Consider the following 274929-nt stretch of genomic DNA (forward strand, 5'->3'; position numbering starts at 1 on the left):
ACTTGTTTCAGCACCACGTCTGAAAAACACACACTCAAAGCAGAGACATAAGCGTGGTAAGCAAGAGCAAAGCAACTGAGCTGCCTTTTAAAATTCACAGCACACACCCTCAGAAACCCAGTGTCACCAACTATTTTTAGAGCCCCCAGTCAGTAGGGCAGGAAAGAGACTGTGCCCCTTTTCCATCTCTTGGCTGATAGAATTCCAGAGAAATGTACTGGGAGTGAGATTTCCAGTAACTTTTCCCCTATTTTTCTTTTTGGTTTTTGTTTTGGTTTGGTTTGATGGGGTTTTTTTGTTTGTTTGTTTGTTTTTTGGGTTTTTTTCCTTTTTCCTTCTTCAAAAATTTTTTTCTCAAGTAACTTTTTAAGCTAGGAATCTACATGGTCATATGAGAGTCAGATTATCACACTCTTCTCTGAAATTCCATTTAGACCAAGTGTCTTCCCCAATCACTGGCTTTGAGAATATGAGGAGAGCACGGAGCACGCAGCCCAGCTCTGTGCAGCTGTGGGGGTGAAGCCAGCTGAGGTACAGGGGAGGGGCCCAGAATGCCAAGATTTTTTTGGTGCCAACAGGCAAACTTGCCAACTTTACAACGGTGGGCAAGCCCATGGGCAGAGTCCCCTTTGTGTATCTCTGATAAACAACCAATCTTGATTTTCCTGACAGGCGGCTTGCCCACAATGCATCATCACACAACAGGAAAGGAAGAGAAGCAAGCATTTCCACTTCATTAGTCCTAAAACCATGTTTATTCAGCTCAAATGTAAAAGAACAGGGCTTGATAGTAAGCAAAATCATCTGCTCTATTAGGCAAACACAAGCCCCGAGATATTCTATTGTTTGCAGGGTAATGTATGGCTCTCCACGTAGCCCTCCTACAGCCGTCACAAGACCACAGTGGGTAAGCAGATTCCTTGTACAGACAAGATGAATCAGAGGCTGTAAACAGGTGGCCCAGAGTCTGAATCGGGCTTACACAACTTTTAAAAGATTTAACATAAAATTCCAAATTTTCACCTTCTTTAAAAAAAAAATAGATCTGGCCTGTTTAGCTCTGGATTCTGTTGAGGTGACTCTGAGATCTGAGGATGGAATTTAAAGGTAAAATCATCCTGAAAGGTGGTGGTGTAAGCAGATAGGGTAGCAGGTCCCCAGAGAAAGAGAACCAGGCATGGCTTTCTTGACATAAGAGAAGCCATTTTTGGCCTAAGCCATTTTGGGATCTAAGCCTGGCCACGTGCTTGCCCTTGAATGGTTGTCAGGAATCAATGATCTCAAGGAAATAGAAGAACAAACTGTTACAGGCAAGAGAAGTAACAATAGCAAAGGTATCAGTTGTAAAGACTCCCAGTTATTTCAGTGGTAAAGATTAGCCTGAAATGCTCGACCGCAACCAGGAGAAAACCTGCCTGGTTCTCAACGTTCAGCCCCAAAATTATTGTGAAGAACCGTGCAGGGTCTGATATTTTACATAGCTTGCAAGCTAAGTTAGCCTGCCTCCATTTCAGAGCCCATGATCGCTCCCAGCACAAGAGGTAGCATGAACTTGACATTTGCAATGACTTCCTCTAGTTCTTCCAGGCCCACAGGGGCCTGCAGAGCAGCCCAGGTTCACACTACACACACAGTGGGTTTGTTTCACAGCTGAGATTTCCTGGATTTGGGAATAATCCTTTATTTTAAAGAGTTGCTAGCAAATCTTGCCCAATCTTTGACCCTGGGACAGAGGCATTATCTTTACACTGTGGGCAGCAAACATACCTGCCCTCTGCCCTGGAGGGAGGCGCTATCTTCCAAGGTTTGCTATACAAATGTCCTCGCAATGATAGCCTGGAACAAGACAGGAAGAGATGACAATGCAGGCAGCCCTCAGAGAGTGTCTCAGTACAATCATACTGTTGCTGGGTTCACCTATTGGTGAGTGTCGAGCCAAAAGACACAAAAGACACAACGAAAACAAAGAGAAGAAAGGACTTATTTCTTGCAGCAAGCAACGAGAACACGATGGATCTTTCCCAACGCAGCGAATTCCTGAACATTAAAATGAAGGAAGTTTTAAGCTAAGGGAATCTACACATTCATGAAGGGGCTTGGGCAGTGTCTGCATATTCCTGAAGGTGTCTCAGCAAGAGAATTCAGCACGGAATTGGGGCAAAGATTGATAGAGTCCACGCTTTAGTTAAATGAAGTCACAAGGGTCAGAAAAGGCCACCATCATCAGCCCTAAGTTCCAGTTGATGGGGTAGAAGCTTTTCCTGACTCTCCAGGTCTAGAACCCTCATAAGACTCCGATCCATCATACTTTATAGCTTCTCATTAACATGCCTGTGTTCTACTATACAGTTCTGCACAGTAAACTCTGTGACTCACAAGCTTGTGTCTGACTGGTTCAGAGTTGATTCTTTCACCATGTGCCCAACACAGAGCCTGGTAACAGAGTAAATGCACTCTCGCACTCTCTCTATATGCATAAGTATTACATTAACCTCAGATATGTATATTCCTTATTCTGAAAACAAACTTTCTTTGACATACGTCCAAATGTTGTCTCAAAATGCACCGAATTACCTATATCCACTAGAGAAAGAATATCGATTAATGGATTTTTAAGGGCTTCAACATAATAGAGCCCTTTCCTGCCTGCGTAATTGACTTTTCCTAAGTAAACCAATATACATTTGAGTTTGGGATAAACAGATTCAGATGTATGTCTCAGAATGAGATCCCAGTGCTTCCCTATGAAACTAACCTGGGCCTGTGAAGGCTCCTGGAGTTGACCCTCATGAATCTTCTCCCTCTCCCGCCCTTCTGTCCTACAAGTGTGCACTGTGAGTGTGTAGAAGAGCTCTCATCTGGAGTGTGAGCACCTGGGTCTCAGGCTGTTGACTTCAAGGTGCGGCTGGATAGGGAGTTGAAGGTAAGCAGAGGACAGAGGCCCCCACGGTCATCCACATGAGGATTTGAAGGGGCCGAGTAGGATATTTTAACTGGCTTGATGAGCGCAGGTATTTGTCGTCCTAGACCTTAAAGAGATTTTTAAAAATTACATATAAGATCACAGTTAATCATATTATAATGGGGCAGACCTTAGTGCAGTGTCAAACCTAAAATTTTCTTAAGATTAGAAAGTATGACATTCATCCAGTTTAAAAAACAAGCCCTGTGTCCTCTAGGTGAATTTTATTATACTTTAGCGTATTATCTAATTTAAAGATGTAGAGTGTCGGTTTTCAGGTGTGGATTGCCATAAGCTTTTGGTGATGACTGAGAACAGCCTGCGAAGTGCCTTCTTCAAGACACACATACAGTCTGAGTCATTTCCAATAACAGGTTGGTTTTTGTGGCTCACAGTTCCCAATCAGTTTAGCTTAGGTGCACAGTTTTTAACTTGATTTTTTTAAATTCAAAACTTTCTTCCATACAGAATATTTCATTAACTGTTGGGGAGTCTTCTTGGGGACCTGCTGTGCTGTGCTGAGCCATGCAATTCACAAAAATGCCCTACCTTTCCTTGCAATTCAGTATGATCAAGAAGGCTGCTTTTTTATACGATGCTGTGGCTGTGTTGTTCATCCTCCAATTCTCTGCACTGTTTCTTCTCCACTTAACATTTTTAGCAGTTGCGAACTTCTCTGAGAACTGCTTCTGCAGGGGGTGGTGCATAAATGTTATCACCACAGGTGTGGCCCTGATTGACCTTCTTTTCATCCCTCCCCCAACACACAGAAGGACTTCAACACACAGCTACTGAGTAAATGACTGGAAGGATGTTATTTCCTCACATCTAAAACTAGGAACGAAACTAACAAACAACATCAGGAAAAGGTAAAATAAATTATGGTCTATCCACAAAATAGATGTCATAATATATAACCACCAGAAGTCATGATTTCAAGTACCATCTTTTCCCAGTTTCATGAAAACAGATATCATAAGTGCAGGAGACCTATACATACATACATAATATGGCTGCAATTTTATAAAGCAATTTGAAATAAAGCTAAGAGATCAAAATTAACAGTTATGTCTTGGCGACGGTGTTGTGGGTGATTCTGTTTTTTACTGTATGCTTTTCTATATACATTATAAATAAATAGTGTATATATATTTGAAAAACACACTCAGCTCAAGCATCAGATTCCCTGGTGTTTTCTGTGGTTCTTCTCCAGAAACAGTAAAGCTTTTCATTTTTATCAACTCAGAAAACAACCCATTAGCTATCACCTCCCAATTCCTCCATTTCCCCCATTCCTAGCCAGAAGCAATCCCTAATATCTTATGTCCCTACAGATTTGCTCCTTCTGGACATTTCCTGTAAATAGGATCATACAATGCGTGGTTGCCACAGTCTTTTTAAACATCACTGTGGTCAGCACTGATCAGATGGTGTGGCAAACTGTCACTACTGTGGTGAAGTTACTGTTGGAAACTCCCAAGGGCAGAGACTAGGTAAGTTAAAAAAAAATTTTTTTTAAGAGCAGTTTTAGCTTCACAGCAAAGTTAAGAGGAAGGTACAGAAATTTCCCATAAACTCCCTGTGGGCTGGGTGACTTTCCATCTTTGTGGCCAGTGGTCCATGTTCAGCAGTATCTAATGAATGTTCATTAAATGAGTGGTCCCCAATTTATGAGACAAATAAACCTCTGAGGGTTCTAGGACTTGCCCAAGATTGTCAGGACAGTAGGCAAATGGGTCATTCAGGTCTCCTTTCTGACGTTTATATGCTTATGTAACTGAGCAGGACCCAGTGGGGCCTTCCAGGGACAGATCCCCCAACTCCATGTCTTCCACCGGCCACTTGTTTGTAGAAAACCCTTAGCCTAGTAGACGTTCCCCAAGTTCCAAACAAGAAACTTAATCAGAGAAGTGAGAAAGTGCAGAAACAAAGGAAGACAGTCAAGCAAGACAAAATAATAGTAGTTCTGCTATTAACCCAAGCCAAGGACATTTAGTTCTTCTTCAAGAGCAATAGGCAGTATTCTGAGCCATGTCCTTTGAACTGTTTTGCAGAAACTGAAACCCCCACTAGGCGGAAGAAGTTAACCACAACCCCTTAGAACCCAGACCGGCTGGAGCCAAAAGGTTGATGAGGTTGACAATGTGGACTCCAAACTACCTCACCACCAACCAGTCAGAAGAGTGTCCATGAACTGATCATGCACTTCACAACCCTTTCCCTCACCCTATCTTTAAAAACCTTCCCCTGAAAGCCATGGGGAGTTCCAGTCTTTTGAGCTTTAGCCTGTGCTCCCTGTTTGGCTCCTGCAATAAACGCTGCACTTTCCTTCACATGACCTGGTGTCAGTAGAGTGGCTTTACTGTGCCCCATGTGGGGACCCAAGTTTCGTTCGGTAACACTTACACAGACATAACTTCTGTGATTTTGTTTCCTCTAGTGTGAACAAAGGTGGCAATATCTACCTCACAGCTTTGTGAAATGTCATCCTTACAATGAAAATCACAGACAGCAGTACGAGATTAAGACACGGTCGCTGGAGTCGGGTAAAACCTCACCTCTGCCAAGAAACCGACTCTGGACTCGCTTCCTGGAGGTTGAATATCAGGGCAATACTCACTTCATTACGTTTTTACGTCTCTCCCCCACCTAGCATAGTGCTTAGTTGATGGAAAACCAGCGTCTATAATTTGGACTATTTTTCTTCCCACCTGACCTGGGAATTATACTCCTGATAAGATTATGAACAGTGCAATTTTTAATTGTTGAGGCAGCTACGGTTGAGTTAAGTAACTTGCCTAAGGCCACAAAGTCAGTTTTCGAACTCCAAGGCCCACATATTCTTCATTGTTAGGCCCCCTCCAGCCTGATAAATCCAATCCCTGGGATCTAAACCAAGTGACCTTTCAGGAAGCAAATGACCGCCTGAGGGCAGAATGTTATCAGCATCCTAGGCGGAGGAAGAATGTAGTCTTCACGGCTGGGCCTGAGCCCCCTCCTGATGCCCCACCCTCCTCTGATGTTTATAGTTAAGCCAAATTTCCAGCGTGTGATTGAAAGTGCCTGAAAGCCTGCCCCCGACGTCCAAGCCTCTGGAACACTAACCCCGCATCCCGCAGGCCCCCGCCTTCCCGACGTCACGGCCACTGGGTGCAGTGCCCCCTAGGGGCTCCCGCTCAGCAGAGGAGAAAGCGCCAGGTCCTTCCCGCCTCTGGCCCGTTACCGGCCGGGGCCGGTTCTCCCGCCTGGGGCCCGCCCCGCCACCCTCAGGAGGAACGTGAGCCGCCGCGTCTCCGCGTCGCGGGGGGACCTGCCGCCCCTCGCTGCCGCCGCCTCGCCGCGTCCCCGCTGCACGGCTCGCGCCTCGCCATGAGCGCGCGTCTGCCGCTAGTCCTGCGCCGGCTCCGCCGCCCGCAGTCCCCGGGGCCTCCACGCCGCCTCCGAGCGCTTTGTCGCGCCAGCAGCGGCGGGGGCGGGGGATGTGGCGGCGGGGAGGGCCTGCTCGGACAGCGGCGGCTGCAAGACACCCAGGCCGGGAGCAGCCGGGGTCCAGGCAGCCGGACGCCCTCAGCGCGGGACTCGATCGTGCGGTGAGTGTCTGGCGCTTGCCACCGCCCAGGACCCTGGCGGCCGGGGGACCCAGGAGGTGGGGCAGCCGGAGCGCTCAAGTCTCGGCCGGGTTCCCGAGGCCTCAGTGAGGGTTCGCTGAGCCCAGGGTCGCGAGTGTTTGGTGCCAACTTCCTCGGGGTGACGGCGGTTGGTGGGGGTGGGGTGCGTGGGCTGGGAGCGCGGAAGGAGGGGACTCCGGGGGCCAGCCCCGGTCGGGGGATCGGGCGGGGGCCGGGTGGGCGTGGGCATCCCCGGCGGGTGCTGCGCTCCATGGACCGCCAGCCCCGTTACACGTGCACCTCTAGCCGCCGGCTCTGATGCAACCCCGCCGTGCGCGGCCTGGGCTGGAAAGGGGCGGGACTCCCGCCCCGCCCGCCGGCCAGCTGTTCCAGTCTGGGGCCCGGGCGCTGCAGGCCTGCGGGGCTCGGGGGAGGCGGTCCGGGCCCAGCGATCGGCGCCAGGCCGCGCGGGGGCTCCGCGTCCGGGACGTTGGCTACGGGCGGCGTACTGTTAATGCCATGAGGTCTCCCCGACGCCGGAGCCTCCAGCGCGCGGGAAAGCTGCAGCCGGGCTCACCCGGTGATGGCCCCAAGGCGGCCCAAGAAGCTGGAGCTGACTCGTTCCCAGCGTCGCTGCACCGGGGACACGGAGTCCCCTCCCTGCGCAGCTGTATTTCCAAAGTTCTCTAACGAGCCAGAGGCGAACTGTGGGAGCCCTAGTTGTGCCTTCCGCTACCGGCATCTGGCACGCAACATGCTCAGGGGCCCCCAGCCCCGTACCCGACCCCTCCCCACGCCCACCCCTCGCCACGCCACCTAGCTCCTCAGTGGGAGGGAGGGGAGGTAGGCCCTTCCTGGAGAAGTGTGTTAGCTGGGAACCCAGGCGGTGTAGAGTGAAGCGCCCTGGACAAACCTGGTGGTGGCGGGAAAGCCCTTTCTTGACTTCCCGAACTAGGAGAGCCCTAGTTCCAGTGTCACCGAGCGAGCTGTTCACCTACATCCACTCACATTCTCTTCCGTTTTCCTTCCATCCTTCATTCTAAAAGTAATTTTACCCCATTACCAAGGCGCTTCATAAGGTGGCCCATGACTCCAAGGTCCCTTTTGTTTGGTTTACCTTGTCTTCTCTCCAATGTTGCATTTAGGTCTTTTCAGGTAATCTGATTTTAAGCAGCGTACAGCTGAACTCATTTTAAGGGGTTGTTACTAAACTGATCTTGATCTCCGGTACCCTCGCCAGATGTGCCACAAAGTCAATCTACTGACACGGGTTATGGTGTGGAAAGAACTGCGTTTATTGCAGGGGGATGTCAGGGAGGGGGAGACAAGCCCCAGACCCACACCAACTCAGTCTTTGAGTCAGGGTTTGTTGTTTATTTTAAGAGGAAGAACAAAGAGGCTGGGATTTGTCTGAAAAGGCTCATTACCGAGCCTCTAAAAGTCTCAAAGGCTCATTAACATACGTTAATGATGGTACCAATAATAGTGCTTTTAGTACATGAGCGATATTATCAAGGGCACCAGTTTTACTTGCCTGGCTCTCATTGATTAGTGCTCAGTTAACACGGGATGGAGGGCACCAGGGTCAAGGAAGGGAATACAGTTTTGAGTAAGGAGATTAATCATAAAGTGGATAAGAGAACTTCATGGGGACTTGGTTTCAGGGTAAAGGGTCTGAAGACAGTATAGGGGTATAGGAGGCAAAAACCACCCCATCACCCTGGTTTATTTTCTGGGTAGCTCTTAACCAGTACTTGAATCTTACTCATTTACTGTCTGTCTCCCCTGCCTGGAATGAAAGCTATGGGGCCTGCTGGATCCTTAGATCCTTAGATCTGCTAGATCTTTAGATCTTGCCTGGTAAAGGGCAGGCACTTGTGACTTAGTTGGGGAATGAATGGCTCAGGATGTGGGGTCATTCGTGAATTCTGTTCATGCCTTTTCTTTCATTTAAAGCCGTGACTGACTTAGAGATGAGTAGAGTGGACAGTCAGGGCCTGGGTGAGGCGCCTACTGCACTCGTAAGCCAGGGGTTGGCACACATTTTTTCTAAAGGACTAGATGGCAAATATTTTACATCTTATGGGCTGAGGCAAAATAGAAGATATTACATAGGTACTTTTACATGAGAAAAAATCAAATTTTCAGATTTTTTAATTGATGAAATTCAAAATTGTACTTATGGGCACTGAGATTTGAATTTCATGTGATATTTACATGCCACAAAGTATTATTTTGATTTTTTAGATTCATTTAAAATGTAAAACCCATTTTTAGCTGATTGGCTGCCATGGTCTGCCAGCTTCTCTTCTAAACTAGAAGGAAACATCATGCAATGAATTACTGCGTCTTAGGATTAATGTTAAGAGACAAGTGCCTTGCTTTGCGGTCTGACTCCACCACTTACTAGCTGTGAGAGCCTGGGCCAGCTGTTTGATTTCAGTTTTTCCTGTGCAAAATGAAAACCATAATGTCATTTTGACTGTGAGTCAAAAGAGTCACTCCGTGGTGTGGGGGAGGGTGTAGCTTAAGTGATAGAGTGCATGCTTAGCATGCACAAGGTCCTGGGCTCAATCCCTAGTACCGCCTCTAAAAATAAATAAAAAGATAAATAAATAAACCGAATCCACCCCTCCCCCCGGCCAAAAGTCATTCAGAAGCATCAGATCCTCAGTATGAAGAAGTTTTAGGAATATCTCAATCAATTTGGTATGTTTTCCTTTTTATGTCCTTATATGAGAAGTTAACGGCATGTTTTAAAAACTGTATCCAAATAAATCCAAAAAATTCTTTCAATGCTTAAAGAACAAACACTGTGTGAAGAAAAGATTGCACTGTAGTTTACTGGCAACGTTTTTTTCTTGGTTTGTAAAGCAATGGTATGCCTTTCATTCTCTGTCCTAAATTGAGTATAACACAGTAAATAAAATTAAAGCTCCCAGATCAGGCACATGCATAAAGTAAGAAAGAGGTTAGGCTGCTTTCATAAAGATACATCAAAATAACTGTGGACTTTACTGTCCAGAAGGACGCAGTCATGGGATGGTAGGATGACCCTATATCTCCTCACTGCTCTGGCTCTGGGTAAAAGGCAGCTGCTTGGGTCCCCCAGCCAGCAAGTGGGGGGGGGCAGGTGGCTGGTGCCCCTTTCTCTTAGCTGCACATTCCTCACGTCCCGCCTCCTTCTGACTATTGCTTACAACCTGTTGGCCAGAAGTTAGTCACATGATCCCATCATGCTGCAGGCAAGGCTGGGAAATGTGCTCTATAACTGGGTGGCCACGTGCCGCTATTTCTCGGAATACTGATGACTGTCATTGGAAGAGGCTATTTTGGAAATCTTTACCATATTTATAGACAGGTAGCTCCTCACCTTTGAAAAAATTGAAAAGCTGAAATGTAGACTATTATTAATAAATAGGCTCGGCATTCAGGGATGAACTTCCCTGGGTAATTGTTAATAAGATCATCAGCTCCCTAGACTCTTTGGCACGGCCGCAGCTAGCTGCAGGGGAGGCTGAGAGATGCGTTACTATTCCAGCAGTCTTGTGCTCTGCCAACACACGCTGTTTCATAGACAGCCAAAGGGAGGCTAAGATGAGGCAGTGGAGAAAGAGGTAGCAGATACTTGAGTCTCATAGTAACAGTAATCATAAGAAAGATAATAAAGCCGATGGTGGTAGCTTAAATTATTAGCAAATCATTATCTTCTTTAATAATACAGTTCTGAGTTTTAGCTACACATGGCAGCCCAGCTAGAGCTGCGCATTCCTTCCCACTGGAAGTTGACAAGGTGACTTTTCTCACCCAGGGCAGAAAAGTCTCTGACTGGAAACATTTATGCTACGTTTTAGACTGATGGAGCCTGATGACTCCTTGCTTGGTTTGCTTGTCACTGTAAGAATAAGGAGTAACCCCAAAGAATGAAACATTACACATGTAACAGGTCGTGGGGGGAATTAGCCAGTTTTATGAACCGAGTTGGGGACAGATCTGAGCTTCTGTAGACGTGTTCCCTTCTCTTCAGTTGGTAGTTTTTAGTAACACCAAACGTTTGTAGAGGTGTAGGCACTACAAATGTTTCTGGGAAAATTGCTTTTGGTTGGAGTGTTTTTAGTGTTCAAGGATAGCTTTGAGGCACAGAGAAAAACTGTGTAAGAACAGAGACATAGAGCCCCTGTAGTGCCCCTGTTCTACGGATGAGGGACCGGGAGGGGCTCCTTGAACGACCCATGCTGGTCAACCAGTGGCCAGGGCTGTTTCCACTCTCTGTGCTTCAGAGCCACCCTGAATCCTTGTTGAATATGTGCATCCCCGGGCCCCACCCAGACTTGGGGAGTCCGACTTTCTGGGCCAAGGCACAAAGCCTTTCTGTCTCCCAGGCTCTCCAGGTGATCCTCACACACATTGTCAAGAACCTCTCAGGACCTGCACGCTAGTGCCTTCCCACACTAGACAGAAATGAGGACCCAGTGGGGCCCAAATTTGCAGTGAAGTAAGGTGGGAAATCTGCAGCATGTGGTCCTCAGCCACCTGTTATTGGACAAAAGATTCTTGCTCACTTATAAAGTAGTTTGTGAACTTCCCCACATCATCTCCTTTATTCAGCACGACACAGGTACAGTTGTTTCACTGGGAATCAGGTTGCTTTATCCTGTGTTTAAAAGCAAGCACAAACCTTCCCGGGTGGGAGACGGCTGCGTGCCCACCTATTGTATCTTCCAGCCCAGCTGACAGTAGGAAAGCTCATCCTGTTTGAGTTTTGAAGCCTGTAAACACTTTTTGAGCGCACCTCCACCTACTCTTAAGGGCGGTGCCCACCAATCCTGTTTCAAATTCTCTGAAAACTGGGAGAAGTTTTGCCCCTGGCCATGTTGCCATGCCTCTTTGCCCTTAGCTGCTTATTGCTGATGGGATCTGGCTGGAAGTTCACCTTGCATTTTTTAAAAAGCCTTTTGCATACAAAAACATGATAAAGATGGAAAATAAAACTAAAAATGGTCTTAAGCACGGAAGGGTGGACACTACCTCAGCTGAGTCTTCTATTATTGCGAGAGGAAAAAGAGGCAGCTTTCTTGATTATAAACAAGAGATGACCATTTCATGTGGATGGTGGGCAAGGTGGTCTCTGCAATTACTCATCCTGGAAGGAGGCAAAAAGAGCCTGCTTGTACCACGTGTCTCTGGGAATGCCCTTGCCCCCAGGGCTGGCACCCCCGTGGTGCTAAGGGAAAGGTGGTCCCTGCTGGGACATGTGAAAGGTCCACGTCCAGACTTTGGGGACCCATGGAAGTGAGGCTTTCTCCCTGAGAGGCCCTGGGAAAGTATCAAATTCTGATGCCTTCCTTCCGTTTTCTGCATGTTTGCTTCCCATTTCCATTCTTCTGTAAACCCTGGGATCTGGAGTTTATCCTGACCCACCACTTATCCCACAGCAAGCCCCCTCTTCTGTCCCCCGTGTCCGCTGCCCTCCCCTCAGCAGTGTTTGCTTTCCCCGTCGACCCCAAACTCTTTTGGGGAGTATGGTGGAGAAGTTGGATTATTTAACCAAGAAACCCAAACTTCTTATTCCAGTAAACTTAGAAATTACAAGAGAAAAATTTACCCCTAGAGAATTACTGTTATCTAGTTTGTTTACCTCTGCTTCTTTTGAAAATTAGAGAGTGTCTCGTTTTACACCGTGTTAGAATTTCATGACTGTTCTCTGGCCCCTCCGTCCACACTTCCCACCCTTGGAGATGTGCGTCCTTCTGTTGTCTCATCATTTTCACTTACAGTCACAAACCCCCTAAGAAAATGTGTTGTATCCATCCTTTCTAGTCATTACCTGAGACATGACTAGTCTTTCTTTCTCCATGTAGGAAAGTCATCCGAAATTCAAAGGAAGTTCTGAGTTTATTGCAAGAAAAAAACCCTGCCTTCAAGCCAGTTCTTGCTATTATTCAGGTAAGTTCAGAATGTGGTTCGTCCTGCTGTTTTAGGATGCCTTTCAATTTAGAAGATAATTGTACGTGGGAGGCCAGCTGCATTTCTTGTCACAGAAGTCCCCATTCAGGCTTCAGGGAGTGGGCAGAAGGCTCAGCTGGCAGTGCTGTCACTTCTCCCCTTATCTGGTCCTTCTGCAGCTTCAGGTTACAGCTTCTGTTCCAGCCTGTCTTTTGAGTCTGTCTCCCTTCAGTGTGGTCAGGAGGTAGGCGCTCACATGAGCTGCATTAGGCGAGGTATATTGTGGTCCATTATAAATGCTTATCAGATGGGGTTTGTAGGTGACAGGGGAAAGCATTACTCTTTGTTCCTGCGAAAGACAGAGGCTTGCTGAGACATGGTGTTTGGTGATTTTACTACTAAATCTTTTAAAGCCTGCCTGGAGTTGGAAGGGCCAAAAGCCGTAGCCTGTCAATAGGACTTTGCGTCCCATGCATACCTTCTGGCTGCGGCCTCTTCGTTCCCAACCGTAGTTGGCACTGTTTGCCCCCCTTATTGGCACACCCGTGTGATGACAGGTGCTGGGAAGCGAGGCGCTGAGCCAGGCCCTTAAGCAGCCTCTAGTCTCATCAGCGCTGTGGTTTCAAGACTGGAGGCTCTGCTCAAGTCACTTGCGTTCTTTGGGGTCTGTTTCCACCGCCCCTACCAGGGTAGGTGAGTGAGCAGAGCAGAGAGAAAAATGAGTTGGGAGTCTGGCCTCCTGGGATTCTGCTTGCTTGATAGCTTTCCGCCTAAGGGCAAGTCACATCAGCTTCCTCTTTGGCGTCCTCACTTAGGTAGGGATGCTGGCCATGTGGCTATCTATGCCCTCTGAGGCCTATTATTTAAAAAGTGACATAACTTGAAAGTCTGAGAAACCGACATATTAATAAATACCAGCCGTTAGTCCCTTTTATAAGCAATAGGATTCTTTTTCTGCCTTTTCCTTATCATCTTTGTTAATTAGATCACTTATACTCGCAAAGTTAGTCTCTGTCCTGTGTTCTGTGCCTTTTCAAGCTATGTTTGTGTCGTTACATTTTCCTTTTTGCTCCTCTCTCCCAAGGCAGGTGATGATAACTTGATGCAGGAAATAAACCAGAATTTGGCTGAGGAGGTAAGGACTGTTGATTTTCAAAAATGCATTTTAATTTTTGGATGACACGTGCTCTCACAGTGACAGAATTACCCTGTGTTCCCCCTTCAGGCTGGTCTGAACATCACTCACATCTGCCTTCCTGCTGACAGCGGTGAAGATGAGGTAACTACAGCAGGGCACTTTGTGTTCCTCTTTAGACCTGACGGACCTCTTGGCATCTCTTAGTTGTGGTCGGAACCGACCGCGCTTTTTCTTGGGGCTGAACTTGTAGAGGGAAGATTGCACTTTTCCTGCTAGGGTAGATGCTCCTCCGTCTGTCTGTCCCTTACGCTATGTTTCTGTGACCTGGTGACTTTGGTTGTGTTCCTTCAGCACCATCTAGTGGAACTTGTCGGTGTCTGGTTTGCGATATCCTGACAGGTTGTTGGACCTCGGGCCATTCTTTGGTTCCTCTGGGTCACAGTTGTCTTATCAATAAAAATAAGGGACAAGATCATTTTCAGGATCCTTTCCAGGCTAACACTGTGTGAATCATTCAGTGATGTTTTGGGGCAGCTGATAAAAAACCCCCAGAGAGTTCTTCTGCCGCTACTGTATGTGCTTTAGCTGCTTCTGCCAGCAGGCAGTAGGTAACAGCCTTCATAAGTGTTGTCATCTCAAGCCTGGAAGAAGCAGTCACCCCCATACAAGCAGGGGTGAGGAGGCTGGACCGCAGGCCACCCTGGTGACTAGCCCTTCTGTGGCTAGTTTTCTTCAGACTGGCTGTGGCAGTGATGTAAACCTCAAATAAGAGAATCTGAAATAACACAGAAGTTTACTGTTTCGTATGTGAATAAAGTTTGGAGGCAGGCACTCCCTGACTTGTGCGGTGGCATCACAAGGTGGTTAGAAACTCAGGCTCCCTGGGTCCTGCTGCTCCACCATCCACCTGTGCCGCCTCCTCTCCAAGGTGGTGGAGTCAGCACTCTACATCACATCCACATTCTCGTCAGCGTCAAATAAAACACAAACCCAGACTCAGTGGGGAGAGACGTAATCCGGAAGGATTATTGCAAGGTCGGGGAAGGGGCTGCTAAGGGAGTGCCCTCCGCCCAGAGGTGTGAGATCTGCACACCTCTGAGAGGTAGGCAAAGGGTTTGTTTTATAGGGAGGGGTAGAGAAAATGGGATGGAAAGGTGGCGTGATGGGATAGCAGATGAGAGAATGTTTTACCCTGAGGCCAGCCTGTTGTCACAGGGGGCTGTCTGCCAGTCAGAATGAGGGCAGGCCAAAGGAGCCTGGAGGAAGGAGAGAAGCTTACCCAAAGTTTGATTAACAAGCATTTTATTCTGACTGACCAGTGGGGACCAGCAGTTCGGCTAATCATTTATGGACAAAAATGGGAACTTGTGGGCTCTGTGTCTGGCCTTGTCCTGGGTAGACAAGGGAGCATCAGATGGTGTTATCCCAGTCACCTGGGGAAGGTGTTCCTTGTAGTACACAGAGGGTGGGGGCGTTTCTTTACCAGTTTTCCAGCATCACAGGGCTTAGTTCAACAAGTTCTTGTCACCAGTAAAAAAAAAAAAAGAAAGGACAAAGACCAAAGTTGGCCCCCAGTCTCTTTCCTGAAAATCACAATTCTGTTTCCACTCCACTGGCCTGCGCCTAATTACTTGGCCATGTTGCAAGGGAGGTGAGGAAATGTGGTCTTTTTATACCAAGTGGCCTTAGATCATTTCTTAGCACAGCTAAAAATTAAGAGTTTATGACTGAGGAAGAGTGGAAATTGGATATTGGGCAGTTTCTACCACACTTACTATTGTAAGGTATTCCAAATACTGACACTTGCCACGCCAGCACCAACAAAATGCAGAGAAACTTGTTTTCCTTCTGTAGAAAGACAGTCATTTTCTGTAGTAGAAGTAACGTTTTTCTTTGTTTTGCCACTGGTATTGAGAGCCCTTGACTTTTTTTTTTTCCTTGGCTTATTTTTTTTTTTTTTTTGACAAGAAGTCCTTTATTCCCTCTTTTTCTTTGAAATTCTAATAAATGGAAATTTAGATGGTGGTATTATTATTATGTTCGAAAGAGTAGGGATCTTAATTTATTAAGATTTTTGCTGTTACTGCTGCTGCTACCAGATCCTAGTTAGAATGACAGTAGTACCTCCACTTCATTCTGGTGTCCGTATAGATGCGGCCCCTCTGCCCACCCCTAACTGCCGTCTCTGTTAGCCCTTTACCCTGCTTAATCTGAATTATTTTTCTTTACCTTTATCAATTCCAGAGATTATACTATTATTTTTTATTGTTGCTACTGTTATTATTATCATTGGTCTTGTCTTCGCTGCTAGAATATAAGCTCCATAAGGGCAAATATTTTGTTTACAACTGTATTTCCTTTACTCAGAACTGGTCCGGGATGGGTATAGCTCAGTGGTAGAGTGCGTGCTTAGCATGCACGGGGTCCTGGGTTCAATCCCCAGCATCTCCATTTATAATAAATAAAAATATAACGACCTCCTCCCTGCAAAAAAAGAAAAAAGGAAAAAAAAGAACTGGTACAAAGCAGATACTCAAAATATTCAATGTTTGTTGAATTAATGACAAAAAGATGAATACTCAATGAACCAAAATTTTCTGAGTTTTGTATATTAGCTAGCCTTTCTTCTCTTACCAGATAGAAATGCCATAGTGATTTTGGCTAGACAGTGAAACACAAATGGTAAACCAACACTTCTCACTGTGAGATCCGTATCCATGGGCTAGTAGCTCTCTTATTCATGAGCAAGTAAGATTGCTAAGTGAAGTCCTGGCATAAATTGGAGATAAACAGCGAGACCAGAGCATTGCTTATTTAAAGACAGACTTCACCATTCAGTAGCTATTCCATTAGCTTCCCAAACTATGCTTTGGTCTTTTTCATAAATAGTGAATTATTTGTGTTTCTTATAAAAAGGAGCTGTTTATGCTTAGAGTTTATCTGCCACAAGCCTTTGGAAGTGCTTTCTGTGTGCCATTCTGATCCAGACAATAGGAGGGCCTGAGTGACAACTGCTCGGATGTCATGATTAGTAAGCTTTGGTTGGCACATTGTGTTTGAAACACAGGCTTGTCTGGGCCGGGTCGGAGTGCTTCCTGGCCTCCCAGAAAACTGATGATACGTCTGGCTTAAATCTGACAGGAAACTGTCTTTTGCCAATCTCGCTTGACTAAGTGTTCAGCTTTGGCTTTGTTTTGTTCTGTTCTGCTCTGGTAGAGAATAGAGCGATAAGAAGGACTTGAAGTCCATAAAAAATTCAGCCAAGCTTTTATAAACGTGGTAAAAAGGGAACATAGACCTTCATTCTGCTGTACACCAGGTCTTCAACAAGGGGAAAAGAAGAAACTCAGACGCATTTTAATGAACCTATTTTTTTATGTAAAGTGTCTTTTGTTGGGTCTTATTTCTGCAAAACTGACTTTAGTTTTTTCTCGTTAGATTATAGATGAAATCCTGAAGATTAATGAAGACACCAGAGTCCATGGCCTTGCCCTTCAGATCTCCGAGGCCTCATTTAGCAACAAAATCCTTAATGCCTTGAAACCAGAAAAAGATGTGGATGGGTGAGAACAGATAAAAGAAAACAATCAACTCTTATTGCAAACACGTTTTTCTACTGTGAATTTTTCTTTTAGCTCTGCTCTTTCAATGATGTCAGTAATTAAGACCTGAAAGAAATCATTTGAAGTATTTCAGGAGTTTGAGGGTCTGTTAATTCTGTTTAAGAAAGTACATGTTTGGGAAATCACTTGCCTTTTTGTAGTGTTTGGGTGCCATATTGGAAATAGTCAAATCATATTCATTTGATAATTTCCTATCTGATGTACAGAGTCCTTGGCCAGCTGTCTTCTAATAGCTTTTCCTTGATAATTCTATTAGACTAGAGAAAAAAATAGGGACCTGGTTCACCAGCAGTAGCATATTCTGCCTTAGTTCCAGGCCACCACCTCACTGAAACATCCAGGTTCTTCCATTATCCTAGCCTTCTGTTGTGACTCAGACTTAGGGTAGTCTCAAACACAGGTGGAAAATTTGTCGTGAAAATCCTTGATCCTCTAGCGGTCACACCACAAAGGGAGAAGGAGCTCTAACCAATCAGAGAACATCCAGAGCCTCAAGGTATCGAGGGGGAGTTTCAGATCTTTCATAAAAAAAGAGAATGATGAAAACTTTTCCGAGTATCTGCATTTTGTTACTAACCTGTATCGGGACCATCAGTTTAAGCTGGAGAGCTATGGACTGTTTTGTCCTGGATTTGAATAAGGAAGAACGCAGAAGGCATTGAAAGCACATGGTCACTCATTTTTCCCCTTGATTTCCTAAGGAGATAAGTACTGATGTCAAGTGGGGGTCCGACCTTGAATCCAAGTCTTGCTGGGTCACCCCAGATTTCTAGAATTGGTTCTGGATTTTGATATGATGGAGACGTAGATTTATTCAGAGTAAAGTGGGTTTGGCTGCGGGTCCATGGTGCTGCACGCTTTTAGGGGCACCATTCCATGGAGCCCATTGAACGGTGCTCCCTGGAGTTGTACAGTGAAGCCCTGCGTGGCCTGAGCTGCGATCCTGCTGTACAGGCAGAACCAGAACATTCGAGGTCATTCTGACTCATAGGGGCCATGTTGGAGTTGCCTGAAGCTAATGGCCTCTATTCCTGCTCACGCTTTAATTTATGTTTAATTATGGAGTATATCCTGTCTGTCAAGTATTGATTTGGCTGTTATTTGGGATTAATACATGTGACGTACAGATGAGTGAGTCTTGGCTAAGTTTTGACTAACCTGTTCCCTTGTTTTTGGATTCAGAGTAACGGATGTAAACCTGGGGAAGTTGGTACGTGGGGATGCCCATGAGTGTTTTGTTTCACCTGTGGCCACAGCTGTAATTGAACTTCTTGAAAAGTCAGGTATGATGCTCCTTCAGAAATGTTGCTGTTTTGCTATTTTTTGGTGTTTACATGAGTTTTTAATAAGGATTTGTTTCCAGAAGATTCTTATTGAAAAATGGAAGTGACATTCAATGTCAGCTTTATTTTTCTCATCTTTTAAGAGACACTATGCCAAACTTTTCTAATAGGATTTAATATATTACAATTTTAAAGAAAAATTGGTAAAGATGAATGATTAACCTGTATTAAGCATTTTCTTAGCTTCTGTCATGAAACACTCAAAATAACCACGATGAAAAGTGTTTCAAGTTTCAACTTCTCAAATCTGTCAATACGTAGCCCTAAATAAGAGTTATATTGAAGACTTAAATGAAGGAGCTGTTAGATATGGTTTAGGGTCTAGAAACCTAGGTTGAGATTTATCAGTGAGCACCCTCTCTTTCAGTAAAATCAGTATTTAGTTTCCATTTTTCTCCCCTTGACCTTGGACTTTTATGTCAGTGACACAGAAATGAATCATTTCTTTTTCTCAGTTACCAACTTTAATGAGTAAATGATTAGTTTCATATATTTAAGGATTTTCTGGCTGAGCACATAGAAATTCAGCTAACTAAATTTTTCTTCATACCAGCTTGAGTGAAAAGAAGACAGACACTCCTCCCCTACACCCAAACATGCAGCGATTAAACAAAAATTCCAAAATACATGCCGAAATTCTATTAGAAGATTAACTTTGAAGATATACCTTTAGGACATTAGCCATTAAGCTCAAATCTCTGAGAAAATCCACAGGAAAGACAGTGTTTTTCCATCTTTCGGATACTTAGCGTGATGATTCTGGTCACCCTACCATAAAATTTGCAGAGAAAGAAATTATGACTTAGAGCCATTGTAGGTTTGTTGCTCAGAGGGCCAAGTTTTAATGGGAGGGAGACTTTGAAGTTTTGCTTATAATACTGGATTTCAATTTGGTGGGTAGGTGTCAACTTAGATGGAAAGAAGGTCTTGGTAACAGGAGCCCATGGGTCTTTGGAAGCCAGCCTACAATGCCTGTTCCAGAGAAGAGGGTCCATGACGATGAGCTCCCAGTGGAAGACACCTCAGCTTCAAAGCAGGGTAAGAATCTGTCATGTTGGGAACATGTCCTTCAGTGCTTGTATTGGGAAAGGAGGACGAGAAATGCACAGGCTAAGCGCTTAACATAAGAGGTTAGAGAAAGAACAACAGAAAATCTCAAAGGATGGGAATAAAAGAGCAGAGATGAGTGAAATGGAAAACAAATATAAAGAGAGATTATCAAGAAAGCCAGAAGTTGATTCTCGGAAAAAAATCTAGTAAAATAGACACACCACTAGCCAAAATAATTAAGACAGAAAGAGAAGGCCAGCAATGTTAGAAATGAACAAGAGGACATAACCACAGAAACAAAAATTAGTTTTTAAAAAGGAGACTGAACATGTTTATGCTGATAAATTCAAAAATCGTGTGAAACGAAAACTTTCCGAGAAAATATAACTTACAAAATGGATTCAAGTAAAACCGAATAGTCATATATACTGAAGACACTGAATCAGTCTACCTAGCAAACAAGCAAACAAAAAAGGCAAACAAGTGGTTTTATAAATGAGTTACCACAGTCAGAGAACAGATCTGTTTTCTCTGGAGAACAGAAAGAGACGGAACATCTTCTGACTCATTCTAGGAGTGCCCAAAGCAGCCAACGACAAGATGCTAAAGGACAATTTCCATTTAATTATGGGCCAATTTCACCTATGAACATAGGTGATATAACCAGTAGCAAAATGGAAAAGCAAATCCAGCACCAGGTTGGGGTTATCATAGGATTGCAAGGGTGGTTTAACATTAAAGTCTGTTCAAATCTATTAATGTAATTCACCACATTATCAGATTAAAACCTGTATTGTCACCATAGATGCAGAAAAGTCATTAGATAAAATCTAATATTCATCATGATTTTTTTTCTTGAAAAGCCTCTTAGACTAGGATTTTAAAGGACTTCCTTACCCAGATAAAAACGTGTAAAAATTTAGAGTATCTCATTTAATAGTGAAATAATTGAAACATTTTTTTTATTAGGAAAGCCAAGGGGGCCTGTTATCAGTAATCCTAATCAGTTATATGGGAATTCCTAGACAATGCAGTAATGTGAAGAAAGAAAGGGAGAAAATTTATAATGATTGGAAAGGAAGACACCAAACTGTCCACAATCGTGGATAGTATGACTACACAAAAAGCCCCCAGAAAACCTATTAAAATACCAGAAATACTAAGAGTTCAGCTCGGATCTTGGATATAAGATCAACATGCAGAAACGAATTGCATTTCTAAACGCCACCCCCACAGTTAGAAAATCAATTTTTAAAGAAATACAATTCACAGTCGTAATGAGAATATAAGGCACCTAGGAATGTATTTAACAAAAGTTACTTCTGACCTTTTGAAAGAAATTATGTAATTTTGATGAACATCATTAAGACCCAGTTAAAAGTAGATACCATATTCATTGATAAGAAGACTCAGTATTTTAAAGATACTAATTCTCCCCAAATTAGCCTATAAATTTGAACCAAAATCCTGACATATTAAAGTAGAAGTATAAAGAAATGAATGGGAACTGTAGGCCAAATCCGGAAAGCCATGAAGAGACAAAGATGTGGATGTAGCTGGGGAGAGGAGGCTAGGGGACCTTCACTCATGTTGGTCATGCCTGTTCTTAAACTGGGCAATAGGTGGGGTTGTAATTGTAGTCTTTTCCATTTTCATGTCTGAAATAGTTAATAAAGTTTTTAATTTCAAAAATCGACAATTTTCACAAATGTCCACTAAAGCGAAGTTAAATTAAAATTGCATTAAGTACAGGGCGGTAGCGTATAGTTCAGTGGTAGAGTGCATGCTTAGCATGCATGAGGTCCTGGGTTCATTTGCCAGTACCGCCATCCTAAATAAATAAATAAATAAATAAATAACTCCTCCCCCAAAACAAACAAAAATAAATGAAATAAAAATTTTAAAAATTGCATTAAGTACAATAAATTGCTAAAATCTAAAAATACATCTTCCTCACGCTGCAGCGTGAGAATAGAAACCAGCAAGTTGTAGTCCTGCCCAGGGGAGGCAGGCGTCTTGACAGATTTGTAATGTTTGAGTGGCAGGTGGATCTGATTTACATAATTCTCTCTTGTTTCAAAATAGCCCAGGAAAGTGGTCTTGCAATTAAACTCAAACCTATGTGCTTTTTTAGTGACCACCACATGGTGGCAGCCTATACCAGAAAATTCAAGGGCAATGTTCTGTGCTTGAGAGCCCAGAATTTTTAATTTGGAAGCTTAGTGCGAGAGGATAGTACACCTCGCCCTGAACTGAACAGCTGTGGCGAAAAAGAGAAAAATGCCTTCATTGGCAGTTGAATGTTTTCACAGCTGTTACGATACTTTTGTTAGTTGTATCTGTATTTTGAAAAACAAAGACATCTTTCAAAGTACTTATTTATTGTGGAAATAAATCACCTTGACTCTGTAGGATAAAGCGCATTTTAACTTTGAGAGCCATTGCATGGCTTCTCTCTAGAGAATCTAGAAACTGGGTAACACTGTGATTTCCGCATATCTAAGAAGGTTCTCTTTAATAGCAGACCCTGCCCACGTTTTTTTCTTAAGTCCTTGGTACTCAGAGCGGCACCACTGTGAATCTGAGAGGCTGTCAACTTTCACTCTTTTTATTGCTTCGTGTTTATAGCCGAAAATAGGGAAAGAAAGATTCTGGGCTCCTCATATTTGTCTTTAAAGTTCATGTGGCCTCTTGTGTTGGCCCCGTCTACCTGGCCTCCTGTTCACACGCTGCAGGCTTCCCTCACATCACAGAGTAAAGCCTGTAGCTTTCTATGTTTTTGTGCCGGCAGCCAGCGCTTACCTCCCACTGGTATGCCTCCACGCTTCTGCCTGACATTTTACTTTTTACTTGTCCTATATTTCTAAAACACAGGCCATTGCTGCGCTCATTTCAGAGGCTCAGTGGGCCCTCTGCAGACAACGAACAACGGTGATGGCAGTTAATGTGGTGCAAAGAACACTGCGGCGTGGGTTAGCTTCCTGGCGCTCCAGACCAGGATAGGCTGTGTCCACCCTTGTCACACCCTTGGAAAACCTTCACTGTGAAAAACGTTGAAGGGGAAAGGGTATAGCTCAAGTGGTAGAGCACGTGGTTAGCGTGCACAAGGTCCTGGGTTCAATCCCCAGTACCGCCTACCAAAACAATAAACCTAATTACCTTTCCCCCTAAAAATTTAAAAAATTAAAGTCACCTAGAAAATGTTTTTTTGAAAAAAATCAAAAGTATACGTTTAATAACAGATTGGGATTTTTGTGTTCTAATTCTATCAACATGCATTTGAAGATAATAGTGCATTTTAAGTGCATCTGAACAGTGCATTTTAAGAATATGGCCTATTTAGCTTCTCATGATCAGCAATGCTAAGTGTCGGAATGAAAAGAGCAAGCAAAGGATCATGACTATTAGGTCAAAGGACATTATCTTTGAAAAGCATTTCTTACATGCTTGTTTGTACCTGACGCAGAACAAGTCCCCCTGCTGGCCATCTGGTTGGAGATTTTCAAAACCAAGGAGATGGTGAGGGGTTTGGGGGCCAGGGTGGGTGGCTGGAACACTAGAGTCCTGTCTACTGCCTCCTGAAAGTGTAGCCTTTCAGGTTTGTGATGACTTGGAAGCAGTTGCAGCCTGCTGCAACCAGCAGGAACTCCCTTGGAAGATTTGGAGTCAGCAACATCTGTGTCCTCGGAAACAGTAAAACATAGGCTTTGGTGCAAACAGCTCCGGATTGGAGCCTTAGCTATTGTTTAACTTCTCTGTGCCTGTGTCCTCATGTGTGGAACGGGGGTCATGATACGTCTACCTCCTGGCACTGCTGCGAGAATCCAGTAGTCATGTACGTTTGCTTCACACACCACTTGGCACCTGTCAACATCCCCATTAGTAGCTTGGCTGCTGTTGGTGGTGAGTCAGGAAGGACACTGGCAGGTTTCACCACACAGATGTGCAGCTGATCCTCGATGTGGAAATAGAAAGGCTGGTGGGTCAGTCACATTGTAGGAGATAATAAAATAGGGGGACCCAGGGTTCCTTACTGTAAGCTTGGTACACATGGCTGCAGGGAGGAAGAGAGTCACTCTATAGGGTCACTCAGCAAAATGTGGAGGCTGAGGGAACCAAACCAGAGCAAAACTAAGAGACAGTGTCCCAGAGAGAGGGGGTGCCGAGCTTTGGCTAGTGCTGGCTCACCATGTCTGTGGACCTCTTCCTTCCCTGATTCCTGTTACTCACTAGCCGCTCCATTTATCTCTGCTGGGGATTCCTGGTTTAGCAGTCACTCCTTCCAGGAATAGTATTCCTTCCTACAATTTTGAGGATTAGTTGCATCAGATTAGTTAGGTAGAAACGGATCCCTTCTCTGTCAGCCTGCTCTAATCTAAGGATAGTGTTCGGATACTGATTACAATGAAATCTCCGTGGGGCCCAAAAATGAGGAGTTGAGAATGGCCTTTTCAGAAAACAGTAGACTTCTGTGTGTGGTAGCTTTACAGTTTATGCCCCTCCGAGTGTATCATTGAAAATTAAGAGCAAGTTTCCTGCTTTGTTTCGGAGCATCACTCCTGGGCTCTGAGATGCATTTTGCATTTACGTGAGGGGAGGGGGAGATTGGATATTTGTCCAAAGTAGCCGCACGCTGTGGAGCGTCAGCTGCGAGTAAGCCAAACTCTGGGTGTGATGTTTTGGGGTAGAGCGAAGGCATCCTTCCTCTGCCCAATCGTAGGCCCCTCAGTCAGCTCCCCAGGCCCCTTGCGTGGAATGACACCCTGTGTGGGAGGGAACAGAGCCTTCTGCCTCCTGAGAATTGGCCTAGATTTGGAGATGTCCTCTTCCTCACCCCTGTGAGTCCACCCTGCTGCCAAAAGCAAATGTTGTGCATTTAGTATTGATGGGGCAGAGTGGTACCCCTCTCCGAGGAAGAGAGGTTGACAGGCACCTCGGGGCTGTGCTCACACCCCGCTCTGCTGCCTGGAAAGCCTCTTCCGAATCTGCGGCTGGACACAGCTGGAGGATGATGGCGAAACGGCCTCCAGCTGTGACGAATCGGGTCAGTCCTAGCTGCGTGTATAAGAAAGAACCCAGAAATAAGAGAACCATTTTACTTTGTTTTTCTCAGAGGGTCTTGTTTCTCCTCCTGAGTATGGAAACTGTCAAAACTAGTACTAACAAAAGAAGGAGAAATATAGGTCTTTCACACTTGAAGGATGAAATGAGGCCATTTGTTGGATTAAACTGGATTATCACAGAGTCACTCCAGTTTAACTTCAGTACATGGCAAGGCCTATGAAAGGTTTTTAAAAGTGAACTGCACCATTCTAAGTATATTTGTATTATACATATGAAATATTGCAGAAGTAATCTTTTGCAAAGATTAGTGGGTGGGGGGAACCCTAGTTTTTAAACTGGACTAGATTAATAAATTACATGATTTTTCTTCTCTTTTTTTATATTTGTAACTTTTAATGCTTTGTCTTTTAAATCCTGTAGGAAATTTAAAATGCAGTTACAAACCAAAAGTACAATAATACTGGCTTTTCTGGAGATCTTTATTTCTTCACATGGTTTGGAGTGACTGACTAGTGTTTTTTCACTTCAGCCAGAGAACTCCTTTTGCATTTCTTGCAGAGCAAGGCTAACAGTAATGAACTCCTACTTTTGCTAATATGTGAATGTATTCATTTCACCCTTTTTTTTTTTTGAAGTGCAGTTTTGCTGGATATAGAGTTCTTAGTTGGCAGATGTTTTTCCTTCCAGCACTTTAAATATGTCATCCCACTGTCTTCTGGCCTTCAGAGTTTCTGATGAGCATGAGAATTCTTTTTGACCAGAGAAGCTACACTTAAACCAGCAACCTCATAATGGCAGTAATGACAGCTAACCTTCATTGAGTGCGTGTTTACTGTGAACCAGGACTCTCCCTTACTTGTGTTGTCTCGTTGATTCTGCAGCCATCCTATTAGGCAGGACTCTCACTCTTCCCATTTCACAGATGAGGAAACTGAGTCACAGAGAAGTAAAGAGACTTTGCAAATATCTATAATTTAAAAATGACAGAAGTGGCAGTACAGTCAGTATTTTTAGCCACTATCCCGTGTCAGCTCTTACTCCAGATAATCACAAAATCCAGTCTTTAAAAGTACCTGTAAAGTCTAATCTTCCAAACTCAAAACTACCCAACAGCTTGGATGGGGACCGTCAGAGGGACCAAGGCCCAGGACATCAGGCTTGTGTTGAGTTCACTATTGGTTCCTTCTGTCTACTGAAATAACATCACACAACGTGACAGTTGTGGGTTAAGTTTTATTTGGGGGCAAAATGAGGACTATAGCCCAGGAGATAGCACCTCAGAAAGACCTGAGAAACTGTTCCCCAGAGGCAGGGGGAGAACTCAGTGTTATATATGATTTCAGTGGAGGGGGGACGTACAGTCCGGCACACGTTTAGGCAGAGGCTGCTGCTGGTCACGAGGGGCAGATGTCACCGTTAATGATTTTGATTCTTTTCTAGATATGAGGAGACGCAAGAATTGGGGCTCATAAAATCTTCTCCTGAAAATATCTAGCTCTCTGAAGGCCTGTTCTGCCAGCTTTCCCAGAGCGCAGAGCGCCTCATTCCCGATCTCCACCCTGACCCCTTTCAGGGAGTGTTGGAGGTCAGTGGCTGGGGCGGCCTGTGATGTAATCCAAGCAGGGGTAGATGGCAGGTGCCAACGGGATCCAGTCCTTGGAGAGGCAGGTGGCCAGGACCAGTTTTTAGTTATCACTTCCCACAGTTACTAATCCCCCAGACATCCTCTTAAGAGAAGGAAACCGTTTCTTCCCTGAGGCCTTGGGCTTGTCACCAACCCTCCAGGCTCATTATTTCGAAGAAATGGTGTCCACCCTGTTGAGAGGGCAGGGTTGGGGGCACCCTGTTCAGACGTGTGGACACGCAGGACAGCGTCATTGATACGGGTACCCCCCCCACCCCCACTCCCCCGCCCTTTTATAGGTCAGTGGAGAAGATACCACCGACCCTGGGGCACCACAGATCCTGTGCCAGGCAAAAACCAAGGTTACTCCGTAACGTGTGATTAGGTAACCTGGGTAATACAGGTCTCTGAGTTTCCTGGACAGATTTTTCAACATTCATGGACTGAAAATGCCGCTGGATGTCCGCTCCCTTTCTTTTCATTCTTGCTTCTGCCTGGTCATTGTGTTACTTACTAACACTAGAAAAGGAGGTGAAAGGCGAATAGAACTTTTTTTTAAAGCCCCCAAATCAGGCCATTTATATTTAGTAGTGCTGAGAAAAGGATCTGTGAGAGACTCTATTGAAACAGATGAGCATGAGATCCAGAGGGGGCCGTGTGAAGTCTTAGATGGTTCGTGTGTTTTGTGCAACAGGGGAACGACTCAGGTTGGTCCTGCAGAGAACAGGCCAGTGACGTCACCTCCAGGCCACCCCCAGGTCGTCCCTAGTTGCCTGCCTGCAGCATCAGCAGAGCCTGGCTTCATCTTTTACCCCATCTTTTCCAGTGTAAGTGCTTTCTAAGGGTGTAGGATTAGAATACTCTAATTGGTAGGTCTTAACATGATCTGTAACAGTAAAGCATCGTACATTTGTGTAAGATTTCATTTTCAAAGCCTCTTCCCACAGCCGCATCAATTTCCATTAACCTAAACATAGCATAACCATCAATCACGAGCTTGTCCTGCCTCTGAAGTGTGGCTTGCTGCGTGTGGCTCTGGGAACCATAACCTGGTCTTTTCCTCGTTTTTGTGCTACATGGTTCTGAGTCTTTGTGATGTTAGGTTGCCTCTCACCACATGTACACACACACATAGACACACACTCACACACAGGTACTCTCCCTCAGCCCTACTTTATAATTTTATTCCGTCCTAGGGTGTGAGAAAGGGAATTATTTATTCTCGATGAATCATTCAAGGCGTGTCCATCACTGGATTTGAGGTTGCATTTTCCTTTTATCGTCTGTCATGATTTAGGTGAGAATCAAGTCAACCTGAAGAGGGATTGGCTGTCTTTTCTATCGTTTTGGACACAGCTATCTTTGAAATTCTTTTACACGCTGAGCAGTGAATACACGGAATGATGAAGTAAGAGGTGAACTTTGTAGAAAAAGGAAGGTCATTTGTTATCCTTTGGGGGGGAATTTGGTAGATAAGTGCTGTAATCATAATCCCAAATTATCCGTTTGGCTTGTAGTCATTCTGATTTATGAAATGGGTCTTAATTTTATTAACCAATAGTGTTCTGCTGATCATAGGTGAGAGTGGGAAAAATAAACAAAGGCAAGTCCTGAAAGAAAAAAAGTTCTCCAGGAGGAGATCAGTTGCTCGGCAGAAGCTGGGGAAGTGCCTTTGGCTGAGACTGTCCTCCTGTCTTGTCAGAGTATTTCAGCATCTGAATGAAGATGGTTTGACATCCTAATTTTAGAGTATTTTCATGTTATTTTAATATTTCATTTGATAGGTTGCTTACTATTGCGGGAAAATGTGGATATTGGTCCATAGGTACAAAGCAGTGATCCTATGGTAAAAATTCAGTGAATCCAAATAAAAAGTTAGATGTTCTAGGTTTGAATAATGAATGGATAAACAGGAACTCTGCTCAGGGAAAACTCTGCCTCAGTGAAGTCTCCATATGCAGGAAACACGCTCAACTCAAAGGGTCAGAATTTACCAGGCATGGTTGCCAATGCCCGTTTCTATAATGCAGTCACTGATGAATTCCTAATTGCCAGAAATGGAGTTTTCTGCCTTTAGCTTGCTTAGCCATTGGGCATCATTGAAATAGACGGAGCACACCCTTACTCCTTAGCCTGCTTGAAGACACTGGTCCTCCTTTCCTGCCTCTGGGCCACGCCTAAGCCCTGTCATTTATTCCTTTTCTCTTTTCATTTAAGATGAGTGCTCCCTAGGGCTACACTTAAACACCTTTTCCCTCCCATTCTGCCTGTTTCCCTTAGAGGTCTTATCCAAGCTTCCGGTTTTAACCGCATTTACGATGCTGACAAATCCCAGCCTGTGTCCCCATTCTCCCTGACCACCCTGTTCCACGCATCCAGCTTCCGACCAGCTGTGTCCTCTGCCTGTGGCCGTGTCGTGCTTTCCCTCTCAGCCCCTCGGACCCCTTTCAATCCAGCATCCAGAGTAATCTTTCTAAAACACGTCTGATGGTGTGAGGGCAACCGGAGTAGCCTGGTCTGACAGCCACTTGTCTATTACCAAGAAAAGACTAGCCAATTCGGGAATCTGGCATTTATTGAAAGAAAGTGACATTTCATAAAAAAAAAGAACAAAAAAAACCTCCCTCTTTTTGGGACTTTGTCATAGGGGAGCCAAGGGGCCTCCATGCCACATATTTCACAGACGCTCCCTGTCATTACAGAGCACAGGGAAGACTTTTCTCTGGAATGCAGTGTGATCGCTAAAGCCACTGAATCCACCTCACAGTAACCACAAAGTGTCCCAGTTCATTGAAAGCGAAAGAACCACGGCAGGGCCACCTCTCCCCCTGGCTCCCACCCTCAGGACTCCTGTGCTTACTGTGTGTGACAGCTGCCCAGTGTCACAGGGCCTGAGCCGATGTTAAATCCTAGCAGAATGTTTAAGTACTTTACGAACTGTGTGAGCAAAATAAGTAGAAATCAAATGTTTGTTTCTTTTCCATAGCCCAGTGGTGTGTCTTACCCCTTCATCCTGAAGATCCCAGCTCTAAAATCTTGTAGGAAGGGTTTGTTTTTTTTTTTTTAAGGCAGGGATTTTCATATTCAGATCCTCTGCATCCTCATTGTCTGCGCCAACTGGCACCTGGAAGACGGCAGATGAAAGAGTATATTCACTAAGGAATCCTGGGTCTGTTTTATTCTCTTCAGTGACCGTAATTTTAGAAGCCTGTCTTTGCTGGGGAAAGCACCTGTTGTTGATTTTCTTAAAGCAACGTTCTTCATTTTGAACACTGTTTCCTGAGCTGCGCTGCTAACATTTGAAGGCTGTAGAAGCAGGTTTTAAAGGTCTCTGGTAATTTAATCACAATTCTTCAGAACATATCTCCAAACCTTTTCTTAAATCCACCCCAGCTTTCTGTATGTACAGACATCTGTCTCATACCCGAGATTCTCACGTATGCCCTTCCAAAACCGCTGATAGCAGAAGCTAAGCTCTGTCTTCTAGCCGGGAGGGTGGGGCTATCCTTTCTGTAGTTTTAATTTTAAAATGCTTGTTTCATTTGCTCAGTACAGAGCTATGATGTTCCTTATAACTTTGCAAGTCATATCTGTCCTCTGTCTCCCCCTCTCTTCATATTCTGACACTTGTCCCCACCCCACCCCCCTTGGAAATCAGTGACTTGGAGAAAAATAGTTTTCATGGAATCTAAACTCTCCCACATGCTCCACGTTAAATGCCTGCATATCTGTGTCTTGCGATTGTTTTACCATTTGGTCTTCCGCCTGGGGAGTGGGCGGTTCTCTGTAAGCTGCTTCTACTCAAGTCTCAGCAGAGAAGGCAATATTTTGTTATGAGGTAAAGTTTCAAGCCAGGCTTTGGCCAGGGTCCTTCCCATTAGGGAGGAAGAAAGTAGAAACAGCCAGTGAGACGATAATTCTCCTTGAATCTTAGCTCATTAAACCCTTGCCTGGGCCTCCCGGGGTTATTTCCTGGTTTGAGCATCTAGCACTTTCCCTTTCCAGAAACAGTTAGCATCTCCGATGCGATCATTGCTAAGGGAGGAGATTTTTGTCTTTTCTCTGTGGGATCAGCCGTCCCCCTTTCCCCCCATCCCATGTTGCTTATGAGCGCAGCCTGCTTTAGAGTGGAGTCTAGGTACGGAGTTAAGGGGTCGGAGTGAGATTTCCGAGATTTATAGGTAATGAAAAGAACAGGTTGTACTGAAGATACCACATGTAGGAAACTGAGTGCTCTGGGGGGACTTGAGTGAACCTGTGGTCCTTGGCTTTTCCCAAAATGAGCATTGCAGTCTTGTGCACATTAACTTCCTTTATAGCTGCTTTTTACATGTTCTGTTTTTGCCACCGTCAAACGTGGAAATGAAGCCAAATGGCATTTCTTATCCACTGATCACACTTGAAACTGGCATTAAATGTTTGGCTTCCTCTCTAGTCTTGCTGTGGTTGAGTGTCTGCAGTGGTATAGGTAAGAGGGGAGATACGTTTTCTCATCAGATGTTTAAAAAGCTCTTTCCACAAGAACACATTTTCCCCCTAAATACAACGTCACCCTCAAAGTCTAAATACAACATCACCCCAAAGTCTTCAGTTCTGTGTGGTGGTAATGCCTTAGATTGCTGGCAAATTGATTGTAAATTTCTTGATTCAGGTTCACAGGGTCGCTTGGGCAGGAAAAAAGTGGTTTTCCCAGCGGAGAACTCTTCTTTTTGAGTGTGATTCCTATAGTTGATGCTCCGAGGCACCATTTCAGTGTTCCTGTTCCTTCATTATAAGGGCTGTTCTGAAAGCAGCCAGCCCCAGTGGGCTCCTTGGCGTCACTCAGTGAATGGCCTTTCCCTATGGCATGATCAATCAAACACATTGATCAGGTGTTTCTGGGATGCTAACCTGTAAGAGTTGGCTTTATCAGCTCTTTGAAAAGACGTTTGTTGAAGTTGTCCCTGTGCTCCTCCTCTGTCGGGGGACCTTGGAGCTGCTCTAGACCTTGGCTTTTTTGTTCCCAAGATTCCTGAGACCTTAGCCAAATGCAGCCTCCTGCCCAACAGGGTTGAGGAACTGGCCTGGCTCTTCCCCGTGATCTTTAGCAAGCAGTCGGCCTGTCCGAGCTGAGAGGGGACAGGACCGGTGGAGATGGTTCACTTACTGGGCCATCGGGTGGTTGGGTGAACCAGCAGGGGTAGTGGCCGTGGGCATGTTTTTGTGTTTTGTCTTCCGTTCCTGTCTGTTTGATTCTACAGAGTCTGCAGTCAGTTGCAGGGCATTAAGTCTGTGGAAGCAGCACTGAGGGAGGGGCCATCAGCACTGGAGAGCACAGGGCGGTTGGCTTCCCTCTCTTTCTACCTCAGAGTATCAAGGATTCCAAAACTAGGTCTGCTAGGGGAGACAGCACATACCATGGAGCTACTTAACACTCCCCAAGCCTCAGTTTACTTGTCTGTTAAATGGGTACAGTGACACCAACTTCACATATTTGTGAGCTGACATGCACAGTTGTCACTGTTTTCCCTGCAGTCTCAGATGATTCCTTCTTCATCTCCGTCCCTCCTCGTATGGGTCCATTTGAAGTCATCGGTTGCTTAGTTGGTACTGGGACGGGTGGTTGTTCTTTGGTTGAGGCCAGAACCAGCCTCTGACCCTACTTCTCCATGTAACTGTCCCAGCAGATGTCTTCCTCCAGCGCTCTGTTGTCACGATACAAACAGGACAGACACAATGAATGTGTTTTGTAGTAGTGGTTGTATTCTTCCCTTTTTCTTTAAAAAAAATTTTTTTTTGACTAACCAGGGCCTCACAGAAAATGAAATTCTTTCTCCAGCTCTTGAAAATCCTTCCCTGGATCTGGTAAAAGTTCCATATGGGTCTGATTTTGATTGTGCAGTTGTGAGGCCGGAAGTCCCCCTGCATTGGTCAGATCTTCAAGTGGCTTCCCAGCAACAACCCCTGTTTCCCTCCTAAGCTGGTGCACATGTCAGGGTGCCACCCTCCCCACGCGCCTGGCAGTCTCCTCCTCCCGTCTGTGCGGTTTCCTGGGCCCCATGTTTTCTTGGTGTTGCAGTTAGTGGTGAAAACATGTCAGCATAACACTACACATAATATATGTGCTGAAATGATTACCCAAAAGAAATTTTTAAAGCCTTCTTTTCCTTCCTTTCTAGAATATGATGATCACATCTGTTGGTACTACTATGAGCTACATCAGTAAATTAGTTACGTGATTTTGTCCATGGCACCAGTGTGGAACTGAACTCTGGAATGGCGATTCCTGTCTGTTACATTGAAGTCATTTGACGTTGATCTTCATGTCTTTATGCTACAATTTAAAACCTGTGTGCCATTTTTCTTTTTCTTTCTAGCTGCATGAGGCTGACATTGTGGTCTTAGGCTCACCCAAGCCGGAAGAGATTTCTCTTTCTTGGATCCAACCAGGAACTACTGTTCTCAATTGTTCCCATGACTTTCTGTCAGGTAAATGTCTTAAAATTGGTGCCAGACTGCTGATAAAAATAGGTAAGATTGTTATGAGAAAGATGAACCTTATTCAGAAGAGAGTATGTTCCTGAAACGTTGGTTGCTGTCAACATACGTACACAGAATAGGAAACTGAGAATGTTGATGTGTCTTTTGAGTTACATGACTTTCGAACCACATTGTCGGGCAAGAAGAAGAAGCCAGGATGCCAACTACAGTAGCCTCCTCCTCCTCCTCCCACATCAAAACATCCCCCTGCTGGCCTCTAGCATCGAGCAGTTAGGTCGATTGTGACCTAATGTAGGTAATTTGTATACATGTGAGTTAAACTAGAAATAGTAGTTTTCAAGTCTTTCAAAAACAACAGAATCCTTTCTCCAGAGAAATCTTCACTGAACCTCAACATGTAAAAGCAGATGAAAGCACAGTGCTGGGAGGGTTGGGAATGGACACCGGCCCTCCTGTGTCTGTAATTCCCCTTTGCAGTGACCCCTCAAGCACTCCCCTGGGGGGAGACCCAAAGTCACTTCAGTGTGAAAGTCACCGTTAGAAACAAAGAAGGTCTTAGGATGGGCACTAATACCAATGGTATTCGCCAAGGGATCCAGGCATGCCCTGGACCACATCGGGGTAGCTGGAGCTGTGCCTGCACCAGGGCATGCAGCCAAGGGGCCAGTAGGAGCTGGCCTAGCAGCGACACCCTTCTCTCATTCACAGAAAGACACTCAGGCTAAGGAAGCTTTGGACCACACCCAGCCCACTCCCTCAAGTCCCTGAGTGACATGTGGCGGAGTGGGCAGAGAACACTCCTTCCTTGTTACCTGCGGTCTCCAAATTTCAGCCTGGGGGCCGGGCAGTGGGGGCTGTGCTGAGCAGGCCTGGAGGACAGTGGTTTTTCCCCCAAAGCTGATCAGAACTTGGGCCAAAATGAGTAGAGGTAGATCTTGAAACTTAGACAGCCCTGTAACACAGAGTGAAATACAGAAGAGTATCAAGAAGAAAATAAATATAACTTCTGATCCAGTCACCTTGAATTAACTATTTTACATTTTTCCAATAAAAAATTATTAAACTTAATTTTATTGGAATATATTAGAGAGAAAAGATATATACTAAAAGTGTTATGGAAATTCATATAAATGTTTCTTCAAAAAGAGAAGTCATGCACCTTCCTCTCTAGGAAATGTAGCTCCTCCCAGAATTGACCAGTCAGATTAAAAACCCCTTGGGGCTGAAGGACACGAGATGGGTTGGGGTGGTTTGAAGGGAAGATGCTCAGGAATTTCTCAGAATGCTCAGGTACTCAGCTCACAGATGAGCGCACAGATGAAGCAGTTAGAGGTACAATATGTGTGAATATGAAATTAATGGCTCTTCTTAGCAAATAGGAGGCATGCACTAAATATATGCAATTTCTGGTTATAACTTTTTTCCTGAAAAAAACCCAGTGCCTAACCCACAAATGATGGACATGCACTCCAGATTTGCTTCTCTGCTTAGAATCCTAGTTAGATTGCGAAAGTCACTTACGACTTTATTATTGTTATTTTAATGAATGCTTCCTTGCTATGATGTTTACTTCTTGTATTTTTTAATTAAAGTTTATATGTTTAGGACAGTTTTGGCACAATCCTTAATGGAGATTGGAGAGTCTACTTCAATGTCCGTTTGGAATGCCTCCGAGTCCTATGATAATATGGAAGTTGACATATGTTTAGACCAAGTGTTATGTTTTGATTTAATGATTATGTGCGTAGACTGATTGCAGTTAGTTTATTTTTAATTTAATCTGGTCCAGTAGTAGTAGTTTTATTGATTTTCGAATGCTCAGTGCCCAGGATAGCACTTGACCCGTGGGAAGGGCTCAGTAAATACTGAGTGGTGAATGAATGAATGAATAAACATGGACTCAGAATTGTACTCTGATTAATTGCAGTTTTAAGTTAGTTGCAGATTTAGAGACATTTCCTTGAACTTGTCTCCCAATTAAAAACAGGGCTGACAGGGCAAAGGCAAAGATGAAAAATGCTTCGCAGATTAAATGGACAAACATTTTCTAGTTGATACTGTTTATAATAGTATTACATTTCTCAACAAAATTTAAATTTTAGCAAATTTGATTACTATGAAAATTTAATCTATGAGTAAACTGGAGAAAGGCCTTTTTCCTCTCTTTTGTATGTAATTTTCCATTTTAAACAAATGACTTTTTCAAGCATTATTAAAAGAAAAGTTGCTTTTATTTAAACTTGAGGAAAAGAATTTTCAATATACTTATGATTGGGTGAAGGCAGGGCTTTATAATGAAATTTTCATATTCATCTTAATGGTCCAAGGTCCCCCTCCCCCTTATAAAAATAGATGGGATATGGTGATTTATGATGAGGTAATTCTATAGAGGCATTTTATTGAATACCTAATCCCCAGAGAGATTTTCGTGATGGCTGATATCCCAGAAGCTGTGCTCGGAAAACAATTAGACCTAACTTGTTGGATCTGTTCACTCTTCTGTGGCATGAGTCGAATGTTTAGATTGAAAACAGGGACATAGCAGTCTTCAGTTTTCTAGCTGTAAGAATAATTTTATTTTTTTAAAAATTATTTCAAATGAAAGCAGCAGACTGTGATTTTGTAATGCTCTGCTTGCTAAAGGGCAAGATACATCCTATGTAAAATCACTTTGTACCCTAATATTAAGTCTTATTTTCTGATGTACCAAATGGGACAAAGGAGAAACTGGTCTAATGTCTTTGGCCCAGAGAACAGTATCCAAACAACAACTCTATAAGTCAGAGTAGTTCATAGCATCATTTGAAGCAAACATAATTCTATAGTGTGGAGTTGGGGGGAAGCCCTGGGCTGCAACCCAGGGCTCATGCTAATCAAAGTTGCTAAAATTCCCCAGGTGGTCTCAAAACAGCTCCTGTCAGAGACAGGCTGTTCTGACTTCCAAGGACAGTATTATAACGCTTTAGCCTTGAATTTTCTTATTGTGGAAAGTTTGGTTATTATAAGAAAAATTAAAATGAAAGGCCATCATTTAAAGTGATTCACTGACTTGTCCCTGGAGGAAGGAACTGTGAGTTAGTGGGGAGTGTTTAGTGGGAAGTGAAAAGATCCATTTGGTTTGGGATGGGAGCCCGGCTGGACTCACAGACTGAGTGTAGACAACCCTTTGGGTGGGGCCCTGCTTCTACATAGGCGGGGCTGTGGTGAGGGGGGTGGGGGGTGAGGTAATGATTTCCTTTTTGATTCTCCTTAGCCATGAAATCTATTAAGAATGTATTTCTGATTCTCTGAGTTACCAGCTTAATTGCTTTGATTTCTCCAGATGCAGAAGTTTTCAATTCCATTTTAAGATTGCATGAGTTCCTACTACAAAAGCACTACAGTGACAGTATGATGGGAAAATCTTTGAAATATGGAAGAGAAAAGGAAATAATTAACTTCTGACCCAGTCACCTTGAGATAACCATCTTAGATTTTTTTTCCATAAAAAATTTACACTGAATTTTATTGGTTGGAACATAGCAGCAGGAAAAGAAAACACTAAAAGCATTGCTGAAATTCAAATTACTTTCTTTAAAAAGAGAAATATTGGTTGCTACAAGATTCCTCTAAAGTTTAGAAAATGAGTGTATGAGCCTTTTGTGTTGTGTTTGAGTGTCTTTGTTGATTTTAGTCATGTTCTATTTTATTCAAGGCAACGGCTGAGATTATGGGAGAAATTAATTACTGTGCAATTCTGTGGGTGAAATAGTCTTCATTCACACGGGTATTGGTGATTGCATTCTGGAAATATGCATTTATAAATTGATACCAGCTCCTCAGTGGCACTTTTTCTTATTTCTCCATCATTTAAAGATAGAGATCGGAACGAGAGAAGAATTTTTCTTCCGTCTTGGTTGTACAAGACTTTAGATCAGATCTCTAGGGGTTCAAGCGAAACAGCAAATCTCTCTCAGTCTCTAGACTTGGTTTTTGCCTAAATATGATTTATAAAGCTGAAATATTGCTAATCTTTAAACAGTACCTCAGGGATATGATTTTCCAACAGCCTTAATACGTTTGATAATAGAACATCACAAAACACTTACTCTTAAATGTTCCAAGCTCTTTCTTGCAAAGGACTGTCAGCAAAATGGATAGCTTAAAATTAGAGTGGTCCAAAAAGGAAGAAAATAGTTTTTTACTTCAAAAAGGTTACCATTAGCAGTGTTTCTTTTCTCTAAGGGATGAAACGAGCTAAAGCATTTTATATGTGTGTTTACTTTTCATAAACTTCCTAAATGCCAACCAAAGTAGACTTGTAAATGCTTCTTGATTTTGAAATCCAGGTAATCCTCAAAATTAATATCCTAAAATACAACTTCTCAGTTTTGATGGAAAATTGATTCTATCACTTTTATGACAGGGATTTAAAAAATTGTCCAAGAAAGCCTGATCTTTCATGCAGCACTTTGGCTGGGCTTATCCTATGGGTGTTTTGGTCTCCCTGTTTGTGCTTTGCTTTCATAAGTGAAACTGCTTTCAATTTGTATGTTGTTTAAATATACACACTATGGGCCCAGCACCTTACATCCCATATCACATTCAGTTCTCACAAAACTCTGCAAGGTTGACCGACATTACCTACCAGGCCCAAAGTCACAACCGCTAGTAAGAGGTAGAGGCGTGATTTCAGGCCAGTTCGTGGCCCAACTGAGAGCCCCAAGGCTGTGCCGGGACCTACCTGTAGCTGTGCTGTGACATCCTAACTTCCTTGGTTGCAAATGAGAACATGATTCAACATCCTGGCTATTTGCAAGGAGCAAAATTGGTTATAAATGCCAATATGCTGATAGTCTCTGTTTTTTTTTCCTCCTCAAATTTTTTTCCAGGGAAGCTTGGGTGCGGTTCCCCTGGTGTCCTTGGGAGTGGTCTCATCGCAGAAGATGTGAGTCTCCTTGCTGCAGCCCTGCGGATTCAGGTGTGTCTGACACGGCTATTAGAGAATTTTTTGAGTTTGGAGCTTTGTTGAATACCTGCTAACATTTTGCAAGTGTTTTCCATTTAGGTGACAGTGTTGAACCCTTTTTACATTACACCCATAATGTCATTTAATTTCCACCACAATCCCATAAGATATTATTCCCATTTGACAGAAGAGACGAGAAAAATTAAGTTTGGTCACAGGACGTGTGTGGAGCAGGGACCCAAATCAGGGTCTGCTGTTAGCTATCTATTGCTGTATAATAAATTACCCGCAGATTTAGCAACTTAAAATGACAGATGTTTATTATCTCACTGTTTCTGTGGGTTGGTGATTGGGGAGCATCTTAGCTGGATGGTTGTGGCTCAGAGTGTCTCGTGTGGTTGAAATCAAAGATGTGGGCTGGGGCTGTAGTCATCTGAAGGCTTGACTGGGGCCAGTGGAGCTGCTTCCAAGATGGCACACCCACATGGCTCTTGGCATGTGGCGTTTAATTCCTCACTGGCTATTGCAGGATGCCTTAGTTCCACATCATGTAGATTTCTTTATGGGGCTGCTCACGGTGTGGCAGCTGACTTCCTCCAGAATGTGAGATCAAAGGACAGAGCAAGGGAGAAGCTGCAGTAGGTTTTATGACCTAGTTTCTAGAGTCACACCCTTCGTTTTCTCCTCTTTGCTAAAAGTGAGCCACTAATATGAATGTGAGTTCAAGGGAACTGGGCTCACGTCTTGAACACAGGCGTATTAAAGAGTTTGTGGACATCTTTTGAAACCACCACTGTGTGACCTAAAGCCCTAGGTCTCTGGCTCTGCACATAAGCTGTGCATTCTCTGGCACTGCAGGCTGCAGAGATGGTGACGTCCAGCAGAGGCATTAAGTGGCAGTACAGAAGCCTGAGCCTGATTTCCTGCCATAATAGAATTAAACCGAAACAGGTTTTAGTTCATTTCTTTCTTAATACATGCAATGCACAAAAGTTTTTACTTCAAAAGGGGATGTGGTGCATTTCTGTAAGGATCGTGTTACATTTCAACTAAAATTTTTATTTCTAGATATGTGTGTGTGTGTGTGTGTGTGTATAAAATCACTATTTAATAATTCAATTTGCTTGTTCTGTTATATCAACTGTAGAAGGACTATGGTTGCAGTGGTGTTGCAAACTTTGGAAGCTGGGCATACCAGCTAATCCTTCGTACATTCTCATATTTCCTTCATTGTATCTTTTCTGAGGTGAAGAACCCATTCTATAATTTAAATCCATGTACTTGATGCCAGTAATGAATATTCATATAACAGGGCTTAGAGCTCATATATATCTTTTTTTTCCAAAAAGAAGCCTGCACCTTTAAATTACAGGTGGATAAGATTATTCCTCTTACTCCCTTGGATTATTGTGCCATTTTTACTCCTTTTCATGACAAAATATCCATGAATGATATTTTCATAGTTTAGATACGTAACCCATCGCCTTTTACTTCTCTAACGTGTTTTCCTTTCTGTCCCTCCTGAAGAACGTGGTCGGGAGCGGGAGGAGGTGGCTCCGAGAGCAGCAGGACAGTAGGTGGAGACTTCACTGCTTGAAACTTCAGCCCCTGTCCCCTGTACCAAGGTATCTGGGTGGTTTATTTATCCTGTCGTCAGCTCACCAAAGTGCCTTAGATACCCAGAGTTATCCATCGGATGGGGCCACAATTCATTCCTATGAGTTATGGTGCCGATGGTGGATAATTTTCTCTCATCAAGTTGCTGCACTATTTTTTCTATCATTTACTTCCTCTAAAACGAAATGATAGTAAACACGTTTACCATATTCTATCAATTCTAAGATGTAGGTTTTTTAATTTCTGAAATCAAGATGCACCTTATTATCAATGATGTATCTATCCTGTGTTTGATGGCAATATTCTTTCTTCTCAGCGGCCCATAAGATAACGTCTTACAGATTTACAAAATACAGTAATGTAATACTATGAAATATGCTTTTCAGCGTTAGAAGGGCCCGACACCCATGTCAGCTTGGTCTTAAGGGCCTTGTAGGTGTCCCCGCTGGGGATAAATGAGTGACCAAACCAAATGCCATTCCCTGTGGGAGTAGAGTTCAGCTTTCTTCAGAGCATGGTGATATTTGCTATCTGACAGGACGCTGGGAGGGTCCAGATGGATATTTTCTTCAGAGTGATGCTTAATGAAGTGTAAGCTACAGATTTTCTCTGTGTAAATTTGAAAGTACAAACTACAGACGTAGTCTCAGCATGTGATTTGAGAATAATTTGTTAGATAAGATATCTGAGCCAGATGAATGAGTTTTCCAGCCTCATGATGAATCCCTGCCGGCCACCCCTCCTCCAGTGAATTGGCCCGACCTCCTTCCTGCAGGGTGTGCATAAGGCCAGGGCTTACCCAGGTGATGCTGTTTGCCAGCAAGGAATACACTTCTACGCAGTGTAGGAGATAACACCTCCGGGAATCAACTAATTTTTCACCTGATAACCAGTTGCTTTTCAGAATTGACCTCTGTTTCCTTGGGCCATCGCTGAACACTGTGGTTCAGTTATACCCACCAGGCTGGTGACACCCTCCAGGCTATGTTTTCAGCTCACAAATAGACTAAACATCTTAGTCATCTTCTGTGTTCATTAATACATAAATTCCAAGGAATGTCTTTGTAATGTCATCCCTGTAGTTGTGCAATCTGTTTCATAAAATATTTTTTGAAGTTACTTACGTTGTTATAGGACCTTCTATTTTTAAAAGTAAATGAGTAAACTCTACTTACATAGAGATTTAAAAGATTGAGCTGGACTCTGCCAAATGGTGTACCCAAGTCTTTGTACAAATCAAAATAAATTCCGCTGGCAGGGAGGGGGAAAGTCCTTAAATTGCTTAACCAAATTTGACTTCTAGAGCCACTGGGGAGAGAAAGGCAGGCCCAGTAGTTCATAAATCACTCGAAAAGTCACTATCACTCTTCAGCTAGTGAAGAGAAAACCTTGGAGGTTTTCCAAGAGTAGGCTCTTCAGTTTAGGAGATTGTAGGAGGAGGGAAATAGAAAAAAAAGGTATAGCCAGGAAGGCAAAATGAAATAGGAGCCTGGACAGTGAAGGAGGGAGGAGAACCAGAAAGGCAAATGCAGGCGGACCTGGGGAAGGGATGACCTGGCTGCAAGCACAGAGCCCTGCCCACATCCTCCCTCTCCCACTGTAGTGTGCTGTGGCCAAGGCAGCATTAGCGGTAGGATCCCTGTTACCTCCTGCACCCAGATCAGCTCCGTGGGGTCATGGAGGAGAAGAGAAGGTAGTATGAGGAAATTGTCAGCAGTAGCAACAGAAAAAAAAAGTCAGAGCAGGGGGCTGCCTGCTAGTGGAGACTGCTGTGTCCCCAACTGAGGGCTCCATGGTGAGTCAGGAAACTGCTTTCTTATCAGTTGTCAGCCCTCAAGACCGAGTCTTAGACTGATGGATGGGCTGAACCCCCAGTAAAAGAAGCAGCTGAGCTCAGGAGCCCCAAAAGACTCTCTGGGACGCTCAGCACATGCTGATTTTCATAGCACTCCTGTAAGATGAGCGACGGTGTGTGCATCTTGCCAGTAAAATAGAATAGTTCGATTGTTTGCCCAGCGACCCTCTGGCGTTCCTAAAATTTCCTGTGTCTGAAGTTGAGCTTCGGGCACTAGCTCCATTTACCGACAGTTATGTAATTACTGAAATATGATTTTGGACTTGAACTAGGAAAGAGAGAGGGAAGTATGGATGCAGATAGAACAAAATAGCATTTCCACAGTTTTGAATCGCCAAGAGACACGTGGCTAGCCCACTAAGAGAGCATTATGCAATAACCCCTCTGTTCCTGGTCAGCGAGTTCGGCGATGACCCGTAGAAGGCGCTGTGCTCTGTCATGGAGTTACCTTTGTGGGGGGCCTTTGGGCACATTGTAATTAATGCACCATCTCCTCTCCGAATGCATTGGTGTTATCCATGTACATGTAGCCGGGCAGAATTCTAGGGTTTTTATGAGTTTTTAAGAGTGGCTTCTCAAAAGCAATGTATCGTTTTCTCTTGCACTTTAATTGTTAGCAGTTGTGCTTAATCCTGCTTGGGAGAAAGGACCACAAAGCCATTTGATTTAATTGTTGGCATGGTGCATGGCTGTTTTCTACTCTAGTGGCGACCACCTAAGCTGAGAGGACCCTCTTACTTCTTATGTTTTCCCCCACCCAGTGATATTGAGATTTCAAGAGCACAGACTCCAAAGGCTGTGGATATCCTTGCCAAGGAGATAGGATTGCTTGCAGATGAAATTGAAATCTATGGCAAAAGCAAAGCCAAAGTACGTTTGTCCCTGCTGGAAAGGTTAAAGGATCAAGCAGATGGAAAATACGTCTTAGTTGCTGGGTAAGACAACTTTTTTTTTTAAGGGTATCTTTTATTTACTTATTTATTTGTGGGGGTGGTAATTAGATTTTTTTTTTAATGGAGGTACTGGGGATTGAACTCAGGACCTGTGCTAAGCACGTGCTCTACAACTGAGCTATACCTCCCCGCAAGACTGCTTTTAAAACCTATTTTATTTACTAAGAAGACATGTTTATAGAACTCTCTTCCCTAAATTCCCTATTTTTATCAGTCGCCACACCCCTCAAATCCACCCTATTCTCCAACTTAACATTATTTTGTCTGTCTCACTTGGCATTCCTTCATTTGATATGAGGTAAGTTTTTATTTTCAGTGCCAAACAAATGAGTCTCCTCCGCAGAACATAAGTGTAATGAGTTCCTAATCCAGGACTTTGCTTTTTGTTTCTCATGCTAGGTTTTGATCACTCTGGTTCCGCCTTAGATTTTTCATTTCGTTTTTCATGATAAAAATCAAAATAAGAATTGAAAGTAAAATATTTTGAACTGAGCAGGGTGTTTTTCTGCGTTCTACTTGGAAATAACATTGGGAAATGAACAGATAGTTGTGTGAGACTTAGGTTTTTCAGTTAACATCCTTAATATTTATAAATTTGTGTTATAAAACTCATGATTTCTTTTCTCCTTTCTTGCATTTCAGAATTAACATCGGGCCATTTTCATTTGCGCTGCTCATTTTACAAAAGGCAAATGCCCAGTTTTCTTGAAAAGGAATGTTGGTTTTATTTTGCGTCTTTTTAAAAAAAGAAATACATTCACCAGCTGAAAAACGATAGAAAACAAGGGATTTCAGATATTTATTTAATGTGACCTAAGGGAACATCAGGAGACCATATAAATTCCTTTGTTGTCTTGAAATGTCATTGCATTGACTTACTAATGATATATTGGCCAGGGCTTGAGGCATAAAATCCTGTTGTTAACAGGCAGAGACAGTTTTTAAAACTGGACTTGACTCAGTTAACTCTGTTTTTACATATCTAATTATTCATGTAAGTGCTTTATTTCTTTTTCGGGTTGTACAAATCATGCATACGAGTAAGACTATTCCAAAAATACAGAAAGTAGAAACAAGAAAGTAGAAGCGGCTGCTAACATTTGAGACCCTCTTGACAGAGATACAGTCTGTCATAAATGAGATCATCTTACACATGCCATTCTGTAAGCAACTTGATTATTAACAATACATTGTTTACCTAGCTCCCTGTGAGTCAGGGTAGAGCCATGTGATCATTTTTGCATGACTGCATAACAATCCACTGCTCACATCCCAGATTCTTCAGTGTGCTGGGGGATGGGGCTTGGGGGTGAGGGGGGTGGTAAAAATGCCTTGGGTGAGGGTGGCTTTCATTTTATACACCTTCCCAGCACCGAGAAGCATGTCTGTGGCTCAGCCATTGATAGTATAACATGTTTCTAATTCTTCAGGTGTATCAAGGCAGAAAAAAGTTTTGAAAATATGGTAGAGAGATGTCCTACAATTTATCTAACCAATTCTCTATTGATGGGCACTTGAATTATTTCCCATTTTTGGCCATTATAAACAGCGCTGAAATTAATGACCTTAGATGTTCATATTTGTGCCTTTATCCAGTGATCTCCTTAGGAAAAATCCCTAGAGATGAATTCAGTTTTTTAAACCTACAAATAAAGATAAAACTACAAGCAAGATATCATCCATAGTATCACCTCTTTAATGGTATAATAATTTCCTCAAATCTCTTCCCCGTCTTCCTTTCCCCTCCCCCTCTCTCCCTCCTCTTTCTCCGTCTCCCTCTCCTACTGTTTTGTAAGAGGAATGGGCAGCTGGAGTCACTCAGTGGCTGTGGCTTTAAGGAATTCATACCTTGCTGCAGCACCTAGGTTGCCTGTGGCTTAACTTCCCTGAGGTTTCCAGGCTCATGCAGCGGGATTCCCAATCCTAATGGGACCCTTTCCAGCCTAGGACCCCAACCCTGATGTCCTGTAACCGAGGAACAGGAAACCTCTTTGCTGAGGGGAGATGTTGGCCCCACCTGAGGCACCCTCTGGGCCAGATCTGTGAAAGCAACTGGCTGGCTGGGGTGGGGGGGTACTCCTGGGTCCCAGAGTTTGGAGCAAACAGCTAGTAGTGTTGCTTTTCTAGAGCAAATGTTGCTTGATAAACGTTTGTTTGCAATGAATAAATTAGCTCTTGGACATTAAGGGCTTCAAAGGAAGTTTAGCATCTTAGCCACAGATTGACTTCCCTTCTTCTGGGCTTTAAGTAGACTTGCTAGGTGGGTGTGCTGGTTTTCCCACCCTGGGTGAGGTAGGAGGATTTAGGAAAACCCAGGGGGATGTGATCTCGGGATTAGGAAGGGAGAATCGTGTGGCCATTTTGGATATGAAACGGCTGTGACTTACTTTGTTTTGGGTTTGTCGATATTGGAGACAAAAGCACAGATCTAGACATGGCCCTGCCCTTAGCTGGGAACCCAGAATTGATAATGTCTCTGACAGTATTGTTATTAGATTCCTAACTTGCAGTCACACCATCAAGGCCTGGCCTCCAGCCACATGCTGGAGAGTGACCACCAGCCTGGCTGCCTGGAATTGTCACCACAGGTCTGTACCCAGCGAAACATCTCTCGGTACCGTTTCTGCGAGCATTTAGATGTTTAACTGGGCTGAAGAAGCCACTGCCATGTTGGCTATAGAAATGAAAATTAAACTTGAATTCTCAAATACAGATTTAACCCCAATAGATCAACAGTTCGGGTTGTTTTTTTTTCTTCTGAAATTGTGGTATAAATTCCGTTACACAGTGAAGACCTATGAAGGAAGAAAAGTTAAATTGTGTTCCTTTCAACTGGATTAAAAAAGAAGTTGTGAAGGTAGGATTTTGAGATATATGTGCATCTGTCTTACAACTCGCAGGCTCGTAGAAAATATATACCACACTGGACTCTATAAGAGAGGGATATCTCCCCTTGCCAACACAACAAACTTTACTCTTTTAACCGTGTAAACTGCCTTTGTTATCTAGTCTTTTAATAGCTGGATGTTTGAGGTCAGTTTAAAACAGCAAGACCATTTTACTTATAATCTAAAATGAAAACTTCGGATTTGAAATAAAATCACCTTGAATTTTGGTCAGGTCACTTATGGAGAAGTGATATTATCAAGCTATTAAACGCACAACTGCAACTTCTTTGCAAATATAAATTACCCCTCCAGAGGGAGAAAACTAAATCTCTCATTACTCCCAAGTATTAAAACTTTTTATATTTCCTTCTAAGATTTTCTCTCTGCATCCGTCCATTTTACACATTGAGATCACGCCATAAATACCATTTTGTGTTCTGCTTTTATCTCTGAACATAAGTCTTTTCTCACGCTTTACAAGAATTCAAATACCCAAGTAATTTTTCAATAAACCTAAATAGCAACGTATTTGTTATTGTACATTTGAATTTATGGATACGTGTGATTTAAATATGTCAGCAGTGGGATTAAAATATAAAACCATGAGATTAAAAAAACTACTAGTAATAACCCAAATGCAGAACAGATTAATTCGTTTTAAAAAGCTATTCTTCAAACTTTACAATTTCTTACTCCATCAGAATCATCTGTATTTCATCAGCTACACATCCCGTGGTATTTACACCTACACATCACTTTATTTGCTCTGCCTGACAAAATGAAAAGTATTGGGAATTGTTCAGGGAAATATGCCAAGAGAATCTTAGGGGCTCTTGAGTTTTACATATTTTCCCAGTTACACTAATGAAAAGGAATTTGTTTGAGAACTTGACTCGGAGTGCAGCTGCGGGGCACTGAGAGTCTATGCAGAACGGCCCTCCATCTCCGGCCCTTTATTGATTTCTACGCGGAAGTTTTTAGAATTTCTCTGAATCACTTGGACTGCACAGCTGAAAAAGAAACCCAAATTCAAAGTCTGTGAATAGACTTGAGTTTCACATTAAAGTAAAATTAATTATGGACATCACTATTTTTTTTCTGTAGAGTGCCAAGTACCTGATTTGATTTGATTTTTATTTATTCATTTATAGTTTTTACTGTTTCAAACTGTTTTCGTCAGTGTAAAAACAACTTACTGACTTTTATAAGATTTTGATTTTCTACCCAGAGTAACTAAATAAATACCTGTGAATTCTTCTATTTGCACTGCTTGCAGAGTAGAAAAAACAAAGGTATTTAGAAGAGTCAGGACCTTTGAACTATTTGCCTCGGTCGAGTATGATGGGAAACAACAAAATGGACCAAAGTTACCCACTTTTACTGTTAGGTTAAAAAGACTTTAAAAAAGCTTCCCAAATCCTGCAGATGCCTGGGATGAGTGATATATATTCATATGCTGTTTGAGCACAGAGTTTTGGAGTTCACGACTAGACCCATGGCTGATGGCAATAATAATGTCCGATGGGGTTCTAGATTTTGACTAGATTATGACTTCTCTTTGCATAAGCCGTCTCTTTGACCTCTAAGTAAGTGGCGAGCTTCTTTTAATATATGTCCAAATTGTCATAGAGTACTCCAATACATTTTTGCTGTAGTTGACAATAACATTTGTCTTAGAAAAGATGTCATTCCTTTTCCTACGGTTTTTTGCTCATCTGTGCCTGGACAGGTGACAGAAACGCAATGGGAACAGTCCTTAGTTTCAGCAAGCTTATAGTAACAGTGCCCTCTGAGAAGTTAGTTAATAAGCACATCACGAGGCTGTGGGAAATCGGAGAGAGCAGGTAAATCTGCTCAAAGCTGAGGAAGATAATGAATAAAAAAATCACAGCCCCATCTCCATAAACTCCGAGTTTTTGTAGAAAAAGAAATTAGATTAACATGGTGCTTATTCTTTCCTAAGTCAACTTTATAATTTGGAATCTGGGCTAAAGATGCTGGGATAACAATTAAGCCAAGTTCTGATGCCAAATGTAGGAATGAGGTGAAATAACATTTTTATTGCAGCTCTCGTTTGATTGCTCCCAGTAAATACTTCCTACTTTCCGATTTTCCTGAATTGTATTAGTTGGCAGAACGCTAAGCAGTCCTGTGTTTCTAATTAAGAGTTGGATGGTTAGCTGAAGTTTTCGGGAGGTCATCTCTGGGCGTGTCTGCTTTTGGCTCTCTCCAGCCGCGATGTGAGCATATCCTTGGGGATGCAAGTGGAATCCTTCATATGACACGCTTAAGAAGAGCCCCTATTCTTTTGCAAGCAGTGAATGCCAGTGCAGTACTTAATCTACCCTGTGTTTGATCTGCATTTTCTTTACATCAGATTGTGATGCCTGTGGCTTTTCCTTGGAGGTGTACTTCACTCAGAAACTCACCAGCTCCCTCCCGGTAACCTCCTTGTTGCTAAATCCAGTGACCACTTCTCAATCCTTGCCCAGCTGCACACCTCCTGGGCATTTGACTCTGTGAACACCTCCCTGGTTCCCTTCAGAGACTGCCCTGTCACAGCTCTTCCTCCTCTAACTTTATGCTGCTCCTATTAGTTTCCTTTTGCTCGCTGCTTCTGACTATTCCCTAAGAGACGATGTTCTTAACAGTTCTTGTCTTCATCCCTTTTTGTTACTCTATTCACCCTCACTGACTGATCTTACCCATTCCCATGCTTTAAATTGTCCATTTTCATTTACAATTTCCATCCATAAGAATAACCGGGTGGAGGAGGGAGGGTATAGCTCAGTGATAGATCACATGCTTGGCCTGCATGTGGTCCTGGGTTCAATCTGCAGCACCTCCATATAAATAAATACCTAATTACCACCCCCCCGCCAAAAATAAAGTAAAAATAACCTAGTCAAGGCAGATGACTTGCCTAGGTTTGACTTCCGGCTCTAATTGCCTAATTGTGTGGCCTTGGGCAAGTTATTTAAAAATCCCTGTGCCTCAGTGTCCCCATCTATCAAATGAAGAGAAAAACTAACCCAATAAATATAAAGTACAGAACCTAGCAACTGAACTAACCTGGACCCACACTCTTATTTGGCTAACACCTATTCATTTGTTACCTGTCAGCTTAGATGTTACTTCCTCCAGGGAGCCTTCCCTGATGTCCCCAAACTAATTAGATCATCCTTCCATGTGCTCTCATAGTACAATCTACTTGCCCTATTTCCTGTCTTTGTGTTGTAATTGCTGGTTTCTCTCTCCGTATCTCCCGTCAGCTATGACTCTGAGGTCAGCAATGGTGTCTATGTGGTCATCATTGTGTCCCTGGGGCCTAGTAACCCAGATGTAGTGGTACTTAATAAATATTTGCTGAAAGAATGATTGATTGTGTTGCTGTGGTGGTCAGATAGTTGCGTTACGTCTTTGTGGTTACCTCGCTGGGTTTAGCGGTTCAGAAAACTCTCATCAGTTTTTTGGGGGTTGAGTATCCTATAGCTTGGCTCACATCATCTAACCCATAGAAGACCAAGCTGGAAGACAAAATGAGTTTCTGAAACTTGTAACAACGGTTAGAATACGCTAAGGGAGAATTTCATGGGTCCTTACTTGGAAATAGAATACACACCTGTCCCATTACTTAATACTATGATGCTGTGAAGGTGAGATGCTTGGTTTTGTAGGGTATGTGCCCAACAATGAGCCCCCAGAGCAGAGGTGACCTCCTTAGTGTGCTCAGAGTTGCTGTGGACTTACTTCTTCCAGATATTTGGGGGGCTGTCATATTGGAAGGGGTTAGGCTTAGCGTGTCTGTAGGAGGCTGTAAGAATGCAGAGATCTCTTGAGGACAAAGAACTTTCTAGCTGTAAAAGTTATCAGGAAATGAATAGGTTGCCCAGGAGGTAATGAGCCTCTAGCACAATTTTTGTTCAAACAAAGAGGGGCTTGCACTCTGATATCTAGAAGGAGATGGATGAATGAGGACATTAGGAATCCTTCTAATAAGGGAGTCCAGCCATCCCTCACATCTCATGGACCATTGACTTACGCCTGGTGCACATAACGCACCCAGTAAATGGCCCTGGAAGAACAGAAGCCAAATTATCCATCAGCAAGAAATGACATCAGTTTAATTATTTAAATCATTTTGGTGGATAATTTTTTGAAGTTGATCATGTTATGGCACTACTGCTGGATAAATGTGTTTATATCTTGACTTTAGCTTAACCATAGCCTGTGAGTTGTTCATAGACCATAAGAGTCCAAGAACATTGAAGGATGCAGTGAATTTTGGAGTGGTCTGGTCTCTGCCTCTCTCCTCCAATTTGGTTCTTGTACCCATTGATTGATTTTGTGTAGGTTGTCGAGAAAATATTATTAAATTTACTTTTTTTTTCTTCCGCAAATCAGGATCACACCCACCCCTCTTGGAGAAGGGAAAAGTACAGTTACGATTGGGCTTGTCCAAGCGCTGACAGCACACCTGAACATCAACTCCTTTGCCTGTCTGAGGCAGCCTTCTCAAGGACCGACTTTTGGAGTTAAAGGTACTTTATTTAGCAGTTAGTGTAGTTTTTGGAGTAAAATTTAGAAGGGGAGGAAAGTTTTAAGAGAGCACGACCAGTGAATGTGGAATTAAAACTCATCAGAGGAGCGGGCACATTTCATACCTACATGCGCCCCCCACCCCTGACCCCGCACATTCAGTGATGGTTGCCCCGGGGTTGATCCTCCCGCAGAGAGAGCTGACGTGGCGGGTGTCAGTGGAGCCCCTGCAGGAAGCCTGTTCCCTGGGTTCCGATGAGCAGTGGGCGGGCTCTCACTCAGGACTCCAGCCTTGAGCCGACGCCTTCCATTTCGTTAGTACCTCCTCTGCTGAGCTGTTTTGAAACTCTGCCATTCACACTGGTGTTTTATCATTGCAGCCAAAGTAAAAGGTCTTTCCATCCAAATAGTTCATCTCTTCAGAGTTGCTGTGTGGGGCCTGAGGGGCTCCGGAAACTGGCCCTGGACGGGGAGATGGGATGAAATTCCTCTTTGGCTGTGGTTGGGCTGATATCTGGCACCTCGACATTCACTAGTCTTCATTGATTTATCATGAATCATTCTCCAGCTCACTTTATAATGGCAGTCATTGCCGCATTTACTGCTTGTTCTGTACTTTGTGGTTTTTATCAGTATTACGTTTGTATTACTGTCACAGATATTAATAACTCCTAACTTTAAGTACTCTCAGCATGTCATACATTATGTAGTGCCATGAACTAGTCTTAGACAAGAAGGCTGAGGCTTTACTTGTGGCTGTGACTCTTACCGCTGTGTGACCTTTAGCCCGTCATAACCTCTCTGAGTTGCATCTGTCAAAGTGCAAAAAGGCTTACAGTACCAGGCTTACCAGTGTGTTGTGAGGACCAAATGAGATAGCATATAAAAACAGGGTAAAATGTAAAATGATATGGACATGGAAGGTCTCATTAAAGGAAATTGAGGAAATTGAGGAAAGAGAAGCCTTTTTAATGTAATAACTTCACTATTTTGAGGGATGAGCACCAGGACAAATCATATATACCATTATCTAAAATACACTGAGAGAAGTTTGTGGTGTGTTTGTCTGAGTTTATAAGGTAGATTTTACTTAGCAAAGTTTTTTGGTCCTTAAATGGACGTGCACTTTAGGTGAAGCATAGCCACATAGATCTAATACTAAATTAATGAAATACTCTCATGTTTGCTGTAATGACATTTGCTGTATTATTTTTACTCTCTCTCTTTTTTTTTTTTTTTTTGTAAACAAAGAAGCAAAGTCCTTAAGTTACACAGTGGGACATAGTGTGAACTCTTTGTCCCTTCTGTTCCGCTTTGACAGGCAGGTAATGTTTTTCACTGCCTGTTGTTATGACATCTTGACAGGCACATGCCTCCCTCTTGGGTTCCTGGAGGTGTGTCCCTGTGTCCCTGGGGCTCCTGTGTAGCCATACTTGGCAACTCATTTCAAATGGTACCTGCTTTCTTGTTTAGGAGGAGCTGCTGGTGGCGGATATGCCCAGGTCATCCCTATGGAAGAGGTACGATTTCAAAGAGACACGTGTTATGGCTCACTCTTTTTCTCCCCTGAAACTTTTTCTGTGCTCCTGTAAATACAAGTCCACAGGACTTTATCTTCAATCCCAAAGCCCTAAAAACCCTGGAAACCAGAAAGGTTTGCATGACTCATTTGGTGGCCAAACCTGACATTTACTATTATGAGCTACTTATAGATTTTGTCTGTGCCACTTGGTGTGAATATTCATATATTTTGCTGCAGAAATATTGTATTTTATTAATGGATGCTGCCGTGGACCCTGCTTGGAATGTTTTGTAAAGAAATTATGTGTACATCACACTGCCTTTCTAAAGTTCAAAAAATTCTGAATCCCAAAACCCATCTCAGGGGTTCTGGATAAGAAGATGCAGACCTGTATCTCTGTTGATCTTCTGTTACACTGCCAGATTCAGGAAGGCTTGGACTCATCACTTCCGTGAGTTGAGACTCTGGAATCAGATACAGTTGGCTGTCTGCATCCACCGGTTCCACATCCATGGTTTCCATGGTGCCCGGAGGGTGCACCAGCATGAGCCAGTGGGAGCAGGGAGAGATGAGGTAGAGAAATGAGGCTAGCTCTTGGAGGCATTGAAGTGCACAGCCAAGAGGCTGGATATGATGTGAAGTATCATGGTCAGCCATTGAAGAGATCTGGACAAGGGAATAACATGATGCAAATTGGGTTTTATAAAAACCACTCTGGCTTCTGTGCAGAGGACAGATTGATGGGGGCCCAGAGTGGGCACTAGGAGTCTAGCAAGGAGACTATAAGTAGCTCAGGGGAAAGCCGATGATGGCTTAGCCAAGGATGGTAGCAGTGAGGACGGGAAAAAGGATGACCATGAATATAAGACTTGCTTGCTGATGTTAATTAGCCGTTGATATGGGGGGTGAGATGGGGGGAGGACTCGAGGATGACGTGCAGGATACGGGGCTGAGCAACTATATAGAATCATGTATTGAAATGGAGGAGCGAGTGAGTAATGGGTGTAAGACTGAGGCTGAGAGGGTAGTGATGGTCTGAAGAAGAGAGTCCTGTTTGGGGCCCATGAACATCCAAGTGGATATCACAAAGACAGCTGGAAAGAGAAACTCTCAATTGTAAAATGGGCAAAGGATTCAACAGAAACATCAGAAAAGAAATATTAACCAACAGATAAATGTTTATTTTTACTAGTAATCAAATTAATCCACATTAAAACCACCATTTGTCAAACTGACAGACTTGGAGTTTTTTTTAAATGGTAATAATACCAAATTTTGACAAAGAGAGACTGAAATACAGTTTATACACTACTGGGAAGTGTATGTTGGTAAAACTTCTCTGAAGGGGAGTTAGAAATAAATATCAAGTGCCTTAAAACCATTCATACCCTTTGTTGCAAATAAGTATATTTTTAGTTTATCCTAAGGAAAATTTGGCTGTGTGTGCAAAGATAAAAACCATTTATCTATTTCAGAAATTGTATTAAGTGCCTAGAAATTTGTCAGTATTCTCTCTGTCTATGATATGTTCAGTGTAGTGTTATCAGTCATAAGTCTAGTCATTATTTTAAAAAGTAGAGACAGAGAAATAAATGATATCATGGGTATTAGAATCTTAAAAAAATGAAAAAAAATTTCACATAGCTTATAGCATTAAAAAATGGGGGAAAATGCTTAAATGTTTAATAATAGGATATCAAAGTAACTACAGTTTGAGGATTATTTAATGATGTAAAAGTGCTAGTGATATTAACGTTAAGGGTAAAATCTAAGGTGTAAACAATTGTAGTGTTATGATCTCAATATTTAAAATGACAAACATGCAGTTTGCCCTATTTTCTAGTGATCATATATTTTATGTTGTAAAATAAGATTTTAACAAGAAAATATAAATGGTTAACCTAAGAAATTAAAGAAATGCAGCTTAAGATAGAACACTACTTTTTCAACTATTAAATTAACTTTTTTTTAGTCTCAAGTTTGCTTTGTTTCTGAACTAACTGGTCTACTAACATTTTGTGGGTAGTATTACAACCCTTTCAAAAAGGAATTTGGTGATATTACCAAGATCCTTTAATCTGATAACCACATTGCTCAAAATGTATTGCTTCCTAGAGACTGATTTTTTTAAAATAGCTGTCGTAGCCTTCTTTGCAAAAGTGAAAATTTGGAAGCAACTTAAATATCGAGACAAAGGAGACTAAAAAATTTCTTTAAAACATCTGCATAATTATACAGCCCCTGTGAACTGTAACTATACACAAATGAGATTATTACATAGTAAGTTTTTTTTGTAAGTTAAGGTACAAGTATGCTGATTCTGCAAATAATAATGTGTGCACGAAGATTAGAAGGAAAATAACAGAAATGTAGAGTCGTGGGGGTGATACATTGCTCCTATTTCTCAGGCTCTCATATTTTATATTACTGTTTTTATTTGTGTATCTACTGTTTATTTTATTCCTGCCTTATTCCAAAGTAAATTTGATATGGTACTGTTTTCTTAATTATAAAACAGTACAAGTAAATGAAAATAAGAACACCAAAATAAGCAAATCAGTCATTAAGTCCATCAGAATTGTTTTGCTCTTAACCTGGGAAAGGAAGTCTCTGCCATAGAACATCTGTTTGAGGGTTCTTTGCTGTCAAGTGGAAGACCCTAACATCGAGGTTCTAATTTAGGCTGTTTTATGGCCCTAAGTCCCTTTAAGGATGTGTAATTTGTGTAGCATTTTATTTATTCAAAAAGTCTTTGAATACTGCAATGGTTGTTTGAAACAAGTAGAATGCTGTTTTCATTTCATTTCCAGTTCAACCTTCACCTGACTGGGGACATCCATGCCATCACCGCTGCCAATAACTTGCTGGCCGCTGCGATTGACACAAGGATTTTGCATGAAAACACTCAAACAGATAAGGTGAGAAAGGCTCCTTGTTGGCCATTTTGGGGCATCTTATCCTGGGATATGTCCTTAGTTCTTAAGGAGAGGATCCATACTTTGGTCACATTCTCAAATGGGTTTATGACCACTGCCACGTCGTTGGGAGACTTATGCTAATTTAAGCCAAATAGTCTTCAAGATGAGCCTTTAGCTTGAAAGGTAGTTGGTAGACCAGTTCTCTTCATTCTGCCTGTAGGTCTAATCTCTGGTCTAGAATAGGGGGTTAGAGGGGTATCTTTTTAAGACTCTTAACGTGACATGCAACTACCCTAGATGTGCTGTTAAACAGATCAGGCTCCTTTTTTGGGCTTCAGGTGCATGCAGTCTGAGAGGTAAATCACATACCTGAAGAGGACAGACTCCCAGGTGCTAATTCCTCATAGACATAGGATGTGGATAAAAGTGGTTATTTCTGGTACGTTTTATAAGGCTCCAAACTTCCTCCAGTTAAACTAACTCCCTAGTGAGTTTTTGAAGCCAGATAAAGAGATAAATTTTAACTTGATAGTTATAAGGCTGTAGATCAAGGAATATATTTTCATGCAAACTCTTTACAATGTGCATTGTTTCAGATCTAGTCAGATTTATTAAAATGACAGAACTTAAGTCTAAATTGTTTACATTAGCCAAGAATTTTAATAGGATCTGTAATCCAAACAGTTTGGTTATAAATGTAATGAACTTTGTCATATTGTATAAATCGTCCAAGTTCATAGTTGGCCCTTAAGCTTTTGTGGGGTTTTTGTTTTTGTTTTGCATTTTTAGGCTCTGTATAATCGACTAGTTCCTTCAGTGAATGGTGTTCGAGAATTTTCAAAAATCCAACTTGCTCGGCTGAAAGTAAGTTTCCAGTTAGTGGTTCTTTAAAAAGAAAATATCCTAGAAACAAATCAGAAAAATTGGTGAAGCCAGGAATTTTGAACTTGATTTGATTTTGGTTTCCAGATCTTTCTTTCTTTCTTTTGGTGAGGGGATGTGGATATTAGACTCTGAAGAGACAGAACAGGACAGCAGAGATTGCACAGAAGTAGATGCTTGAGGCCTGGATCCTGCACCAAACAGCAGGTGGACACATTAGTTCACTTTTGTAGATGTCAGGTTCCTCATCTGTAAAATGAGAGGACCACTTCGCTGGTCTCGAGTACCCTAGTCAACTAGCAAGTGAGGATTGCCAGCAGTCTTTCTCTTTCACATTTCTTGTCTTTCTAGGAAAAAAGATAGAGCCTTTGACAATTCATCTATTTCAGTTTTTGTTGCAGCAAAATACTAAGACTGTACTTGTGGATGTGCTCTTAATCCTTATCCAGGTTACCATTTTCTAGTGCTATTTGCTACTTAATGCCCTACTCATCACATAGATTTCCTCATGCTCTTTTTTAGAGATTAAAAAATGACTTTAATGGTATAATTCACAGCCACTGGTTGGTGAGAATTGGCTTAAGAAATCCATCCCCTTCCTTCTTACTGAACCAAGCACTGTTTGTTGAGAAAAGCGCACAGCGTAGTGTCCTCAGCATCTCCAATGTGTATAGTTTCCATTTCCCAGCTTCCTTTCTTATGCTTCTTCATTAAAAACCAGTTTCTTAGAATGTTTCCCTTATGGAAAGAGGTGCATTTAAAGTTTTAATGTGTTGTTTTTTTCCTCATGGAATTAGAAATAACTTGTTTTTGCTTTTTAACGGAGGTCCTGGGCATTGAACCTAAGACCTCACGCATGTTAAGCACGTGCTCTACCACTGAGCTGTACACCTCCGCCAGAAATAACTTGTTTTGAAAATGTAGACATACACATTACTTGAATTACTGGTATTTGTATTTGAAAAGAAGAACCAATGAGTTGGAGCATCAGTGAGATGGACCTTCTGAGCACAGCACGTGGGGACCACGTAGAGCAGACTTAAGAGCTTCAGGCCTTGACAGACAACATGATGCTTGTTTATTATGACAATGTCTTCCATTTAACAGATGTTTGGATTCTGGCATTTATTTGTAAGTTGGCCTAACCCACGATTTACGAGGGTCAGCTTAGTTTTTAAAAAGGCTTTCCTAGTCGTGGAGAAGGTGAAAGGAGAGGGATCGCATTTTATTCTTCTTTATTGTTAGAAACTAGGAATAAGTAAGACTGATCCCAGCGCTCTGACGGAGGAGGAAGTGAGGAAGTTCGCCCGTCTGGACATGGACCCCTCCACCATCACGTGGCAGAGAGGTGGGTGCTGACCACCATACCGGGAGGGCGGCCCGAGGTCCCGCGGAAGCTTTTCCACCAGTTTCACAAATGCACAATGTGATTTCTTCCCAGCTTGAGTTGCACAAATCCTCCATTTATTTCAGTCACTGTTATCTTACCAACCTCTTCTCTCATCCTTGCCTCCTATTTAGGAGAAAAGGCTGTTCCCTTAGCTCAGTCCTGTCCACCCCACCTCTTCCAGGTTTCCGAGGAAAATGACCTTTCTCTTGTCTCTTTCTTCTCTGGCCTCTTGTCCTATATTTGGGGGAAAATGTGTCTCCCCTTATTTGTCCCGCTGCCCCCCCTCCCCGCCATCCTAATCTCTCCCTTTCCCTTTCTTACTACTAGCTCTAAGCAGCTTTGAAATTTCTGTTTTCAGTGCGGAATTTTTTCTAAGTCGAGTGCTTCCAGCCACTTAACTAGAATCCCCTCCAGCACTTCAAAGGCCGCGTGTAGGGACACCTGCGCTGACTGCCCTCTTTGCTGGGACACCTGCTCACATCTCCTGCGCTGCCCTCCCCGCGGGTGGGGCAGCAGGGAAGCACTGAATGTGGATCAGGATCCTTGAGTGCTCTGTCGTGCGTCTTTGGCTCTGTCACTTAGAGGCCAGGAAATAGGTGTCTCTAACCTAGCATTACTTTCTGGTATCTTTCTTGTGTGTCACAGTCTAATCTTTATGTTTCTCTTACATCTCCCAGACATTCCCCTCTAGACACCCAGGGGGGGCTTCTCATGCCACTGATGATAGCTGATCTTGCTAACTTTTTTTTTTTGGCTTGTTGTGCTCTCTTCGCTAAATAAAAAACAGCTGAATTTCCAGTGAAAAGATCACCTCGAGATCGTGTGTCCTACACATGAGAATAGGAAGTATTTTTACTGTATCTGATTCTGCACCATTGGGCTTGGGAGTAAGTACTAGCTAGTGATAACAGTGAGGGGCCTTCCTTCCTCTGTGTATACTCTGGCTTAGAGTTATATAGAAGGTTTCTGTGTGCTTCATGGGTGTTGCTTGGATGACTGAATGGGTGTGCGTTAATGCGAGTGTACATATGTGTGTGTTTGTGAGAGAAAAGAGCATTGTATGTAGAAAAAGAAATGGGCAGCAGGTGAGTCAGGGAACAGCAGAGGTGCACAAGCTGGGCAGGTCGGCTAGTACTTTGTGAAAGAAAAACATTTAGATTTTTCCTCCTTCAGGTGCTTTTGGTCCCCAAAACACAGTTCCCACCACTATTTTTGTCAGCACCGTATTGTACATTCAGTAAATTGGATCTAAGCTGTCAGTGTGGACAGCTTGTTACTTGATGCCCTATAAATTATTAGTAAAGCCTGTCCTTCTGGCTTTGATTCTCGGCATTGTAAATTTGGTTTTACAAACAAAATATAAATCAGTGCAATTCAAACAAGCCAGTGAAAAGAACAAAGAAAACTGTACCCACTCTAATCAAGTTGACTTCTTTTTTACCCCTAATACTACTTTATTTTGGAAGTTTTATGTGATAACGTCTACATAGCATCATCATTTTAGTCATTCGTAAGTGTGCAATTCATGGTATCAAATATATTCACAAGGCTTGCAGTGGTTACACCTTCACTACTATCTCTACCCCAGACCTTTTCATCATCCTCAATAAAAACTGGATACTCACTAAACAGTAACTCCCCTTCTTCCCTCAGCCCTTGGTAACCACCGTTCTGCTCTCTTTCTCTATAAATGTATCTATTCGAAGTACCTAATACAAGTGGAATCATACTGTATCTGGTTTATTTCATTATGCATAATGTTTTTGACATCCATCCATATTGCAACATATATCAAAAGCTCGTTTTTGTGACTATATAATATTCCATTGTGCATATATACCACATTTTGTTTATCCACTCGTCTGTCAGTGGACACTTGGTTGTTTCCACTTCTTGGCCATTGTGAATGATGGTGCAGTGATCACAGGTGTGCAGTACCTGCTTCCAGCTCTGTTAGATACACACCTGGAAGTGGAATTGCTGGGTCAGATGTTTGTTCAGTGTTTAACCCTTTGAGAAACTTACTTAATTGCTGCTTCTTGTGACTCAGGTTTCATTGTAAAAGGGACACTGCTTTAGAAATGCCTTTCCTTACCGCCCAGTCAAGATGGCACCCTACCCCTACCACTGCCCTGACACAAGCGTCATAGCCCCTCCTTTGTTTCCTTAAGGCGCTTACCACCAGCAAATTGACCCTAGTCTACTGATCCTTCTGTGTCCTCCCCCGGGACAGCAGCCCAGGGAAGCCAAACTTTGTCTCTTGCTCTCCACTCGGGACAGTGCCAGACACACACCAGGTGGCCAGTCCCTGCTTGTTGATCAAGTCATCTGTTCTCTCTTCTTTTCCAGTCGTGGATACAAATGACCGATTTCTACGAAAAATAACCATTGGGCAGGGAAACACAGAGAAGGGCTATTCCCGGCAGGTAGGTGGCGCTCTCTCGAGGGCACGCTCAGCCCACACTTGCACTTACGCTGACCCAGAAGCTGGTTCTCTTCCTTTCCCCTTATCATTCCTCCACCTGCCGTGGCCAGTGGGCCTCCCCCCATTTCAAGGTGACATTTCCACTCCCCCTACAGACTGGGAAAGGAGCAGGAGGCAGAAGGTCTCTAGTATTATTTTGCCATCCTTCTCCTATGTGATTTTAGTTGTGTTTCTGTTGAGAGCCACTCAGAATGTCCTGAATATAAATTCTAACATATTTTATTGCCAACTCACCCAGCTAGTACTGTATCTGCATGACAACTGAAAAATGAAAGTCTCAGACACATTACTCAACATTTCATAAACCAAAGAACAAACACTCAGTTATATGGCTTGATAGCCTGAGAAGTTGTTAAGGATAATGTCTTATTACCCTAATCTAGAAAGTGTGGAAGATAAATTATGATGCCTACCTTCATTTTAATAGATGGAGTGATGGTACTTAGGGAATATAAATTCATTCCATGATTTTTCAGCCAGGCACAGCAGAACTCTAAATTATTATGTTTTGTAGTATACTTTATATTTGAAGATAGTTTTAGATTTATAGCCTTTGCATTGTTACGTTTTTATTAGTGTAAAAAGAATCATGTTTACTGTAGTATTCAGTCCTTATATCAAATAGACTGTTGGACCTTTTAAAATGTTGTGAATTAAAAAGTGAATATGACAGTTGAGTCAAGAAGGCAAGCTAAGCCCCTGCGCTGTCCCTCTTCCAAATCCTGGAACCTGCAGACGCAAACAGTCCAGACAGGCAATGTCCCTGCTCGAAAACCACAGTCATTGCCACATACTTTGGAGAAGCTTCTGAGAGAATTGGATTGGTGGAGAAAAGTACCAATGAAAATATGGTGGGAGTGCTGAGGGCGGGGTCTCTAAATCTAAAGGCAACAGATACCTAATTTTCAGAAACAGGATAGCGATGGGGACAGCTCCAAAAAGCTGGTGGATACGTACCCTCCTGGGACACCTGTGTTGAGCCACAGCCAGTGGGTGCCTTTGTCTCAGTCTGTGGGCCTGAGTGTTTTTGTGAGGCCAGTGCTCATAGCCCGGCCCTGGGTGGGCGGGGGGCTCACAGCACGTGCACTGTGCTTACTATCTGAGAGTGCAAAGCATCTTGTTCAAGGAAAAGCAATATATTGTGACACTTGGGAAATGGCAGCCTTTTGTCATTTGGGCAGAGGGCACCCTGAGGACGAGCAGTGGCCCTGGGAGTGACTGCAGGATGGAAAGCCAAGGAGCAGCATGTGCTGTGTCCTGCCCTCCTGAATGTCTGCAGATAGGATGAGGTCGTCAGAAATCAGGTCCACAGATGAGGAAGAGGGAGCATCAAAGCCAGGAATCACCTGCATTGAAAGAAAACCCTTATCATGAACACAGACACCAAAGGCAGCAAAGAGAAGCTCAGATGCCCAAGGAAAACAACATGGCAGATCAGGTGGAGGAGCTTTAAAGAGCTTACCATCAGCATGAAGGATTAAGAGTTACCCTACACAGGATGAGAATTAGCTGTTGTGGAAAAAAATGAGTTAAAATCTTGGAAATAAAGCTATGGTGTCAGATCCACAGTTAGTGGACTGAATAAGAGAATAGCTTAACTGAATTAGAGTGGAAAGTTTAACCCAAGGAATTCTCTCTAGGGAACATACTACCACAAGGAAAGCCACAGAAAATACAAAGGCAAAGTCAGGAGACATGACACATGGAGAAGTTCTAACAGGCATCTCTTAAGAGTTATCAGTGAAAGTAACAGGGAATGGAGTGAAGAATGTATTCAAGGAAATAATGAAAAGAGACTTTGTTGACTTGAAGGAAAAACATAGAATTTTTGTGTTAAAAGGCTCTAACAAATGCTGAGCAAGATACATTAGGCAGACATACACCTAGGCACATCAGGTTTGAATTTCACACTACTAGGGGTGAAAAAAAAATTCAAAAGAACCAGAGAGAAAAACAAGTCTTGATTAGTCAGAAAGAAATAAGACTGAGATCAGCATCAGGTTTGTCACTGACCGCACTGAATGTGACGTGACACTGGGACACTCACTTGGAGTTCTGAATGAAAAGGATTTTCGACCTAGAATCCTTAAGCAGAAAGGAAGAAAAAAATTGGAATAGAAAATACAAGATAAGCTGGCTGGAATAAGTCAAACATGTTAGTAGTTGCTATAGATATGAACTGGCACTGACCTAAGATGCAAAAACTCTAGATGATTTTGACATAATGAAAAATTTAAATCTTCCATATGGAAAAATGATTTACAAAATCATTAAAAGATTAGCAACAGACTGGGAGAGGTTATTTGCAATATATATATAACAAAGGATTAATGTGCCAAACATAAAAAGAATTTCCATAAATTAATAGTCGAATACTGCTCTCAGTAAGGCCTTCACTCGTCACCTTCTTTTAAACTGCACCTCCCTTTCCCAAACTCCCTCTTTCCTTTCCCTGCCGTCCTTATTTGTTTATCTTCTGTCTCCCCCGACTAAGATGTGAGTTTCATGAGGGCAGGAGTTTTGGCGTGTTTCATTCACTGCTGTATTCTCAGTGCATAGAACTTTGTTACGCAGGAGTGGTAAATGTCCAATAATTACTAAAGAAATGAATAGAACAAGTAGACGATAATTAACAAACACAGAGCTAAAATGCTCACAAGCAGCCATAAAACTGCAAATTAGAACAGTGGAGTCTTATTTACCTGTGAGCTCATCGAGACATAAATAAATTGATACTAAATGCTAGTGAAGATGCAAAGAAATAGGGACTCCTGTACATTCTTAGTGGAAGTGTGAATTGTAAAGCCTCTTGGATGGCAATTTGTTAGTATTAAAATTTGAAAAGTCCCAACAATTCTAACTTTGAGACTAAAGATTATAAAAAATAGGAGGAGGAGAAAGAGGAATATTTGCTCATATACCAAAGCAAACAAACAAACAAAAACCTCTGGGGGGAGGAGGGTATAGCTCAGTGGTATAGCATGTGCTTAGCATGCATGAGGTTCAATCCCCAGTACCTCCTCTTAAAAAAAAAAAAAAAAAGAAAAAAGAAAGCTAAATAAATAAACCCAATTATCCCCCCCCAAAATAAATTATAAATAAATTTGAAAAAAAACACCTCTGTATAAGAATATTACCTGCAGCATTTTCTGTATTGGTGAAAATTTGAAACAACCCAAACGTTCATCATTAGGGGCGATTACCTATATTTGGCATATCCTTCTGCACCACAGACACAGGTGACAGTTGAAAATAAAACAGTGTATATAAGGGGGAGTGACACGGAGCTCTCGTACCGATTGTGAAATGGAAAGTTAAAAAACAAATTTAACACATTAAAAAACCCAGTTAGGCTTCCAGTGGCAGGGTCTGGGGAAGGGGTGGCAGGTGCCATGTCTGGCTGCGAAGGTGGCAAGAAGAAGCCCCTGAAGCAGCCCAAGAAGCAGGCCAAGGAGATGGGCAAGGAAGATAAGGCATTCAAGCAGAGCAGTAAGAAGAGCAGAAGAAACTCGAGTTGCTAAAAGCGAAGGCTGCGGGGAAAGGTCCTTTGGCCACAGGTGGAATTAAATCTGGCAAAAAGTAAGCTGTTCCTTGTGCCTGAGGCAATGATGATCCTTAATTCCATTCCTGTTTAAACATCTGCCATAACATCTGTTGCCACCCGTAGCTAGAATGAAGTGTTGTCTTGCAACCTGTTGTATATTTAAGAATAGACTTTTGTAAAAAAAAAAAAAACAAAAACCTAAAGTTAAAGTGCATATAAAGTACATACAGTGTAAGAAAAGGCCGGCATCTGTGTTTTTCTGCACATGAACACATAGAATGCAAGCTAGAAAGACGTTCACCTCTGACATCAGTTACATCTGGAAAGACGAGTTGTAAGAAAAGCCTTTCACATTTTTTCTGCGTCTTTTTGTACCGTAGGCACTGGAGAGATACGGGATTAATAGTGTCTGTGACTGGAATGCCTGCTGCCTGCCTTGTCTTGGTAGGGTCGTTACATACATTAGCACATTGAGTTTGTAAATCTGGTTTGCAAATGAGAAAAGTGGGCATATCATGTTCAGTAACTTGGCCAAGGTTATATTCTGTATTGCTTTATGCATACATATTTTTAAATAAAAAGAGATTATATTTAAGAACTTTAACTGCTTTTTTAACCTTAAAACTCTATTGAGGTGAAAAAGGTATGAAAATGAATATATGTATGTTCCTATTTAAAAAAATAAAATAACCAGCAGGAAATGATAGAAAAAAAATGCACGTGCATCATGGTAAAATGAATCCATTAGTGAAAGATTATTTTATTAAAAATAGATTTAATGTAAAACTATTGAGGATATCTTTTTATGTCAGTAGAGGTAGATCTATGTCATGATTTTTTAATGGCTATATAATATCACATCATGTAGATGTCCCATAATCAAGTTAACCAGTTCCCTGTTAATGGACACTTAGGGTATTTGCAGTATTGGGCTATCATAAGTGATCTATAACATACACATAATAACATATAGACATATTTGCATGTGATCTTGCCTGATGATATCCTTAGGACACATTCTCAGATCAGTAATTGCAGAGTCAAAGAAGATACAGATTGCAGTTGTTCACATGCATTTCCACATTACATACCTGCAAATCCATGGCAATTCACATCCTTGTCAACATGGCATATTGTCTTTTGTTTAAACTTGTAATAAACAGTGAGAATAATCTCATTTATACTTTTATGTGATTTAGAAATATTTTATTTGCAAAACAAAAATAGCCCTCTTGTAGCTACATCATTCAGGCATAAAATGAGTAATCCTATGTTGGTCCTTGTTTCATTTTTGATACTGCTTATGATGCAAAATTTTGAAATTGTTAATGATTACAAATGGAGAACTTACATGTCTACCAAAAATTCCACTTATTACTTACACAGTTAATATTTCAAGAATATTTACAGTCTCAGGTTTTGTATAGGAATTCTCAGTAATTTTAGTCATTTTTCATATGCACTGTTTTTAATGGAACCGTGGTATAGACAATCCTAAATTTCATACAATGAAAAAGCACATATGTTTAGAATGGGTTATACTGAGAATGTAATAATTGAATATAGGTATATTTGACTTTCAGGTAATATTTTTTCACTAAGTCAATGACTAATGAAATCTCAACCAGGAAGTAGCCAGAAAGCTCCTTATTTCCCTCATTTCCGTTCTTGTCCGTGTCAGAAGTGGACAATAAAATGACTCAGGAGATGATCCCGCTGAAGTTAACCCAGTTCACCCGCCTCTTAGGTAGGAGAGTTCAGCCGGAGCGTGATGAAATGGTTTCGTCCAGTGGCTGAATCAGGAGGAGGAAGCAGTCCACGTTCCTTGGGTCTCTTCTAGTGCCTATTGGACTGTGTGCAGCTTGGAATCAGAGCCAGGAGAGGGAACAGGAGGGCCTGGGAACAGTTCTCAGGAAGTAGCTGCTCTCCAGCATTGGCGGCTGGAAAATTCAAGATCTGATGTGTCTAAGCCCCCATAGACAGCTTAAAATCGATTCTGTGTCACCTTGTGACTGGGTGGATAATACAAGTCAGGGTCTCGTCACCACTAGTTTGATCTCTAACTCTGGGAAATTGGCCTCAGAACCACCGTCTTTCACTGTCTGCTCCTTATCTCTTTGCTGGGCAGACACCTGCAGCCCCACGTAAGTAGCAGCGGAAGTGGTGGCTCTTCATTTATTCCGCCCACGTGCATTGAATGCCTAGTGCATTTCACACTCGGCCCTCCAAGCTGGGGACTTAGGAGCAAACCCTCCCTAAATGGTCCCATCTTCATGGCACTTACACTCCAGCAGTGGAGACATGCATCCATCAGATCATTAATCATTACAAGCCTGAAGCATGCCACAAAAGCAGACCACATAATGTCACGAGCTGGTGTAACGGGGGCCTAGCCTGGCCGAGTCCTGCTGAGCATAGCAAGTGGAAGAAAGCTGGCTGCAGGGGGCAGGCCACCCTAGAGAGCACCAAGCCAAGGACTGTGCATGTGCTCGACACTTAGGAAGCTTGCACATTCCAGAACAGCTTGTCAAGGATTATATCCCCCGGCCTGCAAGCACTTCATTGTTGAAGTACTGCTCCCTATGGGAATGGCCATGCAGGTGGCTTTGCAGCTGACTGGTACCTTGGCTCTTCCTGTCTCAGGCGCAGTTTGACATCACGGTGGCCAGTGAGATCATGGCAGTGCTGGCCCTGACCGACAGCCTCGCGGACATGAAGGAGCGGCTGGGAAGAATGGTGGTGGCCAGTGACAAAAACGGGCAGCCCGTGACAGCGGATGATTTGGTAAGTCTGTCTTAGAAGCTCCAGGGAGCTCGCTGCCCCTGTTCTTTTGCAGTCAAGAGGATGAAGATGTTCATCGTCTTGTGTCAGTGGGTATAGCGGGAATTCAGAGAATTTCTGCACACACATTTTCCTCTTCACAATCCCGTCTGTCTTACAGCTTTATAACGTTCTCGGGGGGCATTTTCAATGTGCTTGTACCTGCATGCAGCCGAAGCAATGAAACTTATTTCATGAGACTTTCATGATTCTTTCTAGTGCTGACCTCTGCTCTGCCTGGGATGGGGTTGTCCTCCTGCAGCCTGTGGCTTTTTTAAAAAGTGATCTATGCCTGTTGTCGATTGAGGGCAAATCACCTTTTCAAAGAAGAAGGAGTGACTCCACCTTTATGAAAGGAAAGATTAAAAGTTGAAATTGGCACGTTTTTGGCTCTAGTCTGCTCCCTGGACACCCTGGCGTGTTTAATTTTCTGTCTTCGACTTGAGTTTCATATTGTAAAGCAGCTCTCCCCCTTAATCGTGCTTACTCAGGTAGCTTGCTTTCTTTTGAGTGGAATGATGCTTAGAAAGCTTTCTTGGCATCCTGGCACACCACCACCTTTCGTAGTGCCAATTGTAATTTGGTACGCTAACTTCTGAGGGGGAGATGATGATTAGATTTTTTTTTTTTAATGGAGGTACTGGGGATTGAACCCAGGACCTCATGCATGCTAAGCATGCATTCTGCCACAGAGCTATACCCTTCCCCCTCCTCTTCTTTTTAATAACCACCTTTACTGCTAACCCCCATTAGTGGTGTACCTGTTTCATTTGCTTGTGTTGTTCATAAGCACATACGTATGACAGAGGCCTATTGGACAGCTATTACTCTGGATTTAAGCTTACTTTCCCACATATTGAGTCATGTATCATACTGGGATCTTAAATGCACACTGATGATTGAAAAACTGTTGAGAAAAGCAGAAAGGCAAATTAATATTTTATTAATTCCAAGGGCTTGGATGTAATTTTAAACCTTTGCCAAAATGCCTTGATAACTTTTTGGCTACTTTTGGAGAGATGACTCTGACTGCCTCATAAGTCTTGTCAAGTAAATCAAGTAGGTATGTTTGTATCAGCAGCCCATGGGATGCTTGGTATAAAGCTTAAAGAGGAAACCCAAATCCTGGTTGCTGTAAAAGTACTACTTTTTAAAAATTATCAACATCCCAATATTTCTCTCTAAACTAGCATATTATAGTTTGTATATTTCTCTGTATCCTCTTAATCTTGGATATCAATAAACATGTGTCAGCAGTGGTTTGAAACTTAATCCACAAATATTATTTTCCTAAATTTATTGTTTTTATCTGTGATAAATATCTTGGATCTGGGAGGGGGAAAAAAACCCAAAGTTGACCCATGTTAGTTATCTTTTGCTTGTTTGCAAAGGTACTTAATTTCTTCAAATTGTGTTTCATGCAGTTGGAGCTGTCAGTAGCTCGTTTCCCATAGGAAACTGAGGGAGGATTTTAGGAGCTTTTAGCCTTTTATTTTTCTACTTTATAACTTGTGTTTGATTTGATCAAAAGAATTTCTGTCTTATAATGAAAATTGGAATAGATGGCCCCTGAAAGTTTCATGTGAGGTGGTTGATTCTGATGTCCTCTGGAAGAGTATGTCCAAGCCCTCTCCACTGGGGACTCGGGACTGAAATGGAGAGCAGAGCTTGTCGTGGACACGACCTCCCAGAGCTGCTTTATCTGGGGAGGGTTTCTTTGCATGCGTTTGATAACTGTCAGTGAGGGAGGAGCAGCCGAAGATGAGTTGTGTCACGGAAAAATAAGCAGGTGGTAACCTACTTGAGAGTCCCGCGGAAATGTGTGCCTTCCTTCTCCCTTTAGTTTGTAGGAAGTAGATTTGGCGGGGGAGGTTAAACCCGGAGAGCACAGAACAGTAGACAGACTGCTGCCTTCTCCCGCCTGCTCTGTTATGAAAAGGTAACTGATTGCTTAGAGCCCTTCCCGGCTGGCTGCTTTCACAGTAAGACATCTTAATATGTTTATAATAGGTAGGTTACAGTTCTTGCAATGTTTATTTTGTACAACAATGTAGAAATTAAATTGGATTTTCTTAGAAAAATGGTTAAATATTCTAAAAATAGAAATTGATCGTATAAGAGAAACATTTAATATTGTTGGTGATGGAGGTGGAAGGAGAAGGTAATGGAGAGCTGAAGATTCTCTAGGTTCTCCCACCCGATCTGCTGGGATCTGTTGCATGCCGCTTCTATTTTTCAGGGCTATATTCCCATGCATTTGCTCATATTGTGGCCTTCAAGTAACTGGCTAGTTTGTTGGAATATACTTGCCCAGTGCCTTTAGGAAAGGTGGAAGGGAGCTTACCTCTGTGGCCTTCTTCGGCACCCTTTCCCCAGTAGTTCTCAGACCTGCTGTCTCTCCTCCTCCTCTTTTCCAGAATGGGAGAGGAAGCTTCAAGAGAGAGCCTGACTCAAGCTTCATAGGATTAGAAGGAGGCAGCCACAGTCTGTGCACATGTGTCATCAGCTTCCTTCTAGGCAGACATAGCATGAGATTCGTAACCAGCCTTGTTTTCATTCTCCATCTGGTTTCTCTGGGCAATAATGTAATCTCTGGTCATGAAAAATAACGTGCATGATTGCCGGAAAACACTTTCAGGTGAACTGAAAGATCTGCTTTATGGCAAGCATCTTCCTTATCAAGGAAGGTTTTGAAAAAATTGCAATGACTGCTACTTCCCCATCAGCCTCACATCTGAAAATAGTTGCCATCCGTGCCGGCCGGTGGAGGAAAGATGGACGGAGGCAAGGGTATTGCGTCACCCGTAGCTCAGAGGTGAGGGCAGCCTTTGGGGCTACCCACGTGGGAGGCAGGCTGGTGAGAAACGGTTGAGAGATTCGAACTTGTGCAAATGATCTTTTGTCAATAATCCAAATAAGTTTTTTTTTTCATCCCTTTCCTTTAGGGGGTGACAGGTGCTCTGACTGTTTTGATGAAAGATGCAATAAAACCAAATCTGATGCAGACCTTAGAAGTAAGTAGATATTCTTTTTGTAGAAGTTGTTGACAGAGTTGCATTCATTGTTTCCCTGTACCTCCTCACACGTGAGCATTTACAGCCAGTGTGAGCCCCGAGGAGCATCAGAGTAACTGTTTGGTCATCCAAAAAAAAAAAAAAAAGGTTAAAAGTGTATTTATCAATTCTTTGATATGATTTGTCTCTTGACTAATGAAGTCCTAATTGACCAGAGTAGAAACTTAGAAATTCAGTGTCTAATATTTCAGTAAGTTGTTTGGCCACATTTATCCTGTTTACATGATTTTTTAAAAAATTGAAGTATAATTGATTTACAATGTTGTGTTTTTGGTGTACAGCATAGTGAGTCAATTTACTTATATATATATATAAATATATTCTTTTTCATTATAGATTATCCCAGGCTATTCAATATAGTTCCCTGTGCTATATAGTAGGTCCTTGTTGTTTATCTATTCAGTATATAGTAGTTTGTATACATGATTTTTTACATGATTTTTTTGATATAGCATCTCATCATCATTAGGTTTGGGGGAGGTTTTTGTTTTCGTTTTTGTTTTTTCTCCCAAGAAAAACAAATAGCAATTGCTGAGAAACGTTCTCCCGAAAAGTACACTGAATGCCCCTTGCCATCTTCTTGTCTTCATTGAACTTTACTCACCAAATATCTCAATTGTAGTCCGTTTCCTAGTCACACATCTTGCTCATTGGATGTTGTAGTTGACTGATTTCTTCCTCCCAGCTAATGAGACCCTAGGATTTGGAAGTAAACAGGGAGGCAGTACCTGGGTTGGTACAAAGAGACAAGTGGGAGGATAGGGCTGGGACTGGGGAGACAGTGACGTATCCTAGGTGTTTTAACAGCTCTCTGGGCAGGAAGTCGCCGGGTTGCAGTGTTTGCCAGTTTCCACGGTGTAAATATCCCCACGTGGCTTGGGCAATTCCTAGCTCCCTTCCGGATGTCACTGAACAAAGGAGTTGGGATGAGATGCCCACCAGCAGTGGTGCCAACAGGCTGTTTGTCCTCAAGCTGTGGTGGGACAAAAGGGGGGAGGGGGGACCAGAGGGCAGGTACATTGGGGGAATACAGGGCAGAAAGACAAGTGGAATGGCCATCGTTTATTCACTCACTCGGCTGATGGAAAGTTAGGTTTTGAGTGTATGCTCTGCCATTTACTAACTGTGACTTTCGGCAAGTTTGTAAATACTTTCAGCCTCCATCTTCTTCATGTAAAATGCGTAACAACGACTAACTTAATGGGGTTATTGTGAAGATTCAGTGTTTATCTAACAGGTACTGTGAGCAGGCTGCTTTGTAGTAGGTGCCTAGGACATGGACCCGAAGACCAAGGTCCCTGCCCTCTTGAAGCTTACACGTTAGTGAGGACAAATGATAGACCTTTCTCTCCTGAACCTTGAGTTCCTTCCTCTTTCTGGATCGTTCCATCAAAATGCAGACGTGCTCTGATAAAAGCCATCTTAAAACAAAACAAAACAGTTCCCAAACCCTCCTTGTCCCCATCCACCTATCACTCCATTTCTCTGCTCCCCTTCACGGTGGGAGGTTATCGTCTGTAACTGGGGTCCCCGCTTCCTTACCTCTCCTTTCTCATCAAGAGCCTCAGCCTGACCCCAGGCTTCTTTTCTCCCAGCTGCTCCTGTCAGGTCAGTCTCTCCGTGTGACCAGGTCTTTGTTTCTCAGTCGGTGTCTGTGTGACCTCTCAGTGGGGCTGACACCGCTGACGTCTCTTCCTTCTGGAGCCCCGGCTTCCCCGCAGGCATCCCCTGTATCCTTTGCTGCCTTCTCAGCTTAGTCCTGAAATGTTGGAGGGCCTGAGCGCTCACATCTCCAGCTGCACTTCCCTCTAGTGTCAGCCATGTGATGACCCTTGAACTCTGGTTCTGAATCTCCCAGCCTCAGAATTTCAGCCTTGTAGGTGTGGTTACCAAGAGCCCCTAGGGTGGGTAAAAGGCATTTCAAACTTATGTATGAAAAAACAATCTTTGATTCTCAGCCACATCCTCCTTCCTCCCAACTTGTTTCATCCCCCAAATCTAGTCAGTGGTTCAAACCAAAAACCTAGGAATGGTCCTGGAGGTCCCCCCCTCTGCTCCTTCCCCATCTCACCCCTGCAGAGACTTTTCCAGGGTGAGTCTCTGATCTATCCCCATCTCTCCAGCCTCAGCCACCAGTGTGTCCTCCTGCCCCATAGCAACAGCCTCCAAGATGGTCTTGCTGTTTCCACTTTCTTCCAAAATTCTTTCTCCACTCAGAGCCGGATATCTCTACTTAAATCAGGTCCTCTTGCCCTCCTGCTTAGAGTTCTTGGGTGGTTTACCCTTGTCCTCACTCTTCCCTGGAAATCCCACAGGATCTGGCCCCACCTCTCCCCTAACCCGTCCCTCATTCTCTCTGCCCTGGTCTGCTGCCCAGAATGCCCCTCCTGCTCTTCACCTGTCTGGTCCCTTCCCATCCCTCAGAACTCATGAACTTTAAGTATCAGCTTCCTGGGGTCCCTCATTCCAGCAAAGTCCCAGACACTCTGCCCTGTCACTGTCTTGTCATTCTCTGCATGACACAAAATATTATCTAATTGTCCCTATTTCTTTGTTTGTTTACTGTATTTCTCCTCCCACCAGGATGAGAGCAGGGCTTTGCCCATCTTGTACACCACCATGTCTCCAGCTTCTAGAAAGTGCCTCACGCATATTAGGTGCCCAGTAAAATAATTACATGGATACTTATTATGTTTACTACATTGCTGCTAAAAATATGTATTTGTTAAATAAATAACTGAATGAATGAGAAAAAATATATAATGAGATGTGATATTGCATCCTCGTAAGACTTCCCCCTCAAAAATAAACACACTGGGTGGGAGAGTATAGCTCAGCGGTAAAGCGAATGCTTAGCACGCACGAGGTCCTGGGTTCAATCCCCAGCACTTCTATTTAAAAAAAAAAAAACATAACTAAGACAAATTACCTCTCCCCGCAAAATAAATAAATAAAAAGAAACTACCACCAAAAAAAAACATATTATTACAATTATTAGGGATGATTAGCTTATTGTTTTAAATAATGATCTCTTAAATTAAAAATTATTTGCACCTTTAAGATATTTCTTACCCTAAAAGTCTATTTCCTGTTAGTGAATGAATTAGTAGGTTGGGCTGCCCCTTAGCAGTTCTGATTGTACTTATATTCGTGTTTGTTTTTTCACTTAAGACGTAAGTCATTTTGACATTACTTTAACAGGCAATGGGCATTGTTTGAAAAGTGAACACATCATTCAGTTAAAGTATCTGCATGTATGAGCTCTGCTGCCTGGGTCCTACATAGTCACTCCAGATTAACCTGGCTAATTGGTGGCACTAGGAATCCAAATCAGAAAATGATCCCCAAGTCACTGCTCACTGTACAGACTGTGCTTTCGTGCTTGTGTTTGAACACACTTGATTGTTAGTCCCAGAGGAGGCTCCCAAGGGCTCCGTGCTGCAGGTTGCCAGGAGACCAGCAGTTCTCAACCCTGGCTGCACGTTAGAATCTCCCGGAAGGATTTAAAGATGCTGATGCCAAGCTCTTCCCCAGACCAAGTGAACCTAGAATATCTGGCGGGTATGGTCTGGGTGCCTGGGTCATTCTCATTTATAGCCAGGTGGAGAATATCCCCGTGGAAGACTTTTTAATCGAGAAGAGAGAGAATGAGAGATCTTCACATTTTACCGTGGGTTAGACGTAGGCAGTGTTGAGGGGAACACCCATGTGCTACAGTGTGCTGTCCAATATGGCAGCCACTGTCCACTTGTGGTTACTGCAATCTAAATTAGTTTATATTAAATAAAATCTAAAATTTAGTTCTGCAGTCATACCAGTTGCATTTCTATTTATATGTTTATTACTTTATTTTTATCAGCCACAGTTTAAGTGCTTAGTACCCATGTGTGGATGGTCGCTATTGTATTGGGGAGTGCAGATACAGAGTATTTTGAGCATTGCAGGAAATTCTTTTGGATAATGTTCTTTTGGACCTCTGATAAGCAATGAGCAGTTGAAGTGTTAATCTTATTAAATGTTTGAAAAGTCCATGTGGAGACTATTCATAGCTTTGTCATCACAGAAACTGAGGTAGTTCCTGTTTTTACTTGTGTAAGTGTTCTGTGTATAAAATAAAGTATCGAACTCAGGATAGATATTTTTATGTCTGTGGATTAGTGATAGAATTTCTTAGGAGTATTAACTCAGCTTACTGCATTATGTAAGTACAAATGTCAGTTGAGTTTGTGAGTATTTGTGTCTTTGTGTTTGAATGTCTAACAATGACGTCCTAAGAATTTTTCTGTTTAAACCACATACTGGGAGTTCGAAAACCAGGGCTCTGATGCTGCTTTAGTGATTAATTTGCAATGTGGCCTTATTTAATTTTTAATTAAAATCAAAATGCTGCTGATCTAGTCCTTAGAACAGTTATCCCAGGAATCATAATGTGTTCATGCTGATCCAGCCACACCCTATCACCTGTCTCCCTGGAAACCTGTGCTGGGTGCTGCTCGGACAGGTGGCCACGGTGAGGGTTGCAGTGTTTAGAGCAGTGAAGCCAGCCAGCCACCCAGGGGTGGAGTCATCAACCTGGTCCTCTTTAAATTTTTCTCACTAGCTCCGCTAGCTTACCATAGGCAGCCACATCCTAGGGCATCCTAGGCTAGGAGGTGATGAAGACATTAAGATGTTTTAAATGGTATTTTCTTTAGGGCACTTAAAATGTTTATCTGCACAGAAGTGAAAGACTACAGATAGATACCCAGATAGGTACACAGAGATCTAGACACGAAACATACTTGTATGCATTTCCATAAACAGGTGTGTTTGGGTTTCCTAGTCCCAGCTTTTATTTCCACAGACATTTATATGACCTTATCGAGATCCTGGTGACTGTCCCTCCTGACGACTTTGGAAGGAAATGTAAATAGAAAACTCGCAGAGTGGCTTTGATAAACTCTTTTTCACTCTCAGCGATGATTTTTCTTTCACTGCCTTTCTTCCTGCTTTTGTTCAGCTTTCTCAGCTTTGAAACATGTTCAGCTAACGGCTCATCCTGGTTCATGGGAACTTTCCATGGCTCCCAGGCCCCATCCCCTGCGTCACTCCCCGCCTACCCCCCGTGTCAGCGTAAGGGCAGCCTGTATTTTCACAGGTGGAAACAAGGCTTCTTATGCACAGACCCCAGTGGCCCTGGCTGGCTCTGAATAAAACCTGAACATTTTAATGCATGTGGATGAGTTTTTTTAGAAAGGGCTATAGTCTGTTCTCTTTGACAAAGGAAACGTATCAAAGTGAAAGTAGAAATGCATATATGACAGATTTTTGTTAAAATAATTAAAATCTAAAAAATATTTTTAAGGTAAAAATTAAATAATTAAAATCTAAAGTTTTTGATAATTCCCTTATTTTTTCATCTGCCTTTTTAGCAGTAATTACTCTAACATTTTACTGAGTGAAATTTTTCTTGTTACCAGATTTTGTCTTACTAATTACCAGATTTTTAACACGTAAGGTAAACAATGAGAAAGACAAAATTTTGAAAAATCAGTATCACAAGATTATTGTAAATATAAAAGTGGCCTATGATAAAATTAATCCTCGTGTACTTGCTCTGCCATGATTCCCACAATTCATTTATTATGTTGATTTTATGATTACTTTAGATTTTTCTTGAATTATTTAATTTCTTAATGGGGAAAAGAAAAACATTTGACCAAGCCTTTTAAACAACCATAAGGGTTTAACTCCATTCTTTTAAAAATATAATGCAGAATATTATGAAATAAGGTGACTAGTTTATTTCTTGGTCCCTGTGGCAGCTAACACAGAGGCTTATCAAACTTATAGTGGGAAATTACCGATTCTCACAGCTTTTTAAAATGTGTTCTTCTGCTCCCACAGGGGACGCCTGTGTTTGTGCACGCTGGCCCCTTTGCCAACATTGCCCATGGCAACTCTTCTGTGTTAGCTGATAAAATTGCCCTGAAACTGGTTGGTGAAGAAGGATTTGTAGGTAAGTCACTTCCTTTAAACTTTGTTGTTGCGAAACATTGAAGAAATCTGAAAGATGATGCCTGGAACAGAGTGATACCCATTCTGACTCAAAATACATTGTTTTAGGCCCACCTTTCAGAGATGGTCTCAGTACTGGAAAAGCCCTAAGGTCTGGTCTGTGCTAGTGACATGACGTCGTGGTTGGAACATAAATTCTGATGTCAGGTGCATTCAGGTTTGAATATAAGCTCTGACACTTGCTGGCCACATGACCTTGGGCACATTTTAATGACCTCTGAGCCTCAGTTTTCCTATCTGTAAAATGGTGATGATTATTGTATCAAATCTTATAGAGTTATTGTGAAAACCAAATGAAATTATTTATTCATTCAGCAAATATTCATTGAGAACTTAACCCCACATGAGACATGTGACTCAGAGCTCTGTCTGCATGGTCAGCGAAGCAGACCTAGTCCTGCCCTCCTGGAGCATACTGTCGGGTGATGCGTGTCATTTCCTAGGAGAAAATGCTCATTAAACGTTACCCATTATTAGCAGTAATCGCACTACTAATCCCTTGAGATGAAATCAGCCTGGTCTTCCTCGAATTGCCGTATGCTTTTGTGGCCTAATAGAGGGGAGACTCCCAACCATTAGCCTTGGGAATTTTAATTGGTAGGACTGCAGACTTTTTGTTGCTGTCAAATTCTTTTTGTGGTTCCTGCTTCTCTTTGGCTTTTGTTGGGTATTCTGGCCAGAAGGAGGGAGCAGCTACTACCATAGAGTTTGCTCGGTCTGCACCAGCCCAAGTGCCACCTGTAATATTAAGGCTGTGAGAAAGCAAAAGACAAACAAACAAGGATTCATGGGATGGCACCTTCGCTTGACATCTGAGGGGTTACGGCAGCAGATTTTCACATGTCAGCAGGTCATTTCTATTCAGTGCGTGAGTGCCTGTAATCAAGTCTAGCAAATGCTTCCTTCACACTGGTTACTAGAAAAGATTCTCCTGGACAAAAGAACTTAAGCTCTGCACTTTTATACTCAGCCATTACAAAGTTCACTCCGGGTCAGTGAGATGGTTGGAAGAGTTCCTTATAGACGCAGAGTCCGGACCAAATGTGGATTCATATAGTTCACATCTCAAAGGTCTGTATTATGTACTCTTATGGACTTCACTGCCTCGGTAGCAAATCCACTTATGAGAGTGGCTAGATGTGCCATCTAAATGGATTTGCTCAATTGATCACAGCATAATTGTAGAGCTAATGGACAAGGAGGTTGGTAAGGGCCGGCGCTGAAAAGTTAGGTGCTGTGTGAAGTGCTGGTTCTAATGCACTGACTCCACAAATAGAAGAGCTTCTAGAAGAAAGCACTCTGTTGTATGCTGACAGAGCTCTCTGCCTCTGTGCAATCCTTACTCTATCAACACATTTATAGAATATGTGTTACCGCAGCAAAGGATCTTTAAAGGTATATGCTGGTGATGTATGCAAACCATGCCAGTTCCCTGGGTGACCTTGGACAAGCCATTAGCCACTCTGGGTGTGTCCCTTGTAGACATTCTCACCTGAAAAAAACAGAAACTGGACCAGAAGACAAACTGGATCTGGATAGGTAGCTGTGGACCCAGAGTTAGAAGCTGTGGCATCAGAACCCTAACTGGTATGACCTGAAGCGATTTTCTGAACTTCTCTAGGGCTCAGTGTCCTCTTTTGATAAAAGGAGACTATCTATGCTACAAAACTTTAACGAGTCATATCAAATGAGAAATTGCTTTGTAAACCTAGACTTCTTTTCATACCCTTGTCCACCACGGTGTCCCCCAAAGGCAGTGACACTGTCAAGCCTTTTCACTTGCTCTGCTGCAGCCTCACTCACTAGCCAGAGAAAAGTAGGGGCAGCTCTGCATCCTTCCCAGGGGGAGGCCGGGTGTGTGGCTAGCACATCCATTACTTTCTTTGAAGAAATCTTTTCCCAGCTTCCAAACTTGCGTCCCCTTTGAAACCTCAAGGTGGCTCTTGGGGACTAAGGGATGCAAAAATGTATTTTCAAACATTTCCTTTGCATGTGTTGTTAGGTCAAGCATCACCCTCTGGCATATGAGCAGTCAACATAGTTTGGGAGCTTCAAACAAAAGTGATTCCAGAAAAGCCCCATTTTAACATCCTTCTACAGAAATTAAATGCAGTAGTACAGGTTTACCTGAAACTCTCTTAAGAGAAAAAAGCTCAAACCTAAAAGAAAAAGATTGATAATTTGAGTTACATTAGAAAATAAATTGTTTATGATAAAAGATACAGGATTTAAAAAGCAAGTGACAGATTGGGAGGCAATATTTTCAAGAATAATAGACAAATGACAATTATCAGAATATATAGTAGCCCACCGTGGACTAGATTGAATTAAAAAAATCATAATCCAATAGAAAAACTGGCAAAGAATTTGAAAGGTCATAGGTAATTCACAGAAGAAAGAGCGATTTGACAGCATTTCCGCTCAAACGAAAATATATTTAAGTCCTTTGAGATAATTTATTTCAGTGCACATTTACTGAGCTTCTGCTATATGTCAAGTAATACAGAGAAGAAGCTGGAAATCTAAGATCATTAAGACACATTCCTTAGCCTCCAGTAATTTATAACGTGGTCTGAGAGACAAGCCCACGAACAGAATCTCAGTGGTGAGTACCGTGCACTTATGAGAGTTAGTATCATATTGATTAACGAGGAGCCTTAAGAGATGGTGGGCATCTCTTAGATAGAATTTTCTTCATATACTGGCTTGACGAAGGTACATTTCATCTAATTTTTTGTTCTGTCGCAACACACACAAAGAAGGTACTGTTTTGTCTACTCTGCAGTAATTTTACTCTAATGGAATCAATATTTCATTTAGACTTAAAACAGAATGAAGTTTATTTAATTAATTGCATGATTTGCTAGACTAGAGCAAAAGGCTTCATGAGGATTTGGAAGAAAGTGCTGTGGTCACTGTGATTTCTGCTTCTCCTTTAGTCAGCCATCCTTATGGGAGTCCACTTGACTTCCATTTATTGCTGTAAAGGCAAACATTTCTTTGGCATCAAACCTCAGTCGTGTTATTTCTAAAAGAAGCACGTAAAGGAAAATAGCATAGAGTTTCTAGGTTTTAAGAAATGATCTCATATTGAAACTATTTCTAGAGATTTCAAACTTACACATGAACCTTGTTTTATTTTTAATTTGTTTTCTGTTCTTTTAATTTGGTTTTGATTCCAGTTCAGATGAATCCCTTGCCTTCGCTCTAGAATGCAGGGTCCACGTGTACATCTTTATAGCCAGCAGTTCTTCACCGACAGTCACCAGGCACCCCTCCCATAATTAAGTACAGAATTATATACTAAGAGTATATATACTTTAAAAAAAAAAAGGAGAAAATCTCCACAGTTCTCACCAGATCCTCAAAGGGGACCATGACTCAAAAAAGCATCATCTCGTAGCCTAATGGATGTTGTGTAAGCCCACTCACTTTACAGTGATCTCTGTGAAGCTTTAGTGGCTTTTGATGTTCCAACTACCTCTGGCATTTAGCATCCTCATCCAAAGTCCAAGATGTCAAGAAGTTACCTAATTTATCCTGAGTCTTTCCCTTGCTGGCTGTAAAGAATCACACAGACCCAGGCTGGGCTCTCTGGGTGCTTCCTGGGTACATAAGGGTAAACAAACAACGCAGCAGAAGGGGAAGATTAGACAAGTGCCCAATGATTTCATGCACGGAACTTGGCCTTGAACATTCAGGAGTCGGATTTAGAGATCAGAACCGATAGCCGTGGCATTTCCAAGACAAACTGAGTAGGATTGGGATACAAAGCCTTGTTAATATTTTCATTACAAATGCTCCCATTCTCTGAGCCATTCCCGAGCTCCAGACCTGTGCTGAAGCTGTTGCGCACATTCTCACTTGATCCTTAAACAGTTCTTTTCTGAGGAATGGGTGTTACTATCCCCATCTTACAGCTGATGTGACTGAAGCCCGAGATTATGATAAATGTTCAGCATCCAGCCAGTCAGTGGTGAAGGATGCATCTTCCCGGCTCCCCTCACCCGGACCTAGACACATGATCCACCGGTTCTTCTGCCCACCGTGATTTCTAATCTCTCTTTACCTGGTTCCCATCCAGTCCCATTAAAAAATAATCAGTTTCAGATGGCCTGTCTACAGCAGATGGTCAATTAGTACCAATGTGATTACACTGTGCTGATACAGAACAATGTGTGCCAACTGTAATGAAATACATTTGGTTCTTTTTCCCTCTTCTTCTTTTCTCCTTAGTACTTTACAAGATCTTTCCCTCAAATATATGCTAATTAAAGCTTATCTTACTGAGTCACACTCTCATTTCCTCACTACCCTCGCCTGCGTCCTTTTGCAAACAGTTCCAGATCTTTCTTCTTGGGCTTCAGGGGACTCCGGTGTCTACACCCACTTACTAGCTTGTCCTCTTTTTTCCACTTTTATTGCCGTGACATTTTAAATATTCCTTCATTTTGGTAGAAGAGAACCAGACCAAATGAAACATTCCTATCACTTTATCCACCCTTAAGAAAAATCTGACGTCAGGTGGCCTTCCAGCTTACGAAGCTTTAATTCCCCCAGACCTCAGTCTGTTTACATTATTTAGAAAAGCTGGTCTCAGCCTGTGCTCCATTTCTGCTATGATATTACCTGTTTTTTCCTCTAGTGGTTGTATTGTAATTAAATCAAGGAGCAGTAGTGCTGAATTGTTGGAGACGCTGCCTGAAGGTCACGTGTTAACCTTCAGGGGAACTACTCATCGCCAGTCGTGTTTTTAAACCCCTAAAATCCGGATAGCTTAGTAGGAGAAGGTTGTTACTCATTGTCCCAGGAAGTCTGACTTCTCTTAACGCAGTTTTGGGCCTAATCTCATTCTCCCTTCACTCTCTGTTCTGGGCTTTATTCCGCCTCACCTTTGTCTTCCTATGTTTTTGTATAAAGTAGCCCTCTCTTCTTTAATTGCTCAGTCTTCTACCCTGTATTGACATAGAGTTGTACTTTGTACCTTCAGGCTCCCCAGCTCCATTTTAGTGAGGTTTCCCTTTACTAATTTTCACAGTATGCAGGTTAAAATAATAAACATCCATGTTCACACAACCCTGTTGTGTGAAAATTATAACCTATTGCTATGTATCCTTTAGTTTTTTTTTTTTTTTAAAGTAAAACATTAGAGATAGAGTTGAGGACCCCATGAGTCCCTCTCTGATCCATTCCCTTTATGCTTCTCTAGTAGAAGTCACTATCCTGTTTTGGGGGGTTAACATTTGCAGGCGTGCTTTTGTACTTAGTTTATCACATAAGTCTGCAAAAATTCTACAACAGAAATCCTCAAGCCTTCTCTTGTCATGTCACGTCTTAGAGTCTCAGCAGTTTTTTCATCACACTTCAGGCCAAAAGAAATACCTGACACTCATTAAGTAGTTAGATCCAAACATCTTAATGGATATTCATGTTCTAACAACCTAGTAGCTGTCTGAAAAAGGAGTGCATATCAATCGAAAGAGGAAATAATACTTCACTCTTAAATAGCCAGCATAACTTATTAACAAGGTGTGTGTCCTTGGGCACAGAACAACTTCTCAGTCCTTGGAATCACTTGACACTTCAAACCGCATTTTTGGTTCTACATTGGTTTTCACCCAGTTCTTGCTTTTACTGCAGCAACTGCCTAGAATTTAGCTTTGCAAATCTATGATGTCACTGAAGGGAATGCAGCGTGAAAGTGTTCAAACAGTGAGCTGCCTCAGACAAGTAGAACTTGCAGTGTCCAACGGATGTCGAGTGGTGCCGAGTTTCCCTCCAAATTTTGAAATATCCCAAGGCTCCTCTGAGTTGGTTCACTGCTGGACCTCAGGATGCTTCGACACGTACATTTACTGGCTGCATTGTGCTACAACAGAGGTCAGCAAATTTCTACCGTAAAGGGCAAGACAATAAATATTTTAGGCTTCGTGAGTCATAGCGTCTCTGTGCACTCTATTGCAAAAACAGCCATAGATTTTAAAAAATGAAGGAGACTGTGTTCCAATAGATTTTATGTATGGACTTTTGGCATTTGAATTTCATCGTTGTCATGTGTGATGAAACATGCTTCTTCTGATTTTTTTTTACCAAGTGATTTTTTTTCTTTAAAAAAAAATGATTGACAGGCCACATAAAGCCAGGAGGTATGCAGGCCAACCCCTGCTCTATAACTTGCTATTTTTGGTCAGTGTTAACACTTCTGTGTTAACCCAATAGCTGTGATCAAAAAGCTTCACTTTGCCTGCAGCATCTTCCTTGGCATGCACACAGCGCATGTATTTGTGCCTTCTTCACTGAGGGGCATTTAGTTTAGAGTCCTTTCAGTGTTCTGTCCCGAATAATGCTACCCGGAACATTCTTGTTTGTGTCTCTGAGAACATGTGCAAAGGTGTTTCTATGACCTGTGCCTCGGCGTGAGATTTGGGGGGTGATAAGGATGCTTAGATCATCTTAGTAGATAAAGCCAAACTGTTCTTCAAAGTCATACCAATTTATATTACTAACCATCATTTATGAGATCTCTGATTCTCCACATTCTTCTCAACATCTGTATTGTTAGATTTTCAAAGTTGCCAATCTAATTGTAGTGAAATGGTACTTTATTACAGTCGTGAGTGTAAGCATATTTATGGATACTTCAGAGCCCACTTTCTTTTGGGCTATTTATCTCTTTTTTATTAATTTATAACATCCTTTGTATGTTCTGAATATGAATCCTTTGCCATTCTGTGTTATAAATGTATTCTTCTGTATATAGCTTACCTTCTCAATGTGTCTGTTGTAATTTTTTTTCCTCTTTCCATCCCTTTTTCTTAATGATTTCAGCTTTTGGAATCATAAAGGTCGTCGATCTTGGTTCATAAAATGTTAGCGCTTACACTTAAGCCTTTAATCATCTCAGAATTTATGTTATATATGGTGTCCCTTTTTCTTAAGCCATAAAATATGTGGAACTTTCCTTCCTCCATGATTCTTTCAGAGGTGCATGTCAGCTCCGGCCCTAAAAAAGGGCTGAGAAGCCTCAAGAGAGCTAAATGAGTGCTCAAGGCCACTACATGTGCTGGTCAGCTGTTGGCTTTGGGACCTCTGCCTCAGGAACAGCTTTTAAGTTCATTTTCCCTGGCACTCTGTCTCCCCGAGGAAGAGGAGCGTAAGGGACGCGTGCTTGTCGCTGCAGAGATGTGAGCTTTCTTCTAGCAGGGTTCCAAGTGTCATCTCAGCCCGACCCTTCCTGTTGATCCTGAGCTTTACTCAGCAGTGATCCCTGGTCTTTCTGGAAAAGTAAAGGTCCCATTTCTTACTGCATATTTTGCTCTTATGTTGTCCAGTTCCGAGTATTTCTCATAAAAGATCCCTTGGAACTTTGAAAAGAAAGGGTTTTATTTTATGATCAGATTCCACATTGTCTTTACTTTTCTCTTCTTTTCAAGACACTTTGAATAAAATTCGTTGACCTTTTCCTGGAATACTTTCAGTTTATCCCTTATTTATATTGCTAATATGTTCATTAAATATGAATGAATCCTGAGATGTTTTTGAGGTAAGGAAGAAAGAACTTCACAAGTAGCGATAACAGGCAGTTAAGGCCTTTCGTTATGATCTGGCTCAGCAGAAAAAGAGACGTGATGATGGCAATTGTCTAGAATTATTTTTCAGAAGGAAAAACAAAACCGAGTATTAAGTAACTGTAGAACTTAATGTAATAAGGTAACAGACTTTTAAATTAGAAGCCTGTTTTTTTTAATTGAAATATATAATCAGTTCACAGTGTTGTGTCAATTTCTGGTGTACAGCACAATGCTTCAGTCATACATATACATGCATATATTCATTTTCATATTGTTTTTCATTATAGGTTTCTACAGTGTACTGAATACAGTCCCCTGTGCTATACAATATAAACTTGTTATTGACCTATTTTATATATAGTAGTTAGTATCTACAAATCTCGAACTCCCAATTTATTCCTTCCCATCCACTACCCCCTCCCCCATTAACCATAAATTTGTTTTCTATGTCTGTAAATCTTTTTCTGTTTTGTAAATAAGTTCATTTGTCTTTTTTTTTTAGCTTCTTTGTATAAATAATATCATATGGTATTTTTCTTTCTCTTTTTGTCTTCACTTAAATTGACAGTCTCTAGGTTCATCCATGTTGCTGCAAATGGCATTATTTTATTATTTCTATGGCTGAGTAGTATTCCGTTGTATAAATATACAAAAACTTTTTTATCTAATCATCTGTCAGTGGACATTTAGGTTGCGTCCATGTCTTGGCTATTGTAAATAGTGCTGCTATGAACATTGGGGTACATGTATCTTTTCAAATTAAGGTTCCCTCTGGATATATGCCGAGGGGTGGGATTGTTGGATCATATGGTAAGTCTGTTTTTGCTCTTTTGAGGAATCTCCATACTGTTTTCCATAGTGGCTGCACCAAACTACATTCCCACCAATGGTGTAGGAAAGTTTCCCTTTCTCCACACCTTCTCCAGCATTTATTGTTTGTGGATTTTTGAATGATGGCCATTCTGACTGGTGTGAGGTTATACTTCATTGTAGTTTTGGTTTTTATTTCTCTGATAATTAGCGATATTGAGCATTTTTTCATGTACCTATTGGCCATTTGTGTGTCTTTATTGGAGAATTGCTTGTTTAGGTCTTCTGCCCATTTTAGAAGCCTAGTTTCCATTTGTTTTTCTCTGTGGTGCTTTTGGGATAGGAAATCATTAGAAGTCATGCCGCACTGCCCGCCCCACCCCCCCGCTTCCAATTTCTCTGCCTTCCCACCAGAAGTGCTCACCATCCTGAATTTGGGTTATTGATGTTTAGGGTTTTTAGTGATTGTTGCTAACTTACATATATTCTTTTGTATATATCAACTATTTTCATACACTTTCAAAAAACTTAGGAATAGTATTTCTTAATTACAGGTCACCAGAGCTTTACAACCTGATCTTCCAGTGCTCCAGGGGATTTTAGTTAGAATAATACTAAGTTTGACTGATTTGGGGGGGGAGGGTTCATTCTGATGCCCCTCTGGTTTATTGGTCATTTTCTGCTATAATACTGAAAACCCAGGTAATAGAGATGATTTTCCACAGAGCTGCCACATGTGTTAGTTGGCAGGCGTCAACCGTCTAGATTTGAACTGCTCTCTGCTGTGCCCTGGGGGTGACCTTGGGTAGGTCACATAACCTCCCCGCATCTTGGTTTCTCCTTATCTAAATCAAGGCTTGTTCTCAGACTGAAGTGCAGTCATTCTGGAAAAAACACAGACTCTGGCCCCAAACAGTGGACGCCAGCTGCTGTTACCACCTTAAGATGCTGGAGGTCAAACCATCACAAACATTAATGCATCCTTTCAAATGAAGACTATCTGTGTCCTGATGATAGAAAACACGACTGTTCTGTTGCCGTGGGGGACACACCTAAGAAAACTGGTATGATTTATGTCAGAGAATGTTTTCTGGGAGTTTTATGGTGTCATGTCTTATATTGAAGTCTTTAAGCCATTTTGATTTTATTTTTGTGTATGGTGTGAGGGAGTGTTCTAATTTCATTGATTTGCATGTGGCTGTCCACCTTTCCCAACATGATTTGCTGAAGAGACTCTTTTCTCCATAGTATATTCTTGCCTCTTTTGTCTAAAATTCATTGACCATAGGTGTATGGGTTTATTTCTGGGCTCTGTGTTCTGTTCTGTTCTGTTGATCCGTACATTTGTTTTTGTGCCAGTACCATACTGTTTTAATTAGTGTAGCTTTGTAGTAGTGTCTGAAGTCTGGGAGGGTTATGCCTCCAGCATTGTTCTTTTCCTTCAGGATTGCTTTGGGAATTCTGGGTCTTTTATGGTTCTATACAAATTTTAGGATTATTTGTTCTTGTTCTATGAAAAATGCCCTGGGTAGTTTGATAGGGATTGCATTAAATCTGTAGATTGCTTTGGGTAGTATGGCCAGTTTAGCAATATTAATTCTTCCAATCCAAGAGCGTGAGATAGCTTTCCTCTTTGAATCATCTTAAGTTTCCTTTATTGATATGTTATAATTCTCAGGTTGGGTTATTCCTATGTGGGTTTTTGGGTTTTTTTTTTTTTTTGATGCAATATTAAAAGGGATTTTTTTTTAACTTTCCCTTTCTGTTATTTCATTGTTATTGTAAAGAAATGCACCAGACTTCTGTATGTTAATCTTGTATTGTGCTACCTTGCCAAATTATTATCAGTTCTAGTAGTTTTTGTGTGTGTTTTCTATATGTAGTATCATGTCATCTGCAAATAGTGACAGTTTTATCTCTTCCCTTCCAATTTGGATTCCTTTTGCTTCTTTTTCTTGTCTGACTGCTGGCAAGGACTTCCAAGACTGTGTTGAATAGAAGTGGTGAGAGTGAGCATCCTTGTCTTATTCCAGATTTTAGCAGGAAGACTTTCAGCTTTTCACCATTGAGTATTATGTTGGCTGTGAGTCTGTCATAAATAGCTTTTATTATGTTGAGATGTGTTCCCTCTGTACCCACTTTGTCAAGAGTTTTTATCATGAATGGATGTTGAGTTTTATCAGATGCTTTTTCAGCATCTGTTGAGGTGATCAGATGGTTTTTGTCTTTTCTTTGGTTGATGTAGTATATCACATTGATTTGTGTATGTTGAACCATCTTTATGACCATGAGATGACTCCATCTTAATCCCAGTGTATGATCTTTTTTATGTGTTGTTGGATTCGGTTTGCTAATATATTGTTGAGAATTTTTGCATCTATGGTTATCAGAGATATTGGCCTGTAGTTTTCTTTTTTGGTATTATCATTGGTTTTGGTATCAAGGTGATGGTGGCTTCATAGAAGGACTTCGGGAGTGTTCCCTTCTCTTCAGTCCTGCCCCGAGGCTTTTAATGGCAGACCCAGGCTCCATTGCACACACTCCCAGTTGTGGTCTGTACCATATTCCAGCCCCTTCAGGCTGTCTCCGCACAGCCAATCCCAGCCCTCTCCCCAAGCCTTTCCTGTGAAGCCACCCAGCCCCCGAGTGCTCCAGCAGCCCCTGGCTGGGGTGCAGCGAGGTAACACAAACCCTCAGTGCTGGTCTCTGATCTGCCTGCCATAAACCAACAGCTGTACCTTCTCCTCCGAGCCCCAGCGAATCTCCCTGCAGGTGATGGGGCTTCCCAGGGTGAGGGAACCTTTCCTCTTTCACAACTCCCTCCCAGGGGCACAGGTCCCCACCCTGATTCTTTTTGTTTGTTTTTCCGTCCTACCTGGTTACATGGTGATCTTTCTTGTCGTTTTGATTGCATGAGGTCTGCCACAGCTCAGCAGGCATTCTGTGGGAATTGTTCCACACGTAGATGTATTTCTGATGTATTTATGGGAGGATGTGAGATCCACGTCCTTCTATTCCATCTTGATCTGGAAGTTTTAAAGTTGCATTTTCAAGTAACTTTATTTTGTATTTAGGATATTTTAGGTTTGTGATTATTTTTTTTCAGTTCTTATATACCCCATTACTGAAGTTTTACATAGTCATTAAAGAAAATTTAGGAAGTGCAGTAAGTTCAGATGACATTCATAAGCTCATCACATGAAGAAAACCAGTGTAGTTTTTGTCTCACCCAACCCATTCCTTTCTCTCCCCACCTTCACCTCCCTCCCTCTCTCATTTTCTTTTTTGTCAGTGCCTAGGACTTCCCCTCCCCCTTTAGTCATAGCATAAGTGTTTTTTTTATTGATTGTATAATAATTCCATTATAAAAATGAATTTTCTTAACAATTCCCTGTATTTACAGGTTATTTAGTTGTTTTCCACTTTATTATCATGTGGGCAGTGAACATCTTAGCACATTATGGATGTTTTTCTCTTTATTTTGTTCTTTTTCCTTAAGATAGATTCATAGAAAATGGAGTTATTGGATGGTATACAAACATTTTTAAGGTTTATGAAACATCAAGATTTCCAGATTGTACAATCTTGTCTTATAGGCCTACTAAATCTGACTTGGTTTCAAAGTAATCATAATGGGGAAAAAATTAGGACCTGCAGAGTTGCCCAGCTTGAGTAATAATAGCCTGGGTCGGCCTTTTGTTCATCTCCAAATCTTTCTTTCTTTCTTTCTTGTTTTCAAAATCTATTTCAAAGTACACATAAAACATAAAATAAAGGACTTAATGTAAGCACACGTGAAGTCATCACCCAGGTCAAGAAATAGAACACTGCCAGCTTCCTAGAGCTGCTCTCCCTCTGGTTCCCGATCTCAGAGAGAAAGCTTTTAACATTTCACTTCAAGTATGTTTGCTGAAGGTTTGTTTTCTAGAACAGGGTCGAATACCAGCCCCATTCCGTACCAGCTGTGACTTTGAACAAATTCCGTAGCCTAATGTGTTCTCAAACTCAGCATACCCATTACTTCTTTTAACACCCAACACTTGACTATCCTGAAGTACAACTCAGGTACTAAAACCTACATATAATTTCAAAAAACAACGTAATGCATTAGCTGTGTAAATATTTTACAGTAACAATATTTATTTCAGTATGTACTGATTAGGAGATCTATTTCAACTTCCCTAGAAGATTTTCTGAGCGGTCCGGTGCTTGCACACACATGAGAATTGGTACATCGGACTGCACGAGTGCAGAAGGGTCAGGGGTGTTTCGGCAACTCACATATCACAAGTGGTTATTGGCACTGGTGATGTGATGTTTCTGAAAAACTGAACATCTCTTGGCAAAGTTCCAGAGAAAATAAAATTAACCTTCCCTCGACGTGCGTGCTTGTTTGCATTCCTTAAAAATTTGGTACATGTTGATAGCTTTATTTTGAGTGTTTATGTAAAACAGATTGGGGGTGGGCTCTAGGTTCATCTAATCATAAACAGGTTTTCCAACTACGAGACAGGAGGGAAGATCATGTCGGGCAGAGAGCACATCTTTGTGGGACTCTTCTGTACCCTGTATCCTGGGTCTTCAGTATCTTGGCCCCACCCTCCAAATGCCAACAGCTCCTCCGAGTCCCTAAGCCAACCAGATATCCCCTAGGGTGGTATCCACTGGGAGCTGACAGCCCCTCCCTGCCCCAGTTCTCTTGTCTGTAAAGCTGGGGAAAATAACATGACCTAACATATAAAGCAACTTTACAGAAATGATGCATATAAAGCACATGCAGTTCCTGGCATAGATGAGTTTACCTTTCCTCTTGAGGACCTGCTGTGTGCTGGGCATCCTGCTGGGTGCTTTCTAGGTGTCTCTCTATATATATATATATTTACGTGTGTTATACCAGCCCTAGCAGGCAGCTACCAGAATATCTATCTCCCCACCCAACCACATTTTACAGACGAGGAAACTGAGCATCCAAGTGAGTTAGTAATTCCCCAAAGCAAACAGCTAGTGCAAGGGTAGAGCAGAGATTTGAGCCTAAGCCCCGGCCCCAAGCCTTTGCTCTGAGCACTGTGCTTTGCTGCTTCCTAAATGCCCACTCTCATTCCATATCATCATCCCATAGCCCTGTGCTGAGTGCCTCACTGGCACTAAATAAATGGTTTGTTTAATGAAAAATTAATAATACACACAAGTTTACTGAATAACTTCTCTACTTATAAACATGTCTGAATTTCCTCTCGGCTTTTTATGGTGAACATCATCATATTTGCTTGGTGGTTTTTTGAGGCAGTAGTTAAAGTAATTAAAAGGGTAAACAGTTTGGAAAGGAGTTTTGAACTTTAGGAATGTCTAACTTGACACTGGCTGTTTCTTTGTGTGCTGCAAGATGCAAATTTATTTTCAGTGAGATATCTAGCCTGTCCCTACTTATGATCTCTGTATATTCTAAATAATATGCTCATAATGTAGTTCTGCTCACCATCGTAAAATGTGCGGTTAAAATAAGACCCTGTCAAAACACTGTCTTACAGGCATCAGTGCTATGAAAGTTAACATAAAATGATTCAAAAATGCATAGGCTTTTTGAGGATCAAAAATAAAAATATCCACTGTGCAGTGACTTTTAAATTTATATTCTGTGGCTGCTAAACCCCACCTTGGCTGTGAACTTTCAGCCTGAGGATGCTGAAGAGAACCCAATAACCCTCTCCGAGTATATAAATTGTAGTTTAGAAAATAGATGTGAAGTTACTTTTAAGCTTTTAGCAATGTTTGATATATAATGTTCGTGCTCTTCTAATTCAAAGAAAACAATAGAATTTTGAATAAGGAACATTAGGAAACTGGCCATCACTGAAGGAATGGCGTATCATTGCATGGACCTCTCTACCTTTCTGAGGAGGGAAATAAATTTGGATTATTAGGGCTTTCTAAAAGTCTCAACTTCTTGCTAGCTTCAACCGTAAATGTTCTTTGAGCCATTAATGCTTTGATACAAGTAATATCCATTTTAAAAACTGCCCGAGTTTTAAAAGGAGTAAGTCACTAAGTGCTTGGGTATCCAGTTCAAAATAAAATGGAGTAAAGAAGTAACTCACAATCAGCATCATATTAAACAGTGAAGCCTCACGGCACATGAATGTATTCAAGCCATGACAAGAATGTTTATGATGATCACCATTCATCATTATTCTGGAAATACTAGCCATTATAATAAAACAAGAACAATAAGAAAGTATAAATATTGGAAAGAAGTGACCAATTTTCCACTATTTATATACAGCATGATGGTATAACTAAAAAGCTTAAGGAATTTATTTTAAGTAATAAAGGTTTTGGTTGGATATTTGGATGCAATGTGAATATACAATAGTTTTTCTTTATATCAGCAATAAACAGATACTGCAAAGGGGGAAATATCCTATTCATATGTGTCCCCTGGCTATAAAATGCCTAGGGATAAATGTAACAAGAAATGAGCATATGGAATGAAAAGTGTAAAATTTCATTGAAAGACACAGAGCAAGACTCTTGAATCTAAATCACTGGTGAGACGCACACCATGTTCTTGGATGGGAATAATCAGTATTAATCATCATTCCTCTGACAAACTAATGTGCAAATTTCTATGAAATTACTGTGCTCTACCGTGCCATGCTGTACTGCACCATAGTATATAATCATGTTGAGGAAGGGAAAAATTTCCCTCTGCCCCTGTAGGTTTTTCTGGCTGGCATAATAATGAAATGGACATGAGACAGATTAACAGGAGAAAAACCAAATTTAATTATGTGCATACTATCGAAACGTTAGATATTCTAAAGACCGTCAGGTAAAATGAGGCGTATGTGTCATCCTGGACTAAGGAGAGGCAGGTGGGGGTCTGAGACTTCAGGGAAGGAAGGCAATTCACAGGAAGATGAAAAAGCAGATGTTTGCTGAGTTATGCAAAGACATGGGGACACAGAGAGGACTTTGGTCTCGAGGGCCCTCCACCACACCTAGCCCATATTCTTTATGTTAATTAGTCATTCTCTGGTGATCTCTTCCTAAACCAGTCCCTTTATCTAAATTTTTCTAGGCCGTTAAGGAAGAAATAAAAAGAAAGAATTCTTGAGTCTTCTGTTTTTTTGGAATAATCAACATAGAATAATCCTTGTGCCAAAGACACACATTTTGGGGCGGCATGTCAAAATAAGATAATACTGCCATAACAATAAAGAGGGATAAACAAAACTGATATCAGAAGAACACCCCAGAGTGTCCTTAATTAGACTTACTGCATTATATGTAAGAATTAATAATTGGATTAAAGATGACATTTCAAATTAGTGACCAATGGATGTGTTACTGATTAAATGATATTCAGACATTTGGTTATTAATTTTGTTTTTTTTTTTTTTTACTTTTTAAAAAGCTCTTTATTTATTTACTGGTGTTATTTTTGCAAATGGCATTTCTTTTTTATCAAAGTATAGTCAGTTACAATATGTCAGTTTCTGGTGTACAGCATAATGTTTCAATCATACATATGCATACATATATTCATTTTCACATTCTTTTTCGTGGTTATTAATTTTAAAACATAAACTTTAGAGCCCTTTGTCACAATATATTCAAAATAAAGATAGATTAAATTTGTAATGTGAAAGTTAAAACCTAAAGCTTTAAGGAAAAAAAAATATGGTATTACTGGTGTAACATCAGTGTTATTAAAAAGAATAGACATGTATGGAACTTGGAAAGAAGTTCAAGATATACAAAGTAAAAGAAACCAAGTTGCCAAATAATATTTACAATATGTTTATTGTATTTTAAAAATTACGAAGTAAATATCTACATGCAATGAAAAGATATAAAAGAAGTATATCAAATGATTACTTTTTTTTCATCTGTGGGAAATGGGGTCATGGTAACTTTCACTTTATTCTTTACGCATTTTGCTATTCATGAAATTTTTACAATTAGTGTCTTATACTATTGTGGTTTTTCTTAAAAGGAAAAATTGGCTTAAAATCTGAAGTTATTTGACATGCAGAGTCAGAGAGGAATGAGTTCTAAGCAGAGTGCATAAAACGAACAAATGCATGTGGACGGGAAGGCGTTGTTGGGTCCAAGAAGGGTTTAGCTGGAGTATAAGACGTGGGGAAGATGAATTTCATGGTTGAAAGCAGTCATTTGGTGGGGAGTAAACGCTGATCTGAAATTTTATGCTTTCAATGACTAGTCGAGATAAATTGACAATTTTAAAATAGTGGTTCCATTAAGACTCCCTTGAGAAGATGGCAGTTGAGGGAAGTTTTGAAGAAAGGTTAGGAATAGTCCAGTAAAGCAGGACAGAGGGGAGACAGGTTGGTATGTGTTCAGGGAATTACCCTAGTTCAGTTAGCTGAGATACGGCAGAGGAAATAGATTGGAGGTATATTTTCAATGTCCGTAGAAGTCACAGAGAAGAGCATAAAGTTTCTGATCCATGAGGACCTCCAGAATGATTTTGTAGAGTTATTGTTACCAAGGCTTCACTTGAAAATGGAATTTCTTTCCAAAGTGCCCGCCTCTCATCAGGTAAGTCATTCCACCTTCCTGAAGACAGTAAGTGAGGGGAGGGAGAGGTCAAAGGTTTATCTAATGCTCCCCCCATCTCTGCCCCCCAGGAAAGGACTCAGTTAGTCCACAGTAAGAGAGGTGGGTATTATAGAACCAGCATTACTGCTCCTGGGCATTTACATGAGGTAAGGTCTCAGAAACACAACGCTGAGTGAAAAGGCAGATAGAGGAATTGTAAATACAGTCTAACACATTTGGAAAACATACAGGCGGGACTGTATTTTGTTTATGCCTTTGGACATGTGTAAAAAGAATGAAAACATAGCCTGGGTATGCACCACGTTAATAAGAATTGTTGACTATGGGAAGAAGGGAGCGAGCTGAACTGGGCACCCACGTGTGAAGGTAGACTTCAACGCTGCCTTCACTGTGTTACTTCTTTGTAAAATGACAGTAAGCAGTTGTGGCAGAATTTTAACATTATTCATGTTATGCATGGAGTAGGGAGAAGAAGGAAATATGGGTTGAAATTTAGGAGAGAGGCTGAGGCTAGAGGCATCGATCGGCAGTTATCGTTAGTATGTGTTCAAGTCTTTACTTTTTTTAGCACGAAATCTGGACGTTAATAGTCATGAGTCTATATTTCGTGGGTCAGGGGTTTTACGTTACTTTCCAGCAGGAGTGGTGGTTGTATGTAGCCAACCATCCATGCTCTTTCATTTCCCTTGGGATGGGAGGTAGAGATGTGAACAGTAGCTGATTTGAGGGATGAGGGAGACTGAGCCCTGTTAAGACCTCTCTCTGCAACTGGGAGAAATGAACAAGACTGAGATTTCTCAGTGGTTCCCCTTGTAGCCTGCTCTCCAGGGGCACTGAGGATGGCTTATTCATCCACTATATGCTCCTTCTTCCCCACTGAGGTGTTCAGTTATGTCCTAATGAATGAGGTGGGGGTTTTTTATTAGTTTTTTCATATATTCAAGTGTTTATGCACACAAACACTCTGAATTTTAGACACCAGCAATCTGAGTACCTTCTTTTGATCCTCACCCCACCCTCACCTTGTTTAATCCTTTTTTGTTTGTTTTATAAAATTGCATGAATGTTTTGGTTGACTGGATTGTGTTTACTTTTTAATGTCAGGCAATAGTTTCATGACAAATTCTAAAAATATTTAGAACAACTATAAAAATAGGGGGTTTTTTTCAGTCTTCAAAAAACATTTCTTTGTTTAGCACATATACAAAGTAGATAGAATTTAGAGGGAGAACAGTTCCTGAAGTCAGATGAGCAGGAGTCATACATATATATCCTTTACTCTGCAAACTGACGTACATACTGGTATCTGATGTCTTGATTTAAATCCGTGTCTGGAGCTTTTGATTAGACCCTCCCTCACTTACCCTCAGTGGCATAGCTTTGGGGCATCTATGGAAGAGTTAAGGCCACATCTCAGCCTCCGAAATTTTAGCTTTTTCATCAGCAAAACTTGGAGCAAATCTCACATCTTTTCTGAATTAGAAATGTAACCTTGACTTCAGTCCCAGAGTTACTATTGTACAAAGAAAGAAAACACTGCATAATGCTCAAATTATGTGCAAACCGGGAGGGAGGGCATAGCTCAAGTGGTAGAGTGCACGCTTAGCATGCATGAGGTCCGGGGGTTAATCCCAGTACCTCCTCTAAGAATAAATAAATAAGTAAACCTAATTACCTCCCCCTACCCCCCCCCAACTCAGCATCTATGTGCAAACTGAAATGATGGAAGTGAAAACTGCTGTCATTAATTGGGCTTGTCTAATGTAGCATCCATACCAGACACACTGAAGGAAATACGGAAAGAAGGACTGTCTAGACCATTCCTGCCTCCACGCCCCAAAATAGAGCCTCTGGACCAATGAGAGTAACATCGCACCTGTGCCCCTAAATAAAATGATAATGGCTGAGAACACTGAGCTCAGGGCCATCATTCCTTGTGAGCTACCTGTGCTGTTCGTACCAGTGTTGAGCAGAATGGGACCGAGCTTGAATAATCATTAAAAAAAAAACCGTAGGGCTAGACATGACTGTAAAACCAGCCAGCCCATCTCATCCCTTCCTAGATAAGAAATCTGCAAAGTAGAGTCTAGGCCAGTGGCTCTTGGATGTTTTGACTGAAACCCAGAGCATAAAATACATTTTATATCACAAAATGCACATGTGTGCAAAAATGGAATCAATGTCTCTGGAAACAAGACTACTTTCTCTTATCATATGTAATGTATCCTAATATTTCCTATCCTATTTCTTTCCTTTTTTTCCTTTTTTTAATTCTGGTTGAAACCCAGTAAATTAGTTTGTGAAACACTAATGGGTCTCCACTTTGACTTCAAAAATCCCTGCTCTGCCTGATCTTATTAAAGACGTTGCAGAATCATCCAACTTTCAAGTTTAGGATGTTTCCCTTCTGTCTCAGTTTCTTTTTCTGTAATAGAAGTTGTCATACTAGGAATGCTGGTAGATTTAATTAGTTTTCAAACTCGAGAATCTTGGTTTCCCTTGCTGGGTTTCCTACACTCATAGCAGAAGCTAACGTAGGTTTTTGATGTTGGGGTTTTTTTTCCTGGGAATCTTTAAGACAAAATACATTTGCCTTTTGACATTTATACTTTTTTCCTCCCTGGGTTGGTTTTCATAAACTGCTTGATGAAAAATGGTCTATTTCATCTTTCCATTATTTTAGGTTAGGGCATGTTATTAGCAGAGCCTTTTGGAATTGGTTTCAAGTTATTTCCTGGTATCCAGCTCTCAAAAGCTCCAGGGGAACAGCTCCGCCCCCTGTGATCATCCAGAAATCCGGACATCTAGCCAGAACTTTGGGACACCACTCTTTGCTAAAAATGAAAGGGTTAAAACCCTGGTCACTGCATTGCCATTGTACAAATGCTCATGATCTCTACGAGAAGATGGAAACTATTTGGATCATAGATTTATGAATTTAATTCAGTTGGATTTTCACAGGGAGGTTAAAAAAAATAACATGTATGATTTAATTTTCATCTAAACTCCCCCCCTCCCCAAATCAGTGTTCACTTTGATCAAAATCATTTTGCGAAACAAGATGATTAACAGTGGGTTCAAATCATGTGAACCAAGTGTCTGTACCCAATTCTTTGGAGGAAGGAAATTCTGGGCCCTGATACCAAAGTGCATCTAAATGACATTACTCATGTTTTCAAAGGTTTTATTCCTACCAGAAACATATGGTTCAAGTGGACCTGTGTCCCCTGTGTACTTCGCTTATCCTGTCTTTCCTTTCCCCGTGTAAATCCCCAGTCACTTTCTCACACGCTCCACACGACTACCAGACTTCCCCTCACGGGTGTCAGCGCTGCCATCACCAAAACAGTAAGAGGAAAGGCACATGCTAGTATTAGGTATTTTTTTTTCTTTTTTTACTGGTTTCTTCTTTCCAATGTGTGCCCCGGTGAATCTGTATACCTGATGGAAATTTGCCCCTGAGACATTTAATAAAACCAAAGAGGATCCTCAATCAAATAGACAAATCCGAAAGAGCAGAAGTGACTAAATTTTTTATAAAATTTCACAGACTTCAGATGAGTTGGATCCTCAAAATTAATACATTCTAAATCAAGTTCCTTTTTTTTTTAAACTGGAGGAACAGTACGGAGCTCCTCTTGTCATTTACTGATTCATCCTGGTTTGTTTAGTCTCCTTCTAGTCACTGAAAAAATAATTAAAATCCTCAAAGGCCAGTCCACCTTGAGCTCCAGTTCAGATCGCATGTGCTTCTGTGACTGTGAACTCCACTTTCCTTGAGTTGGTCTGCAGACAGCTGCAGTGAATAACCGTGTTTACATAGCGCAGAAGAAGGCAGTTTGGAGAGTCCAATTTCCATTTTCTTAAGCGTTATTCACGAGTTATAGCCCCCAGTGCTTCGGAGCGAGGCCTAGTCCGCCATGTACCTTACTTCTTCTTGTACAGAGGTTTTATTTTTATTTCTGATTTGCCATGAGAAAGTAAAATGCTGATTGAATGAAAGCTACAGTTTTATTTCTCCCTCTGTTTACAAGAGATTCATTTGAGAGTCAAGTTGGCAAAGTCTACCCTGTGCAGACATATTTCTTATCTCAGACCTAGTTTGAGCAAAGCTGATTGCAAAGGCTAGTTCTTCTGTGAGACCTCTAACAGCCCTCAGGTTCCTATCCCAAAATAATGGGGACTCAGTATGTTGTGTGTTTGACTTATATGTTCTTTGCATGTATCGTGGAGAGAAAAAATTATTACCTTTGTGAAGTGGCCATGAAATCTGAAAATTCTAATCTTCTGAGTACACATTGGAATACAGGACCCCTTAGTGACATCTCAAGGTGGAAATTCAATTTGCTGTGATGGCGACCACATTCAAGCTTATCAAGTAGCCAGAAACTCAAGGACAACTTTTGGTGCCTCAATTTAACTCCATCTCAGGGTCCAAGGAGGGTTTTCCTCCATGTAAAAGCAAAAATGAGAATTTCAGATCTTAAGTCTTTGTGGCCTTTTCTCCCACTGTGTGCTTGTGGTGGTAATGGGAACACACAGTTTGGAAAAGAAAACCTAAGATAGAGTTGGAGCCGCTCATTTCCCCAACCTGTGCTGCAGGCTGGATGCCTGACCGGAGGCTGGGAACAAGTCTTGGGATCTGATTCATCCAGTGAAAGGTGGTGAATAGCCCCCTGGCCCACAGGGTACCGTTTAGTTCCCTGGAGGCCAGATGACAGGGTAGCGAATACTACTGCTGGCCCGTTCCTGCTGGCGTTGGGTCCCAAGCCCAGATGGAACTGGTCCTTGGAGCTTCCTCTCTCAGATGTTTTTGTTCACCAGTATATTCCCTGCTCCTGCCCAGGGCTGAGCACTGTGTCCCTAAATGAATCGCTTATATAATGGAGAAGGGTGCAGATCACTTGATTTTATCACAGCAGGGCCACATTGCAATTAAAAAACAAGCCTGGGGTCCCAGAGAGGAACCTAGGGCTACATTTTAGATATCAAAATAGTGCAAAAATGGTAAGGTGTTGAGAGTTTCATCTCGGTGCACAACTTGCCAAGCAGCTGAGTTAGAGAAATGCTTCAGGATGTGTTGACATGGACAAGGCAGGATGGGCTGGAGTGTGTTGGGGAACTCGCGTAGTCTGCAGTCAGATGTGCCGTGGTTTCAGTCCCAGCTCTGTCGCCTTATAACTGTGTGATCTTGGGGGAAATGATTTCCACCTTTAAATCGATGGCTTCATAATCTGTCAGCAGAGGGTGAAGTCATTGAAGAGAGGACTGAGAATAGAGGAGGTCTGTCTAGTGCATTGCCAGCCACACAGACATGTCAGTAAATGTCACCTTGCACGCCTCTCCCCAAGCCCTAGTCTCTAATTTGAGTAACTTTTCCCCATCGTCTATGTTTGCTCTTAGTAGTAAAACGGTTCTTTGCCAGCACCTGTGCTGTCCTGAGTTCCCTGCTTCCTTACGAGGTTGGAACGTCAGTCACCAGTGACACACTACGTTTCATCACCAGGAGCTGCCATGTTGTAGCAAATGCATCGTTGACGCGGCACTTCAGACTGTGCTGAGTGGAATTTCTGTTCACATTTCAGTATCTTATGGTGTACAAGTTTATCATTCCCGTAATAATCTGGTACAGTCTTATATTCTGATGCATTGAATGGACTTGTAACACTTGCAGGAAGAGTATCTAGAAAGTACGAGACTTTTTTGCTGTGCTGGAACTACTGCAGAGTGTCTTTTCCCTCTTGACATTTTGGGTGGATAATTTGGGGTGGGGGGGGCTTTTCTCTGCATTAGGGGATGTTTAGCAGCATCCCTGGCCTCCACTCACTAGATGCCAGTTACAATAACCAAAAGTGACTCCAGATATTGTCACATGTCCCCAGCTGAGAACCACTGAGCTGCACTTATGATTGCAAGTCCCTAGAAATGGGTTCAATAAATGTACTAAACCATGAGATCATCCAGAAAGAAATGTGAAATGTGAGAGTTGATGCAAATTTACTGACTTATTGGTAACTAAGTTAATATTTTAAAGTACCAAAGGGAATTCATGCAGGAAAAAAATGAAAGGGAAAGGTCAGAAAGATGTTCCCTGTTCTCTTGTCATTAGCTAATGATTTCTCGTCTTTGTCACGTTCAAAATGTACTAGAAATGTACTGTTTCCTCGCTAAGTGAAGACAAGGGCACGTTGATAAGTACTTAGATGTCAGACAAGGTAATAGAGGTTCAGTAATTATTGAATGAAAAGAAACAAAGGTCGTTCCTAAATTCTGGGATGTGTGTATTTTTCTTTTTTAAAAAAGTTATTTATTTATTTTTAATTGAAGTACAATTACAATGTGTCAGTTTCCGGTGTATAGCACAATGTCCCAGTGTATATGTTTAATCAAGAGTGCTTTTCAACTTTAATGGTAGAGAGTGTGTAACACAGAAAGGAGAGCTCTGGGCTGGGCATCACAGGAACCTGGGACATCATAGTGGGTTTTCTGCATCTTTATCTCAAGAAAGTAGTTTGCCTGGCACATGGGAGCCCAAAGGAGGTTAGGGTATTTGTCCCTAATGCATTCCCTCATAGCACTAGAGTTTCATGAACCGGTATCTTATAAAGCCTGCCTATGATGTCATGATATTAATTTTTTTTTTTTTAGTTAGCAGATCAGTGATTACTTTCAAATCTGAGTTCTACCATGCCATCTTGCAGTGGGATCTTTAAAAAAAAAAAAACTGAGTCCTAATTGTCATTTGCGACTTCGCTGTGTACAGCAAGTTGGGGACATGGTAGAATAATTTAGATATAAAAATCGTGTCTCATTGAAGAATTTCATAGACTTCAAATGTGCCCTTTTTTGTTGTTGCTGTTCCCATTGGGTTCGTACCCTGTGACTTGGGGTATCCTAGGAGATCTGCGTGGACATCCAGCCACGATGTTGTTCAGTATTGGTGTTTACTCTCCAGCTGACCCAGAGCTCTGTTTCCTGTGCAGGTTACTGACAGTATTTGTGCAAATAGTCAGTCCCTTCCCAAAGCAGGCCCTGTGAGACTTCCTTTCTGGGCAGATTATGGGTTTGGAAGTTTGAATCAAGCCATGCTACAAAACCACTATCGAATAGCTTCTGTGCTTACACAGTAAGACTGTCAGTCAGCGTTTTCCTGTTTCCATTCACGAGCAGCCGTAACCCCTCCCGCCCCCCACCAGGAGAGATGGCCAAGACAAATAATTGTGGTGGCATGTGCATTTTCTTGCAAGCCTTTTAAAAGATGCAGCTTTCAGAAGCCTCCATTACGTGCTTTTCAGGAATGCTAAATCATAGTAGATGTACTTGCTTCGTGACTCAAGAACAAGCCTGTACTACAATCACCATTAAATAATTCCTTGGCCTGTATTCCTTTTAAATTTTATAGGGAGCGGGGAAGATGGTAAGGGAATAAATTGCTTCTTTCAGATCCCTAAGAAAACTTAATTTACAGGTTTTCAATGTTGACAGTTCCCAGGAGTTGTCTGTGAAATGGAACTTGCCAGTGAGAGTGGCTTTTCACCTTCTCACAGCCAGACCCTGCCTTCCCCCCAACCCGGGGGACCAAGCCACAGATTCCCAGCGCTCCACAGTGTCAGCGTCCAAGTTCATACTTGTTGATGACACAGTAAGCGGTCCTTACTTTTGGAATTGCTGACTCCACATCAGCACACCTTTTCCATACGCTCCGTTTCCCTTAGCAGCCTGATATTTGAAAACAAATAAAAAGGATGATGTGCAGTATTTCCGAACAATTTTCAAAGTATGAGAGCTTGGCACTTCCTTCTGTTTTCTACACATTATTTGCCTCCATATTTCCTTTGCATTTGGAAGCCGCTGTCCTGGACCTTTGTTACTGCATCCTGTTTCCTTCCCTAACTGAGTTCTCTTTGTTACTATGCTTTTCCCCAACTTGTCTCTTAAAATATGAAATAATCTTAGCTAGCCCATGTATACGTCTGAGATGGTCATATCTTTATCGGATATGAATTACCTTTGTGCATTACCAATAATTTCCTTATTAAAACTGTTTTGGTATTGTAAGAAAGAAAGAGTTATGGCAGGGAAATATAAGTACATGCTATTGTGTTCAGTTCTATTTCATGTGTCTGGCTACCTATCTCCATTGAATGATAGCCTTGTTTTTTTGTTTGTTTTGTTTTGTTTTAATTTATTTTTATCTCTAGAGGGTAATTAGATTTATTTATTTACTTTACATGGAGGTACCGGGGATTGAACCCAGGACCTCGTGCATGCTAGGCATGCACTCTGCCACTTGAGCTATACCCTCCCCACTCCCGATAGCCTTTACTTTAGATCACCGCTGACTCTCCCTCTCTGATAGTTTCTTCTTTGCTAATTCGCTCACCTTTTGCCCTAGGTCCTATGGGAGGTACCAGAAATACAAAGACGAATAAGATATGGTCCCTGTCCTCCCTGTGGGAGATGACACTTAGGTCTATTTAGGTTGCCCGAGATGAATGTGGGCCCCTTGAGGGAGCAAAGCAGAGGGCTAGGAGAGGAAGAAGAGTAGCTTCCTCTGCCTGAGAGGATCTCAGCAGGCTTCCAGGAAATGAGACATTTGCCCTAAGGTATGAGCAATGAAGGGAGAGTGGAGAGAGGAACATTCCAGATGGGGGAAGGGGACAGAGATGACAAGTCACACAGTGGGGTGGGCTCTCCGGGAAGGCTTGGTGTTACTAAAGCATGAAATTTGAGGCAGAGAGCCAGGAAGATAAAGGTAGAGGTGTGTGCTTGAAGTTACATTAGGGCGGCCTTAGGTTTTGTGTTAGGGAACTCGGAGTTTTTCCCTTAGGCAGTACTGAGCTGATGGAGGTCAGAGAACTCGGTGACTACACATGAAGGTTAAGGAAGAAAAGAGTTAGAATTTGAATGTGCAACTTTTTCAAAGGAATTAAATGTTTGTAAATGAAATGTGTTATTTATTTGTGACCAAGTGTTTTGAAACTTTCTCTTCCCGCGTGTTTGGCTTGGAGATACAGACATTCATTCAGTGCCTGCTGTGTGCCTTGCAGTGTTAACCTCTCCAGCAGACATGATCCCCGTCCTTGTCAAGTTTATGGTTTAACAAGGGGGCTTCAAGTGGAAATGTGCGTCCGATTTGAAAGACCTTTGAGATCACTTGGTCAGACTCCGTTATGCAAAATGTACACAGCAGTCTGCTTCCGACTATAGTGTGGTATTAAACTGTTTTCAGAATACCAAAGCATTTAAAAATAAAAAGCATAAAACTTTGGTTACTTGAATTCCCACTCCCCAGAACTCATCAACCAGAGAACAAATCTTGCTGGTTGAAGTAATGCCTTCTCCAGTCCTCACAGACCATTTCTCCTCATCTTGAAAAGTTGATTTCTGCACTTGCTCTCAGCATTATCTGTGAATCCCTTTGTCCCCCACCTCCCCTTTCCTTTCCCACCTCCCTCCCATCGCCCAGTTCCTTCTCTCTCTGCCTGGAGAAATGCTACTCATTCCTCCCAGCCTGACTCCACTGTCACCTTCCTCCAAACCTCTCGGGCAGAAGGCATTTCTCCATAGCAGGTCATCTCTCCCCCACGTCCTCAGAGTGCTTGAGCTTAGGGACCCCAAGACTGGGCTACTACCACTGAGAACAATGCCTAGACATAGCAGGGATTCAACAAATGCTTAAAAATTGAGTATGATTTCTAGCAAGTGGGAGAATTGTTCTTTTGGTAATTATGATGCTGACCATTTTTGTGAGCTCCTCTATGCACCGAAAAGTAGTCACTCAGTGCCTTAGGTGTGTTACCACGCTTAATGCTCCCAAGTCCAAAGAGGACATTGAGACTCAGTTAGGTTCAATGACTCACATAAAGGTTGCACAGCTGCAAGGGATTCTGGATCCCCCTGTCTGTCTGTCTGTGTGTCTGTCTGTGATACTCATCAGCAAGAACAGTCGCCTCTAATCTGATTAAAATGGCCTTATTACCATCTTTTTCCCTACCTGGAGCCCAGTCTGTGACCTTTGACAGAGTCAACTGAATATTCCTTGTCTGGGACTCAGCACACCACTACCATGCTAAAGTTAACATTGGCGTTACCAGGGGTACCACTGAGACAGGGTTTGTTATTGTCAACAGTCTTCTCTGGTTTTGACCTTTAAATACAATCAGCCCTTTGCATTGTTGGATATGGAAGGCTGACTGCATTCACTGTACTGTACCATTTTATATAAGGGATTTTATAAGCATCCTCGGATTTTGGTATTCATGAGAGCTCCTAGAACTAATCCCCTGTGGATACAGAGGATTGGCCACACTAATAAAATCACTAGAATTGTCCCAAATACTGTATTAAAAGGAATGTCTTTTACTTCTTTAAATCGTCCTGCTACATCACTTGTACAAAGAAATATAATAAAGAGGGGGAAAATGACTTGTAGCTACATTCATTCCAAATTGAATACTTTCAAAGGAATATTTTTCAATTTGTCAGAAGCGTATCAACAGTCATAAAAAATTTTTATATCCTCTGGCACCATACTCTTACCCTTGGGAACTTATTCCAAGAATATAATTTCAAAGAGGTTAAAGCCCATATGCACGGATATTTTGCAGCATCATTTACATTGGAAACAACCCAAACATCTAATAGCAGAGGGAACAAGTTTGCAAATCTTGGTGTATCAACTTAACAAAATTATAAGCTGCCACTTATAGTCATAAACTTTGAAAGGTTGTAGTAGAGCGTGAAAACTCTGTGATAATTTTATAGTAAAAGAGCAGACTGCAAAACTCTACCTATTTTATAAAAATTATATAGGTGTGTGAATTATAAAAAGGAAACCATAAAGAATTAGAACAGCCGGTTGATGAGTCTGAAATTATGGATGACATTTTATTGTTGTTATTTCCTTAATTTTTATTAAAATGTGTGTGTTCAGCAAACGCTGGGGACAAATATATTCATTCATTCACATGTTAAATGGTTATTTTACCTTAATAAATTTTTTTACTGACAATTCCTATCTCCACCATAAATTATGACCTTGGTTGTAGTGTGAGTATATAGTGAATATTCTGTAAATATTTACTTTCTATTATAATAGTAGTATTCCTTTCCTGGAGCAATGTGCTTCTAAAATTTTAATGGGCATTTCATCTCACTGGTTCTGATCCAATAGTTCTGGGGTAGATGCAGCACAAGAGCCTGCATGTCTGATTAGCCCCCAGGGGCTGCTGGTGTGGCTGGTCCAGAGACTTGCTTTGTGTACGGAGATGCTGCCGCAGCTGACTCTGTCTCAGGAGTATTATCTCAAGAGGCAGTGTTAGGTATTCTCTCAGCTGCACCCATAACATCTCAACAATTTGGGGGAAGGGGGAGGGATGGCTAAAGATGAATGCCCTCTGTGGTTATGAAATAAAGATGCTATCTTAGTATCCAGCCTGATGATCAGCCTCCTTAAGCCACTCAGCTAACTTCAGTTTTGTCCATCAATAGGAATGGCCAGATGGCATTAAAATAAGTGATTCTGTATGTATGTTATAAAGAGTAAGGAAAGATCTTCTGTGGTAATCATGCTAGCAGTGTTCTTTGACACAACCTGGAACCTGATTAAAAAGTTGAAAATCCCATCTATGTTAAGAAAAGCTTTGCGTTGACTTTCTCTACTGGAGAAAAAAAAAATCTTGGCCAGGGCAATGAATCCTTAAGGAAGAGTAGTGTGAAGCAGAGTAGAGAGTCATCTTTTTATGGAATGTAGGGGTGTCGAATATTTTCTAAAAGTATGGGAGACGCTTTTTCCCCTTTGAATATGAACAGGATGCAGTGGTGTATAGTAACCCTTGAAGCGGAGGGGAATCTGTCATCCTTTGAATTGAATCTTACCAACGATTGTCAAAACCTGCTGTTTTTAGGAGGATAATAGCAAATTTCCAACTTGACTCTCCACAGTAACTGAAGCTGGTTTTGGTGCTGATATTGGAATGGAGAAATTCTTCAACATCAAGTGCCGGGCTTCTGGCCTGGTACCCAACGTCGTGGTGCTGGTGGCAACAGTGCGGGCTCTGAAGATGCATGGAGGTGGGCCAAGTGTAAGTGCCATGCTTCCTTTCTCATAAAACAAACTTTGAAATGAAGATGAAGCAGAATTTAGTCTTTGAAACATTCAAACCTGCGTAATAACTCCAGTTTTCTAGAATGTCTACTTTTTCACCATTACAGGGCACTTAGAGTTCAGTGAGATCAAGTAATTAGTAACACCCACAAAGTTATTTCTAAGCAGTATTTTGGAAAGGAGCATAACGTAACCACTTTTTAGTACTGAAAGTCTAAGCTGAAGCTTATGTCAACATTTTATAACCCCGTGGTAACGGGAGGATGGAGGCTCTGGTTCCTGAATGGAGAACATAAGGGTTAGGGTGATTGTTTTTGTGGGTGAGGTTGTTCATTGTTGGTTCGGATGGTTTCTTGGTTCACTGATGCTACATCTCATCAGATTTCCTCTAGCACTATTTTCCTTCTGTTTCTGTTTATTATGATTTCACTTTATAACTCTGTTAGAGCACTGGATTATTTCTAAGAGAACTTGGCTTAGAAAACACAAATTCTGTTTTAACATTTGAAAAGACTTGATATAAACCTATCTTACAAATAGAACTCACAAACGTATGAAGGAGAATTTTTATTTTCCCCCACAGCAAAGGTGTAAATTTTTTCTTTTTCATTTTCAGGGATTTCCAAAGGGGGAATAAAAAATGTTGCGCTGATTAATCATTTTTGAAATAAAATAACTGAGATTTTCTTTATCACTTACACTATTAATCTGTTATACAAATTGCCAAATCTGATTTCTTAATTGGTATATTGTGTCCACAAAGGTCATGCAGTGATTAATTACATAGCAAAAATAAGTAAGTTTGCCCTCGGAAAACACCACAATGTGTGGTTATTTGATCATCTTAGCAGTTCTTTGTCCTAGGAGAGGCAGACATTATTTCATATCATTTTATAGGTGAGGAAGCTGAGGTTTGATGTGTTTAGCGGATGTGGGCAGTGTCACAAAGCCAGGAAAGAGCCAAACCTAAAGCCTGGGGCTGAGATCCAAATCCTCTATGTTTGTCCACCATGCAGAGCTGATTCTTAATGAAGGGTAAACTTTTTATGAATTCCAATTCGCTCGTTAATATCAGACACTTGAGCACTGCATTTTAGCCTAGAGCTGCACCATTATATCAAATGCAAGGCTGACAAAACAAATACTATAATAGAGTTAATCCTAAAGAGTTCTGCTTTTGTTCAAAACACCACTTGTTGCTGCAATCACTCCTTGAGTTCAGACTTGGAATCAGTATTCTAACTTCCACTTTCAAAATACTGTCTCTACCTATATAAGATAAATTTGAACTTCTCCCTCCCTGTTTTGCACCCTGAAAATTATAAGACCAAAGGATTTGGGGCCTTAATACTGGAAAGAGCTTACATACTGTCTAGTCTGGTTCAGTCTTTACAAAGATAAAATTATTGATGCGCAGGAGGATTCTGGGTCTTGCTTAGTATCATGCATCCATTTAGGGGACCAGTCAGACGTAAACTCGAGGTCTCTTGACTTCAAGTGGAATGTTTTCCCACACTCCAGTCTCTGACCTATAAAAACTTTCACTCCAAGATTTATAATCCTCTTTCAGTTCATCTTACTGTCTGTGCACTGTTTTACAATGGTTGCATTTTCTGCTCACCTTAATCCTTGATACCTCTTCCACTTCCAGTTAAAGTCATGGTTCCGTGCCAGTGATGATATGAACCTGTCTTATGTATAGAATTCACACATGTCTGAAGGGGAATTTTTTTTCCCCCAAAGCAAAAGTGTAATTTTTTTTCTTTCTCATTTTTAAGGATTTCCACTGGGCCCAAGATTAGCAGGCACAGATATGGGTGGTGGATAATAAAAGGGGAGGATCAGGAAGCCAGGTGAAGCTTAGCATCCCCTCCTGGGCTCCAGTAGTGCCTTCTGCATCATCTTATTTTATGAATGTCTACAAGTTATTTCCCTACTCAACCTTGAATTCCTTGAGATTAAGGACTTTGTCCTATTAATGTGTGTACCCCTCATGCCTGGCGTAGTCTGTATCAAGGAAATGTTTTCAATAATTGAATAATAAATGAGCTTTTATCTTCTTATTACTATATTCCATACTATCCATCTCAGTGTCATTCCTTCTTACTTGAAACAACTCTGGAGTAATGTCTTTGATCCATTATAATTTCTACTTCCTTTTGATATCACTACACAAGTAACCGTGGCTGCCTCTTATATTTATTCAGCTTGTTTTTTTCCATGATTTGTGCAGTGGAAAATCCTATGACCCTTGAACTTGCCCATTTTAGCCCCAGTCTTTTTAAGTTCATATCCTGTCTTCCCAAGTGCTGACCATTCTTGGTGCAATAGAAGAACTGATACTTTTGGATCCAGATGTTTCTTTTATAATCAGTTCCTTAAACACAGCATCTTAAGGAGGGTTCTCCACAACCAATGGGATATAAGTGTATTTATATAAAAAGATTTATTATAAGGAATTGGCTCATGCAATTATGGAGGCTGACAGGTCCAAAAATCTCCAGAGTGGGCCTCTGCTGGAGACTCAGGATAGCCAATATTCCAGTCCCAGCCTGAAGGGAATCTGCTGGAGAATTTTCTCTTGCAGATTCTTTTTGTTCTAGCAGGTCTTTGACTGACTGCATGTGGCCCACCCACATTATGGGGGCAGTCTGCTTTACTCAGTGTCCATCAATTTAAATGTTATTCTAATTCAAAAACACCTTCACAGAAATACCCATGATAGTGTTTGACCAAATATCTGGGCATCCGTCACCCAAGATGACACCGAAAATTAACCATCACACTCATTACTGATTTCTGGTGTATGGTGCAATGACCAGACCTAATTTCATTTTCCCTATATTAATCACCAATTGGCCTAGCACTGTGTCTTTAGTCAGTCTCTCCTTTCAGATCTTCAAGCTTACTTTGTGATAAATCAATTTTCCGTACATGTGTAGGTCTTTTTCTGGAACCTTCCCTCGGTTGCCCTGGTCTGTTTACACGTAATTGTGTCTGTATTACGCTGACAGCCAGCAGGGCAAGCTCTCCTAGTCAGTTCTCTTCATGCATGCCTGGCCTGTTGGTGGCCCTTTTCTCTGTCATGTGTATTTTTAAAATAGCTCACGAAGTCCCATAAGGAATCTTTTTATGATTTTTATTAGAATGCTGTTAAATCAGTAGATCAGTTTGGAGAGATTTGACAGCTTTATATCTAAGAACTTGGGATGTCTCTTCACTGAATTAGGTCTTTTGAGATGTATTTTAATAAACATTTATTGCACAAAGGGCTTCTATGTCCTTTTGTAGATTTGTTCCCGTATACTTTATATTTTTAAATAGTTTAACAGGTTACTTCTGGATTCTTATATGTAATCCAGTGATGTCTCTAAATTTTTTTGAGGTATAATTGACAAACAACATTATATTCATTCATTGCAGGTGTATAACATAATGTTCAATATTTGTATACGTTGTGAAATGGTCACAATAAGTCATTAACATCTGTCACTATACGTAGTCTAAATTTCTTTTCTTTTTTTCCTCGTGATGAGAACTTTTAAGATCTACTCTCTTGGCAAGTTTCAAATATGCAGTACAGTGTTGTTACCCACAGTCACCATGCTGTGTATTAAATCCGCATGACTTTATTGTGCTAACAGCAAAATCTACCTATAAATAGCTATAAAGGTCACCTATAACTCTGTCTGGGCCTGTTGCTTATTGGTGGAAGGTAGGTCTCTACTTGCAAACTTAATTTTTTTAATGAGTAAAGAACTGTTTAAGTTCTCTATTTCTTCCTAAATGAGTTTTATATTAAAGCTTATATTAAGTTTCTCTGTGTTTTTCAATGTATTGGTACAAAGTTTGTCCTGGTATCCTACTAATTCTGCCGACAGCTTGTGTAGTTATAATTTTTTTCATTCCTTTTAAAAAACTCTTACCAGAATATTGTCAATTTTGTTAGTGTTTTAAGACCAACTTTTGATTTGGTTGCTCGCCTCTACTTTTTTGGCGTTTGCATACAACACATTCTTCTTGCTTTTGCCTTGTTTTTTTTTCTTTTTTTTAACTTTTTTTATTGAGTTATAGTCATTTTACAATGTTGTGTCAAATTCCAGTGTAGAGCACAATTTTTCAGTTATACATGAACATACATACATTCATTGTCGCATTCTATTTCGCTGTGAGCTTTTTTTTTTTTTAAGGTGTTTTTTGGAGGGGGAGGTAATTAAGTTTATTTATTTATTTACCTTTTTTTTTTTAGAGGCGGCACTGGGGATTGAACCCAGGACCTCATACATTCTAAGCATAGGTGCTCTACCACGTTGAGCTATACCCCCACCCCTGCTTTTGCCTTGTTTTTTGAACATTGTATTTGTGCAAGCTCAGCAATACTTCATGTTCTTTCTTTAATCCAGCATTTTGGTTGTTCCAATGGAAAGGTTCACTGTGTGCTTTAGTCTACACTAATGCTGACAAAAACCCATCTGAAAATACTTTATTATGTTCCGTCACACTCTCAAAAAACAATCTGTCAAAGGGGTAGCCTTTCAAAGGAGTTCTAACATTCTCAAGGCCTCTTTCGTTGAGAGGAGAGCAAGTCACCACATCCTCAGTGAAGTAAAATGTTCTCTAGTGTTTCTCACCGAAGTCAGTTGCAGGCTGTAAAACAAAAAACCACCGTGGAACCTGTGAAAAGGTCCTCACTTGGGCTTTCAGAGCCCTCGTATATCCACGTCCCCATCCTGTCTCTCATTTGCTGGTTAGTGGTGGTAAGACACCTGCCTTCTCTCAATTTCAGTTTCCTTATCTTTAAACTGCCAGCCTCCCAGGTTCTGTGAGATACTAGGCCAAAAAAAGTAATGGCAATTATTTTTAAATGATTTAGAATTTATTTAGAATGATGCACTTTATATAATAAGGTATTAATCACACTGTCAGTTTCCTTTTATGCTGGGATGATGGGCAATAGTTTGAAAGTTCTTAAAATAGGCTCAAATTGGAATTGCCTGAGGAGTTTTGAGCTATTACTGATCCGGGGTCCCACTCCCCAAAATCCTGGTTTTAATTGCTCAGGGTGGAGCTCAGGCATCAGTGATTCTTAAAAGCATCCCACAATACTTTTATGTTCAGCCAGGGCTGCCAGTTGTTGGTTTAAAAGCACAAAATGTGCTTTTTAAATGAACCTTCCCTAAAAGGGACGATGACTTATTTTTCTTTCAGAGCTGAATCATAGTGAACTGTTTTGTAGGATTTTTCTTAATTTTTGTCTTTTGTTACCTCAGGTGACTGCCGGTGTCCCTCTTAAGAAAGAATATACGGAAGAGGTAAGAGTGACCAAACGCTTAAGGGGCTTATGTAAAGAGTCATTCAGATCCAGTTAACCACTGGCCTGCGGTTGAATCTCAGTCAGGGCAGGGGTCCTCCACCAGTGGAGTGATCTGCTAATAATCCAAGAGGAAATGGATGGCGGAAGGGATAAAATCCACTCAGTTAACTCTCCAGTCTTAAGAAATAATGGATGTAAGATTTATGTTACCTCCTGGGCAGCCATCAGAGCAGGCCTCATGATCTCCAGCACAGAAGCATGAAGCTTATACATATGTATTCTTTTGGTGTGGAAAATACTGACTTTTAGAAGATACACAGTTGGCTTTATGACTCGGGCGAGTTACTTGACTCCTTTATAAGAACAGATTTTGATCAACTGGCAGCAGTACCTCTTAGCTCCTACAGGTGGCGCCAGGGATTTGAGCAGGGAGCAGCTGGACGATGCTGGCCACCCGCTCTGGGCCTTACGCCTTCTTGTCCAGCAGCCCACAGAGCATGGGCACGTTGTTTATGTCCTGGCCGCCAGTCAGCAGCAGAAAGAGCTGCCTGGCTCAAGACCCAAATATGCCATTGGACCCAGGATAATTTTAGACATTATTTGGAAAATGAGCCCCCTCCTTCTGCAGCCATCTTTTCTTGGAGGAAGAAGTCATTTATGGTCTTTAATAGCTTCCAGGACAATAAAGTGAGCATAGATGGAACCAAAACCCACCAGAGCGGGCCTGCCAGTGTAGTTTGGCAGGTTTGGTGGGAGATGATACATCTAGATCTGGTTTTCTTACAGAACCTCCAGCTGGTGGCAGACGGCTGCTGTAACCTCCAGAAGCAAATTCAGATCGCTCAGCTCTTTGGGGTCCCTGTTGTCGTGGCTCTGAATGTCTTCAAGTAAGTCCAGCGTCCTACTTTAAATGTGGTCATATCACTTGGCCACTCTGTGACCTGCATTTGTGTTTGGAGGGTGTTTGGCCTTTTCTCTGCTTCATCTAAAAATATATAGAAATACTCTGCCCATTCTATTGGTTGGTTCGGTTTGATTTGGTTTCACTTCACCAGAAATGTTCTCAAATGTTATTAGGAAAGTGGAATCTATTCAGTGAGTTCCCATTTCTTTGGCTTTTTCTCTCCCTTAATTCCACCCATCATTTCTGACTGAAAGACTGTAGATGATCAAAGGGATATGTTACGGAGTTTTCTCAATAAAACCCTCAACAACTTGAAATAGTGGAGTCATGTTGGAGAGGATTTTCCCCCATGATTTTCTTTAGGTCTGATTTATATAAGCACAGTGTAACCACTTTTGATGTTTAAAATATATTCAGTGTTTGGGAGCAGAATTCTATATAAGCAGTTAGTCTTTCTTTAAAAACATCGCTAAATGAATACAGATGCAAAACCACGAACATTTTCATCACCAGGACCGACACCCGCGCGGAGATCGACTTGGTGTGTGAGCTGGCGAAGCGGGCTGGAGCCTTTGATGCGGTCCCCTGCTATCACTGGTCTGTTGGTGGGAAAGGGTCGGTGGACCTGGCTTGGGCTGTGAGAGAAGCTGCTAGTAAAGGAAGCCATTTCCAATTCCTGTATGATGTGCAGGTAAGATCCAACACAGTGACTGCACCTTAGCTGTGTGTCGGGTCAGTGCTGAGAGCTTTGCATGGGCTGTTGTAACAGCTCTGTGGATAAGGAAACGGAAGGTTTAAAGAGGTTAAGTTATCTGACAAGTTCCTATTGCCAGGGGACCTCAACTCCTTGCCCCCAAGCCTGTGCTCTTGAAGCCTGCCCTCTCCTTCCAAACAGCAGGTCCCAGTGGAGAGGGACTTTGGAGAACAGCGTTCAACAGCTGGGTTTGCACAGGAAGAAGACTTGGGCAGGATTTCCTTGTCCGTTTCTGCTATAGCCCTTTTCCATCCTGGTTTTCTTGATCTATGCCTAGTATACTTGTAAAATTTTTTGAAGTGTGGCAAAATACATATAACATAAAATTCCACCTTTACCATTTTTAGGTGAATAGTTCACTGGTGTTAAGTCAGCTCACATTGTTGTGCAACCACCATCCATCTCCACCTTTATCTTGCAAAGACGGATTCATCGTCCATCTCCATTGCTCTTTTCATCTTGGAAAACCACAACTCTATACCCATTAAACACTAACTCCCCATTTCTCCTTCTCCTCTGTCCCTGGCAAACCACCATTCTACTTTCTGTCTCTGAGTCTGACTGCTCTAAGTATCTCCTACCAGTGAAACTGTAAACTATGTCCTTTTTGGGGGTGGAGACTGGCTTATTCACTGTCTCAGTCCTTTCCAGCTGCCATAAGGAATACCACAGTATTGAGTGGCTTATAAACAACAGCAAGTTATTGCTCACAGTTTTGGAGGCGGGGAAGTCTAAGTCTTGACCTTAGACTCGATGTCTGGTGAGGGCCCACTTCCTGTTTCATAGAGGTGATCTTCTCGCTGTGTCCTCACAAGGGGGAAGGAGGGAGGGATCTTCCTGGAGTGTCTTTTATGAGAGCCCTAATCCCATTCATGAGGTTTGTACCTGCAGGACCTAATCACGCCCCCAAGTCACATCCTAATACACCATCACATGGGAGAGTAGGCTTCCACACCTCATTTTCATATTCCATCTTCATAGGCTGAACAACAGTCCATTGTGTGTACCTGCCACTTTTTGTCTGTCCATTCATCTGTCAGTGGGCACTTGGGTTGCCTCCACCTCTTGGCTATTGTAAATAATGCCGCTGTGAACATGTGTGTAAAAGTATCTCTTCAAGATTCTGCTTCCAAGTCTTTTGGGTGTATATCCAGAAGTGGAGAGTGGAACTGCTGGATGGATTGTCTGGCGTGTTTTTAAACACAGCTGGATAATGAACATTTGGTCGGAATATCTGGGCTTCCCAGGACCTCACTCTTCTCAGCTCATCTTTGCTCCCACCTGAACGTCTCCATTCTGAATTTGATGGTTCCAGTTCTGGCCATTGGATTTGTCCTTATAGATAGTCCCCGGTTGCCACAGTGCTCAGCCTTCAAGCTGATGGCTTCTTTCATACCTTCGTCCCCCACAAATTCTGTTGGTCTGTGACTCTAGAGTTACATCATAAAGAGCATGACACTAACTTTGGGGCTAAGGCTCCCGCTTAAGGAGGGCTTTTCAGGTGCCAAGCATGCGGGTGCTTTGTTCTTGGTAACTTCTTTAGTCCTTATTTCCCTATTGGGTGGAAACTATTGATTTTCCCTCATTTTACAGATAAGGAATCAAAAGCAAAAAGAGATTAAGCAACCTGCCCAGTGTCCCACAACCAGACAGAGGCAGGGATGCAGGATATGTAGAATGATGGCGGCCTGCATCCTGCTCAGAGGGGCAGTAACTGAGTGACACACCTGAAGAGGAAGGAGGACAGTGACAAAGAATGGCTACTTGGGGCCATTGTAGGCACTCAGTAAACGTCTGCGGAAGGAAGGATTTCAGGAATGAAGTGGGTTGGTTAGCTCAGTAAAGGCTGGTCGTGTTTAAAGGCCATTTTTATCAACAAGCAACGACAGTGTTCCGGCTTACAGAGGTGATGGGGTGCGGGGGTGGTGGTGGGGAGGGGCATGGACTTGGGTTCTACAGGAAGGAAAATGTTCTAGTTAAAAGCTGTGAGTTCTCCGGAGATGTTAAGCATAAGACAGATGCAGCCCCACAGTGGACACATCACAGGGATGGAAGCCAGCTCACGGGGTGGCTGGCCGAGGTAACCTTGTGTTCCCTCTGGGCCGAGCGGCCCGGGAAAGCCTTGCTGTGTTGGCTGCAGCACCTGGCTCAGCTCTCGGCCCTTTTACACAAACAGCCATCGGGAAACACTTAGACCATCGCCCCACTGTGATGGCGAACCTCCCCACTCGGAGTGGCAAAGGCAGTTTTTAAATGAATGATTTCACAAAGTGCGGCTTTTTCGAGGAAACCATCCAAGGTGAAAAGAAGATCAGTAGGTGGAAACGGTGTTCTGTGCGTTACGTTGTCTCAGACACGCAGTAACCCTAAGGTGAACTCTTCCTTCCCACTGGTATTTCAATTTTTTTTTTCTGAATTTCCATTCATTGTGCAAATAATGCTTCTAAAATGTCTGCTCTTCTGTGAAAAGCAGAACAATTTTATAATAATGTGGTCTAAAGTCCTGTATTGGATGAGCTTCTTACCTCCTTTGCTCACATATTCTCTTCCCTTTTCTTACAACACACAAATTAGATTGGGGCTGCGGAACTGTTCCGCAGATAATCAGCAGCTCACTGTGCTGCTCCAAGGCCGTTTATGAAAAGGGCCATTGCTGCTTCTGCTCGCTGTGTACTGTCTGTCTCCTAACAGCTGTGTCCTTCACACTGGCGAGAGGATTCTAAATAATATAAGACCATTTATGGTCTTGTATCAGTTTGAAATCTGAGTTCATTGTTGTAATCAGTAACAGAGCTCAGACTTTTCTTTTCTTCCTGACTTCATGCATAGTCAGTGCTGGGGAACCTTTATGGACTAAGTAATGGTTTTCTTGAAACCTTTTTAATTCCTGTTCTTTTTTCCCTGACAACTAACCCTTTGATGCTTGGCGGCTCGACAGGTGTAGAATTGCCCTACAGGAAAAAAGAAGTGATAAAACGCTTCCAGATAAAGCGCCCTGCCTCTTTGCTTCTCTGTGCAGACTGGGCTTCCGCGTACCTTTGGCTGTCACCCCAGACTCCATTCCACCAAGAATGTATTCGGCACAGGATTGATGGCATCTCATTTCCTGCTCCACCACCCCCCCCCGTCTTGTATTACAGGAGGAAGGCACCTGAGGTCATTGGAGGGATTGGAAATAGTGTAGGAGCATGGGGCATGGTTGCTTTGGTGTGGGGTGCAGAAACCATCCCCACGCCCCAGATGGAAAGAGGAAGAGCTGGAGAGAAACAGAAACAGCTGACCTGAGACTGTGAGACCAGACAACGCACAGAGCATGAGGCTTTGTGATGACAAGTCTGTTAATTAAAGAGAAACGAGCTGCTCTTCTGACTTGGGGAGGGGTCTGTGCTGAACTTTTGAAAATCGTGTGAAGCAGCCACTGTTCTCTAGAGAACAATTCTGCACCTCTTTGACCAGAGTAGCTTCTAGTCCAAGAGTGGACAACTTCTGTTCATGGTCCTAGACGTGGTTGTTGGTCAATTCAAAATAGTAACTTTTTTTTTAAATATGGAAAAAAATGCAGTGGCCTAGTTGCTCAAAGGAAGTGTATTATGTGAGAATTAATCTATTTAAACTTGAAATACACCGCATCATTTCCTCTCAACCCTTAAGCATGATCACAGTCCCCTTTCCCTTAAGCTGTTAGAAGTCCCCCCCCCCAGAAAAAAACATCTTGTCTAGGACTTTTCCTTTTCCACTATCACTTAACAATTATATCTTTACAGTTGACTGATACAGTATCTCTATAAATGCAAGCACCCGGGAAAATAGTGTAGCCGACCAAAAAAAAAAAAAAACTTACCTGTATTTACAGTGTATTAGCTAACAACTCCCTCTTCCATACATTACAAGTATGTTTCACCCAATCCCATGGGGTGTGTGGGCTCAACTTTGCATTTTAAATAAGGAAACAGGAGCTCAGAAAAAGTGAGGGACTTGCCTCATGGCAAATGGACACTTGATAGAAGAATAACATTATATAGTTAAAGGGGTAAAACACTGGGGTCATTCAGAATTGAGTTCCAGTCTTGACCAGGGCTTCCACTGTAGGTGTAAATGTGGGCTTCTCTCTGAGCCTCAGGTTTCTTACCTATAGAAGAGTGTCTGATATTAACACCAACATCACTCCGTTGCTGTGGGGACCAGTTGAAAGCTGGGACAGAGGAGGCTGGGGATCAGTGTTAGCTCATCACTTTCGCTTCAGGAAGACGGGATTTCTTGGCTTGACGTTTAGGAATTGTTTTGTAACTCGGGTAACTTTGTCGGGCTTCAGGGTTGGTTTCCTGTTCAAGTGGGTTAAAACCAGCATTTAGAAGCCGAGACTCCTAATGCACCAAGAAAGAACAGTGCCCCCAAACTACAGGAAGACATTTAGCATTCTTTCTCCATTAGTATTGGGAGCCATTATTGATGTAATAAAAAGTCAGTCGTTTCTGCAAAGGATATGTGTGGCTCTGAAAGTCAGAGTCCAAACCTTGTTTATTAAATCAGGAGCCAAGGTTGAAAACCATCTTCAGCTCCCACCAGATCTTCCTCTAACCTTGCAAACATTTTGAGGTATAACCTTGACAGCAACAGAGGATGGTGTTTGTTTTTATTCAAAGGTCTTTCCTGTTCCTCGTGTGAAGCCATTCTCTTGATCACAGCAGGGTTGGATGAAGGGAGATCAAAACAGACCAGGAAGACTCTGTCCAGGGCCATGGCCAGCAGCACAGATTTGTGAACTATTGTACTTTCATTGCGTGTGTGTTGAGGAGTGTTTCTCCCCTGCTGCCAGGACTTTAGCGGGGGGACTGGTTGTTTACTGAGGAATTATGTATTTTATATTTCTTAAGGATTCAAACCAGTTGTTGGTAGGGTTTTGAGAGTTATCCTTTAATTGGACTCCAGGCATTTGCAACCAGAGACTCAAATAATAAAAATGCATATGTACAAGTACTTGTATGTACATATATAGAGTATATATAGTGTTTTTTGTGATAAAAAATTGTGATAATAAATGCACGTAGTATGAAATTTCCCATTTTAACCATTTTCAAATGTACAGTTCTGTGTATATAGAATATATTAAAATGAATACATTCATACTGTATATAGTCTTAACTCATAAAATTTAAAAACGTAAAATGATAGTTATGCACATCTCTGTATGTCTTTTCTGTTTCACGGTAATTACTAACAAGACTCTAAGGAGAAGGGGTGCCCTTGTCCCTGTACTGTTGTCTCCTTCTCAAGGCCTTTGACCTCCTCTGGCTCTTTCCTCCCTGTCCCCAGACTTGCCTTTGGTCTGCCTGTTCCCTCCCATCCTTTCTCCAGCTCTCTCCTTTCCCCCTTTTGTGCAGTTGAGTGTTTGGAGTGTTCTGTGGGATGCTGTCCCTTATATTTTCCAGCCAGTTAAGGTTCTCTTTCAGAAATCCATGTATCTTCTCTGTACTCAAGTGCTTTCTTCTAGCATGAGAAATGGAATGTCACTATGGCAGAAGTTTCTAGAAATGCATTATGTCATGTAAAATTATGAGCCAATCAAGAAAGACGAGGGTGTAAAATGAACTGACGGTGTCCCACCACATGTTAGCCAGTCACCTTCTGCCGTCACTCCATCCATTCCCTGGCCTTTCTGGCTGAAATGCAGATGACACGAGACCATTCGGTAGGGACAGTATTCATTTTCTCAGCCTAAACAGCTAGCACTTAATAAAGATTATTCAAATGTTATCACAGGCATTATCATTAGAGACCACTTCAAAAGAGAAAACAATAACCTTAGGGTTTGGGGGGAGTCACTCAAAAGAGCACAAGCTTCGAAGCACCCCAGTATCTGAGAGGTTAGGAATTTGTTTTAATAATCATTTTATTTCAGATTTCTTTTTCCTTTCATGAAAGTAATTTACTCCCCTTTTGAGTGAGACTTTTAATCTTCAACCAGAAGTTTTTCCTTTGGAAGCACAGCATCCAGTAGATGAATGAGGGAAATATGATTCCTGTTGTACAATCAAGGAAAAAGCCACTTGCAGGGAAAAAAAAGGGGGGGGGGGGCTCCCAAGCTGCACCTTGTGTTCATTCATATTGGTCTTATAACACACCGAGGTTTGTAAGAGATGAACAAGTAAGTCATAAAAACACGTGCATGTCATTAGTCCAAGCGCGTGCTTGACCCACTGTCAGCCCTTCCCCCTTCTTTGGGGAGAACGTTAAAATCACCTGCTCCTCTATTGCCATTTCCTTTGCCATTACTGTGATGTTCTGTTTGAGAGTATATATAGCTCAGTGGTAGAGCGCGTGCTTAGCATGCACCAGGTCCTGGGTTCAATCCCCAGTACCTCCATTAAAAAAATTAATTAAATTTTTTTTTCAATCTTAAAAAAAAAGAAGAATATGCAAGATCTCCCATGTGAATTCTTTATCATCCTCATTTCACATGGACAAGTGCAGACTTTCTGGCAGTGAGCCCTTTTTGCTTTCCCAGACCCCAGCTATCTCTGCCACACGTCCCGGTTGCCTTAGTAAAGCGAGATTCTGTGGGATTCTACTGGGTTGACCTGTTGCTCAGGGCCAGCGAGCCAGCAGGGATAGCCGCTCGGTGAGCTGGCTCATGGTGGTCGGCACGTACACCTTTGGTAGCTCAGATGTTCTGGTTTCCAGCCAAGGACGTGCTTTGTGTCAAAGTTACAAGGGTCTGTTGTTCTCAGTCACAACGCAGAGCTGCTCCCGTGACACTCGGGGGATGTTGTAATGAACCCCTTGCTCCTGGCATAAGGTGGTTTCATGTTATACTTTTATTTAAAGTACAGGAAAGTTTACCAAATGGTGCTTATAGATCATTTAAAATTCATGCTTCATTTAAAATGTAAAATGCAAATTAAAATAGTTGTGTGTCCAGAGATTTCTGTTCGACTTACACCTTTATTAATTGATTCTTCTCTTTAAATATCTTGTGGGCGTTGGAATACATCTCAGCAATATCACAGCATAGGAACACTTACGTGAACTCCACTTTGTGGCCTTGGTAAAACAAAAGAACAATGTAGTTTTCATTCACTCAGCATGGCCACTGAGGAAACAGCAGTGTGTTCCAACACTTCAACAGCTGTGTGCTTAAGAGATAGTGGAATGTTGATAATATTGTGTCGTGTTTTCACGGGTCTTCTAAGAGACCTTCAGTGCTGCTGACTTCAGAACCTCATCCAAGTAAGATGAGATGCCACTATATTATAAAGCCCTCGTACTTCTTTATTTTCCTTAATTTCAGCAGCAGCTTTTTTTTTTAATTGAAGTATAGTTGATTTACAATGTTGTGTTAGTTTCTGGTGTACAGCATAGTGATTCAGTTAATACATATCTATTCTTTTTCAGATTCTTTTCCATTATAGGTTATTACAAGATATTGAATATAGTTCCCCATGCTATATAGTAGGACCCCATCATTTATCTATTTTATATATAGTAGTTTGTATCTGCTAATCCCAAACGCCTAATTTATCCCTACCCCTCTTTTCCCTTTTGGCAACCATAAATTTGTTTTCTACGTCTGTGTGTCTGTTCCTGTTTTGTAAATAAGTTCATTTGTATCTTTTTTGCTTGGGGGTTCCACATATAAGTAATATCATGTGGTATTTGTCTTTTTCTGTCTGACTTACTTCACTCAGTATAATCTCTAGGTTCACTCATGTTGCTGCAAATGGCATTATTTCATTTTTTTCTATGGCTGAGATAGATAGATAGATAGATAGATAGATAGATAGATAGATAGATAGATATCACAACCTATTTATCCAGTCATCTGTCCATGGACATTTAGGTTGCTTCCATGTCTTGGCTACTGTAAATAGTGCTGCTGTGAATATTGTGGTGCATGTATCTTTTCAAGTTAGAGTTTTCTCTGGATATTTGCCCAGGAGTGAGATTGCTGGATCATATGTTAACTCTACTTTTTTTTTTTTTTTTAAGGAACCTCCGTAGCGTCCTCCGTAGTGGCTTTCAGCTCCATTTTAAACTTTTATTCCATTTCACTTTATTTTTGTCCACGTTCTTCTTACCAAAAAAAAAATAATTTTTAAATTTAAGTCACTGCTTTTTTGGAATTTGTAGATTAATTTTAGTCCATGAAAAAGCAGGTCTTAAATAATGTAACATAATGATTGTGCTTTCCCAGACACATTCAAGAAGAATGTGCTTTCTAACTTTAAGTAACTCAGCTTTTGTGTGCCTGGATCACCAGATCTACAAGATGAATGTGGTGAAGAATGAATGCCTCCACATCTGCCAGCTTTCCTTTCTGGTGTCTCTCAGCCAGGGTTCCAGGTGGTCATACTTTGTACAAGAGACCCAAGACATTAAGACAGCCGGTCATGGTTCTGTTTTGGAGCTCTGCTGCCCACTGCAGTAGCCACTGGTCACAGGAAACTATTTAAATGTAAATTAACGAAAGTTAGGAATTCATTTCCTCTGTTGCACCAGTCTCATTTCAACTACTTACTGGCTGCATGAGGCTGTTGGCTACTGGACTGGGAAACATTGGTGTAGAACATTTCCATCATCACATTATACATTTAAGAGGTTTATGGGGCAATTAATGTAAAATATGTTCAGAGTCATGTTCCCGCTCAAGATGAAGATTTAACCATAGTCTTAGTTCCCAAATGATCGAAGACCCTGGTGTAGATGCCAGGCTTTATGAAGTAGCTTATGAATACATTAAACAGTTGTGCGTAACACAAACGGAATAGTCACTGTTTTCCAAAGAAGTCTTGTGTTTGCCACCATTCACACCTTGTCGTGTGTCTTTCTCCTTGTGTGAAGTAATCTTTCCTTTCCTTACTTATTAAAATCTTTCACGTTCTTCAGATACCATTCAAGTTCCTTTCTAGGTCTGGCCAGCTTTTGCTGATTTCCAGGCCTTCCCCTGCGATCTGCGTTCATCCGAGTTTGCTACTAACACTTAACGCAGAGTTTTTATCACACACTCCATTTTGTGCTGCTTTATCGTGTCATTGTTCCCGCCCCATCAGACAATGTTTGTACACAAAATCCCCAAAGTTCTTTGTATACTGTGACATCTTGAAAGTACTTGCCATAGATGGTTATTCATTTAGCCGATGTTTGTGGAGTAGCTGCTGTGGGCAGGCTGCTGTCCCAGACATCAGGGGGATGGGGACGAAAGAGGTGGTGAATAGATAAATTAGTAAATGTTTATGGAGTCAGGGGAAATGCCAGGGATGTTTAATGCATAAACATTCATAATTTATTTTGCCATTTTATTTGCTTTATGGAAACTACTGTTTAAAACAAAGCAGTACAAGTGAATATCAAGTTCAGATCAAGATCATTGGACTGAACTTGGCTTTTTTCTTTCTTTAATGATTTACACTTCTCTGCAACATTGAGCAGAAAAACAGCAGGAAATTCTTGCCTGCTGACACAATACAAAATCGATTGTATGTGATAGAACTACCTTATCAGTGCAGTTTTTAGTTTTTATATCAAACCCCGAAGTTGTTTTAATTGAGATGTTCTTTTTATGAATTTACTTGTCCACATAGGTGAAAAGGGAGAACTGTAGCAGGAGTCCCAAGGGAACTGTGGTCTGGGGATTTCTAGCTACGTGAGATGAGACATTTTATTTATCCAGCGTGGGGCTGCAGGACACACACCAGGTAGTGATGGTGCCTTCTCTTGGGCTTTCGTTGGACAGCGCTGTGCATGTCATGGCCCATGAGGGAGCGCCCTCAACTCTGGGGCTGGTGAGGCTGGAGTTGGGGCATGGGAAGCACAGAGTACCTGGGGGTGGGTGCTGGTGGCTACTGGGTCCTGGCACTGCTACCATCTGAGGTTCATCAGTGCACCCAAGAGAGCGTGGGCTCGGCTAGTGGCCACTCACTGCCAGGCCTCATTGAGCCAGGTCAGAGCATTACAGGACCATCCAGAGGGCAAAGAAGTGAATGCCCACGTGTGCTTGGGGAAGGTCAGTACAGGCTTCCTGGAGAAGCTGGCCTTTAAGATAGATCTTAGAGCATTCAGGGAGTTTTAGCAGAGGTCAATCTTGAGTTTTTCTTCCCTAGGTACATTGTAGGAAAGTTAGACTTGTGGTAGAGTAGAGGGTGTATTAGAAGTGATCACTTGGAAGCGTTCATGGTTAGGTTAGACAATTAGCATCTCAACCAAGAGCACATGGTAGGATCAGTTTCCCCACATCCTCACCTACACATGATATTCTCACACCTTTTCCGTTTGGCTAATCTAATCTGTGAATTGGCTTTTCATCATTGTAATTTGCCTTTCTCTGATTACTAATGATTTGGTCATTTTTTCATCTTGTTATCAGTAACTCTTTTGCCTAGTATTAAATGTTTATCATTTTCTTAATTTAGGAGAGTTTTATGCATCCTAGTAACCAGTCTTTTGATAGTTCCTTATACTTTATCCTTATGTATGATGTCTGTTTTTAATACAAGATGTCAGCAAATCTAGAAATCATTTCCTTTAGGGGGTATTTTTCTGATTTCTTGTTTAATAAATCCTCCCCTGCCCCCTAAAAAAGGAAATCCTTCCCTACCTCAAGATCATAAAGAGAGTTCCCAATATGTAGAATTTTCATTTTGAAGGTTTTGCCTTTGTTCCATATTGGATTTATTTGGGGGCCCAGTGTGAGGGAGGAATTTAATTTTATTTCTCTCAGGCCAAAAGTCAGTTGGATAGTCAGCCCTTCCTCTGTTTTGTGCCCTTTCTACTGTATATTGTTGAACACCTGCTGAGATGTCCCTCTGTGCTCTTTCTTATCTCCCATTGATTAATCATCTAGTCCTGTGCCAATACCACATGGAATTAATTAGCATAGTTTTGTAGTATGATTGATACCGGTTCAGAGACACCCTATCTTTGTTGTTTGGGTTTTATTGATTTTTGAAGTTATCTGACCTATTTATGCCATTAGTCGTCACTGTGAATTTTAAAATTGGTTGGCCAAGTTACCTAAGCACTCGGGATTTTTATTAGAACTGGATTGAACTAATAGATTGAGAGAGCTGACCCCTACCCATCATTGCATCTCCTCATCCGTGAACAAAGTAGTATTTCTCCCTTTTGATTCAGACCTTCTTTTATGTCCTTCAGTGAAACATCATAATGACTTGCACTTTCATTTCTCTTTTATTTGCTGAGATGTCCAATATTTCAGCTCCAGACCACAGAGCAACTCTACAGTAATAAAAACTGTAGGGATAAAAAACACATTTTATAGCAGTTTTGGGTTCTCTCAGATTGGGAGAGTGGAACTAGTTTTTATTTTCTCCTGTTAGGTAGCTCTCCTTCCTTTATATAGCAACAGTAATCCATCCAAACGTGCCATCTGCCACTGCCCTGTGGAGTCCTTGAGGTGAGCCGCAAGAGGCTTCTGCCCCTTGGTTGATGTCCATTCCATCAGCACTTGGTCCAGCAGCTAGCTGTTCACCGACCAGTAAATCCACCGACTGCGTTATGCCTATATGTTTTCTACTTACAGTGAAACTAGGGGCAATTTTGTCAAATGTTTTGATTGAATTAAGATGCGCTTTTCTATGGCACATTCCGTTCCTAAAGAGCCATTCTCATTTCTTAAGACCACTCTCAGTATTTTACTTGCAACCTGCATCCAGGTTTTCCATCGAACATTACAGAAGATTTTCCATCCCCTCCTCATATGCTTATTTGTCCGTATCTAGCCTTCTCGAATTTTTCCCATTCTCCTTGGTGTTTCATAATTTGCTAAAGTGACACTAGATTCAACCTCTGGTTTTCCAATAAAGTCTTTGATCACATCAGCATTTATATTAAAATCTCAACCCATTCCTGCTCGCAAAAAATATATTTGTTCTTTAGTTTTGCTACGTTTTCTGTCATATAAGGCCCACTTGAACACCAGCCCTGTTTAGGTGGGAGACTTTTATTCTGACTTGTAAGACCATTAAAAAGCATAGTATAAAACTACGGTTTTTTTTTCAAATGATACAGTAGATAAAAATGATTTAACTAGATAAGCAGCCTCTGAACTGGCTGAACATCTAAGGCTTCATATATTCACTGGCTGATCTCTGATCTGAAAATTTCTGTACATTAAACATGACTGAAGGAGAAAAGTGTCTGCTTCAAATACCACAGTTGCTGAGAAGGGAATCTGTAATGAATTTTAAGCAATTACAGAAAACCTCAGTAAGCTTTCCCTTGACTCTTTAACCAGGTTAAATAAAGTTAATGACTTTGTTGTCATTTGTGTTTCTCCAGCTTCCAATTGTGGAAAAGATAAGAACCATTGCCCAAGCTGTCTACGGAGCCAAAGATATCGAACTCTCTCCTGAGGCACAATCCAAAATAGATCGTTACACGGAACAGGTAAACGTTACACTTTTGAGTGGGGGGGGAGTCCTAGTTAGACTTTTGAAATGATTCACACTGATTTGAGAGCTGGTATAGGTCCCACCAGCTGAACTTGACTTAATCTACTCTGTGGTCTGCAAAAATTGAATTAAAAGTCATTGGGTAGAATGTTGACTGTAATTAGAACATTGTGGTGAGAGTAGATAAACATATACGTCATTGACTTGTATGGTTGTAAACGCATCTCACGTGGGTGGTACCCATGTTTATCTGTGTTGGGTGATCTTTCGTCCTGCCTGCTCAGCCAGAAACATTGAAACTGTTCTTGGATGCGCAGCTATGGAGTCAGAGTTGAGTGGTCTGTAGTGTTTCCTCTTACGATCTTTTTAGTGCCAGGTTAGTCAGATAGGAGTGCAACATACAGAAATGGCGTGCCTGGTGTTCTTTTTTAATACAAGCGCTCCACTGACTTAGTGCTGAGACTGTCTGCAGTGCTTGAAGGCTTCACCACCTTCTGCTGGGCAGGTGGCTGTGATTCAGCAGCCTGAGTCTGGCCCTGTCATGGTCACGCTAAATGGGCTCTGCTGCAGCGCATTCAGACACCCTGACTGAAAGGACCGTTTGCCTCGAATGCCCCCGCCTGTGTGCTGTGATGAGACCGAAGTCAAAGCACTTCAGGAGCTTGCTGGCAAAAGAGCTTCAGTGTGAGGATCACTGATCCATTGTTTGTTTAATTCCCCCACTCCTAAATCCTGTTTTTAAAGGATTAAAAAAAAAATCCCGTTTTTAAAGGTTTTAAAGCATATGTAATATTTGGTTATAGGCTACCAGCACCAGCCAACCAGAGTATTTTCCCAGGTTTGGTAAGACAATCAGCAGCTCGTTTCTTCTTAGAATTTTCCAAGAGCGTGGAATGCTCTTGGCTTGTGCTTCTAAAACATAAATGACTCCCAAACAGTGCTGTCCACACTGGTGGTGGTCTGCAGGGAAATTTTCACTCGTGTGCAATGAAACGAGCTTTAAAAAAAAAAGAGTCATTGTCATGAGGTCTTTTTTCTTTTCTTCATGTGTTTCGATAATGCTGTCATTTATTCAAATATTAGGTCCTTCTTTCCCTTTTTTAAGTCTTAAAAAGTTTAGTAGTATGCTGATGGGATACAGTATATTGGGTTTTTTAAAAAATGTTCCTACTGGAAAACTTTAAAATTGGCAAACCCCTGTCAGTTGATAAAAATCATTTCAGTATTTCACGAACCTCTGAAACCCAGAATTCTGGGCACTGTTCCTATAAGAGCAATTATAATTGCCCCATGGCAGGTTTCTGATCAGTATACAAGATTATTACTTCATTCTATGATGAGAACAGCCCCCCGCCCATTCATAGTACTCTGAAATTTTCCGAATAGTTTTAGATTGAATCATAAGAAATTCTGTGTGGATTACCTCTGAAAGATTGTATTCCTTTTCTCTGTGTGTCCACTGAGGGAGTGTTCCTTAAAAGTTACGTGTCAAGTACGTGGTTGCAATTAATTAGCCGAGTCTCTAAGGAGCCACTGTGTCCCCTTAATCACAACCAGGCTACGAGGACACTGCCCTTTTTGTGAGACCCCACATGTGACTTCCTGCCCTTTCACCTTTGGAACTCTGGGTCAGGCATTGCCTTTGGTCCTTAAAAATAAGAGGCTTCAGTAGTGACCTCATCTTAGTTCATATAATGTAATCGCAGGTCAAATAGTCATGATTCATAAACCAACACAAAGAGGCCCTGTGCTTCCTGACAGCCTCCAAGAAGGAATGAACGACGGGACTGAAAGCCTTTCTCCAGATTACCTTTCTGAGCCCCGGAAATGAATATCCCTGGAAAGCTGCTGCTGCTGGTGCTGCTGCTGCTCTGCCTGCAAATAAGCACCTTTCGTTCAAACACACACACAATGCCGCCTTTCTGTAACAGGAATTGTCCAAGATAAATCATAGACACCCTCAGCGTGCCAGGTGATGGTCACGTGCACATGAGTTTTGTCCCATCTTCTTGCTCAGAACAGTAGGAACAAGCGCCAGCAGGGTGTGCGCCGGGGGGAGCATGTGGAGGGCAAGTGAAACAGGAACGGGAGGCTAACAGTGACGCTCAAGGAGCACCTCTGCTTCCCTTTCTTCCAGGGTTTTGGGAATCTGCCCATCTGCATGGCAAAGACGCACCTTTCCCTGTCTCACGAACCTGACAAGAAAGGCGTCCCCAAGGATTTCATTTTACCCATCAGTGATGTCCGGGCCAGCATAGGCGCTGGCTTCATTTACCCACTGGTTGGAACGGTGAGTGTGTAACATTCTCCAAAAACCTTCCGCAGTCGGTGTTGTTGTGATGCCGAAAATCCTTATACTCCGCGAACACCTTGCAAATCAGATATTGGGAAATAATTAACAGTATTTACTGTTTCCCTAAATACTCTCTTCCATCATAACAAACGCACCTGCTGTGGTGGTTTGGATTTTTCTTTTCTTTAGATCACGTGCTCAGGATTCCTTGAGTCATGAAACTGATTCCCCTCAGAACACAGAAGGGAGTAACCTGGGAGGAGCCAGCCCGCTGTTGGAAATGGCGGGATGGCTTCGTAGAGGGCGCCCCCACCATCACATCACTGCACTCAGAATAAGACTTCAGTGCGGTGGGGTAAATGGAGACCACCGCTCATGTCCCAGAGCCTGGAGCAGCCCCCGACCCCAGGGCTGGGGAGGTCAGTCTTTCACCCTCCACCTCTTTGTCAGCACATCCGTGGGGGAAGCTCTGGCTTAGAAAATGAACGGATCACAGGAGCCCTCGTTTTCTGACACAGTTGCGAAGGAATATTGTTGCCATGGGATGGTTATTATAGGTTCTCTTTGGCCGGAGGGAAGGTAGCAAAGAAGTGAGAGCTTGTCGAAGTACTTAAAACCCACGCTGATGGGCCTGATACATAAAGTGCTTCATTATAGCTGCACAGTGATACGGTGGCCTTCCCTTGGTAACCATCAGTGACTAAAACTTGTCCTCTCCTCAGTGGATGCTCTTGGATTAGCATCATCCTTGTCGTTATTGTCACAAAACTGATCCAAGTCCAAACAGGAAACAACAATTATTTTAATAAGCAGTGTGGCTCTATTGTTATGCAAACAAGCAATCACAGGCAAAATGCAAAAAATGTGCATTGGTATGCATTTCGTCTGATATTGGGCAAAATGTCTTTAATAAGCATTTTTTAAATTCTTTCTGCATGTGAGGCATGGAGACACGAAGAGGAGTAAGTAAGAAGCATTGATTTGAACCGCAGAGAAGCAGGTAGAAAGTACAGTGTTGGTGTTAGCATTTTGAATGCCCTCAGGGCTCAGAGGAGGCAACGGCTCTTTCTGTTGGGAGCAGGGTGTGTGTGGAAGCAAAGGAGAATCAATAATACTTCATAAAGGGCTCAACCTCTGACCTAGGGAAATAGTGAAATTTGACTCAAAAGCACAGAGGTCCATGGTTCCCTCCCCGAGGTGTTCCGCGGTGGCTGGAGTCGGACAGGACTCGGGAGGTTGAGCAATGGGATTAGTAGCAACATTGGGCCAAGCCATTAAGGATCACAGCTGCCATCTTAAGGACCTTGGGTTTTATTCCATGCATGCTGGGGAGTTACAGTAAGGTGGGTTTTGTGCTTGGCTTTTATTCTTATAAGAAGGAAAAGAAAAAAGTCTGATTTGTATTTTAGAAAAATAGCTCTGGTAGCAATGTGGAGAATGTTTAGAGGCAAGAGAAACAGACCCGGAGGGGACACCGGCTGCGGCCAGCGATCATCAAGGTCAGCACTGCAGCCACAGAAGTGAAGGTGGAGAGTGGAGGCGAGTTGGAGACGTTTTAAAGGCAGCCACCTGCGCGTGGGGCTCAGGGGATGGGGCTCTTCTAGCTTGACTGCGGCTGGCAGGGCTGTCAGTCGTGGAAGGAACGCAGTCAGGAAGGCAGATTGGCAGGGCCAGAAATGCGTCTGGCATGGACAGAGAGAGCTGGAAGAGCTAATAGACTCTATAAAATGGTCTGGGAATCCACTAGAAATACAAACACAACACACGGGAATGGAACAGGCAGAAAGAAGGCAGTGAGAGTTTTAAGAACACACATGAAGGCAGGTGCAGGGAATAGGGATGAGAAGTGAGAAGAGATAAAGGTTGCTACTCGGAAAACATTTACGGAGCCGACTGGGTAAGAGGCCCCCTGAGGAGTCTGGGCAGAATCGTCTGAGGCGTGGGGAGACGGGAGTAACCACAGGAGCTGCAGGTGGAGTTTCCAGTTGGGGAAGGGTTAGCAACAGCCCTGATTGAGCATGAAAGGTTCAAATAAAACAGATTCTGAATGGTATTTTGGAAAAGCACAACTGAAAGTAAAAAAAAAAAAAAAAATCAGATCAGTGGTCTGGGGGGAGAGGGGAGGGGACACTGCAAAGGGGCACCAGGGAACTTGGGAGTGATGGAAATACTCTGTATTTTGATTGCGGTGGTGTATAACTGTACACATTTGTCAGAACTCAAGAGCCCTACACCTTTTAAAAGGGTGACTTTTATTGAGTACAATTTAACAAAAACATGAGGAGAGCTTGCGTTCTGTTCTTTAGAATGACCTCAGTGATGGCCGGCCCCCAGTCACTGAAGGCCTTTGCTGAGGGGCCAGAGCACAGCCGGGTAGTGTAGGCCCAGAGAGACCGGAGTGGAGGGGCCATGAGGGTCCCAACTAGCACGAAATGGCAGGCATAACTGCGAGCAAAATTAGCCTAGTTCATCATCTGTCCCGTCTTGTCCTGTACAGATTGGAAAATCCAACAGATTCGTTCATTCATTCCGGCCGTGTGCATACGGCCCTGTGCTCCGTGCTGGGGGGGAGGCCCAGATAAAGCAGCTCTCTCCCCTTCAGGCAGCTTACAGCCAGTAGAAGGGAATTCACCAAGAAGGTGGTTTGGTGTAAAAACTGTGAACCGATAAATGATACCTTCACTAGTCTCTGAGCATTGAATAGTCCTTAAATATAAAGTATAACTTAAAATAAAAATCTTTGGGGTCACTAAACAAATAGATGCTGGGGCTCTCCTCCCGCCCCAGCTAATAACACCACACCCACAGCCTTGTAAGGCCAGTTCTGGAAAGTCAGGGTGCTGACGGCCACTGCTCATGTGTGTCTCTGTCCCTCCGGTCCTCTTTGACCTATGACCAGTTGGAAAATGAAGAGGCAGCCTCAGGTTGGCTGGACTCCCTGAGGAGGTCCTGCTGCCTCCACACCAGGGTGGGCGGTGAGCGTCAGGGCCGCGTGGTGAAATCCTCTGAAACATTCAGGAGCGAGGAAGGAAGTGGTGCCTGACTAAAGACGTTCCTGGAGGTCAGGAAATGTCACGTGGAGGCGGTGGCTTTCTATGACAGAGCAGGAAGCCTCCGGTGTCTGGGGCAAACGCACCGCCGGTGGCCAGGATCCCCTAATAAGGGCTGGTATTTACTTTTACTTGACCCCGTTCTGGGCCCTGCCACAGTCTGCCAGAATGCTTCTAACATTCATCATCCGTGTGGGAGACCTAGGGTAGCAATTTCCTGCTGAGATGACTGCGGGAAAGGGGCATGGGGACACTGCGGGGGGACTGGCTCCTGCAGGTGGGAAAATTCTAGCGTCATGAATCACCCTTACTTGTAATCACTCAACACGTGCTTATTCTAGTGCCTTTGAAATACACACTTCCATCTCTCCACGCCAGAAAAAAGGCCCAAGCTGAGACCTCCAAATCAGAAAGCTCCTCAGTCTTTCTGCGTTGTTCATTCATTCATTCACTCGTTCATTCACACCTGTGGTGTGTGAGGTGTTGTAAACCACACAGGTGGACAAGATCCTGTCCTTTGCTGAGAAACGCCAGGAGATGAAACCATACAAGTGCTTGTGGGCTTTATGTCAGAAGAAATCCCTCCTGGTGCGTCCTCAGGGGAGACACATCCCCCAGCTACCTAGTAGCTCTGAAAATGGAGAATCTCAACACCAGCTTGTCCCTCCACAAATGGTAAACATCTCCAGCTTTGCTGACTTTGGGAGGTTACTCGGTGAAGGGCTGGAGAGTTCGGGGGTTTTGTGCCCCCCAGATTTAGCTTTCTGAATATTTACCTTCACCCTCCATCCTCCCTTATAGGCCAAGGTTTCTACCACTTAATGGTTTCATCATGTTTTATTTAGTTACTACTTTCATTGGAGTTGATCAGCAATTAGAGATCCCGTGTTGGTGTAGACGCTTCACTTGGTACCTTTTACCTCCTCGTGCCTTTTTTTATAGACGCACGCGGTTGTACGCAGGTTACTCAGCGGATGGGCATCTAAGACCTTCGCTAACATTCTTCCATGCACTGGCAGCGTTTCCCATCCCGCTGTCAGGAATTTTCCCTTCATAATATGTCTCCATTCCTACTAAGCCCCGTGTGTGTTCTTGACTCTGTTTAATGACGTCAAACTTACGTGTTCCTCCCAGCATATTATTGAAAGCTACAAAATAGTGTGTGTGTCGACCAACCCGTCACCGATAGTGCGTCTGCTGCTTAGTACATCTGCTTGTGAGAAGCAGCTCACAAAGAGCAGATTGTTTTTAAGATTCTCCAATCCTCTATGCTACAGACTACTCTCTTACGTTGTTTCCAAAAATTCTTTCAGAAGCTTATGGTTTATACTGTTCAATAAAACCAGGAGCTCATAAAACTTCTCCAAAACAATCTCATGCCCCTACCCCCAAATTTAGTAGGTGGTCTTTGTCTGATGGTCCCATTGTTTTGATATTATCCTCCAGTTTTTATAATTTACAAGGGCTGTTTAATCATTTGACGTACATTTCATGACATAAAAACATTAATATGTAAGCAAAGTTGATGAAATTATGTTATTGGGGTAGTAAATTACATTCCATTTAGAAAAGACTAGAAAGACACCAAAATGTTAACATCGGGCTGTGCTATGTTATGAAGAGCTTTGTTTTTTTACTTCTCTGCTTATTTCAAATGACTGTATCAAGCATCTGTCACTTTCATAACATGAAAATACAAAACACAGAGAAATGATAAACTGGAAGTGCTTGGGAAGACGTTCAGGTGGCGCCGGTTAGTTGCGAGGGAGTCCGAACACAGGTATAGCTGGTGGAATTCGGCAGGTAGAATCATCTTGCCCTTCCTGGCTGTCTTGTAGCGTTTTAACGCCTGAAAACTGGGATCCCAAAGAAAGGACCAAAGAGCTGAAATGTTCCTAGAAGAAAAGCACTCCTGAGTGTGGTTGGTCGAGTTCTGTCTAATGTTTGCCAAGCTCCAAATTCTGCTAAGGAAATGCAGGACAGTTTTTTCCACGTTATTTTGCTTGCTCTTCTTGCCACAGGGTGGAGAGAGGGTGAGTATTTCCTTTCTTCTCGCGGGGCTTCCTTACACAGAGAGGCATCGTCAAAACTGTTGGCTTGGAGAGGTGTCCAGCCAAGTGTGAATTCCTAGTAGAAGCCCGTTTGAAGCTAGCTTTTGCTGTATCGGACTGGCTTCCCTTGGTGTCACATTGAGGCAGTTTTGAAGAACTTGGAAGTCTTCTTGAATATGAAGTCTTCTTTATTGACAAACATAGGACACAAGATTAGGACATCATGACTATTGATGAGAATCTGGGCTAGAATCTTGGGCGTAAGCCATCCTGCAGTTTCCCCAGAAGGGGTTAAGACTTCCCACGGCGTTTATATGGTGTTCAGTGTCGGCTGGACCATTTCTGGGGGAACAGAGTGGCTACGTGAAACTATAGAGAGACTCCTAGTGCTTGGCCTCGCCCACTGATGAGGAGAGAAAAGAATCTGGGCTGGGGCTGTAAGTTGCAGCAGATCAGGGCTCCTGGGTCCATCCAGGGCAGTGGTTCTCGCTGGGCAGTTCCCCCCTCCCCTCCTGCACCCTTCAGTTGGGTCCCTGTGCTCTTTCTGGAGCAGAAGGTGTGATCCTGGGCACCACATATGTGGACATGTGGTCTTTTATTCCCTGCGGTGATTGATCTGGGCTGAACCCATCATTGCATGGAAGTTTATCCAAGGCAAAGGGACTGAAAAATCAGCAAGCAGACCGTGGTGTGGCCTCGTTTCCACTCTGTGACCTGACCCGGCCGCGTCTCTACCCAGGTGCACCACTGATGGCCTCGCTCAGCTTGACTCTGGAAAGCAGGAAACTGCTGGAGCATATTTGGGAAGTCAGTGATGTCATCCACCGCTAATGCTGGGTGGAGAGTTACTGGTCTGGGAGAAGAGGGACGGTGAGAAAGCAAGCTGGGGCCCCACCCAGCAAGTCACTGCCGCCTTCTTTCTCACATTTCAGTTAAGCTCACTTTGTTTTCCGCTGTACTCCCTCTCCTGTAAAAGTATGCACTGAATGTTTCGTTTCCGCTGGATCTGATTCAGGTCAGCGATGAAGTTATTCTCCAGCTCGGTGGGGAGATGTTTTCTTCTCGGCGTTGTGACCCTACTCAGGGATACAGGCTTATAAACTTGGTTCACTTGGTCAGGTGTGAAGGTGAATTACTTCAGACCTTGTAGGTTTCAATCCAGTGCACCCCTCCTCCCATTTTCCAGAGATTTATGGCCAGGTATACAGTGAAAAATTAAACATTCACCCCTCAAGCTGCCTTTACATGAGATGGGTAAGCAGTGGGGCTGCCGAGAGCTCCCCATCATGTGACATCACGCAGAACATCCGTCAGAAGCTCAGTGTCAGGCGTTCGTACAAAATCACCCACTTCTCTCTCCCTTTCCTCGCTCTCCACTCTCCCTGCTTTCCTACTACCACCCCCACAAATAAACTCATAGCTTTTTTTTTTTTAAGTCTCTACAAGTGACCTTCCTCACTCCTGTGCTCCTTGGCCCCGATTAACCCGACACCTGAAATCTCTCTGATTAGTTTGAAGTAATCCAGACTTGCCTCACACGCTACCTCCCCCACCTCCAAGCTGGCCTCACTTTTTTTGTGTCCCTGTGTCCTTTCACTCCATTCCTGGGGACGCGATCTGGTCGATTTCCTCTTCTCCACCCAGCTTGGGTCCCTTTCCCACTGCTCTTCCTTATCCCTACATCAGAATTTCCTGCTTTCTCCCAAACATGCCCTTCCTCTGGCCCAAGCATCCCTCACTTCCTCTTATCCTGACGTCCCTGCAGCAAGTTGCCCAATTGCTTTGTGACCACACTTCCTTCCCCGTGTCCAGAGGAAACGCACACGTGCGTCCGTCCCTCAGGAGAGAACTTGTCAGTGTGGCGTGTTTCAGGGAGAGGAAGATGACCAGCAGCGTTCTTGATTTCCAGAAACCCTTTATCAGATTCTTGAGACAGAGGAAGCTTTGTGACTCATGGAAATGATATGTGCCTCTCTACCGCATAAGGTTATCTAGGTCCTGTCCGTTTGGTTCAAGGATTTTTTCTCCCTTAGTCTGATGCTCATTTATTTTTAGCATAAATATAAAATTGCTTTAAATGAAATCAGCCTCAGGCAGGGAGACGTGCTGAGTGATACCAGCCAGATATTTCTATTGTTGAGTTAATTTTTTAAATTGAGTTAAATTTTGAACCCACTGCTGTTACTGCCTGTGTATAGGCTCTGTCTTACTTTCTGTGAACCTAGAAAAGGGTGCGTGTGATGCTTTAGGCTTCCACCCCTGTCGTCAGCTTATTGATCTCTCGTTTTCTTAGGCATTGATGAAATACTGGCCCATTCCTCTTCCACTTCCATCTGTAGCCTACTTGTGTTCCCCCACACGTAGTAATTTGGATTCAGAGCATAAAACTGACGATCAGGATACACGCAGTTCAGAAGGACATCCATCAAAGTATGTAGTCCTTGGGGCAGTTCTCTTTGTTCTGTGCCTCTTTGTTGCATTCATTATATTTTGTTACCCTAGCCTTGTCTAAGAGGCATCCATAGTTAGAAGCAACTAAGCAGTTTAAGCAAGAGAAATAAAATGAATACAAACCAAACGACCAGCTTTCAAATGAAATAGCCAGGCCACCCTCAGAATCAGTTTGAGGACTTGGTGGGATGAAAGAATAGAAAGACAAGCTCGACTTAGAAGAAGAATGTGGCCCTTTCACAGCGGGATTGTAATTTGCGGGGGAAATATAATTGATAATATCTGGAACCCATGGCAGTTTACAGGCTCAACTGTATACGTTCATCAAATTATCCATCCATGGACATCAGATTAAATGTTAAATAATGAAGATATTATTCGTCCCTGTAAAACGTCTGTGATATGCTGCTTTTTGAGAAAGTCCTCTTTTCTGGGTGTCATTGGAAATTCAAAACATTTTATACCAGTGAATATAGCCAGTTCTAATTAAATCAGGGAACAAGTGGGTATTAGAGAAATAATTTATGTTGGGTTAAGTGATTAAATGTGGCTATTCATGAAGTCCCTGGAAGACCCCAAATTCCTTTTCATAGTCACATTGCCACCCCCTGCAAGGATTTCCTGGGGCACCTGCGTTAAGTATGCCCCAGGCCATTCCTAATAAAGGTACCAGAGTCTGCTGAGGAGGAGTGAATCCAGGTGGCTATATCCATCGTGGATGTCCGTCTCCTGCTTCAGACTCAGCCCAACCCCAGGAATCGGCTCTTGGGAGGGTAGGACCCACGAAAATTACCTGCCTTACACCTTCCAAAATCCATCACCCAGTTCGCAGTTTTGTCTGTGTTTCTTCTCTGAAGACTTATTTACTCAACCTCCAAAACCTTCCCCAGGCCTGGCATTGTGACACCTGTGACACCTACTCGCCTCCACTCACTGCATGTCTCACCCAAGCCCACCCCTGCCTCTGGGCTGCCAGTGCCACCCAGCCAAGATTTATTTCCTGTGGGGGTCCTATCCCTCTACCAAGTTGCCTTGCCCAGTTTCTCCTGCTAATCCAGGCCTCCCCTGGGAAGGGACCCGGCCTTCAGTTCTCTTGACCTGTCCGCAGATGAGAGCAGAACATAACTGCTGAGCCAACCCAGTGTGGGGGCTGGCCAGCTGCACCCAGGGTACCGGCATCCTTACGGGGCCCTCTGCCGGGGTGACCCCACAGTACGAGAATCCCTGCTCCAGTCCCAGCCTGGAAAACCACGTCCTGTAAGAAGCTAAGAGGACGGGCTCAAATGCCCACCTGTCTTATCTTCTCCCAACTCCAGCCTTTCACGGTCGGTGCCATAGCCTTTCTTGCAAACCAGTTACTGACCTGCAAGGCGATAAAAACAGGTATTTTTTTCTTAATGTGCTTAGATATGGACTCACAGATCCAGTATCCCACCAAGCTGCATCGCTTGGGAGTCTGGTCATTTGTGTGGAAACTGCTTGTCACATTTTGTAATAATAGCTATTATTATACTATTCCTACTGCAGACCACTCTTCCCAATCCTTTATGTAGGTTAATTCATCCACTACTCCTTGCACCAGCCCCCTGAGCCTAGTTAATAATAAGTGGCAAAGGTGAGTTCAGGTGGTTCCATGAATATTAAAGCTTATGAGATCTTCACCTAGGAATAACTCAGTTTTTGAATATCTAGATACCCTCTTTTCGATGGGTCCATCCATGTGTATTCCTAGTGCTGTGTGTGCTGAGCACTTGAGACACATCTCAAAGCATAGAAGGTGGTGTCCCCTTTAGTGGGCAGCAGGATTGTTTGGATGAATAAGGCATCAACACCGGGAAGTTAAAGCAAATGGTTTGTGCAGTTTGCTTACCCCAGGAAGGTATAAATGATAAATGCAATAAAACTTCAAAGAAAGCAGAGACCACAGTGGGTCTCTGGGTAGGCTGGGAAGGTTGGTTATGGAGACTGGGGCCTTGAATGACATACTGGGGCACACTAGGGCTTTTGAGGTTTTTTGGGTGGAGGACCACGTGGCACTGATCTCTTGAAGGAGGGAGAGACTGAGGTCGGGAGACCTTAAGTGAATGTCGTGGGCCCAGGATGGGGGCAGTAGTAGTAGAAATGGAGAGGAAGGTGTGTGTCGCCGAGAGACCAGTAGGAGTTGCAGAAGAACATGAGAAAGTGGTCCAAGGTTATTCCTGAGGACTTGGAAAGAAGAACCCAGAAAGAACAAAGACTGGTGTTTCAGTGGAGGTGATTGACTGGCAAGCACTGTGTTACTGAGGTGCCTACTGGACTTCCCTGTCCAGTCATCCCTCAGACAGTTAGAAATTAGCTCTGGAGTTTAGGAGAGAGACCAGGGCAAAAACTTGGGGAGTTTTTTACATTGGGGTGCCACGCAGTCTCTCAGTTCCCTTCCAATTCAAAACACCTTTGCATGTCTAACATGCACCGTGCACCGAGGTCACTGAGACAGGAAAGACCCAACCCCTGCCCTGGACACTTACTGCTGACAGACTAGCAGATGCAGATAAAGTGCTGAAGGTGCCGGCGTGTGAAGGGACACGAGGGGGGCGTGCTCACTTCTCCTGGGGGAAAGGGCAGCAGTGCCAAGGACCTGCCCGGAAGTGCCCTCGGGTGTCCTGATAAAGGGCGACGTTTAGAGGGGAAGCCTTCCAGACAGCAGTGGGCAAGGTGCCTGACCACAGAGCGCCTTAGACATTAGTTAGGAGTTGAACTTGACCCTGAAGCCATCAGGGATCAGGGCACCACTCCAGTTCCCTTCTAGCAGTATGTGTGGATAGTTGTCCCCGCGGATGTGCAGGGCCACCGCCTACGTGCCCAAGGTGCAAGGTCTCCAGGTCATTCTTCACTGCCTTTCAGGCAGAAAAGCAAAACTTCCAGCAGTTTCCCTCACCCAGGCTGGTGAGCCCTGTTCCAGGGTGGCTCTTTTACTAGGTAACCAGGAAAGCCAGCAGTGTCAAAACGGGCAGCTCTGGGCTGTCTCAGGGGACAAATGAGTTGTTGCTGCACCCCACGCGGTCGCCTGCAGTGAAATATTATTTCTGTGTCCATTTAGTCATTTAAGCCTCAATCGTTTGGTTTCTGAATGGACTGTGATTTGCTACAGGTCAGAAGCTTTTAAAGTTGTTTCAAGCTACATTACACAAATAAAGAGAATTGTCCTGCAAAGGAGACGCATTATTTGTCTGCCTTACACAAATATTTCCAGTCCATTAGAATTCTCTATTTTCGGCATATTTGCTGCTCCATCACAATGATTATAAATCCACTGGGACCAGTAACCTGGGTTTCCATTATCTTTGCTCTCTCTTTTTTATGGTGAGTTTGAGGCTGCTTCCAAGTGGCAAAGAGTTAACTTGTCATCAAAGCTATAAAATCACAATGATCTGCAAAAAGTTGTCTCTGAAGTGTAAATCCCAAGTTACTGCTCCTACTTACTCTCTATTGAGACAGTTTTCAGTTTTGGCCTGAAAAGAATGATAACAAAGACTTCTCTGCAAAAGGGTGGTTCTTCAAGATGAGGGTGGTCAGTCCGGCTCCCAGGTTCATGATGTGGTTGGCATTCCCTCCCAAGTTTATAAAAGAATGAACTTAGTAAATTGCTCATTTGTCATCCTCGATGCCTTCTAAAAACCATTTACTTAAAAAATACTTTTCACGGGGGGTAAAAATCATTGCCTAGGTAGCTGTAAATTCTTTACTGTTTATAATAATCACAACTGACCTTTTTTCTTGAAGCTGTTTGGACAGCTGGAGGTTGTTGTTTTAATTTTGATCCATTTGTCACAAAGAAGGGAACGTGTTCCATTTTGGAGAAGGAGAAGTCTGGGCAGGGAGAGAGAAGACAGACCTCACCTAACAGTGGGCTTCCAGGAGGAGATCCGTTTGGCTTCTTCGAAGCGCTTTTAGTTTTCATTTAGGGCATAAATTGGAACCTGATATCTTTCTTTGGAGTAGAATGTGTTACAGAAAAGAATGATTGCTGCAATCACATCACTGGAAAAAGAACAGAGTTTCAGGAAGAAGAAGAATATTAAGTGTATGGATTAGAGCTTCAGGCAGATTCTTCTTGTGTTTGGACAGTAAATAGTTAATGGTACATGGAAACCATAATGGGGAATCTCTGCAGCATTTAAAAAAAAAAAAGAATGCCCATAAATCCTTCTCTAGTACTTCTTTGTGATCACACGTAGAAGATGAGGACAGTGATGGAGCGTCCGGTTCATCTCAAGTGCACCAGGCGACTCTGCATCTTTCCCTGGCATCCTGTCGTCCTTCCTGTGTTATCAACGTGGAGACACTGCTCTCTGCATATCATTACTTTAAACGTACGCATACACACACGCACAAACTCTACCTATAATAGATAGTTCAGTACATTTTCACAGATCTTCTATTGTAATTTTGTTTCTTCTGTATCTTCTCTATTGAGCATGTGAGCTGACATATTTCTAGTCCCCAGATAGTCGGTTCTTTTCCCCTAGGTGTAATATGTGATGCAAAAAGGCTTCATTGAACGGAGGGTTAAAGATACTAATGTCTGGATAGTTTCAGGACCAGAATGATTGTCCCTAAATATATACAGTGGTTTTATGTTTATGTGTAATGACTTGGAGAAGTACCTGGCTTGTTTAGTGGGGAAAAAAATGAGATTCATAGAGCATAATTGCAACAATATAAAAATGCATAGGAAAAGCCAGTAGAAACAAAGGGATGTTTACTTAAATTATAATGATAAAAATTAAAACCAGGATGGGTGCTAACATCAGGGCCAGGCAGCATTCTGCGCAATTCATAGGTATTAACTCACTTAATGCTCACCGCATCCCTTTCAGGTAGGTACCACCGCTGCCCGTGCTTACACAGAGGGAACCAAGGCGCAGAGAGGTTAAGTGCATTGCCCTGATCATAGAGTCAGTAAGTAGTAGAACCAGGATTCAACCCCAGCTTGCTTCCTCAGAAATATTACACCGTCCTTCTCTTGATGGCCTTATTTTCGCATCCTGTGTGTTACTGAAAGTGACCCTTGATTCTGGCAGCCATCTAATTAGAAAGAGTGGCTTCAGATAATCTGCTCCAAAACTAATCCCATTTATCTGAGCAGATGGGATCCAAAACCTGATTGCTTGATAGCCATCATTTCCGTTATAGCTTTTCCAGTTGTCCTATCTTAGGATAAACATTCTAACTAATTTTTTGGTTGGTTAGCAGAAAGCTATGTGGCTGAAAAAGTAAGTTTTTCATTGTGCCAAGATTTTTCTATGGCTTTTCTGGTTGGAATTCTTGCTTTGGGTATCTGCTAAGCCAGATAATGCCACCCACTTCTTTGGGTGTGGATCTTGGTGTTTCTGTCACTCATTAGTTAATGTGCTTGAAACAAGTCCAGAATTGTTTTCCGCTGGCCTCTCTCTCTCTCTTTGAGGTGGGTTGGTCATCTCTTTAGGTGAGATACTTGATTTGGTTCCCTAATTTCATAAAAATATTATCAACCCTACCAGCCAAACGACTGGTCTACGAGACATAGGAACCCACTCGGGCAGCATGGCAGAAGAGGTCCCATCCCTGCCCTCCCTGGCGGTGGTGACCCTGAACCATCAGCTGCCCGACTTCTTACCAAAGGCCTGCTGGGGATGCGGTATTTCTGGAGGATTGTCTGAAGACTCTGCAGTCTGTTCCCCTGGAGCAGTTCTTCTTTTGAGGGACACTAGTTCTCTGAAGAACAGCTTGACCAGCATGCCACTGCTGGACCCTGTCCCTTTACCTGGGGTCCCGTCTGGAAAGCGCACAGAAGAGGTGCTCCGGGCTCCGCGGGTGCTGTGCGCTCCCCTCACACCGGGCTTCTCCGTTAACAGCGCTTCCGGCTCCAAGTCATGACGCCCGTGTGCTTGTCTGTTTCCCCAGAAAGCGATTGGTCCGCAAGGGTCAGGATCACTTCCCATTAGTCTCTGCGTCCCAAGTGCCAGGCCCAGCGCTTGGCACACTGTAGGTTCTGGTTGTTGACTGAATCTCTGCCAGTCTGCAGGGGACAGTAATGCTTGGGGCTTTACTTTGTTTTCTGTGCTGCTTTCCCCAGGGAATGAAAATGCCGTTTCAAGGCACATCCTAGGCCTGAGTCTTTTCCCCTTTTGCTTTGGTTGTCAAGAAGCTCTAGAACTAATAAACAGCTCAGCTCCAATGACTGTAGGATGCTTGGACCACTCACCTGCTTTCTAACTGGATCTTGACGTTTATTGTGTGTATATTTTCCACCATCCTGACTCTGTCAATCTAATTCTTAAGCTTTATTGTAAAGTAAGCCTCCATAAGTTCTTTGCTGAAAACCTCCACCTTCTGAAACATGTACAGAAGATTAGAGGGAAAAATATAAGTAAAGATGCCACCCGGAATGCTCCAAGACCAAGAAGGTCTAGACTTTCCAACACACAGATGCACGCACACGTGCACAATAAAATGTATTCCTACCTTGTCTTTCTCAGTTAAAACACTACACAGGATCATCTTACCTTTAAGGGAAGCAGTACATGAAATCCTTATTTTCATTGCCCTTCAGGGTGAACCCATGGCTTATAGACTGACAGTTGCAGTTTCTTCTTCTCTTGTTCCATTTCCGTATCTAGTAAAAGCCTTAGCTGATTTACCACATCAGAGTTCTAATGAAATATAGGTAGCTTCACAAGGAGACAAGAAAGATATGTATCTAGTGCAGCTTGTCACCCGGGGAGGGTCGGGGCTGTGTTGGGGTTGGTAAAGGAGCAGGGAGGCGGGGCACTTTGGTCACATCGTGGTGGTCAGGGTCTGTCACATATGTTTTCGGCCTTTGTGCTGGAGGTGGATGCTGCATTTCTGATCGTACGGAAACTGTTGGTACTCGTTGCAGAAATGTGCTGTTTGCTTGCTTTTAAGTATGACCTATAGGCTGACAGCCAGCAAGAATCATTCATTCTGTTATATGCTAGCAGATTTCTCAGTATGATAGGTGGTAATTAGCCCACAGAAGCCCAGTTAACCCTCAAGGTAGAGCTGTGTCATGAAAATTATGGTTTGTGGGAGCACGTGTATTTCCACCCCCCCCCCCGAGAATAGAGAGCCTGGCTCACATCCCCCCCCCCCCCATGTCTGCAGCAAAGCCACGGTAGCCTCTTTTCCAAGGACTCTTGTTCCTGCCTGCATGACTGGGTGTGGCCTGGCCAAGTGAGTTGTTTAGAGGGTTATCTGCAGGTGTAGACCAAGTGTTAGGTTTTGGGGGGTTTTGGGTTTTGGTTTTGGATTTTCCCTGAACGAGGCCTTGGGACATTTGGAGTTAAAGTCTCACCTCTACCACAGAGCAAGTCCCTTTGCTTCTGGTCCCTGTTGGCTCTACGCCTCTATAGTTCTAAACTGGATATCGATTGGGGGTTTTATCAAAGCAGAATATGAAATTTGAGAATGTTCTTCTTTTTTATGAGAAATGACAACTACTGACTGATGAAAATGTCATGAAAGCTATCAGGTCCTTCCTTAAGTATGCAGGCCCTTCTCTTACCATTTTGTTCAATAAATGTTATTCCTGAAAACTCAGTAGAGAGGGTACGTATTCTTGCCAACCAAAGCACATGGAGATTGGCATTTCCCAGAGCAGTTTCTCAAGGGTACCTGACCCTGCATTTTACACTCTCAGGCTGGAGGCTGCTGCACTCTTTGTCCTGCGGGCACACGTCTAGATCAGCCATGAGGTGAGAAGGAAGGGCTCTTCCTGAGCGGGTTACATAATGCACTGGGGAGTCATCAGTTTCATTTATGAGGAAGTCGATGTTTCCAATGGATTTTGGCTTTGCTTGGTTCCAGACTCAAATCCTTCATGTATCGTAGGGAGGGAGAGTAGAGACTTGGAGAAGGACATTAGGATTTAAGTGAAGGGCAAAGCACGCCAAGGTCAGCGAGCGGACATCTCTAAGATAGAAGCAGCCCTGAATTGGTGGGAAACAATGCAGAAAAATCTACTGAAAACATCCCAGTTAAAATTTACATAGTAAAGAATCAAATGCATGACCCAGTGCGGGAGGTGGGGGGTTATGGACAGAAGGTATAGGAGGACCACATGGGTTGAGGAAAGGGAACACTGGAGAATACGATGCTATGATCCTCACCAGGAGAGTCCAGGGGAGAGGTCCTCTCCTTGGAAGTGACTCATCCTCTTCCTTTAGATGCACTTCAGATACTCAAGCTAACAGTGATGAGTCATCAGCACACTCTGGCTTAATGAATGCATCACTGTGCGACCACACAAATGCCTGATTTCTGATTCACTTATTCAATATTTATTGAAGAGTGCTGTACACTAGGCCATGAGAAAAAACAAACAAAACAACAGCAAGGGCCTGGACCTGGCCCTCAAGGAGTTCACAGGCTGGTTAGGGATTGCAGTTAAACCTAAAAAGAGAACTGGGAGCTCTCAGAGACAGGGACACAGAGGTGCCCCAGAGCCCATGGGAGCAGATGGCATGGGAGCTGGCTGGTCATGGGGCTGCCTGACTGAGCCTGATTGTAAAGGATGAGAACAAGTTAGCCAGGTGCTGTGGGACAGGAAAGCAGCAAGTGTAATGTATCACAGGTGAGTGAGAACATTGCTAAAACCCTGGAACGCGGTGACTGTGCATACAGGCAACAGGAGATTTAGAAGGAGTGTGAGCACTGGCACCTTGAGGGTCAAGCTTAGGAATCAGAACTTTATTTGTGTCCTTTGTTTAAAATTCCACATATAAGTGACATGTGTGGAACCTAAAAAAAGGGCACAAATGAACTTACTTACAAAACAGAGATAGACTCACAGACATAGAAAACAAACTTATGGTTACCAGAGGGGGAAGAGGGTGTGGAGGGATAAATTGGGAGTTCAGGGTTTGCAAATACTAACTACTAAATATGAAATAGATAAACAACAAAGTCCTACTGTATGGCACAGGAAACTATATTCAATACCTTGTAATGGCCTATAATGAAAAAGAATATGGAAAGGAATATAGAACTGAATCACTATGCTGTACACCAGCAATTAACAACATGGCAAACCAACTATACTTCAGTTTTTAAAAAAGAACTTCATTCTGCAAGACTTACGGATTTTAAGCAGAGCAATATCAGAAGTGTGTTCACATTTTAGAGCCATCAATCATGCAGCAGTCTGGAGAGTGGAGAGAGAGAGGGAACTAAAGGCATGAAGACTTAGTTAGGAGGTGGCAGTAGTTTTGAAGGCAGGAAATGCCTAGCCTAGACCGAGGCAGAGGCAGTGCAGATGGAGGAGGACCTGGGTGCTAGAGCGACTGTGGAGTAGGAGGGACTGGACTCAGTAAACAGGAAAGGGCAGGAGAGAATTCAAAAATGACTCAAATGTCTGGCTTATTCCCCTGGCAGGGATGGGTTGTCATTTACTTAGATAAGCAATAAAGGAGAAAACACCAGTTTTAGCAGGTGAATAATTGTGTTGTGGGAGCCCAAACCAGCACCAGGGTCAGTCATTCACCAGAGGGACTCACAGACTCAACATATAGTCATACTCACAGTTACGACTTATTACAGCAAAAGGATACAAAGCAAAATCAGCCAAGAGAAAAGGCACATGGGGTGAGGTCCAGAGGAACGTAGGCGCCCTCCGCCTGACACCAAATTCCAGGCTCCCACAAGGAAAGTGGTGTTCCTTCTAAAACCTATGTTCCTAGACATCAACCTTGCAGACCACGTCTAAGGGTCGCATTCGAGGGCCTGCTATGTTAAATAACTCTCTTCTGCACAATAATGAATTCCATTTTGAACACATTGAATCTGAGCATCTGTTTTAAGTTTAAGTGAAAATGTCCACTGGGCAATTGAGTACTGAATCTGGGGTTCTAGGATGAGGTCCATGCTATAAATTAAAAGTTTTGGAGGCATCATTAGCGCTTCATATGGTTACTGAAACCAGCGTAACACGGAGAGGAAGCCCAGCCCTGGACTTCCACCAGCCATCGTGCTGAAGGTCGCCTAGTTCAACTCTCTCGTTACGTGAGAAAACGAAGGCCCCCTGCTGCGGGGCTTGGCTGCACTTTCTTCTGTTTCCAGCCTGTGGCTCTTTCCATCATTCCACACTATCTTCCCAAAATGGCAAAGTCACACGTTGCCCAAAATGGATAAAATGTGATTTAGACTGCAGAACCGACTTTGTATGTTTGCTTAGTGCAGCTTACTTCACAACGAAGCCTTGGACTCTAAAAAGTTGAGTTGATTCCATCAAGGCCTCCACCTGGAAGGAATTTCTAAGCAGCCCCTAAAGTCAACCATTCATGGTCAATCAACCTAACCTTATCAAATGGCAATAAATTATTAGGCCCTTTCTCGCCTCTTTACTTTGTGTCCATTCAACAAATTTTTGTTTCCACTTTGCTGCTAATAATAAAAAAGTAAATGTGGCAAAATCTTTGCTTTCCAGTTACTTATTCCCTAGGGTCAGAAAAGAAAAAAACACACAATATATTAGAGGCGGGTCAGGAGCAAGAGTAGGCGGAGTGACCCCAGGATATGGGAAATGAAAAGAAGTCAAATTCAAAACATGTTCATTATTTGCTCGAAGCTCTGATGAAGGATAAAGTGGAACTGTCAAATGAGGTTGCTGCTTATTTACTTAGTTTTGCATTTCATTCCTGGGTGGCCTTAAACTTGGATAGAAGAATACTAGAAAGCGGTGTGACTGCTGTTCCGTAAGATATGTGTTTCTCTTAGCTCATAATTCAGCTTAGGTCTTAGGAGTTAACTTTAGTACCTAAAGAAGGATGCTCCTCTGGTGCTCACTCGAGCCTTTTTCTGGCCAGACTGGATGCAGTCACATGTGTTTACTGCTTTTTGTGTGATTATTAATAGTCAATTTTGCATTATTCTAAGTTGTCTCCAGGGATACCATACAATATGGACAGAGTCAAACCTAATGGTAGAATGTTGATTTTAAAACAAGTTGCGGGTCATTTGTATAGTCTCAAAATACATATGAAAAAAGAAACAAAATCTTTCCTTCTGAATCTTTATTCCTATCTCAGCTTCATTTACTGCCTCATTTGTCATCTAAACAGCCTTTGTTCTCTCAGCTTTCAAACATGATTAATTGATGTGGTGCACCATAGCATAAGACAGGGGCTGAATATTTTGTAAGATGAGTCATCTAGTCAACCGCCCATCTTTCTTTCCTTTTATACTTTACAACAAATATGTCTTATGCAGATGGAAGGGCAGTTTGCTTATTTCCCTGTTCTGTATTTTTGTGCCTTTAGCATAACATGTTTCCTTTCCATTAAGCTAGCCAAAAATAATATTGACAAATTCATGAAGCCCTCCATCTGATACTGTTGCAAACTTATGCAAATATACGTAGACAGTTAAGCGAATAGAATAATCAAACAGCCAGACATCAAGAAGAGGAAGGGGGAAGTAACATTAGCTGTCACATCACATTATCTGGACTCAAGTTGAAAGTTACTGAAGTGTTCGAAAATATACCTTTAGAACCAAAGACTTGAATTTAGGTTCTTTTTTTTTTTTCAAGAGGGCAATAATTTGAATAGAGCACAGTGTAATGTTATAGTTGCTGCAGGGAGTTGTGAGCCTTTCTGGGAGTGTTCATTTGCAGCACATGCTACTTAGAATTTTTAAAGATATTCAGTGCCTTTTTGTCATGAATCTTTCCACTGGGACCCGGCCACTCCTGGATGAACTCACAGATTGAGAGTTTCTCAAAATACATAATCAAATTGTTGATCTTAAAAATATATTGTTTTAAAGTCTTGAAAAAAATCAAAGAAGGAAAATAAGGTTAATATTTGGCAAAAATACTCAATTCGAGGAGTTGTCTCTTAAAAAACTCTGATTTCTCTTACAGAGTTTGCTTCCAAAGAAATTCACTTTGCATGTCATAAATCTAAAATTTTTTTCTCTTTATGCCATTTCTCAAATTCCTGATAAATTTCCTTTAAGTGTTAAGTTGTTTTTAACTCATTGGAAATAGAGGTTTGGTTGGTTTTGGTTTTTTTTTTTTTTAAATCCTGTTTAGTGAAGATGGGTTTAATACCATTGTTCCAAACCAAAACCTTAAAATATTAAATCAAATCATAGCTTATAACTTTTCAAGTAGCCAGTGTTGGCTAATCCTGAAAAAGGTGTTAATATTCTTAGATGACCTCTTGCACATTTAACACTTTTGTACCTTCAGTTTGATTTAACTTAGGAGTATCTGCAAGGCCACTGCCATCTAACAGGTTTGGGGGGGACATGCTGGCAAAGGAGGAGCTTTTCAGGCAAATGAATGAGCACAGATGGGCTGACCCTTTTTTCTGTGGGAAGAGACAGCCGAACAGGGACTCAGGCCACCCTGGCTCCACCTCCCAGCTTCTCCCTGCTCCCCTGCCTCCCTCTAGAGCTGCCCCTTCTCCTGGCTGAGGGCAGAGTCTCCTTGCCAATGAGAGCTCGCATTCACTGTATTTGTCAGAACTCTCTTTTGGTTGCAGCTCAACTCAGGTGTAGACCAAAAAGAGGGCCCAATCGACCCAGGGAACGAAAAACGTCTAGGGTTGCCTGGTTTGAGCCATGGTTGTGTTCTGGCTTTCGCTCTCCATTTGTCAGCCCTGGCTCCCTGGAAAGGATGCCTCTGTATCACAGAGTGACCTACTTAAAACGTTAAACTCACTATCCGAGAAGAAGAGGAGCCTATCTTTCCCACCATCTGCCTGCCGGTACAGTGGACCCTTGAGCAACATCAGGGTTGGGGGCTGGCCTTAGTGCAGTGTCAAATCCGCATATAACCTGTAGTGGGCCCTCTGTATCCACAGTTCCACATCAGTGGATTCAACCAACCACGGATCGTGTAGTTCTGTGCTATTTCCTGTTGAAAAATATTCACATGTCAGTGGACCCACACAGTTCAAACCCATGCTATTCAAGGATCAGCTGTATTCAGGGATCCCTTCGTGGCCCGGTTTGTCCCATATCCCCATTCTTACCCATCACTGTGTCCAGCTAGGGGGTGATGCCCACCCTGTGGGCGAGGCAGGGGCAGACCCACCTGTACCGCATGAAGTGCCGCTGAGATACCCAGAAGCCTAGGCCAAGAGTGCTGGTCAGGCAAGACCCCAAAGGCTGCTGCTCACACTGTGCCTGATCTGTAGAGTGAATACATCAAGTGTGTCCCACAGGCCAAAACTACTGTTTAATTACAGGTAGAGTTTGGCAGGTATGAAATACAAAGTTATTTAAAAGCATAACACTCAATTTACAGTAGCTCCTTCTTGCTATGCATTTTCATGTTGAATGGATTCTACCCCATGGGAACTAATTTTCTACTTCAGAAAGAGGTCTCCATACTCACCATGACTAGACAGCACTGGGTTTTTTAAAATAATGTTTTGGCTTAGAATAAACTACGGGAAAAAATGGGTTGGTCCTTAGTCTGTTGCTGGCCCTTCCACAGCATGCATCCTTTTTGTGATGCTTGAGTCCACTGCCCTCACCCCCACCCCCAAACCATGTCCTCCGAAACTTAAGGTTTCTCATCTTATTCCTCAAGAATGTCTGCAGTTGCCCATCTTACTCCTCTCCCATTCAGCTCATTAAAGCAGTGTATATGCAAAGCAGAAACAGGCTCAAAGACAGAAAACAAACTTGCGGTTACCAAAGGGGAAGGGCAAGGGGCGGGGGGAGGGTGATAAATTAGGAATTTGGGATCAGCAGGTACAAACTACTGTATACAAAGTAGATAAACAGCAAGGTCCCATTGTATAGCACAGGGAACTGTATTCAATATCCTGTAATAAGCTATAATGAAAAAGAATATATATATATGTACATATATGTAATATGTATATGTGTGTGTGTATATATATATATGTATGAAACTGAGTCACTATGCTGTACACCAGAAACTAACTCATCATTGTAAGTCAGATATACTTCAATTTGTCTTAAATGTATAAACATTAAAAAAAAGCAGTTTATGTAGGTCTTTGTGGTCCATATTAGTAGGCGTTAAAAACATCAATTTGATTATTATAGAATCAAGTTATATTCGTTGGATCAGTTTAAAATATCACAAATTATTTAACCATTTTTAATCATTTTTTATGTGGATTCGTAAGTAGCAGATACCATTTATTGCGTGATGACACTGGAAATAAGATTGTGTGTGAATATTTAGCGGGTAACATGTATGCACGCATATCTCCACGTGCTGGTAGAGTGAAATCTCGCAAGCCCAGTGACCCAGGCTTGCCATGTGGTTAACTCTTCTCCAGGAGTTGAAATGTGGTGGCCGTTTGCCAGGTTGGCATCACTGGCAACTCGTTTTCTTTCTGCTGATGTCGTGTGGACACCAGCCAGGTGAACCCTCACGTGTCCCATGTATTGCATGTCGATTTCTGGTGCATGGAAGCAGTGAATGCTTACTCTTGATTGCACGTCTGTAACTCAGGAGGACTTGAAAGGAGCATTTGAATAACGAGCTCATTCTCAGGCATGAGGACATAAAAGAGATGAGTAATGCTAATAAACACAAAACACAGTTCCACTTAATTCCATTGGCAAGAGAGGAGACTTTTCGGTAAACAGACTGCAGTAACAGCTAGAATTCAGATCTGGTAACGGGTGCTGTTTCGGTTAAATGAAAAGATGACAAAAGATCGTTTTTGCTAGTCATCCTATCTGCTGCAACAGAGGCACACCTCCCTGACCGCACCAAAGTGAAAAACCACATTGTGATTTTTCAGGGCCCTCATGCTTTTGCCCAGTGACCTCTTAAGAGGAACTTGAGCCAAGATCTTATCGAGGATGGAGATGGAGACACCTCAGGATTCTCCTGTATCATTTTCACTTCTGTTCTTGGACATGATTATTAACGCTACCAGATCTTTCAAATCCTGAGGCATTTCCTCATGGCTCCAAGTAGCTGCTGTGGGTCAGGTTCTTCTTGAACTGAGGATCCAGTTACAACATCCATATGCTTCCCAGCCCGCTCCCTGACCTTCATTCCTTTTCAGTACTTTTTCAGGCTTTTAATGTTTCCATTCACTAATCCCAGGAGACTCTTTCAATATTCTGAGTATTCAGCCCAATTATTTTTTATCAAAAGTTACATACAAATTTCTTAAGCTTGATATAACTTGCATACATTTTTTAACTTAATAGTCATTTATGTACAGCCTGAGAGAGTTATTGACAGCATATCAATGCTAAAAATTTAAGAATTTTCTTAGGTAAGTCAGAACGGTACCACTTACCCCCGCACCTAGCACTGTCAGCAGTGATGCATTTGCAGAAGGCATCATCAGTATCTTTAAGAACAGCATCAGTACTTGTCCCCAGCCTTACTTCTTTGGAACTCTGCTCTGTTTCTTTGAAGCGCTGATCATGGTATCCAGCTTTGATTCCTTTCCTGTGGACTTGTGCCAGTTTGCCTGATTTCATTAAATTTTTGGAAAGGACTAAAACTATGGTATCGTTTTATTGCAGTCCTCACATCAATCATAATTTGGGTCGGTCTTAGTGAAAGATGAGGAATTCAGACCGGGAGGCTGGAGCAGGCGGGCCCAGTGGCAAAGGCGGTAGGGGGCAGGGAGTAATGATTTCATGTTACAACTCCAGTCACCTCTACCTCATGACTTTTTAGCTGTAGCTTCATTCCAAAGTCATGAGGCTCATACCCGAGTATATAAAAACCATACATTTTTTAATTAGGCACTTACCCTCTTATTTTATTCTCTCTCTCTCTTCCCCTCCCCTTTTAATACATTTTCTTCTTTTTTTCCTTTTATTTATTTATTTTTGGAGGGGGGGAGTAATTAGGTTTATTTATTTATTTATGTTTAGAAGAGGTATTGAGTATTGAACCTAGGACCTTGTGCATGCTAAGCACACACACTCTACCACTGAACTATACCCTCCCCTCTTTTTTCCCCTTTTTGATGGGGCCCCCTAACCTTCCAGGTTTATAGCCAGGAAGGGTGAGATATGGTGAAGAACAAGCAGGTTTCTCCCTCCCTCGCTGACTCGGTAGGCCAGATGACTTTTAGGTGCTGGCTGTTCATCGAAAAAACCAAATACCATAAATTCTAGCTTACTCTGTGTTTTTTCCCTTTACTGCTCCTCACCCTTGACCAAAATTTCCATTATATTGTTTTCCTTTTGCAATCCTTTCCCCTGAATTTATAACTTTCTCATCTTAGGAAAGTGACCCTATCTTCCCATTATGAGCTAAACCACTTGGCTATAGCAACGTCCTTTCTGCAGCAGCTTGAGTGTTTCTTCTGTACGCGTGTCCGTGGTTCTGTTTAACCTCCTGTCCAGGGATCACTTTCCCCTTTGAGGTCCCTATGGGGACCCTCTCGTCTCAGAGCCCATCAGGGCCTTTGGTGCCATTTGCCTGTCAGTCCCGCGTGACAAAGGGCCAGGTCTAAAAGGACGTCAGCAAGTGCTAGGTCAGCCCACTGCCATTTCAGAGTTGTCAGATCACTGGTCCCTCAGCAGGTCCCACCCACACACTGAGCATGCCACAGAACACTACCTCGGATATTCATGATCCACGGAGGACCTGGTTAGTCAGTCGGAGTTCATCCTCTCACCCTTCAGATGACCGATCGTAGGCTCACCACCTCCAGCCCAAGTGGAACGGAGGTTTCGCCCTGTGGTGCATATACCGTGTCGTAGCCCTAACAAGAAGTCAGGTGTTTTCCCAATCCAGAAAAGTTACATTCAAGTAAAATGTTTCTCTAGAATCTAGAAATTAGGTGTTACGAATTTTATTCTGCAAATGAGAACTCTATGAATTAACATCTCTGAAGTAGATTCTAGGTAAAAAATGCTATAAATTAACATCCTACCACAGACATTTAAATCTTTAAAAATGAGAATGACTCTCTGCCAGTGGTCTCCTAAACCACTTAGAATATACCAGGCTAGTGCTCTTGACCTTTCACTTTGGGAAAATGTGTGTGTCATTGGATGGGTAACCTAGATTCAGACACCATCACCTGCCTCTGTCTTTCAGTTGACACCTGCACTCAGCTAGTTATAAAATGTTTTTTGTGTCTTTAGGGAAAGTGAAAGAATACTCATGGTCAAGTTCTTCATCTCTCTTGCTATTTTATTAAATGCTTTTGTCTGTGACATTGTCTTTCAGAACAGAGCTCAGCGAACACTTTCTGTAAAGGGTCAGGTAGTATCTTAGGTGTGACAGCCCACACAGTCTCTTGTCAACGACTCAACGCCGCTGTTCAAAACCTTTTATAGCACAAAAGTGAGCTCAGGCAGTAGACAAATGAGTGTTGCAGTGTTCCAATAAAACTTTATTATAAAACTAGACAGCTGGTCTGATAGGGTGTGTGGGCCATAGTTTTCCAACCTGTGATTTAGAAGAAAAGAGAGGCCCGTGAAATTTCATGTTTGGGTAATAAGCACCCAAAACTGTCTCAGGCCCCCCTTCCCTCTTTCCCATTGGGAACTGGTTTGGGCTTCCCGGTGTCCTTGAGTACTGGTGGGAATGAATGGAAAGGGCCAAGACACCATTCCCGGAGGCAGATAGCCAGCCCTATTCTTTTCCCTCGTGGAAATCCCCATGGGCTGCCGGAGGGGAAGCAGCTGGTCTGGGAGCTCCCAGCCAGCCCCTGTTTATTGACGGAATTCAAATACCGGCTCTAGGTCACTCTGCCTCCACTCTGAAATGTAACAGCCTATGAAATAGATGTTGTTTGTAGACTTGCCACATCTAGTAGACATCTGTGCTTGAAATTAAATTTTCACATAAGCATCAGATTTGCTCTTGGCTTGTAGAAAATTACATCGTGATCGGTAGAATGGTCGTGGGAGGCGAGGATAGAAGGTGGAGGAAGTAACACTTGAAAAGTGAGGTTTCATTCAAAATGGGAGACAGGTGGCACGGATAGAACTGTCTGCTGTTGTAAAGTGCATCCACATCGGGACTGTCTGTTATTTATGTACAAGTATATGAAAAATTCAGGTCTTATTGGCTGGGTTTCTGTGGGAACATAGCTAATGGGCTGATGGTATCGCTCTCCTTCAGCATGCTAGAGAATTACTCAGACGCTTGTCAGATGCCTGAGCCATGTATTTATTTGAAAATGTGCCATCACGGGAAGCGTTTGTTCACCAAGGTCACTGGGAGGGCAGCAGGGGGAGGCACACTGAACCTCAGATGGTTCTTGCTGCTTGTGTCAGTAGCAACACAATAAAGTGAGGAGCTGACCTGCCAAAAGAAGAAAAGTTCAGGAAAAAAATTGTCCTGTTTTGATTGAGAAAAGCAGATAGCTGAGCAGCAACTGAAGAATCCTCTTTTTTTTAATCCCTGTTTTTCAGTTTATAAACATAAACATAAAATGTGCATTACCTTATTCCTGGTCATTTCTACAGTTTTCTTTCTAAAAACTGGACATATTACATTAATCTACATCTTAAGGATAAATTTTCTCATGTCTCCTTTTGACAATTGCAAGCCTTCTCTCCCCACCCCACCCTTCCCCGCCCTGTAAAAAAATCCTGTGTTTATTTCACATGTTTATAAATAAATGAAATTTTGGCTCTTAGTTTAAGAAAGTGATTTAGTTTAGTGAGTTTTAGCACATTGTTTTATGCCATTAGACCTCATTTATTAATATAATTTTATTTGGGGGCTACTTGTCTTAAAATCAGATTCTGTCATTGAATGTAATAATATGTTTCTAATAATCTTACTCTTTAATTAGATACAGTGAGTGGGGTTATAATCTTTAAAACCCCCATCAGCCTATAAAGTTCATATTCACATTTATAAGACAATAATATTTCACCCAATGATATATAACATTCTTAAAAGTAAATTGCATTCTACTGAAGATGGAATAACAGGGACCAGACTTACCCTCTTATTTTAAGCAGCAACAACAAAAAAACTAGACAAAGTACATGAAAAAAAAATCACTCAAGACATTGGACATCAGGCAGCAGAGGATATTGATCCTGAGAAACAGGAAACAAAGTGAGCCCTGCAATTGCCCTAGCGTACTGCCTGGAAAAAGAGTGTAGGCTGCCTTGTAGGGAGAGGGAACCCAGACAGAGCTCAGCTGTCTCTGAGTTGGAGACATGGAACTGGGGGCTCAGGGGAACCAAGGCAGCTATGGTTTGCAAAGTACCTGAAAGGTAAGAGCTACATAGGGAAAGAGCGCCCTGAGGGTCTACAGAGGGTCCTCCTTGAGTATTTGTGTGGGTGTTGATCAATGTGTGCATATGAAGAATCTACTAGAAGCCAAGGCAAGGATAACCCAAAAGAATTAGAGGAAACAGTGCACAGCTCCCACACAAGGCCAAGAAGGTCTTGCCTCAGTAGTAGGGGGAAAATTAATCCTAGACTAAACACAGCTCTGGTCTCACTCAACAAAGCTTTAAAAGAAAAGTCCAACAGATTGTTTCCAAGTCACTAAACTATATCCCAGGGCAAAATACAAAAATACTTATAAAAATAGAAAAATATTCAGTACTCCAAAAAAGCTAAGATGTCTGATATCCAATCCAAAATTAGCTAGCAAGCAAGCAAACAAGTAGGAAAATACAACCTGTAATGAAAAAATCCATCAAAACTAACACTTCAGTGACACAGATGATAGAATTTGTAGACAAGAGACATTAAAACAGTTATGACAGGTTTTTTATGTTCTAGAGTCTAGAGGAAAATTTAACGTATTAAGTAGAGACAAAGAAGATATTAAGACATCAGACTTCCACAGATGAAAACTACAGTGTCTGAGATGAAAAGTACTCTGATTAATGGCAGATTAGAAGTCAAAAAAGAAATGATTAGTTAACTTGAAGACATAACAATGTAAACTGTCCAAGATGAAACAGGAAAAGGCTGAAAAAAGTTGAAAAGAGCAATCAGGAGGTAGAGTCCCAAAAGAGAGAAAAGAGAGAATTAAAAATATTTTAAGAAATAGTGGCCAAATTTTCTTCTAATTTTATGAAAACTGTAAACCCACAGATTCAAGAAGCTTCAGTGAATCCCAAGTACAAGAAAAGTGAAGAAAATTAGAGCAAGGCACATCTTAATAAATTTGCTTAAAATCAATGATAAAGAGAAAATATTAAATATAAGCAGAGGATAAAAGACATTATGTACAGACAAAGATAAATTGACAGCTGATTTCTTGTCAGAAACAGTGCAAACTGGAAGACAGTGGGGCAACATCTTTAAAGTACTGGAAGAAAATATTAACTTAGAATTCTCTATCCACTTAAAATGTTGTTCAAAAATTAAAAATAAAATAAGTAATTTTTTTAGATAAGCAAAAGCTGAAAGAATTTATCATTAGCCAACCTGAGGTATAAGAAATGGTCAAAGAAGTCCTTCAGGCAGAATGAAAATGACACCAGACAGAAACCTGGATCTACTCAAAGGAACGAAGAGTACCATGAAATGGCAACCACATGGGAAAACATAAAGACTTGTGTTCTTACTATTCAAGTCTCTCAGAAAGATATATGGCTGTATAAAGCAAAAATAATAGAAACGTAGTGTGAAGTCTCTAAAATACATGGAAACAAGATATATGACAGCAATAGCTCAAAGTCTAAGAGGAAAGAAATGGCCCTATACTTTTTTTTTTTTTTTAGATTCTTACCTTGTGTGTGAAGTAGTGTAATACCACTTGAAGATAGACTGAACAGTTAACTGTGTGCATCATACACACTAAGAAAACCACTAAAATAACACCAGGAGTTGTAGTTAATAAACCAATGAAGAAATAAAATGAAATCATTAAAGATACTCTATCCAAAGCTGAAAAAGAGGGAAAAAGGAACAAAGAATAGGTAAGACGGAAAGAAAAAGAATAACAAGACAGTAGGTTTAAACCTGACCAGTATCATTAATCACATTACATGTAAATGGTCTAAATGCCTACATTAAAAGACGAAGATTGTCAGATTGTTTAAAAATGCAAAATCTAACTATATACTGCCAAAAAGAAACTCATTTTAAATGTCAAGACATAAGTAGGTTAAACGACCAGGGCTGGAAAAATGCTAATACCGATCAAAAGAAAGCTGGATTGGTGTCAAAACAGAAGTAGAACAAACAATATCAACAAGGATAAAGAGAGTTGTTTCAAATTTATAAAGAGGTCATTTCATCAACAGGACATAACAATCCTCAGTGTTTATGCAGCTAATAACAAACCTTTCACATAGATGAAGGAAAGCTATGAGGAAAAGTAGACACAAATATAGTAAGAGATTTTAAAACTCCTCCAGAACAAGTAAACAAAGTTAATAACGATATTAGAAGTCTTGAACAACACTATAATCCAACTTGATGTAATTGGATTAAAAGAGCACTACCTAACGACAGCAGAATGCACCCTCTTTTCAAATGCAGAGTATTTGCCAAACGGACCGTATCCTAGGCCACAGATTAATTCTCAGTAAACGTCAAAGGATTCAAGTCACACAAAATATGTTCTTTAACCACAGTGGAATTAAATTCGAGATCAAAACTGAAAGACACCTGGAAAAACCCCAAGTATTTGGAAACTAAATAAGCTAAAGAGAGGGAGAAAACATTTGCAGATCATCTGTCTGATGAGGAATTGTATATGGGTGATAAACACATGAAAATATGTTTATCATCATTAGTCATTAGGAAAATGCAAATTAAAACCACAGTGGGACACTACTACATACCTATTAAAGTATCTAAAATTGAAAAGACTGACTATACCAAATGTTGGCGAGGATGTGAAGACAACGGGAACTCTTATCAGTGCTGGTAGGATATATGATAGTGCAACCCCTTTAGGAAACAATTTGGTAGTTTCTTTAAAGGCTAAACATGTACCTACCATATGACCAAGCCGTTCCATTCCTAAGTACTGACTCAAGAGGAATGGAGCGTGTCCACGTAGCAGTCTGTACGTGAATGTGCGCAGCAACTTGTTTTGTAACAGCACACAATAAACTTTACACTTGAACATGTGCAGTTTATTGTACGCCAGGCTGCTAAATAATGCAGTCTGTTTAAATAAAATTGCCAAAAGTAGATAAAAAATTGTTTAAAAGAAAGATAAGTGCATTATTTTTTTTTCTATGCTGCATAACAAATGACCACAAATTTAGCAGCTTTAAGGCAGCATGTTTGTTATCTCACAGTTGGCCTCAGGTCAGGAGTCCAAACGCAGCTTCACTAAGTTGCCTGCTTCCAGCCGCAGTAATGCGGTCACCTGGGGCTGTGGTCTTATAGGAGGCTGAGGATCCTCTTCCAAGCTCCCAGGGTTGTTGGCAGATTTTAGTTCCTTGCAGATGTGGAACTGAGGGCCCAGCCTTTTGCTGGCTGTCAGCTGGAAGCTACTGTTAAGTCTTAGAGGCTACTTGTGGTTTTTACCACGTGGCTTTCTTAGGCCCTGTCGTAACATGGTAGTTTACCAAAAAGCCAGCATCGGGGAAAGTTGAGTCTGCTAAAACAGAGGGACCCCATCACCTTTGCCGTGTTCTCCTGGTTAGAAGTAAATCACAGGTCTCACCTGCGCTCCAGGAGAGAACATTACAGGGAGTCACCCTAGTGTATATCCACCCCACTCTCATACAGCAAACGGAAGCAGAGACAGTAGAAGGGACTCGCCAGGATCGAAGCAAAGGGAGATCGTACTACACAGCCTGTCAAGTCTACAGGATGAAGGGCGCCAGCAGCGTGGCTGCAAGAACTCATCTCATGCGTGGGCATCCGAAGGGATGACCTGGGCTGTCAGCATGCATTAGTGCATGAATGATGGGCATATAGAAAGCTAAGCTAATGAAGATGCAAGACAGTTATTCACTCTGAGAGAAACAGGAGTTGTACAAGAATGGGAATGCAGTCATAACATGTATGATGGCCCTACTGTGAATAATATTTACATGTTCTAGTAAATCCTGATCTGACCGAAGGTAATGATAGCTTTATATTTGAGCGCTGGAAAGTGGAGGTGGGGGAGCACGGATAATAGGATGTAAAGGAGCTAAAGCCTCATCTTCTGTATTAGAAAGCCAACAGATAACATCTGAGGTTGCAAATCAAGAAAGCGGTGCTGATAAAAAAGAAAAAGCCGAGAATTGATAGTGGTTGCCTCTGAGGAGTTGGAATACAGTTGGAGTGGGGCAGCGGTGGACGGGGAACTATCATTTTTTTATAGTCTGCCTTGAGGAACAACATGACCTTTTAAGCCACGTCCATGATTTACTTCGATAAAAATTAAATTTACGAAAAAGGAATCCATCATCTTGTTCTCCTGGTGTTTCTCCTTGTTTTTCATACATGCTGTGTGTTCGTGAGAAACAAAGAGAGAAAGGTGCATGATTTGTGAATGATTTAAAGATTGTTGGCCCGCAGTGATTTTTCTGAAACCACTGCCTTAATCCAGAGGAAGCAGGTCTGGCGGTTGCAGGGTCCCTACCGTGTTGGGGAAGCCACGTGAGGAGGGAGACACCCAGGAGGGGCTTCGAGGGAGGGGCAGCAGGTGTGTACTTCGCAGGCAGGCTCTGCGCCCACGAACTCCTTTAATTATCGTCTGCCCTTGTGATGAGAAAGTGTTCTGTTTGGAGGAGCCTTTACACGTAGGACTAGTTAGGACTCTTTCAGTCCAGAAACTGGAGAAAGGTAAAGTAGGGAAACACTTTTTTTTGTATGTTTGTGGGTATTCATGAAAGTCTGCAGAGGGAAGGAAGTACCCCCACAAGTATGATGCGTCGCTAGGCCTGCTGTGATAAAGTACCACGGACAGGATGGCTCAAATGACAGAAGTTTATTTTCTCCAAGGTCTGGAGACCAGAAGTCCAAGACCAAGGTGTCAGCAGGGCTGGTTTCTCCAGAGATGTAGCTCTTTAAGGCCTTATCTCCAAATAGTCATGACTGAGGTTGGAGCTTGAACATATGGTTGGGTCGGGGGGATCCAGTCCATAACCTACCGTAAATCACTTCTAGACCCAGTCTGAGGTCCTGAGCATTCAACTGGGATCTGGTCTCAACCACCTAAAAGCAAAATAGAAAGAGAAAAAACAAAGAGATGGCAGAACAGTGGGGGCCTCTGGTATAGTTAACTTCGGTGGCAGAGTGGTCATGAATTCTTCCTAACTCAGCTTCCTCATCAAGCCTTAGCCAGCCAAGTGGCCGTTAGTGAACATTCCATGAGGCAGCTCCCCCGCCCCTCCCCCTGCTCCCAGGCTCTCTCAGACCACTCACTCCTTTGCCTCTGTCCCACGAGAACCATAAAGGGGACATTAAAATAACGGATACAATTTCCCTCCATCTTGTTATATTTTCCTGCCGCAGCAGCTTATTATCTGGGGAAGAGCCTTGCAGGGGTCAGAAGGGGGCGGGGGGAGGGGGAAAAGCAAAGGGAAATGCTAAATTACAGGGCAGCTATGTCTTCAAGCACAAGCTCCTTGGAGAAAAAGACCAGCTCAGCGAAGAAAGCCAGCTTTCCATCCCCCATGCCTTCCTCCTCCTCCTCTTCCCTGCCCCTCTGTCTTCTCTCTTAAAAGGGTTACAGAATAATGATTTAATTGCCAGTAGGACCTTGGGATAAAACACATGCCCAGAACATCACAGTTAATTTTCCAAACATGAGCTTCTCAGAAACCAGAATTTGATTACTTGAAACTGAGTTTCCAAACAATGAAACATTTAATTGCTTTGTTTTGCCAAAGCTGGCGGAGTGTCTCCTGGCATTCCACCTGTCCATCGAAAGGCTGGTGGATGAACACACTGCCAGGTTTGTGTGAAGACCTGAATTCGTGCCTCTGCCCTTCAGAGCATCTTCTTTGGTCAACACAGAGAGTGATCTTTTCTTTTCCTAGAGACTGAACTTCAGTTGAAAATCATGCCTTTTTGAATCTCTCATTGCACTTGAAGGTTTCTCAAAATAATATTTGTCATCCATCAGAGGCCCCTGTTTGCTTGATATTTAGGTTTCAGTAATTGGGTTTAGCATCAGACTTGATTGTCGTGAGCAGGAATGACAGAAAGTAGCTTTTTTCATTGTTTATAGAGCCAGAAAAATTAAGGGGGGAATCTCATAAAACTAATGAACCCTTTTTTCTTATAAAAGAAACATATAATTAGACATGGATCAGATTTGTTTTCGTTTCCTCTTGCTGATCCTATCAGAAATAGCTTACAGCACTCACTTCATAGAGACAACTACATAATTATCTTCTGAAATGAAATAACACTTGTATCCATTGTGTATTAAACTCTAAACTAGGGTCTTTTCTTACTTTATCTCCCTTTATTTTGAAATGGAGCCCACAATGTAGACCTGTTTATATTCACACTGTATCTCCAGATGAATAAGCCCTGCTCAGTGAAGTAGCTTACCCAGGTACGCAGCCGGTGCAGGGACGGGCCCTTCCCCCCACCCCGCAGAGTCGCCTGTGTTACCGCTCCCCATCAGACTTGGGTTACCTCTTCCAGCCTTTGCACTCGTCAGCCCCATTTGTAATTGGCCCCTGGGAAAGTCACACAACTGCCCTGAGACCGTTTCCGCACCTGCCAGCGCGGCTGCGAAGGCCTCTCCCATCCCACCTGCCTCACGGGACTGTGAGCAGCCTTAGCTGTGGTCCTTACCGTGAAGTAAGGCGAGATGGGGAAGAATCTCCACGGCTCCCCAGTGGAAACAGGAGGAGTGGAATGTGACCAGTGTAATGCCTGTGTGGGTGTGGCCTTTATGCATCATTTTGGTAATGAATAAAAACAAAGCATGTAAGTGATAGGGGAACCAATTGGTTGAGCTACAGTAGCGATGTTCTAGAACTGTCTGTCTTGGATTTTGCCGGCCCACCAAAACTAGTTCCCAGAGCAAATTCCAAACATAGTTATGGAATATTTTCCCTGAAATTTTTTAAGGACCAATTGATGTGGCTTTTAGGTTATTTCAGTGGATATTTACTATTTACACTTTTCAGATGGGAATAAATAACCCATGTTTTACAACTCATCCTTATCAAGTAGCCAGCCTATTATTTTTAAAGAAAAAGTCTACATGTAACTGTATGTGTATCATTTTGGAAAAAATTTTAACAGTCTTAAGGGACTATTTCCTCACTGCTGACTCCTATGACTAGTTTTTTAAGATGTAGTTTGGAAAGATACTGCTCTGGGTGTAACCTGTGTAACATATTCTTGAATAAATATTAAAGTTTAGAAGGCAGCAAGACTAAAATTATAAAGTAAATGAACTTGCCTTACAAATTCATGTAAATTTATTGACATGAATACTGTAGCCGAAATCTCAGTAGCTTGATGGGACATGTATCCCCACTGCAGAGGTAGCTTATAACATTTCTTAGTGCGGTTGAAGCCCGCGTATTGCTCCGACACTAAATGCCGTGGTGTGAGGGAGGCAGTTGGGATCAGTGGTTAGCACTGGGACTTTGAAGTCACACTGTCGGCATTTGAATTCTAGCTCCACCAGCTGTCAGCTGTGTGATTTGAGGGCACAGTATTATGCTTTTCCTTGTCTTATTTTCCTAATCAAAAAGGGGATAATGAAACAATGATAACATTGACCTTGTTGGGTTGTAGGATTAAATGAGATACAGTGCATGGAAAGTGCTTAGTGGAGTCCCAGAGATGTTACCATTGGAGTTGCCAGGGCACCAAATTATTGCTTTGAAAATTGGTAAATAAAAGAAAGGAATTGAGGAGGGAAAAAATAAGGAGCCACTGAAGATGACATTCTTTCTTGCATTCGGTATCACGGGGTGTGGCTGCCTAGCCTGGAGCTACCCACGCAGAGCAGGAAGCCTGAGGATGAAGTCAGCACCTGGAGAACAACAGAGAGAGACCCTGGGGCTGCTTTGTGCCACCTCTGGTCTTCCAGGTTTGGGGACAGGAAGGACAGTGTCTTGCTGAGCAAGCCAGCGTGGGGTGTTCCTGGCAACCACAGTTGAAAGCTAAGGATGCCGTCCTGAAAATTAGAATAGGTAAAGGAAAATAAATTATTTGGTGGAGAAAAAGGCTTCTCAAATGCATAGTGGTCTTTGAACTTCAAACTGTTAGTCCTTTGTAATGTTTGAGTTCTTTAGCTTATGCATGAGGCAGTGCAAAAAAGGTGCCAACTTCTTCATTTCCTTTTGTCAGCATCCAGTCAGTCAGACCCTTCTGTTTCACATTTATTTTTCTTTTCTTCCAAAGAACTCTCCCTAATTTCTCATTTGCCGAAAGGCAGGGCCCATTGACTTTACATACACAGTCGGTCATTGAACAACAAGGGTTGGAACCACATGGGTCCACTTCTGCACGGATTTTTTTTCAATCTAAATATGACAGTCCTACCTCATCCACAATCTGTGTTGGTTGAATCTGCAGGTGGTGAGGAACCGCAGCTATGGAGGGCCAACTATAAATTATAGGAGGATTCTCAACAGTGCAGACCATCAGTGCCCCTGACCCCTATGCGGTTCAAGGGTCAACTGGACAACGTGTTGGTGACAACTGTTCATGAGTCTCCCCACTCCAGCCACATTCCTTTGTTTAGAAATTGCCCCAATTACCTATTTTAAGTTTTAATCTCCCTGAAAATCAGATTTCAGAATTGTACATGTGGAATTATCCAATTTCTGTACATGACTATATAAATAGATGTTATACAGTTTCATGGCTTCTATAAAAATAGAAAATTACCTGGGAGTTTGCATAAGAAGTTGTTTACAGGGTCACCTCTGGGGAAGAGTATTAGGGGAACAGGACTTGGCGTTTTACTCCTACTGTTTTTTACTTCTCTGTTGAAAGTAACTTTTTTAAAGTATATATTGTTGAAAGTAAGTTTTTTAAAACTAATGGAAAAGTTAGTTTAGAACAGGCTTCCTACCACTAAGAGAAAGTTATGGTTTCCTTTACAGAAGAAGAGAAAAGTCACTCTACCTGCTCAGTCGTTTATCCAAGGCCACTGAAATAAATTGGAATAGTCTGAGCTCTGTAAAACTGGCACAATATGGTCATCTTTACTATAATTGAACTTGACTTCCATCTTAGAAAGTCATCCATTAAGAATTTATTATGTTCACTCTTTTTATATAAAAAGCAAAGAATGTAAAAGATTTTTTTTAACTACAAAGTAAAGGCGACTTGACCCAAATGGTCTACTTAATGGTCTGTCCCTCTGGAAGCAGGGACCAGGTCCTGGTCACCTTGGTGTCCTCACACTGAGTGCTCAGCAAAGGACTGGGGGTTGAGTGAAACATCACTATGTCCTTTTGCACAGTAACAGGCACTCACTGGCCCCCAGGAAAGGTAGGTGTACTCTGACAGGACACCCACCCAGCCCCCAGGGTATCCCTGGCTACGAAACAGAGGTCACCGTTTGAAAGCAGTCACAGACTCTGCAGATGGATGCGACCTCACCCAGAAAAAGGTCTCAGAACATCCATCTCCACCAAGGCAATGGTAGCAGCACTGTTTTCATTGTAATGAATTTTAATCTCTCTCCCTTCTCTCCTTTCAGTCACTTGATGGTTATACCGACCATTTTTCCTCATGCATCGTCTCAGGGTAGTTTGTTTAATTGTCTAAATGACCATTAAACATAAATGTTTCTGTCCCTCATGTCCAAAGAAGGAGAAGGGAAGAAACAGAACACCCAATCCTCAAGAAGCTTTCTTTGTTTCCCAATTCTCTAATCCTCTAATTCTCCATTTTACACATCTGTTTAAAAAGATACTTATAGCAGGCCTAATACTGCCAGGTACTGTATTTTCAATTCAGAAAATACTTTTGCCCAACAGTTTAAATTTTTGAGTTATTTCATCAAAAAGAATCTTTTTTTATTTAAATTACATCATGTAAGTTAACTATTATAGTTCTTTTTGGTTGTTTTAAAATTTTTTTTACTGAAGTATAGTTGATTTACAATGTTTCAGGTGTACACCAAAGTGATTTCATTTTACATATATTCCTTTTCAGATTATTTTCCATTATAGGTATACACACACACACAAAACATATTGAATATAGTTCCCTGTGTTTATCTGTTTTATATATAGTAGTGTGTATATATTAATCCTAAACTCCTAATTTATCCCTCCCCCTCTTCCCCTTTGGTAACCATAAGTTTGTTTTCTGTGTCTGTGGGTCTGTTTCTGTTTTGTAAATAAGTTCATTTGCATCATTTATTAGATGCCATATATAAGTGATATGATATTTGTCTGTCTTTGTCTGACTTACTGTACTTAGTATGATAATCTCTAGGTCCACCCATGTTGCTGTGAATGGCATTATTTCACTCTTTTCTATGGCTAAGTAATATTCATATATATATATATATATACACCCCACATCTTCTTTATCCATTAATCTGTGGATGGACATTTAGGTTGCTTCCATGTTTTGGCTATTGTCACTAGTGCTGGTATGAACATGGGGTGCACATATCTTTCCTAATTAGATTTTTCCTTTTTTCTGGATATATGCCCAGGAGTGGGTTTGCTGGATCATATGGTAAGTCTGTTTTTAGTTTTTAAAGGAACCTATTTACTGTTCTCCATAGTGGCTGCACCAATTTACATTCCCACCAACAATGTAGAGGGTTCCCTTTTCTCCACATCCTCTCTGTTCTTAAATTTTTGAAATGAGATCACATGTGTTCAGTCATCTGTTGGTGGCAGAAAGAAACGTGTAGAAGGGGTTCCATTTCAGATCATGAACTGAAGTAACAAAATAGATGTGGGTTAAAATGCTTATTTCTGTTCTGAATTAATGTAAAACTGGATGGTTTATCCAGTTGGAAAAAGCAGTAAAATGAAGCAGAAATCAGAAAAGAAATTATTTCAGGGGGAGAGTGTAGCTAATGGTAGAGCGCATGCTTAGCATCACAAGGTCCTGGGTTCCATGTCCAGTACCTCCATTAAAATAAATAAATAAATAACCTAATTTCCTCCCCCCCCCCCAAAAAATTAAATTGAAGGAAGAAATTATTTCTCAAACACAACAAAATTACAACAATATTTTGGTTAAGTGGCTAAGTATGATCCTATCACTTTTTGGGACAGATTTTTTTGGTAGTTTTTCTACTCATTCTGAAAGTGTTCTACTTTCAGTTTTTATATTTTTAAGATTTTTTTAAAATGTTTTTTGGAAAGAGGCAATTGGGTTTTTATTTATTTATTTATTTATTTATTTATTTTTAAAGGTACCGGAGACCAGACCCAGGACCTCATGCATGCTAAGCATGCACTCTGCCACTGAGCTATACCCTCCTCCCTTACTGTTACTTCTTAATGACACGTTTTAGGTATATGAATATTTTCCGTTTACTAGTCTTAATGAATGTTTATAAAAGCTAATCCCACATCTCATCATTTCTCCAATATGAGCTCAGCCCGAAATCACAGATATGGAAGATTCATTGTAGTTAAAATTAGGGGCACGAAGGGCAAAAGCGCATGCTTTTCAGCCTTTGTAAAAGAATCCATTAATACACCGTGACAAGTAAGTACAATCTAGTGGCCCCTCGTTATTTTAAGCAAGAGGTCATCGTAGGGGGCACACAAATAAAGTCACCGTGGATCACCACTGACCCCAGGCCTGGGCCAGAGGTCATCTCCCCAGGGCTGTCCGAATTCTTTCCTTAGTGCTGCACTGACTCTTGTCTGGGGGCCACAATCCTTTGATAACGGAGGTTTTTACAGGGAGAGAATCTGACTGTGAGAGTGTAAGGTCTTGTTAACAGAATTCTGTACTGTGTCTGCTCGGCGGGACTTTTATTTCCAGAGTAGACTGGCTGGAGGTGGCTCTGTCCGCAGGGCTGGGAGTCCCTCAGCTCTGTAGGCTCCATGTGCTTCCTTGTCTGTCGTTTGCTCATCCCAAATAAGTGGTCATGATTTGTGGAAGCGACAATTGCATCATTGGAAAGGAGCATGGGAGCCTTCTGACTGAACTCACTCTCCCTCTATTTGAGAGAAATAAGTTGAAAATAGAGGAGAGACATTTCCGACTTCCAGGCATTTAATATTCTGGCTACTTTGGAAAACTCCCAGTTTTGTGACAGTATCAGAGTGACACCTACTCTTAAGTCACTGCAGCCAGTGGCTCAACTCCAGGAAGCACACGAATCACACTACTTTTGTCGGTCTTGGTCTTGAACCAGCTAAAAGTTAATGGTGGAAAGTTGAATTTTCATGTCTGTAGAAACAGCATATAAACAAGCAGGCAGTGCAACTGTGTTACCCACCATAGAAGCTTCCACTGTAGCTTTTGTCAGATGGGCCCAGATGCACTGCCTTCAGGTCTTCTCGCCTCCTGTGGATATAAATCTGCCTCAGAAGTAATGCCTGTAAAGTCTGGGTGACAGCCTTACCCAGACGCCTTGGATCCAGAGTTAATTTAAGAGATGGGGCAGCATCACTGTGGTTGAATATGATCACTCGTTTCTTTCTCTTAAACTATAAAACACTGGTTCCTTTTTCCAAATCCATATCCTTAGACAGATTATAAAGGCATCTCAAAATGCTCATGTCAGAATGCAGTTAGGTAGGAAAATGCCCGTAGAGTCACTGGTGTGAGTTTGTAGCCCAGGCAACCAGAAAAAATATGAACGGTTCCCACCAATGTCCTTTGTGTTTGATGTCTCAGTGCTAAAACATTAAGCGTGGGTTTCTTTCTGGGGTCTCCTGGGAGCAGCCACTGTAGTAAGCAGAGAAAAATGTTATCCCCCTGCTAGAAACAGAAACTGCAGGAAGATAAGTGGCCATCCACATACCTAAAGTTTGAAAGTACGGAAAGTCCCCACCGACAAGCAGGTTGTGTGCCAAAACGTTATTTGTGGTTAATTGCTTGAAATCCAGAATACATTTTCCTGAAGACATGCTATGAATTGTACCTATATTCCAGGCAGGTCTCAGAAGCATATTTAGCCCATAATGTAATAAAGTACAATCCTGTGCAATTAGCAAGACAGGCGTCAGCCACCATCTATCAGTGTTTTGCACGTCCGGCCACGTGGACCATCCTCACGCACACTCTCACAGCCCAGGTGGTTAATGAGGCCGCAGGTGCACAGATTTCCTCCCCGACCTGCAGCTCAGCCAGGGGAGAAGCAGCAGCACTTCATCTCGGGTGAAAGGGCTTTCCTCGCCCTTCCTCCTCACCACCTCGCCCCCGTCCCCATGGAGCTCCTTTCCTGGTGCTAAAGGGAAAGCTGGGGGCATCCTGGAGCATGTTGTCTAAGCCAGGGCTTCTCTGGTGGTAATATGCACACGAGTCTCTTAGGGATGTGCTGAAATTGCAAATTCTGGTTCTGCTGCCTGGGGTGGGCCCTGAGGTTCTGAATTTCCAACAAGCTCATGAGTGATGCTGATGCTACTGGTCCACAGACCCCAGTCGGGATAGCGAGTCTATCAATATCCTGGAGGGGGAAGTAGGTGGCAGACAGGGAAATCCTGAGTCACTACAGAAGGGATGTGGGGAGTGAGAAAGCTGAGATCTATTACAGAGGCCTTATCTGGCTTCTTTTTTCATTGAGAACTTTTTGCCTGCCCGGGGGGTGGGGGTAAGGGGGCAGGGGAGAAGCAGCCCCATTAAGCGCTAGCTGATCACAGCCTTGTCTCCTCCGCCTGGTCTCTGGCCAGGTCAGGCAGGAGTTTTGCATGACACAGCACTTAGCCCTCCAAGGAGCCAGGCTAAGCAGAACCAGATAGCTTTCCTCCAGGCGACTGGATGCATCATTGTTCTATGAGCATCTACTGTATGACACGTGCACTGTTAAAGCGCAGTAGGAAATATTAAAATCCATAAGGAGTGGCTCATGCAGGAGCCTCCCACTCTAGGCCTGAGACCCGTGTGTAAGGGTGTGAGCATCACCGGGGGAATCGGCAGTCTTCCCCAGCTCACCAAGGGTTTCTGATGCAGGTGGATAAGGGGTGCCCTTGGGAAAACGCCGATCTGGCCACAGTGCAGCAAAGCAGTGAAGAGCGTGGGCCTGGTTTTAATCGTCTGCACCACTGACTGGCTGTGTGTCCTTGAGCACATGCCTTTGTGCCTGAATATCATCTGTCATCATCAATAAAGTGAGGCTAAAATTAGTGCCTATTCCTATGAGTGACAGAGAACTTAAGTTATCAATGTAAAATTCATAGAGTGCCATAGAGCATCCCAGCGGTGGTGGTGGTGGTGGTTAAACAATTCGAGATTGCAGTCATCGAGTCAAATTTCCCCTTTTGCTTCTCATTACCTGTGTGGCTTTGGGCAAATGATTTAACATCTCTAAACCTCCATGTTCTTCCTTGTAACATGGAAACGATAAAAGTACCTACTTCATAGAGTTTGGAGGATGATGAAAAAAGTAAAACACCTACACAGTGCGTAGCACGTAGTAAGTCCTCAGTGAACAACGATTATTGCTCGTCAGGTAGACCAGCATCATTCCTGTCTGGAAAACAGGAGCTTTCCAATTGTGCCCCAAGAGTTCTCGATTTTACCAAAATGTGTGTTGGGGGTGAGCAGGAGGCCATCATTCATGCCATCCACACCCACCATCCCCTTCAGCTAGCGGGGCTTCAGCATGAAGATTTGACTTAGAAAAAAGGCTTGAAAATCACTGCTTTGGAGCTACAGTGTACCGTGGGACTACGGGGGCATGGATTTCACTGCCTTCAGCAAAGATTGAAATAGCAGATGGTGAATTTAAAGAGATACATACATATATATATATATATATATATATATATATATATATATATATATATATATATACATAAAACCTTAAGTTATAGGAGGCTGAACTGAATTATATGGTTAATTTATGTCGTTGGATGCACATTGTTCGCGGTGGCTGCATGGCAGCACTGGCTAACACATGATCTTTCGTTCTCTCCCCTAGATGAGCACCATGCCCGGACTGCCAACCCGGCCCTGCTTTTATGACATAGATCTTGATACGGAAACAGAGCAAGTCAAAGGCTTGTTCTAGATGAACAGGACGTTCACAGGACCCGGTGCAGGTAGACTGCTGCTTTTTTCTTTTTTTTCTTTTTTAACTTTTTCTTTCTTTCTTTTTTTCCTGGTTCAGATCTTGAAACTTGGTTTTGTTTTTCTGATACTCATTACAGAAATGGTCTGATAAGTAATCTCCTGACTTTGGTTACTGTGAATTCCTACCTAATAACAGCCGTGACCTTGGTCACTCCCGGGTGCGAATGTTCAGTCGGGTGGTCAGGACAGAGGCCCTTGCTGCGCCCAGACTCAACTCCAGTGAAAGTAAGCCAGCCACAGCATCTCTGAATGTAGATATATCTAAGGCATCTCTCGCAAGAACAAAGGAGCCCCTTAAACTCATTATTCTTCTTCTAGGATTAAAACTCTTATCTGCTGTCGTCAGCTTTACCAGCCATACCTTCCTCCCGCATATCTCTTGGTACGGAGTTAGGATCACGTGGTAGAGGAATCTCCGTGTGTCCCTTTTCTGGGGCTGCTATGACAGAATGTCACAACTGAGTGACTTAAACAACAGAAATTCCTTCTTCCACAGTTCTGGAACCTTAAAGTCCAAAGTCAAGGTGTCAGCCGGGCTGTGCACCCTCTGAAGTTCCAGGAGAATCCCTCCCAGCCTCTTCCTAGCTTCTGGTGGTGGCCATCCATCCTTGGTGTTCCTCTGTCTCCCTGTGCATCTCTTGTCTTCACGTGACATCTTCTTCTTGAAAGGACACCAGTCCCACTGAATTAGGGCCCACCTTATTGACCTCATCTTAACTTGAGTGTATCTGCAGAGACCCTGTTTCCAGTTAAGGTCACTATCATGGGTACTGGGAGTCGGGACTTCCACATACCTTTTGGGGACACCGTGGGTTCATAACACTTGGCCATAGCACCACAGGCGGATGGGGCTCTTATACCACCTGAAAAGTCCATAGAGATAGGACAGATCTTCTAACTGAGAGGGTCGTGTGAGTCACAGGAAGGACAGGGCAGCGGAAATGAGAGCCCTTGAGAACTCATGGTCCCCAGTTTAAGAAGGTCGGGCTTGACGTGGAGCTGGGCACGTCTGGTCTTACTCATGTCTGCCCCTCAGCCCTGCAGCCACACCTGCTGGCTTCTGTCCTAGCTTCCCATCATGAAGAAAAATGACTGTCTCCTAATCCTCCTCCCTGGAAAACTCCCAGTCAAAAGTTGTAGAGACTTGGAGCTGCTTTCCCATCCCATACATCAAGCATGTCCTCACCAGATTCCCAAGACACATTCCTTCCCCCCGAACACCCCCGGGTCCTTCTCCCCACTCACTCCTGTTCCTCAGCCCTGCACCCCTCCCCCCACCAGCATATTTTGGACCCTCCAGATGACCTCACTTGACCTAAAGACCCTTCCTTCCAGTTGTCTCCGAGTCACAGCCCTACGCCAGCCAGGCACACGGGACTCTCGCTTTTGTTTGTTTCACTCCCAGAGTCGACTCAGGGAGATACTTTTTCTTTTTTAAGCCTTTGTTACTGAAATACTAAAGACTTAGGTTCTGATTCTCATCTTATGTGAAATTACATTGAAATGAAGTATGGGATTACTCGGTTTTGGTTGTGTGTGGTGTCTGGTGTGGTTTGTGTGTGTGTTTGGTTTTTGTTTGTTTGTTTGTTTTTGCTGGGGAGTGGGAGGTGTATTCAGTTCTAACCACAACCACATTTGATATCTGTCATTTCTGAAAAAGGAAACTCCAGAAAACAGACTCGGAGACTCATTTCACAGAGAAGCCCATGAATTCGAGCGCTGATAACAGAGCTGTTTCGGTCTTTTGATATGACTGTGTGTGTATGTGTGTGTGAATGTTTTGGGTTTCCCGTTCAGGCCTTGGGAAAACACAATATCATTCCTCTCCAACTTCAAGTTGACCCCTGTCCTGATGGATGCCCCTTGTTGGGTCAACCCACTGTGCTCCGTTTCTGCCACTTGTCATTTTTCTCCAGAACAAGTGTGTGAGGTTCTTTCATCTCTCTTGGATGTTGTATTTTTCCAGCCTGTTGGTCCATTTTCATGTGCTGTCCAAGTAGGTCATATAAACCCAGTTGTACCTTAATTAGTGCAGTTAAGACTCAGGTAACGCCAGGGGCATGTCCTTAGGGATGTGTGTTCCCCGACAAGTATTCCTCTGGGCTTTGTTTAAAGACTTTATTTAAAGCAGGGGTTGGGAGTCCGGACACTGGCCTGTGGTGACTCTGTGGTCAATCCTCCAATGGGCCAGGCACTGTGCTAAGCACCTCTCATGGGTGGTCCCCAGACCCTTTAGGTCAGTGTTGTCCTAAGAGGTTAGGTCACTGAGAGGGGGTAGCTGGGGGATGTCTGAGATCCACCAGACGGCCGAGGGGTAATACTGTTTTTCCACTGCTCAGCCCTGCTTCTTGTTCCAAAGTTAGGGCTTGAATTGCTTTGCCGTCCCTGGTCACATGTCATGCTGGCACCAACCCAGTGTAATACGTAGTGGTGTTATTTCAGAGCTGCAGAAACTCTGGCCCAGAGAGGTCAACAACTTGCTCAAGTCTGCACAGCTGATAAGTACAAAAGCCAAGACTCAACCCAGGTCTGCTTACTCTCGGTCTCACCCCATCCTTTCTGCCCCAAGCCAGAAAGATGCCCTTTTCATGTTGGTCATGGGGTAAATGAATTTTGGCCCCTTCTAGAAGATGATAACGAGCTATTTGAATAGACCTATAATATGGGGATAACTGGGTGATTTTTTTTCAATAACTAGATAATTATTTGGGTATTAAAAGCTAAATTCTTTTCAGTCAAAGTATACTAGAGCTATCTCTTAGCTCTCTCATTGAATGACATTTTCCCACTCACTTATCCAAGGCTTCTTTCTTCTTTGTGAATTGCCAAATCCTGCACTATCTGGGCTTGGTGGGCAGTGGTTCAAAACCCATCACTTGACCCTGCTCAAACAATTGCAAATGATTGGGTGTCGTAAGATAAAACCACTGTACAGAGCAAGCATTCCCTCCCGGGGACTCCTCCGTGTAATGATCCCACAGACGTTCCTTCTGCTGCCTGTCCCCTCTCACATACAGCAGGCAGGGACCATGCCTGTGAAAGGTCACAGGTCTGTGGCTATTAAAAATGCATAAATTAGAAGTGTTAAAGCTTGGAGGATGGCTCGGACAGATTTGGGCATCGGGAGAGGAAAGACCTGGTTGGGTGCTTTGTTCACATCGTGGTGAGCTTCCAGATCGTTCTCTGAACGCAGTCTTCACTCCTTGCGATACGTGTTGCAGATACGTCCCATGTGGAAGAAGACGGCGCTAAGTTGAGGGCTGCTTTCTTTCCTACCCCTCTAACCTTTCCTGCTTAACTCACCCTCCAGGAAACTGCGAGACTTACTATGAAGGGGAGAGGCCAGAAAATCACCAAAATCTGAGCTCTTGCTCCTTCTTTCCAAGACTTCCCGGTCCTGCTTTCACTGTTGTTAGAATAAGGGCATGATTCATTCTTTTGGATGTTACCAAATAGAACTCATTAAAATAAGTTGTTTGCCCCAAGGAAACTGATCCTGCGATATTACTGGGCTGGCTTTTGTTTGAAGATGATTGGATTTGGGGGTTTGGTTTTCTCCCCCTTTGGTTTCTCATTTTCAAGCTTTATCATATTTCTGAGCCTTGGCAAGAGTCAAATGAACTCAAGAAAGCCTGGCAGGCTTCCTAAAGAATTCAGACACTCCCTTACTTCATTCTGATGTGCAAAGTGATGTTTAGTACAGAATCACATTGACTCTGGCCCTGCTGTTAATGTTAAGTTACTTACCAAAGAATTGTTTTTCTTGAATTGGACATGCAGAAGGGAGTAGAATACGAGCTCACTCTTCCCCAAACTGCCTTTGCAGCAGGAATGTTCAGTGAGATTTAATAATCATACATTGATCTTGAGTGTGGCTGCTGCCTGCAGCCCTTCTGTGAACAGGGCCTCTCATCCCCAAGATGTAAACCACAGAGTTTCAGGGTTCCCTTGAGGAGCACCTGGGCTCTCTGACTTTGGTCTTAAAATTCTTTCTTTTCAAGGAGCATCTCAAAATGATTCATTTGTTCATCACCAGTGTGCTTCAAGAAAAAGGTCCTCAGTTCATCACCCCAAGTCATCCTCGAAGTAGAGTGGACCCCCTTTTCTTTTCCCACTTCCAAGGCAGGAACCCAAAAGAGTCTGGGAGCCCAAGCTGCTTAAATAAAAGATTGTGATAATTAAATCTAAAGACGACATCTTTAACATCTGTGAAAGATGGCAATAATTAAATCTCCCCTATCTAACTGAAATGGAATGTTTTGAAGCTTAATAGTTGTGTAATTCTAAATTAATTCCCTTTTAAAAGAAATGTTTTCTGGGTACTATTTTTTTGAGGGGGTGAATCTAGGGATCTTTTTTTTTTTGGAACTAAGGAAAATAGTAAGTATTTCAGCAAACTCTGGAAAATACAGTTTTTCTAACAACTCTAAATCTATACATGGTTAATATATAAGAAATTATTCATCAAAGAAAAAAGAAAAGGCTCAATTATGGTATTATTTATTGGTTGGGAAAAAATGAGAACTTGTAAGGTAGCAGCGACATTTTAACCAAATGCAGTGAACTTGAAATTCTCTCCACTACAGAAGACATTTTTATCAGACATTCAAACTGGTTAATAAGCTCCCAGTGACTATGCTGTAGCTTTACTAATAAGAGAAATAAATAGACCTCATTCTCCTCAATTCAGAAGAAAATCTAAAAAAAAAAAAAACCCACACATGATATAAATGCTTCTAAATTATTTACTTTTCACGTTTTAAAAAATTTGTCAAAATAGATCACCATCAGCTTTGCCGATACTACCAAGGTTACTTCTTTGTTTTTATTTTAAAGTCACTTTGGTAGCGTGTTTAACTTTAGCCTCTGTTCTTCAACATTGGGAACCAATAAACAATGATCATCAGCAAAGAAAAGCCGTGACCAAGTGTCATTACCAATAATTAAATAAGGGTAAATACAATGAAACGTTCTTAGTTTAATAAAGAGGAGAGAATTACCCTCCTTCCCTTATGGTGTGTGTGTTTTTGGTTTTTAATCCTCATGCTGCTATAACAAATTTCTCAGTGGTTTAAAACACCAGCAATTTATTCTTTCATAGTTCTTGAAGCTAGAAGTCTGAAATCGGTATTTAGGCCAAAATCAAGGTGCCAGCGAGGCCACGCTCCCTCCAGAGGCTCCAGGGGAGAGTTGCTTCCTTGCCTCCTCCCGGTCCGGTAGCGGCCAGACTTGCGGCCGCATGTCTCTGGTCTCTGTCTCTGTGGTCAGTCACATCGCCTCTTCCTCCTCTGGGTGTCTGGGCACTTGGTAGCTTCCTGTTATTCACATGCCATGATAGAATGTTTTATATAGTCTATCTTCCAAAATATTTCTGACCAGATACACTTCTAAAAGTTTTTTTCTACTGAATAAACACTAAACCACTGATGCATTTTTACATTCTCACCTTCGCTGTTGCATTTCTGATTTTTTTTTAAGTCTATAATCAGACTTTCTGTACCTTTACCAACTTTCTGTACCTTGAGTTTTCTGAAAATGTGGAACCACAGACTCTGAGCCCCTTTAAATACCAAGCCACTGATGCAGAGGTAATGTAGCGAATCAGATGGTCTCCCACCGAGCCGGGAAGGCCCTGCTCCAGCCTTTCCTGTCTCAGGGGGGTCAGTCCACCAAGCCCACCCCCCTCCCTCCCCAGGAGTCACTGTGCCTCGCGTCTAGGGTCACCAGAGCCACTGAAGTGAGGCTGGCACGTCACTGAGCAGAGGGGCAAGGCCCGTAGCAGACAAGCCTCCCTCCCTAACATCAAAAGTATTTTCCTTTTGTTAATGTTTATTATGCTTGCAGTACTTCTGTGTTCTGCTTACTTCCCTGACTTGCATCAGACGTTAGGGCGGTATTTGAAGTTCCCAGTCCCCTGCCTTCTTCACTGTCTTCTGTTCTGAAGCTAATCAAGCATCCTTCCTGGCTCCAGACCCCGCGCTCATCGGTGGGAGGCCGGCTCGCTGTATTCCTGTACTCCAGCCGAGTTTGAACTCTTGGCCCAGTAGATAAATTCCTCCGTGTATAAATCCAGATCAAAGGCCAAGTCTTTGCATTTACATTTATCTTGGTAAACTTTTTTTTTAAACTTAGATGTTTTGTTTTGCTCTTTTTCAAATGTAGTTTGATCACCTCTTTTTCTAAGAGATTGCAGGATTTAACAGTGGCAGAAAGTCTTAATATCCTTTGAGGGAAAACAGTAAAGCTTTAACAATAATAAGCAATTCCAGATCCACTCACTTCCACTCTTGTCCTAAATGCGTTTTTCAGACCTCCCTTTCTGTGCTGTGCCTACTGTAAAAGAGACACTGAAATCGAGGACCACAGGATTCCTAATCTGAAATCCTAGATCTTCTCACTGGACAGGATCCTGGAAACAGTAGATCCCAAATTTGGAAGTCATGGAATTTCTGCTACCATCCCCAAGCAAATCTTTTAGGAAATTCGACTGCTGCCTGCCGGGTCCATGCTGACTCGGTCCAGAGGGATGCAGGATTCCCAGTGCTCATGAGTAAACAGATTCAAAGCACTCATCCCAGCCTTGTCTCACGAACAGAATCACTTATCTGCTCTTGAATTTTCTTTTGGTCTCCAGCTTTATCCCTGTGATATATTAACAGTTTGACACCAGAGGAAAAAGCTGTTCCTAAACCACTGAAGCATTTTTTCTGTTTTTCAGGCTCCACAAACACAAACTCCTTGCCTTTTGGCTGCAGTTGGAGAGGAAAGTGAATTTGAAATATGCTGTTACGCAATGCTGGAGAAATGGTGAAATAGGCCAAAGATTTATTCTCCTTTCAAGATGAATTCTGTTTGCAACAGAGTATAGAATTCAGTAAAAGGACCTCCACTAAGTCTGAAAGAAACTAATTTATTTTCTGTTTCTGCAGAGTTTACATTATTTCCCATTGCTTACACTTTAGAATGTTTATTTTATGGGGACTGAGGGATTAAAAGAGTGTGAACTCAAAGGTAACATTTTCCACTATGGAGTTTTCTGTTTTGTCTTTGAACTGAAAATAAACATGTATGTAGAAAACCCACCAGCGAGTTTTCAGCGCCAGCTGAAACCCTTTGCTCTCTAGAGGTATCTGTTCATGGTGGGGTTGTTACCTGACACCGATTTCCTGGAAAATTGTGAATGCCACCAGAGCTTTATAAACATAACAAGGGAAAAATAACACACAGAGAGAGAGAGAGAAATATCTGGTCAATTGTGAAATCTTCTGACTATTGGAGAATTGTAATAGCCTTTGGAACAAAGTGCATTTTATATCCAGAACTACTTTTCAGCCCCAGTGTTTACATCACTTACCTAAAAATTAATGGGTTTATGCTGATTTCTTCCACCAATAAATGAATCTCAATAACCATTAAGCTTTCGCAGACCCATAGGGCAGGAGAAGTGACTCTTAAAGGTCAGGTGGTTGGCAAATGTTTTTCCATTTGTCCAGCCCTGAAATTGTAGTTAAGAATAAAGAATGTTCTATGCTCTGTTCCCCTCTCCCGGGAGTTCCTGACCCTCTCTTGTTTCCATTTTTTCCTACAATAATATAAAATTATATAAAAGTTGACAAAAGCAAGGATTCAGAAACAAACAAGAAGTGATTGTCCTCTAAGCAGTATAAGGAAAATAGTCACCGTAAATGTCTTAAGTGTCCCCCGGGCACATCCTGCAGAAGTCCTTGCCATCAGACTCTGCGTGTTCTTACTCTGCACCCGCCAGTGACCCTGCTCATTAGCCGCTCTGCCACAGTGTATCTTTATGCACAATTTCATTTGTTCCAAAACATGGTTTAATAGCTCAGAAGCCTCCCCACGCCAAGACTATCTGCCCCGAGAATAATTACACTTGGTGTTGGTGAAGTGTCATGGTCCCATCGTCTTCCTGCCCCTTATTTGGGAATGTGCCTCTCCAAGTATGCGGTGAACTGGTATCTCCAATCTAGAAATCTATCTGCAGATTATGAGGGTCCACGATGAATTTGTTCTGTGTATAACATGCTCAGTGAGCAGCCTTTCTTGTGAACTGGTCTTTAAGCAGTTACCTCCTGCTTATTATTTTCCTCTGCCATTTAAAGTTTTATTTTGTATTTTTGAAAATGTTTTAGGAAAAAAAGTATTTTACAGACCAAGGGCTTTAGGCCAGAGACTTCTTTTCCTTACCTGCTTTCACCAGGCAACTCACCACTATACCCCCCAAAAAGGAGGAAAAATAGGAGCATCCCAAACAGATGTGGGAGAGCTTTTCAACACTCACATCGAAGGACCTATAATCCAGGAGTGGCTGGGCACTGCACGCTGCTTTCCCATCGTGTGAGCTCATGTGAACTCCTCGATGTCATAACTCAGGTTCTGATGGATTTGTTTTCTCTTGTGCACTAACCCTGTGAGGATACCCTCCTGCTGAGTGATAAGCAGTCTCCACTGAGAAGAAAGCTCTTTGGCAGGTTAATTAATGGGCTTATCAACTCATGATGACTTGAGGCATTCATGGGCAGGAGAGGGTGTTATTTTAGAAAAGAGCTGGTTACCTAATGTCTCTTCTGAGGCCAAGGAATGAGAGAAAAAAGAAAAAAAATAAATATCACATAACCTTTGGCATGGTGGGTTTTCACTGGAAATCTTCCCAAGAATGGTAGGTCCTGATTTCTGTCTCCCTCTGTAACTGACATGTAAGAAACCGGTAACAAACCAGACGTGGTGCGGGCCCTGCTGGCCCACTGTGGCACCCAGACGTGTGGCCTTGCTCCCTCTCTGCTCCAGGTCCTGCAGCTGCAACACCTGCAAAGGTTAAGACCCAGACTGGAAGGAACCTCTGAAAGCCGCCGGAGGAACACGCCGTAGAGATCAACTGAAAACAAGAAAGAGGTGACGGGGCAGTCAGGAAAGTAGAAGCAGCAAGGCAACTAGGCAACCCAGGCATCACTGTTCTTTTCATTCCTCTATTTCCGGGGTTAGTCTCTGTCTTACCTAGAATGTGCTGACTCCATTAAAGCAGCACTTGAGTGTTCTTCACAACAGGTATTCAAAGAGAATCCTCCCATCTAACATTACCCAGGGGTTGTTTTTTCCCCCCATAATGGAAGTACTGGGGATTGAACCCAGGCCCTGATGCATGCCAAGCACGCACTCTACCCCTGAGCCATACCCCCACCCACCTGTGGGATTGGTTTTTAACATAATTTACACGTGCCAATAAATAAAATGATGCATGAAGTTTGCTTATTCCAGAAAAGTCCACATACACATATGTACACATATTTAGACACACAGAGCACATACCCATTGCTTTTGTATAAATGTGTATGTACAAGGGAGTAAAAAGTAGTAAGTGCACTTTTATAGCGTTTATTAGAAACTAATAACCCATATCCACTGAGAAGGTTGAGCATTGTGGGCAGAGCCATTGGTTAGTAACCAGATCCTCACCGGTTCCTTAAACGCTAACACAGCCATGAACAGAGACGCCCCCAAAAAGATCTTATACTTTTGAGCAAGGGAGAGTGGACTGAAATCCAGGAGACTATGAACTTGGGGGAAAAACTACATCTTTGTGTTCACAAACCTCAAACTGTGACAAAGCATTTCCTTCGGTTGAGAATGTCAGCACAAACCACAGCAGTGTTCCCAGTACCTGTGTCTGTCGCGGTAGGACTCACTGGTCTAATGTTACAGTCTGGTTTCTGCAGATACACACAGTAGCATTTATGCTCATGACAGTAGCACATCGTGCAACAACATGACAGTTATTAGATGTGCCACTGTCTTGCTATTTCATGTCAAAAGCCACATATATTGCTGTAACCAAATTTGATTGCCCTTTTCAATATTTTAATAATTGCACTTAACTATTGTTGGTCTGTGTTAAAATCATACATGGCATTTAAAAATATTCTGAGAAGGGGTACATGGACTTCACCTAACTGTTAAACGGATCTACAGCGCAAAAATGGTGATGACCCCCAGGGGCTAGATGAAATTCTAACCCCTAAATCCAGTGGCTGTGTTTTGCTGCCCTTGGATGTTAATACGTCTGCATCGGTGCTCCAGGCTGTCCCTAAAGGTCCCTGCTCCAGGGCTCCTGGTCTGTATCTGAGATTCTTGTTCTGGGAGTAGCCCAGGCAGCACCTGTCCCTGGAGCCCTCCCAAGCCTCAGATGAGACAGAAGAAGCTCTGGAAACTGTAGAGTGATTTGTCAATGTACAACTTGGTCGGCACCCCACCCATTCCCCAGGCCAGCTCATGAGCTCCCACCCCACCCTGCTTTGGGGTCAAACCTCCACACATGGCTGTAGACACTGCTCCTGGCAGCTAAGTCTCCACCTGACCTGGTCCCTTCACAGCTCATATGGGCTCAGCTTACATCCTAGCTCTGGGGACTATGGGTTCAGGGCAACCTAATGCCATTTCCACAAAACTACAGGTTTTACTGTGTGGTTTTCCTGATGAGGGAATCATACCATTGTTGAGTTATATTGTTTAATTCACTAACTTGTTCATTCATTTATTTATTCTACGAACACGCATCGGGCAACTACCAAGTGTGAAGCAGAGTGTTTTAAGAAGAAAAGTTATCATACAAGTTCCATGATGAAGGGACCATGTCAGGGTGTTCTGCACTGTATCTCCAGCCCAGAGAATAGGGGATGGGAAGGTAGATAGTAATTAGGTATTTTCTGGTGAATTCATTCATCTATTCATTGAGTGTGTGTCATCCCATGTGTGGCTGGTGTTGCAAGTGGGTGCAATCTTGTTGGGTGGAGACCCTGCTCTTTAATCTGAGGGGTCAAGGCTAATTCTGCATAGTGAACATCAGAATTGAATTACGTCACAGGTCATCTAGTTGGTGTCGGAAGGTACACCAAGGGAGGATTTTGTAAGCAAAAGATTATAGTTCGTGTCATGAAAACTACTAAGATACATAAATACCAAAAGTTTCAGAAATCATGGGGCAGATTTCATGGCCTACAACGTGTCCCAGGTGAATTACCCACAGATTCCATGTCACACTTTGAGAACAAATCTTTTTTTCTAAATCTCTTTTATTGAAGTATAGTTAATTTGTAACATTGTGTTAGTTTCTGGTGTACAGCATAGTGATTCAGTTATACATATATATATTCTTTTTCATTATAGGTAATTATAAGCTATTGAGTATAGATCCCTGTGCTATACAGTAGGACCTTGTTGTTTATCTATTTTATATATAGTAGTTTGTATCTGCAAATGCCAAACTCCTAGTTTATCCCTCCCCGCCCCCTTTCCCCTTTGGTAACCATAAGTTTGTTTTCTATGTGACTCTATTTCTGTTTTGTAAATAAGTTCATTTGATCATTTTTTAGATTCCACATACAAGTGGGATCATGATATTTGTCTTTCTCTGACTTCCTTCATGTAATATGATCATCTCTAAGTCCATCCATGTTGCTGCAAATAGCATTATTTCATTCTTTTTTATGGCTAAATGTGTGTGTGTGTGTGTGTATATATATATATATATATATATATATATATATATATGGAATATACGTGTATGTGTGTATATATATATGAAATATATGTGTATGTATATATATATGGAATATATATGTATGCATATATCCACTCATCTGTCGATAGACATTTAGGTTACTTCCATGTCTTGGCTATTGTAAATAGTGCTACGAACATTGGGGTGCATCTATTTTTTTGAATTAGGTCTTTTCAGGATATATGCCCAGGGATGATATTGCTGGATCATATGGTAACTCCTATTTTCAGTTTTCTATGGAATCTCCATACTATTCTCCATATTGGCTGCACCAAACTGCATTCCCACCAACAGTGTTAAGAGATTTTCTCAACACCCTCTTCAATATTTATTGTTTGTGTACTTTCTAATGATGGCCATTCTGACCAGTGTGAAGTGATACCTCCCTGTGGTTTTGATTTGCATTTCTTTGATAATTAGCGAAGTTAAGCATCTTCTCATGTACCTGTTGGCTATCTGCATGTATTCTTTGGAGAAGAGAACAACTCTTAAAGGAAGGCATTCATTTTTAGATTGAGCTATTGGTCAGCTCAAATCAGAAGATTTGATTTGGTTTCAAGCTCTTATCCATCAAGAGATGGGCAAGATTTCTGCTAGAGCCGTATATTTCCTGAGAGCAAGCCAGTGTCCATAGACCTGGGCAGACATGATCAGTCACTGGAGATGAGAAAGAGGTAAACAGCCATGTCCCCTCCTGAAAGGCCAGGGTCCCCCTCCTTGGCAGCTGTTTGTGGGATGCTATCTAAAGTTGCACAATGTTCTGAACTTGAGTGAAAACAACCATAGATTCAGGGGATTGTCCAAAGAACCATTCTTAGTGATGACTGCTGGGCCTTCCTTCAGGTCTCAGTAAGACGATTGATTCTAGGACAGAAGGTGGATGTCATGAACCGAAAAGGATGAGGAAAGTACTTCACAAAAATGGAGTAGGGCCATGTAGTTGAGCTTTCAACATGAGACAAAAGAGAATGAAATTCCTCACCCTGCCACCTTCCTCTGATCTCAGCCTCATCAGTATGTGTTGTCTTCCTAGATAATATAATACTCTCCCTTTGTGCTGCCTAAGCTCTGGGGCAGGCATCCTCCCCGGGTCTAAAGTGTGGCCACCTAACCCAGCGTGGCTTTCCTGAGTCTGAGGCTACTACAGACACGTCATGGAGCAGCACCGTGACTGACGATGGCCAGTGTATTCAAGTTAAGCTAAATCCACGTGAGCTAGCTGAGCAAAGAAATCCTCTCTGGGCAATGAATAGCCAGCTCCCAAGCATTCAGGCGAGCTTTACTGATAGGTTTCAGAACCGTGATTTTGTCATTGTTTGAGCTGGTCTCAGGACCACCTGCATTAGAATTACCTGAGATTCTTATTAAACACGCAGCTTCCCATCTCCACCAAGACCTAGTAAATTTGACTCTCTGTAATGGATCCAGAGAATCTGTATTTTAACAATTCACTAAATTATTCTCCTCTATCCTACGTTCAAGAATTAACTGGGGTTGAGGTTCAGCTCAGTGGTAGAGTGCCTGCCTAGCATGCACGAGGTCCTGGCTTCAATCCCCAGTACCGCCATTAAAAAATTAATAAGCCTAATTACCTCCACTCCAACAATTTTTTTTAAATACATAAAAAATAAAAAAAGAAGAATCAACCTCAACTCCACTTTTGTATCACCATTGTGCCTAGCATAATGCTTAACACATAGAAGATGCTAGACAAAGATTTTTTAAAAGGCTGAATAAACGTTCTTAGCAGCCCCTCTCCTGGCCTTCTGTGGCCCCACCTGCACGTTATGCATCGCGGTTACAGCCCTCTCAATTCCTGCTACCCCTTCATGGCTAAGGAATTGAGTTGTTTTTTTTTTTTTTTTTCAGGGTATTTCTCCCTCCCTTCCTCAGCTGTGGCTTCTCCAGGCTCCCTGGCCTCCCAAGTTTAATCCTTAAAGCATCTCAGCAGCCACAGACCTATTAGGATGGGTCAGTGGACAACAAAGAAATGTATGAGGCCAGTCAAGTTCAGGATCCCTCATTCCAGAATCGTGTCTAATAATCCAGGAAGGGTTGAGTTGGGTGTCTACCCAGGCAAGGCTCTATGGATTAACCAGGATGGTCAAGGTTGGGGAGGGGTGCCAGTGAAATGAAGCCACTGCGAGGGTCCTGGTAGGAGGGGTAATCCATGGGGTGTGGCTTTCCACCCATCTGCCTGGGGGAGTTGATACCCACGCTTTTGAGTTTGTTGTCATAAAATCACACTCAGTGGTAAGGCTCTCCTTTTTAGCACCTTGGGTTTGCATTTAAGTCTCCTGAAATGCTTTGAAAATACAAACTTTCAGATAGGTTGTCAATCATATTTCATTCCACGATTGCAGTGAGACTCAAGGCAGGTTTGTCTTGAAAACAACCCATGCCTCGTCCCTTTTGGCAGGGCAGAGCTCAGAGAAGAGCGATGTAATTGCCCAGACTGAGTCTGAGGTTAGAGTGTTTATGTAACAAATCCACTAAACTTAAATATTTCTTGTGGTGTGGTCAGGGCCGCAAACCTTTGCCCAGGCTCACTACCATGAATGTCATCTGTTTACTCAACCCTGTGTGGGCATCTCTGTTTACGTGAAAGGACCCTGCTAGCTTAAAGCCAGTTAATATGTTCAATCATACATCATGTTGCTTACGTATTTTATAATAAGGATTGCAGAGACAATTTTTCAAAGCAGTCAGACCGCTTACATTTGTGCGTGCCCTGATGAGCAGACATACTGAATGAATGTTCACTTGGCAAAATCTTAACAACTAAGGAATTTTTCTTCCCCAGATAATTACAAGAGGCCTAATGATGTTCCTCCAAGCCAGCCTTCTGATTCCCTTCCCCCTTGATAGAGACAACATGTACCAGACAAATAGCTGAGACAGACAGCCCGAAGGGACTGGAGAGGCTCTCCCGGGGCCAGATCAAGCCAACTATATGAGAAGTGATGCTTTCCAACTTCATCATGGAGCTGGGAGCCAAAGGATGTTTCAAGGGCCAGGGGAGAAGGTGCTGAATAACGCCCCCACTCCTTCCAAGGCATTTTATACTGCGGCTTCATTACTGAGTTTGAAACGTGAATTCCCAGAATATCAGGCATCCCCAGACTCAAATGTGAGTGCAGAAAGGCACTCCAAAGCCAAATGTAAATTATTTTTAAATTATTCATGCCACCTATTCGCCATTAGAACAGATAATTGAGCTAACTGTAAATATGTATAAACAGAAGTGACAGAAACAGAAACATCCACAACAAACTACAGATGAACAGAAAAATCCACTTAAGTGCCGAATAATTAGGGAGGAGGGAAGCCAAGGAAAGTGGGAGGCCATAGTTCTGGAGTGATGAGTGAGTTGGGACTAAACTGGAAATAGCCAGCAAGATGGGAGCTGGTTCCAAGAAGAGGAGGGCTGGGACTTGGCAGAGAGGAAGGGGGAGTGGTAGGGGCTAAGAAGCTAAACTCGTGCAGGGAAGGACAGATGAGCAGTGGGTTCTGGTTTCTGACAAGTCTGAGCTAAGCGAGGCAAAAATGACTGATGGAGCCCCAGCCAACAGGAAAAAAAAAGAGAAAGAAAGAAAGTCCGCTCTATAGGAGATGTTTGAGGTCCTTCTGGAACCTTGGGACACAGCGCAAGGAAATACATTCCATCTGCAGCATTCCAGCCCAGGACTGGCCCCCTAACCTGCAGAGTGAGCTAGGGGTAAAAATTTTCTTAGAAACAACACTCTCCTGTAGTGGCTAGCAATTTGGGAGTAAGAATGTGTTAAACGGCAAAAGGCTTGGGGCTCCCCTATTTTAAAAAAAAATTAGAGTTCAAAGTAGCTAGTTAGAACATGCAGGTTTTAAGAGTAGAAAAATGTGATGCTGTCCCCGCAAAAGGCTCCGGTTCACCACCAGAGTGTGGTCTGATGCAAACACGTGGAGGTAAATGACAGAGAAACTGTGTTCAAACACGAGTGAAGTCAGCAGGCAACCTGAGAATTAAAGCAAAAATTAGCTGGCAGTATTGATCTTTCCTAAAGGAGAAATCCAGCACGAGAAGTTCAGTTTTTAGCAGATACTGAAGCAGGAACAGAGCTTTAAGCAAATGTCCCTCCTCCGTACAGACACCTGACAGTTGCTGGCAGTTCCCAGACGGAGCCAGGTCAACTGCCAGGTGAGGACTGAGAGTGATGGAGACCAGCCTGGTGGGGAGGATAAGGAAGAGTCTAGAGGAAGCCTCACAGCAACCCAGGTAACAACAGGCACAGGAAATAAGCAAGTGAAGGCCAGGGTCAATCTACGTAAGTTGCAGAGAGGCTGTCTCCTACTTGTGTGAGAGACAGTAACTTTACCACGGAGCTGGTGCCCTATCTTTCACGGTCAGCAACCTCTCCAGACCAGGGCTTCCATCTCAGTGTGACCCAAGGGGGCAAGTGTCCTAGGAGGCAAAGATTTCTCCCCACCGTGTGACCAAGTCCCACCCCCATGCCAAGGATGGACGTGTAGGGGGGGGTCAACGTTTGTGCAAAACTACGAATTCCACACAAACGCTGAGTAGACATCCCAGGCGCTGACCCTGGTCTGAGACCTGAGTTATGGTATCAAAACAGAGATTAATGGTAAAGTCGGTATCATTTCCACCCAGATATTTTTAGGATAATCGTGTTTAAAATTCTGTGGTCTTATGGAATTGTCTCTGAATCAGTGTCCCTGGAGATGAACAGCATCTTTTATCCAGTATTTGATTAAACTTAAGAAACATTTTTCAGTGTTATGTACTTATCGCACACTCGGCTCTGACCCCTGGCTGTAGGCAGACACAGCCAGGATGAGTAAGGACTTCCCCTGGCACAAGTAGGCAAGCATGCTACGGAAATGTAATGTGCAACAGATGGATGATTCCTTATCATTATTACTGATAGCATTATTTCTATTCCTGTTGTCAAAAATCCAGAAACTGCTAAATGAAAAAACATCAGATCAATAAAATAGTAATAGCAAGAGTTTATTGTGCACGTAAGAACAGTTCTCAAACTGGGTGTTTTCAAACCAACATTGGAATGAAGCTCAGAGGTCTGTGTTACAGGACAACTTACATAGTGAAAATTCAGAGACTGTGTATTCTTTACAATGATTGGTTACAATAGTGAAGTTTTTCCTAATGATAGGGCATTGGTTAAAAGTGGTTTTCTTACACCAATTTTGGAAAACAGTGTAAGTTTCACTTATGATTTTCAAAGGCATTTACAAGAAGTGACTCAAGCTAATGTCACTAAATAAGCTAAATTAGGCTTACATGGCTTAACAATTTTGTCTGCTCAGGAAATAAGTCAAATCTTGTCTTCATTCCGTATTTTACTTTAACATTGCTTAGTAGCCAACAGTAGTAACTGTTCAATAATTTTTTCATTGAATGAATGAATCAACCAATTCATTATTACCAGGGACATTACAGTTGCCAAAGATGGCAGGAGGAAAGAGGACAAAGAGAGAATCCCTGAGTCAGGTGCTGTCGGGGAAAGTGCGCCTGAGGCTTGCCCTGAAGGTTAATAGAAAGTGTCAGTGAAGGATGGATACGCTAACACCTCACATTAGCTGAAGCACATCCATAGTCAACAGTAATGCAGGATAAATAATGTACAAGGTTAAAGGAATAAGACATTTAGGAGGGGAAGTGTACAGTGGTAGAGCACATGCTTAGCATGCACAAGGTCCTGGGTTCAATCCCCAGTACCTCCATTGAAAAAAAAAAAAAGACGTTTTCCTTAAAGACGTCCTCCATCTGCTTAAATACAGTTGACCCTTGAACAACACGGGTCTGAATTGTGCAAGTCCACTTATATGTGAATTTTTTTCCATAGCAAATACTATAGTACTACGTGATCGGGGGTTGGTTGAATCCATGGATGAAGAATCAGACATGAAAGAACTACATATGTGAAGGACCGGCTGTAAGTTACGCAGGAATTATGACTGCACGGAAGGTTAGCGCCCTTAACCCCCGCCACAGTGCTCAAGGGTCAACTGTACTGTATCTAGGTTGAGACTTGCAAGCCTGAGGGGTAGAATCCAGTAATATGCTGGCGTCTGAACCAAGGGAAAGGGGGGTTGGAGGGAGCTCTGTGAAACCCACCAGAGGTTGCCAGGAGCTGGGAGTGCACGTGCCACCAGGACCTCCGAGGGCAGGAAAACACCACACGTGGAGCAGACCCCCAAGGAAGGAGTCCTACCTGCCCCCTGAGACCTCACCTCTTAGACACAAAGCCCACAGACGAGGACCAACTTGAGGGCCAGGCCTGGGTTCCCAAGGAAGTCCCCTTCCCCTGAGGCAGCCGCTCCAGAACAACCTCGTCCTCCTCTGCCACCCAAGGCGCCCTGAGAAAAAGACTGGGGAGAAAACACACTCACTGGGATGCTTTATGAGTGAATTCAATCCAATATCACATATTTACCCATTTGTTGAGGGTATTTCTATTTGAACGTGATCTGGTGGGGGCTGTTCCCCCACACAGTGAAGCATCAGAATGGCCATGATTTCAGCTGTGTCCCCGCCACACTCAGCCGGGCTCCCCAGAGACCCATTCCCCCCACCCACACGCTGAGTCATTGCAAGCAGTAAAAATGCTTTGAACTGAGCAAAAGAACAAAGCTCTACCGTGATATTTCAAAGGAAACAGAGGAATTTGAGGAGCCGTCAGCCATCCTGGTTTCACCAAGATTACTCTTAGTGACCTTCAGCGTGGAACCCAGAGTTTTCATAACAACTCTGCTTTCTCAAACTCCAGATCACCTGCAGCTCCAAACTGCCTCTTCTCTGATTCATGTGCAGACTTTGGCCAAGGAGTAACTTCAGGCAGAAATCAGTGTTCCTGCTCCCCACCGGTCTCCACCTAAGCCAGTGTCTCAGAAGCGCCTCCTCCTTCCTTCGGGTTTTACCTGCCTGGAACAGTACCCTCTTTCGGCCAGACCCCTGGCCTCCCAGGTTTAAAGTCCCCTCCCCAAGCTCAGTGTTGCCCTACAAAACTGCTGATGGCAGACAGGGCCAGTTTTTCCAGCCTGTCTTTCAAACATCATCTTAAGAACAGAGACTCTATCTTTGGAATATAACCACAGAGTCACTCTGATAAGGCTGAATTTTAAACACAGTTTTTATAACAATCCAATTATTTCTTAACTCTGTTATCAAATTAAAAATACATTGTCAAGAATATTCTTGCCATTCTAAACCACAAATGGGATGGTTTTGTTTGGTTTCTTATCAAAGCAATGAAATTTAATCCATGCAATTGCAGAGAATCTCTCTTTTTAAACTTGGTTATTTCCATAGCAAAAAAGAATTCCTCGTAAAGTTAAATATAGAATTATCATATGACTCAGCCATTCCATTCCTAGGTATATGCCCAAAGAATTGAAAACAAGGACTCAAATACATACACCAAGTTCATAGCAGCATTGTCCACAATAGCCAAAGGGTGGAAGCAATCCAAGTATCCGTCAACAAATGAATGGGGAAACCAAATGTGGCACATACATACAAACGCATGACATTCTGACACACGCTACAACATGGATGGACCTTGAAAACAACATGCCGAGGGAAATAAGCCAGACATAATAGGACACATAGTGTATGATTCCTCTTGTATGAAATAGCTAGAAGAGGCAAATCCACAGACCAAAAGTGGGTTGAAGATTAACAGGGACTGGAGGCTGTTACTTAATTGGTACAGAGTTTCTATTTGGGTGATGAAAATGTTTGGAATGAGGTAGTGGGGACGGTTACGGAATACTATGCATGTAATTATTATCATTGAATTGTACACTTTAAAATGGTTCAAGTAATCAGTGGTATGTGTATTTTAGCACAAAAAATTTTTTAAATCAGGCTTTTTATTAGTATGACAGTTTTTGGCTACTGGATCAATTATAAATCTTATTGGCTTGTATTTAAAATCCCTGTAGTGACATTTATTCCCAGCATAAAACTCCAGTTTTCGATGTCTTTAAAACTTAGCCAGCATGTGACCAGCGTGCACCGTCCGGGAGCAGAGGCTGAGCCACAGCAGCCCTGCCTTGTCGCCAGCTCTCCGCTTCCTGCCTGTGTGACCCAGCCAGTCACCTGTCCTCCCAAAGCCTGAGTTTCCACTTCATATGATAACGACATTAATTATTTCATGGGGTTGTTGTAAGGATAAAATGTGTTGTAAGTGTTATGAGCTTAGTACCGTGCTGGCGCAAAGTAAGTGCTCATAGTTAAGCTATTATTCTTATTTTTATTCAATTGACAGAATTTAGCGTTTTTTTTAAATTGATTGAGATTAAAAGAGGGAAAATGATTAAGAAGCACTAACCATTCTGAGGAGAGGAACCATACTGCATGGCTCAAAGGCGTGTGACGAAACTCAGTCCTGGAAGTTAAGAAAGGGCATGAAGCTTTCCTGAACATTCCACCATCTGAGCCTGCTGGTGGCAACTTGGGGAGGCTGGAGGAGCCCAGGCTGAGTCATTCCCAGGAGGCTTCAGCCTGATTCCGGGGAAGCCTCTGGTCCCAGCAGCTGCGAAGCACAGCTGTGGGCAAATGGATACAGTGTCTTTTGCTTTTATAATTCTGTTTGCTCTGATCCCTGGCACTGTATTGGTTTATGCTCCTGGGGTACATCGCCAGTTCAGGCACCCAGACCTTCTGTTTCCCTTAGCCCTCCAGCCTCTAAACAACCTTCCCACTCCAGACCCCAGCAACATACAGGCAGGGGTCTGAAATGGCCACTGAGTTGGTCTGGATTAACATCCACTTTGAAGGTGTCAGGCCTGATAGGAAACTATTCCAGGGAGAGGAGGGAGCCTGGGGCAGGGGAGCAACAGCTCTCCCATCATAAACAGACCCCTCAGCTGTCACAGCTTTGGTTTCCCAGGAGCCCAGCGGGCAGGAGTTTGGATTCGAGATGTAAAGATACAGAGTTGACAGCTTGGCGGACATGGTGTCCTGATTGCTCTCCTCCGTGTGAGTTGCCGTTGCTGGTTGGAGGCTGGTATTTTCCTCTCTGTGTTGTGTAGCACTCGGCCCTTCCCTGGGAAGAGAGAGCACATTTTTTGCTCCCCTTATTCACCACTACTTTGGCATCAGTACAGAACACTTCATATAAGGGACCACAGTGCCTGAAGAATCTTGGAAATTTGTTGGGGGCAGGGGCTTGTGGGGGCAGGGAGTGGCTGTAAGTGAGAACACACACTGTAAAGACTGGAGCCCGGGAGAGTCTAGGGGCCCCTCTCCAGCCCCCTGGGCAGAGCAAGCACACCCCCAGGGACAGAGAGCAGGAAAACAGAAAGCTCCCACAGCCCCAGAATGAACGAAGAATTCCTAAGTAAAAGTGACCCAAAATAATGCAGTGTTCCACTAACAGCTGAAGGTGTAGAAGAGAACTTGTGAGATTTTTAAGTCATAACTGTATGTTAGGATACCCTGGAAGTTCATTTTCCCAATTCAAAGTTGTTTGTTTTTTTCTGATTCAAAAGTACATTAACGGTTGTTTAATGGCTATAGACTTTCAGTTTGGAAAGACAGAAGAAGTTCTGGAGGTGGAAGGTGGTGAATGTTGGACAGTTTGATTATATTTCATACCACAGAACTGTACACTTAAAAAGGAGTAAAGTAGTAAATTTCATGCTATGTATATTTTGCCACATCAAAATCCATTTTTCTATATTCAGAATCTTATAATAACCTTTAATGAAAAAGAACATGAAAACAAATATATGTCTATATATGCATCACTGGGACATTATGCTGTACACCAGAAACTGACACATTGTAACTAACTATATACTTCAATTAAAAAAATTTTAAGTACTTTTATTACTAGACACCTACAAACCTTTTCATTCATTGAATACAAATTTATCTCCTTGTTTTTATCCATTTTATCTCTGCGGCTTAGGTAAGCTCTGGTTCTGCTGACTAGATTCTACTCTAACTAGTTATGTGACCTTGAACAGGTCATTTCACCTTTCCGGTCTTCAGCTGCCTCACTTGTAACAGGAGAAATTTGAAAAGAATTGTCTGCTTACAGCCCTGATGGTCAAGGATTAGCATTTATTGAAAGTGTGCCATGTACCAGGCTTTCTGCTACACATTTTATCCGCATGACCTCATTTAATCCTCACAAAGATCCCATGAGGCTGGTATAATTATCCTCATCTGACAGAGAGGAATCAGAGGCTTAGAAGTTTCAGTGACTTGTCCACTTTCAGCAAGCAAGTGGGAGGAGAGGGATTAGGGCTTAGGTCCATGGGACCCCTGAGCCCAGGCTCTCAGCTGCTGTTCAGTCCTGCAGCAGGACGGATGTCAGAGCCAACCCACCACGAATCTCTCTCCCTGGAAAAACCATTAGCCAGAAAATAAGACCTACGTCCAGCCAGGAGCTGGTTTTGCTGTGCTTTCTTATTCCCCTCGGCGACAATGCTGCAGTCTCCTGGGGGATGGAGGGCTAAGGGCACAGGCAGGAAGCGGGACAGGCAAGCTGGCCAGCCTGCTGGCTCCTGCAAAGTCAGGTCTTCACAGTAAGTTTCATTATTTTGCCCTAAACCAATTGAAAGCTCCCCAAATTAGATACATCCTTATTCCAGCATTACTTTTAGATTATGCTTCCTCCTGTTCTCCACATCTAATCCAATCAAGAGTTGGTTGCCTGAGAATCCGGGCTCTGAAGCAGACACCAGCTAACTCCCAGCTAAGCAATGAAGATTCACTGGCCTTCAAATACTCTCTAAGTCTGTTTTAACAAGGACCTACTGTAGAGCATAGGGAACTATGTTCAGTGTCTTGTAATAAACTATAACGGAAAAGAATCTGAAAATATATATGTGTATAACTGAATCCCTTTTGCTGTACACCTGAAACTAAAATAAATCAACTACACGTCAATCAAAAAATAAAAATTTTTTAATGTAAAAAAATAAATGCTTAAGACTATTTTAAAAAACCAAATATTCTTTAAGTCTGTTTTAACCATGATTTGTTTTGTCCCCCTCAACCACAACATTAATTAGGACTCTTGGCGAGAAGCACTTTGGGCATGTCCGTGTGTTGCCAGTGACCCTCAGCCAGAGAAACAGGAAAACAAAGCAAGAAAAGGCAGCAACAGTACAAATGAGCGTTGGCTGCTTGCGGGATATTGCAAAACCATGGAGTATTTGCATGCATTTGTTGACTAAAATCATTGAAAATCAACCTAGGAATTAGATAACAACAACAACAACAAATCATTGGAACATCCATGCAGTGACGTTGTGTAGACATTAAGAGTGAGTCAGATCTCTAACAGGGAAAAGCACTGTCTAAATCAACGGACATACGAAGCTTTGGAAGTTGAAGCCAAGTTGAGCAATCATCCTTGCAGACATGGGGACAGATCTGAAAACAGTAAGAAGATCCTTAAACAAGAAGCAACCAAAGCCACAACAAACAACCCAGAGAAAGAATCGCATAGGACGCCATAGAGGAGCAACTCGGGTGCTAATAACAGGCATCTCAACCCAACCATGACTTGCTCCTCAGCACCCCAGCGACTAAGGCTGCTCCCCAGGGCTCAGTGATGGGGAGCTCCGCTGACCAGTGTTTGTATTCTGGTATATTTATTTGCTCTTAAGATACTAAACACACACACACACACACACACACACACACACACACACACCCCTCTCATTTCTTAGGATTCAAATATTCTCTTTTTTTTCCTATAAAGTCCATAATTTAAAAGGCCGTTGGTGATACTTTTATGTAGAGATTTCAGCATTAGATACTAACTACCAATAACCAAAATCTGGTACCTGGTGTGAGTAAAACCCAGTAAGTAGCACTATATGAGTTAGTTACAGCCACATAACAAATTAACCCAAACCTTAGTGACTTAAAGCAAGTTATTATTTATTGTCTCTCATAGTTTCTGTAGGCCAGGCATGTGGGTGACAGAGGGAATACAGTTTTATCTCTGCTCCACAAGGACTGGGGCCTCAGCTGGAAGGCTTGCAGTGTGAAAGCTGGAATCATCTGAGGGCTCGTTCACTCTCACGTGTGAAAATTGATGCTGGCTGTCAGCTGAGGGCTTGACTGGGACATCGGTTAGAACCTCCACACATGGCTTCTCCATGCAGCCTGGGCCTCCTCACAGTGTGGCAGCTGGGATCCGCCGGCAAGCATCCCCAAAGAGAGAACCAGGAGAAGCTGTGTCCTTACTATGATCTAATCTGGAAATCACACAGGTTTGCTTCCACCATACTCCATTGATCAAGGTGGTCACAAGCCCCTACCCAGACCGAAGTGGAAAGAACACAGACTCATATCTCAATGGGATGGACATCAGCCACACAGTAAGAAGAGCATTTAGAGAGGGATATGTGTGTAGGTGTGGCCATCTTTGGAAAATACAACCTACCCTTACAGAATTCTGCTTTAAAGCTGATTTTTGTAGGAAAATGCTCCATGGTGCAAAGATTTCATGTACAAGAAAGTCTTAGGTGGATCCTAACAGACAAAGTTGGAACATTCGGTGTCTGGTGACATGGTAGGAGATAGGGTTAGGAAGGTACATTAGAGCCAGATGACAGAGAGTCCTAAAGGACACATTGAAAGTGTGCTCTTTATTCCAGGGACACTGAGGAACCACAGGAGTATTTGCAGCAAAGATTGCCCTCATGGCCCTGGAGAGGATGGATTAGAGAAAGGAGAGGCAAGAGGGAGGGAGACCAATTGGGAGCTCATTAAAGTGGTCCAGGTGAGACACGTCAGGAATCTGGACAGTGACATTTATCTACATCTCTGAGCCGCCAGCCTATACCATCGGTCCAGTTTGCTCCTCTCTAGTTTTAAATTCAGCAAAGACCCCAAATAATTTCAGCATCTACTATTAATAGGTTACAGGTCTTAAAGACTTACCTTTGATATATAGTTTTGTATTTGTAATCATCCACATATAACATAAAGCAGCTTGCCTTAAAATTATATCTACTTATCACATGGCAATGAAATTTTATAAAACATTGATTTTGCTTACAAACCCCACAAACTTCCTCCTACAGCTTCTTCCTGGATTTGTTTTTAGTGTAGTACTTGTATTCATTACTCAGGGTCCCTGTGTCCTCCTTTTCTGACTTTGCTTAACCCTTAGCATAAGCCAAAATCACTGAGCAAATTATGTCTCTGGCTCTCTAGAAACTTTGACTGCTGGCTGAACTATGATTCAGCAGTTCTAGGGGTCCATCGGGTGGGGGGAGGGGCAGGGACATGTCACAGACATCTCTAAAAATCTGATGACAATTTACAGGGAGTACAGGCACCCCCAGGTGAGCTTGTGCCATGAGACAGGAAATAGCTTTGGGGTGCTGGCCTGAATCCACAGGGTCATGCGAATCAGCTGGGAGTTGACACCCAAATTAGGTCCGAGTGGTCATGGGTACTCCAGCCCCTGCAATGAAGGCACCATCTGAGTTGAGGCAGTCACTCTTCTCTTTGAACTTGAGTTTCTCAAGATGAGAATGGTAATGAAGACACTTACCCTCTGGAAGCAGTGTCCTGATGTTCTGACCATCTGCTTCAGAATCTGTGTTCACTTATGTGCACGTTCAAGGCAAGTGTAACCTGTCCTTTCAACCAATTCTGCTGAGGCTGCTTTTATAACTCTGACTGGTAGTTTCGTTTACTCTTCGATTGCTTTATTTAAACTCAAATCTAGTTATATAAACACACCTCAGCACAATTTATAGGCTGGCGATCCTTTGTATCATAGCTGGCTTGTTTTTCTTCTTGAAACAAACTCTCGAGTCTACACTTTGTCAGGTTGATACATGAGTTTGGGGACTGTTTATACCGAAACCATACACACATTCCAGAAACATGCCTTGTTACTGATCTGAAATAAAGATGATGAGCTTTTGACTTGTAAAGAGACACTCAAGAAATCGTTTGAAGTGCACACTCTGATCTATTACTAAGAGGCACAAAGAGTTGCTCAAAACTTGCTCTGCTGCTTTATGAAGAGGCGGGAGTTAGGGAGAGAGCAACTTTAGATCAATATGGGAGAGAACGTGCTGATGATACAAAATTTTCCACAATGAACGGGGCTGGGAATCTCTAATGAGAGACTTTCTTCACAGGGGAAATGCTTAAGCAGAGCTGACTGACCATCTTCAAGAAATGGTAGGAAAGGATTCAGTCAACCAATAGGAAAGAAGATGGCTTTGGATGTCCCTTTCAACTCAAATATCCTATCTTAAATTTCTCCAATAAGCCTTTGAGAATGAAGACAGGATTGTGTTAATGACTCAGTCCTAAGCACAGATCTTTTCACCCAGTGAATGTGGCGATCCTACTGTGAGCGGGGGTGACGTAGGGGTTCATGTATATAGTGATACACTGGGTGTTTTAATGCCAAGTGAGGAGACCAAAAAAACACATTTCTAAGCTTTCAAAACACAGACAAATTGTACTAAATAAGTAAATATCTGTGGCATTTCCTTTCCAGGGCTGAGAAAGCAAAGCTGGAAGTGGCAAAGTTTACTTCGCCAGCCTGTCAGAGACGTCACACTGTTGGGACAGGGATTTCAGTAAAGGCCAAGTCTAAAGCAGTGAGGAGGGAAGGGGCGTTCTTGGTCCCTTTGGAAGTGACTGACCTTCACAGCATGCTGACCATCAGACTAGCGCTAGGATACACGAGATGCAAATCAGTCCCTGAAGTGCGATGGTACATATTCATGACAAATAAGCCTGAATATCATTACCTGGTCTCTTCAGAACCTCTCGTGGATCAGCACATGAAGAGTGATAAAGTTCAGAAGCTGTCTTCTAATAATAAGACACATATACATATGCATATATACATACATGTGAGAAAGATATACATATACGAACATATATAGAGCTGTATCTATATAGATATGAACATGTATATATGAATATTGTTGACTGAAGTAAATGCACAACCTAGAAGTTGAGAGTTTCATTTGGTGGACATTTCTGAGGACTCAAGCCTGGGATGACAGCCTCTCAGATCGCTCTGAGGGACCACTCTGAAGAGGTAGGGGAGGAGCCAGGATATATAGGAGCTTTACAAAAAAGACCAGGTATTTTGAACATTAAAGATTACTTGTTAACTGAAGAAAACCAGACACCTCAAGTTAAAGAATTTAGCGTTTTTCTATGTATAGGAGGGAGCCAAAATTTGGGCTCATTGAAATCATTCCTTTGACAGGCAGCTAGCTATTGAGGGCCAGTGTCCTGTCCTTTCACATTCTGAGTCCCCTCAGGCTGCAGAAGCCAGGCTACCTGCTTGTCTGCACTGCGAGGGCTGGTAGCAGTGGCTGATGACTTGATGGCTTCAGCATTCTTTGTTTACTGATATGGTTTGCAGTATTTTTCATTCATAATATGTATATATGAATACATATATGAATGAATATCTATATAATGTATATATATTTAATCATGAATGAATTCCTTCTGCGGGTACTACAGAGAGTAAAAATACAGAGATGCTTTTCTTTTTTTTTGGTGGGGGGAGGTCATTAGATCTATTTATTTATTTATTTACTAGCTTTTTTTCAATGGAGGTACTAGAGATTGAACCCAGGACCTCATGCATACTAAGCATATGCTCTGCCATTTGAGCTACATCCTCCTTCCAAAGTACAGAGATGGAATTGCACTCTTGTTGCTTTCTTCTACGTACTGCCAGCTTGTACCCTGATATGTGCTGGACAGATTTTGCTTTTGCCTGCCCAGTGTCCAATCCCCTATTTCTATAAACAACCCCTTTTCCTTCGGGAAACCACACATGCCTACTCTTGGGTGATTCTGGAGGGGCAGACCCCACTCCCAGCTCCAGGTAGGAGCCAGTGGCCAGGCCTGCCAGTCATTAGGATTGGAAATGTGACGTAAAGTAGGCTTGTGAAAGCCAATCCGAGGGCTTCGGGGAGAAGGGTTTTTGAAGGAATAAAGTACTAGTTTTTCCACTGAGGTTGCTGAGTTAGTCGGAAGTAAGCCTGGAGCTGTCAGGGTACCACCTAGAGATGGACATCTTGAGAATGAAGCCAACAGAAGGGAAAGGAGAGTTAAAGACAGAGAAAGGGACCATATTTTGATGACAGCCTGGACTCAACCAGGACTAAAGCTGTTCCATCTCTGAGCCAATAAAATTCTTTACTTTACACCCATTTGAGTTAAATTTCTATCACTTACTATCTCGAGAGACTTAGTGAATCAGAGCAAAAACCAAGCAATAATGTTGCTCTATGAAGAGCTCAGTCCTTTCCCCCAGAGTGGCACATGCCCAGGTGTCTGTCTGGGCTGCCTTGAACAGGACCAATGAGAAAGTTTCAACTTGGTGATCACTTTGAGACTTTCTGATTCAAGTCTTAAACGCTTATTGTCTGAGCTTCAGAGATGCAATTATATTTTTAAAAAATATTATTTGCTTTTCAGTAGCAAAGACTCATGAGTCATTGGGTCTGAGTAGTGATTTTGGAAATATAAGTGGTTTAGCAAGTGACTCCCAATGCATGCTTGAGGATTCATATATATATGAATATATTTGTCTTTAAAAAATAATGCTCATTTTGACTTGACTTTTTGCATTTGTTGAAATAAAGCAGGTTTGCATGATCTCACGTGGATTGGGTTTGGGCCTGGGCTATGCATTTCTTTATCCTGTGCTAGCTCATGCTCTTTGTTCTCAGTTTATGATGAAGTGTGGAAATCTTAAGAAAATTATCTCATGCTGAGGTCTAGGGGAAGCAGTTGGCCATGGTGAACATTTGGAAGTTTGTTTCCTCTGAAGGATTATGAAGTTTCTAAATTCACTTTACTAAATATATATATATTTAATTTGCATCCAATTAGAGAAAAGAGCTGGGTAGAGGCTGGAGCATGCGATATTAATTCATTAATTCCGGGGTCCGAGTGGGAGATTATACACAGCCATTACCCAGAAGAATGCATTTAAATTGCTCTAATCTACAAATTGGAGCCAGTGCTCTGTAGTCTGAAAGCTTGTAAATGTTTCCTTTACAACTTATTTCCTGCAACATTCAGAACTATAGTGCTAACGCGGTCCCACTTTTTAGAAGCAGAGGGGTGACTGGTTTTACATTTTAGAAAGCTCATCTTGATGCTGACCAGAGGATGCACTAGGAGAGCAAACGAGGCAGGAAGACAGGGTTTATGACAGACCAGTCAAGAAGTGACAAGGTGGTGACCCAGGAGAGTGGGAGCGGGTCACTAAGAAACTTTGTTTAGTAGGATGCTTGGTAGGAGGTTGAAAAGACATGTTTACCCAGACCTGTGCATGTGACCTTATTTGCAAAAGGGGTCTTTGCGGATGGGTTAAGGATCCTGACATGACATCATCCTGGATTAACCAGTTCCATCTGTCCATTTGGCATCCACTCATCACAGGGCCAATGATATTAACCATATTTTCTTATTTTCTGCCCTATTGATAATCTGGCTTTTGGAGGCCTTACAGACCCAGGAGAGACTGTCCTCCCTCCTAGCAGAAGCTAACTCCTGAAGATAATAAAGAAGATTGCTCAGGGGCACGCTTTTCCTGAGCAAACCAACCAATCCTGAGTCTGCAGCCCCCACCATCTCACACACCAAGCCGTATTTCCCCTGCCCTAAAACATGCTGGGGCCAGGTGCCAGGCAACTAGAGACCCACCCCTCTAACCCAAAGCCTTTGAGAATTACTCAAACTCGCCAGTCCTAAAAGGTTTACCCTGCCCTGCCTTTGCTGCAGAAACTCCAGTGAAGACTGGGGCCTAGAATTTCCTCTCTGCTTTCCCTTCCTGCTACTGCCTCCTGACCAGTCTGGTGCCCTCCACGTGGCCCTGTGTGGCATGGAGCCCCTTTCTCTTGGGAAACTGTAAGTAACAAATTTCTTTTTTCAGTGGCATTGACCAACTGTGTCATCACTCCCGTCTCCATAGATAAAAATTCTACAAGTCCAAAAAAGAGTTGGCCCTAAAGCCAATGATAGCTGTCTTCCTAGGAGACAGAAGGGGAGAAGACAGAGAGACACACGCAGGGGACAAGGCCACATGAAGAAGGAAGCAGAGATTGAAGTCGTGCTGCCACAGCCACAGAGTGCTGAGACCCACCAGCAGGAGGGATCTTTGGAGGGAGCATGGCCCCCCAACAACTCGCTTTCAGGCTTCTTCTGGTCTCTAGAACCATGAGAGAATAAATTCCTGTTGTTTTAAACCACCAAGTGTATCATTTGTTGCAGGGGCCACAGGAAAATAATGCAGCACCTACCAAGAGGCATGTCCAGAAATCACATTTCGTTTTTTCTTGTCGTAAAGGAGAGGTGTTGAGACAGTAGGGAAGGGGGCAGGGCACAATCATGGAAGGAATGACACAGCAGTTGAGAGCAGGACAAACTGTTCAGGACAAGATGGCAGATGATCCAACTTCCAGGGGACCTGAGCCTCATGGCACAGCCGCAGGCTCCATGACAGTTCCTAGGCTGACCATAAAAGGGCAAAAAAGGGTGGGGCTCACACTCTGTCTGTGGAGTGTGTAACCACTTTTACTTTAAACTAAACCCCCAACACCTCTCCATCTCTCTCCTCACCTTTTGAGATGGCCCAGATCGGATTCTGCCTATGGAGCGTGTATCTCTCTAAATAAACTTAAGCTCTTGAATTCTTTCCTGTGAGAGACAAGAACCTACTCTCTGGGAACAGTATGGCCATCAGTGTTAGAGACGAAAAATCACCACCTTAAAGCAGTTTTATCTTATTCTGGAAAGAATTACTAAAAACAAAAGTTTCTCCCACTGACCTGGAAGAAGAATGTAATAAAATTTTTTGTAGGGGAAGAGAAGTAGATTTAAAATGGTTCTTTTCTTTAGGACTAGAAAGAGGCAGGGATGCAGTTACTGGGAAAGATAGGGCCATGATGGACATTGTGAGAGTCCAGCCGAGGTTTAAAAAATTTTTTTAAACAATAATAATAGCTAAAATTAATTGAGCTGCTACTATTTGCCAAACATTTTGTTCATCACTTTTTGGCATTATCTCATTCCATCCATCCAATAATTTTTTAAAGGCTTTTTGTAACTTGCTTTTTTCATTTAAGAATGTACCATGGCTATCTCCAGCTTAGTATATGGAACTCTAATTAATTTTAAAAGGCTGAATAACATTCCATAGTGCACTACACCATAATTTATTCTGTTGTTCCCCAACTGATGGATGTTAAGATTGTTATCATTTTTTTTGCTATTATAAACATTAGTCCACTCTTACTCATGACTAGACAAGCAAACATTCAAAATAAAATATTGGGAAAATAAATCCAGCAGTGTTTTTAAAAGATAATACATCATGATCCAGTAGAATTTATTCCAGGAAGGCAAGGACAGTTAAATATTAACATAATTTATTATATTAACAAATTTCAACTTAAAAACTATATGATTATCTCTCTCTTTTAGGGTGGGTCAGGGGGACTCTGTGTTGTACTTCTATAAAATAGCAAAGGGAGATGCCTGTCCAGGCGAATAGTGGTCTAAGTTTTGAATAATTCTTTGATCCTCAAAGTTGATAGATAAAAGCCTTTTTTTTTCTGGCATCTTCGCCGTCCTTCCAATAATCTTATGAGTGCTGTTATTGTCCCCATTTTATCGATGAGAAGCATGAATTGATACTTGTACACCCAGATGAATAAATTTTCCAGCTGTGCTGATCAGTCAGGTGTAGGAAAAAAGCAGATGGGAGGGAGGACTGATTCACAGCTGTGCCTCTGTTGGCTGAGAGGCAGGAAAAGGACAAGGGATTTAAAAAAATTTAAGGGTTTATTCATTTACTCAACAAATTGTGCAAATTGTCCAAAATTTAAAAATTAGTTCAAAGGAGGACTCAGAAGATCTAAAGTGGTGTTGTTTATAATCCTTCTGCTGTAATAGAAATGTTCTTGCATTTGCACTGTTCAATACAGTGGCCATTAGCGACATGTGGCTATTGTGCACTTGAGATGTGGTTAGCGTGACTAAGGGACTGAATTTTAAACTTTATTTGAATTTAAATAATCACATGAGCCTAGAAGCTGGCTAATATATTGGACAGCATAGATCTGTGGCATGCTGGAAAAGAAACAGCTAGAAGGGAGCTGGGAAGATGAGTGAAGGGAAGGGACTAAAGGAGTTTATCAGCTCAAAGGGCAGGTTTGATGGGCATGTGGGAGTGAGGGAGCTGAAAGGAACTTGGAGGGGGTGTCAGAGTGGGATACTAGCCTTGGAGATTTCAGAAAGGTGTCATAGCTTCATGTGGTTGGCAAGGTCCAAACTGCATCCAGGGAGCAAGTGACAGAGCTAGAGAAAAATGAAGATGAGGATCACCTTGGCATAGAGGAAGTCAAAGAAGTGATGAGTTTGGGTGTGGAATGGGCTGTCCACACTCAGTGGAAATCAGCCAGGATGGTGGTGATAATGGAAATGGAGAAAAAAGCTGAGAAGGATTGTCAAAGCCCAGTGCATGAGGCGTGGTGATCCCTGTGGACAGAAGAAGAAAGGCAGAGCTGGGGGCAGGGCTGGAAGGAAAAAGAGGACATAGGCAGAAGGCTAGAAAAGTAAAGAAATGGAGTGCATAGTGGGATGTGAGAGAAGTTATGAATAGAATTCTGTCCCCACAATATTCACATGTTGAAGCACTAACCCCCAGTAGCTCAAAGATGTGACCTTATTTGGAGATAGGACATTTATAAAGGTAATCAAGTTAAAACGAGGTCATGATGGGCACTAATCCAATATGACTCGTGTCCCTATAAAAAGGAGAAATTTGGAGACAGGAGTGCATAGAGGAAGGACAACATGGAGAGACACAGGGAGAAGGCGCCCATCTACAAGCCAGGGAGAGGGGCCTGGAAGAGATCCTTCACCCACTGCCCTCACAAGGATCCAGCCCTGCCAACACCCTAGTCTCAGACTTCTAGCCCCAGAGCTGTGAAGCCACCCATGTCTGCTCTTTAAGTTGCTCGGTTTGTGATCATTTGTAAAGGTAGCCCCAGCACACTAACACAGAGACTCCCCAGAGCCGTCTTCTGTGTACCCCGGAATTCTCTCAGAAACATGGGGCTACTCATGTTAAAAAATCAGCTTGAGGCGAGTCATCGATCTGATTCTCACTCTTCAACTTTTTCCTCTTTTTCCCTCCTGGCAAATAAAGACTTGTTTGCAGGCAGCCAACAGTCCAATAATTAAGGGGGTGGGGAGGGGAGACACCGAAGTGGCAAACCACACATTGTCCTTGTTTATTTGAGTGACATGCTGCGCACATTTCTCCAGCCTCCCAAGGGCCAGAAGAGTAAACGGCCCGCAGTTGTCCTTGGGAAGGATTGTGTTTGTAAACTGGGGACAATTTATTTGTTTAGTTAAGATATATGCTGAATACTGGTGTCCAGGACTCAAATGCCTCTGGTGTTTTTATTCCTGTAACCCTGGCTGCTTCACCACGTTTCCTCACATTCTCTTCCCCTCCACTTTCTTCCATCACCCCACCCCTACACTAAGTAAACATGCTTTGTGTGCACCTTGGGGAAAGCAAACAAAGATGGCTCAGATTCAGGACAAAAATCCTCTTTTCTACTTGCCCTCCCTCCCAGCCCTGCCCTTCTCTCTTCCTGCGTTCCGCATCTCCGCTTTAACTGAGAGGTCCTGAGAGCTTAAAGGCCACTCTCAAATCCCAGAGGAGGACATCCTAACAGTGACCACAGATATCAGAGCTCAATTCGATCACCTCTCAGAGGAAGCAGGAATATTTAAAATCTGTATCAATAAAGCACCAGAAAACAGACTGACAGAGGACTGCTTAGCATCTCCTTAGACCATTATTTTTTCATTGATTTTTCCATAGTTAACAGAACACAGACCATCAAGGAGTTATTGGAAAATTGATAAAAAGGAATTAAAATGTACTTGGAAACTATGAAGTTCTGTATAAATTGTAAATCACCTTTCTTAGCTGAGCTTGCTCCTCCGCATGGGGTTTTATCCTCCATGCTTTTCATCATTTCTCATTATCGTTCATTGAACGCAGCTGACTGTTCAATTCTGCATCTTCTCTATCAACCTGTAAGCCATGGACACTATGACTGTACGCTGAGGGAGTTTATTTTGCAGAAGGCTTATAAGACCTTTGAGAGTTCTTCTGCTTCAATAGAACCTTTTGTGGGATGAGGGGGAGAATAGATTGGATAGATAAATATAGATGTATGCTATAATGTCTGGTCCAAGAACTTGTTGTTATTACATAAATGACAATTAAATAGAGTCTGGAGACCAGAATGGGGCACTCCCATCCATGTTCAGCTACAACAGCACAGCCCAACAGGAAGAAGAACGATGACTCTTCTTTCTCGGCAAGGACTCAGCCAATGGAAAGCCATGAGCTCCTTGTTTACTACCGCCTTCCCAACTTCCTTTTCCTCTCTAGAAAAGCCTTCTCCTTCCCTTGCTTGCAGAAACTCGCCCGTGGCTCATCATGGCTGCAGACTCCCGAATTGCAATTTTCTGCTCATCTCGAATACAGCCATCTTTGCTGGAGAAACATCTGGCAATCTATTTGTTTCAGGGCAACAATGTAAAAATATCAATATAGACCAGCGCTCAGCAAACTTTTTTTGTAAATGTAGCCTTTGCAAGCCACATACTCTGCCGTGTATTCTTTATTCTTATTACAACATTTATAAATGTAATAACCATTCTGAGCCCTCAGCCTATACAGAAACAGGCCACAGGCCGTAGTGTGCCAACCCTTGATATAGGCCATCCAGATGAAAATATTTATTTGTATTTGGAGTTTCACAGAAAATCTTACCAATGATGACAGTGTGTCATAAGTAGGAAAAAGGAAAATAGAAATGTTTACAATGTTATTCAGAGTAATAATTAAGAATAATCTGCTCTGAGCATCTCAGGGCCACTTTTTTTAAGCAAATGATTTAAATGTTAAACGTTTAATATTTAGATTTCCAAGGTTAGCTTTTAGCTTGGGGGAAAAAAACCCTTCATTTGGCTTTTCTCATATCAAATTAGAATTTTACTTTTCTTATTTTCAAATGTATATTTTTTTCGTTTCCAAAGAGAAAAATAGCCTTCTCCACTGAAACTTCTTTCATGACAGACTGAGACGAGTGGAGTAGAAGGACTGTGCTTCACCAAAACCTGTTTGCTAAAAGCAGAGAGACTCAAAGCCCAGCAGCAGCAAGGAGATTTGGGTTCAAGTTCACGGGTCTAACCTGCTAACTACTGGCCCCATGAACTTGAGCAAGAAACCTAATTTCTTTTGGACTCAGCTTCTCTCTCAAGCATGGGTGAGTGTCAGATTAAATCATATGCAAAACGACCTTATGAATGTTAAAATCATATAAATACGTAAGACATCTTTCCATTTATCATTCTTCTTGCCTAAATATGCCAGTGCTCAAAATGATTTCCAAAAAGCCATCCACATCTAAAGGAAATATTCATCTCTTTTCATCCATATAGCCATTCTCTTTTTTTTTAACTGATTTTTTTTAAATTGAAGTGTAGTTGATTTACAATGTTAGTTTCAGATGTACAGCAAAATGATTCAGTTATATATACATATATATACACACACACACATGTATTTTTTTTCTTTTCAGATTCTTTTTCATCATACATATATCCATTCTTTAACAAACATGTACCAAGAGCCAGACACTGCAACTGCACTGGTAAGAAAACAGAGTTGGCCCTGCCCTTAGGGGGTTTACAGCCTCAGGAATTATTGCAATCATGGCTCAAGGGAGAGGGATGGGGGAGCAGCAGTGCTGGGCCGAATACCTGGTTTTTGATACTCTGCTTTGCTTTAGGGATTTTGAATCTTCCCCAATTAAATAGAATCAAAACATACTCATCGAATAGGCAAGGATGCCTAATGAGTGGCTACTAATACGTTTAATATGCAAAATTCAAAAGATACAAAAGGATCTTCAGTCAAAAGTCACTATTCAAATAGGTCCCCCCAAAATTCATGTTTACCTGAAACATATGTATATGACCTTATTTGGAAATAGGGTCCTTGCAGATGTAATCAAGTTCAGATGAGGCCATGCTGATTAGAGTGGTCTCTAATCCAGCATGACTGGTGTCCTTAGAAGAAGAGGGAAGTTTGGACACAGACACACAAGGAGAACACCATGCAACAACAGAGGCAAAGACCAGATTGGAGTAACGCATGTGCAGCCAAGGAAAGCCAAGGATCACCAGCAACCACCAGAGCTGGGAAGGGGCAAAGAAGGATCCTCCCCTCCACCAGGCAGCTCTTCCTCAGGCAGCTCCTCTCCCGGGTGCTGGCCCCACCAGCCATCTCTCAGGCCGGGATGCTTCCAAGAGAAGCAGAGGCCTGGTTCTGCAATACCTGTGTGGTTGTTATTTAAATCCTCATCCCTCCCTGACTAAGAAGAGGAGGAACAAGAAGGCTGGGAGAGCCCCTGCCTTGTTCAGGTGTACCCCCTGTACCCCCAACGCTCAGCACAGGGCCTCGCAGAGACAGCACTCAGACCCCCTGGAGGGCAGACGCATCAGACTCCCTTCAAAACTGGCCGTTCTGCTCACAGGGAGGAGGGTCAGGGAGGAGCCTGGGGTAAGAGAAGCTCCAGCGTCATATGGGGTTTAAAAGTCAGGAATACACCCTGCAGATGCTCAGGATCCGTTGTCTGCTTTTGACCACCAGCTCCCACCCAGCTCCCCAGCTGGAAAGTTCCTCCCCTATAGGAGAGAGTCAGGTTGAATTAAACCCAATTGACATAAACGGGGGCATTTGGGCAAACTCAACGCAAACAACAACATTCTTTATTCTTTAACATCCACTAAGCGGAGCTTCGACTGTCAAAGCTATTCTTGCTCTGGGCATGAAAGAAACGTGCACAAAGCACTACCAATCAACCAGTCACTCTTGATTGACAGTCATTGGTCAGTGACATCAAAGACCCCCAAAGGAATTTTTAAATCGAGTTTCCTTTCATCTTTGAAAGTCTCAGACGAAGAAGGTCCTTTGTGTTCCTTGCCTTGCTCCCTGCAAGATGCCCAGCTTCTCCTGCTGTATTTGTATTTAGTATGTTCCAAGTTAAGCGCCCAGTAGTGCTCCGGTTGTGACAAAACTTGAGAGCGGCTATTGTCCAAGCCTAAAGCTGCTTCCAGCTGGCCCTAACCCTCCAGATGTTTCTCTACAACAGCCAGACAGAGATGGGGAGTGGCCTGCACGCTCTGCTGCAGTTTCCTGATGAGTTTGCTGGCCCCTTTCATGTGTTTGTGATCCTGTCATGCGCATCTGGATCAGAGATGCAGCCCTCAGACCACACCATCTATTGGCCGTGCTATTTATTGAGCACTTACTATGTGCTGGCACAATTACCCATCCTCATTTTACTGATGTGGAAACTGAAGCACGGAAGTAAGTAACTTGTCAGGAAGTTGCAGGCCCAGCCTTGACCCCCTCAGGCAGCAGAGGCACTGTGTTCAGCTGGGGTTATATATTGCTGTCGTCCATGTCTCGCCTTTTTTGTTGCGGTGGCCGTCTTGTTTAGACAACATGCAAAAAATGTTTAAGACTTGAAAGATGTCTCAGGTCACTCAGTTTTTCCCTTTAACCTGGAAATGAAAGTTGGAGACATTCCAATCAAGGCAGAGGCTACCCAGAAAGACCTCCTTTAAAATGCAAACGTGTTTGAGAAGATGACTCTGGCCTGGAGAGGGAACTGGGTGAGGACAGGGACCGGCCTCATCTGTGTGTCCAGCATTTAGCAGGATACATGGTGGCGAACGCTCATTCAGTGTGGAACGAATCTGGGGGAGGAATAAATGCTACCGTGACCATCGTTTTCTGAGACCCGCTAGATGATTGGGTCTACTAAACAAGTTAGGCCCCAAATGTAGTAAAGAATAAAATCTAGTCCTAAAGGAGCTTCCAGCTTCCTGGGAGGAAAGAGAGGCCAGTGCAGACAATTATGGAAAACACGGCCACCGTGAGTAAGTTAAACATTGCCCTGTGAGAGCTGGTGGTGGGACACCTGCACCCAAACTTGAGGGGCAGGATGGTGGTCAGGGGAGACTTGACGAGGAGGTAACATCTAAGCTGAGGCCTGAAGGAGGGAACTTAGCTGTATGAAGATGGCAGAGAGAGCAGAACGATCAAGGCCCCGGAGGTAAGAGAGAGCAAATGAGGCACGTTAAGGAATTTCGAGTAGTGCAGGGAGCCTGGCATCTCTAATAGGGAGGCTGGGGTCCCAGAAGGAGAGAATTCAGAGGAGGCCCAAGAGGCAAGGAGGGCCCAGATCACAGAGAGCAATTGCATAAGCCAGCTTGGCCGGGTCTCGAGTATTTCTTGGCTTAATTATTAATAGTGTCCCCGTCACTCACTCAAGTATCCCAACTTGGACAATCAATTATACAGTCATCCTCGTTACACAATATGGACTAAGGATTTGGCCTTTATCCATCCAGTTGCATTGGAAATGAAGAGGACATACTTGAAAAACCTTAAAATAATAAATAGTATTTCAACTAGACCTGCAGTGAGAGGCAGAGGACCAAGAGTCCAGCTGTGCCCTCGTGTAGCTAACAACCTGCTGTCAGTGGGTCTGCATCACAAATCCCTTGGGTCTGGTTTGGTTTGGTCTGGTTTTGTATTTCTTTTTTTTAATGAATGCAGATTCACTGTAGCCTAGACCCTGTCAATCAGAGTCTCTGGGTGAGGAACCAGGGAACTTCAGGGGCAACACGCTGCCCGGGTAGCTTTCCTGCAGTGAAGTGTGGATACCATAGACGCCTTGAGTGAGATGGAGGGAGGGCAGGCGGGGAGGTCAGCACGTCTGCTTGGGGTGGGGGCTGTGCTGTGTATCCGGGCAGAAGTGACCTCAGCCCCGGGGGAGCTGGGAGAGCATGTAAACTAAGAGCCACGCAGAGCTGAACACCACCTGCACAGAGGCACCTCTGCTGCCCTCACGCTGGATGCCTTGCGCTGAGCAAGGGAGGGACAACAGGAAGAAGGAAGGCGAAAACAGCCAGGCCTCCCTGGGGCTCGGGGCGTGGGGGGCAGGAAGTGAAAATCCAGGAGCGTCCCCCCAGTGCAGGATGTCCCCTCGCATTCCTGTCGGTCCCGGGCCTCCTGCATCCTGCCCAGCCCAGGGGTGGACACCCAACCCCGCCCGCCCTCTGCCCCAACGGCCTGAGACTCTGTAGCAAACAGAGCCCAGGCCTCAAGTTTCCTAAAGGCTCATTTCTCAGGGAGAAGAAAAGAATTTAGAATAAGAAAAAAAGAAAAACCAAATTTAGAGCTACAGGCAGACCTCGGAGAGATTGCAGTTTTGATGCCAGACCACTGTAATGAAGCAGATATCACAATAAAGGGAGACACGTGCATCTTTTGGCTTCCCAGTGCAGATGAAATTTATTTTGACACGATACCGTCATTTTATTAAGTGTGCCATAGCATTAGGTCTAAAAAAACAATGTACATGCCTTCATTAAAAAATACTTTATTGCTAAAAAATGCTAACCATCTTCTGAGCCTTCAGCGAGTCGTAATAGTTACATCAAGGATCGCTGATTGCAGATCACCATAACACATAGAATAATCACTATAAAAACAGAAATACTGTGAAAATTACCAAAACGTGACACAGAGACCGGAAGTGAGCAAATGCCGCTGGAAAAATGGCCCTGATAGAGTTGCTCGATGCAGGGCTGCACAGATCTTCAGTTTGTACAAAACATAGCAAAATGAGGGACAGCTGTATGGTCAACGTGGGCAGGAAAGAGAAGCCAGGTGAGTTGGCCCGGCAGGGAGACATCAGTCTAGGAACTACACTGCCTCCAGGCAGAGCTGAATGCGGTGTCCCTTTTCAGGAAAAGGCTGGCTTTCTCCCCAGCAGCCAGCACCAGGAAGGCCGTTGCTGGCAGGCTTCTTTTCTGCACACTGCGGCTTGGACTCAGATCATGTCCCGCTAAAGCCTGTCAATGCCTTCACTCCTTTTGGCTCTCCCACTCTGATCGTGTAATCACCTCTTCTAATTGTTGATTGCCACCATCCTCAGGACCTTCTCTAAAACGCCCACATCCCTTCTCAAGTACAGAACCCAAAGAGCCACAGCGTCCCGTCCACTCCCGGCTCCTCAGTCTTACCCACCAGACTTTCAGTATTGTCTTCAGACACAGTTGCTTGTATTCAGTTGATGGATCTGACAGGTGCACGGCCTGCCTTTCTCGGCATTCCGTGAACTGAAAACGTTCTTCCCCGTTTCTTACCTGGGTAGTTTTGCTCCTCACCTAATGGATCTGGTATTTGTCAGATGGTATTCCAAAATTTCCCCAACTGTGTTTCTCAGAGCAGGGGAACTAGCATATGTTCCCAGCTCAGTGATCAAATAAGGTGGGAGGGAAATTATAACCCCCATCCATCTCTTGGAGATTTGCAGCGGTGTGAGCATGCAGGAGGTTTTGAGACATCCTGAGTTGCTCATGTCTTCTGCATCTTGCTTTACTCCTGACGCTCTAACTGCCTGCATCAATTTCTGACCTCCCAGGAGTGGGGGCTCTCCTGGTGTGAATCAATCCCTTCCCAGACCCAACTCCTTAAATATCCCCCCACCATGTAGCTGATGGCAAGTTTCAGTCTTCTTTCTTCCCTCCAGATGGAATGTCTTTCATTGTTTATTATTATTATTGTCGTTATTATTGCAAAAGCTTTTCACTATTATTGTAAATTACATATTAATCACAGACAAGATAGGAAAAAGAACCCAAAACACCCATTCTCTCAAGGAAAATCACTGTTGACACTCCGCTCCAGACTCTTCTATGTATACACACATAGTACGTGTACCTATGTATTTTTTAATGAGATCATAACATAATGCATTTTTATACAAGCAAATGATAACATCTTTCCACATCAATAGTTACATTTCTGTAATGTTATTTTAATGGCTTCATAGGATCCTTTTGAATGGCTGCACCGTCATTTGTTTAATTGATCCCCTATGGTGGAACATTCAGATTGCTTCCAACTTCCCTTTATTCCAAACAGCACTGTGATGAACACGCTTGGAGATAAATCCTTGCATGTTTTCTCTGTTATTTCCTCTGGACAGACTCCCAGAAGTAGAATCATGATGTTCGTTTTAACTCGGGGCTGAGATCATTGGTGCACACCAAGAAAGGGCAGGTCCAGGGGTTAGTGATGGGCAGAAATCCCCACTCTCCTCTCTCAGGTGCACTCAGATGCCTCGTCATGGTTCTAATTAGTGTCCTGTGGTTGCTGCAACAGATCACCACAAACTTGGTGACTTGAAACAACTTTAATGTATTCTCTTGGTTCTGGAGGCCAGAAGTCTGACATGCAGGAGTCAGCAGGGCCGGGTTCCCTCTAAGGGCCTAGGGGAGCATCTGTTCCTTGTCTTTTCCAGTTTCTGGGGGTCCGGCATTCCTTGGCCTGTGCTGGCATCACTCCTATCTCTGCCTCTGTCTTCACGTGGCTTTCCCCTCTTCTCTCTCTGCGTCTGTCTCTTACAAGGACAGTGGTCATCGGATTTGGGGCCTACTCAGAAAATCCAGGATGGTCTAAGCTCCAGATTCTTTTTATTTTTTTCAGCAATACTGAATATGTATTCTCCAAATTTTTGACAAAATATACAATCTTTGTAACCTTGAAATTTCCATTGTCAAGTCCTTAATTTAAAAATCTGTTTTAAGAAACAATATTCAATAGAAGATGTGAAGAGAACATGTAAATGCTCAGAATAGTCTGGGCATGTGGTGAGGGCCCAGTCAAGGTGAATTGTTTGTTATTCCTCTGGGGAGTCTAAATGCTCTCCCTGGATGAAGCCAGACCCTCAGTGTCAGCTCCTGATTCTTAATTACATCTGCTAGGATGCTTTTTCCAAATAAATTCACATCACAGTTCCCAGGGGTAAGGCAAGGGCATATCCTTTGGGGGGACCTCCATTCAACCCACCACAATGTTCTTCAAGACCGTAATGAATGGTTTTCAAAATGGCACACACACAAAACACATACACACACATGCATGCGTGTGTTAGCTGTGGACTGTGTATTAAAATGCAATCTCATGAGAAACTCCAACATGTAAAGTGATGAAGTTGAGCTGTGTGGCTGAGGTGAGGTGCAGGGAGGCCAGCAGGCAGGGGCCCACACCAGGGCAAGGGCCCAGTGGATTTCAGGGTCTCAAGAACTCAAGCTCTTGCTGTCCCTTTAAGGAGGCCAGAGGGAGGACCAAATTGTACTTGGTTTTTCTCGGGAAGAACTGCCTCCTACCCTTCGTCTCTGGATCTGGGTCTCAGCCTACGCAGGTCCTGTCTGCTCCCCGACGGGGAGGACTGGGCACCCAGAGAAGCCCTGCACGTGACCGGCTGCTCTTGTGCGGGAATCACATGGAGGTCCTGACTTACAGTTTTTTGAAAAGCAAATCATTCACTATCTCAGCAAAAGTCCTCAAAGGACATTCCTGAGTTTCAGTGGGAGGAAAAATGAGTTGTTTATGAGCTCCTTCAGCATGTTTCTGAACGGTTGAATGTTACAATATGCTGCAAAGTTATAACCTTATCTATAAACTGGGCCTGAGCGTCAAATGCAGGCTGTCCCTGAACTCACAAATGATCATGTTCCAGAAGTTCACTGGCAGGTGACTTATTTGCAGATCAGAGTGCCTTTTTTCATATACTCTGGGCATAGAGCTCCCAGAGTTTACTGACTCCTACTGTAAGCAAGACAGAGCTCTGGGAGCTCCCTGACCTTGACCCTGACCCTGGGCCTCACAGACCTCCCAGACTCTGAGCCCTGGCCTCTGCTGGGCCTGAAAGCAGGGCTGGAAGGGGAGGGAGAAATGTGGCATAGGGTCTCCTATCGATTCAGCAGCCATGGGCAATGCTGGGGGTGGCTGCAGAGCGTCATGGACATCAGAATGTCCAGACACGAGCCTGGAAAGCAGGCCTACCTGTATCCTGTAGTCAGGATTCAGAGCCTATAAATGGACATGGATTTTGGACAGTATATTAAATACCCAAAGCTGCTGTCACAAGTACCTCAAACTGGGCAGCTTTAAACAGCAGAATTTTATTATCTTACAATTCTCAAGGCCAGAAGATTGAGATCAGGGTATTGGCAGAGCCATGCTCTCTCCTAGCTTCCGGCTGTTGTCTGTAACCCTTGGCCTTCCTTGGTTTGCAGTTGCACCAGTCCGATCTCTGCCCCTGTCGTCACATGGCCTTCTTCCCTGTGAGCGCCTGTGTCTTCACCTGGCGTTCTCCCCATCTGCTTCTGTAGCTCTTCTTACGCTTTTCTAAGTCATAAAGTCATTGGAACCATTGGATTACAATTGACCCTCATGACCTCATCTTCACTTGATGACAACTGCAAAGAGCCTTTTTCCAAGTAAGGTCACATTCACAAGCACCAGGAGTTAAGACTACAGCACATCTTGAGGGGGGACATAATTCAGCCCATCCCAGAAGTATATCATCTATCATCCCATCCCAAATAAAAGTGTCATCATCAATGTCCATGATGCATAACCATAAAGGCTCTGCTTAAATATTGCCAATGACAAACAAGCAATCCATTCTACTTTCAGGTTGCTCCAGTCATGAGCCATCTCAGTGCTTAATATGATCCAAAATCTTTCTAGACTTTCACCTGTTGATTCCAGTTTTCCCTTATGAAACCACATAGAATAAATCTAACCACCCTTGCAAATCCTTTTATATAGAAAGCCCTGCCAGTCAGCCTTCAAATATTTTCTTAAGGCTAAATTTTCTAGATCTTCATACAACAGCTTTAGGCCCCTCTTAGGACCATAGCCATAGACCTCTGCCTGGTGGTTGGTCTGGCCCATCTTAATAATAGGCTTCCATGACCGAAGGTGCACGGTATAGGTCTGATCTGACAGGTGCAAGAAGTCAATGGGTTAATTTACTTCCCGGGATCTAAGTATTACACCGCTATTGAAAATCAAAATTGTGTTGAGATATCCATTTTGTTTTGGTCGGTTTGGTTTTGTTTGCTTACTTGTTTAACAGTGGGCCATGGAGCCGAGGGGCCAAGCTGGACTGTCGACTCAGATCAAGTTTGTAGTCGGCTGAAATCTCTGAGCTTTTTCATAACGATTCCTCTTAAAGCACATCTCCCACTCATTACTGGACCCTTTCCTTTTGAACATCCTGCACATTGATTCCTATTAAATTTCCTCTTAGTGCCCTCATTTCTTCCATGCAGCACCTTTAGACTCTTGCGAATCTGAATCTGTTATGCCTGAATTAGCCATCCAGCCCAACTCTGGGTCGTCTGCCTTCCAGCAGAAATGAGAAAGAGAAAAGACAACCAATATTTACAATATTTATTAAGACCCAACTGAGCTGGACTAGGCAGTTGTTTCTAACATTTTCATTGACGTCAGCACACACATAGAAAAGGGCACAAACATAAATATACAGTTTAATGAATTATCACAAAGCAAGTGCCTGTGTAACCACCCATGTCAAGAAAGAGAAGATTACGCTGGGAATGTTTTAATAAGCATTTTTCTCTTTAAATCCTCAGAACCTATTTGGTAATTATTATTAAACATGGTTGACAGATGATAAAACAGACTCAGAAAGGTGAAGCAGCCTGCCCAGCATCCTGCAGCTGCGAAGTAGTGAAGCACAGACAGAGTCCCCGCACCTGCTCTTCCCACTGTTGATGCTGGACTTGAAGGCCGAGAGGTGTGGCCGCCACCTATCCAAGCGAGGTGAGGAGAAGGGAGTGAGCAAAGCAATAAGGGCGGAAGAACAGGACCGGGAGGGAACCGTCTTTGAGAAGTGAAATCATAGCTTTTTAAAAGAAGAGCCAAACATCCATCATGACCAGAGAACAGGCAGGAAGATGAGGAGAGGTGACAGTGATAGAGGGATGGGCTGCGTCACCAAGGACATTGACCACAAGACCACGGAGTTAGGATTTGATGCCCAGGACACTGGGGAGCCATTAAGATCTCTCAAACAGGCCTTGCAGAAGTTCTGAAGTGTGATCCCCAAAGATAAGTCTGGAAATAAATCTAAAACACCAATCTAGTCATGTTATTCCCGGGCTTAAAACTGTCTGGCATGCCCTCTCCCTTCTTCTCTCTCTGTCTGATAAACTTGTCCTTATCCTAAATTCAGCATTACTTCCTCTGTGAAGCTTTCGGAGACTTCCTAAGGCTGAGGTAACCAGTCCCGCTTTGGGGCTTCAGGGTATTTCCTAATCTCCTACTTGCAGCACCTCGCTCATGAGCAGAATTTCGTTTCCTAGATTGTCTCCCTCACTAAAGACTTGTCCTGAGAGGAGGAATTTGTTTTACTCATCTTTATACTTCCACTGATTGGCACAGTGTCTGGAGAAGGCAGGCATTCAAATGCATGTGTTGCAGCGCTTGACTGGGCTAGAGGCTGACTTGATGAGTGGATCTGGAAACAGATGTGGGGCTAGAGGCAGTGAGCCAGGGCAGCAGCAGTGAGAATGGAGATACTTAGGACCTCGACTCCTAGATCCTGGCAGTCATCTGATCACATGGGAAGTGGACCTAAATGCAGATCTTCAGGACACGTCTAGATTCACTGCCACAGAATCTCCAGTAATAGGACCTCAAATCCAAGTTCACCTAAATCCCTCAGGTAATTCTGACTGTCAGCCCAGTTTGGGAACCATTGACATCAGCAGTACCTTGGACAATATTCTGGTGACTCACAGAAGGCAAGGATGAAGGGAAAGAGCTGTCTGGGCCCTGGACTTGACCATCAGGGAAGACGGTAATGCCACGTGAGGGAGAGAGTCCTGGTGAAGCAAAGGTTAAGTTGCTTTTACATAAGTAGGGTGTGAGGTGCCCACTTGCATCCAGATGAAAATACCCCTTCAGCAGCTGGGATTCAGGCGTGATGCTCACTAGAGCCATTTGTCACTTATGACCTTGAGAATTTGACGTCTGGGGGGAGAAAGATCATGCTCCCATAATCACTGGTCTCTGCAGTTTAGCAGTGGCGGGGGGTAAAACTTGCTTTTATTTTCTCTGATTGATTTAGCCAGATCATCAGTACTGATGATCTAGAAGTAAATAAGTACGTTTAATATGCTCTCCATAGTCCTGGAGTGAATTAGTATTTGCATAGTTGCTTATTTCTCACAGTTAAAAAAAATACTTTTCAAGAAATAAAAGGAAAGATAGCTTTTCTAAAAATATGAACTTTAAAAACAACCACTTTTAAACTCCAGTGTTCCAGGGGGAGGGTACAGCTCAGTGGTGGAGCGTGTGTTTAGCATGCACGAGGTCCTGGGTTCAATCCCCAGTACCTCCATTAAAAACAAATGAACTCTAGTAAATGTTACTAATTATTTTGAAAGTCTGTTTCTACAAATAAATCTTGGGTCCATAAATGGATATAAGGACCTCACCGACTACCCCAAAAAGACAGAAACCATGTATGCAAAACCATCTGACCTAGTCAATTTTCAAATTAATCAGAAATTACTATTTGAATTCAGATTTAGTCTATGTCATGGGTCGTTGCCCCAGAGCACAGATATAAACCTGATTTACTAAATGACACAACATAGAGAACAGAGTAATTTCTCTGGTGAATATGAACCAGCATTGGAACCCATCTGGATAATTTACATAAAAATTGGATTTTCTGCTTTTGAATTGTCTTTTTAGAGCAAACATCTGTAATATTGTCTGTTCAGTTCCCTGCTCCACTTGTCCACATCAACATGGCTACTACAGGAACTGCATTGTTTTTTTTCTGGACTCCATCCCACCGGCCAAAGTTCACTGGTCCGTGGCTAGGCACCCTGACCCCATGGGCTGCCTGCTCTCTCCTGCAGGGTGTCTGACCCTGAGGTCCAGCCTTGAAGGCAGTCCTTTCTAGTGCTAGAAAGCTTAAGGGTAAAACTTGGGACTAGACAGAAGCCATGTTACCTACAAGTAGGAGACATTCTTTCATCAGAGATGAAGCCTGAAGAAGAGAATGAAAGAAACCCTGATCCACTCTAACCCTGGATTCCAGTAGCTTCTGAGGCCAGCCTGGAGCCCTGACCTCTCACAGTCTGATTGGTTTGTTCTTTTGTCTCTATAATCCCAGAATTCCTTTCAGTCCCTCTTTCCTAGGGGAAAATGGATTTCTGGTCTCTTGAAACCAAGAGTACCAAGACGAATAATGCATCATTTCATACAAGTTTACTCTCCAACTCAACCTCTGAGATTCTAACTTCCCTTAGAAGGAAACAGCCATAAAAGGAATTGGTGAAAGAACAAGGTTTTGCGTGGGTTGAACTGCAACCCCCAAAAGATATGCTGACGTCCTGACCCCCAGTACCTCGGGATTTGACCTTTTTTGGAAATAAGGTCATTGCGGGTGTAACTGTTAAGATGCAGTTATGTTGGAATAAGAGTAGGCCCTTAATTCAATTCAACTGGTATTTTTATAAGAAGACACATCAAGACAGAGATACAAAGGGAGGAGATGGCCATGTGATGACAGAGGCGGAGCAGGGCAAGGTGTTTACAAGCCAAGGAACACTTTCTACAAGCAATCTACAAGATTGCTGGTCCTCCCAAAAGATGGAGGAGAAGCACAGAAGGATTCTTGCCTGCAGGTTTCAGAGAGAGCAGAGCCCAAATTCTGATTTCAGATTTCTGACCCTTGGAACTGTGAAACAATGAATTTTTGTTCTTTAAGCCATCCAGCTCGTGGTACTTTGTTTGGCAGCCCTAGAAATCTAATAGTCTTTCAAATACTTTCTATCTAGAAATTGCACTGCTTTGATGGTATTGTGAGATTGAGAAGGGGCAAAAAATATCAAGATCCTTTCTTTTCTATGTTTAGGAAATGAATGCCTAAATCAGTGGGGCTTGTGGGATCAGTAAGGGGGAAGCAAGATTGCAGGATCATAGACTTTTTCTATAATGCTTTATACCCCATAGGTGTCAAATAGAGGCTACAGACTGACAGCTGGCTAGGGGAGAACTTCAGATAGTACCTGACATGGAGCGGACCCTGAAAAAGGTTATTCAACTAGACATATTATACCAGGAGCAGAAAAAATACATTCAAAAGAAGTGTGCTATGAGTGTTTACCACTAGCCAACCCCCACTCCAGCCGCATGGTGCTTGATTCTATTTCTTTTTCTGGATTTTTGGCCAAAGTTTCAGGATGCTAAGTCTGCTTCTTTAAGAAACATTTATTCAGAACCTCTTGCTTCACCGGAAAACACAAACCCTCTTGGTTTGTGCTTACTGTCGTAATCAGAGGAAAACCTAGTTGGCAATAAAGAAATAAATACATAAATAAATAGATAGATAGATAAAATCACCTTTGGCCTCTATAGCTGCCACCCGTCCTCCCAAATGAGCAATTCCTCACACATTTCTCAGTGTTTAGAGACTGTGTGAGTGTGAGCGCAAGTAGATTTTCACACAAATACAAGGTGAGAGTGTTTACGGTCCTGTGAGCAAATCTTCAAATTCATGGCTTTTTATTCACTCTAATAAGGGGAGTTAATTGTATTTACACAAGATAAATCTGGATAGTTCAGTAAACTTTACATTGTTCGTGCTTATTGAAAGTGGGCATCTCAGAAATACAGGAGATCTCCCCAAAACTGGAGGAACAGACTGGCGAAGGTGTTGGAAGCTTTAGTATTTTTAATTTTTTTTTTTTTACATTCAGATATGGAGTTTTACTTACAGCAGAAAACTAACAAGTGCTTCCATTGTATTTTCATAGCATCAAACCAACAAGCAAATATGTTTCTTATTCTGTGCTTACAATCTATTCCTTTATTCACTTAATAAATATTTAAAGAACATATACAACATATAAAACACTATGTCATTGTAACAGATGTGAATTTATGGTTCTTGCTCTCAAAGTCCTTATAATCTAATTTTAAAAATAAAGACAAGGTTTGGATAGTTAGAAACACAGAACTTACTTAACTTACGATGGGGTTATAGCCCCATAAGCCCGTCCTAAGTTAAAAATATCAAAAGTCGAAAATGTATTAATACACTTGATCTATCAAACGCCACAGCTTAGCCTCGCTTACCTTAAACATGCTCAGAAGACTTACATTAGCCTGCAGTTGGGAAAAATCATCTAACACAAAGCCTATTTTATACTGAAGTGTTGACTATCTCATGTAATTTATTGAATCCGGCCCTGAAAGTGAAAAACTGAAAGGCTGTGTGGGTGCAGAGCGGTTTGAGGCGTGTTGGTTGCTTCCCCTCATGATCGCCTGGCTGATGGGGAGCTGCGGCTGCTGCTACCGGCATCATGAGAGAGGATGTACTGTGTATATTTAGCCCAGGAAAAGATTCAAATTCAAAATTCAAAGTACAGTTTCTACTGAAAACATCATTTCGCACCATTGTAAAGTTGAAAAATGGGAAGTGGAGCCATCATAAGTTGGGGACTGTCTACACATGACTAAGTGTCAAAGGAGCAGAGAGCCTTCCAGCCCTAGAGAGTCTGGATGAGGAGGAGGAGGGAGACTGGTGGAGTGTAAGGAATGGCTTGGTTCGGATCCAGATCCGGAGGGGAGTCTTCAGGCAGGAAGAGCAGTTCTAGCAAAGGCAGAGTCAAGAAAGCACCAGGCATTTACGAGATAACAGAATTGAGACTTTCAGGATCTTAACAGATTGACTAGTCCAGTAATTTTCAAATAACTGAACAATGACTTAGAGACAATGTATGAAAGCCAAAAGTGGAGCTGAACTGGCTAGACCAGGGTGGATCTGGTGGGTGTCAGTCTTGAAAGATATGGGAAACCCAGGTATAACCTTCGTAAGAGAAAGGTGAAATGAGATAGATAAAAGATTTTGTTAACATATAAGAGCAGAACTGGATAAATGGAGACATTCCATTTCCCTGGGTGGAGAAATGTTCTTTCTTATCAAATTAATTCATAGCTTTCACACTATTTCAACTCAAATCTCAATGGAAGTTTTGTAGAATGTAATCATTTTTTAGAAAGAAGAGTATAAAATTAGGGAAATAACTATAATGCTTAAAAATATATTGTAAAGCTGTAATAATTTACATTCTATACACTTTATAATATAATACTATAATGCTTTATAATAAAATGCCGTTAGATTTTATAATGTAGAAAAGCATGATAATGGTGTTCAACTAAACAGACAGATCAGAAGAATAGTAAATAAAGTCCCAAGATAAACTTTATTATACAAGAAAATTAAAATAGATGATAAAAAGTCATCACAAAAGTCAATGGGAAAGATAAAGAAAGATGGAGTTTTCTTTGGGAATAATTGATGGATCATTTGGGAAAAAGTCTTATTAGCTATTCAGTACAAGTCTATGCCAAAATAAATTCCAGATGATTTAAGATTTTAATATGTTTTAAAATAGAAAATATAATAAAAAAGAATTAATTAGATAGTAAACATCTGGATAGAAAAGTGATGTTCTATACTGAGAAGCAGTTTTACAAAAATCAAGAGAGGAACAGATTTTACTAGACACAATGTTAAATTGCTCTAGGTCAAAAATAAAACCAATAACCAAAAATAAAACACCAACAGGCTGAGAAATGCAAATAACAAATATGACACAAAATTAAGAGACCTTTTATATGAGTTCATAAAGTTCACTAAGACTTTACCCCTAAAAATAAATAGATAATCTAGCAAATAAAGTTGGTAAACACATATATGAAAAGGTGAGCAAACATTAGTAAAGACGCTCAAATTTTTGTTATTTTAGTCAATTAGCCTTTTTATAAAAATTAATATGAAATTCCCTGTATCCTAAAATTAAAAGATTTTATTTATTTATTTATTTATTTATTTATTTATTTATTTATTTTTAATTTAAATGGAGGTACTGGGGATTGAACCCAGGACCTCATGCATACATGCTAGGCATATGCTCGACCATTGAGCTTTCCCCACCCACCTAAAATAATATTTTTAGATATCACTTAGAAGCAAATAAGCTGGAGCTTGAGAAAAGCTTGATGTGCAAAGACATTCAAGACAGTATTATTTATAATAGCATAAAGTGAATATGTAAATGAATGAATAAATTAACCCACAATAGAAGACTGGTTAAGTAAAATGGAATATGCCGACTTGAGGGCAGATTATGCAGTCATTTAAATTGTTTTATATAAAAACCATGTAAAAAAAATGATTTCACTTTAAGTGGTGGCCAAGTCGATGGTGTGTTACCCCTGGGATATCTGCAGTGCTTAGCACAGTGCCTGATCCCAGAGCAGAAATTTAATACAAATTTGGTAAATGAATGAAAACGGTACATGCAGTATGATTTTTGGCCATGTGAAACAAAAGCTACTTAGAGAAAGAAAGAGTGAAAAGAAGTATAAATAATGGTAGGAGTATTACCTCTTTTCTTCTACCTTTTTATAGAAGAAAAGAGCCGATGTCCCAAATATTGCATGAGATATACTTACCATTGCTTATCAAACTTCAGATTTAAATGAGTATATTGTATTTTAGTTTGCTAAATCTGGCAACCCTACGAGACATCAGATTTTATATCCTTAGTCAATTTTTTTCCTTACAGTTAATTTTTGAAGTCTGTTGAACAGAGCAGTTCCTTTGATGAGCACTTAATTGAAAGTATGTGGTTATTTTTTTCTTTTTCTCAAACATTGTATGTGTGTGTGCATGCATCTTTCTGCACAGAAATGTATAGAGAAAAAAATCACCCCAAATGTCACTATGCAGTGATAACCTCCACTTACATTTAAGCTATTCTGTACATATATGTACAAACAGACTTGCATATATAATTTTACATGTATATGGAATCATACTGTATATGCTTTCTTGTTTTCTTGCTTTTTGCTGTTTCTGTTTTTCCTGACTGCCAATTTCACTGCCAATCCAGAGGGGTAACTTCCATCAAATCCCATTTACTTACCGTTCCCAGGGGACCACCAGTACATGGGCTACATATGCACATGATTAACTAGTAGTTCGTTATTTTTATGGCAAACCACATAGTGCAGCTTACAGAGAGGCCTCTCTCACGAGGGTAAGTCCAGAACCCATTATCTAAGCCCTCGAGGAGTCTTCAAAAAGACACACAGTTTTGTGAGAAACATGTTCATGATTATTGCTATTTACTAAGCTTTGTTTATTTCATCTCACTTTACTAATTTTGCTCCTGAAACTGACTAAACAGTTATGAAAACATGAGACAATGAAGGTGGCTATTTGGGAGAGATGCTGATCACCCAGTGTGATCCTGACAGATGAGTTCAGCGTTTATTGGGTAACTAACTATCAGCAAGACACACGGGTTAGGCACACAAAGATTATGCACGGCGGAGAATGTCCTCCTGTCCTAGAGGAAGCCCATACTGACCCAATATGAAGAGAAACAAACATCCATCCATGATTCTGCCACCCAGAAACACTACTGCCAACATTTCAGTTGCTATCTTTCCAGCTGCAATAGTTACTATAATGGCTAACCCTCACAGGGCACTTACCGAGTGCTGACTCTGTTCCAAGAGTTTGCTATTCACTCATTTAATCTTCAGAACAGTATCACAAGGTGCTGTTCTTACGTCTGTTGTGCAGAGAAAGAAACTAGGGCAAAAACTGTTTAACTTGCCTGAAATCACAGAGCTACAAAGTAGCAGGGCCAGGATTCAAACCCAGTGTCCCTTAATGGATGAGGATAGATAAGTCAGATCACACTGTTTTAAAAACCAGATGCTGAAACAATAGTATATAACATTTATTACGTGCCAATTGCCCTTCTATATGTTATTGACTTTATATATATTGATTTATTTTATATACAGTGTTTTACATATGTTGATTTATTTTACCCATAAAGCCAACACATATAACTTAGTTCATCGAGACATTTTCAGGGACCACAAGTGACTTTAAGAACATTGAACAGTGACGGAATGCCAAGGAGACCTGAGGCTGCCCTCATCAGAGTTTTCTGTCACTGAGATCAGGGATTTCTGCCTCACCTGAAAAGCAAGGTTGCTGAAATGGAGCTTTTCAAGTCTGCTTTCTCAGGCTAGAGTTTCACGATCGTATCTGAATGAGTTTATCTCTGAACACATCTCCAGGAAGGCTCTGGTATGATTAATAAATACCCACACACAAGTGAGCAAGAGCCCCAGATCTCTGGATGTATAATTTCATCCACAGCCCCGAAAAATGTGAACAATTTTGCTCCAAGCCATCAGGTAGTTTCATGTTGGCAGATTCTCAGTTGATGACGAGCAGGAACCTTTGAAAACAAGACGGTCAGCCTCCAGGGAAATGAGCATGCTCTCGCAGAAAGGCTGTCCTGGGAGGGGATGCTGTCCCGACCCCTGAAATCCAAGTATATCAGCGGCATTGACTGAGGCTCCACCTCAGTGAATGTGCCAGGGCACAACTTTAATTTCCTCTCATCCTTTTCTTCCTCTTGGGCAAAATGAATCATAAAGTTTATATTCACTTTTGTATATACAGTTTAAATAGACCCTATAAAGCCATAGGCATAATGAATTCAAGATGCCCACATCATAGGAATTCTGCATACAAGCTGTGTTTTATGATTTGGATCCAGCTTTCTTAGGATTTTCAACAGGAACAGACTTCAGACTTATAGGGCCATGGAAGACAGTGAAATGAAGTTTCAAATGATGGCTAAATTTCAAACACCGTTGTCTGGTAGCCTGAGAGTGCCAGAAGGTAAGTAACAAAGCAGTGTGTTTCATTGCGCGGTGAGAGGATGGGTCCAGGTTGAGATGCTCAGGTAGGAGAGACACATGAGTTTACTACCCTACCCCTCCCTTCGCCCCCTGCCTGGCCTCCGTGGGCCCTGTGACTTGTGACTGGTCCCTGAGCACGCAGCCACGTGCGCATTTCTGTGTTTCTGGGTAAGCCCCGCCTTGCAGGTGCCAGAGAAACACATTCTTCAGAGAGCGCAGACTGGCCAGAAGTCTGTGCTCATTATTGAAGAAAGAGAAGCAGCCTTCAGGAAGAATTCCAGTGTGCAAAGGCTCTTTCAAAACGCGGTGAGCTCAGGTTTCTCCAGAGCTGTTACTGCTACTTTTTGTCTCCACCCCCGCCCCCACCCTCACCCTGACAATTTCACCTCTAGAAGAGTCCCTGCCAGGCAGGCAGGGTCCTTTCACTGTGAACCCAGATCGCCAGCCCTCAGAACCTCTTTGCTCACAAAATGGGGTTCACTTATTCCGTTGCAAGCTACTGGACAGTCTCCAGTCTAGGGGATCCTTTAAGTGGGGGCAGGGAGGGGTCACATTTTCATCCAAGCTCCCGCTCAGCAGCTTTCTCATGAATGCAGACCAATTGTGCACAAATGTGGCCAGGACACACGCAGAATATTCACATGAAATGTAAGGATCTCTTGTTCTCTGTAACATTAGACGAGGTTTCAAAACACAGAATCCAGGCTGGAACCGCCGGGCCAGCAGCGGGAGGCGGGCTGTCTTAGAAGCAGATGGAACGAAAGATTGGGTTCTCGAGTTCCTAGGGTGAGGCAAAAGGGCACAATGTCAACCCAGGACCACCCAGGGAAAATTAAATACAGATCAACTTTTGGTGGCTTATGTTAACAGAGGAGAGATGGAGTTTTGATCTTGGGAAAAACAACATGGTTAGCTTTCCCCATAATTGCTGTTTATCACACTCCTGCTCTGGGGTAGCAAGAACCGCCAAGTAGCCACAAACACACAAGTGGAGTGGGGGCTTCTGTTCCATCAGCCAGCCTGTCCTCCGTGGGCTGGAGAGCAGGGTGTGACTCCAAAAGACGGAGCCTCAGGGTTTCCCAAGAGGCCACCTCGGTTCTGCCTTGGAATGAGGGGCAGCCCACCCGCTTCCATCAGCTACCCACTCGCCCAGCCTACCTGCCACAGCGGTGTCACCGTGGGCTCTTACTCACCTGGGACTGCAGGTGGAATCAACCTTTTTAACTTTACTTTCAATCCTATCTTTGTCAGCTGTTGTTTTTTAAAACTTATGTATTATCAAAATTTTCAAACATACTCAGTGGAGAGCATGGCGTAGCAAACCCCAGATTCAACAATGAGCAAGGGGGAGGGTAGAGCTCAGTGGCAGAGCATGTGCTTAGCATGCACGAGGTCCTGGGTTCAATCCCCAGGACCTCCAATAAATAGATAAATAAATAAATAAGCCTAATTTACCCCTCCCAAATTAAACAAAATAAATAAAAAGAAACTGCCACTTTCAAAAACAAAAGAAAATGTGATATTTAAAAAAAAAAAAAAACAATGATCAAGACCTGTACATCTCTTCATCTGTCCTATTTTTCCTGTTTCTTTACAGCGAATCCTGGACTTCATGTCATTTCAGCCCCTCCTACTTCAGGAAGTGTCTCTAAAAACACTGATGTTTTCTACATAACTATATCTTTGTCACTCCTAAAAAAATTAACATCAATTCCTCAATACTATCAAAATCACAGTTCATACAGATTTCCCTTATTTCACAAAGCTATCTTTTGAGTTGGTTTCTTTGAGTCAGTAGCCAAAAACAAGCTTTCAAACATTTCAGCCTGTTACACCTCGTAAGACCCTTTTCATCTATAGCAGCTCCTCTTGCTTGTTTCTTCATGCCATTGACCTACTGCAGAAATCAAGAGAGTGGTCCCTCAGCCTGAATCTTTCAGTCTACCTCTATGATCTCCATCCATATCTTTCACCCTCTGACAGGAGGTTGGACTTGAACCAGAAGACATGATGTGCACTGTGTGCAGACACCACTACTCTAGACCAGAAACTTGGTAAATCTGGCCCCAACTTATCTTTTCCAATATATGTCCCAAAGTAACCCAATAACCAAGAAGGATTATTTAACATTTCTCACCCACCCTATATATTCTCCCACCTCTTTATCTCTGCTTTTCCCATTTACCTTGCTTAAGCGCTACTTAGAACTTGCTTATGCGAATGTACCGTGGTTTACTACTGCATGATTTTCACATCTCAGTTTCAAAGCCCACACTTTGACCAGAACCGGAATTTCACTCTGCCCTCCCACCACCCACACTCTTCAACCAAATCCAGAGCTCCAGCTCCTCGGCGCCTTCCCTCCCCACTTACCTAGCTCCTCCTGGTCCTGCTGCCTTCCTTCCCGGCTGCCTCTTCTTCGCTACTCGCTGATTCTCAACTCCAGAACGCTTAGTCCATCACTCCTCTCACTGTAGAAATCCAGGATCTTTTCACCCTGTCTGTCTTCTCTGCTCCTACTACAGACTACTTCACGACCGGAGAGATGTGCATGGATTGCTGTCACTGGAAGTGTATAGCTGCCCATCTCAGCTGGCCTCGTGGTCGCCCATTGAGCCTGTGACTTGTCTGCGGTCAGTTCTTTTTGTCCTTTCATTCATTAGCTCCTCCTTAGAAATATACAGAGAGGTACTAGTCAGGAATTCCATAGAAAATCCCTCTATTGGAATTTGTCTGATGTTTTCCTTATGATTAGACTGGGGTTATGTGTTTGGGGGGAGGAAGACCACAGAAATAAAGTGGTCTTTATTTTCATCACATCATTGTAAGGGTACATACCATCAGCGTAACTTACCACCGTTGATATTAACCTTGATCATCTAAATGCAATGGTACGAGTCAGGTTTCTCTAGAGACCCTCCCCAGCCCTTTGCATTTTGCACTGTTGGAAGGAAGCCATTCTATGCAGCCAACACTTAAGATGTTGAGTGCTGTGTTCCACCTCCTTGAGGGCAGAGTTTCTACATAAACCATTTGGAATTCTGCTGCGTGGGGAATTTGTCTCTTCTTCCCATTAAGTTACTTAATCATTTACTTACATCAGTTAGGACTCATGGATATTGATTTGATATCCTAGGCTATAATTCCAAGATTATTTTATTTATTTTGTAGCTCAGATTGTTCAAGCTTTGGGAACTCTTTCCATTGGCTCTTCTGTCCCTTTGATTTTAAATTTCGATGAATGTCATCGAATTGTTTTCCATAAATGTTATATGTATGTATGTTCCCACCAGTAATACATGTGATAGAGTCATATTCCCAATCTCTTGCCAGCACAGTTGTTGCCAGGATTTTTACCTCTCATTTTAGTTTTACTTTATCTACTTTTTATCTCACATTATGATTAGGTAAAGTGTTTCACGATTAAGAATCCTGTGCATTTCCTTTCCTGGGGTTTGTCTCTTAATAGCCGTTGCCACCTTTTCACTGGGAAGTTAGTCTTTTACATTCATTTATAGAAACTATAAATTAGGGAAATTGTGGACTGACATATCTGTTTCCCCTACTCAAGTATTAAACCCTGGAGTCAAGAACTGTTCCACACATGTTTGTGGCTTCAGTCAAAGCAGAGAGCCTGGCAGATGCTATGCATGCAAGAAATATTCCTCTACCAAAAAGCTTTCACGTATCTTAGGTTCTTATCCTAAGGAAAACAAAGCTATATGCGCTTCTCCATTTGGACACCAAAGGAAAAAGAAATATTTTGTCTCAGGCTTCTGAGGCACGCAGAGGGCAGAACTCAGTGCCCTTATAAAATAGTCTAGGACAGTTTTTGGTTCTTGGGGGAGGGTATAATTTTAAAAAGCATCTGCAGTTTACGAATTGCTTTTCTTTTTCCTTACACACACTAAAGAAGGAAAACTCAAAAAAGTCATTTTCTTGGTGAATGGATAAATATTAGTCTAAACAAACAAAGAAACAAAAAAGTATAGAAACTGCTCTAGGCCAATTTATAGTCTTTTGTTCTTTTCTCTGTCCCTTTTCTCAGTAGTTCTCAATCTTCTGAGGTTACAACCCCTTCGAAAATTTGGTGAGAATAGTAGACCCTCTCTCCAGAAATGTTTGCATAAGATGAAAAATTTCACATACAGTTTCATGGAGTTTGCAGGAACTCTCCTGGGTACGTATTCCCAACTTGAGTCTGTGGACAAGATTTCATGGAAAGGCTGCTGCTTACCTCCTATGCAGCCTTGGGTGACTGATTTATCATTAACAATATTCACCACAGTGACGTTATTGTCTCATAAGACTTTTGTGAGGATCCTATGAGACCCTGTGCACAGACACTTAGCCCAGTGCCCGCACCTGGTTACTAACTTCACAGCTACCTGCTGTGAATTTCTAGGGCTACAGGAAAAAAGATGTCTACAGTCCACTGGCACATCTTCAGAACATCCCAGTCTAGGAAAATCTTCTTTGCCCAAGTGGGGCCACACTGCCAGTCTCACCAACTACAGAAAATTACCCATCATATTTATCCTGATAGGATCTATCTCCTCTGTACTATTTGGCAGGACACAGGCAGGCATAACCAATCTTTTCCAGGGCCTTCTTCAGATCCCAGTATTCACTGTTCATCTTTTCTGTCTCTCTCTCCCAAATTCATCAAACAAATAGTATTGTATTAAAATTCCCTTGAAGGGGAGGGAAATAGCTCAGTGGTAGAGTGCATGCTTAGCATGCATGAGGTCCTGTACCCCCAGTACCTCCATTAAATAGATAAAAAAATTTTAATAAATAAATAAAATCCTGCTGAAAAAGAAACATTTCCAAACCAGTTCTGAGATGGTTTACCTCACCAGCTTCCTTAACAGGTTGATGAGATGCAACCAGACAAGATGATTTCAATTTTAAGATACTAACCAGCAGGTAGAGCATCTGAAGATGGGGCCTTTGAGCCAGAATTCTACAAAAGAGTCTTGATTGTGGGTTTCATTAGAGAAAGCATTCTAGACACAGAGATTCAGCAGGATGTCTTTCCTGCCCTACCTCACCAAGGCAAAGTGCACATGAACTTAAAGGCCATTGCATAAATATTAATATATATTCTGCCATTTGTACTTCTGCCCCTCAAAAACCCTGAGACACTCTGCTTGCTTAGACAGCTGAATCCAACAGAGATCTAGGGGTCAGCACAGTGTTGGATTACTAATGTCTGGGACAATGAGCAATGCATTTCTTAAAGTAGAGAATCACTCATTCATTCATTTATTTATAGATTTTTATTAAGCCCTTCAGATTCCAGGCATCTTCTTTTTTTTTTTCCAGGCATCTTCTAGTCACCAGGGTTAGAGCAGTAAGCAAGACAGATGACATTCTCTGTCTCATGGAATTTACATTCTAATTGGAGAAAATAGAAAACCTCAAAAAAGCAAAACAAGTAATACTCAAGATAATTGCAAATAACGATGAATTCCATGGAAATGAAAGAGGGTGCTACAACAAGAAAGGGTGGGGAAAGCATTCCTTTAGATTGGCGGGTAAAGCAAGTCTCCTCTGAGGAGCTATACTCCGAGCAGAGACTTAAATGATGAGAAAGAATCAGCTGAACACACGTCTGGGGAAAGGGCCTTCCAGGCAAGGAAACAGCTGGCACGTGCGCAGGGCTGACCTCAGTGTGTCCTGGGACCAGAAAGAAGACCTACCATGCGTGCACTTGGAGAAGATGAGAAGGGGCCACAGGACGTAACAGGTGGGCAGGGGCTACATCATAGACTCTGTGTGTCATTCATTCTGACTGCAGTAGGAAGCCACTGGAGGGTTTTGAGCAGGTTTCAGATCTGTAGGGTTTGAGCATGGGCACCTGAGTGGGATGGTGGTTACATTTGTTAAGACAGGGAATATGAAGGAAGAGCATGTTTGTAAGCGGGAAAGTTAAGAGGGATAAAAAGTTCTTTTTTAGAACTCTTAAATTTGAGATGCCTACCAAATGTTCTGGGAGAAGTCTAGTGGGCTATTGAATTTATGAGTCTGGTGTTCAAGAGAAAGGGCAGAGCTAGAGTTATAAATTTGGAAGTCATCAGCATATGACTGACATTTACAGCCATGACGCAGGATGAGATCACTGAAGGCAAAAAGATGGAGAAGAAAATGGACTTCGGACTTTACAATACAGGAAGAGGAGTCAGCAAAGGAGACCGAGAAGGAATGTCAATGAAGTAGGAGTGAAGCCAGGAGAGAATGGTGCCAACGGAGCCAAGAAAAGATGATGTGTCAAGAGGAAGTGAGGCCAAGGAAGGTGAGGACTGACGAAGGGGGAGTTATTGGTCACCTTGACACATGTCATTTCAGTTGTGTGGTAGCGAGGGAGGCCAGATGGTAGTGACTGAGGATGGAGTTGAGTGGAAACAGTAGACAGTTCTGAGACACTTTTGCTGTGAAGAAGAGCAAAAGCAAAGAACTGGGGCAGTTGCTGGAGGGGAATATGGGTTCAAGGTTTTTGTTTGGTTGGTTGGTTTTTTTTTTTTTTTTTTTAATGATGAAGTTCTCATGGGTTTTGGGTTGGAAAGTGGAGGGAGAGAAATTGATGACACCAGGAACAGAAAGGAAGCTACTGGAATGAAGCCCTACAACTACTTTGCAACCTCGTTCAAGGATGTTTAAGAACAGCTTTCTCTGAAGTAAGATTAAATTAAGTACATGGAGTGTCCCGCAGTATGAAGTATGACACTGAGAGCTAAGTGTGGGGAATGTGGGTGGGTTGGGAGGGTGGGGTCAGAGTAGGAGGAGAAAATAGCATTTATTGGGCAAATCACCATGCCAGGCAGACATGGGAATTTTGTGGTACTTTTCTTTTTTAAGTTTTTAGTATTTATTGCCTTTGTTTTGTTTTTGATTGCGGTAAAATATATATGACATAAAATTTGCCATTTTAACTATTTTTAGATGTGCAATTCCAAAGCATTAAGTACTTCACGATGTGTGCAACCATCACAACCACACATCTCCAGGACTTTTTTTTCATCACTCCAAACAAAAGCTCTGTACTCATTAAACAGTAATTCCCCATGACCCCCTTCTCCCAGTCCCTAGTAATCTCTACTTTCTACCACTATGAATTTGCCTATTCTAGCTACCTCACATAAGTAGCATCTAACAATAGAATTATTTAGCATGTTTTCAAGTTTTATCCACAGTGTAGCTCACATTAGAATTTCATCCCTTTTTATGACTGAATAATATTCCTTTGCATGTATCTTAAACAAAGATCTGACCCCATTGGTATCTCCACCCAAGAACACTTTATTATTGGCAGAATCTAGCAAAATAAATGCAAGCATCCCATTCAACACAAATTATTTGCTCAATTCTTCCTTTGTCGTAAAGATGAAGGATTATCTTACCACCCACTTTGGTCTGGCATTGAAATTCAAAATGGTGTTGCAGCTTCTTGTGGTTGTAGGTTTCACCACTGTAACAGAGCCACAAATAAGAATATTTCTTCACTCAGACTGGCTGCATTCCAAACAGCTGGTCAACCATTGCCAACTGGTGAAGTCCAAAGCAGTAGTTGGTGTATCCACTGATATTCTCAAAACGAAATGCATCTGGATCCCCGTGTGAATTTGTTTACTCATTTATCTGTTGATGGACTTTTGAGCTGTTTCCACTTTTTGGTTCTCGGGTAGAGCACTGCTAGGAACCTGGGTGTACATGTATCTGCTTGAGTCCCTGCTTTCAGTTCTTTGGGGCATCGATCTAGAAGTGGTTCCATTTATTTTTTGTTTAATACTCACGGCAATCCATAGAGAACTTCTTCACGCTGGGGCTGATTTCCTTCCTTATTCCCTCAGTGGGGATTTGTATGCCCCCAGCTCCCATGACAATCCCCCAAACTAGATACTGGTCATTGCTTTTGCTCTCAGCTGGACTCATCTTCCAGATGAGACTCCAGCCCTCAGCCTCCAGCTCTTAAACTCCAGTTTTTGCAGAAGGGAATTCGTTCAGCATGTTCTGGTGGAGAATGAAGAGGAGGCAGGCCATTCCTTTCCCTCTTCCTGTGATGACTGCAGTGAGAGCTGGGGTGCTGACTTACCGCTCTGGGTGGTTGTCCGTAAATACTCAATGCATATGCTTATAAATGAACTTCCACCTAATTCTTCAGATCCTTTTGAGCTGGAAAGAACATTCTCTCCTAAAATTGTGATGCTTCTTTGAAGAGCTAAAACCTGAATTTTCCAGGGAAAAACAAATCCTCTGATAGCAAGCAAGTCACAGGTATATTTTGTGGTCAATGGTATATTTTGGATGTGCTTAAACTTATATATAGATAGAGATAGAGATAGAGAAAGATAAGACATGCTAAAACTTAACACTTTAAACACTAAAAAAAGAAGTTATCATGATATCATGATAATAGATTGGGCTGGGGAAATTATTTGTGGAAAATAAGTAAAACAATAGAATAGTAGCAATTTTTTAATGGCTAAAATTTCCTGGAAACTTCTATACAGGAAACAGGATAGTCACTCCTTTAAAGTGTGAAAGTATTTTGTGATCTAAAAATACCTGGTCTCTGCATTGTTTCAGCAAATTTCCCTTTAAATAGAATTTTGCTTTCTTTTGAAATGTTACAATCTGCATAATTCTATAGAAGTTATTTCTGTCTAAACAAATAGTCCTGGAGTGAAAGGCAATTTAGTAGCCCAAGGGGAAGGGGGATGTAAAAATTTTTGTTACTATTTCTGGCTCCCTTATGGATTGCAATAAGCGTGTGAGGACCCCCAGGAAAAATTTCATTGCTGGGTGAGGTGGGCAGGATTTGGGACTTGAATCTCAGAAACTAGACACCCCATACCATAGCTTTCTCACTGCCACATGCCAACAGGCATGGTGCACACACACGGTTCCTTTGTTTGTTTGTCTGTCTGCTTGTTTTTAAAGGAGCATGGAAGAGTGACTTTCTCCTCCTTAAATTCTCTGTATTTATTTCAGTCTGTTCTTACAAACTTCAAATTGATCGTAAGTTTATCTTCCTTTCCTAACATAGTTTTGATATACTCTGTTCCTTAGTCATTAACAGTTGAGGTATTTTTTCCGGGAGTTTTGTGGGACTTTATATATTTTGGTTATTGTTGTTTTATTTGTTTGGTAACCCTTGTTGGACTCTATTCACAATTTTTTCTGTTTCTCATTTCTTTTAGGTTTCCCAATTCTCTTTCTAGAATACTTTATTGCAGCTATATTTTCACTTTTTCTCCCCTTCCTTTTAAATATTTTCATTTTAGCTTTCAGATTATATTTTCTTGAATTTACTTTATAAGACTGCTACTTCAAAGTATGCATAGAGAGAAAAATCAGTGTTTTGATGATTATTGACTTTATATTTCCAATTCCAATTGTCTGTCCTCTAAAAAAATATGTGTTGAAGATTGTAATTGTGAAACAGTTTATGTTACCCTTGTTTGGATCCTTTTGCTTAGAAAGACCTTTTTATCCATCCCATTTCAATTCCCTATATGGTATAAATCAAAATTATGAAAGCTTTTAAAACTAATGTTCATCGACTGGGACTTTGTGCTGTACACCAGAAATTGACACATTGTAATTGACTGTGCTTCAATTTTAAAAAAATATTAGTAATCTCTGAGGATGAATACCTACAGCTGAAATGTTAGAATGATTTTGACAGGTTTTTTGTAGTTGAAAATTGCCTTAAAGACACACAATTATTAAAAAATAAATTTTAAAAGTGTTCACTTAATTTTTAGTTCTATAAATATGTTCTTTCCTACTAGAGTCATGAATAAGGCAATAATGGTCTGTGTCACATTATTACTTAACACTTGTAATCCTGGCAAATGAAATCAGACCAGGGAAACAAAGATACATAAATATTAGCAAGGAAGAGTGATAAAGGCCGGATCACAGGGACACAAAGCCTGACCCACAATTCTAAAACCCCAAAAGCTCCAAAACACAAAAATATTTTAAAATTTGACAGCAGCAGAGTGCGTGATTAGCATGCATGAGATCCTGGGTTCAATCCCCAGTACCTCCATAAACAAACAAACAAACAAACTTAATTACCATTCCCCCCCAAAACAAAATTTAAAAAAAATACTTGTTTGGTACCAAATCTTGACCTAAAATGACATGAAGCTATTCAGCTTTCATTTACTCCCATCAGTGTTAGTATGCAAATATATCACTGCCTTTAATTACAGGGAACTTCCTGAGCCCCATCTTGGGGGATTTGGGGGGATTCTAAAATCTAAAATAATTCTGAATTCTGAAACACAAATGACCCCCAGGGCTTTGGGTAAAGGATTTTGTACCTGCAATATAGTGAATAGTGTCCAGGGATACCAAAAAGATAGAAATATGTACACAATCAAAATTGAGATAGCAAGATATTTGCACAGGAAAAACTGAAAGCTTTCAAATAAGCCTTTAAACCAATATATAGTCCTGGTCTGTACTGAAATGAAGAGATATATGACACTGCCTGGGAATATTTGTTTAGTATGTCAGTGGCCAGAATTGCACAGGATTATGTTTGATGGATAGAGCCTAAAATATAGAAGAGATGTGCTTGACAAGAAAGAGGAGCAATGAGTATTTGTAAGTCCTATATATTAGAGTTTTCCCATTGTAAGCATCAGAAACTTCACTTCAAGTCCGTGCTTGGCTGAGACTTTTTATTTTGGTCACTGGACTCTCTCTCCCGCCTCTCCCAGCTGGCTTTTTTCTCCATTGTTTCATGCTCTTTCCACATGGTGGGAAGGATGGCCATTGGAGGTGTTCCGTTTCCGATCCCTCCAGACTGCAATCCCAGAAGGGAAGAGAGAGATGGTCTCTCCATCTGCATCCATCTCAGTCCCTCAAAATGCTCTAACCTAGCCATGCTTGCATCTCAACCCATACCTGTCTTAAGGAGTGAGGAGCACGGACCAGCTGGAGTCACATCTTGAGCTCTGTAACTGACAACCACACTGTAGTCACATGAGATGGAACGAAAGCAATTACAAAAGCAAAGCGTGCTGGGGCCGATTCATTTTTTTTTAAAGGAATAAATGTGCATAGCCCACATGAGAATCTCCCTCCTAAGAAGAATCGCTTTGCTTTGCTGAGGAGGATATGCAGCCAGGAAGGGGGAGCTAAACTGTAGCAGTGGTCACAGCATGAGAACAGACGATGAAGGGCGTTAAGGAGCCCGGTCACTCTTTGGTCACAAGTGTTGATGTTTGTGCATCCGACACAGGGACAGTACTGACAGGTGGAGGTAGGACATGGCGTAGGAAGGAGCTTTGACAGTATCTCATGCTAAATTAGGTGAGTCTGAAGATGTTTAAAGGAACAGCTGGAAGGAATGGAACAGAGTAGGATAGACAGAAGGTGTAACATTGATCTGTGTGGATGATTCTGCCCCTGGCTGAGCCTGGGTTGAAATATTCTTCCGGTGAGTATTTTCTTTCTCCTTCTAAACATGAGAAATTTCTGGCTCCCTTCTGAACTGAGACAAGCTTGTGAGGACAGGCTTATGTTTGATGGATAAATCCCTGCCCTAAAATACAGAAGAGGTGCTTGATGGGGGGCAAAGGGGGTGGATCATTTATAATCCCTATGTATTAGACTCTTACAGTTATAAACATCAAAACCTCACTTAATATGAATTAAGTAAAAATTTAATCTATTGGCTCATTTAGAGAATTATTTAGAAGAAGCAGACTATAGCCATTTTCTGGTCAGGGATTGATCCTATCATAAATATGGCATTTTGGGACCAAGTATCATATATCCAAGCTGCAATAACCTTCTAAATAACTTGCTGAAAGTCACCCAGGGAATGATTTGTCGATGCTCCAGGAGAGGGAGGTGCAAAGGCAAAGAAACAGTGCCTCAAACTTCTCAGAATAATTAAGTTACAGTTGCTATTTGCAAGTCATTGCCGAGAAAATCTTCCAATAGATGCTACTTATTCAGTCATGTGTGCAAACCGAGATACTTCTTATATTAACATTGTAATTACATTTTGGATCATCCTTTGTTTTGCCCTTCAAGGACAAAGATTAAGTCTTAAATGTAGAAGTCAGAGAAAGAAAAGACACATTTCTCATGGCCTCGAGTAACCCTGATCTGCTGACTTAGACACACACAAAGCTGGGTAGAGTCCAGCTATAACCAACCCCCAATCCATTATCGCTTACTGAAGATTAAAGACAGGAGTGAATGAAACCCTTAATGTGCTGGGCATTTTACATAAATCATCTTCGAAATTCTCACAGCACTGAAAGGAAGCTCTCATCGTCTCTATTTTGATAAGCAAAATAAGGCTTGAGAAGATTCACCTGCTTTCCTGTGACCTTCCAGCCCAAAGGAAGTAACGCCAGGATTCTAAAGCTGAACTGTCTGGTTTCAATGCCTGGGCAAGACCGCGGTCTTGGCTTCATGCTGGGTGGTGTCTTTCAGGAATCATTAAGATGAGTAACACCTAGCTTTTGATTTCCTGTCACAAATCCTCCTCTCCTTACCCTATATAGATCAATGATCATCAAGATATAATGTAAAAAGCACAACCCAAGGAGCTGGGGATGCAAAAAAGAGTTGACTACAACTTTTGCCCATTGGAGGCTCACAGACTGGGGTAAGGGAACCCAAATATGAAGCAATAGGTAGGACTGGGCTGAGCATCCAGTGAGCAGAAAATGCTCTGGGGACACGACAGAGGCTATTAACTACAGGCCTCAAAGTCCATTTCCCCTTCCTTGGTGAGACAGCTCCTGCCCCTACTACAGCCATCCAGAATATAGACTAAATTTCTCAGCCTCTCTTGCAGCTTAGTGTGACTAAATTCCGTCCAGCGGAATGAAAGCAGAAATAACAAGTATAACCATTGATGGGAATTCTTAAAGGAAAAGACAATGTCCTGCTTCATCCCTTCAGCTCTCCTACCTGTTGGCACTTTGGCAGCCATCTTGAATCACGAGGCGGCTTTGGGAGTAAATCACTGGTGGCAGAGCTGCAAGGTCGGGGAAGCCCAGAGATCCAACTCCATGTGGCACAGCCTCTACTCTCGACTGCCAACCTTCACTCTTTCCCGTGGGAGAGAAGTAAGCTTCTATCTAGTCCCAGCCATTGTTATTTGGGGCTTCTGTCACTGCAGGCAAATTTAGTTCTAACTAACTGCTAATAGAGCACAGTTCTACTGCCACCATTACCACCCCCTCCCCAAATCCTACTGTGTGACCTTCAGCAAGTCACTTAGACTTTCCTAGGGTGGCTGGGAGAATCCAAAGAGATCAACCAAGGAGAGAGCAGGACAAAGCACTTAGGGATTTTAGTTGGCCTGTTATGACACAGTGTGGCGTTGGCTGGGGGAGGCGGGAGGGGTGGCGGGGAGGTGAGGGAGAAAAGAAAAAAGCTAAACACACAGAACTAATCAACTCACAATTTTCCTGAAGTGCTTAGGAATAGCATGTGTAGAGCAGCGTTTAAAATTGTGTAGCACACAAAAAAAATTACTTCATTAAATTAAAATAAATAAAATTGTGTAGCACAAACCTTAAGTTCTTTTAGAATTCAAAGAAGGAAAAAAACCTGTGTGCTGGAGTAAATGATTAAAGGTTTGATGAGGCAGATGAGGTATAAGCTGGGCATTAAGGAGTGAGTCCAATTTTGTCTCTAAATTGTGACTCTTTTGAGCTACAAGCTATAGAAACCCAATTCAACCCTGCTTTTTAAAAAAGTGGGCAGAGTGAGGGTTGGTGGTTGGTACATGTAATTAAAGAGGCAAGAAGTAAGCTCAGGGAAGGCTGGATCAAGACCAAATGATGTCATTAGGATGTGGTCTCAGCTCTGCTTTGGAACTCACTGCATTGTCATAAGGCAAGTGGTGGCATCTGGCAGCTGTGGATTTACAGCCTATTAGCTTAATAGCCCCGCCCCAGTGGAAACTACCTCCTTCCTTAGGGCTCAGAGAAGCCCTCAAGCTACCAGACTCCCTGAGACTGTGCTTATGTTGACCTGCCCATGTCCCCACCTCTGGTGGCGCATCCCACTCAAGCTGCATGGATTGAGGATTTGAGAAGAGTGATTGTCTAAAGCAAAAGTGAGTGCAAGTGGCAGGAGGAGGGAAATGGATGCTGGGGAGAATACTGTTCAAATTTTAGGGCAGGGAAGAGTGCCAGTTACATGAGTAGTTCCCTTTGCGAAACTCATCACGTTGACAATTATAATTTGTGTCATTTTCTGTATGTCCATGTACTTCAATGAAAAATTGGGTTCCCATGAAAATCTTAGTGAAAACCAGGAAGAAAAATGCCAAATAAAATAAAAATAGAAATGATTAAAAAAGAATGTTTAGAGCAGAGAAGAAGAAGAGCAAAGATGCAAAGTCTGACATGAGAGAAACAGAATGGGTTGAATGGAAGAGAAAACTCACGTAGACCAAGAAATGAGCTTCAGGGGCCCCTTCTTTCTCCCTGTATTAGTTTGGTAGGGCTGCCATAACAAAAGGGAGGGCTTACATAACAGGAATTGATTTTCTCACAGTTCTGGGAGCTGGAAGCCCAAGATCAAGGTGCTGGCTGGTTGGCTTCCTCCGAAGGTCTCTGTCCTTGGCTTGCAGGTGGCCTTGGCCTCCTGCTGCCTCTTCATGTGGCTGTCCCTCTGTTCACACATGTCCCTGGTGTCTCTTCCTTTTCTTATAATGGCACTAGTCATATTGGATGAGGACCCACTCATGAGACCTCATTTTAACCTAATCATCACTTTAAAGGCCTTATTTACAAATACAGTCACATTCTGAGGTACTGGGGTTAGGACTTCAACATATGAATTTGAAGGTGAGGGTGGGGACCCAGTTGAGTCTGAAATACTCACCGTTGTCAACAAGGACACTAAGGAAACTTATAGATCTTGGATTTCAACATATATTTATAGAAAAAGCAACGATTATAGATGAAAGGTACAGGCAGCCAGTTCCATGCGAACCTAAATCAGTAAAACCTGCCGTCTGGAAAGATTCATCTGTCCCCTAGAGAAAGAAGGCTTCTAGAATCCTCAGCCTTCTGGAATGGCTCTGAAATACACTGAATGTTTGTGTCCCTTCAAAATTCCTATGTTGAAACCTGATCACCGCTGTGATGTTATTTGGAGATGGGATCTTGGAGAGGTGATTTATTTGGCCCTCATGAGTGGGATTATTTCCCCTGAGAGCCTCTGCCATTGGGGGGACACAGCAAGAAGATGGGCATCTATGAACCAGGAAGCAGGCTGTCTCTGGACACCAAATGTGCTGACTCCTTGATCTTGGACTTTTCAGCCTCCAGAACTGTGAGATATAAATTTCTGTTGTTTATAAACCCTGCAGTCTATATGATTCTGTTATAGCAGCCAGAACAGTCTAAGGCTCTAAACCAGTGCGTAGCCAACACCAAGCAAGCAAACAAACCAAAGAATCCAACCAAGAGACTCACAAATCCAGGTGCACTTGCACAAATGCTTTGCAGTTAGTTATCTGTGGGGAAGGACAGTGAGAGTCCAGGCCCTACTGGGCAACACCAAGATGTACAGAGCAGGATAGGATGGAAGACCCAGCACCCAACAGAGTGCTCTGACCAGAGTAGATGCAGAGGAAGCAATGGCTAGACTGAATTTACTATAAAGAACAGAAAGAGGAAGAGAGAACCTCTACATTGTTGGTGAGTTGCCTTTATTTTAACAACAACCAAAGAGCAAAAATATCCTCAATGTCTAGGACAGTGGGGTGAAAGGGGAGGGGCAAAAGCCACCTGCACTTTTATTCAGAAGCTCTTGAAGCCCTAAGCGTGAAATAAGACACCTCCAGAATGCATCCAGAGAGGAGGGGAGGTGGGAGAAGGGGCAGGCAATGGATGATCTTCCTTGATCATCCAATCAGAGAGTAGGCTCTCCTTCAGGCTTCATCCATCATCTGTTAACTCCCTATCCTATTTATTTTTTTCTTAGTACTTATCACCATATGAAATTGTCTTCTATAATTGTTCAATTCCTTTTTTATAGTCTACCACCACCACCTCCAGACTATAAGCTCTAAAACAGAAGGCTCCTTTCGTGGTCCTCGCTGTGTTTTCAGTACCCTGGACAGTACCTAGCGCATAGTAGGCACTAAACAAACAAACAAACAAAAAAATTGTTGAATGAATAAAGGAGAAAGAGCAAAGGATATCAGAGATTTCAATAAAATAAAAGTGACTACACACAACTAGTTAATAACTCAGTGAATAGCTTGACAGTCCAGAATGCTTCATTCCGTAAATATGCATGATCAACATTTTTTTGTCAGAAAAATCTATGATGGCATTATGAAGAGCCAGCTTTAGTTGTTTCCTTGCTCTTTTGCAGTATTAATAGTAAAAACATAATCTCTTTGGTGACTTTAGTAAAAAGCTTTTTGTGTTTATCATATGCTTGCTGTGGTCTTTTATTTTCTGTTTTCTGATGCTTTGACGTCCAGCGCTTTGCTGATCTTGGAGGGATTGTCCCTCCAGGGCTAGGCAGGCAGGTCCTGGAGATGGTAAACAGCTTACCCATGAGTGTGCTTTTTAAATACAAACCAACTAATCCAAAGCCCATGCCCCAACACCTTCTTTATCAGGATCTCACACTCTAGGTCCCCATCCACCTGCCCTGATCACCCCAGGCCCAGATACCTGACATCTAGGGACAGCCCCTGTACCTCAGATCCCACTGAAATTATTCAAACCAATCTTGCTAACCGAAGTAATTTCAGGTGCTTCAGGAGAGGCTTGCCATGCCTCACCTGTTCCTTCCCACAGAATCCACAATAAAGGCTCCTGCCCACAGTTCCTCCCTCCCTCTCCAGTCCTGACCATCCCTGGTGCTACCCTGTGTGGACCACCCTGGTGTAGCATGCCTCTTTCTCTTGGGACTTGTGAGTAAAAAATTATATATTCGATGGCAATCATCTCCTGGCCTGTCAATCTTACTGTACCTCAGATTTTCTATGGATACACTATAGTTTAAAAACAAAACACCAGTTAAGATATGTTCAGTTGGAAGTAACAGAAAATCCAATTCAAATTGCCTTACGCCACAAAGGAGATGTGTTGTGAGTTGAGAATCAGGACAGCCTCCAGGGTTAGTTTGTTTCAGTCTCTGATGTCCTCGAGGCCTAAGGGTCTTCCAGTCTCTCACCTGCACTCTGCCGTACTGGCTCCATCCAGCAGCCTCAGGCCCACAGGCTTCCTAATTCAAGCAGAGGGAATGGGACCAGGTCTCTTTGGAAGCTCTCTCAGGAGAATGGGGCGGCTTCATCCCCAAGAGCCCCAGCAAACTTCTTTGCAAAATGGACATGTGTCCACCCCCAGCCAAGAATGAGATTATGTAGATGAGTTTGAACCTGAGCCATTTATCCTTCCTAGACTCAGGAGGGCAGTCGGCTTCCAGGAAGCACATGAGCTGCGTGGGGGAGGTGTGGGCTCCTGAATGGACGGACCCCGATTGGCAGAGTTACAGGAAAAGGGGAGTGGGTGTTGAGTGGTACCACGATGTCCAAGGCAATAATATGACAACAACAGAAGTGTGAAAAATAAAGAAGTGGCTCAAGGTGACAGTCTGTGTTGGGGTAAGAGGTAGTTTAAGAAGAGGGGATTAAACCTCTCACAGTTGCTGTAGGTAACACATTTGCAAGTAAAACCTATCTCTGATGACTTTCACTGCTATTAGAAGTGGACATCTTCACTTTTGTGAGATCTGATTCTGATTTTAACATGGCTGAATAAAGAAAAAAAGTTAAACTTATATTTTTCACTTCTATCTTACATTGGCCTGTCTTATCTTTTAAGGCTGTAAATTTGATGGGAAGAGAGGTCATATATTTTGTAGCATACTGGTATTTAAAACGTCAAGAAGCAAAAAAAATCAGGGTTACCATTTAGCCTGAGAATTTTAATGCCTGTTCATTGCTTTTCCTCAACAGTTTCTCTCATTTCACATGTATAAACAGATACTAGTGTCCCTGCCTGCCCTGCCCCCAGACACACACATCTAGTTCTGGGAAAGGCGTGACATCTAAACAGAAGCACAAATCTTTATTAAAGCATCAGAGTAAAGAAGGCTAATTTAATTAGTGTCTACTCTGGAAGGAATGGGGAAAAAAAACAACTGTAATGGAGAAAGGTTATTTGTGATCCGCATCTTGAAAAAACGTCTGCCTGATTTGTGTCTTTCTGCGGCTCTCAACAATGGAGGCTGTAACAGACACATTTCCAATCACCCAGCTTCTGTGGATTTATGCTCTCTTCCTGATTAAAACAGTAGCTCCCAGAAGGCAGTGCCTTTTAGCATGGCGAGCTATGGGATTTGCTAGACATTCTGCAGGCATTTATCATATTTATCACCAAATTAGAGATAATTGTGAGCAAAGAAGAAAAATTCACAAATTATACTACTGATTGGCCCAACTACAATTATTTTTAATATATGCATTTTGCTTTGACTTTTGCATTTGGTGAAGGTGATATATGGTAAGAAAACAGGACTAGCAAGCAACATTTCATTTGTTCCTTTTAACAAAAGCAGAGTGAGAAAATGGATCTGAGAGCACGTTGTTAAGTCCTAAAGCACAATGCAGACGTGAGTTATTGTTACTGATTCCATTCTTGGTTAAGCTTTACTTCAAAAAAAAAAAAGATAAGAAAAGAACTGCACAAGTTACTGGAAGGAATTCTAAATGCATGTGTACAATGACATTTGTAGCAGTGTGAGCCCCAAAGTGCAAATGTCCTACGTGGCCATTAACAGGATAGACATAGAAGATTCTTCAGTACCTAACTTCAAGTCAGAAAAAGCCTAAGCAATAAAATTAATATATATCAAAAAAGGATGTATTTCTTTTAAGTGATTTTTAGTTTCCCAGGGCTGCCATAACAAAGTACCATGGACTGGGTGGCTTCAAATGGCATAATTTCTCATCTGACACTTCTACAGGCTAGAGTCCAAAATCAGAGTGTTGTCCGAGCCAAGGCTCTAAGGACAAATCCTTTTCTGTCTCTGTCAAAGAGGTTGTCCCTAGCAATCCCTGGCATCACTAGGCCTGCAGACACATCACGACAATCTCTGCCTCTTTCTTCCCGGGGCTGTCTTCTTATAAGGACATCAGTTCTATTGGGTTCAGGGCCCACTCTACTCCAGTAAAACCTCTTCTTAATTAATCATATTTGCAATGACATAGCCAGAAGATGGCCAGCTGCAAGTCAGGAAATGCGCTCTTACCAGACACCAGATCTGCCAGCACATTAATCTTGGAATTCCCAGCCTCCAGAACCATGAGGAATAAATATTTGTTGCTCAAGCCATCCACTCTATGATAATTTGTTATAGCAGCTGAACTACGAATCCATGACAAATGAATAGTCCATTTTGTACCATTTGAACTTTTTACCATGTTCATGAACCTATTTAAAAATAGCAGTGTAAGAGTGGTACGTGATTAGGTACAAAACGGAGGAAATAAATGAGTATTACATATAAGTGGTGTCAGCATTCAGCAGATTTTTGAGAAGTGTCTATTAGGTGCCAGGCTTTGTTCTAGGCAATGGAGATGCAACTCAAAAAAACAGGCAAAATTCTCTGCTCTCTTGGGTCTCGGTGGGGAGACAATTAACAATAAAATGCACCTTATGTTCAGACAGTAATAAGCACTAAGAAGGAAAAATAAAGTATGGAAGGAAAATGCACGGTGTAAGGAGCTGAGTTAGAATCTTAGAGTGGCCTGGGAAGGCCCCAAGCAGGAGCCTTTGGCATAAATACCTGAAGGAAGCGAGCCTGGGGGAAGCTGCAGGAAGAGGAAATACAAAGACCCGAAGCAGAAGGAGCTTGTCTGGTTGTTAGGGGAAGAGCATGGGGCCAAAGAGGTTGCAAGGGAGGCAAGATGGGGCCAGGGGCAGCAGCCAGGTCCTAGGGATAACAGAAGCTCATCACACTGAAGACATAGAAGGGGGAATTGATTTTACCCTGAGTGATGTGGGAGCCCTTGGATGGTTCCAGCAGAGGGATGTAAGCAGACTTCAACATGACTGCTTTGCTGAGAACAGGCTGAGGAAAGTCAAGGGCAGAAGAAGAGAGACCCGCTGGGAATCTACTGGAAGAATCCAAGCAACAGATGATGTGGCCTGGACTGGGTTTGTGGCCATGGGGTGGGGAGGGGTGGTCATGTTCCAACTGTATACAGAAGGTAAAACCGATAGTTTTTCTGTTGCCAGAGCAGATTCAGGATGAGAGAGGAAAAGATGCGAGGGTGACCCTAAGGCTTTTGATCTGAGCAACTGAAAAAGATAGAGCTGTCATTAACTGAGATGGGGATACAACAGGAAGAGCAGGGAGTACAGTTTTTATATTAAGTCTGAAGCGAGAGATGAGGGTTGGGTAATAGCTCAGTGGTAGAGCACGTGCTTAACATGCATGAGGTCCTGGGTTTAATCCTTAGTACCTCCACTAAAAAAGAGCAAAATAAAATAAAATTTAAAATAGGATACTTAAAAAATAAAAATCTGAGGTAGCTATTAAACATCCAAGTGGAGGCACCAAAAAAAGCAAGCATGAGTCTGGAGTTCAGGGTAGCCGTCCAAGCTAGAGATACGCACTTTGGGGTCATTAGCACGTGAAAGGCATTTAAAACCACAGACTGTTGAAATCATGTAGGACATGAGCATAGATTTAAAAAAGCAAATGAATCTGGTCCCTGAGTCTGAGAAACTCATGGCACATCCAGGTGGAGACTGAAAATCCTAGAACAGCAATCTGTCTGAAAATACAGATTTGGAAGACATCCGCAAATAAGCAGGAGCTAAAAAATGGAAGGCAACACTTGGAAGTGCCAATGTTTACATTGGTGTAGAGCCAGGAAGTGCAGATTTGGGAGTGGACCCAGGGGGAGGGGAGAGGGGAGCCAGAAGAAAGGGGCGTCACGGTGGAGCCAGGGGAGGAGAAAGCTTCAAATAGGAGAAAAATACAATTCCTCAGAAAGATAGGAAGGATGCAAACTGAACGGGGACCACTGAATTTGGTAATTAGGAGGTTTTTGTTGACTTTAGAAGTCAGACTGCAGTGGATGGAGGAATGGATGGGAATTTAGCAGGGTAATATTATCTGAAAGGAAAATAAACTCTATCTTCTGGCTTAATAATATGTTTCAGGTTGATAAATCATGGTGCTGACCTCTTTTCTCTCCTCCTGTGCGATGTCTGGGCTCTCATTTAGTGCTTCCTTTTGGAGGACACCGGCCTTCCGGGTCTGTCTGAGAAGCGCAGCACTGGTGCGGATCTCTGCTCCTGAAATGCCCTTGTCCTTCCCGGGTTCAAACACTATCCAGGGCTCAGATCCCAGCCAATCTCCTCTTGAAAGTCTTCCCCCGTCCTCCCAGCTGCAAGTTATCTGTTCCTCCTCTGAATTTCTACAATATTTATCTCTTAGAGTACACTTTGCTTTAAACTTTCATTCTTTTTATTATAATTATGGGTGGGTTTGATTTTTTTTTTGTCTTTTTTTCTCTACTAGACTAAAAGCTTCAGACTGCATCCAAGATTGATTCACCTTGATATTCCCAAGAATATCATATTTCTTCATATTTACATCAGATAGTAATACTTAACAACAGGCTGGCTACTCAATAAATATTTGTTTAGTATATTAATAAAGGAAGACTAACTGGACCCAACAGAAGAACATTAAATAGAGTCCAACAATCTGATACCATGGTTATATCTTTAGAGTAAATGTTCTTTGCAGATGAAAAGAGGAGTTCTGAAGTCAACAGAAGCAAAATATTGAAAGCCAAACATCTAACCCAATTCAAAGTATCCGAAATGCAGGAAGTAAGGCAAATGTCAGCCAAGGGTGAAATTGCTATAGTCAATCATGTTATCGGTTGAACTATGTCTCCTCAAAATTCATATGTTGACACCATAACCCTGGGTACCTTGGAAAATGACTATATTTGGAGATAGAGCTTTTAAAGGCTGATTTAGGTGATGGAGTTAAAATGAGGCTATTAGGGTAAGCCTAGTCCAATCTGAGTGGTGCCCTTGTAAGAGGAGATTAGACACAGACATCAAGGGTGTGTGCACACACACACAAAAAAGACCATATAAGCAAGAGGCCTCTGAAGGAATCCAGCCACCTGACACCTTGATCTTGGACAATTGGTCTCCTCCAGAACTGTGAGAAAATAAACATCTGCTGTTTAAGGAACCCAGTTGATGACATTTTGTTACGGCAGCCTGAGCAGACTAATACACCATCGTAGTAAAGAGTCATGTTGTATGGAAAAAAGGCATGGTTTTGCAGTGGGACGGACTGAGGCTTAGTCTATTACTTTCTATGAGATTTTGAGCAAGTAACATTGCCTCTCCAAGCCAGTTCTCAAATCTCTACACTGAAGGCAATCATCTACACTATAGTCATAAGGGATATGTAGAAGATGTACATGCAGTACCTGAAACAGAAGGAGCATTCGGTGAAGGATAACTTTTTTTTTAATTGAAGTATAGTCAGTTCACACTGTTGTGTCAATTGCTAGTGTACAGCATAATGTTTCAGTCATACAGACACATACATATATTCCTTTTCATATTCTTTTTCATTATAGGTTACTACAAGATATTGAATAGAGTTCCCTGTGCTATATGGTAGAAACTTATTATTTATCTATTTTAAATATAGTAGCTGGTACCTGCAAATCTTGAACTCCCAATTTATCCCTTCCCAGGAAGGATAACTTTTGTTTCTTTTTTTAAAATTAATTTATTTTATTTGGGGGGGGGGGAATTAGATGTATTTATTTATTTTGATAGCAGTATTGGGGATCAATCCAGGACCTCCTGCATGCTAAGCATGCACTCTACCACTTGAGCTATATCCTCCGCCTGAATAACTCTTAATTGTCACAACAATGAATGGAATATTTCATAAGCATTAAAATGATTACTCTGAATATTGTAAGCCTTCTTATATTAAATGTGATATTTTTACTGATTAATTATTGCAAATGTATAGCTTAGGATACTTAATATCATATAATTAATAAATATTTATTTTAATATAATAAATTGTATACATAAATATAATATGTAATATAATATAATTAATATGATTTATTTATAATTTATTTAAATTTTTATTTATTTGAAAATTGTACTTTAAAAAACAAATATAATAAAATTGTAAATATATTATAAGTTAATAATACACTATTACATAAGAGACAACAAGATAAATATTATAAAACTCTGCCAGTTACAACTATATAAAAATTATGAAAACTTGGTGACAGGATTGAAAGACAACATGTAAGTGAGAATGTAGTTTTTAATGTTGAATCAGTTAGGACTCTTTGTTACAGGGTAAAAAACAGCTGAACTTGAGGTAATTTAGGCCAAAACTGAAATTTATTTGCTCCCAGATCCCAAGGAAGGATTGCGCAATGGAGCTGTAGAAGAGCAAGAATCCAGCTGGCGCAAAGGAAGGACCCAGGAATTTCAACATCTTCAGGACTCTCTTTTCATCCCTAGTTCCTCCTGTTGGCCTCACTCCTACTCACTACAATGGGCTTTGTCTACATGCAGAAACCATGGCTTCCCCAAGTCACACTTCTGCCTCCAAAGAGGGACTCCCTATCTTCCCTATTGTTGTTCAGCCAGCATGCACTGGTTATGGATCCCGACGACCACCTCTGGAATTAGGTTCCAATATCCCAGGAAGGAAATCATTGATATCACCTTCTGTTCAGTCAACCATAGGCAGGGAGCCAGGTCACGTACAAGCACGGCTGCCTCCACGAGAATCACAGGTTTGAAGTGATGGAAGGAGCAATTCCCAAGAACAGGGTTGATACTAGGCAGATTTTTTTTAAAAGTCTTCTATATGTGTAGTTATGGCTTTTATTTTCCAAAAGTTAAAATACAACAACTTTCAAAAGGAAAAGAAGAAACTGCGAGTACTGAAAATCATTTTTTCTATCTCAATTTTAATTCTGCTTTGTCTTAGAATGATTTTCAGGATCTCTGTTCAATTTATGCTTAAACAGGGTCACTATGTTTTGGAAGTCCTTGCAGAAACGAGGGAAAACTGACATCCAGCTTAGTGTCACCTTTAGCTCTCCCCTGATTGAGCATCAAAATAATTCGTTCATTTGATGATAGAACAGGTTCATATATGATGTATCCAATTTCCTCCAAGATTTTTAACATTTAGGTTGAATTTCATTTAATGTTATACCCATGCTTTAATTTCCCCAAGGCACCAACCAGAAAAAAAACAGGCCCCCATTTCACCACACAGACATAGCTAGATAAATCTCATCTTTTCCCTCAGCATATGCAGATAAAATTTTTAAAAGGTAAATTTGCATACAAATGCAAAAAATCTATTTTAAGATCTTATGTAAAGTCTTTTAGAAAGAGCTTCCAAATTCTTACTCTTGCATATCCCCCAGTAGCAGGAGATAATTTGACTGCTGAGACCTTCACAGAAGAGATGAGAAAAAAAAGCGATTAATTTCCGGACATGATTAATTTCATAGAATCTCAAGCTCATAATTGAGTGGTTGACTTCCAGGTCTTCCAGGTGCAACCACACCATGGAGAAATGATTTTAAAAGATGAAGAGTTAGTGCGAGCCTAATAAATTTTTCCGGCCGGCTCTCCAGATTCTCTCAATTTCCTATGTACTATTAAAGAGCAACACGTGTCTAGTGGTTCGAATGCTCTGGTAGTGCACCTGGGGACAGAAGCGACTGGATAACACAATAGGATCTGCCTAAGTGTCCAAACAGCAAGCAAACAAAAACGGAAATGGAAACCAGCTGAACAGAACAATCCCAGGGGAGCAGCCCTGACCCACAGCAAACCACTGCCACGGGGACAAAGATCACAGAAACTTCCAAAGGGTGCTCAGGGCACAATTCCTGCAGAAACCCTTGGGCTGTCTGTGGTTTGCTTCTTTCCTTAGCTTGTGGTGTTTGCAATGGGGCCTCATTCCCAGGCTTAAGAGTCTTCTGGCAATCCATAGGGCAAAGCATGGCAGGGGAAACACCCCACTGCTAGTTTTAAAGGAACGCTATCCTGATAAACACACTAAAAAGTAGAATTTAGAAATCGGGCCCAGTCCAACCTACCAGAGGAGTGGGACACTAAATGCAATAAAGAATTACACATTGGGGTCATTTTATAAATATTGGTTTAAAATTTCATTCATAGAGAATTAATTCAAAAGTTCACATGATTCCTTCAACACTTGTTTTTCACACTATAGTGGCACTTGTCTAGTTCTCCTTGGGGGAAGGTGTCTTGATCTTTCATAAGATGAAAGCACAGCCAGCGTAGATTTCCAATCAATACTTCAGAACATCGCATGCCTCCACACTTTAATTCCCTAAGTGTTTGGGAATTAAAGTCATTAATCTTTTTCTTTCTCTTTCTTTCTTTCTTTTTTTTTTAATCACAAGGGCCCTACTGGCATGGTGATCAGCAATTGTAGTCTAAAAAAAAAAAGAAAAAAAATTCTAGCACAGCTGCAAGAAAACAGACAAACAGAACAGCTGGAGAGACCTGCTCTATTTTCCATTTAGTTGGCAAAACAAAATTTCCTTTTGGAAAGAACTCCCCCTCCCCTACAAATCCACTTTCCTCTGCTACTTATTTCCTCTCTTTTCCTGTATCTTTTATTTAATTTTCTATTTCCTTAGTGTTGCTGTCTTTTTATTCCCTGGATATTTCCTTAATTTTTGTTCATTTAACAAATATCCACTGCAAGACTAATACTGGTCAAGGACCATGCTAGGCACTGTTTGGCCATATTAAGATAAATTAAACAAGAGTACTGACATCAAGAAGTTTATTATCCTAGTAGAGCATATGACTGGTACATAAATAAGTGTGAAAGGAGGTAAGGGACAAAGTAAATATAAAGTGACATAGAAACTCAGAAAGAGAGAGATTTCTTTCCAGCTTGAGGGTTCAGTGAAAGTTCACAGAGGAGGTGTGTCGATAAAGGACATTCTAGGCAGAAAAAAACAGCATGAAAAAAGGCGTGAAAACATGACAATAATTTCTAAAAACCATGGAGGGATTGAGCTTGACTAGAAAGGCAGTTCTTGAGGTGTGATCCCCAGACCATCAGCATCAGCATTACTGAGAACCTGTTAGACTTGTCAGTCCTCAAGCTCCATCCCAGACTTACTCTATCAAAAACCCTATGGTGGGACTCGGGAGTAGGAAGGGATAGACTGGGATTTCAAAATTGTAGAATAGATAAACAAGATTATACTGTATAGCACAGGGAAATATATACAAGATCTTATGGTAGCTCACAGAGAAAAAAAGTGACAATGAATATGTTCATGTATAACTGAAAAATTGTGCTCTATACTGGAATTTGACACATTGTAAAATGATTATAAGTCAATAAAAAATGTTTAAAAAAAAGCATTAAATAATAAAAAAAAAAACCCTATGGTGGTACTCAACAATCCATAGTGTAAACAGGCCCCCAGGAGATTGTGATGCGTATTCGAGTTTGAGAGTCACTGAATAAAGGTGGATGCACAAGAGGGTGCATGAGGTGGGAAATCAGCTTTAAAAGTGAGATTGGAAAAAACGGGACTACATCAAACTTAAAATGTTTTGTGCATCAAAGGATTCAATCAAGGGAGGGAAAAGGCAACCTACAGAATGGGAGAAAACACTTTCAAAGCATGTATCTGGTAAAACGTTAATATCCATAATATACAAAGGATTCCACAACTCAACAACAACAACAAAATCAAATAATCTGGTTAGAAAATGGGCAAAGGACTTGAATAGACGTTTTTCCAAAGTATATCACCCACAGGTAAAAGAAAATTAGTAAGTATCAGAGAAGTCAAGTCAAAATCACAATAAAACATCACCTCCCACCCATTAGGATGGCTACTATCAATGAGAGAGAGAGAGAGAAAATAACAACTGTTGGTGAAGACGCGGAGAAATTGGAAAGCCTATGCGCTATTTGTGGGATTTTAAAATGGCACAACCCCTATGGATACCAGTATGGAGGGCCCTCAAAAAATTAAAAATAGAAGTACCACAGCATCCAGCAATCCCAATTCTGTATATATCTCCAAAGGAATTGAAAACAGGATCTCTAAGAGAATTGTGCACACTCATGTTCATAGCAGCACTATTCACAATAGCCAAGAGGTAGAAGCAACCCAAGTACCTATTGTTGGATGAATGGACAAATAAAAATGTGATATATACATATAATGGAATATTACTCAGCCTTAAAAATCTAGGAAATCCTATCACCTGCTACACCATGGATGAACCTTGAGGATGTTATGCTAAGTAAAAATAAGCCAACAAAAAGACAAATACTGTATGATTACACTTACGTTAGGGATCTAAATAGTCAGATTCACAGAAACAGAAAGTTGAATGGTGGTTACCAGGGGCTGAGGGGAGGGGGGGAAAGGGAGTCGTTGTTTAATGTGTATGGAATTGCAGATTTGCAAAATGAAAATTTTCTGGAGATTTGTTTCACAACATAAATATATTTAACACTACTGAACTGTATGCTTAAAATTGGTTAAGATGGTAAATTTCATGTTACGTGTTTTTCATCATAATTTAAAAAAAAATAAAGTAAGCTTGGGATAATTGAGGGGCTTGGACCTTTCCCTCCTTTTCCTTCCTTTGGTCTATTAAAAGTCCATTAGTCCTTTCTTTTCCTGTCTTTGATCCTGAGTTTTTCTTTGTGGGAAATTTTGTTTTGTTTCATTTTGTTTGTGTTACTATTAATTCAACCTTCTATTTTGATTTTTCATTTCTTCCCGAATCAGTTTAGGTAGCTTGTATCTTTCTCAAAATTTGCCCATTTCATATAGATTATCTGACTTGCTGGTACACAGTTGTTCAAAATGCATATTTCCTTATCATTCTTTTTCTTTCTGAAAGGTCTAGAGTAGTGTTTCTTCTGTCATTCCTGATTTTAGTAATTTAAGTCTTCCCTCTTTTTCTCTGTCGGTCAAGCCAAAATTTTGTAAATTTTGTTGATCTTTTCAAAGATAAACTTTTGGTTTTGTTGATTTTCTCTATAATTTTTCTAACCTATATTTTATTTATTTACCTTATTATCTTTATCATATCCTTCCTTCTACTTGCTTTAGATTTAGTTGGCTCTTCTTTTTCTGGTGTCTTAAGGTGGAAGGTTAGATTATTGATTTGAAACCATCTTTATTTATTAGTATAGGATTTTGCTGCTATAAACTTCTCTCTAGTTAGTGCTTTTGCTGAATCCCATGAATTTAGTATGCTACGTTTTTATTTTCATTCATCTCCAAGTATTTTCTTATTTCATTTGTGATTTTGCTTTTATTTTATTGGTTATTTAGGAGTGTGTTAATCCCAAATTCCTTTTCATTATTGGTTTCTAATTTCATTCCATTGTAGTCAGAGAATATATTTTGTATGACTTCAGTCCTTTTACATTTTTAAGACTTGTTTTATGGCCTAGCAAATGACCTATCCTGGAGAATGTTCCATGTACACCTGAGAAGAATGTATATTCTGCAGCTGTTGGGTGGAGTGCTTATGTAGATTAATCTAATATCTGTCTGTTAGCTCTAAATGGTTTGTAGCCTTGTTTATTCTCCTACTTTCTTTTTGATCTCCTGTCTAGGTGCTCTATCTACTATTGAAAGCAGGGCACTGAAGCCTCCAACTATTATTGTTAAATTGTCTGTTTCTCCATTCATTTCTCTCAGTTTTTGCTTCATGTATTTTTAGGCTCTGTTGTTAAGTGCATATATGCTTATACATTAATTTGCTAGAGTTGCCATAACAAAAGAGCCCAGACTGAGTGGCTTCGTGTTCTAATCTCTTCTTAAAAAGACACCAGTCAAATACGATTAGGACGTACTCAAAAGGCCTCACTTTAACTTCATTACCCCTTTAAAGGCCCTATATCAAAATATATTCAATTCTGAGGTTCTGAGGGTTAGGGCTTTAAAATATAAATCGATGGGGTGGAGACACAATTTAGTCATAACAGTTTATAATTGTTATATCTCCTTGAGGGGTGTCTTTCTTTGTGTCTGATAATACTTTTTATCTTAAAGTCTATTTTTGTCTGATATTAGTATGCCATTCCAGCTCCTTTTTGGTTACTGCTTGTGTGGTTTATCTTTTTTCAGACTTTTACTTTCAACCTACTTGTGTCTCTGAATCTGAACTGTGTCTCCTGCGGACTGCAAATAGTTGGATCACTGGTTTTTTTTTTTTTCATCCATTCTAATATTTACCTTTTAACTTGAGTGTTTAATCCATTTATTTATATTTGATGTAATTACCAACGAAGGATTTATGTCTGTAATTTTGTCCTTTATTTCTATGTCTAATGTCTTTTTGTTCCTCTATTCTCCATACTGCTGTCTTGCATGTTAAATAATAATAATTAATAAATAAAGATCTCTAGTATATGATTTCAATTTCCTAGTTGTTTCTCTTAATAACTTTTAAAAAGCAATTTTCTTAGGAATTGCCCTGGGGATCAACATTAACATTAATTTATAATGGCCTTGTTTATATGAACACCAACTTAATTGTAACCATATACAAAATCATTGCTACTATATAGACCTGTTCTCTCCCCTTCTTTTTGTGCTGTTATTATTATACAAGTTACATTTTTATGCATTGTGTGCCCCGCAACACAGATCTGTAATTATTGCTGCATGCAGTTCTCCTTTAAATCAGACAGGAAAAGTGTTACAAACAAAAAATAAAGTTATGCCGTGCTTTATACCTTCATCAATGCCCTTTATTTCTCCATGTGAATTCAAATTACTTTCTAGTGTCCTTTCTTTTCAACTTGGCTCTAGGATTACCCTAGGGAGCTGAAATGGCACACTAGAACATAGGCCAGTTTTCTCATTACTTTTATGGAGAAGAGAATTTTCAGAGGCCCTTTCTCTGCCATTTTGGCTGATATTCTTTTTTTTTACCTTTGGAACCTGGGCGGAAGATTTGTTCCCTCTGCTCAATGCTGTCCATGTGGCCTGGGGCAATCCAGAAAACAGTGCTCAGGACAGTGTGTATAAAGCATACAAGGCAGTGCTCCTATCAGCGATTTATTTGTTTGTTTATTTGTTTATTTTGGTGGGGGAGGCAATTGGGTTTATTTTTATTTATTTAATGGTAGTAGGGAGTTGAACCCAGGACCATAGTATGCACTCTACCACTGAGCTGTACCCTCCCCTCCCCATCCAAAAGGACTTACCCTAAAGGTTTTCCTTGGCTTTGTGCTGGGGGCAGTTTTCATGAAACTCATCCCACACAAGGTCAGTCAGCTTTTCTTTCCTTCTTTCCCTTTTCCTCCACCCAGTCACTAAGATAAGGCAGGGTTGGCGCCCACCCGACTTGATTTGGTCATCACCTAGTCTGAATCAATTCAAGACCATGGTTCCTGCTGATATGGTGGCAAGAGCATCAATTTTAGGGTCAAGAAGAACTTGGTCTAAACCCAGCCATTCCATTCACTACCTGTGTCCCTGGAAAACCCCTTCACACAACTGAGCCTCAGTTTATTTTTCTGTAAAATGTGGGTAATAATATTTACCTTGGGAGTTCCTAAAAAGATTAAAAGAAGTAATGAATATATTTGAAGTGTCCAGCATTCTGCCATGCATATTATTGGTGCTTGAGAATAATAATTATGCCTCAATATTATCCAGGAAGGGTGAGTTTTATAGCCTTGTTTATAATCTTTTCTTTTATTAAAACCCATCTTACTCCCTGAAAGTCCTTTACATCTAACCTAAATTCCAGACTATATTTAGCTCCTTTGTTTTGGCCTTTGTTGAGAAAAAAAAAAAAGTAGCTGTGAACTCTCCTTACCATGACCCTTCACAGCTTGTTGTAAAGCAATCTCTTGGCCATGTTATTAATCCAGATATCTTTGGTCAGCTTGCTCGGCTCTTAGTCCCTTTATTCCTCCTTTGATGATCCTTTGCCCTCTTTTGTGCTTCTCTTTCTTCCATCTCTTCTTATGTGAATTACTTGATGTGTGTTATTAAGGTCACGGTCTGAGTCTCTGGGACTTGGATTCAGCTGTCAGCCCTCAGCCTCTTAGACAATTCGAGGCCAAGATGAAGCCGAACCCAGAGGCTGAGATGCTGCAAAAGAAACAAAGGCTGGATTTGATGGACAACTGGGACAGCTGGAGACAACAGAAACAGTTTCTTTAGAACTATTTTCCTGAGGTCAAAAAACCCGGGAAGTGGCGTAGGGTTAAGAAGTGTTCAGGAATAACTATAAACACCAGCCTCGCACACACATAAAACACGGGTCAGGAAATGCTGGGCCTATTTCATTATTTTTCACAAAAGATTCCCTCAGACTTTTCAGTCTCCTTTGCTAATAGATGCTTGCCCTGAATTCTATTCATTCTTTCTTCCTTCGTTTGTGTGGTTTTCATTATCTCCTCTACCCGATTGATTACGCACTTAATTGTCATATTCCTTCTCCTTCCTGGTTCCCTTGGCATTTTTCTGACTGGTCACTCTTGTCCTCATTATAAATCTTTCAAGGTCGTTTATTTGATATAATGGAAAGAATGAGATTTGGAATCTGACGGCTCAGCCACTGGGAGATGCACAAACTTGAACAAGTAACAATAGGCCTATTTCACAATTACCTCCCTGAGTTGTCAGAAAATAGGAAATGTTTATGTATATGCAAAATTGGGACATAGTAAGAACTCAAGAAATTAGAGCTGCTATTGCTCTTCTACAAAACCCATGCATTTAACTTGTCCACGTGTTTTTATTGGATACAGTGGGGTTATTTGACTATAAATAAGGACAACTAACACCTAGTCAGAGAAGCCTGTTCTTGGAGTTGGATTTTCAAGAATAAGGATGGGAGGGACTGAATCATTCACACGCTCCATTTCCCTCATGACTGATGGCCCAGCATTTTTGAGGATGAAGATTTAGACTATCTCTGCGGCAAAAATCGGGGTAGGTAATTTTCAGTATCCCCAGGCTCTGGCCAAACTATCCAGCCAGTTTAGTCTTATCACCCAACTTTTCATTAGAATCGTCTACAAAGTCGTTTTCTGTGGTTTTTTAATTTTAATTTTAATTTTAAAATTTAAAAGGTTAACCATTACCATTTTCTCTTTTTTCCTTTAATTTATTTGTTTATTTATTGGAGGATAAGATAATTAGATTTATTTATTCATTCATTCATTCATTTATGTATTAATGGTAGTACTGGGGATTGAACCCAGGACCTCATGCATGCTAAGCACACACTCAACCACTGAACTACACCCTCCTTCACCTTTTTTTGTTTTTACATAGCTCATGTTTAGAGAGTCTATGATTTTGGTCTGTGGCACAGCTCAGTTACCTGCATTTTTTAAAGGCTCCTGCGTGATTCTAGTTGCTTAGTTAGCTTTCCCAAATTGGGTAACTCAGCGATCCCTTGTCCCAGATGGTGGGTTTTTATCCCATCCTCCAGGCAAACTTTCCCAGCATCCTTAGCTTTGCACGAACTGGTTGTGTACTGCATACTAGCAGGCTCCTGACGCCAGAGCTCAACTGTTGTCCCTTGCAGTTAACAGTTGCAAAGTAAGTGGTTCCATCTGGAAGACAGAGTTTTTCTCAAAGGAAAGATTTTGCATTAAACCTTAAGCCACTTCCTCCTCCAGGAAGCCATCTCTGACAGCCTGGGCTCAGCTCAGGGCTCTTACTTCATACTTTGGAAATGCCCAGTACACCTCTCCAGTTTTGCACCTCCTGCAGTTGTTATTAAAATGATCCCCTTACAGATCTGCCTCTTTAGGGTCAGTGACTGTGCTATTTTCATCTTTGTGCCTACAGCACTAGACCAGTACCTGGGACACATTAAGTTCCCAATTATCTGCCCTTTACTAAGCCTCTGCTATGTGCCAAGTGCACAAAATTTCATCCTTCCATGAAGGGCTTTCTTAGTGAGGTCAAATCTGGGCCACTGACATGATTTGCATCATGCTCCTCCTTCTGAATTCTCTAGTTTGTCATCTCGTTTGTCATCCAAACCAGAAACCTGAGCTTCATCCTAGACTTTTTTTTTCTCCCTCCAGCTCATATCCAGCTAGTCATTCATGCCCTGTCCATGCTCCCTTCTGGAAATCTATCTGTCCCCTTCTATTGTGGCCTCATGGTCACTGTCTTAGTTTCCTGAAATTGTTCCCTCTCCACAGTCAAGCCCTCTTCCCATCTCTTCTTCTGAGAGCTAAAAACTCTTCAATGAAATGTCCTTCTATGAGGGATGAATAAACAAACTGTTCTATGTGCATACAACAGAACACTACCCAGTGATAAACAGGAAAAAGTACTGATATGTACGACAGCTTGGAGGAATCTCAAAGGCACTGGGCTAAATAACAGAAACAGGTCTCCAAAGTTTCTATATTATATGATTCCATTTATATGGCCTTCTCAAAAAGACAAAGTTATAGTGATGGAGAACAGATCAGTAGTTGCTGGTGGTTGGGGTGGGGGAAGGGTATGCCTACAAAGGGGCAACAGAAGGGAATTCAAGGCTGTGTAATAGGACCGTTCTGTATCTTGATAGTGGTGCTAGTTACATGAAACTCCACACGTGTTGAAATCCATAGCACTATATATCCCCCAAAAGGTCAATTTTTGATATGGTAATTTTTTAAAATAAAATTAAACAAATATAATAAAAATCCTATATGTTTCCAAATTTAATTAATGGAATATATATGTTAATAAATCTTAGAGATGCAAGAAACCAGAAACTCTTCAATGACTCCCCAAGGGCCATCTGAAAATGTCCTAACTCTTACAAGATCCATTATGATCTGACCCTGGCTTGCTTCTGGGGACCACCACTATAGCATGATATTCAGCCCTCACCTCCCCCCCACCACCCCCGGAACATACAGTATGTGCTCCAGTCCTGCCAATCTGCCCAAAGCCCCCAGACACACCAAGTGCTGTACACGCTTGTCCCTCTGTGGTCACCTTTCACATTCTCTTCCCCCTCATGTCCATGTGGCTGTCCATGACTCACCTTTCATCCTTTCACCATTTTGGATCCAGCCTGTAACCTGCTCAGGCTCACATTCCCCAGACCTCCCCCTTCCCGGCCCTTCCTCAGAAACCGGTGGGATCCCAGCCACATTTCCATCCATTTGTATCGTAATCCTCTGCTCATACTGCAGTCTCCCCACAGGATGTAAACTCCCAGAAGGCAGAAGCTGTTGCTTATAATGATATTTCCAGTGTTTAACCAAGACCTGGGAATAGACTGTTAGAGTTTGAGGGAGGAATGAATGAGTAAGTGTAAATGATGTTCTAACCTCATAGACAGGACCAAAACACGTTACTAGGGAATTTGAACATGATGTTTTCAATTATTCCATTGCCAGTCCTTCTATGGGGCTCCAAATACAGTGGCAACCTATTCAAGATAAATCTAAACAATTAGTGGGTAGATTTCCATCCATTTCTGAGTCCACGAAGGGGTCAGGGGTGGGAAGGAGGCATCAAGACTGATTGACTACATTCTATGTGTCAGGCACTCGGCACATATTCTCTTCTGTCCAGCCATTCTCACAGTCACCCTAGAAGCAGAGATTAACAGCCCCATTTACAATTGAGCAGCCAGGTTTTCGCAGCCCTGCCCAACCTTCCAGAGTCAGTAGGTGCTACAGCTGACACTGGAGCAGTAACAGTTTACCTATTGGGCCTTGCATCTTTCATCTCATGGAATCCTTTTAACAGTCTTGTGTGAACTGAGTGAATTATACCCCACTTCACAGATGAGAAAATAGAAAATGAAGACTTAGAGACAGGAAGTAGTTCCTCCAAAGTCTGCTGACAGTGAAGGGTGTGTTTTTTGGAGGGGAGGTAGAGTGGGGTGGTAATTAGGTTTATTTAGTTACTTACTTAATGGAGTTACTGGGGATTGAACCCAGGACTTCATGCATGTTAAGCAGACACTCTACAACTGAGCTATACCCCCTCCTCCCTGCAAAGGCTGTTCTTGGCCACAGTTTAACACCTCCTTGCCTTTCCACAGAATCTACACTCTTTGTACATAGACACCAACCCCCAAGAGTCGAGTGCCCCGTCTCACACGTACAATTCCTTTTTTTGTACTGCAACTGACTAGTGAGACTTACCCAGCGCAACAAGGAGGATCCCGGAAAATTTCGTGAATTCACATCACTGCTTTTATAACAATACAACCCTGCCAGCGTTGCTGATGAATAATGAATCCCTTCCACAAATGAAAGCACAAAGTCGTCGGAGCCATAGTTAATTTACCTAAGGGTAAACAGTCCTGTTGGTTTCAAAACATTTTGATTTAGAAATCACACTCATTCAAAGGGAGCATTTAAAATCATTGAAACCACACAGTGAGGACTTGCACATTATTAGATGTGAGTCTCAGTTATTCCATACATTTGAAAAAAATAAAACTTTATCCAGATTGAATTCAAGAGACCAAAAAAAACCCCCCAAAACCCAAAAACCTCAGTTATCTAGAATACTCCATAAGAAAAGGAGTTCGACACAACATTGTAAATTGACTATACTTCAATTTAAAAAAAGGCACCCAGACTTTCTAAAACAAAGCCAGTTGTGGCCTCCATTTACCTTCTGCTAGTCATCTTGTTAATTGCAATGCTTCCTCTCAAGATTTTGTTTGCATGAATTAGCCGTACTTTATCATGTCCAGAACATGCACTAACACAGACTGCACAGTGAAAGGTAAAAATCAAGAAATAAAAGGGGAAGGGACAGTAGAGGAGTCTTTTGAACTTCCAGTTCAGATTGGTCTGGGGAAGATCGTGACTAAGAATAGCTACACAGCGGGCTTGGTCAGAAGAGCCTGCAGGCGTTGGCAGATGAGGTGGATGCCTTCTGTTTTAAGGTTGCTTTCCGGTGGCTGCCACTTAACTGTAATTGAGACTGAGTTCAGGTTTATTTTTTGCTCTTTCCCTGCATCCTGCCCTTGTTCTCAATGAGCTTTTCCCCTGCCTGGTGCCCGCTCCACCTTCCTTTACCGAGGAGCCTGGCTCTCCCTGCAATCTGATGACGCTCCAGCTGGGCATCCGCTGGGCGCCTCTCTGTGTCACTGGCAAGTCAGCTTGCAGCCCACAGGTAGTGCTTCTGGAGGATCAGGTGAGGATGCCTTGACTTAGCACGGGGGGGATGTTCGTCAGATAAGGCACCTCTGGTTCCCGTGTGCAGCTTTACAGCAAAAAGTCCCTCGGTTTCCCATTGGAAATCAGCTACAAACACAAGCCCTGCGAGAATATTGGTATTGACTTCATCAAGATTCCATTCAGGATCTTCCTGCTGTTATTAAATTAAAAACCCCAACTGTAGCTTAGTCACATTTCCAGTTTTATCTAAGCTCCTAAGAAGAGCCTCAGGTTGGAGCATAAGTGAATGAACACTCTAGAAGGAAATGCTTTTTCCAGAACTTAACCCAAAAAGAGGCCATATGACCATTAGCTTTTCTGTATTTTTCCAGCTTAGTGCGTCCCTGGCAAAACATCCGTATAGTTTCTGCTGTTCTCTTAGATGCCCTTCCTTCTTTTCTTTCCTTTTGAGGTTACATAAGTTCCCCTTGAAGATATTACCAATTTATTTCAGCTTTTAAAATCCTTTCTTAGGGGGAGGATATAGCTCAGTGGTAGAATGCATGCTTAGCATACATGAGGTCCTGGGTTCAATCCTCAGTACCTCCAGTAAAAGAATGAATAAAACGAATTACCTCTCCCAAAATAAACAAAAAAATTTTAAGAATTTAAAAAAATCCTTAATTGATGATTAATTGAATGGAACAGAAAGGCAAATTACCTAATTTGACTGGAAGATGCCAGACTGCTAAACCAGCTCATCCCTGAGTGGAGAGCTCAGGCTGTCTGTCCCAGGAGACAGGGGAGGACTCGGAGACAATGGGGAATTCTTGTTTAGTGGGGACAGAATTTCAGTTTGGGATGCTGAAAAGTGGAAGGAAGACTTTTGAGAGAGAAATGACATGACAGTCAAGAGGCAGCCAAGAATTACAGGTCTCCTCCCACAAGCTCACTTCAGATTGCGTGTTAACCACAAAAGCAGCCACCCCAGAGCTTGAAAATAGGCACAAAGGTTTAGGAGCCAGCAGGCAGGCAACCAGTCACACGAGGTGTTGTGTGAGCACCATGAAATCCCAGTTCTCTGCACTCTGGGGACCAACACCTGACAGGAAAGAGTTAATCCATGGCACGTGGGCCGTGTTCTGAGGGCAGGATGACAGCGGGCCTCCGTCACTGTGAGAGAAGAGTGGACATTGCTAGGATTTCTAGACGTAAGGAGCCATTCTGAGGGTGTAAGGATTCACCTGGTTCTTACACCCACTCTCACAAGAGGAAGATGCCTGTGTAACTCTTTTCAGCAGCCACATGTCCCCATCACCTTAGTTACCAGTTGAAAATGACCTTTAACATCTCTTATTCTAATCAGTAAAGCCTTTAGTGCAAACAGAGATATTTGAAGTGCCTTCTGGGGTGGACTTCTGATTAGCCTTTTTTTTTTTTCAGTTTTAAAATTGTGGTAAGATACACAACTACAACTGACCATTTTAACCATCTTTAAACCATTCGGAGGCATTAAGTACTTCACAATGTTGTGCAACCATCACCATGATGCATTTTCAGAATTTTTTCAACCTCCCAAACTGAAATTCTATCCCCACTAAACAAGAATTTCCCATTCTCTCCACCCCTCCAACCCCTGGTAACCACCATTCTGCTTTTAAACATCCACTAACCATTTCTAGAATGTGGATTAAAGTTAACTTGCACAAACATACACATGTCAAACCATGCATGGCTGTTCTGAAGATGTCCATTCGGACACTGCAACAAGGGAGGATTGTAAGAGCCTACCTGACAAGGGTCTGTAGCAGTGAACTGGACGGAGGAGAGTGAGTATCAAACCTTTCAGGGTGTCGTCAAGTTTGGCTACTGGGTGAGTGGATGCAGCAGATGGTGTAATTTTGCTGGCTCGCAGCTTTCTGGCTTGATGAACTAGAAAAATAGGAAACGCAAGAGAAGGAGTAAGTTTTTAGAAAAGGGAGGTGAGCTCACTTTGAAGTGAGGCAGGAAGCCCCATAAAAAGACCACCAGGACCCCTAAGCAGGGCCACTACTCTCGTGTTGGCACCATCCGGTTCCCTGGCCCAGCGGCTCTATCTCACTTTTTGCCTCTGAAACAGCTTACTTACCCCTAAAATTCTATTGGTTCCCTGAGCTCACTTCTGATTGGTTATTTCCTTCACTCCCGATTGGTTATTTCCTTCACTCCCGATTGGTTATTACTCTCACTTCTGATTGGTCCATTTTTAGTACTTCATTTACATGGAGCTCACTCCTGATTGGTCTATTTCTACAATGCTTGTTCCTGGTTGGTCAATTTCTGTTATACTTTATTTGCATATGATATTGCAAAGTGTAAAACTGGCAGCCTATAAAAGCTGGTGTAAACCTGCAGACAGGGTCAAGAGCTTGGAATGTTAACTCTTCTGGGCCTGCTGGAGTAGTAAACATAAGTTCTCCAACTCTTTGAGTGCTGCTTGGTCTCTCAACGGGATCTAGGTTGCTGTCACAACTGAGCTGCAACACCGAGCTGTAACACGGAGCTGTAACACATTGTTCTGCAACAGAAGCACAGACATACCTTGTTTCACTGTGCCTCACAGAGATTTCATTTTGTACAAAATGAAGTTTTGTGGCAACCCTGCAGCAAGCAAGCCTGTCAGCGCCATTTTTCCAACAGCATTTGCTCACTGTATGTCTCTGTGTCACATTTTGGTGATTCTCACAGTGTTTCCAACTTTTTCCTTATTATTATATTTGTTATGGTGATCTGTAAACAGTGATCTTAGATGTTATTATTGCAAAAAGATTATGGCTCGCTGAAGGCTCAGGGAAGAGCATTTTTTAACAATAAGATACTTTATTAATTAAATAAAAGATTCTTTAAATTCTATTGTGCTTTGCAATTTTCAAAAGTCTCATACACATGATTTCATATAATCTCATAATACTTTTCCCCCTATTGCCTTTCCCCTCTTCCCTCTCCCCACTGGTAACCACTGGTTTGTTCTCTATATCTGTGAGTCTGCTTCTTTTTTGTTTAATTCACTAGTTTGCTGTACTTTTTAGATTCCATATGGAAGTGATATCATACAGTATTTGTCCTTGACTGTAATAAGACATTTTTAACTGAGGTACATACATTTTTTTAGGCATAATGCTATTGCACACTTAATAGACGACAGTATAGTGTAAACATACCTTTGATCTACCCTGGGAAACCAAAAGATTTGTGAGACTCGCTTTGTTGTGATATGTCTGTCTCTTTTTCGGTTAACAGAGATACCGGAGATTGAACCCAGGATCTTGCACATGCTAAGCTCATGCTGTACCACTGAGCTACACCCTCCACCCCCGTGATACTGGCTTTATTGCTGTGATCTGGAACCAAACCCACAATATCTCTGAGGTCTGCCTATACTTGTCGATGTTCAAAGCGGCAGCTGGATCATCCATCCTGGATCACAGAAAGAGACGGGGCAGAGGGACACATTCAGACATTAAGAGGCTACTTCAGCTGTGGGTGGACTGAGCCACTCTGGACGGAGATGGAGTGTGAGAGGAGGCCAGAAAAGAAGAAGAGAGGGCCTGGGCGGGGCCAGGAGGGGCAGCCACACTGAAGGCGAGTCCAAAGGAACCCTGCAGGAGACCAAAATGCAGTGGCCTGAGAAAAAGTTCCAGCTGGGGAGTCTCAGGAGAAGAGATTTCCCAAGGGGAGTGGTTCGCAGTGTCGGATCCCAGGATGGGAACAAAGATAGAAGCTGAGGCCTGTTCTCAGCTGCTGGCGACGGGGACAAGTGGAGAGCAGCCCGCTGCAGTGGTGGGACAGATGCCAGATGGCAGAGAGCTGAGCAGTGAAGGAGGGTAAGGTGAAGATCAACGTGCTGCATAGACTGTTCTTCCAAGAACTGGATTGTGAAAGAAAGGCAGTCTCTGAGGGCGTTGAGCAAAGCTTAGTGTTGTTTATTTTTAAGTCTCAAATAGATTTAAGCATTTGTATAAAAGAAAAAGTCAACAGAGGAAGGGAATTCAGATATGCTGGGAGCAGGGGGAGAGGAACTCCCTGTGGAGCCCAGGGAGTGGCATTAGCCCAGGGTTCAGATAGTAGCCCCTGTCATCTCCATGAACTAGGATCCTAGAAGGAGTTTCAGGAAGAGCTAAGTTGGATAATTAATGGGATCTCAGTGACAAGGAAGGACGGGAGATGCTGTTTTGGGGGGAAAAATTGGAAAACCCAAATTCTTTTGCAATATATTAATAGTCTCCACCTGGGGAGATGCTACTTGGACGCACACAGAGGCACAAGCCTCCTGTGGTGGATGGGTGACCAGGCCAGTCCCCATGCAGTGCACTGAGTGAAGCAGAAGCGATGGCCTCCTCATCACAGCAATCTACCATGGAGGACGTGTTGATGAAACGTGGCACTAGAGCACAAAGCCCCATGTTTACAAATTAAAATAACATTTAGCATAAGAAATCTAAAATTTTATTTTGCTATGAGAATAAAAAAGTGGGCCACCTATTATTAAAGATGACAGTGCCCTAAAAGGCCACATCCTAGAATCATTGTCTCTGTTAAATTAAGGCTAAATATGTTTAAAATCTCACATTTAAAAACCAGAGATGTTTAGCGGGGGAGGGTATAGCTCAGTGGTAGAACACATGCTTAGGATGCGCAAGGTCCTGGGTTCAAACCCCAGTACCTCTGTTAAAAAGTAAATAAATATGCTGTACACTAGAAATTGACATGACATTGTAAATGACTATACTTCAATTAAAAACCAGAGATACTAAAATTAAAAAAAAAAGCAGAGATGTTTAAAATCACTCCTTTCAATGAAAAGATGGGAGCCTGCAAATTTCCACATAGATCTGAGAGACCTACTGCAATCATCCTCACGCCCACCCATGGTGCCCTTCACAAATACTGATTTTAGTTACTGCTCTTCGCAGTGCTTTGCAGGCTCCCTCTGTGGGGAATAAACTGTCAACCTCTGCCTGGCCTCTTTTGCAGTAGCACGCCTTCCACAGTGGGCTCTTTACTTTTCCTGTTTGCTCTTCCAGATACCTCCTGCACCTCCAGGGAAGCTCTTCCAGATCCTAAGACTATTCCACATTAAAATTCAGTATTTATTTATTTTAATTTTTTTAAAGTATAGTTGATTTACAACATTATATTAGTTTCAGATATACAATATAGTGATTTGATATTTTTTATAGATTACACTCCATTTAAAGTTGTTATAAAATATTGTCTCTATTCCCTGTGTTGTGCATTATATCTTTGTAGCTTATTTATTTTGTACGTAGTGGTTTTTACCCCCTCATTCTCTACCCCTATCTTGCCCCTTTGGTATTTAAATTTACATATATCACCAACTCCATGATTAGATCTGAAAATAGGTGTTTTAGTGTCATCTTATAAAATTCTGGAGCCTCTCAAACAGCCATAAGAAAAAGGCAATTATACCTACAGTCTTATTTAAATTGGTCTGAATCAAGCACCCCCTGGGTCTTTATTTGCACATGGGATTATCACAGCTGATCCTGCCTCTGTGGTCACTGCACAGGTCTGCTCTGCCTTTGTTGCAATGTCTTTGTTGTGAAATTGTTCTGCGGCTCTGCCTGCCATTTAATGAGCTCATTTCCTGGTCGTACACCTGCCTCTGAGCTCAATCTAGATCTTGTTCTGAAACTAAATGATGCGGCCACCTTGCAGAGCATGGCTGTCGCCAAACTGTGACATGAGAAACACCAAGGCCTCCACTCAGATAGGTCAAGTGAATACTGGGAATATGCATTTGCTAAAAATCGTAAGAATCTACCATCTTTTTCTTTTATAAGCATCTAAAAATTCTTGGACTTGCCATTTCAAATGTAGTTTATTTGTCCTTTAGACACAAATGCATAGCACTTTTTAACACCTTAAAGCAACAGACACTTGTTATTTCACACAGTTGCTGAGTCTCAGGAACCTGGAAACGGCTTCCCCGAGTGGTTCCGGCTCAGGGTGTCTCATGAGGTTGCGTTGGGGTTGTTGGTCACTGCTGTCGTTATCCCCAAGCTCACTGGGAGGAAGAACACAATGCCAGCTCACTCTCAGGTTGTTGGTAAGCATCATCGGTTCTTTGCTGGCTATTGGCACGAGGCTTCAGCCCCTCCCTACATGGGCATTTCCACTGGGCTGCTCACAAGATGGCAGCCTGCTTTCCTCCAACTGAGAGATGAGAGAGAGAATGAACAAGAGAGTGGGAGCCAGTGTGCATCCAAGATGGAAGCTGAGGTCTTTCACATCCTAATCTCAGAAGTGGTACCATCACTTCTGCCATATTCCATCAGGCATGCAGTCCAATCCTGGCAAAATAGCACACAGCATTGCCTTGCAGTACTAATGCTCCAGAGTGTTCACTAATAGAAAGAATATATCATAAATAAAAATATTTAAATAAATAATATATACATACATTGAAGATAAATGCTTTTTTTTTTCATTGATGCAATATAGAGTCAAAAAGGTTGAAGACCACTGCCCCAGAAAAGAAGAAATCCTGCTTAGGAAATATTTTCTTGGTGCCAGGCACTGTTCTTAGTCCGTTACATGTATCCTCACAATTACTCTTCATGACTTTATAAGGCAGGCATTAATATTATTGAGCAAACCAAAGCACGGAAAGGTTAAATAACTTGCCTGAAGTCACACAGCTACCAAGTGGCTGACCAAGATACAAATCCAGGTAAACTAATCTAAGAACAGCTCCTCTCCATTCCTCTCTATCTCCTCTCACAATCCAGTGTACCCTCCATGAACAATTCTCTTACACCTGCAAGGATGATGCTAGGTCATGGGGCAACAAAAATTATAAAATGTGGTCCCATCCTTTGGGAGCTGTGTGACGTGTGAATGAATTAATAGTCAACCACTAATGCCTGATTTTTTTTGCCTTTAGCAAAGTGATCTCCAGCCTTTTTGATTGTATACTCCATCAATTTTTTTTAAACTTGAGCATCAGATCCAATAGACATATTTATACTTATTTATAAATATTATATTACTATAACACTAATATGTTAGGTACATCATACCATATACACAAATTAGTAACTTAGACAGGATGAGATTAAATAGATGTAAATAGAGGTCTTCCTGTTTTCTTCCTGCGTCTCGGGAGTCCTCGGAGGACCAACCAGTTAGGGGCAGCCCTCTGAAACGCATCCTTGTGCTACTCAGACGGTTGCTCACAAAAAATTCCTAGAGAATCTCAGTCTCAGAATTCTTGTTTTAGTGGGAAATCATGACAGACCTAGAGTGGCACCTGAGAGAGGTTCTGAAATGAAAGTTTTAATTGTCATATCCACGTGATTATTTTCAAAATAAGTAGTTCTCATTTTTTTTTGTGTGTCCTAGGAACAGTTTAAACGTTAATTCCTACTGTTTCCACCAGTGCTTCCTCTTGAAAAAAGTTCTCCAAACGGCAAAACCTATAATACAACTGATCTCACCTCTTCTTGTTCATCAGTTAGTGATCCATAGACAAAATCCTCACCTACCATTAACTGGTCAAGACAGCATTTTTTGATCCCACAATGTTTGGTGAAATAAACACGTTTTAAAGTTTCCTTACTTCATCGTCAAAAAGAAAAAACAAAACAGAAAGAAGCCAGATGTGCCAATTTACAGAGTGTCGGCCTTACCAAGAGTAATTTCACTGTCTTTGGGCCCTCTTCTGATCAGCCCCTCCTCCTTCTAAGCACACCCCCCCCCCAAAGAGTATTGTGCTTGTTTCTCCAAGAGTCTAGGGGGTTCCAGGACACTTGACGGGCTGCCAGAGGCGCTAGGAAAAGCAAGGAAGCCCTGGGTGAGTCTCCTCCACAGCAAACTCCCTCTCTTACCCCTAGATTCCCAGGGCTAGCAGGGGAACTGAGGAGGAGAACACGGGAGGGGAGCTGAAAGTAGTGGGGTCCAGTCAGGGCCGTAAAGGGACTTCAGATCAGAGCAGCAGTTTCCACAATCAATGTATGAACCAGAACAAAATAAATTTATAAAGAGGTAGTGATAAGAGGCAAACTGGAACTTTGCAGTTTTAGGAAAGAAGAACTCAAACAAGGGCCAAGGCTGAACCTTTTTACCAGCTCCACACACTTTCCTGAATCCCGACTGTGGCTTGGGGTGGTGAGGAGGAGACTCCCATACAGTTATCTGCTTGGCTTTGAGTTTTGGATGATAATGCATTTCAAAGGAATTGTTTTTGCAACTTGTGCTGAGAAAAATTGCGTCAGTTATAGGAAGATTGTCTAGTAATAAAAGCAAACATTCTTTAACTCAATTGCTAATTTGTTCAGACCAAACCCTTCTCAGGGATGTCAAAGAAAACCCAGGAGCCAGGGACAAACAGGAAATTAGTGCCTTGAGCCATTTCTTTTCAGGAATGGAGAAAGTTCAGTGTCTTCCTTCCCAGAATGGTAAACGAGCTATTTAAACTGTTCAGATCTCTCAAAATCCTCTTACCTCTTCTCTCAGCCACCAGAGTTAGGCAGACCATTATTTTAAAAAGAGGTTAAGTTAGAATTTTTCTCTGCATATCTCCAAAGTGTCCTGAAACCATTTTACTTAAATACAATGAAATGTGGGAAATAAAAACTCTCCTGGGGACATTTCTCGGGTAAGACCACTGCCAGGGTCTGAGTCTTACTCTGCTGAAAAATCAGCTTAATATTGGTGGCTGCTATGTGCTGGCTGACAGCTTTACCATTATTGGAGCTTTAAATGCCATAGAGTTATTGATTTCTTAATCTTGGGGAATTCTTTGCTGCATTGCCTTGAATGTTGCAAATGTTTATAGAAAAGCTAATATATAATAATTGTTATTAAATGTAGACCAGGAAGGATGTGGATTTCTTTTCACTCTAGAAAATGTAAACCATGCTCAGTTTTATTCAAATTAAATTTACCCCAGGAAACTAGTATTTTAAAACCCAAAGTACCCCCTCTTATTCTTTCTTCATCTGATTTAAAAAAATCTTTCTTTATATGATATCTGATATATGATATTGCTGGATTCCTACATGTATTTTGCTAACTAAAGCCATGCTAAAAGCTGGTGAACAGAGAAGCAGAAAGGTAGGGAAACTTGCAGGAACTCGTCTAGAGTCTAAGGTGGTCCTCTGAGTTCGTCTCCCTTGCTTTTATTTCTTTCTTGATCTGGTTCCTTGGAAGCAGGAGAATTTGGAGATGATACCGGCCAGGATAATTACAGACGGGACCCTGACTTCATAGGCAGATGAAGCCAAGGACTTAAAAGAGTGTATTTACGCAGCAGGGCAGAGTCAGGAAATCTATTGTTTCTATGTTTTATCAAGTCTGATTGTTTCAGAGTTAACAAGCTTATAAGCAAAACAAAGTACCAACCTATTAACACTGTGTTGACATCTAATTTGGCTTAGTTTCATTTTAAAGGGCATTTCAAGGATGATGGGAGAAAATGAATATACGTATATTCATATATGACTGAAGAATTGTGCAGTACACCAGAAATTGACACAACATTGTAAACTGATTATACCTAAATAAAAAAAAAAGAAAGAAAAATTTTTAAAAAGGATGATGGGAAATTGCAGAGACTAAAATTGAATAAAAACAAGTATCTTGGATTTTTATTTTAGCCCTTCTGAGAATATATATTTTATTGTCCTTTGTTTTAATTAAACTTCCAAAAAGTTCATTGTAGGCATATGGCAGTTGTAAGAAATACAGAGATCTCATATACCTTTCACCCGGTTTCCACCATGGTAACATCTTGCAAAACTGTAATACATATCACTCAGAATATTGACATTGATACAGTCAAGGTACAGAACATTCCCAACCCACCAGGATCCCTCTTGTTGCAGTTTTATAGCCATACCCCCTCTCTCCTTCCCTACCCTTCCTTAACCTTGGCTACCACTAATTTCTTGTCCATTTCTACAGTGCTGTCACTTCAAGACTGTTCTATAAATGAAGTCATACACTACATAACCTTTTGGGATTGGTGGCTTTCTTTCAGCACAGTTCTCTGGAGATTTGTCTAACCTGTTGCAAACAGGGGGTTTCTTTTTACTGTTGGGCAGTATTTCATGGTATAGACGTACCACATTTTATTTAACCATTCAGTGTGTTAGGGGATATCTGGGTTGTTTTTTCCTTTGGGGCGCTTCCAAATAAAGCTGCTGTAAACACTCATGTACAGGTTCTGGTGTTGACTTAAGTCTGTAAAGGTTCAAGGTGCAGTTGCTGGGTCATGTGCTCAGTTGCCTGTTTCATTTTTTAAGAAGCTGCCAGGGAGGCTGTGCCATTTTACATTCTCACCAGCAATGGATGAGATGCTTTGCTGCATCCTCGCCAGCATTTGGCGCCGTCCCTATGTTTTAATTTTAGCTACCCTAGTAGCTGTGTAGTGATAGCTCATTGTATTTTTGATTTGCTTTTCCCAAGTTGCACACATTTCAATGTATGTATTTGCCATCTATGTATCCTTTTTGGTGAAATGTCTCTTCAAGTCTTTTGCCCATTTTCTAGTTGGATTCCTTGGATTTTCAGGGTTGAGTTTTGAGAATTCCTTATACAGAGCTTCCTCCACTCATGATGAGGTTACATCCTAATAAACCCATGATAAGTTGAAACTATTGTTAAAAGTCAAAAGTGCATTTAATACACTTAACCTACAGAACATCATAGCTTAACCTTGCCTACCTTAAATGTGCTCAGAACACTTAGATTAACTTACAGTTGGGCAAAATCACCTAACACAAAGCCTATTTTATAATAAAGTGTTGACTCTCTCATGTAATTTATTGACTACTGTCCTGAAAGTGAAAACCAGACAGGTTGTGTGAGTACAGGGTGGTTGTAAGGATATCAGTTGTTACCCTCTTGATGGTGGGTCCAACCGGGAGCTATGGCTTCCTGCCACTGGCAGCATCACGAGAGGTGCGTGCTGCATATCACTAGCCTGGGAAAAGATCAAAAATCAAAATCCGAAGAACAGTTCCTTCTGAATGCATTTCGCTTTTGCACCACGGTGAAGTCCAAAAGTTGTAAGTCAAACCGTCATAACTTGATGACCCTCTTGACATCAAGATACCAGTCCTTTGTCCTTTATTGGCTATGTAGTTTGCAAATATTTTCTCCCAATCTGTAGCTTCTTTTCATTCTCTTAACTGGGTTTTATGCAGAGCAAAAGTTTTTCATTTTGAAGAAGCGTAACTTATCAGTTTTTCCTCTTCATGCCTTTTGTGTCAAGTTAAAAACTCTTTGCCTAAGCCTAGATGCCTCAGATTTTCTATTTTTTTCCCGTAAAAGTATTATAGTGTTACATTTTACATTTAAGTCCCTGATCCATTTTGAGTTAGTTTTTTTTATAAGGTATGAGATTTAGGTTAAGGTTAACTTTTTTTGCCTATAGATGTACAATGGTTCCAGCACCGTTTGTGAAAAGGCTATTTCCCCCACCATGAATTGCTTTTGCACCTTTGTAAAAAATCAGTTGTACATATTTATATGGGTTTATTGAAATTGTTGTAAAACTATTTAACGTTTATTCTAAAAGTGTTTAGCAAGTCAGTTTGCAATAATGCAAAAAAATGTTGGATGAACTTATCTGCCTTTCTTCAATGTATTCCTAGTTAAGATGTTTATCAGTTCACACTCTGATTATTTTCATGACTGAAAGCATGTGGGTTTTGGCTGACCAAATATTTTTCTATAGTGATTAAATTCTATACTTAAGAGCAAATGTTCAACATTTCATAATCTAATGGTTTTCTGCCTAGGAATATGATAAGGAGTATATAGTTGAATACAGATAATTTTATATTTATCTGTAACTATATACTGGAATAACCATCTAATTTGGCATGATTTTTAAAAATACAGTCTCACTATAAGATATTCCCACTGTAAAACAAAATTCATTATGCCATGAAACCCTATGTTGGACCCCTTCCTGGTGGATTGATTTTCTTGGAAGGATTAGATTGAATATATGTAATTATTATAATTCCACAGTATAGACTCCCCCTTCCTGTAATATCATTTAAAAACTGTACTAAAAGGAAATTGCTTTTCTCCTATATCCTAGCTTATTACATTTGACTGTTAATTCCCAGCAGGAAGCCAGGTGACATCAAGAAAGTCAGTTCAATCTCAAGGTTCTGGAGCAGTGGTTCTCAACCTCTGGCTACACATTGGCATCAGCTGGGGAGTTTTTTACAATCCAATACCCATTGCACCATGGACCAATTAAATCAGAATCTCTCGGGTTGGGATGCAGGCATTAGTATCTGTCAAAACTCTCAGGTTATTTTAGTATGCAACCAAGTCTGAGAACTACTGCTCAATGGTTAAGGTCTCTTCTTTTGTTTATTTCTTTATGAAACTTTATAGTATTATAATTTATCACTCAATACTGTGAATACAGTGTACTGGGTTGTCATAATATACTATACGAATGTGTATCTTTCAGGTTTTACTCTTCCTTAGATAGTTTAAAAATTTCTAACTTTTTTTTATTCTGTTGGCAGGAGTAACACATGTTCAATGTAGAAAATTTGGGGAGAAAACAGCAAGCATAATGAAGAAAAAAATCACCACTAAAAAATATTTTTTATTGAAGTACAATTACAATGTGTCAATTTCTGGTGTACAGCACAGGGTCCCAGTCATGCATATACATACATATATTAGTTTTCATTTTTTTCATTAAAAATTATTATAAGATATTGAACATAGTTCCCTGTGCTATACAGAAGAAACTTTTAAAAATCTATTTTTATATATAGTGGCTAACATTTGCAAATCTGAAACTCCCAAATTTATCCCTTCCCACCCCCTTTTCCTGGTAACCATAAGATTGTTTACTATGTCTGCCAATCTGTTTCTGTTTTGTAGATGAGTTCATAGCGTTCTAAAAAAAAAACCATTTTAAATTCTATCATCCAGAAAGAATTATCGTAACATTCGAGTTTTTTTTATTAGGCATATACACACACACACTAACATATATATTCAGCTTTTATCCTTTCAAAATTGAGATGATATTATATAGTTTTATCAGTTATTTTAGATATCTGATAAATGCAAAAATTAGTATCAGTAGCAGAAAGTGTGAAATTAATATTGGTTTGAAATTGTCACAATTTTTACAATTTCACACACCTTGATCCAGGTCATGGATATAAGCAGGTAAGATATACTTTTTAATAAGTCATTTTACATTGCTATGAAATAACATTTAAGGCACATAACTATACTTTCCATAATACTTTCCCCCTAAATTGAGAAATTACTGCTGTCATATGTAGGTTTGGAATTATGGCCTAAAATGCATCATTCCTAGCCAAACTAACAACTGTTGTGTAAAGATAATAAAATTGTTTTTAAAAAATTCTTCAACTATTCGGACTAGAATAGGGATATGAACCAGGAAAAACACATAAAATGAATACAGGCTTATTGAATACAGAATGGAACTTCCTTCCTCTCTAATTCAGACTCAAATGGCAGTTGAATTTTTATTCTCTAGATTTCAATGGGAGGAGATATGTATGTATATCATGAACATATGCCTAAATCTTTTCATTACAAAGAGAAAAACTGATACATAGCACTACTGAATATTTAAGAAAGTCATATAAGCAAAAAATAGTTTTAATAAAAATCACCTCCTGCAACTACTGCTGAATGCAGCCACTCAATATAATTATGGATGCATCTCAATATGGCTATGCTGAGTAAAAGAAGCCAGAAGAAGAAAGTATATGGTAGGTGATTCCATTTCTGTGAATTTCTATAAAGTAGTAAAAAATGCAAGTTATTTCATAGTGACAGAATGCAGACCAGTGGCTGCCTGAGAGGACAAGGTGGGCACTTGGGAGGGGCTGAATAGAACGATTACAAAAACCCACGGAGAGATTTTTGGGTAGATGGTTTTGCCCATCATCTTGATTGTGGTGATAATTTCAAAGATAGATATATTTGTCCTAAAACCCATCAAACTGGGGAGGAGATAGCTCAGTGGCAGAGTGCCTACGTAGCACGCACAAGGTCCTGAGTTCAGTCCCCAGTAAAAAAAAAAAAAAAAAACAAAACCATCAAACTGTACCCTTTTAGTGTGTGTAGTTCTTTCTATGGCAGTTATACCTCAATAAAACTGTCAAAACAATATTCTTAGAGACTGTTGGCAACTTCCAATCATGGAATTTTTTTCCTGTTAAGTTTTGCTCGAAATACTGGATATTACAGTCACTTATTGGATATTATTTTCACTGACTCATCGTCTTTACTCAGGAAAACACTTCATAACTTCACACTCTGAAATAACCAGTTTCAAAATCTCCAAGAGAAAGTGAAATTCAAATATTTTGCCCATGATTTCTTCCATAGAATTCTCAAGAGCATAATAACATTCAAAACAATATCTGAGTGATTGTTTCACTTTTCAAAGTTTTCATTGCATAAGCATAAGCAAATTAGATTTTGGAATCCTTTTTTATGTAACTAATTATGCTCTCAATGAACTTGTAATGAAGTAACATGTTGAGGGGAGAGAAGGAGGGAGAAGAATATGTAGTTTCACTTTTGATTTTCTATCTTTTATTCTGATTTATCACAGCTACCCCCTCCTATAGTTACTACATCTGTAGGAGTGACAAGAAGTCAAGAAAGAAAGAAAGAGAGAGAGAGAGAGAGAGAAAGAAAGAAAGAAAGAAAGAAAGAAAGAAAGAAAGAAAGAAAGAAAGAAAGAAAGAAAGAAAGAAAGAAAGAAAAGAGAGAAAGAAAGAGAGAAAGAAAGAAAGAAAGAAAGAAAGAAAGAAAGAAAGAAAGAAAGAAAAGAAAGAGAGAAAGAGAGAGAAAGAGAGAGAGAAAGAGAGAGAGAAAGAGAGAGAGAAAGAAAGAGAGAAAGAAAGAGAGAAAAGAAAGAGAAGAAAGAAAGAAAGAGAGAAAGAAAGAGAGAAAGAGAGAAAGAAAGAAAGAAAGAAAGAAAGAAAGAAAGAAAGAAAGAAAGAAACCACACACAGTTGATAGAATTGAGATCAATTCCCGGGAATACAGAATCTCAAGACACCAACTGAGACTTGGATGGGAGCTCTATAAAATGGGATAAAATAGTCAATCTCTCTTCTATACAATTTTAGTAATTGTTTGGGTCTTTTCATTGGGTTCTTAATCACAAGAAAAAATAATTGGAGTATTTTCTAATGTCAAAAACAACATATAGCAGATCTAAGATTAAAAATTCACAAAGGGGTTCAATTATTAGAACATAAAAATATCTCAATAATTTATAGTGTATGTCTCTATAATGTTTTTTTTTTTTGAGTAAGCAATGTTGACTTAATGAAACCAGTTTCCACTTTTGAAAAAGCCCAAGCATTTTGCTTGACACTTAATGAAAGTTTGTAGAATTAATAGGTTAAAATATATTTTTAAAGGTTGGATATTCACAAGACCCTTTGTAGAATTTGTGAAGAAATTTGAAGTGGTTGGATAATAGTAACTTGATCTGCCCTGGAGTGCAGAAACCTTTCAGATACCTTCAGGTATCCTTCAAAAATGTACCCTTAGAAACTTTCTCTCCATATTGGGCAAATCATTTACTGTGTCTGGGCTCTAGTCACTCTGCAGTGGGTAGAGAGCAGCCCAACTCTAGGGAAATGAGAAGCCAAATTGGCTATCTTGGCTTATTGGTGACTGCATTTCAATTATATTCATTTATTTGTTTACATTTAGACACATCTTGAACAAAGTGGTGGGAGCTATGTTAAATTTGTTCTGTGTAAATAACTGCTTCTGTAAAGGCTTCCACAGTGGCTGGGGAGGGGGAGGCACATGTAGACATAAATGATATGAATGAAAGAGCTAAACACACCCCCTCAACTCCTTACCCCCTCCAACCCTCAACTCATGGCTTCTCCACTTTGTTACTTTAGAGTAATCTCAGATTTGACTCAGGAGCCAATTTAAAATCTTGGTAAATGAAACTGATATATGAATAGCTAGCTTTCTACTAAATCCCAAAACAATACATTCCTTAAAAGTTAGAAGAATCACATTTGTCTCCATATTGGATGTATATCTACAGGAGGTTGACCTTTGAACTTAATCTGTATGTTGAACTTTTCCCATAGTTTCTGTATGAATGTTGGATTATCAGTTACTCATAAATTGAATAAAGTAATTAATTCTCCTAGTTTTCTGGTAAATAATCAGCAAATGCAGGATAGGAGAGTAGGAGCTGGGTTCTTAAATGACTTGGATATCTTGATGTAGAGTAATTGCTCCAGAAAAAAGCAGACTTTTTATTTAGGGAAAGCAAGGGATAAGTGATAGTTTCAAGGGTAAAGAGTTGCCAGTTCCAAGTGAAATTGCTGTAAGGCTTTGTAGCTAGAGAATGAATCTGCAGGGTAGAGTTAAGTGTTGATTTTAAATTCTATTTTCATCATTGTAGTTACTATTGTGCTTTCAAAGGGTTGTGTTTACATTAGTGAGCTCATTTGAAACATATCTGAAAATGTTTTGATGTATGCACAAGATGGGCAGCTCTGGCTCTAAATTTCATTGGCAAATCTTGTGTGACCTGTCGTTCTGGAGCAATAAGCGTAAGTCATACAAGTTCCGCCTGCTATGTGGGCAATGTGTATTTGTTTTTGAGAAATCTCAAACTGTTTTTAATGAGAGTATTAACTCTCTCAGGGAAACAAGTCAACCACCAACTGCCCCATGGGAGAGGATGTGCGGGGACACCTGCGTCTTGCAGTTTGGAGGAGAAAGGGCTGCTGGTGAGAAATCGGGGTAACTGACAGCCTTGGACTGTGGAGAAGTGGAAAATACAGCACAGCTGCCTTCCTCTCTATCACTAACGCAAGCAATTCTGAAGGTGTCTCCAAAACGCTGGGAAAGAATATCTTGGTGACTTGATTTAGAGCCTTGAATGGGAAACACAGTAACTCTGTGCTAGGCATTCGATGGGCATTCAATAAATATGTGTTGAAAGAAAGAATGAATGAATGAATAAGCTTTGTAATTTTCTAAAGCACTGAGTAGCATGTCCAAAAGTTTGGGACATCTCATTACTAGGGACCATAAATAATCTAACCACTCTTCTTTACAAAAATAACAAAGTAATTCCCCAGTCTACAAGTAAGAACGGAAGGATTCTTGGGTCATTCTAGAAACCAAAAGCAGTTAATGTGTGTGTTTGTGTGAATCTACAAAGGAGCCCATTATTCTTAATATCTCCTTATCATGATGCTGTTTCAGGCAGAATAGGGAGTACTAGAACGTGCACATTTTTTAAAGTAAGATTTTGCAGTTAAAAAATAAGAATATGAGCATTTTCACAGCCTGAAAAATAAACACAAAGCAAGCAATGGCTTATCTAATCAGACCATGGCAATGTCTTCTTCAGCATGTGGGTTGTATACTGCTGGCTTGAAATCTTTGACCTTGCCATCTCTTCTGAAAATTCAACAGCTAGTAGATGCGAAAAGCTTTAAATATTTCCCAAGAACTGAATAAATATAATTTCAGAGAATGGGAAATTTTGATAGTATTTGTCCTACTTAGTGATACATGTTCATAGGTTCTGATGCATTCTCAAATAGGTTTTAACAGCGTTTTTAGCCAACATTCTAGGTGAGGCCTAAACACTACTTTTTACTAACATCTTTGAGAAAAGAGAACACATTTGAAACTTCCCTACAGAAGGTGGGGAGAGGTGAAGTGTTGGGCAGTGGTTGGCAAGAGAGCTCTTCCATCTCCCAGCTGAGGAACCTTGAGCACCTGATTTCATTTCTCTGGGCCTGCTTTCCTCCACTCCCTTGATAAAATGAGAACAATAGGATCTACATCATAACGTTGTAAGGATTAAATGTGAGTATACACACAAAGTGCATTCACAATGTCTGGCACAGAATAAGTACTCAAATGGTTCCTAAATAGTCAAAATTTATGAAATGCTTAAAAGTCCTGAAAAACAACCATTTTTCAAATATACTCTTCTTAAGAGATAGATTCCAGAGAAAGTGGCCTTTATATACTCCATCAAATAAAAATGATAACTTCAGAAAGGTTTTATGCTGGGTAACAAACCTATGGTTTCCAAGGAGCCATTTTACTCCATGCAATTAATTAGGCTTTTACTACATGCCAACCAAGTGCTGAACTACTATTTACATCAATTCTCTACTAGTTTGTCCTAAATTTGGGTCTGGAATATTCATCTGATGTCTAGTGGCAATATTCCAAAGTCTCTTCATTTTTAATGAGATTCTGTCTGTGAAAACTAAGACACAGAGTTGTGGGTGAAAACTGGGCTAATTTTTCCTTCAGCCCCACCACCTTCATGCTTATGTCCCAGGTAATCCAGCTACAATTTTAATTTAGTTCAAATATTTATTGACTGCCTGAGATATTCATGTAGCAAGTATTCAAGACTAGGAAGGGACAACACAAGCCACTTAAGCTGATATTATTTAGAGCCTTCATCTATGGAGGAAAACTGACGGAGAATGAGCAGATATATGTCGTCCAGCTTCAGCGGGGCGCGAGGGAGAAGCGGCCTGGACCTCCAGCATCAGGCCCTCAAAGGACAGGCCCGTTTCCAGTAACAGTCT

At 42.0% G+C, this 274929-nt stretch overlaps 1 protein-coding gene and 3 long non-coding RNA genes across 5 annotated transcripts; 1 reads left to right on the forward strand and 3 right to left on the reverse strand.

Annotated features, from left to right (window-relative positions):
• Positions 1 to 3169: 3169 nt before the first annotated feature.
• Positions 3170 to 6213, reverse strand: LOC140697760 (uncharacterized). Its single transcript, XR_012075080.1, has 2 exons — positions 6068 to 6213; positions 3170 to 3651 (listed from the first exon to the last, which is right to left on the reverse strand). It is a non-coding gene; the product is annotated as an uncharacterized lncRNA (long non-coding RNA).
• A 28-nt stretch (positions 6214 to 6241) lies between these two features.
• On the forward strand, positions 6242 to 173757 carry MTHFD1L (methylenetetrahydrofolate dehydrogenase (NADP+ dependent) 1 like). 2 transcript variants are annotated; one of them, XR_012075078.1, is made up of 29 exons: positions 6242 to 6552; positions 12432 to 12516; positions 13601 to 13651; positions 13742 to 13795; positions 17093 to 17217; positions 18460 to 18560; positions 19522 to 19658; positions 32715 to 32826; positions 37710 to 37798; positions 39314 to 39411; positions 42020 to 42193; positions 49504 to 49640; positions 51112 to 51158; positions 53971 to 54078; positions 54868 to 54942; positions 56206 to 56308; positions 58700 to 58776; positions 65023 to 65163; positions 68145 to 68213; positions 74160 to 74271; positions 103241 to 103380; positions 108674 to 108715; positions 109504 to 109604; positions 110135 to 110312; positions 122670 to 122777; positions 124920 to 125072; positions 166524 to 166644; positions 166753 to 166900; positions 173394 to 173757. XR_012075078.1 is itself a non-coding variant. In XM_031679956.2 (28 exons), exons 1-27 carry the CDS (start codon positions 6332 to 6334, stop codon positions 166611 to 166613), a joined length of 2928 nt encoding a protein of 975 aa, XP_031535816.2. In that variant the 5' UTR covers positions 6242 to 6331; the 3' UTR covers positions 166614 to 166644; positions 173394 to 173757. The 2 variants fall into 2 exon arrangements, 1 of the variants encoding a protein (XP_031535816.2); XM_031679956.2 differs by lacking the exon at positions 166753 to 166900.
• On the reverse strand, positions 107871 to 110196 carry LOC140697759 (uncharacterized). The gene is made up of 2 exons (XR_012075079.1): positions 108928 to 110196; positions 107871 to 108050 (listed from the first exon to the last, which is right to left on the reverse strand). It is a non-coding gene; the product is annotated as an uncharacterized lncRNA (long non-coding RNA).
• On the reverse strand, positions 150745 to 156800 carry LOC140697910 (uncharacterized). Its single transcript, XR_012075290.1, has 2 exons — positions 156616 to 156800; positions 150745 to 150895 (listed from the first exon to the last, which is right to left on the reverse strand). It is a non-coding gene; the product is annotated as an uncharacterized lncRNA (long non-coding RNA).
• Positions 173758 to 274929: the final 101172 nt, after the last annotated feature.

This window comes from Vicugna pacos, chromosome 8, assembly GCF_048564905.1.
Source record: "Vicugna pacos chromosome 8, VicPac4, whole genome shotgun sequence".
Taxonomy (NCBI): Eukaryota; Metazoa; Chordata; class Mammalia; order Artiodactyla; family Camelidae; genus Vicugna; species Vicugna pacos.

Coding starts and splice junctions, on each gene's coding strand:
- MTHFD1L (XM_031679956.2), top strand. CDS start 6,332: ATGAGCGCGCGTCTGCCGCTAGTCCTGCGCCGGCTCCGCCGCCCGCAG. Junction 19,659..32,714: donor CACCTCAGCTTCAAAGCAGG/GTAAGAATCTGT, acceptor TTTTCTTTCTAG/CTGCATGAGGCTGACATTGT. Junction 125,073..166,523: donor TTTACCCACTGGTTGGAACG/GTGAGTGTGTAA, acceptor TCTCTCCCCTAG/ATGAGCACCATGCCCGGACT.